The sequence below is a fragment of the Anolis sagrei genome, chromosome 2 (genome assembly GCF_037176765.1).
Source record: "Anolis sagrei isolate rAnoSag1 chromosome 2, rAnoSag1.mat, whole genome shotgun sequence".
Classification (NCBI taxonomy): Eukaryota; Metazoa; Chordata; class Lepidosauria; order Squamata; family Dactyloidae; genus Anolis; species Anolis sagrei.
This window is the reverse complement of record NC_090022.1, coordinates 190,343,386-190,620,085: the sequence shown is the minus strand read 5'-3', so window position 1 is coordinate 190,620,085 and position 276,700 is coordinate 190,343,386. Positions and strand designations below refer to the sequence as shown.

The window sequence follows — 276,700 nt, the reverse complement described above, 5'->3', positions numbered from 1 at the left end:
TTATGCCACCATTATGGTGGCGTAATGGGTTAAACTCTTTTGCTGGCAGGACTGTTGACCAACACGTCAGCGGTTAGAATCTGGGGAAAGCGTGGATGAGCTTCCTCTGTCAGCTCCAGTTCCCCTGCAGGGACACGAGAGAAGCCTCCCACAAGGATGGTAAAACATCAAGACATCCAGGTGTCTCCTGGGCAATGTCCATGCAGACGGCCAATTCTCTCACACCAGAAGTGACGCAGATTCTCAAGTAGCTCCTGACATGAAAAAAACCCACATTTTTTCTTTATTTTTGACTCATCTTTGTCCTTTGTCTTTCACACTGAGGACATAGCAAAGTCATGTTGATCTTCCCTTTATAACATTGCCAAAATAAGACTTTCTTTCTGCTTCCTCTGCTAATGTTCATGCATTGATTATTGCAGTTTTCTTTTGATCTTCTGTTATCTCACCCTTTAGTCCTTTGGTTTCAATGTTCAGTTGTCAAGATTATTTTGGCCAATAGTTTTGATTGTGTTACTCCACTTTTGATATTACCAAGTTCTTCTAGAATTCAGTATAAGCTTCTTGTTTTAACATTCAAACCCCTAAGCAAGAGCTGCCCCCATTTTTCAGCCCTTATTTCTTTTACTTGCTTGGGATCTGCATTTCAGGACTTCATCCTTTCTCGTTCATTGATCCATTCTCTTGAAATTGCCTCCTTAAACATATGTGGACTACTGCTTCCCTTGTTATTTTTAAATCCCAGTTGAAATCCTTTTTGCTTTTCAAAGCCTTTGGAATTTTAGTTTGACATTGTTTTGTTTACATGTATATTTTGATTGCATCTATTTGTCAGTTCTCTTTCTATTATATTGGGGTGTGTTTTTTGCATTGGAGTGATTTGTTTTGCAATTGTATCTTTCAGCTTTGTGTTTTCAGCTTTGCCCTTCTGTGTGTATGTGTTAGCACATATCTTTTAGATTATATACCTTTGGCAGGACCAACTGATTATGATTCTTTTGCCATAAAGCATCATGCACATTTGCTGGTGCTACTGAAGTAAACAACAGCAGCTACAGTAGAGTCTTGCTTATCCAACAAAGCTGGGCTGGCAGAATGCTGGATAAGCAAAAATGTTGGATAATAAGGAGGGATTAAGGAAAAGCCTATTAAATGTCAAATTACATTATGATTTTACAAATTAAGCACCAAAACATCATGTTTTACAACAAATCGACAGAAAAGGCATTTCAATACACAGTAATGTTATGTAGTAATTACTATATTTACGAATTTAGCACCAAAACAGAATTGAAACAGCTGTAGATCCAGATGGGAGGCAGACTGCATTGCATATTTATTTATCATGTCAGGAGCAAACCAAACAGTTGTATTGCATTTTTAAACAAACAAACAAACAAAACACAAAGTTTGCAAGCTTGGTAGTTGATTAAATGTCCTTTGACCAGTATCTGGCCACTTGGAGTGCCTCTGGTGTTGCCGCAAGAAGGTCCTCCATTGTGCATGTGGCAGGGCTTAGGTTGCATTGCAGCAGGTGATCTGTAGTTTGCTCTTCTCCACACTCGCATGTCGTGGATTCCACTTTGTCTGTTCAGCGGCTTCCAAGTCGCCCAGTTTTCTGTGTGCCCAGGGGGGAGTCTCTCATTTGGTATCAGCATTGATTGAGGTTCTGCGTTTGAGCCTGCCACTTTTGGACTCTCGCTTGCTGAGGTGTTCCAGGGAGTGTCCCTGTATTGCATAATGTTGGATGAGTGAAGCTTGGATAAGCGAGACTCTACTGTATTATTATTTCTAAATTTAATCACAGGTATATTTACAGCACATGAAATGTTATGCAAATCTGTACTTCTTCGCTTTCCCAATTTTATGATGATGTAAATGTGGCCACCTTTTTTTGTACCTTCCTTCCCCTTTGCTAGTCTGTCTAGTTTTTATTTTAGACTGGAAGCCTGCAGGCAAGGCCAAGTGTATTTTTATTTTTATACTTGACATACAGAAGGCATTTCACATGAAGAGCTAAGTGATGAATGAATAAATGCTGAGAATGTATAGTATTTTTATTGATTTAGAAACACTTCACTCTGCCATTATAAGGTTTGTGGCAGCTTACAACAGCAGTTTAAAATAACAGCAAGACATCAGATAAAAAAGATTGTTAAGAAACAAAAGAGAATGTCAGAAAAAAGAGAACATAAGTATTTCAAACACCCGCAGTTTGACAAAGCAGACACCTGCTGAAGGAGTCTTTCGTAGTTGGAGGAATGCTATTGTGAAGGTTGCCAGGTGAGTCTCCTTCAGAAAGGAATTCCCCAGATTTGAAGTGTGTGACTATAGAAATGTGATTCTAAACTCTTTTGCGTAGGAAAGGGAAAACATATTTGAAACTCTATCGCACAACGCCACATGCATCCCACTACTGCTCTGCCTCCTCCCCCTAATTAAACTGTAGTCCTGCTATTGTTGGGGCAAACGACATCATTTGCTGCCATTTTTGCAGTGGTCCCATCAATATGCTCAATATGCCCAAATGTGAACACTGGTGGAGTTTGAGGAAAATAGACCTTGACATTTGGGAGTTGTAGTTGCTGGGATTTATAGTTCACCTACAATCACAGAGCATTCGGAATCCCACCAACAATAGAATTGGGCCAAACTTCCCACACAGAACCACCATGCCTTGAAGGGAGTCACTGGCACAAGCCGCCCTCGCAAGCTCTCCCTTGCCTGCACGTGTGCACCATACTGCCATGCGCCAAGCACGCCTGCTCTCCCCTTCCCACTTGGAGTCTCAGAAACAGCCCTCCGCTTGAGTGAGAGACTGGCAAATTGCAGTGGAAGAGGGCTTTTGGTGGGAGGATTCACCATTTGTTTCCAAAAACCAAGAGAAGGACAGTGAAGAGATTGTCAACCTTCTCTGCCAAAGGGGTTCCTAAGACCATCAGAAATGTATGTTTTCTGATGGTCTTCAGCAACCCCTCTGAAACCTGCTCATGACCCCCCCCCCCAGATCCCAACCCCCAAGTTGAGAAAGTATGCTCTGTATCATACTTGCAGTTGCAAGAAATATACTAAGTAGGAAATAATATTTCCCCAAAGACAGATCCATAACATGATATTCAGTTGCTTCCATTTTGAGCTGTAATGCAACACATCTATTTACTTTCTGAAACAGGGTAAGAGCCAGTGGGTTGAACAATAGGCTTGAGTCAGGAGGAACTGGTTACAATCTCAGCTCACATAAGAAACAAATGGGGGTGGTCTTACCTAGGTCAACATGATCCTACCTCTTGAGGACGCTGTATAATTCAATAGTATATCCCTGTAATAGGGAGTCTCCTGAGTTCCTTGGGGAGAGGGTAGGGATAGAAATGTGATCAAATAAACATCTCGCCAGCTGTTTCAGGCCTTCAGGATATAAAGGGAAAAGAGAGAGAGAGCAGAAGGGGTCTGGCTGCTCAGCTGCGTTCTCCTTTTGACCTTCAGCTGTCAAGCAGAATTGCATTCTTGCAACCTCATCAGAAGGGGAAAGCGTGGCTTGTTTCCATATCATGCATCAAACTGCTTGGCTGGAGGCCAGGACCCACCAGAAAATGCAGGGCCTGTGTCCTTGACACAAGTACTCAGACACCCAGACTCTGCTCACCGCACTGGATTTCTCCTCAGTTCTAAAAGAAAGTAAAAGCAAGAGTGTTACCACATTGTGAATCATTATTTTAAATGTATTCTGACACCATTTTAGGCAAGCAGTATTTTAAACATATATGCAAGACTTTGCTGCTAACCATAAAGGAAGGCAATTCATATTGACACAAATGGCATTGTCTCAGAGCAGAATGAGATATGGTGCTGAATATAAAATTGGTACTAAAAATGGCAACCCTGTGTCAAGCGCAACCTCTGTGGTACTTATTTATGGAAACACATAAGTTGACCTCATCATGCTGCCTGTTTCTCCATCCTTGATTCCAACCCCAGTACTGCAGCCAACCACATGGGCTGAGGAAACGGATGCCAAGTAAGGTTGCCAAGTCTACAGGTGGCAGATGAAAGGCCAGGAATTGTTATGCTTTTCTGGATCTCTAGGTGTGGAGACAACAATCTTCGCAAGTCACACTGATGGGGAAATTAATCTGGTTTTTGTCTACAAGGTAGCTTTTAGCCTGAGTACTCACCTCCAACCATTCTGAATGCTACCAAAGCTTTCTGCCCTGGCATCCAAGCTGTACAGCATAGGTGCAGCAAAAAGCCAGGAGTGAAAGGAAAAGACTAGGAAGAGAGAAGATAAGTGTGCGCATTTGGTTTCATCAACCATTTGGAACCAGGCAAGGGAATGAAATATCAGTTTTTTAGTTAATAGCTTCTCTTATTTTATAGATCTGGACATCATCATGGGCGATCCCTCGTGGCTAAGTATGATTGTCTTCCAGAGGTAGAGTTTAGGCAGTGAATCCATCAATTTCCATGAAGACCTATTCTGGATCCACAAAGTCTTTCACACTGAGGACATAGGTTTCCAGGTGGAAGGCTGTCACAACAAGGGTTTGCTTGATATGTCTTCCTCTAAGCATATTGTTTGCTTCCTTTCGCTTTGTATTAGTGTCTCTCCAAAATCCGTAGCATTGTTGGTAACAGCTGACCTGAAGTTACAATGCTCAAGCGCCAGGGCTTCCCAGTTCTTGATGTTCATATTACATTTTTAAAGGTCAGCTTTAAGCCCATCTCTAAATCTCTTTTGTTGTTTCTTAGTTGATGAGTTGTCTTATTGTACAGATCTAGTCAGTAGCAGCTCAAAGCTGTCTGGTGTGGGACTCCTCAAGGTCTGGCAATGAATCTTCTACAAGTCCCAGCAAAATGGAAATGTGCTATAGGGAAGAATATCAACAATACTAGCAGCCACTGTATGTGCCTGTCCAACCATTTTTAAAAACATTTCCTCTCTCTCTCTCTTTGGACAGCCATATTACCTGGTTTGTCAGATTTTACACAAATGTTGGGCTCATTGACCTAATGCTTATTTCTAAAATCTGCTGGCTTAGGCCATATCTACATGGCCAAAATAAAAAAGGACTCATTACTGAGCTCCTATGGCACATAGCTGGAGTTACAGTACAATCACTGCATCCAGATGTTAATCCACATCAACAGAACATGGATTGATCCCACAGTTTCAAAGCTTTGACCAGCTATTTTTTGACAAGCTGATGGCTGCTTGCCACCAGCAAGCAGCTCCATCCCGGAGGCTTGCTGTTGATGCCATTGTGATGTCATTTCTGGTGCCAAGCAATGTGACCTTAAGTGTGTGTCCCTTCATTCTGAGAGGAAGCTGCCTGCTGATAGCGATGCACTGACAGCCCCAATGCATTCTTGGGACTGATCGGCTTTATGGATAGCCAAAATGTTCCAGGATGCTACAAAGTTAGATTTATCTGGTTGATGTAGATACACTTCTAAATCTGGTCAGCCTCTCCAATCCTTTTCTGCACTATCTCTGTAACTTCACAGAGAGAAACAGACAGGAAACTTGATATGGCTGGAGGGTTTTTTGCTTTGTTTTTTTTTTTTTTTTTGGATAAACGTCATCCCCAACATGAAATTGGAAATTCACTTGCTAGCCCGAATTATAGCAAACCTATAGAGTTAACAGATCCAACTCACTCAATGGGTCTATCTGAGACTAATGACGTGAGTTAGGCAACCATTTTTATGGTTTGTGGATGGGGCTCATGATAGTTATATAATTTTCAAATAGGTTTAAATTTATATTGCGATTGTGCTCTTATTTTTGGACACCATGTAGCAAGGGAGCAACTAAAACCAAAAGATTTCCTGAGCTGTATCAAAGTCACAGCATCAGTGTTGCTAGAAATTCAAAGGTTTTTTTTTCCTGGGAAGCTAATTGAAAATCAGGAGCAAAGAGCCCGGGGTGGGTTTTTTTTAGCAGTAACCTTGATGGCGCAATGGCTTCCAGGTATTAATACAAATATAGTGCAAAGACGTATCTGAGTGACTTTGCAACATACAAATCTCTTTTCCAACAAGCCAAATATACTTCACAGACAAAAAAAAGAATGGCCCCATGCAAGCACTATGATTTGTCCATGACGACATAACACTTTCTTGAATTGTTACCGGAAGATGAACGACAGCCAGTGGAGCTCCTTAAACAGGACGATTGACTGCTCTCTGTAATTTGCCCCCGTTAGAATTCTGGCTGCCGAGCATTGAACCAATTGAATTTTCCGGGCTGTCTTCAAGGGAAGCCCCACGTAGAGTGCATTGCAATAGTCCAATCTAGAGGTAACTAAGGCGTGGACCATCATGGTAAAGTCAGACTTCGCAAGGTATGGTTGCAGCTGGCGCACGAGTTTTAATTGTGCAAAGGCCCTCCCAGCCACCACTGACACCTGCGCATCAAACATCAGTGCTGAGTCCAGGAGGACCCCCAAGCTGTGGATCTGCGCCTTCAGGGGGAGTGCAACCCCGTCCAGCACAGGTTGCCACCCAATACCCTGGTCAAGTATATTGGGTGTCTTGTCGGGATTGATCTTCAGCTTGTTTGCCCTCATCCAGGTTGATACAGCAGCCAGGCACTGGTCCAGCATCCGAGGGGCTTCCTTGGATTCGGTGGGAAAGAGTAGTGGAGCTGGGCGTCATCCGCATAGAGATGGCACCCAACTCCAAAACTCCGGATGACCTCTCCCAGTGGTTTCATATAGATGGTAAAAAGCATGGGAGACAGAATGGAGCCTTGCAAGACCCCACAGGTCAATGGCCAGGGGTCCGAGAAGGTGTCACCCAGTTTTACCATCTGGGAACGACCCTCCAGAAAGGACCGAAGCCACAGTAAAACCGTGCCCCCAAGTCCTATTCCGGAAAGCCGACCCAGAAGGATACTATGGTCGATGGTATCGAAAGCTGCTGAGATATCCAAGAGAATCAGCAGGGTCACACTCTCCCTGTCCAGTTCCCTGTGGAGGTCATCCACCAGAGTGACCAAAGCCATCTCGGTACTGTGCCTGGGTCTGAAACCAGACTGTGATCGATCTAGAAAATCGGTGTCATCTAGGAACCCCTGGAGCTGCGAGGCAACCACCCGCTCCAGCACTTTGCCCAAAAAAGGGAGGTTAGAAATTGGTCTGTAGTTATTCAGCATGGATGGGTCAAGGGAAGTCTTTTTCAGTAATTTTACCACTGTCTGCTTAAGGCAGGATGGGAATTTCCCATCCCAATGATGCATTGATGATGGAGATAAACCAGTCCAACAACCCACCCTTTGCCAATTTAACTAGCCAGGAAGGGCAAGGGTCCAGAGCACAAGTGGTTGCCCTCACAGCCCCCAGGATCCCGTCAATGTCATCAGGCAAAATAAGACAAAAAGAATCCCATAAGATCGGACAGACGGGAGCCTCGGTTACCTCATTTGGCATTGCATTTAAATTGGAGTCCAGCTCGAGACGTATCCGAGCGACTTTGCCTGCAAAATAGTGCGTGAAATCGCTGCACCGAGTTGCCGTGTCATCAGGGATGTCCTTCACCTCAGGTGGGTGGAGGGTGTCCCCAACAACCCAGAACAACTCTGATGGCCTATTGGCTGCAGACACTATGTGGGCAGTCGAGAAGGTTTTCTCGGCTGCCCGCCGAGCCGTGGAGTAAGCCCTAATAGTGTCTTTAGCCTGTGCTCGGTCAGAGATGTCATCCATTCTTTTTTATCACTATCCTGCTATATCATGTTGAACCCACACAATTTGTCAGATTTAAGCAGGACTGATTTCAGATAAATGGTTCTGCATTTCTTCCAAAACATTGTTGGTTTTTGAAGTCAACCTTGTAGAACAGGCATGCAGTCGTTCAACTTCTTTTAATTCTTGGTGGCACTCCTATTTCTCTCTCTCTCCCTCTGGTTTCGCTTGTTCCAATGCAAACTCTGCTAGTGTACTAAATAAATACCGTGTCCCTTTGTTCATCAGCTCCGCCTTTTGATATGGACTTTGTTTTCATAATAAGCCAGTCAGCCTGTTCAGGAGAAACGACACACCTGCTGCAAATCCCTACTTCAACACACAATAATATTGGGTTGCTGTAGGTTTTTTCGGGCTATATGGCCATGTTCTAGAGGCATTCTCTCCTGACATTTCGCCTGCATCTATGGCAAGCATCCTCTGAGGATGCTTGCCATAGATGCAGGCAAAACGTCAGGAGAGAATACCTCTAGAACATGGCCATATAGCCCGAAAAAACCTACAACAACCCAGTGAGTCCAGCCATGAAAGCCTTCGACAATACACAACAGTATTGCTTTATTTCTCTATTAATGCAGTTCCAAACCGATATTGAAGAAAGTGGTTTGGTTGTGTAGATGATTACATATAAAGTCCTAGAATGGGTTTGTAGCCCAGATGGTGATTATATAACAGACCAGTGATGCTCATGAAAGAATTTCTTTCAAGTCCTTTTGTGGAGTTTATTGCCTGATTGCTGCAGTTTGAAGCTAGCTTTTAAAAAGGTAAAAGTTTCCCCTGACATTAAGTCTAGTTGTATCCGACTCTAGCGGGTGATGCTCATCTCCATTTCTGGACCAAAGAGCCAGCGTTGTCCATAGACACCTCCAAGGTCATGTGGCCAGCATGGATACATGGAGCACTGTTACCTTTCCACAGAAGAAGTACCTATTGAGCTACTCACATTTACATGTTTTTGAACTGCTACATGGAGTGCTGTTACCTTTCTGCAGAAGCAGTACCTATTAAGCTACTCACATTTGCATGTTTTTGAACTGCTAGGTTGGCAGAAGCTGGGGCTAACAGCGGGAGCTCACTAAATGGCCTTAAATGGCCCTGCTTTCCAAAAGTGTAGTTCTGAAGCTTGAGAAACATCTACAAAACCCAACCACCCATAAAAGTTTAGGGGTGCATCTACATCGTGGAATTAACACAACTTGATACCAACTTAACTTCCATAGCTCAATGCTATGGAGTCCTGGGTGTTGTAGTTTGAGGAGGCCCCAAAACTTTTGATCAGAGAAGGCTAAAACCCTGTAAAACTATAAATCCCATAGCATTGAACCATGGCAATTTAATTTTTGCAGTGTTGATACAGCTTAACTTCTGTCTTAACCAAAGTCTCAGTCTGTATTTATCAACACAAAATCTATGACGTCTCCTTTACACACACCCCATTTCTCAGCTCTTTGAAGCATAACTGTTGATGGACATCTTCCTTAGCCTATAGGAAGAGGGCGTTGAGAGCCGCAAGCCAATGGGAATGAAAGAGGTGGAGATAGAATCAGGTTCCAGGAAGTGGAGGCTTCAGAGTTGCAGAGAGTGAAGAAGCAGGAACAGAAAGGGCTGAAGGGAGGCAGGTGGGTGCTCTTGTGATCAGGTGTAATTGTATGTATTACAGTATACACTTTTAATCAGACGTATATAAACTCTGGCTTTTGTATTGTTTTTCATTTGTATAGTTGAAAACATGTTGTTAGCCTCCTTGAGCCCTCCTGTATGGAGAAAGGAGGGAATATCAATGAGTATCATAATCATCACCATCAAATATCCTGTTTCTGTGTTGAAGACGCAGTGTCTCCCTGCACTGCCTGGCTTGTAACACGATTTTTGTCTCTGGGTTATAAATGTCATTTCCTAATTGACTCTATCATAAAAACATGAGGAAAGTTTATTTAAATGCAAAAACTTTGTTTATGGTGGACATCCTGCCGCACATTTTTGCTATAGCTTTTCAATGACTATTTCATCGAGTCCTAACCAATTGAACATAGTTTGTGGCAGCCACAAAAACAAAGTTTCTGGAGTATAACAACTACTTTCAAAGTAAGTACCGCACAATTAAACAGGAATTAATATTTGGTGTGGTGGAGGCTCCTTCTTTGGAGGCTTTTAAACAGTAGCTGGATGGCCATCTGTTGGGGATGCTTTGAATGTGATTTTCCTGCTTCTCGGCAGGGGGTTGGACTGGATAGCCCATGAGGTCTCTTCCAATTCTATGATTCTATGAAATCAGGAACAGGGGTAAAAATCAAATGTTGTTACATAGTGTTATTAAAGTGTGGCCCTTTTTGTTGTCGATTGCTTTTAAGTAAACTTTGGCTTATAGTGAACCTATGGGTGAGAGTCTTCCAGTAGCACTGAACAGTCGCTCTCACTGACTCAAGGCTTTGGCTTCCATAAGTGAACCTATCCATCTGTAGTGTGATCTTATTTTCCATCTGACTTCTAACTTACCAGTCAGTATTGTCTTATTTTCTGGTGAGCCATGTCCCCCCCCCCTTTTTTTTGGTCGTGTCAGGAGCTACTTGAGAAACTGCAAGTCGCTTCTGGTGTGAGAGAATTGGCCGTCTGCAAGGACGTTGCCCAGGGGACACCCTGATGTTTTGATGTTTTATCATTCTTGTGGGAGGCTTCTCTTGTGTCCCCGCAAGAGGAGCTGGAGCTGATAGAGGGAGCTCATATGCTCTCTCCCCAGATTCGGACCTGCGACCTGTTGGTCTTCAATCCTACCAGCACAGGGGTTGAACCCTCTGTGCCATTGGGGGCTCCATGTCATGACAGGGCTAAAATATGACAGCTTCAGTTTAGTTGTCTTGGGGCTCTTCCACACAGCCATATAACCCAGAATATCAAGGTAGACAATCCCATAATATCTGCTTTGAACTGGAATATATGGCACTGTGGACTCAGGGCCCTTTCATACAGCCGTATAACTCAGAATATCAAAGTAGACAATCCCCAATATCTGTTTTGAACTGGATTCTCTGAGTCCACCCTTCCATGTATCCCAGTCCAAAGCAGAAAATGTGGGATTTTATTCAGCGGTGTGGAAGGGGCCTTAGTTTCTAGGGAGCATTCAGTATTGAACTCTTCTGGGGAGGCCCTGCTCTCAATCCTGCCTCCTTTGCAGGTGCGACTGGTGGGGACAGGGCCTTCTCCGTGGTGGCTCCTTGGCTGTGGAACTCCCCAGCAACATTAGATCAGCCCCCTCCCTCCTGGCCTTCAGAAGGAAAGTGAAAATGTGGCTTTGAGATCAAGCCTTCGGAGAATAATTGTAATGTAATAATAGATACAGATTATGTGCAATGACTACTGGAATGGCCCCAGATTAATGATTGTCGATGGTATGGTTTTCAACAGTGAATAAAATGTTTTCTAAATGTTTTGATGTGCATTAGTTTATATTCATAATTTAAATGTTTATATTATTTGTATGTTTTAAAGCATTGAATAGTTGCCTATATGTAAAGCCGCCTTGAGTTCTCTTCGAGGTTGAGATATGCTCTTGGGCACCCATTTATGGTGCCCAAGAGCATATCTCAACCTCGAAGAGATTGAGATATGGGCACCCATTGATATGCTCTTGGGCACCCATTTATGGGACTTCTTAGCAGTCCACCATATCTGCAGAACTCTTCTCCAGCCCCACATTCAAATGGGTTTAATTTGCTGCTGTTACTTTTCTTCAATGTCCAGACTTTTCTCAGAGTGTTTGAATATGTTAGATAAGCAGATAAACTAAGAGAGACTGAGAGTACAGGTGCTGGTCAAGTGTTCTATGCTGAAGGATGCGTTTGTCTGGAATAAAGATGGAAAAAGTGAATGTTCCAGCAAGATTTGTTGCTTAATTCCACACATTTTGGGAGATCGGAGGGCCAATCTTAATTGTTCCTATTGTACAGATGGGAAAATTGAACTCTGAATATAAAAGGCATTTTCTGACAGCTCAGTTATGGATCTAGGATTTGAATCCAGCTTGTTGTCTTATATATTGGATGGTTGGATTATAGCTTGATTGCTATTTGCACTACAGTAGTATTACTGTACTACTAGTGCTATTTGCACTACAGTAGTATTACTACAGTAGTATTACAGTAGTATTACTGCTGCCGTTCATTTTCCGATCCCAATTCAAGGTGCAGGTGCTCACTTACAAAGCCCTAAACGGTTTGGGACCTGCCTACCTGCATGACCGCATCTCCGTTTACGAACCCGCACGTTCCCTTCAATCATCTGGAGAGGCTCTGCTCTCGATCCCACCTGCGTCGCAGGCGCGTTTGGTGGGAATGAGGGACAGGGCCTTCTCTGTGGTAGCCCCCCGACTCGGGAACTCTCTCCCCAAAGACATCAGACAAGCCCCAACGTTGGCTGTCTTTAGGAAGAGCCTGAAGACCTGGCTGTTTCAGTGTGCCTTTCCAGAATAGGAAACTCCTGGTTTCAAGTCCCAATTGCACTTTGCTAGAGACTCAGGATTATCTGCACATTGCACCTACCTCCATATACCTCTACATATTACCTGTCAAGTTCAGCCTTTTAATTTTTGTCCATTACATTTGGCCCGGCCTTTGGTTTTAATTGTGTCACGGTGTCATCGTTTTACTGTTTTATTGTTTTGCTTGATGTTTATTATTTGCTTTTGAGTTTATTGTGTATTGTATGTTGTTGATTGTTGACGGCCTCGGCCTTTGTAAGCCGCATTGAGTCCTACGGGAGATTCTGCGGGGGTATAAATAAAGTTAATAAAGTTAATAATTAGGTCATGTTGTTATGTAGTTACTTTTGAGATTCTGATGCATCACTCCATCTTCTTGAAATTAATTCAGATGGCCTGGCCTGTACCTTAAGGTTGCTGTTGGTAAAACAATGATTCATTAATTTCTTACTCTCAACTATTAATGGTTTCATTTTAACAAGCAGGCAACTAGGTTTGACATAGCGTCTTGCTTAATGACTCTATACATTAGTGATGGGCAAAGTGCAGCCTTCCAGATGTGCTCCTAATTTAGATGGCCATGGCTGATGGTCTCTCAGACTTGGGTCCTTGCTCCTAAAACTGGAACATAAACTATTTACCAGAGTGCAGCAGAAACAGAACTGAGGGCCACTCATGCGAACAAGTGTTTATTATTATGCAGTATCTGAAATAACCACAGTGCCATGGGAGTTATCTGCTATTAAGGTATCTTATCAGTTACCAAGTTGCTTTTCTTCCTCTCTGGCGCTATTTGGTTGATATCTCTGATTGCTCAATTTCCCTACTTCTCCTTTATTTTAAACTAGCCATCCCCTACCACGCATTGCTGTGGCCCAATCTGTGTATATGTGTTTTGTGTGTGTATATGTGTGTGTATATATTTATGTATATGTGTGTTTGCATATATGTGTGGTTTTGCGCATACGTTGTAATGTATTTTTTATTTTTTGACTTTTTAAGTCCCTTCCGCTGTGTTTTTAAGAGTGATGGTCACTCATTGGCCAGATAGGTGTATTTTGTCCAAATTTGGTCTCAGTTCGTCCAGTGGTTTTTGAGTTATGTTAATGCCACAAACAAACATTACATTTTTATTTATATAGATGTGGCTCTGCAGATATTTTCAGCTGCTAGCCAGTAACATCTGGAGGGCAATACTTTGCCTACTCCTGATTTTAATCAAAGGTGAGCAATTTGAAACTTTCCAGATTGTAGACTACTCAAGATGGGATGTTCCCCTGAGTCCTAGCCAGTTTTGCCAACAGTCTGAAGGACCGCAAGTATCTAATGCTGATTTTTTTTTTTTTGCTAAAGAGCTGCAGTGGGTTAAACCTTTGTGCCGGATGAACTGTTGACTTGAAAGTCGGTGGTTCGATTCCACAAGACGGGGTGAGCTCCTGTCTGTCATCCCCAGCTTCCCCTGTGGAGACATGAGAGAAGCCTCCCATAGGATGGTAACACATCCGGGCATCCCCTGGGCAATGTCCTTGCAGACGGCTAATTCTCGCACACCAGAAGCGACTTGAAGTTTATTCTCAATTCGCTTCTGACATGATTTTTAAAAGTTTTTTTGCTGTTGGGTAGGACTGAAATACCCTCCTGTACTTCTAAAGTGAAACGCGGAGCTGGAATGAGCCCTGAAACTGAGCAGAAAAGCAAACGGACAACAAATAATAACTTTGGCTAAAGGGACTACCAATCGCCAGCATTAATTTCAGTCCAGCCTACTCATATCACTGATTGACACAAAGTTTATTCTAAATGTCAGTGTTTTCTAACACTTCAGGGTTAAGCAGACAAAAACACAGTCCTCATGAGCACTATCTAATGCATGTATGGTAATCCTTATCTGATGACTGTGTGAGCAGTGCACAATGTAGCCAGAGATTGTTTGCTCTTTGTTAGGAAGTTCTCAGGGCCTGGGACTTGTATGTAGCCATAACATCTGGTTGTTTGCCCTGGGCACATAATGTTGTTCTTATGCCATTTCTAGCATAACACAATTGACAGGGGAAACAATAATCAAATAATTCAGACCAAGTCAGCTGTTGGCAAAATGGAGCAGATCAGGATCACTCCAACAGATCAGCCTGCAATTGGATCTTTAATTCTTATTTTACACCAATACTTCAATAAAATAAATGGGTTGGAGTATATAAAATCTTATATTAAATTACATTGTAGCAGTTTGTCATAAAAGTGTCACCAGACTATTTTGCATCAGACTAACACAGCTGCACCCCAAGGAAAGGGTTCATAGGATTGCAAATTAATGCAAATAATTTGGTTTGTTCCATCATTTGAGATGGTGGTGACTAGGAGCCCTCTAACAATTCCCAAGCTGAATCTTCAAGTTCCTCTATCCTGCAAGTCCTGTCCAATTTCTCTTGCTACCTGATGGTTTGTGTTTTTTTCAGGGTTTTTCTTTCATACTCAGTCCTTTTCTCTTTCATTGTTGGTTCCTCTTCTCTTTGCTTAAGTGTACTTATTGCAGTATTTAATTCAAACCATTTATGTTGGCTGGGCAGACCTTCCTTAGTTCTTGTAGACCTAAATAAGCATGTCTTCCCCTTCTTGTCGTAAAACTGTTCTGGTTGTACCTTATGTAAGTGTCAGACTGAGATATCATACTGTAAGAGAAGCCATGCTTTTAGCTGCAGCAGCAGAACAACTGCTTTTGACTTGGAACAAGGAAAGATATCATAGTGACACAAGGAAGTGCTCACCACAAAATCTTAGTAAAACTAGTTTGGTTGGATGGGATGCCATTGGATATTAGATGTCCTGTCTATAATATGGGGAGGAGAGACGTCTAAGTACAATAGTTATGTTTCAAAACACATGAGTTTTATTATTAACAACTAGCTGTGCCCGCCACACGTTGCTGTGGCCAAACTTCCTCTTTCTCTCCTTTCTTTCTTTCTTTCTTTCTTTCTTTCTTTCTTTCTTTCTCTCTCTCTCTCCTTCCTTCCCTCTCTCTTTCCTTCCTTCCCTTTTTTCTTTCCTTCTCTCCTTCTCTTTCTTTTCCTTTCCTTCCCCCCTTTTCTTTCCCTTCACTTTTCTCCCTTTTCTTCCTTCTCTACCTATTCTTGCACTGCAATTCCTAGCAGTCTACCTGATCAATTGATCTACCTACCTATCTATCTCCATCTAATCTATCTATCTGGAGGATTGCTGGGAGTTGCAGTCCAGGAATAGGAAATTGGAAATATGCAGGAATTGGGATGCTCTCAAAGAAATCCAAGTAGAAGAAAGCTTGCAGTTTGGAAGCAGTACATTTGGGTCATCCTTCTCTCCTAAAGGGCCTGGCCTAGGTGATGCTGGGAGCTGTAGTCTGGAAGCAAGTGTGGATATGCTATTGTGTGTTTTGTTTGCCAGGGAAAGTTGTTTTTGCTCATGCGCTGTAGCATCTTTTTGCTTTTTTTGGGCTTTTAAGTCAGAATATGAGAAACTGTGTTTTTATGAGTGATGGTCACTCATTGGTCACACTACTGATACATGTATTGTGTCCAAATTTGGTGTCAGTTTTGGACTTCAGTTCCCACAATTCCTAACATCTAGTAAGATGGCTGGGATTTTTGGGATTTGAACTCCGAAACACCTGGAGGACCAAAGATTGAGAACCACTGACTTACACCAATAGTGCGTAATCCATGCATCCTTCCTAGTAATATCAAAACCCTCTGCTTCATGGTCATTCTATCATGTTTACAAAAAGGATTTGTTTGGCTTATCTGCTTCTACCTGACAGGTCTTGTGGATTCCTGCTGGTCCTAACACTGGCTGATACTGATTTCAGATCTTATCCTCTGCCTCAAGTTCTGCTTTCAGTGCTTTAATATGGTTTAAAGTGTTTGAAAAGCCTATACTGTGGAATGTTACTTTGGATTTTTTTCAGTTGAATGCATTATTTTATAGCAAAATCATTTGTTAGACACTGTGGCCAACCACATGGAAAATAGGCTTATTTATTTCTTTTATATCTTGGTGTTCTTTCCCCCACAAGGGACCAAAACCAACCCACATTCTACATTAAAACAATAGAGCTAAAAACATTCTGAAATACAAAAAGGCAGCCCAAAACATTAAATACAAGCCATTCTAACATATTACTTTAAAACAATTTCAAATGTAAACATTCTATACATTAAATGATATAAATCATCTAAAGGCTCACTCTAATATTGGAATATTTTAACACAATAATGACAGTGTTGACTATAAAATAAAGTTTTTGAAAAATATAAAAAGATAAATGGATAGCGAGAAGATCCAACCAGTCCATACTTCAAGAAATAAAGCCTGACTGCTCATTGGAGGGAAGGATAGTAGAGGCAAAGATGAAGTACTTTGGCCACATCATGAGAAGAAAGGAAAGCTTAGAGAAGACAATTATGCTGGGGAAAATGGAAGGAAAAAGGAAGAGGGGCCGATCAAGGGCAAGATGGATGGATGGGATCCTTGAAGTGACTGGCTTGACCTTGAAGGAACTGGGGGTGGTGACGACCGACAGGGAGCTCTGGCGTGGACTGGTCCATGAGGTCACGAAGAGTCGGAAATGACTGAACGAATGAACAACAACAAGTCATCTTATCTTTATTTGCAGTATTGGAAACAGCAATAGTGTTGAGGCTCAGTTTCCAAATATCTAGTCTCTTATTCCCAATCAGACACTAGAAATGAGGAGATTAAAATGCAATAGTTTACTCTGCAGAAAATAAACACTATCAGGTGGGCCACACCAGACAATCTGCATCATGGGTTTTATAGCGCATCAGAGTCAGATTAAAGTAAACACACACTCAAACTTCCCCCGCTTTCCTGTCTGCACTTTTCTCCTCCCAGCTCTGACCTTCAATATGGCGTCTTTCTGTTCCCCTTGTTCCAAAACTATTCCATGAAAGAACGTAGCATTTTAAAAATCATATTTGGCCTGTCTTGTGCAATTTGACCTAATGGTGTTGATTCTGATCTGAATAGAAAACTTGATTCCATCTGTATTGAGTTATGCCGTATTGGTGGCCCTCTACTATTACTCTGCTGATCTAACAGAACCTTTTCCCCAGCAGGTGACAGAGACTTCTCTTCTGTAGGACCATGTGGGATCCCAATGCAGGTAAAAGGGGACAACGGGTCTTGTGGGATTTCTCTATTCTTGGTCAGCTTAATCTTGGAGCTTCAACACTCAGAATTTCTGACAAGGATTTTGGAAGATGACATCTAAAACATCAGGACCAAACCTTAGGGGACATCGCTTTAGGCTACTTCATCATAGGGAATGTGTGGCCTATGCCCTTCCATCCTGATAGGTAACAACATCATGGTTGTTACTTCTGGCTCCTTCTCCATACCATTTATGAAACAGCATAAAGGTTACTCAGGGTTATGTCAGCTATCTTTGAGCCCCAGGCATAATTGAGATATTAACTGGAAGCAAAAGCAAAAAAAGGGTGCATGTGCTTTTTATATAATAATAATAAAATAATAAAACTTTATTTATACCCCGCTCCATCTCCCCCAAAGGGACTCGGTGCGGCTTACATGAAGGCTACACCCATCAGTACAATACACAACAATATAACACAAAACATAATAAACCAAAAAATAAAATGTATGAAATACAAAACAATATAATAAGCAACACAACAATATAAAATGGGACATTAAAACAAAAAAATGTTTTGCAGGGCAGGACCAAATTCGGGATAAAATTTTAAAACACTGGGAGATAGGACAATGTCAAACATCAGGCGGAGGATCCAGGATGAGGAGGGATTTAATTGCACGAACCATAAAATAAAGTGCTATTGAGGTCATTTTGTAAAAAAAAATAAAAAATGGTCAGGGAGTATCTTACATTCAATCACTAAAGGCACATTGGAATAGCCAGGTTTTCAGATTCCTCCTGAAGATTGCCAGTGTAGCGGCTTGCCTAATATCTCTGGGGAGTGAGTTCCAGAGCCGAGGGGCCACCACAGAGAAGGCCCTCTCTCTTGTCTCCGCAAGTTGCACTTGTGATACGGGCGGGAACGAGAGAAGAGCCTCTCTGGAAAATCGAAGAGATCGTGTGGGTTCGTAAATTTTTAGAAAGAGACAAGATAATCACCAATATATATTTGATGCCAATACATCTTACTAGCATTAAAATTTATCCGGATGACAATAGCAAGTGTTTTGCGACAGTAATCCTATACAGAGGCAACCACAGACAGTTGGTATAGACCTTGAAAGAATTGTGGAATGTAACTTCCAGAATTCCTTACAGTCTTAAAAATAATATTTCCAAACAGTGGATTGATTACAGTGAGCTTGGTTATATTGCTTTCTGGGAAGGAACTGGCTTGCCTCAGGTTGTTTTGGAAGAACTGCCCACGTGCGTGGTTTTCGCTGCATGCAAGATGCTTTCCTCAGTGACTCAGCAGAGTGCATTGACTGCACCGATGCATCACAGGTGGCTCATTCTGAGCTTGCTACTAGAGATGTGCATACACACACACACAAAACCTTCTGTCTGCCTTCTCTTTTTTGATGCCATTCAGGCCCGTAGCCAGGATTTCGTTTCGGGGTGGGGGGGGGGCTGAATTTTTTTTCAGGGGCGGCTTCAGGGGGGGCTGAGTTTCGGGGGGGGGCTGAGTCTGAGTGAAAGAGGGTCTACCCTAGCAAACCTTTTGTATCATTACCCTAATACCCCCATGCATATGGGATATATTGAGTATGGTGATCAGATCATGATATGAATAAACATAACAGTTTAAATAATGCACCAATAAGGCCTTTTCGTGAACCACCATGAAAATTTCGGGGGGGGGGGGCTGAAGCCCCCCGAGGCCCCCCCCCCCCCCCCGGCTACATGCCTGATGCCATTCAAATCGCCACCTTAAGAGATATTAAAGAAATTGAACCTCTTGTCTTTGGGACACAGAAATCATGGTGGTAATTCAGACAGGAGCTCTTTTTTGCCCAAAGAATAATCGCTTTAGCAAGTGTCTCTTGGCTGGCAACCAAATCACTTCAGGCAACCTAGTTCCAGGTGAAGGTGTCCAATGGACTGTATGGTGGCTACTCTGGGCCATGCACATTCTTCAGTCATGACGGAGAAGGGGGAGATATTTCCTGCAGCTTTCAAACTTGATAAGAAGATATCCCTAAATTGTAATAACAAAATGTACGAAGACCCAACATATCCCATGAACACATTTCATATGTATGCATGCACACACACACACACACAGGATTTATTTATTTATTTACAGCATTTTTATCCCTCCTTTCTCAGCCCGAAGGCGACTCAAAGTGGCGTACAGATTGACAATGATTTTATGCCACAACATACATATATAAATATCAATTTAAAATGTTTAATATAACATAATAAAAATCCATATAAAACCATTAAAACAATAATGGTTTTATAGTTTATTCCTTATTTATTCCTTATTTCACACAGACTCAGATGTTTCTCATTACATTTGTGTGACACAACCGACACACTAACCTGCCATGACACATAGTTTGGAAAGGTCTGGGCTAGATACTGCCATTATTGGCCTGAAAGATTAGTACTTGGGAGGCCTGGGATTTAGCCCAAGGAGTAAAACAATTTTTTTTTCTCCTGGCTTCAACAATACCAACTCTGGCAAAGTTGCCGGGTACAGCTAGACTGCAACGTCAGTATCTGCCTTAGGAATTCATCACCAAATGATTGGATACCTCTTGCCTTGCAGCTCATCACACTTTCTTTTGTGTTTCTCTCTCTTTTTTTTAATTTCAAGGCCAGCCAGGCATCTACCCTGGAGCAGCCTATCCTCCCAACCCTTCTTACCCATCCGGCTTCAACCCCGCACACCCTCCTCCCGTGAACCCTGCTTTCCCTCCAGGGTCTGTCCCTGCTGGTTCCTACCCTGCTCCTCCCGGAGGCATCCCTGGGCAGCCTGCTTATCCACCAGGGCACCCCGTTCAGCCTCCCTATCCTGGGCACCAACCTGGTTACCCTATCCCACCTGGCGGCCCCTACCCTCCACCTGCCCCTGGCATGCCTGGAGGAATGGGGGTTAACCCTTTGCTGCCTGGGGGCGTTGCCATGGGAGCCCATGTGATGGATAAGAAGGCTGAAAAGAAGATGAGGAAGAAGATGAAGAAGGCCCACAAGAAGATGCACAAGCCACACAAGCTTCACAAGCTTCATGGGAAGGTTAGTAGAAGAGATAGGAAGGGAAGGGATGGATTGGAAGTGGCAGAAGCCTGGATCAGGAGCTCCTCTCAGTTGCTGCTAAGGAGTGCTATACTGACTAAGCAAAGATGGCTTGTTTTGTCAGTGTCAACTTTTGCTTGATGGCCCACAGGGTATCAATGACGGAGGCCTTCCATAGAAGCCAGGCAGAGTTTCAGGGTAGGGAGGGGAAACAAATTGAGACATTCACATTCCCGGAAACTAGTCATAAACAATCAGAGAAGGAAAAACTCAGGGTGAGGTGAGGCTTTATTAGCAAAAGGAGATGTTCCTGTGTGACCTAGGAATGGCTTCCTTGATGATGTTGAATTCGGGCTACCATTGGCTTAAGCTCCATCTACATTACCATATAATCCAATATGTTAGGAAGAACTTACTGACTGTTAAAGGTGTTTAGCAGTGGAACTCTCTGCGTTGGAATGTGGTGGAAGCTTTTAAACAGAGGCTGGATGGCCATCTGTCAGGTGTGCTTTGATTGTGCTTTTCCTACATGGCAGGGGGTTGGGCTAAATGGCCCACGTGGTCTCTTCCAACTCTATTATTCTATGATTCTGTCTGCTTTGAATTGGGTTGTATGGCAGTGTAGAATCATATAATCCAGTTTGGAGCATATAATCTGGAATAGGATACTGGATTATATGGCAGTGTAGATCCAGCCATAGGCAGACCCTATGATAAGGTTGAATAAAAGGAAGTATTAATCTACATTCTCCCACACTTTCTGTAAGGATATGCCTAGGGGGTCTTGCTTCTGTACATATGTGTCGCTAACTCATGGTCCTCAAGGCCCTGTTACATTTATATTTCATCAGCTAATTTCCATTATGTTTACCCCAAGCACATTTCTGCAGTCAGAGGAAGTGCAACATCCCCCTCTTTTAAATAAAAAAACATATTAACAAGCTATTTTGAAAATAAAATAAGCTAATATCATGAAGTCCCCAGGGGTAGATACTAGATTCTGGGCCATCACATTTAGAATACAAACACTGTTTAAAGCATTGTTAAGCTGTGTTATTCTGGTGAGTCTATTAGGGCAAGAACAAGATTTTCAGGATTGTTATGCACTAAAACAACTTCTTTAAAATGCTCCTAGCACATTCAGTGTGAGAAAGCACTCTCACTGCAGCCTATAAAAATAGCCAGCCTTTTAACATACCTTAAGAATGGTTCCTTTTCTTCTATCTAGTTAAGGTTAAACCCTTGTGCTGGTAGGACTGCTGACCGAAAGGTCAGCAGTTCGAATCCAGGGAGCCCAGTGAGCTCCCGTTTGTGAGCTCCAGCATCTCATACGGGGACATGAGCGAAGCCTCCCACAGGATGGTAAAACATCCGGACGTCTCCTGGGGAGTGTCCTTGCAGACGGCCAATTCTCTCACACCATAAGCAACTTGCAGTTTCTCAAGTCGCTCCTGACACGAAAAAAAAATCTAGTTTATGATTTCAGTCATTCTGAGATTTATTTATTTAGTATATGTGTATGTTTCCGCACTTGGATGGACCTGTGTTAAAAGCAGTTACCAGTAAACTTTCTTGCTCCAGCCTCTTACTCTCAAATTGTAAAATGGAATTTATTTTAACCAATTATCTATTATTTTGAATATAATTTCACTTGTATTTATCTACTTCTCTTGTTCCTGTCATTTTCCCTTGCATATTTCTCCTTTTTACTCTCCTTTCCCCAAAAGATGGACATCTTATTATGTCCAAAAAACATAATACGATCAAAATACGATCAAAAAACCACTCATTGCTCTTGTTTTGTATCAGAAGGACAATAACAAGATGAGCTCAGTTACTAACTGGATTATGAAGTTAGGTTATTAGCTCTGCGTGGTTCTATTGGAGCTGAAGGTGACAATAAGGATCCTTGGCAGTGACAGTATTGGCAGAAGAGGTACAAAAGGGGGAAAACAGAAAAACAGCAGTAGAAAGAGAGAAGGAGAGAAGAGAAATAAGTACAATTCAGAAAATGTTAAGTGTATTTTAATAAAGTCTGAAATCAGCAGAAGGCATCTGCTTGGTTTACAATTCATTTGCAATATTTTACTGTGTCAAATTGTATTTTAGTTTCTAAATTCTCTAAGCCAGATATGGAAGTTTATACAAATATAGTTCGGAGCACAGTGATAAGCTCCTCTGCATTCATTGGTTTTGTTCGCAATTATGTACATATGTAAAATACTACACTTTAAAGCACTGCTTCTTAAACTGTGGGTCCCAAGTCCAAATGGGGTCCCTTTAGCTCAATGTTGGCGTCATGAAAAATTTGGCAGTAGTCAAAGGTTTCTGAACATCATCCATTTGCATAAATCTTTTAGCAACAACAATGCAGTGTTTACAGTGGATTCTGCAGTAAATTTTCAGCTGTATTCCACAAAAGGTAAATCAGTCTGTTTCGCCTTGCTGATTTATTATCAGTGAATGTTTGATTTGATTTGTATACCTATTTTATATACTTATACATCTGGGATCAGAGCCCCTGGTGGCGTAGTGGGTTAAACTGCTGAGCTGCTAAACTTGTTGACCGAAATGTCAGCAGTTCAAATCCAGGGAGCGGGGTGAGCTTTCGCTGTTAGCCCCAGCTTCTGCCAACTGAGCAGTCTGAAAACATGCAAATATGAGTAGATCAATAGGTACCATTTCTATGGGAAGGGAACGGCGCTCCATGCAGTCATGCTGGCCACATGACCTTGGAGGTGTCAATGGACAATGCCAACTCTTCAGCTTAAAAATGGAGATGAGCACCAACCCCCAGAGTCGACTAGACTTAATGTCAATGGGAAACCTTTACTTTTATACCTAGGGTCATATAAATGTTTCTTGACAAAAAGGGGGCATGAGTAGAAAAGGTCTGAGATCTTGATATGCTTAAACCTCCTCTCGATTTTGCTCAGTGGGCGTCACAGGAAGAGGATGGTTCAATTGACAATGGTGTCTAGAGCCCAGTAGTAGCAATGTGACCCATCAGCTGTCACTTAGAATATACTACAGTGTTTTTGAGGTGGGCGAGGAGAAGTTGTGTTTTATGACTTTTTGTTAAATTTCTGGAATGCTGAAATATCATGTATATTTTCAGAATCTTGCTTTAAAATAAATAACCAATCTGCAAATATAGGAAATGGGTTTTGATGATTGTATCATGCTAACTTTGTCACCTGATATTTTCTGGAGCTGGGAGAGAAGAGAGCTTGATTAGATTTCAGCAATGAAATATTAACATTGACATCTCATGGAGTTTTCCTATCTCTCTCTCTCTTTCTTTCTCTTGTTTACAGCATTCCTCCTCCTCTTCCAGCAGCAGTGACTCCGACTGAGACCAACACTTATTTCCAAGCTGCATTCTATCCTTGCACCCCCTTTCCTGCCTCCCACTTGAATCTACTGAATTGACATTGGATAAAAACAGCACCTGCTTGCTGCCTTGCAGAGTTGAGCCAAATATCAAGCTTATCTCATTGGCCCATGGACTCTTCTACAAAGCTTGGGGTTGCTGGTTGATCAGGGATGGTGTGAGTGCACTGCTGCATCTTTAAAAAATCTAAGTGGGAGGCCATCCCAGTCACCTTAAAAAGACAGCACATCTGCAAACCTAGTAGCACTCTTTAGCCTCCTGTAATGCAAATCGTAGAGCCATACAGGTTTCCCTCAACACACCTGAGCTTTCCCAAAGGCTGCAAGCTCCTGGGGTCCAGTAGAATGATCCCTTTAAGCTGAGGTTATGATTTCAGGATCCTGAACCTAAGTGCTATTAAAAATTATTTGCACTCCCCCCTCTCCCTATTTAAAGGAGAGAGGATCTCATGTTTGAACTGCATTTGGACAAGGCTTTTTTGCTTATTCAGCATAAACAACAGCAATAGGTTTTGCTAAATGACAAAATATGTTTGATCAGCAATGATCTTTATATACTCCTTGAAGGACACATATATTTAGTGTTTCCATGATGCAATTTAGAGTCTGATTTTTTCTTTCTTTCATGAAATGTCTTGTTTGGGATGCATCTTACGAAAGTTGCTTTGTTTTCTTTGTTTTTCTACTTCAGTGTGAAAAAACCAAATGAGCAAGTCAGTAACTCACTGCCCTACACCCCAGGATCTGATCCTATATTATCTGATGATCCCAGATTATATGACAGAGGAGACTCATATAATCCAGTTCAAAGCAGATAATTTTGGATCAGATCCTGGGATATAGGGCAGTGTAGACCCCCCTCAGTGAGTTTAACTATAGCATTATATTTGTGGGGATGTATTTGATTGGAGCAAAGACTATCTGATCTGAGGTGGTTAAGAGTGTCTAGAATGGGATAGTGTGATAATAAAGGCACTCTTTGCAGATTTTATATATCACATGCTCCAAGCCATTGCATCAGGAAGAAGCCTGTTCTTTCTGTTTACCCCAAGGTGTCTTTCTTATGTGGAAAGGGTTGCTTGGATAATACCCAGATCTACTTATAGACTATCAGGAGCAAGATGGTCAGCCAATTAAAAAGTATATGTACTACTGGAATGGGTACAGTTTTACGCAAGCTGTGTTGGACTACAGCTCCTACAGTGCCTTTGGGGCTGATGGGAGTTGTGGGCTAAAATGATCTGGACAGCCGAATGTTCCTGCTCTCCAGTATGCTTTATCAGAGCTGTATGGACTATAGTGAAGGAAGGCTTCTGAGAAGTAAAATTCTGTGACTTTCCTTTCCTTGGGGAAAAGATATTGAATCAAAATGGGACCATGTCTTGGTATGAATGTGTGTATCCTATGTCATACTCTTCCCTCCACCGTCCAGCACTCTGGCAATGGAAGCAGCATGGCCAGTTCTACCTGCCTTGTACTTTTTGTCTCTCAGTAAAAGATACTGATATTAATACTCAGCTGAAGTTGATGTGTGTTACTTTTTATGTGTTAATCCTTAAGAAAGGAATCAAAGTCAAAACATAAGGGCATTTGTAGGAAGTCATCTTTTGTTCTCAGAGGCAGAACTGTGCGACATAAGGTCCAACAGATCCTCCCCTGCTCTTAGCTCAAGCTGTGATCGCTTCTGCTGTTAGCACAAACTAAGCAAACACATATAAACTGCAAAGAGCGGGTATGAAAATGCCACGACACATGGACCTGTATCAGGTTTAATATGTTTCACCTTGGAATCAACATAAAGGGTCTCAGTGCAAAAAGAAAAAGTGAGGGGAAATGAGGCTTGAATTTTGATTCCTGCATCTATTCATTTAGGCAGAACATACCTTATATACTCAAGTACAAGCTGACCCAAATATAAGCCGAGGCACCTTATTTTACCATAAAAAACTGGGAAAACGTATTGACTCAAGTATAAGCCGGGGATGGGAAATGCAGCAGCTACTGGTAAATTTCAAAATAAAAATAGATACCAATAAAATTACATTAATTGAGGCATCAATAGGTTATCCTCACTACCTCTGAGGATGCTTGCTATATGCAGGCGAAATGTTAGGAGAAAATGCCTCTAGAACATGGCCATATAGCCCGGAAAACCTACAACAACCAAATAGGTTATATGTTTTTGAATATTTACATAAAACTGTAATTTAAGATAAGACTGTCCAATTCTGATTAAATCATTATTCTAACCTTCAATGTAAATGTGCTTATGTATCCATCCAATAATCACCATAGTTTATTTTAACTATACATTTTGGGGGAAATACTGTGTGTATATGAATAAGGGAAAGTGGGAAAGCTGGCAGCAAGAGAGGAGGAGAGGAAGGCGCGCTGTATCGAGAGAGGAAGGAGAGCTGGGTTGCTGTGCGAAGAGGTGAGGGTTCTGGCAGGAAGGCGAGGGGTTGAAAAAAGCCCTTTCAGCCCCATGCCTTCCTGCCGGGACCCTCACCCGAGTATAAGACAAGGGGGACTTTTTCAGCCTAAAAAAAGGGCTGAAAATCAAGGCTTATACTCAAGTGTATATAGTAATTGCTCATTTTGCCCTCTTGCTAGCTAGTTGCATTTTTGAAAGGGCAGAAAGGATGTTTTTTAAATGATGGTCTGGAAATTAGATTACTTGTGGTGTCCAGAATTGTGGCTTGTGGCTGTCTTTGATCAAGTAGCCTCATTTGAAAAACAGCTGCTTTGTATTTGACAGCTAGAAGGGTGACAAGTGTGAGTTTGGTTCAGTTTCTTAAATTGTCACTCTAGAAATGAATGCATACACATTTCCATCCACATAGTCACAAAGCAGAGATGTGTCACTTTCTAGATATTAAACTGGAACTCCTATCATCCTTCATTGGCTATGGAAAAACGGGCTGAGGGAAACCGTAGACTAACAACAGTTAGAGGGTCATTCATTGGTGATCTTTGATGGGGAAAGAGAGGAACAGAACAAAGTGGTACATCTCTGTAAGGTCGTACTGCTGGTTAGTGTTGCTATATAATCCAAATAATTGAGTTATCTGGAAAGTTATTATCTTCACTGTACACAATTCATCTTCTCCCCAATAGCTAGCCAAGATGGTCCTCAAATGAATGTTCCACAAGCAAATACAAACAAAACAAAAAACTATTTTGCTTTGGCAGTAATTATATTAACCACTAATTTGTGGCTAAATCCAATTCTAGTGGCAACTATAACAGACTGGGTCAACTCCAGTTGGAACCAAAAAAGAATTTAGATTCTGGCATCCTGAAGATACCTTGCCTCAGAGCAAAGGTTGTGGGAAGGGCCAAGCAGTATTGGTGAATATGAAGGCTACAGCAAAGATCTTGTGAATGTGAATACTCTTTATTTACTGTCCTGATTTTAGAATTTTTTAATACTGTTCATTTTCATGGTTTCCTCCTTTCTGTTGAAATTGTCCACATGCTTGTAGATTTTAGTGGCTTCTCTGTGTAGTCTGACATGGTGGTTGTTGGAGTGGTCCAGCATTTCTGTGTTCTCAAATAATATGCTGTGTCCAGGTTGGTTCATCAGGTGCTCTGCTATGGCTGACTTCTCTGGTTGAAGTAGTCTGCAGTGCCTTTCATGTTTCTTGATTCGTGTTTGGTCACTGTGTTTGGTAGACTTATCCACAGCTACATGGTATACAGTAAAATCAGGAGAGTAAATAAAGTACAGCGTTCCAAAAATGAGAATTCCAGACAAGAATCAATCAGGGTCAGCTAACACCTCCCAACAATTAATCCCCTGGCAGCAGTCAACCAGGATTTGAAGCTACAAGGCCATTAAATGCTAATCAAGATGGCCAATTGCAACATTCACACTTGCCTCAAACAAAGAAGAGTTCTTTCTCCCACCCTGGACATTCAACAGATATAAACCTCATTGCCAAATTTCCAACAGACCTCACAACCTCTGAGGATGCCTACCATAGATGTGCGCCAAACATCAGGAGAGAATGCTTCTGGAACATGGCCATACAGCCTGGAAAACTCACAGCAACCCAGTGATTTCAGCCATGAAAGCCTTCGACAATACAATATTTTATTCTGTCTGAACTACGCCTGGAATACGCACGTCTGCCAATGACCCATTTCTCTTCAATAGGAGATTACCCTGCCTGTGTCAACACTGTCATGGTTATTATGAAGTGTAACAATAGGATGATCACAACTATTCAGCTGCTGACCTTTGAACACTGATGAAATTTTGCCCCTGTCACTTCTGTGTCGCATGCCTATACATATTTTGGTGGATGTTCGGTGCCTTCAATCCATTTCCATCTTATGGCAACCTTATCATGGGACTTTCCTGACAAGATTTACTCAGAGAGGAGGTTGCTATGGTCTTGCACTGAGACTGAATGTGACATGCCCATGATTGCCTAATATGCTTCCATGGCCGAGCACAGATTTGAACCATGGCCTCACAGAATCCGAGTTCAACACACAAACCACTAGACCAGCTTGGCTTTCGCCCATAAGTAGTTGTTCAATGCTTTCAAATCCTATGGTTTTCTTGGCAGAATATGTTCAAAGGAACTTGCATCTGAGGCTGCCAGAGCATGAGTTTCTCAAAGGACCCCAGGTGTTTCTATGACTTGTCTTCCAGTCCAATACTTAAAGCACTATATCATGCTGTAGTAATGGTTTATGGAAACTGGGAACATAGAAATGGGAAATGATATATCATGTCACAAGTCTGCAGTATTGTGGGGCTGCTAAAAGGCAAATGTTACATTACACACCACATATAAGTAGCTCTCAACAAGGATTATTTAGTAAAGTCCTGGGCTTTGACTCCAATCCTTGCTAAGAATGTCTTCTGTCTTGAGGAATCTGCCTGCAGCCTCAAGCCTTTTCCATCTGTAACATAGGAATAAAAGTGATTGACCTCATAGGTTTGCTGGAAAGCTGAAAGAAATTAAAGCTCTTTTTGCATATGTTGAGTTCGTTGATTCATGAGAAATAGTTTGACACAGCTGTCTTTAATGCTCTTTCTGTTCTTTAATCTCTTTGGTGTATGTTTGATTGCAGGCGGGGAAGCTTTATGAAGCGTAAAAAGGGAGTTGGAGCATGTTGGGGATTCACCAGACTGTGCAGCAAAGAATGGGAGAGCACTGCAGTTCCACATCCATTGCCCATTAGCAGATCATAATTGTCAACATGCTAATTACTGTGCATCAGAATGAGTCATCTTCTGCTTGTTTATTTCTGAATGACATTTTGCAGTTCTAGTTCAGTATGTGGATAATGGCAATTACAAAAATCATAGTTAATGCTGGGCCTGATTCTGTTATCACTGTAACATTGTTTTATACACAATGCTTACATTGTTCATTTTGCAAACAAAACAAGGTTCGGCAGTTTTATCCAGCATTCAGGGATAATGAATTCAAGTATCACCTATTCACGAAGCCATAGATTGTGTACAGTTTTGTAGGTAGTAAAGTATATAATTCTGTAGATCTGATCTACTTCATGCCCAAAGGCCTAACAGCAGAAAACCAGCAAGTTGTAGCTGACTTCACACAGCCGGCTTAATGTTAACTGGTTTAATGGAATATGTAAAAAAAATTACAATTCAATATGATACACATATATATACACACACATAAATTTTACTCAATTAACGAAGCTGGTAACAAGCTCCTTTTTATAAAGTATTTTGTCTTGCCCCCATTTATCTTCTTTTCCTCTGGCTAGCTGGGGTTTTTTGGCAGCATTAGCAATGGCAGGATGATGAAGAAAGAATGAGCTGCAGCAGTATCTACAATCAATCTATTAAAGCTCGAACTGGGAATGAACAGGATTCTGCTCCAACCAATCCACCTGGAGTTGTGTGAACCTGCCTTCAACAGGCAAGATGAACAGCAGCTGCCTTAAGAGTCTCTTACTCTGATGTGTAAACAGCAAAACAGGGGGTGGGGGAAAGCAAAAAGCAGTTTAGCATGCCTCATTAGCCCCCCCCCCCACCTCACCCCAAGCACGTTTTAAAAAAAAAAGCAAATATCTATAAACAAAAGTAGAAATCATGAAAAGTGGAGAATTTCAAGTGTTTTCTAGAAGGTTCAAATTTTTGTTGTCTGCTTATGCAAGGCTCACCTCATTGTTTTGTTTCACAAATGGATGTTCATTTTGAACAAAAGGTTTTTGCAGAAGCATGTTGGAACTGCTCTTTTTGAGTGGTGTTGGAATGAATCCAATGCTTTGCATTTTATTTCTATCTCTGGCATCAGATTTTCTGTTTAAGAAATAATGCCCAAGAACACATGCATCTTGCTAACTGAAGTATGCTGCAGGTATGAATATTCCTATAGAATAGTAATTTTATGAATTTGTGTGGAATATTTATTGTTGGAAACCGGCCTGAGTCCCCCGATAGAGGGGAGAAGACCGGTATACAAAATTGCTAAATAAATAAATAAATACAAAACCAATGGTTTTCAATTTTGGAAATGCATATTTTGACCTATAACTACACTAAACCCTGATCTTTGAGTGTGCTGCCCTGTCTGACAACAACTTGGATCCTAAGACAGAACAGCACCCTTAAATATTTCAATCACTACATTTTTTTTTTGTGTACACACATTGTTAACCACTTGCATATAGTCTTATATGGTATTTTATCTGCTGGTTGCTAGAAAATTCCTTAATCTTTGCTGACATAGGCAAGCTGCAAAACTAGGTTTATCCAGACCAGGGGTCCCCAAACTTAGATTTGTGGGCCAGATGCGGCCCTCCAAGAACATTTACCCAGCCCACCAGCCTACACTGTAGACTTAGGGTTACTCTATGTCTGAAAAGACATGAAGGCACACAACAGTGATCCTAATTAATTTGACACACTTCCCATGGAAATACTGGTAAGTTTATGTTGGTTAAAATTGTGCTGCATTTTAAATATTGTATTTTCTCTCATTTTTTGCACTACAAATAAGATATGTGCACTGTGCATAGGAATTTGTTGATGTTTTCTTCAAACTATACTCAGAGGGACTGTGAACCAGCCCTCTGTTTTAAAAGTTTGAGGAGCCCTTATTCAAACCATGGGATTATGGGCTTTAGGGTTATAGTTGGTTACTTGATGGCGGTTACAACAAGCATAGGCTTTATAACTAATAATAGGGCTGAAGCTGATCCATCAGCAAGTCACTTGGTGTTATTCTGGGATTCAATTGCAATCAGAAAAATAGAGTGAATTTGCCTCTTCACTGTTGGAAAAGATACTCATTGCTCCTTGACACATAGCCACTTTGAGTCTCCTTGTGGAGAGAAAAAGCAGAGTATAAACAAACACAATGACAACAATAATAATAACCTTGTGAAATATATATGGATGAAAAGGCTGAGGACCAATCATATAAATAATTCTACACAATATGACCCCCCCCCCCATTTATTAATTACTATATCGTAATTTTTAAAGTGTTAAATAATTTGTTTGTTCCAGATGATATTCATGCCATGTCAACAATGTGAGAAAAGAGTGGTCCATCTAAAACTGGAGAAGGGAAAGGATGGACAAAATTCCCTGTATTCTTATCTATTGTAATTTAATAGCCCCGCTGCACCAAAGCAAAGCTTTGACTTCATACTGCTAAACAGATACATTTAAACTAAGAGTTAAGAACCTTCAGTGTGTCAGAAACTGAATTATTGCTGCTCTTGTCACTATTCACCATTAGCCAGAGTTGATGGAAAACTGATATGGCTAGATTATCAATAATTCAATTGGTGATATTGCTCTGTGAGCTCAGCACTGAAGACCACAGATATGACTTGCTTCCTTTGTCTTCTTTCCTAATCAATGCCTAAATATTTCTATATTTACGTGAGAATCATCCTTTTGTGCACTACTTCAGTAATTTAGTAAAACTGTATGGGATTTAGATATTTATCTCATTGATGTTGTAGGGTTGAAAATGTGTTTCCACGTGCAGGCTATATTACTAGTTGCTGGGCTGTTTTGATTTTTGTGCCACCGCTCATAGAATAAATCACATATCTGCATCAGACACGGCTGTTTCGGGGAGACAACCATTTTAATATAGTCTTTAAAATCTGGAGGGCCATAGGCTCTCCAGCCCTGAATGATACCATTTTAAAGCTCATTCTCACTCCTGGAGGAACTGCCGTTCTGTGAATCTCTGGCCAGGAAATAAGACAACTCTTTGGAGGAAGCCATGATAGCTAAAGCAGTCTCATACACATTAAGAAGTGTGTCCATGTTGCAGGCGATTAACTTTTGGTGGACTGTTATAGTTCCATATCTTGAAACATAGTTTCAATATGCAAAGAACCAGACTTCCTCTGGATTGTCTTCTCTGGACTGATTATACTCTTGCAAAATGTGGGTCATTTTGGAAAAGTAAATTCTGTTTTCACTTTTAGGAAAAGTAGCCAATGTTTTTAATTGGGCCAAAGATACAGTTGTCTTTTGCTTGCCCATACGGATACAGAACTCAACTAAAATCAACTAGAGAATGAATCCACCTTAAATCCGGTTCCTTCCTCCAGCAGAATTCTGGGGTTTGTAGTTTAGGGAGGAGCCTTTAAAAGCCTCACTCAACTACAAACCCCAGAATTCTGCAGGAGGCAGAAACTGGATTTAAAGTGGATTCATTATCTAGTGTGATCGACATACAGTGGGTCCTTGGTATCCACTGAGGTTTGGTTCCAAGACCACCAATGGATACCATAATCTGGGGATGCTCAAGCCCCATTATATACAATGGCATAGTAAAATGGCATTCTTTTTATAAAATGGTGGAATGCTCAAACTGGAGCGAGTGTGAGGATCTGAAATGGTGGGAGGTTATAGCAGGGTTTGCCTACAACATCAGCACAGTGCTTGGTGCATGGCAAAATCAAGATTTACTTTTGGGAATATTCCAGCCATGGTTTGTTGAATCCATGGATGCAGAAGCCACTGATATAGAGGGCTAACTACATGTGTGTGTGTAAAAGTAAATAATTAACAAACTTACATAGATGTATATACTTTGATAAGAGATTGAAGAGAGACAAGCATACCCAGAAGCTTCTTTGCTGCTGTTATCAAGTGTAACTAAAGCAGCCCTTATCAATGTCATTCTCCTCAACTCTCTTTAACTGTACCTCTGCCAGCTGTTGCTAGTAATAATACACAATGTATGTAGCCTCCATAACACTCTTGTCTGAGTGAACTCTCTTCTGCCACATGCTAGTGATGATCCTGAGCATTTAGAAAGCATCAAGGGCAGAAGACATAACTATGAGAGAATTCATTTGAATGTGATTTGATTACAACTCTTTCTTTCGGACTCAAAAAATAAATCTGAAAAATGAACTATTCAAAATTATCCTGAATGATACTCCTTCTCTCCCATAATTAAGACGGAAATCTGAAAGAACCCTTGTCTGTTTTGGTGCTAAATGTGTAAATACAGTAATTACTACATAATATTATTGTGTATTGAACTGCTTTTTCTGTTGATTTGTTATAAAACATGATATTTTGGTGCTTAATTTGTAAAATCATAATGTAATTTAACATTGAATAGGCTTTTCCTTAATCTCTCCTTATTATCCAACATTTTCACTTATCCAACATTCTGCTGGCCTGTTTGTGTTGGATAAGCGAGACTCTACTATAGTTCAAACCAGTATCGAAGAGCATAGTTTCGCTGTGCAGATGATTACATTGACAATCCTGGAATCAGCCTAAGGCCAAATGGTGGTTACACAAAACCCTGTGCACCGATGCATATTAAAGACTTTATTTTGTCTGAATTGTGTGTTTGGCTGCTGAACTTTGATGATAGCTTTAACTTGATCATCCAAATCAATTGCTGAATGGTACAGCAACACTTACATACATCCCTCATATTATTATTATTTTAATCTCATTACAACTAGCAATGAGATGTAGGCTCTTGGGTCCAGATCCTATATACTCTTACTTCAAAAAAAAAGTCTCTTAGTGGGATTTATGTCTGAGTACGTTTATGCTGGAATGGGCTGCATGTCTGTTGTTTAAAACCAAACATAGTTAGCATTGCCGCATAGAAATAGTCTCACCAGTGAGTTTATGGAAGAGTCTCAGGGTGCATCTACAAGGTAAAAGTAATGTAGTCTGACACTACCAATACTTTTTGCCACCAACGGCTAAAAACCTTGTAAAACGACAACTTCCATGATTCCACAGCATTGAGCCATGGCAGTTGAAGTGGCATTAAACTGCATAAATTTTAAAGTGGGTTCGCAGATTGTTTGCTCCCCAAATGTTGTTTAACAGTGGCCTCCTTGGTTGTTGCCCCTTTGTTGTGGAATTCACACCACTTTATTTCATTTTAGAAAGATGGTGAAGATATAGCTATTTTTGATTGCTCTTGCCTTTTGAATTTTACTTTAAAATAACATATGCAAACATAGAAAGCACTTTCTTAGACAAACATACTGGGATAATTATGTCCTTCTCATCCAAATTGTTTTTAAGGGATCATTTTAGTCAGTTTACTTTATAGCCACATGCGACCTCTATTCTACAAAAGAGATGCTGAAAAGAGTGGGTCTGCAGCTGTATCCTTGAATAGCTAAATGTTCCTGTGAGAATAAATTAGCAAGTGGAAACAACACTTACACTGCAGCTGTGAGAACTGACACCTATTTAAATAAGGAGAGCTGATCACACCCCTCCAACCTTATTTGTTTAATGCCATTGTTGCTCCCAGAGCCTAGATTTCTACCCATTCACTACAGGATTAATGCAAAAGGAAGGGCACCAAGTGTTTATGCCTTAATTCCACCTGCATGTGGTTTTTGAGTAGAGAAACAGATGTGTACAATCAGTGGTTTGCAACCTTTGGTCCCCCAGATGTTCTGGACTTCAACTCCCAGAAACCCCAGAATTGTGGGAGCTAAAGTCCAAAACATCTGGAGGACCAAAAGTTGGGAACCACTGTTACAACATTGACAAAGATGATATCAATGTCTGTTTATCTGCAATTTCACTTTTGGGAGCTATCCTCCACACTTAGAGGAAAGAAGAGCTGCTTTGCTGCTTCCACAAGAACCTCTTGCACATTCTCTACAAACACCTTAAAGAGTAGTGAAGCGTAAGCTTTACTGAACTATGGGTGACTTCAGGAGATCAAACTACTTAATTTAAACCACATGGAAAAATGTTTCATGAGCACAAAGTTATTTTTCGTGTCAAGTTGAAGCCGGAAAAACTGAAGTTTGAGTTATCCCACAGATACCGAGAGGAAAAGCCTGGTGAGTTCTGCTAACCATGAATGTTACGAGATGAGCAATCAGGATCTCACCAGCGTGAAGGCAAATGGCGTAAGTTTTTATTCAATTTGCAGAAGGAATGCTCACATGGTCACAGAGGCTTAAAATTTGCAAGCGTACCGAATATGGAAAAGGCCGATATCTTTATATACAAATAATTCCATGCATTAACATTGCTACCCACTTGAAATTTCCTCCCAGCCCTTTGATTAGTCCATGCAAAAAGCTGGCTGGCATTTTCTTGGCCCCTGATTGGTCTGGAGGCGGGGCACCAAAGACTTGCTCTCTGATTAGCCTGGGAAGCAGCGACATGGCTGGGATTCCCCACCCAGCTGGGTAGGGGCTTCCAATAGTGAGATGAGGGAGAGCTCTGGGTGGAAAGGTCATGTCTGCCCTTGGGGATATTGAAAAGTTAATCCAAAGATAATGAAAGTCCAGAAAACTGAATGAAAGTATTATACGGGTATCGGGTCCAGGATTCGGGAACAATGGTGACTTGTCAGGCCCAAAAACTTTCCCAGGAGAGAGACAATGACAAAGTCCAGTGTGTCAATAGGAGACTTGAGTGGATCATCTGTGCCTTCTCTTGTCATTGTCTTGTGGTGGTGAACTCCCAGAGGGAAGTTTCAGGTGGCATATTGGAGCCCTCCTGCCGTTTGCCAGGAATTGTCTTTGTCACCTTGATGGTTATCCAGAACTGACCCCAGACAAGGAGAGGGCCTGGAGTGAGATTGTTCAGAGGTTACTGCACTTCACCTTCAAAGTTTATATTTCATAATAAATAGAAATAAAATGAGAATGTGGTTTATTTCATACAAGGTTAGGAAAGGCTGGCTGGGGAGGGAGAGTTGATTGCCTTATTTTTGTTATATTTTATAGGATGCTCACACATGCAGATTCACGCGGGGGTGGGAATAATAAATAGAAAATAGTTATGGACAGTAGGGCGAAGTGGAGGGAGAAGCAATGGGTTATAGTAAGGGAGAGAGATTGATATAATGTATCTACAGCAGTGGGGTTGGTTGATAGTCTGTGGTGCCGGTTCCACTGATAGTGGGGCAGTGGGAGTTATGTGTTACTGGTCAGGGGGTGCTTGGGTGCAACTAGGGAATGGGGCGAAGGCTATGGCAACTCATTGAGGCCCTCCACCCTCGGGAGACTATAACTCCTGTGGATACTGAGTCTCCACTTTATGGAGGGAAGGGGGGGGGGTATTTCTGTTAGACAACAAAGTCAGCTTCTTCCAGTTAGGATGGTTAGTAGTTAAGTTGAATGGGTATGTGTGTCATTATCTTTTTTACAAAAGTAACATTTGCATGTTTTGGTAGCAGGTATATGAAGAAATGCCTTTATGCATGGCTAGTTTATACATTCTGTTTCCATTTCTTCCTAACTATATGTTGTTGTTGGCTTTATCTACATCAGTGCTACTTAACATTCTGATCCCTGCAGCTTTAGGAATGAAAAAGAAAGAAAGAAAGAAAGAAAGAGAGGGGGAGAGAGAAAGAGAGAGAGAGAGAGAGAAAGAAAGAAGGAAGGAAGGAAAGAGAGACAGGGTAAAAAATACTTTTTAAATATAGTATCAGGGCCACATGGGTGGATAGGGGGAATTTCCAGATTCTGAGAACAAATGGCTTTAAAAGGGCTGGTCTATGCCATTGAGTAACAATTGCTGCCTTTCATACTTCTGGGATGTAATGGTCAGGCTGTTGCATTGTATTCTTTGTATTTATTTACAATATTCCTTACTTGGATTTTTCAGTCTTGCCTAAGGCAGCATTTGGACTGAAATGAAGGTATTTGGGGATTAAAAGGAACATAACCTAAAAAAACAACCCTTCAATTGGTTCAAATATTTGTCAGAGTAGTCATTGCCCTGGCAGGCCTTGGAAAGAAGAAGAGATAAGTGCAGCTGCATCATGCCAAGGGAGAGAAGAAGGGGCCATGTCTGCTGGACTTCCTACACTGCCAACCACTTTTCCTTTTGTGTCATGTCCTAATTAGACTGGAAGTCCAAGGGTACGGAACTGTTTTGTTCTTTTCATTTGAAAGCACCGTGTACCAAGATGGTGTTATATAAATAAATGACATCAATGACAACTATAAATAAATAGTCAATGGTCAACAACTTTCTGAAAGTCCGATCTTTTGTAATTTGGCTGTATTACTTAGGGAAGGAGTTGCTTGACTGTGACAGCAATGATAAAAAGGCCTACCTCATTGATCGCATATGTCAAAATCAAGGCCTATGAGCTGAATCTGGCCCACCATGTCATTTTGTGTGTGAGGTCTAAATGCCAAATACAATTTTTATTCGAGTCTATCTAATGCACCTTCAAATCTAATGAGCACTCCAATCTTAAAAACCCCAAAACAAAAAAAAGTATTTGCTGTAGAATGTACTCAACAGCAGGCTGGTTAATCTGTTGTCCCATGTATACTACAGGCAGTCCCTGAGTTAAAGACTTACAAACAACTCATAGTTAAGAATGGAGGTGACACAACAGGAAAGGAGAGAAATCTATCCCTTGGAAGGGAAATTAACTCCTCGAAGAGTTATCAGGGGGAAAGGTGTCTCCACTGAAGCTTTATCACCAATCCTTGTTTCCACAACATGCCACATTTTTCAAAATTCAGTTATCACAGGGACAGAAAGTAGGATGAAATATTCTGAACAGGGGCACAGAGAGGAAAACAAACACCATGGGTGTTAACCCTTCCCTATGCTATGCAAAGCATCCATACGTGTGTGTGTATTTGGCTGGAGTTACACTTAAAAAATTGACCTGTTCCAACCTACATACAAATTCAACTGAAGAACAGATCCACAGAATCGATATTGTTCATAACTTGGGGACTGTGTATTAGAATACCAAAGCTTCTAGCAACAGAAAAGAAAACCTTGGAGTGCATCTTTACTGTAGAATTAATCCACTATAACTGCCCTGGATCAGTGTTATGAAATGATGTAGCTTTACAAGGCTGTGAGCTTTCTCTGCCAAATAATGCTGGTGAGTCACCAAACTACAAATTTAGGATTATATAGCATTGAACTGTGGCAGTTAAATAAGAGTTGACATCCCTCAACTAGGAGCTCCAGGTGCTCCTGAAGCAGCTTCCCCTTTTGATTTGGTTCAGCACTAATATTATTGTATTACACAAATCTAACTCACACTCTAATTTTGGCAAAATAATTTAGTCAAAAAAAGGTAAGCATTAGATTTGTGTAAGTTTGGCACTCAATGTAGTAATATACTAGTATAACAGTATCATTTTTTGTTTGTTTATTTATTTAAAATATTTATATTCTGCCCGTCTCACCCCGAAGGGGACACAGGGCGGAGCACAGCATATACAAGGCAAACATTCAATGCACACACAAATTCACATACAATACATAAACATTAAAAAACATTGATCAAAATATTAAAATACACAATTTAAAACCGTCATAGTTATCCGCATCAAATCTAACTGGCCTGGTCATCTTTCTTATTGCCACTATGCATAAATATATGTATACACACATATACACACATGTTAGTTTATATATATTTCTCTGTGTATTTATATTTGCATGTGTGTGTGTGTCTGTATCTATACACACACTTCTCAACAATCCTAGATATTTGAATGTATTTGTATATTTGTTTGTGTCTCTATACGTATCTTCCTATAGTATGTGCATTCAGGGTGTCCCTCCAAAAATATACAGTCTTACAATTACGTGCAGCCCTCTGAAGGCAACCATATGGCTGATGTGGCCCTTGGTGAAAAGGAATTTGATGCTTCAGTAATCAAGTAAACTACCTTCAAAAGTGGGACTTGGAACCCACTCTTCCATATTTTTCTGATCTCAGTATGCATCTACACTGTATAATTAATACAGGTTTACACTACATTACCTACAATGGCTCAGTACAATGGAATTTATGGGAGTTGTAGATTCAGAAGATCTTTAGCCATTTTCTGCCAAAGAGTACGAGCGTCTCACCAAATTCCAGCCCCCAGGATTCCATAGCATTGGGCCATGGCTGTTAAATTGGGGTCAAACGTCATAATTTTGACAGTTCAGTCATGAGCAAACTTTGGCCCTCCAGGTGTTTTGGACTTCAACTCCCACAACTCCTAACAGCCGATGGGAGTTTGCCCATGCCTGGTGTAGATGCACCATCTGTTTCTAGTTATATGGTCTAATGTCTAGGATGGCCTGGTTACATCTCTATGTTTATATCTATAAATGGGGTGGGGGTGTAAAATTTTAAATATTTTCGAGGACTGCCAGGGTGCATGAAGACACTGGCTGAACTGATGCTACTAATGTCAGGATGCAGCCTTAAGTAGTGATAAGAATAGGCCAAATGATGGGCAGGACCTTTCCCACTTGTCACTGAGCTGCCATTGTCTGAGTGTACTTCAGGAATACGGGAGAGAATCCAAGATCCTCTTCAGAGAAGCTGGCTTCTCTTGGCAGGCCTGTGCTTGGCAAAACCTTTTATGCTAAAAATTGACCACAATTCGCCAACTCCACCCCCACAGACCTGCCAGGAATACTCTTTTCCCCTTTGAAGATTAATGAAAAGCCTAGCATCTTTCAGAGCACTGGAAGATGGGAGGATTATAATTTCACCCTATTGCTTTATATTTTAGCAAATAGTTTTTTAAAGCTGCTATTTCATTTATTTTATTTTCCCCGATTCTTTGGTCATACGATATATTTGTTGCTGTCCTTTCTGACTTATGATAGCTCTAAAACAAACCTATCACTGGTTGGCAAGATTTGTTCAGAGGGGCTTTGCCTTTGCTTTCCTCTGAAGCTGAAAGAGTGTGATCTGTCCAAGGTTACCAAGTGGGTTTCCATGGCTGAATGGGCACTTGAACCCTGGTCTTCCAATGTCCTTGTTCGCCACTCAAACCATTACAACATACTGGATTTAGTTTGAATATGTTTTTATGGATTTTAACTGTTTTTTAAAATATCAGTGATATTTAATTCTGTTTTAATGTTTGTATATTGGTAAATTTTAAATTGTATTGAAATTCTTTTAATATAAGCTGCTTTGAGTCTACTTTTGAAGAGAAAAGGTGAGGTAATAATAAGAATGATAATGATGATGATGATGGTAATAATAATAATAATGGGGTGTTTTGGATATGGAAACCATTATCTTTTTCTAGTATATGGTAGGCCCTTAGTATCCTAGGGTTTGGTTCCAGAACTCAAGTCCTATTATTATATACTAGCCATCCATGCGTTACTGTGGCCATCTGTGTATATGTGTTTTGTGTGTATATATGCGTGTATATATTTGTGTATGTGTTTATAGTGTGTTTGCGTGTATATATGTGGTTTTGCACATGCGTTGTAATGTATTTTTTAATTTTTTTTTTTGCTTTTTAAGTGTTTTCTGCTGTGTTTTTCAGTGTTTTTATGAGTGATGGTCACTCGTTGGCCTGATAGGTGTATTGTGTCCAAATTTGGTGTCAATTCATCCAGTGGTTTTTGAGTTATGTTAATCCCACAAATGAACATTACATTTTTATTTATATAGATACAGTGGTGTAGGAAAATGGCGTCCCTTATATAAAATGGTCAAATCAAGGCTTGCTTTTTAGAAAATACTGTAAAGATGTGGATGATTGAATCCATGGATACAACATGTGCGAATATGGACGGCACACTGTATTTTAATTTCTGCAGTACACTAAATTCCAGTGTGTTAAATAAGGCTTCCACTAAAGTAGGTATACACAAACTCACAGCAACAGATGAGCAAAACCTCCTGATGCTGGTTGATGAAAGAGACCATACAGTGAAAGAGAATATGATCTTGTTTGTGAGGAACCAACGTTTTGTTTTTCATTTGGGTTGACTTTAATCGATGGTGATCCTGTAACTGAGGCCGCATATACACTGGCGAATAATCCAGATCATCTGCTTTGAACTGGATTATATGGCAATGTAATAAAAGTGTAACTGGATTCAGAAACTGGATTATATGGCAGTGCAGATCCAGCCTGAGGTCCCTTCCACATAGCTGAAAAAAAATCCCATATTATCTGCTTTGAACTCTGATATACGGCAGCGTGGACTCAGGGCCCTTCCACACAACCCTGTATCTCAAAATATCAAGGCAGAAAATCCCACAATATCTGTTTTGAACTGGATTATCTGAGTCCACACTGTCATATATGCCAGTTCAAAGCAGATATTCTGTGATATAGGGTTGTGTGGAAGTGACCTATGATAACCCAGTTCAAAGAAGATAGTATGGATTATCTGCCTTGACATTCTGGGACACCATCCACACAGTGATATAAAATCCACATTGAACTGGATTATATGGCAGTGTGGACTCAAATATTCCAGTTCAAGCATATATTGTGGGTTATTTGCCTTGATATTCTGGGTTATAGGGCTGTGTGGAAGGGCCCTCAGGCAATGGCTGGACAATAGGAACAGGCTAATTTATTTACATAGCCATGGTTCATAGCTTTTATTATGCCCATTTAACAGATAGGACTGGGCTAACACATAGTTTAAAATAATTCATGAATAACCTGGAACTTTTATATGTGTTTGTTCATAGTTTATTTTCTTCATATAAGCCACACTGGTTATATTCAGGATAAAGGTTACAGATAGCCCTTCCACACAGCCATATAACCCTGAATATCAAGGCAGAAAATCCCACAATATCTGCTTTGAACAGGGTTATCCTGGAAACGTGGGAGAAAACGTGGAGGCAGTGACAGACAGTATTTCTAGGTGCAACGATTACTGCAGACGCAGACTGCAGCCAGGAAATCAGAAGATGCTTACTTCTTGGGAGGAGAGCAATGACCAATCCCGATAAAATAGTGAAGAGTAGAGATATCACACAGACAAAAAAGATCCGCATAGATAAAGCAATCATATCCCCCATAGTCACCTACGGACCATAGGGAAGGCTGAGTGAAGGAAGATAGATGCTTTTGAACTGTGGTGTTGGAGGAAAGTTCTGAGAGTGCCTTGGACTGCCAGAAGATCCAACCAGTCCATCCTCCAGGAAATAAAGCCTGACTGCTCATTGGAGGGAAGGATAGTAGAGGCAAAGATGAAGTACTTTGGCCACATCATGAGAAGAAAGTAAAGCTTAGAAAAGACAACAATGCTGGGGAAAATGGAAGAGAAAAGGAAGAGGGGCCGACCAAGGGCAATATGGATGGATGGCATCCTTGAAGTGACTGGCTTGACCTTGAAGAAGCTGGGGGTGGTGATGGCCAACAGGGAGCTCTGGCGTGGGGTGGTCCATGAAGTCACCAAGAGTTGGAAGCGACTGAACAAATGAACAACATCCTGAGTCCACACTACCATATATTCCAATTCAAAGCAGTTCATGTGGAATTTTATTCAGCTGTGTGCAAGGGGCTGAAGACACAGTAGTGCCCCTGAGTACATGCTGTATTTGTTTTCCTCCTGAAGATCCATCTACACCAAGGGTCCTCGAACCTTTTAAACAGAGGGCCAGGTCACAGTCCCTCAAACTGTTGGAGGGCCGGATTATAATTTGAAAAAAAAAGTGAATGAATTCCAATGCACACTGTACCTATCTTATTTGTAATGCAAAAAAAAAACAAAACCTTAAAAACAATATAATAATTAAAATGAAGAACACGTTTAACAAATATAAACGTATTAGTAATTCATTGGGAAGTGTGGACCTGCTTTTGGCTGATGAGATAGGATTATTGTTGTTGTGTGTTTTCAAGTCATTTAAGACTTAGGTTGACCCTGAGCAAGGGCCGGGTAAATGACCTTGGAGGGCCGTAACGGCCCCCGGGCCTTAGTTTGAAGACCCCTGATCTACACTGTGGAGTTAATGCAGTTTAGTGCCACTTGGAACTGCCATGGCTATGGGCCCTTCCATACAGCCCTCTATCCCAGAATATCAAGGCAGAAAATCTCACATTATCTGCTTTGAACTAGGTTATCTGAATCCACACTCAGATAATGTGGGATTTTCTGCCTTGATATTCTGGGATATAGGGCTGCCAGGGAGTCATTTCACACGTCCCTTGGCCTTCTCTGCCAACTACAAATCCCAGGATCCCGTGGCAGTCGAAGTGGCACCAAACCGCGTTAATTCTACAGTGTAGGCGCACCCTAAGAGGCGCCAATAGGGCGCACGCGCTTCAATGGAGACAATATCAAATCCCTCAAGGGAGCTTTCTGTGTGGACTCTCCTAGGCGCCTTGACTTATTTCTCCCCTTAACACTGAAGCCATTTCAACCCTTCGCCCTTTGGTGAGATCTCTTTAGACCTCCGTGCTTGGAAGCCCGGCGTGACAAGGAGAAGCCAGGCGGCGAGGCTGATGGCGGCCTCTCCTTTCTTCTCCGTTCTCGTCCTTCTCCCTCTTCCCTCCTCCGAGCCACGCTGCTCCGGGAGGACTGTGCGGCGCGAGGCCGGAAGGGGGATCGCGTCTAGTTTGAAGGACTGAGGCCACTCTAGGAGTAGCCCTGCCTCCGCTCGGCACGGCCTCATCTTTATGGCCCGCGCCGCTCTAGCCGCAGCCTCTCTCTGGCACGAGCGCCCCAAGGGGAGGAGACGGGAGGGAGGCGGATCATTTCCGGGTCAAGGCGGGGTTGAAATCGCCCCGCTCTCCAGCTCCCCCTCCCAGACCCGCCGAGGCCGCCGCCGTAAGAGCAGCTGCCGCAGCCCCTTCCCGCTGCCCTCGCCCTCCTCCCGCCGCCGCCCTCCCGGCTCTCTCCTCTTCCTCCTCCTCCCCTCCCCCGCCCCGCTCCCTCCGCCCGCCCCGGAGACCCGCGCACCGCCCGCCCTCCCTCCTCCCGCTCCCCTCGTCCCGTCCCCCTCCCCCACTGAGGGAAACGCGCGCCCGGGCGGGCCCAGCCACCTCGCCAGGTAAGGGCGCCTCCAGTCCAAAACGGTTTGGCCCCCAAATTATTAATTTTTAAAATATATATATTTATTCATTTTTTCCCCAAATCCCCGGTCTCGAGTTATCCCCATTTCCCGACGACCCTGCCCCGGGAGCCCGCCCGCATGGGTACGCAAGGCCGTGGATGCGTTTGCGGCCTACTGCGGCCTAGTGGAGCGCGTGAGGCGGCGCTGTAGTGACTGGCGCGCGCGCGGTGGGGGGGGAGGAAAGGGAGAGAGGAGGGGGTAGCGGCGCTGCTGCTTTGGGTTCCACCTGCGGCGCGTGAGGGAAAGGAAGGGGGGGGGCTTGCGCGCGAGGGAATGAGAGAGATTGGGAAGGCCGCAGTGGGCCGGAGGGTGGGGGCGCTGTTGCTGCGTCACATTGGGCGGGATCTAGGCCTGGGCCTCGCGCGCAAAGGGAAAGGGGGGGGGGCGGCACGAGGGAGGGAGAGAGAAGGGGAGGGGCTTCTGCTCTGGGCGGGGGAAGGAGGGAGAAAGGGAGGCTGACGCGGGTGAGAATGGAGGAGGCCCGCTGGAGGAAGAAGGAGCCAAGGCTTGCGGAGGGAGGCGAAGGAGAGTGGCGTCGCGTCGCTTCCAATCCCGCCCCGCCAGCCACACAGCGCCCTCTTCTTCTTCTTCCCTTAGCTCCCTATTTCATCGTAGGATAGGAATCTTTGTAAGAACTTTTGCCATTGGGAGGGCTCCTCTTCATAGCGACAATAAGAGTAATGTTTCGACAGGGAAGGAATTGTTTGAGAGTGACAGGGGGGTTTCAGTGTTTAATAATTTCCATAGATATTTTTTTAACCTTTTTAATCGACAATATTGTATCATGTACAGAATATATAAGAAATACATTTACATTATGTGTGAAGAACCAAATCTTGTAAATGGCGTCCAATATTGTGCCATCACATAACACAGTATAGATCAGGCCTGGGCGAACATGGGCCCTCCAGGTGTTTTGGACTTCAACTCCCACAATTCCTAACAGCCGGCGAACATGGGCCCTCCAGGTGTTTTGGAGGCTGTTAGGAATTGTGGGAGTTGAAGTCCAAAACACCTGGAGGGCCGAAGATTGCCCAGGCCTGGTATAGATCCATTCAGCCTGCAAGTTACAAACATCTGACTTGCATTTGACTCCTAGTTACAAACAGGGAGGGGGTGGACAACAGGAAGTGAGGGGGAATCTACCCCTAGGAGGGGAAATGCACTCCTGGAAGAGTTATCATGGGGAAAATGTGTATTTTGGCTGCAGTAACATTTAAACAATGCACCTGTTCTGACTTACATACAAGAGCAAACCTGCAGAACTATCTTGTTCATAATCTGGCGACTGCCTCTACAAGGGTGTTTCAAAAAGATACGATTTGAAGGCACATTGAAATTGGGTCCATCATTTTGAAGCCCTTTCTTTAGGAGACCTTAGGGCCTTTTGGCCCACCCTGTGTAACAGTGAGGATGTGGAATTAACCTCCTCCTCTACGAACACTGGTAAGGGTTATTGACAAATCCCCCCTGAAAAAGAAATCATAGGATTTAAGGAAGAAATGTTCTGAAATGAAGGTAAAAGTATGAGCAGGTATAATTTTACCACTTCACTTAGGTTCAGGATATCAGGTGGCCTGAGGTCTTTGAGGAAAGTGAAATGATTTAAATAGGAACTGCTCTTGTCTTGTACTAAAGCAGTGGTTCTCAACCTGTGGGTCTCCAGATGTTTTGCCTTCAACTCCCAGAAATCCAAACAGCTGGTAAACTGCCATTTCTGGGAGTTGTAGACCAAAACACCTGAGGCCCCACACGTTGAGAACCACTGTACTAAAGGAAAGAAAAAAATGTGTCAATTGAAAGAATGACAGGCATAAACCCAAAACTTGATTTGGGAGTATGTCTTCTTTCCCAAGCAGTATCAGTTTTCTTTTCCAAGCATTCGGTTTTCCTATCTGTGTCATGTTCAAGCTGTTAATTAAGGTGGAAATGTCAGTCACTGCATTCTTTGAACACAGGAAGTTAAAAGGAAGAGAGAACAAAGCACTGAAGTGTGTTTTAAAATATATAGATCAATTTCTATAGCAGAAATATATGGTAAAGCTAAATCTTAGGTTCACTTATGTATGTAGTATTTTGTCATCTGTAATTTAGTTCTTTTATTTTGTCTAATGTTAAACAATAACTATATCAATAGTTTTAACAATAAAGTGTTTGTAAGTTGCTTGCTGTCACCTTTCATATACTTAGTATTTTAATTTAATGTCAAATTGGAGACTTAAGGCTACTATTAGTGGGAAATGATATTCCTTAAAATTGGGTTTGCACTGACTTCCTTTGGCCACTGCATAGGAGTTATGCTCAGAAGTTGCTCCTAGGTGATTTCAAGGTTGAGGCTGCTAGCATTTCCAAGTCATGGAGTTTAGTGAATAGTCACAAAACCAATCCCTTGAATGTCAGTATCTTTAAATACTAGTGCACTTGAATCTGTGAAAGTAACTGGAGACAGCCTTTGCTGAAGCTGTTTGTACTCCAATGGGCTATGAAGCTGAGAACTAAAAGTGTCAGCTGTTCTCCCTTAGCAAAGGGGAGAAAGGGAGTGAGGTCAGGTTGTTCAGGGGAGATGTTCCAGAGATTAACTTTAATCAATGGATTCCCATAAGGATTAACACATCTGGGTTAAGTGCCTCATGCCCAATTTATGAATAAACACCCAGAAGGTGCAAACATTTAGGTATCTTGTGGTTAGTGATAAGAATCTTGGTTTGGAGAATTAGTAATAGTCATCTTGGTTACTTCTTCCCTTTCATATAGCAGTAGGGCTGTAGTAAGAATACAACATGTTGTGGTATGTTCAATATTGTACAGTATAAGATCAAAAATTTTCTGGTGCCATCTTAAAAGGGTGTGTGTGAATGAGCTCATTGTGTGGTAATAAAACAGTATAGGTGGTCTTTATCTGTTCTAGTTTGATTTCCTCCCAGCGACCAAAGATTTGACCACTGACTAAGCCTGACAACTGAACACAAGATGGACACCGGTGTTATCGAAGGAGGTTTAAATGTCACACTTACCATTCGCCTACTTATGCATGGGAAGGTACTTGTGCTTCTTCATCTTGTTTGCTTTAGACTGAAAGTAGGTCACAGCAAATGTCTTGGAAAACCCAGTTGTCTGATCAAATTAAAGCATCACTTTGCTCTTGGCAAGCCTTGCTCTTTGCATCAGAGCATTCCGTTAAGAATAGTAGAGGATATCTATAACTTAGTACTTTTAAATAAATTAATTGGGTAATACTGTATTAGTGTAGTATCATTCCATTTTGAGTACTATATGGTGGAGATGGAAATGTCAGATTTTAAATTTATCTCTTCAATTATGCTTTTGAAGGGTGTGCAACTTGTAATCTATTAGAAGTAGGGTGAGGGGTATGGCTGTATGAATGTCAGAATGATTGAGAACTACACCTTTCTTGCATTTGCTGTTGCAGGAGGTTGGAAGCATCATCGGAAAGGTATGTGAACCCTCTTAATTCTTGTTCTGTTACATGAATTCAGATTAGTAATGTTAGTAACCAGTTTCTCTCTGCTTTTTGTGTGTTTGTGCATGTGTAGAAAGGAGAATCTGTAAAGAAGATGCGTGAAGAGGTAGGTTTGGGGGACTAAAAGCAGGAGACAAAAACCAATGAAGAGAACTAAGATAGACAGTAAGGGGCTCTTAAGATGGTAGGCATAGATCTCGAGGCAAACATTGTTAATTGTGAAAGTTATGGGGTAGTCTTGATGTATATTTGGGTATGTGGTTGATGGCCTTTCCAAAGAACCGGCTGTGGATCAGACACATCTTCATGTGAAGGAATGGCAGCCTTTTGCATTTCAACATCTGAAAGCCATGATTATTGATTTGGCTGCTCCGGTGCTAGTACTTACAATCTGCCTAATGAGGTAAAGCCTACAGCCTCATTAGTTGCATTTTTCTAAAGCATTAAGTCTCACTAAATTCAGTGAATTTTTTAGGAATAGGTTTGCTGTAGTCAAGTAGAAGGGAGGGATCCTAAAAGACATTCCTTGTTTTATTTGCAACTCTATTTTGTTTCCTTTCAGAGTGGTGCTCGCATTAACATCTCAGAAGGGAATTGCCCAGAACGGATTATTACTCTTGCTGGACCCACTAATGCCATCTTTAAAGCATTTGCAATGATCATTGACAAACTGGAAGAGGTGTGTAACCTTTATTCAATCTTCCTGATGCATTGACTTAACCAGAAGAAACACTGTTCTGTACTTCTTTTGTAACAACTCAGGAGTGATGTAACAACTCAGGTCCATCCATTTAACTTTCTGGCAGTATTGAGTGTGGCAGATAAATTTATTTCAAACATGAGATGAGATTGTTATACCTGTGTAAGCATTCTTAACAGCATAGTGTATTCAGCAGAAACATGGAATTGTAATTTTCCAATTGCAAATTGGCTTGTGAACCTTATAATAAAGAGTTTGTGAGAATGCAAGTACAAATCAAAGGAACTTAGATAGGCAGTAAGGGATTCTTAAGCTGGTAGGCATAGCTCTCATAAGAATGACCATTATGTGACAAAGAATATGTCGTGTATGTTGTATGTAAATCTTGGTGGTTATCTAGGGATGTTGACTAGGATCCTGAATTTACTGTCACAGGTAAGAGCTCCCAAGGGAAAATTATTTGTGTCATCTGTCAGTGTCTTTTAAATGATGTTTGAAGAGATTGAGGATCCATTGGGACCAAGTGAGATGGTGCTCTATGGAAGAGGTGTTATGGGAACTCACTCTACCTCTGTATTACAGATAGAATTTTCCTTTGGATCATAGTTCTGTTCCTGATGTCTGTGGACATTTAATGCTACCTAAGATAATGAACTCCATTTCAGATTAAGAAGTTGTTGGCAATTCTAATGTGTTTTGGATGTATTGTAGCTTCTAGTGTTTCTCAGAGCGTTTCTTGCCTGGAGGAGACATTTATCTATTGACTCTTGTCTTGGGACAAAGTGAAGCTGAGAACTGAGCTAAGTGTTTGGATTTATACAGCTAATTTCTTAAAAGTGTAAATTAGCATAGTGAATAGCTTGGCTTACCCTGCCACTCAACCCTAACCAGCAGAACTTGTAAAAGTGCTTTATTAATCAGAATTCTGCATCTCTGTGTACTGATGCTGTGGCCAAGGGAGCAATTTACTGACATTTTTGCTAGGTTTCTGCCTTCCTTCCCCACCTTGGGACTTAAAATGTCCAAAGTATCATTTTCCGTTGAGCTGCCTTAAAGTTGTTTACGGTTATTTTTTTTATGTTTTTCTTAGTTACAAGTTCAAATATGAAGGTCAATGGGTTTTAATGACCAATGAATTTCAGTTAAAGTAAATATCCTGGTTTGTCAGTTTTGAGTCTACAGGAATCAGCATGAGTTGCTTCTGAATTTAGCCTGCTAAAATTGTGATCTTACTCAATATCATGTTTTTTTCCCTTTGCCAGGGTTATTTGCCCTGCTGTTTTAGAAGAACCGCCCCAAACTGTTTTGTTCTATAATGCATAATACTGGTATTTCAATTTAACAAAAAATACAGAATAGAGGTGTAAAAGGCTACATGTCCATTGGAATCTGAATGTGTTTGTACCCCTAAAGCCAAGAAGTTAAATCAAATGAACCTCTGCAATACGTGTGCAAAGCTATGTCTTTAACTTTTGAAATGCACTGCCTAAGCATTACCAGAACATTAGTAACTTGAGAGGGCTTTTTCTACAGTCTCCACCTTCTTTTGAAAAGCTTGTGAACTGTCCTTGACAAGGGCAAGATGGTGTCTCTTTGCTCTCGGCAAAGAGATTTGCAGCTTGCTCAACACAATAATTCTTGTAGTCATGGCATTCTTTTACTCCATCGTGACAATGCCTGAACTACAGTAGGAATCTGATAGATCATACGCAATAGTACAAACCAAAGGTTTTAGTGTCTAATTGGTATGCCCTTTGAAGAGAAAGTGACTGCTTAGTTCTTTTTGTCAATTCAGAATTGCACTTGGCTTCAGCACATTGCCCCCCCCTCCCCAAATAGCATAAGTCTTCAATACCTCTGTGGCTTTGTGAAATGCAATTATATATTGAATAAAATTTTGTTATGTTCTTGATTCAGACTGTTGGGGAGTTCTCTTGGAAGGGGGAGCTGATTAGGTGACCCAAAGCACATGTGTCAAACGCTAGGCCCATGGACTGAATGTCATTATATGAGGCTCTGCATATTTTGCATCATTAGACATTGTGACTGCCCTGTTTGCCCAAAAATAAAATCTGCTCCAACAATAAGCCCTAGTATGTATTTTCAGAATTTTTGAGGATGCTCAAAATAAAATCCCTACTGCAAAAATAAGCCCTAGGTTCAGTTCATAAAAAGTTAGTGTCCAGACAGCTCCTAATGTAAACTCAGTTGGCAATAGATGCAGTACCAAGGAAAGCAGACGCCCTCCAAAGAATCACACTCAAAATACCCTCAAGAAACCCAAGAAAATAAGGGTTGGTGAGTGCCAGGCTCTCACACGCAGATTGGGTCGTTCCGCTGACATCACTCCTGTCACAGGCGTGTGACGTTCTATCATGTCCCTTGGCGTTCCACCTGCTCATCTGCATTCCACTGCATCCAAGTGTAGAGGTTGGCTCCCCCTGTTAACCAGAGGCAACCACAATGCTCTAATGTAATGGACTCAGGTGTGGAGTGACCCCAGCAGGACTACCTGGTCTGTGTGTGAGAAGTTAGTACTCAACAACTCTTACGTTTTGGATTACTTGGGGTCATTTGAATGCGATTCTTTCAGGGTGTCTGCTTTCCTTGGTAAAGGGTTTATCCACCATTTACTATGGTAGAGAACCATATGTAAACCAATGAACAAGACACATGACTATATTTGAATAAATGTGGATTTTTGTTTAAGAATAAATGCAGGTTGTTCATATAAAAATATGATACCCCCTGAGAATAAGCCCTAACACATCTTTTGAAGCAAAAATTAATGTAAGACCCTGTCTTGTTTTTGGGAACACGAGGTAGATTTAATGGGAGTTGTGATACAATAACATCTGGAAGCCTGCTGTTTGTTCTCTTTAGTTAGGATATTGTGGTTTGAATTTAGTTACAAGGCTTGTAGATATGTCAGATTTTGAATGTCCTTTAGCCTTTCCCCAAGCCAAGTCACAAGTGCTGTTAGGTTGCAGTTGCATTTATCCCCCAGTACACATGGCTTATAATCAAAAGTAGTGGGAGTTGTCATTCAGTAACATCTGAGGACCCAAATTTAGTAAAACCTAAAGAGCACCAACCTTTATATAGAAAAATATAGCTCTCATTCTGTATCCACAAATTCTGAGTCCATGAATTCAACTTTGAAGGCAACTATAAAGCTGATATGGCACTTGGGAAAAATGACTTTGATACCCCTGACCCAAAGGTATCACCAAGAGTATTTCCTTCGTTTAAATATGAATAACAGCTTGGGAGAAAGGCACATGCTCTAGTTTTGACTGCTTCCAAGCTGATTTATTGAATATGTTTTAGTGCATTCTGTCCACTTGCGGGTGCAGGAGAATCTAGGTATCAGACACCTTGGCTGATGTTGTTGATTATTGCCTCAGTAACATTTGCTAGTCACTGTCAGACCAAGCAGGTTTTGGAGTAGTTCCTCAACAGAAGATGTAATAGAGATATTAATTCTGCATAGATGTTGAAACAGCAGTTTCCAGTGACAGAATGTACATATAGTTTGTGCCTCTCTCTCAGCTGAAAGCGTGTATTACCTGAATTTTACCTTTTCCCCTAAGCATTGTGTATTCTTTAAAATGTGACTATGGCTTTCATTTGAAGTTTCTGTAGTTTGAAGTTTTTTAACATATTTTTTTCAGGACATCAGCAGCTCAATGACCAACAGCACGGCTTCAAGCAGGCCCCCTGTTACTCTGAGACTTGTGGTACCTGCCAGCCAATGTGGCTCTCTCATTGGGAAAGGAGGCTGCAAGATCAAGGAGATAAGAGAGGTGTGTACTGAACTCAGCTAGGGCAATGAGACTTGTTTGCTACTTGCCTCTGTTGCAGATGTTACATCAATTCCCCTTCATGGTGACTTCATCATGTGCCAAATGTGTTGAGGGTGAATACCACACATAGACTCTGTGTCATTCTACTTAATACAGCCATTTATATTTAGTGCTCATGAAACTGAGACTCAGTGGCTAGAGTCAGACTTGGTATAGCTGGGTGCTTTTTATAAGTTATCTCTCATTTCTTTGTCTCTCATGTTTTACTTTCAGGATCAGTTGTTGTCAGATAAGTGAAAGAGGTTTCCTGATAGTAAACAGTGCTCTCAGTGGATGACTGGTCTCAGAACTAGACAGTGCTGGGACCCTACCTTGATTTGTTTAAATAATTGTTCAATTTATAAAGACAGGTTAACTATTTTGGAAGTCAAGTATGTAGATTAATTTTTAATATTCAAAATGTAGGATTCCATTTGAACATAAGGCAGAGTATTATGGGCAACTTGTGGTACAACTATTTTTATTGAAGGGTAGTATCAAGGATATCTCAATTTTTTTCTTAATTGGAGTCTTTGGGTACAGTGCCATTTTGATGGGAAAAAATACTAAGTAGAGTGTTTGAGTTCTTTCATACTCTTATCAGATGCTTTCTATTACAAGATATGTCAAACCAAAGCTTATATTGCTGTATCGAAAGAGTTGTGACATTCACAGAAGTGAAGCTGACTGTTTTATACAGGCCCCTTCACCAGCCTCTCAGACTATGATTGTCTATTCTGCTCTTGTCTCCTTCCCCGTCTTCAGAGTTTAGCTAGGCTTAGGAATGCCTGCTATAGATCATCCATTTGAATTTGTTTTTCATACTGTCACTGTTAGAGCTGCCTGGGAAATAAACACTGGCTGATAGTCCCACTTAATGCTGACTCTCAGCTGGTGATAGTTAATTCTACATTTTAGCTGAAGGCACAGTATCACACACTGGCCATTTAAAAAAATCTTTTGGCATATTATTCCTAAACTTAAGCATTAAATAGGTGCACTGTGAAGGTAAGAAGTGGATTATATCGATCAGATTATTTGTGGCATCATATGTTCCCTGATAGGTAATACTGAATATGAGATAGATTGTCTCATCAGTATTAGGATGCTTAACCTCGAGCTGCCAAAAATGGTAGTTGTGAAATAGTAAAGGATATTCTTGCAGTTCATGATGGAAGAAACCCTGCCCAATTGGTTCGTTATAGAATCTGTGGAATCTGGAAAACTAGGTCTTTACCTGTAAAGCTGTTTATGAATATTGAATGTCTAAGGAATGTGAAGCCATGGCTCTCATGCTGAATCAAATACAGTGATATGTAAAAATAGTTGTAAACATGGAGCCCTTTTCTTTTGGCTAGTTCCAAATTACTTGGAAGATGGGGAAATGGCCATTCCACTGTGCTAACCAGCTGTCATATTGTAAGACCAATAACTCAGGGAGGCAAACTATGTGACTTGGTATTTTTAATCTTAAGAGCACAGGGGCACAGGTCCAAGTGGCAGGAGACATGTTACCCAACTCTACTGAAAGAGCGATCACCATCGCTGGGATTCCTCAGTCCATCATTGAATGCGTCAAACAGATCTGTGTGGTCATGCTGGAGGTAAGTAGGAAAGGCAGAGTACCCTATCTTTAAGATACTGAAAAGTTGTTAGTGCAACAGAAGGGCTACTGTTACTGGATTTCTGGTGGTTGCATTTTAGTTTTGAAACAGCTGAGACTGAATTCCTGTGCTGACAGCTGTCTGAGTGTTTTTACTTCATAACATGTCTGGGAGCCTGCATATGTGAGAATCCTCTCTTTCTACTTGTGTGTTTGAAGTCAGCGCTACTCAAAATGGTGCTCTGTACGTTGGTGCTAGTCCTTGACATGTTTCCAAGAATGAAAGAAATGATTGTGGTCTGTGGGCACAGGTATGATATTGTCCCTGGCACTTTGGGGGGGGGGGGGAGTCAGTCTGTCACAATATATTGTCAGAGAAACTAGGAAATATTTTCCTGGTTTCAGGTTCATAGGGACTTGATAGTGGAGAAACAGGGTTTTTAAAGGGGCTTACATCCAGTTTTAGCACTTCTTTAAATAGAACTGTGGAAGAGGAATTGCTATTGTAAAAGCAGTTGAATGTGCTTAAAATGAACATCTGTACAGAAGGTAATTCTTGCTCTAGCTTACAAAAAGTAGTGTGCTTCAGGAACCAACTCAGTAAAGCTAGTAAAAGTGGCCGACACTTGGTACAAGACCATATAAGAGTGTGTGTTGTAAGGCCCCATTTTAATGTGTTGAATGGGTGAGGGAAATATTGGCTCATTATATCTCTGTATCTTTGCTTGTGAGGAATTGTGGCATAATGGATTAAGAGTTGGACAGTGACTGGAGCCCTGAATTCAATTCCCCATTTATTCAGGGTAATTCATTTGGTGACTTTGGACTCTCACAGCCTCAGAGGGAGGCGGTGGTAGACCTTCTTTGAACAAGTCTCATCAAGAAAATTTCAGGATAGGGTTACCTGTACTCCGAAACCTGAAACACACAACAGCAGCAAATGCCTGCAGTGTTTATAGCCTCAAGTGATTCTGCTTGTCACAAAATAATAATAATAATAATAATAATAATAATAATAATAATAATAAACTTTATTTCTACTCCGCCCCCTCTTCCTGAAGGAACTCCGGGTGGCTTACAACAGTCAACAAATACAGAAAATAATATAGGCAATAGATAAGAAACAACAATAACCAATTATCACTACATAACATTAAAATAGCATACTAATAAAAACATTAATAACAGTGCATTTATTATCAAAGCAGTATCGTGTACATTGGCCTTCACTTCACAGTGACTTTGTATTTGGTTCCCAAAATTTTCATTTGATCAGGCTGTATGATGCTTTTTAAAACAATGCTTTCCCTCTTATTCATATTGGTTGAAACAAGCTGCTCTTCTCTGGAAGTTAATGCTACAAATAAATGAAATACACTAAAAACTGCCAGAGTTAATCCTCTACTATAGAAACCAATATGATTTCTGTTCAGGGACAGATCAAAGGAGGAATTGTGCAAGTTTGAGTAGGTAATCAGCTTAAACACCTCACAGAGCTCTACAAGCTTCTGCCAGATACAGAACTATTTTGGCATTAGAATGCCCACCAATTAACCATGTTTTTCTTTGCCTCTTCCTTAATCTAGTCTCCCCCAAAGGGCGTCACCATCCCTTACCGACCTAAGCCATCCAGTTCTCCTGTCATCTTTGCAGGCGGTCAGGTAAGGCCATTCCTCTTGTTGATTATGGGTAGGGGCAAGAAAACCGTAGCCTACCAAGCTTCAACACTGCCAGCACACATCAAACCACTCTGCATGCTTATCACCTGTGCTGCCCACCTGGCCAGCACAGTGCTACTTCTGCTGCTTTGGTTTTGTTCTTTGGAGGCTGCTCTCGAATGGTCAAGACGCTCTGATATTCTTTGGGAATTCATGTAGATAGCCATGTGCATTGGGAGAGTTAGCTGGAGTTGGCAGTCCACTTCAGACATACCAGCAAACCAAATGTCTGTTGCTTTCACTTTTGAGGCAACACTTGCAATTAGTGATTGCAATTAGCTTGAACTCTGCAGAGCAGTAGTTTAAAAGCAGCAGGGGATAATTATTGAGACAAACAGGTGTTGTGACAACTAGAACCCAGCGGACTGGGGAAGTGAGGAGATCCTGATTGCCACCATGATAGTTATAGGCCAAAATCTGGACTATTGAAACAAGTTTCTTTAACAAGATGACGGTGCCTAGAATGGCTCTTTGCTGTCGTCAAGGATTTTACATGGCTAGCTTAAAACATGCTGAGTATACTGGATCTGACTCTTTCTCAGACACAATTACGTAAGTTGCTTAAGGCATATGGAGGTGAGGCACAAGTGTAAATTTTTGGGTAAGGTTAAGCATTATTATGGCCAATGCAGGATGGGGCTTCAGTCTCCCAGCTGGCTTGAATCCTATTACTATTTTCAATGAAATCTGTTTGCTTGATGGGCTGTAAGAGTTCAGGTATTTTCTGCAAGGCATTTAAAAAATTACAACTGAACTTGCCAATACATGAAGCCAAATTAGCCAGATAGATTTTGTGTGAGGTTGAAACATGCAGTTCTGAGAAGCATGAAGCCTTTTGGAACTTTGTGTCCAGGGAAGACTCTTGCGTGAGTATCTGGAATTGGAACGCCCTGAAGACTTGGTCATTCAAATGACTCAATATTCATCTGTAAACTTCCTTTAAAGGGGCCAGAATTAATAGTTCCAATGCTTCCAATGTAGATTTGACTTAACTGATGGGTGGGAGAGGGGTGAGCTAAGCAAATTGAAGACTATGAAAGTTGTGTGTTGGTGTGCTGGGCATTAAATGGATAGTGTCAGTCAGCAACAGAATGTAGAGGCAGCAGCTGTACAGATCTGGCTGAGGTGTACCCAGTGCTTGCACATTGATATGCCACTTATGTTGGGAGATCTGTCTGATAACCTCTTGCTGGGGAAATGGTGCTGTCCTGGTCTTGTTCTTGCCTCAATCCCTTCCCTCTTCTTCCTTGCCCTGTTCATATTACCTACTCTCCAGAGGCTCTTGACAGCTTGCTAAGCAGGTGATTGGCAGCGGAACGGCACATGGGAGGTTATGGAAGATATTTGCAGTTGCTCGCTCGCATCCTAGAAGTTGGTCTTGTGGCAGGGTAGCTCTATTAGCGGGCAAGGCTCATTGTATCCGTGCAGACTCCCCCTGCCCCTGAGGGTGCCAATAATTGGGGTTTGCCCTCACGGAAATCTCACACTGTTGTCTTTGCTACTGATGTGACTTGAATCAGAGTAAGGCAGCATCTCTCTAGCACAGGTTAGCCCTTGATTAGAGAAAGTTTTATATGACTTTGGTGTTAGCGAAAGGTTTCGGATTGACAGCCCTGGAGACTGAAGTCCTCTATTTATCCACAGGACAGGTACAGCAGCGGCAGTGCAAGCTACCCCCACACCGCCCCATCAATGTGCCTCAACTCTGACCTGGAGGGACCACCTCAAGAGGTGAGAGGGGAGTTCAGTCTCCATGGCCCATTCAATCCTTGGCCTCTTTGAGACTGCCAACAAGGGTGGCAAGACTGGTGGTGGCGGCTTGTGCTGTGAACTCCTGTTCACTGGGAACTGGATTAAGGCCACCAAACAGTACTCGGCAGGCCAGTAGGCAGCCCTGCAAGTGGTTACAGCTTGGTCCTTTCCAGCTTGGGCTGCAGTTCTCCCCATGCCCTACAAGTGAGAGACTTGTGCCCCTAAAGTTTCACTTAGTCTTAAGCCAGTCCCCACACAGTCACTGCCTTGCTGGGTTGCTTCAGTAGCGTAATTGCCAAAACCATCCTGTTTGGCAGCTGCTTTCTCCCTCTTTTTCAGATGTAGTTCTGCCATCTAGCGCCTGGCAATAGTGTGTCCACCGTAGGTTCCTGAGGAGCATGGAATGCTGGGCAACTAACTTAGTGGGTTGGGGCTGAACACTCAGCTGGTTCCTTTTAGCTTTAAAAGCAGTTGGAGCATAGGAGGTAATTAAGCTTCCCTGTGGGGTCAAGTCTGGGTTGTATATAGGGCAAGAGGGCTTGTAGCACTGTCCAGTCCTCCACTACACAACAAATCATCACCGACAACCAGCAGTTAACACTAATCCTTTTTGTGGCAGGGGACCAGTTTCCCTTTTCACACTTCTATACACTTAGCTAATTCAAGCAGCCCCCTTAGAGACCTGCCTCCAGGCTCCCACCAATTCTCCCCCTCAGCTTTCTGGCTTCCTGGCTAGTTGAAATCTATCTGTCACTGGGTGGCTGTCCAATGGTTTTTAATAGGACTGTTTTCCTCCTTTTTGTAGGCCTATACCATTCAAGGACAGTATGCCATTCCACAGCCAGATGTAAGTTTTGTTTACACTTCTTGTCTTGAAACCACCCGACTCCTCCCTTCAAAATTTCTCCATGCTTTCTTAATAAGCAGCTTTAGCAATCTGTTTTGATTTGAAACCACAATTTGATCTAAAACGATCCTCAAATTTTGTTCAGTGCTTCTTTGCGTAGCCAGTCTTGAGCTGTCCTCCTTTTCCTGCCGGCCTGTGACACTTGCACAGCAAAACTTGGTACACATTTCCAAGTTCCAGTTTCCTCCCACTTCTCTCAATTTGACATAAACCCTTTAAAACAAGCAAGACAAAACTCCATGGTATACTGTCATTGTGGTTCTTGGTAAAAAGGGCATAGGTGTAGTGCATTTCACTGGTGGTGGTGAAGGGGAAGCTCGCTTCAAACCTCTGCTTTCCTCTTTAAGCATGATGCTCTGTACATCATGTTACTGTGCAGGTGTGGCTAGAAGGTGGTGGAGCGTTTGCTTGGGGTGCATTTCCTTGCCACGCTTCCAGCTTAATATAAAAGCCGTTAGCCATTTTAATTTGATGTTTAAAGGGTGCTTTACCTCCCTATTCTTTTTACTGATAATGTCTGTGTTTGAGTTAGATGTAGCACTTCTCATGGAAGGGCCCATAGGACTTAGATTTCCGCTTGTGGCATACTTAGGAAAAGAAAGAGTGGGCTGGGCTGAGTAGTGGAAAGATCTAGCAAATTGTGTTGTTTAATATAGGGGAGAGCATCTGGCTCCATTTAGTCACTCTTCATGATATACCTCTCTCCTCCAAATGCTTGACAGAGTCCTGCATGGTGTATCCCAAGCACCACTGCAAATCAGTCTCTGTGTTACTTTGCCTGTTCGTGCTTTGTCTCCTAGTGTTTGTCACAATTCACTGCAGATGCCTCCTGTTTAAACCCAGGGTACTTTGAGATGGGGGTTGGCTCCACACCCCTTCTGTCTGCACCCATTTCTGCTCAGGGCAGCGCTTGTCCTTAACCCTTCTCCTAAACTCCTGCCCCAAGGGGCAGCACTTCATGCTCAGCTTGCAGTGTCTGTTTATTTTCCTCTCTTTTGAAACTTTATGCAGAACTAGTAGGCTTTCAAAATTCCTAACATCATCTCTCTTTCTCTCCCTTTTAGCTGACCAAGCTGCACCAGTTGGCAATGCAACAGTCACACTTTCCAATGTCTCATGGCAACACTGGATTCAGTGGTATGAAAATCCCTTCTTTCTTGTATAAGCTAGCAGTCCAAGAATCATCACTTGGCCTTTAATGCAGATGCTGGCTTTAAGCTCCATTATCTCACTTTAAAAAGTCAACAGGTAACAAACTTGGGGAGTGGGTGGTCTTCACTACCCATGGAAATGAGACATGCGATTGCTGCTAGGTAGGGTGTTTATGCTATTTCCCCCCATAACCCTTTCAGTAGCTTTGCCAGTTATTTCTTGCCTCCAGCTGCTGCAATCCTGACAGTTGTGCCAAATTGTATAAAAGTTTGTCTTGTGGCTGAAAGTCTGATAGGGCTTCAGCTAGGACCACCACACTTATTGTCCCTTGTATCTTGACAGGCGTTGAATCCAGCTCTCCAGATGAGAAAGGCTATTGGGGTAATGACTGAAAAAAAACTGTAGTTACTCTATTGTGTGTTCATATTGGTGGGAGATTCTTTCCTTTATAGCCAGTTCTGCTAACCAGATACAGTGCAAGCAATTGCAAAATGTAGAAAGTAGTAGAGGTACAGATATTGATTAGGTTTGATTCTCTCTTCTCTTACAAAAGAAATCCAGCTGGAATCTATGGACAATCGAGTGTAATAGAAAGTGTCTAATTTCTCACTTAGGAGCAAAGTTGTTCCTTTTTTAAAGTGGTAGGTTAGCTATATGTTATGCGATAGCTACATTAGGTTGCTAAATTTAAAGGTCAGATCACATGATTTTGATAACAGTATCTGTCCTCCATTTGGTCAGTGAAGATTGTGCCTTAACAGTATTTGTGTCAGGAAGAACTCTGACATATGATTAAGATCTGAAGAAAATATGGGAGTGCATATTTGTTTTTGAGCCTGTATTTCCTACATTTTTGTGAGAGAGTTTCATAAAGGGTGACTCTGGTTCCTTCATTTGCATATTTGAACAGATATGCTATGTTCTCTTCACCCTAACCAGATAGAAGCTATTTTTTTGTTGTCTGCTCAGAAACTTTAATTCTCAGATACTTAGGAAAAGAAAGAAAGGGCTTGGATATAGCATCTTACATCTTGCTGTTCTGTCTGAATCTCTTCAGGATAGCAGTTTTTCCGGCAGCAAGTGCTAACCTGACTGGTCTGGTCCCTACTATCTCTGCCTCATGCTAAAATGTACTTTGGTCTCTTTCTGTGTTTTAGCAGGTCTGGATGCATCGGCTCAAACTACTTCTCATGAACTCACCATTCCAAATGATGTAAGTATTTTCAGAGTTGCAGAATACGTAGACATGTTGGATCTTACTAGAGCAATTCCACTGGTCTTGAGCTCCTGTGCTCTTTTCCCAAGAATCCCATCACAGGACATCGTAGCATTGTTCTTGTGCTATAGCCTGGATAGCTATCTTCAATTTGCTACACATGAGTGGAGTTTTTATATTCAGGACATTTGCATATTTGTATTCGACGAGGCAGTTGAGCTATAGTGCTGGAACTAGGGCACCATAACATCTTGTACTCTTCCTAAAGAATAAACAAACAAACAAGCTCTAGGCCTAAAGTGGGCCTTGACTCTAGATAATATTTTGGGGTTCTTGGGCATTTTTGAAACCATGCAACTTGCTTAAAATATGGTAAAATGTATTTGTAAGCTATTTTTAAATGAATTAAAAGGTTTGGGAGGCTTGAAGGGGAGGGATTTTGCTATTTTTATAGGAAGAGAAAGAGCAGTAGTAATAATTTAAGGGGGTCTTGCTTTATGGTCCAGTTCCATGACTAAAATGAGAGAACAGTTGTACTTTCTAATTGCAGTCCTGAAGCTCATCCTAATGTAGTCTTTACAACCTAGAACTTGGGAGGTGAATGCGTTGGCAGACACAATTTTATTTCAGTGCTTTTAAAAAGAAATTTAGATACTTGAATTGCTATGAGGGTCAGAAAGTGGCGTGAAAAATTCTGAGTATCCCCAGACACAGAAAGAGTTAACCTACTGCCCTTCAGATCTTTTGAAGTCTCACTAAATCTCAGCCTCTGTGGTTATTGGTCAGGGATTTTGAGTGTTGCAGTATAGCATCAAGTGTCATTTCCTACTTTCTATTCATATGGTTTACAATTTAAGTAGAAAATTGCAAACCACTAAATCTTTTGCTCAGGTAATGATAGAGCTCTCTTGTAGTGAAGCCTTGAGCATACAGATACCATGAGACTTATATGTGCTCCAAAATTGATGCAACAGAAAACAATGTTTAGGCCTCTTTGTGTTGTTAGGTTCGTGTTGCAAACAATAGAACAATTGAACCAATGTAGTTGTTCCGCTGTTGGAATCTTGAAGCCAATTTGGGGTGATTTCACATCACTTTGAGTTAAATGGCAAACATTGAAGCTAAGCAAGCTGTTTGGACAATCAGGAGTCTTTAAGTATAGTCTGAATTGAGGCCAAAGGTTTTGTTGAATCCTAGTGCATTTCTGTTACATTTGCAGTTATTTTAGTGCTGTATAGTGACTTGTGTTGCTAAGACTTCTGCGCTCATCAGGTTCTGTTCTGTCTACTCTGTATTACTGTCTGCATTGTGCACTCTTGCTTTGTTGTAAAGTTACAATATCAGAACATATTAGTGGGCAGATCCCTAATTGAAAAAAACAATATAATTACATTATGCAAGAAATATCAGTAATAACATGTTTTTTTTAAATTTCTGAGAAAAGTATAGTTGTTAATATGACTCTAAAAAATGGGAGGTCATGCTGACAAACAAAAAATACCCCGTAAGAATGATCTTGAATGCTAGGCAGGGTCAGCCCTTGTTAGCACTTGGATTGGAGCCCACTAATGAAAATAGTTGCTGTGTGCTGTATTTCAAAGGCAGGAACTGGCAAAAGTCTTGAGTATTCCTTGCCTAAGAAAACACTACACCACAGGGGTGTTAACCCTTCCCTTTCCTATGCTATCCAAAGCTTGTGTGTGTGTGTGTGTATGTATGGCTGTGGTTACACTTAAAATGTACCTGTTCCAATTTACATACAAATTCAACTTAACAAATTTTCAGAACCTATCTTCTTCGTAACCCGGGGACTGCCTGTACAAAGAACATAACTAGATCAGTTCTTCAGTTGATCTTGGTCATGATTTCAGTTTCCTGAATGATAGCATGGAAAAAGTGCTATTGCTCTTTCTAATAACTGGTTGCCACAGTATTTCAACACATTGTGTTTGCCCCATATGTTTAGTATAGTTGTATCAAGGCAGGGATGCAATGGAAGTTTCTCAAACGGCTGTGTAGAAGTGATAATGTGAGGAAGATAATAAGAAAGCTAGCTTAATGTTTGCAGTGTGTAGCAACATGAATAATAATGAAGGCAGAGTTTGTAAGGCTCAATAATCCCTGACCTAGACCATGTTAACTGTGTCTTAAGAGAGTTGTAGTCCAAAACATTTGCAGAGTGCTAATTGCCTGTTCTTAATTTGAATTTTTAGACTAAAATGTTACAGGTGATTCTTTGGTCTATCGGTAGTTATTGTTTGTTTGCTGGAGAAGCAAATTTAGAATATTCTTTTAATAAATATGCAGTTATAGTTTACTTTCATTTGGTTCTATAAATATGAGGACTTATAGGAACAAAAGATTATTTACCAAACATGAGATTAATGAGTTGTTTACCTAGCTTCATACATTCCTTGGTCTGTAGAGAAAGTGCCAGATAATGTTGGACTCTCAGGCTCCATTCTGACCCCCTCCCTTTTTTTTTAAACCACTCAGTTGATTGGCTGTATCATTGGGCGTCAAGGCGCCAAGATCAACGAAATTCGCCAGATGTCTGGGGCGCAGATCAAAATTGCCAATCCAGTGGAAGGATCTACTGACAGGCAGGTTACCATAACTGGATCTGCAGCCAGCATTAGCCTGGCTCAATATCTAATTAATGTCAGGTAAGTCTCTTCAAATTGTATACTTTTTCCTAATGCATGTATCAGTTTGCAGAAATGTGAATGTGAAGTGTCTCTAAAATCAGGCAGTATTCTGAAAGGTGATTTCTTAGCACTGAAACATTTCCCAAAACACCTGCCCTTCCCCTGTACATTGGTGGGTAAATACTATTGTTCCATGCCCCATTCCCTTCTTTTTGTGAGAATATTGAATGAAGATTGAAGGAAAGGAAGCGATTGAAGTAAATGGGGGGAATATGTGGACAGCCTTATCTTTAGCTAGCAACCCAATATTGATCCTGGCTGATGACAGAAATATTTACCACTGTTTTTGGGAAGCCGTGTATCTAACATTGAGGTAGATTTAAGTTGAAACCTTATAACAAAGCCTGTCCAAAAATAAGATTATTTGCTGGGTCTCCAGAAAGGCAGTTGATGCCTTCCAGGAGTCCTAGAAGCTGTGCAACCCCACTGGTTGGAACTGGAGTAGAGAGTGAAGACTTAGTGCTGCCTTGTGGGATGTGGCTATGTGCACTGAAAGGGCTCCTTCAGTTTCTTTTCTCCCTTCCAATGTTGCTAGCAGCAAAGCTTCCGTTAAAAGCTGCAGCAGTACTCTGCAGCAAGCAATTGCTGCTTCTCGGGTCTTGTCCTTAAAGCCTACTTGGCAAGTAGCCCTCTGTAGCTTTCGAGCAGGTCAGGTGATCTCATAAGTCAAAAGTAAAAGCACCAGCTCAGTGGGGAGAGTGTTGACTTCAATAATTTAAAACCCAAGCCTGAGCAGATGGCATGGTGTGTCCTAGATTTCTGCTCTTCCATCACTTCTGTAGTCCTGCTGCTCCTTTCAAAATGGCTGGACCAGCATTGAGAATCTGGCAGAGTGGCAAAGAGAGCTGAAAGCTAGCAGGAAATGGATTTTTCCGTCAGTCATTTTAGCACCCCATTGAAGAGTTGATGGTTCATTCTATCATATGAGCCACTTGTCAATAAATACGTACCTTCTCAAATCTGTGCATGCTAATACTTGGAAAACTGCACTAGTTGTCAGAGTGTCTTGATGCATTATTTTGAGCAACTGAAAGTACCTCCAGATTCTTGGAATGGAGGGGAATGTTTCAGGGTGCCCAGGAAGCTGTTGCTTCTTTGTACTGATCGACCCAGTTGTCTTCTGAACTAGTTATAGGAAGCTTGTTGGAATGTTTGCTCACCAAAATTGAGAGTCCTGTGTAGCAAAATTGAAAGTTCTACTCCTGAACAACTCTTTCATGTATTGGGCCTGCTTTGTGGGGATGGCAAGCATTATTCTATAACACAGCACCTTTGACTGGGAGGGTAGGAAACCCCTCAGGAAGTGGTTCTGCCTTGTGAGTGTCCTGGTGACACTTGCAAATGGCTACCAATGGAGACAAAGATGAAAATGCAAGGATTTTGAGTGTCTTTTGTGTAATAGCTGAGGTCAAGTGCTTATCATAACGAAAAACAGATCCTGCCAACTGGATTGCCTATTGCCTTCTAAATCATGTCCACTTGATTAGAGACTTCCAAAAGTATTTGCAAGACTCCAGTTTACTCAGGTCTGACCCACACTAAATAGTGGCGACCAGCACAATCACTCCACCTCTAAGCTTTCTCTCTGGGTGACATTAAAATAAATCCATCTGAGTTAGAGGCAGGAAACTGTGTGTCATTTCCAGTTGATTGAATGGATTGTGCTCTTTTATTGTGATAAAATTAGGAAAATACAATAGGTGCAGAAAGGAAAGGTTGGTGCCTGTTGGTCTTGGTGTGCTGAGCATCCTGTTAAATCTAAAGGTCTTAATCAAAACTGGACTTCATGTGCAGAGGGCATTGAGGAAGAATATTTCTATCAGAATCGTATAATTTGGTTTAAATGTGGTTCTGGTCTTCTCTTGAACTAGGCCACATCTCTTAAATCAGCTACACATCCTAGAAAATGTAATTGAGAAGCACACCTAAAAACGCAAGAGATGAAGTCAAATATATTTTCTATCACAAGTAAATTAAACCTTCCTTTAGTTATTTGGCTTGGTTTGAGTACTATATTTTAAAGTACATTTTAAAATGGTTCTCTCACTAGATAAAGGATTACTTCTGTTCAGCAATAGAGAAAATTGGTTTGTGTTAAGCCTCTGGCAGTTGGCCTAGGTATTTCTTTCATTAAGACTTCCCAGTTAGTTATGGTGCATGATACAGCTAGAACTAGTTTTCTGCCCAAGTGTGTGTGTTGAATGCTGAGAGGGTCTACGGAGTATCCTTACTCAACCTGAAGAAACAGCTGCATGGATTGCATGGGGAAAGTGGTGCATTACAATAACTTGTATAGAAGGTCTAGAGTTTCATCTGCCTTGGCTGTATTAAGTGTGTGTGTGCGCACTCTATAGTTCATTACTGAAGTAACCAAGTTCTCAAAAGCCAAAAAAAATAAAAATATTTTTTTTTATGATGGGTTTGAGTCTGGGATTTGGCAGGGAGGAGGGGGGCTATGTTTTGGGAGGCCTGTTAGCGGCTATTGGTACACTAAGGGAGTGTTGAGGTTCCCTTGCAGCCATATTCTCTCCCTATCCCACCTTTCTTCTGGCTATGCTATTTCCAAATCTTCCTAGACTAGGCTCTTGCTATTTAAGCTGTTTGTGTCCTGTGCTTTTTGTGTGGTGTTCCCACCCACCCACCCGTATTTTTGTTCCTTTTTTCCTCTGTTACAGTTTAGAAAGCGCTAAACCCTCCTCCCAGGCAGCCTCCGTCACGATCCCCGACCACCTCAGCATCAACCTCTCTCAACCCTCCACCCCTTCTTCTTCTTCCTCCTCCACCACCACCCCCTCGCTTGCGACAGCAGGGGTCTCCGACGCACCCTCCAGTCTCCCCAACCCTCTTCCGACCGCCCCCTGTGTCTCCAGTCTGCTTGGCATGAAACCCGTCCCTCTCCTGGCTCTAAATGTTGTGTCTGCTGCTAAGGGTGCCTCCACCACCTCAGCTGTGCCATGTGTTACTAACAAACTGAAAACGGAAAAACAGAGATTCTCTCCCTACTGAGTATCTGCTTGTGGCCTTAGAGGAACAGCAGAATTTTTTTTCAGCAATGTGGGGAATCCTGTAGAGGAGACTTGGAAGAGATTTTTTTTTAAACTTCAAAGCAAAGTGAGCTTGTGATTCCTTTAGGATGGAGTTTCTTTTTGCTGGCGACCGCTACTAGGTCAAAGACAATTGAGCAAGTGTATTAATAAGATTTCGAGTCCGGTAGTGATCTTGATTATGTAGCTTGTAGTAGTTTTACTTTTAGTAGTCTTGTTTTCATTGTTACCTGGAATAAGGTGGGTGGGGAGGGAGTGGGTGGGCTGGGAGTTATGCTAGCGTCTGTTAACAAAAGTACTCATTTGCAATTCCTTGCTTTAAGCTGTGCGAAGAGGCTACTTTGGCCAAACCTGTCTCAATGTCTGTCTTTGTAATAAAGTTATCACAGTGGGAACGTACACAGATGTGCCTGAATTGGGACTGAACTCTGTGGCCACAAGCTGGTTAAGTGATCACATTGCACCCCCCAGGCTAAAAGCTTTCAATACATACCCAACCATTGCACTACAACAGCCTTCACTGACTTGGCGTCCTGTGTATTGATTTGAACTCTACGACCCTTGGGCATTGGGTCTGCTGGCTAGTGGGGAGTATTAGTCTGAAATATCTGCATAGCACCAGGCTAGGCTAACATATATAATTGATTATATATATATAAACCATATTCTTTGGAGATTCTAATGCTTAATAGAATAGATTTTGCATACTGTCCTGCTTTCATGTATCTTGCCATTTTTCCATGAAACTTATTGCCCTGCCAGCCTTATAGTTCATCTGCTCAGTAGAACTACAGTATATTCTCTGCAGCCACATCATTTCCTTCGTATAGCTTATGGCAGATGTGCAAAGTCTGGTTCAGACATCTGGCTTTCTCCACATTGAAGACCGTTTTGGCCACTGAGGAGGTGACTGCATCTGGAGCAGTGGACACTTTGCAGTGAAAAATTTGAATGATGCTTCAGGTGCCCCCTTTTTTAATGTGAATTCCTAAATGGCACTTAATGTCAGGCGCTTAACCCTTAAAGTGAGTAGTTTAGTAGCCTAGCACTGTTGTTAAAAACAGTTGTCTATTGATGGCAGTATTGGCCTTTGACTAGTGTCAGGAACATCTTAACAGATGCTCCTTGGAGCATGTAATCGGTATTGAAAAACAGTCGTCTGGCCAGCTGGCTTCAGTCATTCTCATTTTTCTTAATCTTTGAGACTGGCAGCTGCTGGTTTTCTTCACTAAGGGCTCATTGAAAGCTGATTGCAATATTGTGCAGACAAAAGGGATATGCAACAAGATGATATGTTGGTGCCTTTAGCATGGCATTCATGTGTTCGTTCTTTTGTCTGAACATGAATACACATGATCTTTAGCCTGGGGTTGCCACACAAACATTGCTCATGTACTTATACTTTTTGAGTAGCCTCCTGTGCGTATAAACATTCACAGACTGAGGCAACATTGAGCAAGAACGGTGATGGTGGGACTGCTAAGATGCTAAGTGTTTATCCTTTGTATTTTAAAAAAGTTACTGGAACACATTCAAAATGGTGGCTGATGGCTGGCGTCTGTACAATGTCACTCTTTGCAATTCAGGGAGATGGGGGGTCCTGTTATGGGGGAGGGGGAGACCCTCAACTTACACAGCTCTGTCAAACTCTTTTTCCTAAGTAGCAGGAGTCTTTTAAAGTACTTGTTTCTGCAGTTTGACTTTCACAATTGTAACTTTTTTTAAAAAAACTGTTCTGCTCTGTAGTGTAACCACATTAAGTAAAAATTGTCCACTCTTAACCAAGTTTTTGGGCTGGCCGTTTGTTTTCTAGTGTCATGTCGAGGCTAACTTTGTCAGGTATATGTCCATTCTTGACTAGTAAGTGTGATTATGTGTTATACAAAAGCTATTGGTTCAGGGTAGCACCAACTTCTAAGCAATTTCAATAATCGTATGGAGCTGTAATGATGGGAAATGGGGATCTGAGTTTCATTCTTCTTCCTTTTTCTATCAAGCTGCATTCATATAAAACTCTGTTCCTGTACCCATTTTAATGTCATTAGCTCGGTGTTAAAGTAGGGGGGTGGTGTCCTGTCTCCCTATTAATAGGGAGAAACATTGGCATCCCTTACTGCTGAATGATTTGCCCAAGAGTCCTGGATTTTCACATCCTTTAGGATCCTATCCTTGCTCTTTGACAATTTCCACTATAGTTTCATTCTAAACATGAGAACTAGAATTCTTACGTTCTCTGTTAAATGAAGTCCCTTGTGCCCTGTCAACAACTCCAGCTTAGAGTTCTTTTGCCTCCCCTTTGGCCATCAGGTTATAGCTGCTTAGACCATTCTAACTATTCCTCATTGCATTCCAATAGGATTGGGTGGGAGAAGGTTTACATACACATACTCTGCTCACGTGGGTTTCCTGACATCAATCTGTGTCCTTGGGTCATCTCAGCCTCTTGAGACTTGGTTATTAAATATCACTCCCAGGCGGGGTGGGCCTGATGTTAGATGAGCAGTACTTGCACTGCTGGGAGAGTCTAGATAGAGGACATCAACCAAAAAGGTAAGTTTTGTGTACCTAGGCTTGCGCCTCTTGGATGTAAAGATTACAACTCCTTGAAGACTTGAGAGGGCTGAATGGAGAAATGTTAAAGACAACTTTTTTTTCTTTCCAACTCCCTTAAAAATCAACCATAAACTTTGGTATACCAAGTGGCGCAGGAAAACATGTAAACCCTGAATTTCAGGACCTTTGACTCCACACTTATTTGTTCCTGTTGGCTTGGCTTTAGGACCGGGCTATTCATTTTACTGAGGGTCACATAAGCCTTATGGTTACATACAAAGGGCCATCTGTAATTATAAGACTATATGAATGTAGCTATTTTGCTCTGGTATTGAAAGCCTCATGGGCCACATTAAAATGATGTGGAGGACTAGATTCAACCCACCGTCCTTGTATTTCACACGTGTGGCTTCGGCTAAAACTGGGCAGGCAGAAGAAATGTAGTTTAGCTTTAGCCTTTAAGCCCCTGACTGTTAAAAGGGTTTTGAACTGATTATATATTGCTACTGATACTAGCATTAGTCTGACTCACTTGAAAGAGGACCCTAGCTTTTACAGCAAATCCATATGTACTTTTTCCTTTAAATACTTGATTGTATTTATTCTTACTTCGCTTGGTAACTGTCACATAATTCCCATATCATTACTGGCTTGTGTCATCTATGGCTTCCCTCAGGGTCAGGGCATTCAGTCTTCAAGGGAACAAACCACATCTTCCTTGCTACATATCTGGCAGATGGTTGTAGGGGTAGAGGCCACTCAGTTGTGTCTGCTGTTAACAAAGCTCAGGGCATCAAAGGGCATTATGATGGCATGTCACAGCATGGGAGAACGTGGTTGCATTGATATTGCTGCAGTCTGAGCTCCTCAGTAACAAGAAGATACTTAGAACCATTGCTGATGAAAGCCTTCCAGCTGCTTTATATGGGATTGACAGTTATCACTGGGTCCCTCATTGGGAAAAAGGTGGAGTATAAATAAAATACCAGTACAATAAAGTAAAATAAGAAGTACTACAAATCAGTTTCAGCTCTTTATTAAACAGTAGACATTGGGTCTTTTAAATGCTAATACTGTACAGATGGAATTGAGTTTGTCTTGCATTAGAACTGTGGCTTTAACCAGTCCAAATTTGCTAAAAGGCCTTTAACCTCTGTTCTCCTTGTAGGCTTTCTTCGGAGACTGGTGGAATGGGAAGCAGCTAGGACAATGCAACCGCCTCACTCATTACCCGTTTCTGCCGTTCATCCCCATGATCCATCTGTGTAGTTTCTGAGCAGTCAGCGATTCCAGGTTTTAACTAGTTTGTAAATTTTCAGTTCTACATGCTTTACCCATCCACTCATGATTTTTTTTAATTGCAGCATTTTAATTCCTTTTCTCTGTTCAGCTGTTAAAATGCTGATCCATATTTTAGTTTATAAGCTTCTCCCCCTTCTTGGCTCATTGAAGTTTTTCTGTTATGTCATGAAATGTAAGAGTGGAATTAATACATTTCAGTTTAGTTCTGTAATGTCAGAAATTTTTCAAAAAAATAAAAAGATGGACTGGAGCTTTTTCTTGTGAATAGAAATGTGTGGTACTCTCTTGAGTTATTTCCTCTGGCTTTCGTTGTATTTTATGTGACTTGTTAAGCCTTCCAAGAAGCCATTCCCCTTAGAAATGCTCAGATTGGTTGTATGGGTCTGGTCTGTGTGGGTTAGGGAGGAGGGGGCCCTAACTCAAGAAGAGGAAATGCCCCAAGTGTCTGCTGCATCCAGATTCACACTGCTGTGGTCTGCAAGTTACTAGATACCACACACTTCTCTAGCAGTGGTGTGTGTGTGTGTGTGTGTGTGAAGCGACTTGCGAAACTGCAAGTTGCTTCTGGTGTGAGAGAATTGGCCATGTGCAGGGATGTTGCCCAGGGGATGCCCGGATATGTTACCATCCGGTAGGAGGCTTCTCTCATGTTCCCACATGAGAAGCTGGAGCTGACCAATGGGAGCTCACCCCACTCCCCAGATTCGTACCGCTGACCTTTCAGTCAACAGTCCTGCCGGCACAAGGGTTTAACCCATTGTGCCACCGGAGGGCTCCAGCAATGTGTTAGAAGTGCAACCATTTGGGATTTGAGGGGTAGAAGGAGACACCCAACACATGTCAGACGAGCCCTCAGTACAAGGACAAAGAAGCTTTTATAGTTAATGTCACTACTGAAGCTGGATAGCTGGTGTAGTCTTTCACTTCAGGTGAGCACTGTGTATACAAATGGTCCTGAAATCATGGAATCTGCTTCTATTTTAAAAGTAAATAATTGGCCCACCAGTTTTTCTAAGGTCTGTAATTCTTGTTCTAAAAATTTACAAATATGGTCTACAAGCTAATAGAGACCAAATTTAATTTGTATTTAAAGCAAATCCAGTGCAACTCTCCATTTCATGGCTCTTTAGTCCTGGCTCTGGTGCTTCACAATGGGGAAACATGCATTGCTCGGGATGGTAAATGTTTTTGACTGTAGCCACTACTCCGTCAGCTGGTATAACAGTAATTGTATAGGAAGTGAAATATTGGCCATGGGCATCATGAAGGCGAGTGAGTGGCTTCCCTGTCAAGAGAAAATAAGCTGCATTGTCAGCTCTTGGGAGCTAGAAGGGTGATGTTTTCTGATGACATTTTCTCATTCCCCTGCTGCTGCTGGGCCCTGCTTCAGAAATGCCTTATACTGATGTAATGGAGTTTACAAAGTTGTGTACTATGGCTAAAATTTCTGGGAATTAAAATCTGAAACAGGCCTGTATATGTGGAAAGTTTTTTTAATCTGATCTGTGGAATATTCAAGATACCCACTTGACATATTTGAGGCATGTACAAAAATGAAAGGCACTATGTCTCTTGCTTCCAGACTGCCACCTTTTGAAGCATTTGATGTGGTCCTCAGTGCCAAATAAAATGCTTCTATGGGTTAAAAATGTTACCTTTTAGGGCCAGCCCCTATTTTAGAGAAGGCGATTCTAAAGCTGCTGCTTTCATTCATTCAATTGTTCTGTTTTGTTTCACCTCGGTCACTAGTTGAACCTGCCATGGCAACACTTACCTGTTTTTTGGAAATTTTCTTAACTTGCCCCAATGTTTGGTGAACGCTTCCCATTACAGTAGAAACAGACTGACATGTCAGTATACAAAGATGTTTGTAGAAAAAAAAATCACTACACATTCTTGTGTGCATTAATACTTGGTGAAGGTAGAGCAAACAAATATCAAAGTATATCAGAATTTGTATTCACTTGCGTTCTTGGCATAATTCTGCTTTCCCTGCTCTATGTCTTTAGCGTCTATGGCAGCCTGAGAGCTAACCAGCTGCTATTTAGATTTGATTATATGAAACCTAGACCTCACAGAGTATCACCAGAGTATTATATTCCTGGAAATTTCACGATAACTTCCTTGGAGATGTTTAGAAGAAGAGTGGAAATCCTGTGACCCTCAAGATAATATTGGACTGCCAAGTTGCAGTATCCATAGCTCCCATATCAGTGGGATGTGTAATTCACTGTTTGAATGGCTGCTTGAATACCATTCCTGGTTTAGGAGCATCTCAGATACTGTGCTAGAGGTCAGCAGTGTTGTTCCTGCAGTGTTTTTTAAATCAACAATTTGAGTGCTTCTTCCTTTGATCTCAAAGATTTAGAAAACGTCTACCATGTTTCCTCATTTGGATTTTAGCTGTAGAAAAGAGGTTGATGCTCAGTGCAGCTATCACTTGGGAACCCCTCCTCCCTAACCTTAGAAGGGCAGAAAATGGGGTTTTGGTAGCTGATGAAGGTAAGAAGAGTGAAAGTAGGCTGCAAGATCCTACCTTATTCTTTTGAATTTTGAGAAGCATTACATTAAATTATTTGCAAAGCCACAGGACTAGAGCAGTAAGTAGCGTCTCTGTTACTAGTTGTTACAATATGTCCTCCAATTCATGCTGCTACTGAATGTGAATTGTAAGTGTTGTAGTAATGTAGTATGTAACAATTCCTTCTCTGGGATGTGGTGGCATGGTTCAACACACTGCAGAGAATACTGAATGTCACATAGCTTTTAGAGATTTAGCAAGTCTTGACATTTGTTTCCATGCACAGAACGTCTTGGCATAGATATTTCAGTTGCTGGGAGTTTTCTGTGTTTGATCCTTGTGCTTGAGTGTGTAGATCTTTCAACAAACATGACGGTATTTCTGGTATCTTAGAGACATTTCAGAAGGCTGCGACATAGAATTATAATGAATAGGCTTGGGTTTTTGCTGTTTTTCACAAGTCCCTACTTTTTTCTCTTGGTTTTTGCTGTTTCTGAGTCACCAAATCACATTCCTTGTGCCTCTTTCTTGTTGCAGGTAAGCTGTGGGTAAAATAAAGTGTTCGAGATTTTGGATTAAAATTCCCAGAATTCCTCACTGTTGATTGTGCTGGCTATGACTGCTTGTTCAACTACATCCTTAGGGATGACCATGGCTCACTCTTGCAATAGGTCTTCATCCATAAAAATAGAATGTAATAATAATAATAATAATATAAAGTTTAAGTATTAGTGGGTTCATGTTCCATTATTTAAGATCTTGAATATAGATTTGGCTGGTAAAGGTGATTAAAGACGAAGGTGTGTGTGTGTAAATAGATATAGTTGAGTGTACATTGTGCCAAATTAATTTGCTCATTATCATAATTTGACCAGAAGGGCAACAAAGTAGGTTCATTCATTGTCAGTTTTCTTAAGTTGCTGCTCAGTTTTCTGAGACTTAAGTAGGCAATACCTTCATATTTTCAACCATACCTTCAGAGCCTTAAAGACTAGACATAAGCTTCATTGATAGAGTCATTGTAAGCAGCAATTCTTAGGAGCATAAGGAAATATAAATAGAGCATTTCTCTATAAATTTCCTGCTTCCACAATCCACAACATTCTCACACACAAGCATACTGTGCTTGCCTTTGGAAATCTGAGGATCATATAGAGTTACATAAAGAGCATGCCAACGTTGAATACAAAATGGTCTTTAATTGAAATCTGCAGTGCCATTACTCATCTAGCAATGTTATTACCATACAGACATGATCTATCTTACAAGGGTGGATGTTAAAACAAGCGTAGAGGACACACAGATCCAAAGTGGTAAGACATATGGCTTCACCTAAGAGACTGAGAACTTGCCTTCCACAGGAAGAATGACAAACTGGGCTGGGAGTGTTTGGGATGGGTCAGATGTCATGCTCGCTGTGCAGTGCAACCTTTTTTTAAAGGGCAGGCCCTGTGATAGCTTGATTGGGAGGGGTGGATGGAAAGAATGCAGCTATGAAAAGCTAAATGGCGACATTGGGAAGTTACATAAGAGAGGCCCAGGTTGACCCAAGCAGAAAAAGGAGCACTACTGCCCTAAAATTTAACCATCCCGACTTTCAGAAGAGCTTATACCATCTGCAAGACTGGCACTCTGTACAGAAGACAAAACTGTTTCTAGTGATTTCATTCTAGGGGCTAAATGATCATTTTGGTTGCCGGTGAGGTTCCTTTTTAAAAAAATGCAAATTCCTACTGTCGAACCACTTGTCAAAGTAGTCTATTATTTTCTCATCTGTCTGGCAGCCGCTCTCCTAAGATGCTGACATTCCTTAAGTGCTAGCCTTTGAAAGTGGGCATTCGTGCATGGGAAGCAAGTGCTATACCCCTGAATAATGGTTCCATGCTACTCCATTTCAGTAGATTGGGGTTGCACCCTTATTCCTCTAGTGCTAAGGTCATTATTAGTTATTATGGCTGTATGTGGATTTGTTACATTACTATCGGGACTAATATCTGTTAAGGCCTGCTCTGTTCTAAGTGAGGCTCACAATAATCCATGTCCTTCAGATTATTTTTTTTTAAAAAAGACATGTGGCATGTTTCATGGTACCCAGAAGATGTGTCTGACCTCTAGCATTGAAGTGGAAAGTCATTTCCCCAGCATGAAAATGGTGAATGAAAAACAGTAGCAAGGCCTTGTATCTTGCAACCTGCCAGGACATACAATTTCTTTTTGTTTTAGGGATCTAAGAACTACTTTGGTTGGGGCTGATATACAGTTAACCTGTCTTGTTTGTCTTCTACACAGCACCCTCTAAAGCAGAGCACCTCCTCATGAAGACTATTCCAAATACTATTCTACTTGCCCAGTGGATCTGATGGCATGAGAGGCCATGTAAACACTGGATATATTTGCCTTCAACTCAGTGAATGCACGAAGCTAGTATCTCTAGAGATCTAGCTAAGCACAGATTAATATCTTTATTGTAGAAGGCACTAAAGACAGCAAATCCTTTTGTAATCTGCCTTCTTCTCTACACACAATTTGGTCAGAAATATATTAAAATGTGGTGTCTTTATCACTGAGAATTTGGCCCTAAAATATGACATATTTTGACATACACTCATAAAAGAGCCATTCTTCACCATTATAAAAGAAGGAAGAAAATGGGAGATGAAAATAAAGGAAATATAGCAGGAACTTTAGGGCTAGTTTTTATTTTCTCATGAGCTTTTGTGAAAACCTACTTTTTAGATGCAATTCCTGCATCATTCAGTATGCCACTACCCAAGTAGTACTGCATCCAAAAAAGTTTGTGTCCATGATAGCTCATGCGAATTGAATGTTGTAATGCTGTTGGCATGTTTCCCTCCCTCCTTTTTATATTGCAAGAAACTTAATATGGCTACTTTGAAATCAATAATCAGTGCACCATGTTTTGATGTAGATGCTTGGAAGCGCTGTCTTCCTTTTGAAGACTTTCCAGGATGTTTGGAAATCAGTCAAAATTGTGGTTGACTTTTAGGGAACTTGCAGTAAGCTGTATGGACACTGCTAAGAAAGATCAAATTTGAATTCTATGCATGTGAATGCTCTGACTAGCAAATATATACATGGGCATAATTTTCCTGATTCCCATAATTTATTCTATTTGGAACTAGCTATGAGAGTAGGGCAAGGAACTAGAATTATGCTTTTTTTAAAAAAGAGATTTTATTTTCTAATAGATTTTATGCAAATCATTAATGCCTTGCTGCAAACCTTTAGGACTGGGTGAGCCATGCGTTTAAACAAAAATGAGAAATGAAAATATGAAATAGTCAGAATAGAATGCATTTGATTTTGTTGAATTGTCGAGGCTTCAAGGGTCATATCAAAGGTCATCCCTGCCTGCTTAGATATTCTATATGCTTTCACTCCCTGTTTGTGTAATCTACTGTGTGGACACAACCACCCTGTAGGTGGCCACGACCTAAGCTGCAACGTGGTCACGGGTAAGGGAGATCTTGTGTACTGGTTCCGTTCTACCTGCTTGCCTTTGAAACATGTTTTTCTTTTGTTTTAAAGTTCAGCAAAGGTAATTAACTCAACTGTTAGTGAAGGATGTGGTATGTGGACATCTTTGCCACCCTTTGGAAAAGACAGCGGCACTTGAACTAACGGGAGCCACAATGGATCAGAAGGTTGTTGGAGATACTGGGGAGATAACCTCTCCCATTTCAGTCTTTGTTTTCTGGAAATCATCTCACTAACATTCACAATTGAGAATGTATTGCGGAGGGAAAATTACATTTGCTAGGGGTCCAGATATTGCCAATTTTGCCCTGCTTTTTTGGATTGGGGATAACTTCCAGGAAAATATCACATCACTTCAGGAACAATAGTAGCAGCATCCTTCGGATTCAGGCTCTAAGGTGCCTTCTTACTCATGCCAATAGTCTAGCATCATGAACTCGGATTGGTGGCCAATCTCAAATCTTGCACAAATAGCAACTTTCTTCCCCCACAGCTGGTCTACCTGAGCTCTGGTGGATTGAAAGTGTTTCAGCCCTTGCGTAATACAGATCTTACTTAGCAGTACTGCTCAGGACAAGTGCAATCTCTCCTACTGCTGCTATATGTCCCCTTTCTCTGGGAAAGGTTTATTGGTGGCTGTGCAATGAAACTAACCTTTTGGGGAAGCAACAGCTGCCTTGGCACCTAAGGTGAGCCTTATCTCCTTGTGGGCTGCCAGGAATTAGCACCAGGACACATACCTGCCTATGTTTGATCAGTGTCAGTTTTAACATTTGAGTCAAGGTTAAAAATGGAACTCTTCCTGCTTGTGATGAACTCTGGAAATCACGGATGGATACAAAAGGTGAGAGGACCCTGGCTGATGAGAATGAACAAAAGCATAGCCATTTCTGTGAATCCCACTAAACAGCAGGCTTGGTGCCCCTTCCATATAAACTACTGTGAGCAACACAGGGATGTACCTCTTTAAGTTTCAGTGCTGCTCTGATATGGGAAGAGAGAGGACTTGGAAAGGAAAGGGGTGAGATTGGATCCCACTCCCCGCCCCATTCCCTCCCTGGATTGGATGAAATTGGGTCTTGGCATTTTTGCGCACAGGCTAATGAGCAAAGGTCCCAGCCTATGTAAGGGAATTATTCATTTGAAAACCCTTCCTTGAGCACAAGCTAGCACAATCACACAACTTGTGTTGTGCAAGCCAAAGTCGCCCTACAGCAGACCAGGCAGGTTTATTATTCAGGAAGGCCTTGTTCCCTTCTTCCAAAGGAATGGCCCACAGACTGCTTTTGAACAATAATAGAAAAGCTACAGTTAACCCCAAAATTTTCACTTTTTATGAAGTCCTGCCATCTTACATTGATTTTTACGTCAGGACAAGGGCCTTTCTGACCACTTTGGCGTATAAACTGACTTTAAGCTCACATCCCTGGGGTATCTCAAACATAAATAAGCGACAAATGTCAAAGGGAACAAAACAACTTTCCTAACCCAAGACCTTCACCTGAGAAACCAAGAGGAAAGGAGATTTCCCCCTGCAAGTGTAAAACCTGAGGGTGCCCCCTTTCTCCTTTTAAGCAAGTTCAGGCAGAAGTGGAGTCAGCGTCACCAACATCCCTCTCTCCCCCCTTTGCGTACTCCTCTGCTGCCCCCTTCGTCCCCTTCCTCTCCCTCCATTGCCCCACCCCACCACCCCTCAACCACAAAAAAATCCACCTGACAGGGACACACGTTAAGTGCAAATGTAAACATTCCTCATTATAAATTAAGAAAACCAATAAATAAATAAATAAATAAATTAAAAAGTGCAGTGCATGTTGGTGCCAGCAGACAGCAGAATGGAGCTGTTTTCCCCATCCCAACATTGTGATGGGCCACGTTGAGTGTATATACATGTGTGGTGGTTGTGCGTGCATATATCTACACCTGCCCACACCCACCCAGTAGAGTTGAGTGCTGGAAGGTGAGGGATGGGAGCAGTTTTTGAGCTCTGAGCCCCATTCCCAAGAACTGAAGCGTGTATGTGTGCGTTGGGAAGAAGAGAGGTTGTTACACTCTGGCTTTGGTTGTGTGAAGGGCTACAAGGGATGAATGAGAAATACTTATTTTTCACGCTGTGGCTTAGTGGAACACGGGGAAGGGGGAGTTTCCATGCTGACTGTGGTCCAACATGCATTAAGTCCCTCTCAGAGAGTCTGGCTGAGGCCCAGGATACACACGCTCCATCCAAGATATGGCAAAGCACTTTGGAGCCCTGTTGATGCATGTTGCCACTTCCTCTGGGAGACAAAAACACCAGGTTTCCAGCCAAACTCTTTTCTCAATCAATCTCTCTCTGTTCCTTGGACCCATCAATGGATCCTGGTAGAACAGGTGGGTCTTTTGGAGCTTACAACATTCAGGACTTTAGGAAGCAGAGAAGAAGGGACCGATTCCTCCCGCCGTAGGACACAAGCTGTTCTGCCGAGTTGCAAGGGCAATGGCTACAGGTTGGTTTGTTCTGTGTTCATTTGTTCTGTGTCTTCAGCTGCCCCGAGTACAAACAGCGAGCCCCGATGGCAGGGCATGACCCTCGCCACCCACACACGCATACCCAGCCAGTCCGAGAGAATGTAGGAACCAGAAGTGAGGGAGGGGAGGGAGACGATGAGGCGTGCTGGCTCTCCTTCCAGAGATTATGCGATAATATAGATTTATATAGATCTTTATAGATTATTTATATAAATATCTAGGGAGGCGGTGTTGGTGCAGGGAGGTGGAGGAAGGGAGGGGGTCTGTACAACCTGGGGAAAGGAAAGCCGAGCAGGTGAGATCACAAATTGGGCATGTCTGGAAGTCTCTGCACCTCTCCACTGCCTGAATGGTCCAGTTCGGCAATGTCGCAGTCAGAATCCTCATAGGCAGTAGGGTCCTGGGATGAGAAAGAACAAGAGAGGCGTTGGAGAGGAAGGAAAATCAGTAGGATCTATCTCATCCCTCAAATATCACAGGTGAGAAGGCTAACAACCAACCCAAAAAACATGGGACAACTTATTTACAGGCCAATTTGAGTACTGCATCCTAACTCATCCAAAAAGGAAGCTTCTCTTAAGTACACGGGCAACATAAGACAGCTTATTCCATCCCAGGATAATATAAAAGAAGCACCGACCCTCTCTATTCTTTTTATTGCCTGGGAAAGGAAATGGCAGCAATGGCTAGGACAACTTGCCCTTGAGTTGGCATTAGGTCCTCTTGCCAAAGAATGACCCTCAACTTCTTCATGGGTCATATTAAAATCCATAATTTTGATCTCCAAAAGTGCCCTAAAATATATATGAGTTTAACTGATACATGAGTATTTACAGCACTTCCAGTCATGTCAATACTGTATGTACTCAAGTATAAGCCTAGTTTTCAGCCCCCTTTTTTAGGCTGAAAAAGCCCCCCGCGGCTTATACTCGCTCAGGTGAGCATCCTGGCGGGAAGCCGTGGGGCTCAAAGAGGCTTCTTTCAGGCCCACTCGTTCGTGCCAGGACCCTCACCTCTTTGCAAAGCAACCCAGCTCTCCTTCCTCTCCTCCTCTCTCAGCCGAGTGCATACCTTCCTCTCCTCCTCTCTCGGCGCCAGTCTTTCTCACTTTTCCTTATTTATAGACACACAACATTTTCCCCAAAATGTAGTTAAAATAAAATATGGTGATTATTGGAAGTAATCACATTTACGTTGAAGAAGGTTAGAATAAAGATTTAATCAGAGTTGGACAGTCTTAAATTACAGTTTTTTGTAAATATTCAAAAACATTTAACCTCCTGATGCCTAGATTAATGTAATTGTATTTATTTATTTTATTTACTATATATTTTATTGGTATTTAATTTTATTTTGAAATGTACCAGTAGCTGCTGCATTTCCCACCCTTGGCTTATACTCGAGTCAATATGTTTTCCTAGTTTTTGTGGTAAAATTAGGTACCTTGGCTTATATTCAGGTTGGCGTAAACTCGAGTATATAAGGTATGCAGGATCTCCAGTCTCTAAAGACCTCTAAAAACCAGTTGCTGGGGAATGCCACAGAGAAGGTGCTGTTGCTTTCCTACCCCTGGGCCTCCCAGAGACATCTTTGTGGGAACAGACTGTTGAACAAGAAAGGCTCAAATGGGCAAAATACAGCCTTCCAGACAATGCTGGAGTCCACACCAAGCATTCCTTCTCTAAACATGGTTGGAAAGCAGAGAAGTTCTTGCTGGTTCATACATTGTGCTTTAAAAGCAAAGGTTCTGTGCTGAGAAAAGCTGAAAACAGAACCTTATACATTATGTAGATAAAACACTTCTGCATGAATGCTTACACTGCATAATTTATTTCAGTTCTACAAGTCATGGGCGAAAAGGTATTTGGGACACACACTTTGCATTCTCTTGACCACTAGAAATCCTGCTCACCTCCTTTTGTTTTGTAATTTTCACTTGGAAAATGTCCGTACACTTTAAAAATTCTTTTTGCAGCCCCAGGAGCTGGAAATTTGAACATTTACATGTAAAAATGGCAGGCAATTCCCTCAAGGTGGTGAATTCCACTTCCATATTTGGTAATGACACTGTCTAACTAGCTAGGTAATAAATGCATCCTCAGTTGTTGGAGTCTAACTACTGTCATTCCTCACAAATGGCTATGCTTGCTGCAGGTGAGAGTTGCAGTCAGGCAGGATCTGCAAGGCACAAGTTACCCATCCTTGCTATATACCCATTATAGTAATAATAAACAACACTGCAATGCATAGATCAGTGGTTCTCAACCTGTGGGTCCCCAGATGTTTTGGCCTTCAATTCCCAGAAAGCCTAACAGCTGGTAAACTGGCTGCGATTTTTGGGAGTTGTAGACCAAACATCTGGGGACCCACAGGTTGAGAACCACTGGCATAAATTGTAATGTATGTAGGTAATGTATGAATGGATTTCAGTTGCATTAAAAACTGGAACTGTTGCCCAGAAGAGTCTTCCAAATCTCCAGGTTGCCCACATTCACTACCTCAGTTGTTCCTGGGGAAAATAAAGCCGACCCATAGTCTCAAAGAAGCCTTGGCAACCCCCCAGATTCTCCCTTTGCACCCACCTCCCCTCCATTCTGCTCAGCACTGAGTTGGCGTTTGACAAGACGGATGGCCGCCTCCTTTTCAGACAGCCCATCCGAGTGACCCAGGATATCATCATCTGAGCGCTCTGCGTCCAGCCGCTCGTCTGTATTGGTGCTGGCCACGTCTGGTGTGCCACCGCTGTGGGAAGCCGTGGTGCCCTCACTGGCAGTGCCTTCTTCGCCATCCGCGTCAGAGAAGTTCTCAGAGCTGAAAGTGGAGAGTGACTGCCGCTTGCTCATGGCCTGAGGCCACCTGGTCAGATGTAGAGAGGGAAAAAGGCTATTAGCTTGGGAGTCACAGCAACCCACACTCGACTTCCTGAGACAACAGAACAATGACAACCCCATTGCCCAGAAAGAGACCAAAGAACACGGCGCATCCAATATGGCTGTCATTGCACAGGGCCACAACAGCACATCCAAATTCAGAGGGAAGGACACAAAACTCCCCAACCCACAACCACCTTAATTCAGCTACTCAGTTTCCACCTCCTTTTGCTCTCCAGTGCTCTTCATTGGGTGAGGAAAGCCTCTCTTATCCTGGCATCCAGTGAGGGGGAAGCTAAATCCAGATTAGGACTTGTAAGCCTGGCTGAAAGCACCTCACTAAGGATGTTCTTCTTCCCTGTCCCATTGGCCTTCCCTGTGTGGAATATGCAAGACACAGAAGAACTTCCATCTGAAACATGGTCGGTGATGAGAGAAGACACAAGGATACTCTTTTTCCACTGCTTGTCAAAGGCTGAAGGAGAATGATGTGCAAATGGGTAAGTGCTTTGTGGAAGGAATCCCTCCATGTCTCATAGATGGGACACAGTTCCTTTGTGGGCTGATTGTGTCCATGAGCAGAGCTTCTTTGACTAATGGCGTCACTGAGACCAAGAGAAGCTCCTAGAGAGTTTCTAGCTCTGCCTTGTACAACTTTCATGCCTGCATCCCCCATTATTCTGAAGCCAAATGGGCCAAAAGTGGCAAAGGTTCTTTTGCGGGCAGCTAGCCATCCAAATCTATGATAGCCTCTACTCAGTAGAGTTCAAGACCAAAACCAGAATTTGAATGATAATGGTTATTCCTGATTATTCCATACGAATGTGGATTTCCCAAATAATGAGTGCAAACCTATAAGTATGTATCGAAACTGAGGAAATATTTATGCTTTAGCCAACAAAAGAACAGTTGATCAAGCTACTGCAGCTTAAAGTAAGTATATGTATTACATAGAAGCGTAGAATAATAGTGTTGGAAGAGACCACATGGGCCATCTAATCGAACCAGCAGTCATGCAGGAATAGCACAGTTAAAGCGCCCCCCAAAAGATGGCCATGCAGCCTCTGTTTAAAAGCCTCAAAAGAAGGAGCTTCCACCACACTCTGAGGCAGAGAGTTCCAGTGTTAAACAGCTCATACGATCAGGAAGTTCTTCCTAATGTTCAGGTGGAATCCTGTTTTCTGTAATTTGAACCAATTGCTCTGAATCCTAATTTCCAGGACAGCAGCAAACACGCCTGCTCCCTCTTCCTTATGGCATATTTTCAAATATTTATACATGGATATTATGTCTCCGTTCAGCCTTCTTTTCTGCAGGCTAAAAATCCCCAGTTCTTTAAGGCGATCCTCATAGGGATTCATGGTCTCCAGATCTTTGATCGGTTTAGTTGCCTTCATCCTCTGGACATCTTCCAGCTTGTTGGTATCTCTTTTAAATTGTCGCATGCACCTCGTCCTCCAATTTTTCACTTATGAAAAAGGTGCACCACACCTTACAAATGTCCCATTTTGCCCTTCCACACAGACCTGTATCCCAGAATATCAAGGCAGAAAATCCTACAATATCTGCTTTGAACTGAGTTATCTGAGTCCACAATGCCATATATTCCAGTTCAAAGCAGATGTTGGATTTTATTCAGCTGTGTGGAAGGGGCCCTTGAATGCACATAACCAAGCAACAGAAGGTGAGGTCAAGATGGAAAAGGTATTAGTAGGGTGAAAGGAAAAGTTAGAAGAGACTACAATAGTTTACTTTTGCCTGAACCTGCTGAGAAATGGAAGATTTCACTCCCACCCTCTCCTACCCAGTTTTCAGCAATTGAAGAATGCAGAGGACAAAACGGGGGGACTGGGATATTTGAAAAGCAATTAAAAGTGGGATTACAAAGGAGTCATTCATCAGGAGTGTCCTTGCCAAAATGGGACAGTTGTAAGGTGTGATGCAGAAGTCTGGATTGACTTCATTTATTTCCCAGAACTCGTCCATTATGGTGCTAAAGGCATTTTTTCACAGGCTTGTGAATGCTCCTTAAATGGAAAAATACGGCCGCAATGCCAGTTTGAGCTAATATATTATTTAGCATTTCCCCGCACAGGCAGCAAATGTTTAGTTAAAAGAATTTGTTGAATAATTTGTGCAGCGTTTTGAGAAATGGATGACCCAGTTTGTGAGGAGAACTCTGCCAAATGCCGTCTACACCTCTGGTGCAAAATAAACAAAGAGGAATGATGATGGCATATCCATCAGTGCCCTCAAAAACTGCACTCAAAATGATGAGAAAATGGAAGAGGTTGTTTCTAAAACCTTTATCTCTACATGCTCCATAAGGCAGGCTGCAAATACTTGAGACTCACCTTTGCCGGAGTGGAAGCTCTACTTCACTGTCCACCTCGCCCTCCTCCTCCTCTGAGGAGACCCCACGCTTCTAAGGAAAGAGGAAGAAAGAAGAAGATGCCTCATTATTCTTGTCAAGGGAGAATAAAACCTCAATCCACCGTCCATGATTTTCAAATGACATTCTACTAACGGGAATTCTTTTGTCAACATGTTTAGCGCTGTTGGATTTATGAGCCTAAATCTGAATTCACGCAGGCACAGCAGTTGGGACTGAATGTACCCGGTCTGGCTGAACAGCACATATCCTCCAACTGTCCTGATTTGGCAGGGAATATCCCAGGGCCCTTCTATACAGCCCTATATCCCAGAATATCAAGGCAGAAAATCCCACAATATCTGCTTTGAACTGGGTTATCTGAATCCTCACTCTGATAATGTGGGATTTTCTGCCTTGATATTCTGGGATATAGGGCTGTGTGGAAGGGCCCCCACTTAATACTCTCTCTTTCCACTCTTCTAGCTGATTTGAAAATGTCCCAGTTTCCTTCTCTTTCCACTTTCTCCCTTTGTCCTTTCACAGGAGGGGAGGGGTTTTTGCCCTTTCCATTCATTTCACAAAAGAGCAAACTGCTGCAGCCTCTCTTAGCTGGTATCTTTTCCTGTGTTCGTTTATAAAGCTATTGTCCTCCCAACCTTGCTATATGCCTGCGAAACATGGACTGTCTACAGACGTCACATGCAACTCCTGGAACGATTTCATCAGCGCTGCCTCCAGAAAATCCTGCAAATCTCTTGGGAAGACAAGCGGACAAATGTCAGTGTGCTGGAAGGAGCAAAGACCAGCAGCATTGAAGCGACAGTCCTCTGCCATCAACACCACTGGACCAGCCACATTGTCCAGATGCCTGACCACCGTCTCCCAAGGCAGCTGCTCTACTCTGAACTCAAGAACGGAATACGAAATGTTGGTTGACAGGAAAAGAGGTTTAAAGATGGGCTCAAAGCCAACCTTAAAAACTCTGACATAGACACTGAGAACTGGGAAGCCCTGGCCTGTGTGCACTCCAGCTGGAGGTCAGCTGTGAGCAGCAGTGCTGCAGAATTTGAAGAGGCACAAATGGAGGGTGAAAGAGAGAAATGTGCCAAGAGGAAGGCGCATCAAGCCAACCCTGACTGGGATCGCCTTCCACCTGGAAACCAATGCCCTCACTGCAGGAGACGATGCAGATCAAGAATAAGGCTCCATAGTCATTTACGGACCCACCCTGGAAGATTATCCTACTCGGACAATGAGGGATCGCCTAAGTAAGTAAGTAAACATTTGTCATCTTGATTGACTCTTTTGTCATCTTCATCAGCACTTGGCTGCATGGGTCGCAGTGCGAAGTGCTGGAAGGCATGCCACACCAATCAGTCCCACCTCACTTCCCAACCTGAACCTAATTAGCAGAATCTGATATCGCTAATGAGGACTAATTAGGGCTACATGCACCGGCCCTGTCTGGTAGTTAAGCCAGGAGGGCAATTGTGCAAACAGTAACTTGTTCAAAGAGCATCTGTCTCCCTAGCCGCTTTTTCTGTGAGCGTGAGGTGTATCTGATTAGGGAGAGGAAGCTGAAAAAATGATCAGGAACTGAATTTAGAAGCAATGCTGCTGCTTTAGGACCCTTCCACACAGCTATATAAAATCCACATTGAGCTGGATTATATGGCAGTGCGGACTCAGATAATCCAGTTCAGAGCAGATATTGTGGATTATCTGCCTTGATATTCTGGGTTATATGGCTGAGTGGAAGGGCCCTTAGCATTCATTGAGGGATTCTTCTTCTTTTGCAAAGTACCCTTAAGAGCTGAAGCTCAAGGGACAAAAACATCTTGACATTTTGTTTCTGCTCTGGCATATCTGCTGGCCTTAAATCACTGGCTTAATTTAGGCTGCCATGGTATGGTCCCAGGAGGTGGGCATGCCAGAGGCTCTTCCTCTTTGACGCAGAGATCTTCAAGCAGATTTCCCTCTTACAAATCAGACTTCATCTCAGTGAGGCAGTGGCAAGGGGCCCTTCGACACAGCCCTGTATCCCAGAATATCAAGGCAGAAAATACCACATTATCTGAGTGTGGACCCAGATAACCCAGTTCAAAGCATATATTGTGGGATTTCCTGCCTTGATATTCTGGGATATAGGGCTGTGTGGAAGGGCTCAAAGACTCTTTCTGTACTTGGGAGTTCGGGAATCTGAGGGCCCTTCTACACAGCTATATAACCCAGCATAATAAAGGCAGAAAATCAATATCTGCTTTGAACTGGGTTATCTGAGCCCACATTGCCATATATTCCAATTCAAAGTAGAAAATGCGGGATTTTATTCAGCTGTGTGGAAGGGGCCAGACAGCAAGGAAGCTGGAGGAAGGGCTGTGAATTTGCAGGATCCCAGACATTTTTATTATTCTAATATTTTCTGAATTTGGCACGTGGGATACACCTGCTTTGAACTTTATTATCTGCGGGCTCTCCACACAGCCCTATATCTCAGAATATCAAGGTAGGAAATCCCACATTATCTCAGATAACCCAGTTCGAAGCAGATATTGTGGGATTTTCTGCCTTGATATTCTGGATTTTCTGCTGTGTGGAGATGCCCTGAGTCCACACTGCCATATATTCCAGTTTAAAGCAGATAATGTGGGTTTTTATTCAGCTGTGTGGAAGGAACCTGAGCTATAAAAAAAGGAACACCAAGAAAAAAGAAACATACAGAGAAGACCCATACGCATAAGGAAAGGAGCAACATTCAGTGATATTCTCTAATGCTTCAGTTCAAGAGTATTAGGTAGGGGAAAACTCATCTTACAAACACAAACCCTACCCCTTCAATGAACGTTTGGGTGATCTCCAAAGCATATTCCGTCAATGGCAACTGGAGTTTCTACTGAATGACTGCAAGCATAACTACTGTAAGAACCTAGTGATTCCAGCCATGAAAGCCTTTGACAATACATTGAACATCTCTACGGGGAGAAACTGTTCCAAGACACACGGAAATTGGAGAAACTAAGGACCAGGAAAGCACATTTACTGTGCTCCCTGACTTTCCTTCTATGCTGAGGAAAAAAACGCCTCTAGAACATGGCCCTATAGCCCGAAAAATCCCACAAGAACCTAGTGATTCCAGCCATGAAAGCCTTCGACAATAAACTACTGTAAGGTTCAGATGTCGAAATTTCAAAAGTTGGACTGCTAGCAGTCAAGGAACTTGGGAGTACTCTGTAGTCTCTCACATAGATCATTCTCCAGGTGCATGCCCATCATAGACTAGCTAAATTAGAATGACATAAAATGAACATATTTGCTAAATGTCTATATTTTACTAAATATAGGAAGGAAAAGAAGACACTGCCATCACCGCCACTGCCATTAGGTTTGTAGTGGTTTGATTGTTGGAATAGGGCCCTTCCACACAGCCCTATATCCCAGGATATCAAGGCAGAAAATCCCAGAATATCTACTTTGAATTGGGTTATCTGAGTCCACACTCAGATAATGTGGGATTTTCTGCCTTGATATCCTGGGATATAGGGCTGTGTGGAAGGGCCCTAGGTCTCTCGAAGACCGGTGTTTGAGTCTCACTCAGCTATGGAAAAACACTGGGTGACCTTGGGCAAGTCTCAGCCTCAGAGGAAGGCAGTGACAAACCTCCTCAGAATAAATCTGGTCAAGAAAGTCCTGTGAGAGAGTCGTCATCACTCAAAGTCATTAACAGAGATGGCATTAGAATAATACATTATTTCTAGCACTTTGGCTATAATTTCTCTCCAAACAGTTGACAATAAAAACATTGGATTTCTGGGAAGATCTCATTGTCCTCAGTGTGCTAGAACTGGCTACCAAGGGCATCAAATGGAAGCATTGTCTGGATCCTTGTCCTGCTTTTCTTAAAGGTGCTGGCAGGAAACCTGCCTTCTGAGAAAGAAATCTGCCCCATTCCCTGGCTGTTGCGTCCAGGGAAGTATAAATAGTACAAATAACTTCCAACCTCATGGGCAATTGTCACTGGAGGCTCTGAGAGCAACAGTTATGTCTCTCCAGTGGTAAAAATGATAAATCTGAGAAGCAAGAATGAAACTGCAAATTGTAGGAGCAAAAGCAGGACCCAAGGAACAAAGAATGGGACAATATATTAGAGGAAAGAAAAAGATGATACATCCAAAAAAAATAACAACATGACAAACAACCACAAATGATTACTCCCTTATTTTCCAGGCTTGATTCAAGCTTAGGTAGATCTTTAAGAGCCTCCCTGTATGAACTCTGGAAAGCTTTCTCTTGGGTTATTTACTTGTTGTCTTCCCTGTCCTCTTTCTAGAGCCAGGAGAAAGACTTTCCAAGGTTCTTGTTTATAAAGCTATTGTCTTCCCAACCCTGCTCTATGCCTGAGAGACGTGGACAGTCTACAGACGTCTCATGCAACTCCTGGAACGATTCCATCAGTGCTGCCTCCGAAAAATCCTGCAAATCTCCTGGGAAGACAAGCGGACAAATGTCAGTGTGCTGGAAGAAGCAAAAACCACCAGCATTGAAGTGATGGTCCTCTGCCATCAACTCCACTGGACCAGCCATGTTGTCCGGATGCCCGAGCACCGTCTCCCAAAGCAGTTGCTCTCCTCCGAACTCAAGAATGGAAAACGGAATGTTGGTGGGCAGGAAAAGAGATTCAAAGATGGGCTCAAAGCCAACCTTAAAAGCTTTGGCATAGACACTGAGAACTGGGAAGCCCTGGCCCTTGACCGCTCCAGTTGGAGGTCAGCTATAGCCAGCAGTGCTGCAGAATTTGAAGAGGCATGAATGGAGGGCGAAAGAGAGAAACGTTTCAAGAGGAAGGCACGTCAAGCCAACCCCGACCAGGACCTCCTTCCACCTGGAAACCGATGCCCTCACTGTGGGAGAAGATGTAGATAAAGAATAGGGCTCCACAGTCACCTATGGATCCACCGCCAGGACACTACACTTGGAGGACCATCATGCTCAGACCTCAGGGATCGCCTAACTCAACTTTCCAGACTAAGTACTGTTAGAGAGTGCTGCTGCTGCTATGTTCACATTCAGATCTATGGCGTTCTCACCTTATTTGTATTTTTGAATTTTGTTTTTTCAATAGTCTTATTTTGACACTACTTTGAAAACTTAAACAGAGGAAAATATAGCCAAGAAATATAACAAGTTTAGCAACCAGACAAAGAAACAAAACCCTCCTCTACACCAATCCCGAAACTAATCATGACAGGGATGAATGACATATCCATGGATTCTGTATTCACAGATTCAAGTATTTACAGCTTGACTATAATGATATATAATTCCAAAATCACAAATCTTGGTTGTGCCATTATATATAAGGGACACGATCTTACTATAATCAGAATAGCTTGTAGGATAAGACATTCTATTCAGGCAGCCTAAGAAAGGAAGTTAAGAATAGGCCAGTAGGTGCTGTATAGTGTTGGTTGATCCCTCCCTCCCTTGATCTATCTATCTATCTATCTATCTATCTATCTATCTATCTATCTATCTATCTATCTTTATCTTCTTCTTCTTCTTCATCATCATCATCATCATCATCATCATCATCATTTTAATGACCTTTTGACTCTATTGTTTTAATTGTGGATATCAAGGACCCACTGTAAACAGTCCATGTATCTGATTGACAATTTTATGAATTTATTGCTTCTTGTAGGGGAGGAAGGAGGTGGAGGAGCTTCCATTAGAACAGAAGACCCCTCCCTTCAAATCCCTGCATCCACAGGCAATGATGTCTAGTTCCACCCAGGAACTCTAAAACTACACTGGCTATTACTATTCGTTGTCGAAGGCTTTCATAGTCAGAATCACTGGGTTGCTGTGAGTTTTCCTGGCTGTATGGTCATGTTCCAGAAGCATTCTCTCCTGACGTTTCACCCACATCTGTGGCAGGCACCCTCAGAGGTTGTCTATTGGAAACTAGGCAAATGAGGTTTATATATCTCTGGAATGTCCAGGGTGGGAGAAATAACTCTTGTCTGCTTGAGACAAGTGTGAATGCTACAATTGGCCACCTTGATTAGCATTTAATGGTCTTGCAGCTTCAAAGCCTGGCTGGTTGCTGTCTGGGGGATCCTTTGTTTGGAAGTGTTAGCTGTCCCTGATAGATTCTTGTTTGGAATTCTCCTGGCTTTTTTAGTGTTGCTCTTTATTTACTGTCCTGAAGCTGTATATAAACCCGATATATAAACCCGACTTGCCTAGTTTCCAACAGACCTCACAACCTCTGAGGATGCCTGCCACAGATGTGGGTGAAACATCAGGAGAGAATGCTTCTGGAACATGGCCATACAGCCCGGAAAACTCACAGCAACTACACTGGCTACTGTCCGTATATTTTCAAGGCTTTTTCACATAATAATAAAAAGAAACAAAGAAAAAAACCTTCATGAAAATTCACTTGTGTGACTGCATATCCCACAACCCACCAGTTACCATATTTCCTGGCCATTCTGGAGAGGGAATATCAGGAATAGTAAGTCCATACAAGAAGAAATCAGTCAAACTCTGTTCCCTGTCCTACCTGGCTCCGAGTGACAGCTGCCCGATACAAGAGAGCTGCTGGCGTGAGGTGCTGGGATTGAGAGGCGGCCCCGGCTCGACTGCCTCGGCCCTGGTCCCGCTCAGCCTCCTCTCCCGGCTGCAGCCTCGCCTTCCCTGATGGCCCTACAGCACCCTGTCGCGAAGAGGGAGACTCGGGGCTGCTGGAGCACGGCACTGAGGCAGTATCTTCACTGGGGGTCTCACTGCGGGGCTGCTCCGTCGGCGGGGATTCGGGCCCGGTTTCCCCTTTGCGGCTCTCGGCCCCCAGAGTCGTGGAGATGAGGTCAGGGCTGGAAGACGACATCTTGCGGAGGAGGAGGTCGTGCTGAAGGCCTCGCAGCGCGGCACAAGGCTCCAGGCGCTTGGCTCCCGCAGGTTCGGCCAGCTCCCCACAACTGCCCCGGGAGCTGACCTTGCGGTAGCGTGACTTAGCTCGGCGACTGCGCCCCGGGGAGGGAGGGCCTTTCTGGCACACGGGGATGGCAAGCTGGGGAAGAGTTGGGTCCATGATCACCTCTGTCTTCAGAATGTCAGGCCTGAAGAAAAGATGGAAAGGCGTTGGAACAACTATCTTTGCTAAAGTTGTTGTGATGACGAAGACTGACAAAACAGGGATGATGGCATGATATAACACAATTTTTGTTCCTAGGTTACAAATGTAATTTCCTAATTGGCTCTATCATTAAAACATGGAAAAAGTTTATTAAACTGCAAAAACGTTGTTATTGCGGGACATCCTGCAGCACATTTTGCTATAGTTTTTCAATGATTATCTCATAGAGTCTCAGCCAATTCAACGTAGCAGCCACAAAAAAGCAAGTTTCTGGAGTATAACAACTATTTTCAAAGTAAGTATTGCACTATTAATTTTTGTTTTCATGACCACACTATTGACCTAAGGGGATCCTGTTTGGGGATAGGGGCCATAATTTAAGAAGCATTGCCCTAGCACGACTAGGGCAATGTTAGAAACTGAGGTTGGGCTGGAGATTTCACCAGACACTGCCAATCCACTTCCAAAATTAGAAGAAAAATATTATTTGAAAATAATAATAAAAATAAATCTTTATTTATATCCCGTTTTTCTTCCTCAAGGGACCCAAAGCGACTTACAATATATTAAAATCATATAAACAATAATCAAAATGCATCAATAATAAATATAAATGTCATAAAATAAGCAAATCTGAGGAACAATTACAATGTACATTCAGATTCATGTGGCATCATGTTGAGATATATTTCACTTTACTGCAGTTCATAATGTATGGTGTTTTCTGTCACTCCAGATTAATTTCCTTCACTAAAGGTCTGTCTAAACAGGAAACAGATTCTTAAAAGAAGAAATAGAGGGAGCTGCTTTAATTCCTTTTAGGAGGGTGTTCCAAAAACTGAATTCTGCACTCAGTGGTTTCTCTTGTAAGTTAATTCCTGTGGAATCATGCCACATATGTTATGAACTTATTTCCTTTTTCCCATAGGCACAACCAGTCTGCTTGCTCAATCCCAAAAGATGGATGGAGAACCTCTGCTCTTCTAAATGTTTTGGACTGCAGTCCCCAGAAACCCCAGTCAACATGGCCAATAGTAGGAGACTATAAGAGTTTTAGTCCAAAGCGTCTGTTGGGCCCAATATTCCCTCTCCCTATATGAAGACTCCCTCCATTTTTCCCTTCTCCATCATCCTTTCTCTGCCACTTCTCACCTCTTGCTGTGTGGAGAGAGTTTCTGAGGCACGTTCCTCTTCTTGATCAGCTTCTCCACTGTGTTGCCATGGAGGAGGCTCCGGGATGGATGATGCTTAAAGAGCCCTGGATACTTCTTGTCCAGAGCTTGCTCCCGCCTGAGAGATGTAAATCACATAATTGAACAGACATTGAAGAGTCAGAAAAACCCAACAGCAGAAAGACAAAATAGATATACAGAAGGATATCCATGGTAGTCTTTAGACCAGTGGTTCTCAACCTGTGGGTCCCCAGATGTTTTGGCCTTCAACTCCCAGAAATCCTAACAGCTCATAAACTGGTTGGTATTTCTGGGAGTTGTAGGCCAAAACACCCGGGGACCCACCGGTTGAGAACCATTGCTTTAGACCGTCACTAGAAAGCTGAGGCTGGATCTATACTGCCATATCATCCAGTTTCTGAATCCAGATTATCTGGTTTGAATTGGATTATGTGAGTCTATACTGACATATAATCCAGTTCAAAGTCTGGATTCAGAAACTGGATTAGATGGCACTGTAGATGGGGCCTGACTTGCCAGAGGGAAAATTGGAGAGAGTTAATGTCAGGGAGTAGGAATTTTAGTAGCTTTCGCTTGCTAACTATTTGCCTGCTAATATCCCCTCTTCTCCACAACCATTAAAGGTACAAAATTGCTTCCCAGTTTTTACTTTGGCAAACTCAATAATAAAGGCTAGAGATCATTTTCTCGGTGTCCTGCCTCACATCAGAGTGATTTGGCAGTTAGAGAAACCATCACGCAATGGAAAACCTTCTTCCCTGTGTAGCCAGACTAGCAAAAATATAGCACTCCATCCCATAATGCCTCACCGGAGCAGCTCCTTCTCCTTGAGCTCCAGCTGTAACATCAGGGAATTGAGCTCCATATAAAGATTGTTGGCCCGCTCCAGCTTTCTCTCGTAGTGCTCCCGGATGTCCAAAGCATGCCTGTAGATGGAGAGAGGAAGAAGGATGCAATTGGTCTTTTCCTGGTAAAGAACTGTGTTTATGCCTGAGCAGAAAGGTTTGCTGAGACACTGCACTTATAATGTGTGGCTCTGGGCAAGGACTCGTCAGCTCTTAGTCCTCTGTAGTGACTCAATGAGGTTGGGCCAGTATTTGATCTCAGTAGCTCAGTATGCAACTGCCAAGTCTGGTGTTTTTTGGGTTTTTTTGCAGCTGAGAAGGCCTGAATATGCCAAAGGCACCAGATCCTGTCTCATAATGGAAGCTAAGAAGGGTCATTCCTGGTTAATATTCGGATGGGAGGCTGTCAAGGGATACCAGTTGATGAAAGATAAATTTCAGAGGAAGTAACTGCCAATACAACCAATACTACCAATAGTACAGAGCACCTGATGAACCAACCTGGACACAGCATATTATTTGATAACACAGAAATGCTGGACCACTCTCACAACCACCATGTCAGACTACACAGAGAAGCCATTGAAATCCACAAGCATGTGGATAATTTCAACAGAAAGGAGGAAACCATGAAAATGAACAAAATCTGGCTACTGGTATTTAAAAAAACTCTAAAATTACAACAGCAAAACAACAGAGAGGAAACAATCAGGGACATCTAATCACCTCTCAACAAAAGATTGCCCCAAGATGGCACTGTTAGGCCATCAAATGCTAATCAAGGTGGTCAGTTGAAACATTCACACCTAGCTCTGACAGACAGGAGTTCTTTGTCCCACCCTGGTCATTCCACAGATATATAAACCCATTTTCCTAGTTCCAACAGACCTCACTACCTCTGAGGATGCTTGCCATAGATGCAGGTGAAACGTCAGGAGAAAATGCTTCTAGAACATGGCCATAAAGCCCGAAAAAACCTACAACAACCCACTATCTCTTATTCCTTCTCTAAGAAACACATTTGGAATGATGGGAGTCATCATAAGTCTACAGATGACTTGAAGGAACAGAAGCTGGATGACCATCTGTCAGGGGTACTTTGATTGCATTTTTCCTGCATGGCAGGGGATTGGACTAGATGCCCCATGTGGTCTCTTCCAACTCTATGATTCTATGTGCATACACACACACACACACACACACACACACACGCACACACACACATACATACACATGTTTCTTTAGAAAGCTTCCAAGAACTACAAAAATGGATGGGCTTCAAATACATAAATTCACACTTTAAAAAACCTCTAAATCAGTGGTTCTCAACCTGTGGGTCCTCAGATGTTTTGGCTTTCAACTCCCAGAAATCCCAACAGCTGGTAAACTGGTTGGGATTTCTGGGAGTTGTAGGCCAGAACACCTGGGGACCCACAGGTTGAGAAGTACTGCCCTAAATGAAGAAAACACCTAAAAGTATCTATCTATCTATCTATCTATCTATCTATCTATCTATCTATCTATCTGCCAAGCAATCTATAGTATATCAATTATGTGTGAAAAAACAATATCCAGCTGCGACAACTTCAACCACAGCTTCAATCAAGGTGAACAATATTCAGGACTGGAAGATTTTTACAATGCCTATGTATTCTCCATACTATTGGAGTCACATAAATTGTGAATACAAAGTAGTCATGAATGCGCATCTCTAGGCTCTGCATTTTTAACTGTGACTGATGTTGTTGTTATTAACTTGTAGTCCACCTTCATGACACATACAGATGCTCATAAGAGCAAGAAACTTCCTTCATTTAGAGGAAAAATGAGTACTGATATTTTAAGAGAAGATAGAGAAGAGTTCCTCACTTACATCAGAGAGGCATAGAGTCATCAATGTATCCACATCCACACCCATTTTACCTGAGTTCTTCTCGCCGTCGGTGGATCAACTCCTCCTCCAAGCGGTGTAGACATGTTCCCTCTGATTTAATTTTTTCAAAATGTAGTTTTACTTCCTCCCGCCATTCGGCCTATGAGACAGAAGAGACACCCATGAGCTTTCTCCCTGGATACTGAATCAATGTAATAAAAACCCACAGAGAATAAGACACGTTGACCTTCTGATGGCATATTATGAGGAACGTTGGATACACTGAACTGAATTTAACAATGTATTGCTTAGAAAATAATCCCCAGGTTCCAGCTGAGAACAACCCCAGCAACGTCTGACAGATTCCCATTTTCTTTCACTTGCAAAAAAACTCTTCTAAAATGAAACTGGGAGAGGAATTAAGTCAATGGAAAGGTGGGAGCCCCCGGTGGTGCAGTGGGTTAAACCCTTGTGCTAGCACGACTGAAGATGACAGGTTGGAGGTTCAAATCCAGGGAGAGCACAGATGAACTCCCTTTGTCAGCTCCAGCTACTCATGCGGCGACATAAGCAAAGCCTCCCACAAGGATGGTAAAACATCTAAACATCTGGGTATCCCCTGGGCAACATCCCTGCAGACAACCAATTCTCTCACACCAAAAGCAACTTGCAATTTCTCAAGTCACTCCTGACACGAAATGACCCAACCATTGCCTCTTTTTCATTAATAACTGCAAAACTGCAGGGCAAAAATGGCTAAATGGAGTGGAAAGAAACAATAGCTGAAATGTGTACCACCAACACCTTCAAGTATCACATACATAATGAGAGATGCCTCCCGCAAGGATGATAAAATATCAAAACATCCAGGAGTCCCCTGGGCAATGTCCTTGCAGATGGCCAATTCTCTCACACCAGAAACAACTTGGAAGTTTCTCAAAGTCGCTCCTGACACGAAAAAAAGGGAAGGTATGGAAATAAATGGGAAAACAGATGGAATTAGAGCATTAAATAGAATGAGGTAACCACCAGTATGATTGCTTTACCTCTGAAGCCATCCTGACTGACATTGTGTTCTATGCATCTTGATGTGTGCAGGTGGGGATATTTGTGACTTTGCTGATCCGCTTTAGGCAGCAAAATGTTTTGGGCCAGCCCTAAGTCAGAAACTGAGTGCAGATTATTATGGTCTGAATCGAACTGCTAGTTCCAACTAGAGTCAACCTATTAAATCCAATAGGATATTTCTAGGTGTTGACCTCCCATTCAACATCAATGCATCTAACTCTAGTTGAAACCCGCAACTCGATAATTTAGAATACACCTGGGAATCATGTGGCCCTTTGAATATTGTTGGCATCACAACTGCCATATATCCTAGCCAATAGTGAAAAATGCTACTGGAAGTGGCAGTCAAACAGGGTCTATTCTGATTTAGATCTATCTCTGTAAAACAACAAAATCAATGCTCTATTATAGATAATCTTATCCTGATCTGGCATTGGTCAGTGGATTAAACTTTTAGAATAAGAATTGTTATGTAAACATTCCAGAACAAGGGAAAAAAACCTCTAAGAAGGATGGAGGAAGAAAGGAAATGAATAAGTCTCACCTTCTTTGGAAGCTTTTAAACAGAGGCTGGATGGCCATCTGTCAGGGGTGCTTTGAATGCAATATTCCTGCTTCTTGGCAGGGGGTTGGACTGGATGGCCCATGAGGTCTCTTCCAACTCTATGATTCTATAATTCTATGATTAAGCTGAATTTGTCTACCTTGGACAATGACAGTTTTGCCATGCTGTGCCTGAAGGTGGCAGCAAGCTGAAGCACTTAAGTTTTAAGTTGGTACCTCAGTGTGTTGTTGTGGTTTGAGCAGGCATCCGCAAACTGCAGCCCCCAGCCGTTTGGGCCTCCAACTCCCAGAAGCCCTACCGATCTTGTTCAATTGTCAAGAATTCCAGCGGTTGAAGGCCCAAACAACCGGAGGACCACAGTTTGAGGATGCCTGCTTTTGAGCATTTGATTATGATTATGATTTTGACTGGGGTGTGTGTGTTTTCCTCTGCCTTGCATTGCTTTCTATTGATTCCATGCTCAGCTATGGAAACCCACTCTCAACCCAGAAAGTCCCATAATAGGATACCTCAATAATTGCAATGTCAGAAATGGCTCAAAGGCAAATAGAGCTGGCATCCTGCTAGTGACAGATCCAAGCTTCAGTCAATTTAATGCTTGTACCCATCTTCTTTTGTTCTCTTCCTCTCTCCATAACAACAACCAAAGCTTTTCCCTTCCCATGAGACCCATCATTTAGCTGCCCCCTCCCTCCGCCCCCATCCATTGGGTGGCTGAAATGGATTGGAAAAGCACCTGGTTATAATTTCAATCTTATACCCACCATCTTAGTGTAAATATTCACATGGTGATTTATGCAACGTTGAGCCATGGACTGTCAGACTTACTGAAACCCCCCTGAAGCCACTCCACGCGGCTGTTTCATGCTTCATTTCAAACAGGCAAGTGGGCTCAGAGGAGTGCCTGGCTACGTCTTCAAAGCCAGATGCAAAATGAGCACAGCAGCACTGAGACCCTTGGAGGACTTGGCAGATCTCAATGCTGATGTCGTCATTTTGTGTCTGGCTCAGGGGGGTGAGGACAGATGCTTCTCCAAGCCTGACTGCTTGCAGCGAAGCACCGAATGATTGTGCAGGATGGCTTCAGGGGCTTTTCAGTCAGTTAGGAGGGCAGCTTTGGGTGGTGCGGAGGGAGAGAAGCAATACCTTGCAGTTCTCAAAAAAGGACATCTGCAAGTGTAAAGGAACCATACATGAATGAATGTCTCTAGGCCTTATTTCCATAGCCAGATGAAGAACAATGACATCATCTGCCAAAACCTCGCAAAATTCTGACAGATCTCATCAGATACATTGGACTATTGATTCCCCCAATTTTCATCAGCCAGTGAAGGTGCATCAAGTTGGGTCAGGAGAAGGCAAACAGTGAGACATGGGGTGCATTTACATTGTAGAATGAGTGAAGTTTGAAATCACATTAACTGCTGTGGCTCGTGCTATGGAATAATCAGAGTTGTAGTTTGACAACATTTTTAGTCTTCTCTGCCAAAGAGTGATGGTGCCTTACTAAAGTATTGTGGGCACTGAATTTTGCCCTGTAAACCGCCTTGAGTCGCTTGTTGGGCTGAGAAATGTGGTATACAAATACAGTAAATAAAAAAAATAAAAATAAAACTACAGCACTCAGGATTCCATAGCATTGAGCCATGCCTATAAAAGTGGTATAAAACTGCATTCATTCTTCAGTGTAGATGCACCCCTGGAAAAGGTGAGAGCGGTAGTAGTATAGTTCTGCCTGTCAAACTTTAATGCTGCAGTCCTTGAGTCGGGATCTCTTCCCAAGAGTGTTACATGTAGGGAGTGAAATCAGTGTGGGATGAAGGATACCTTCTCCTGTCTGCAGCCTCATACAGAGCCCATTGAAGTGAGCAGATCTTTTCAGTAACAGTCAAAGAAATGTGTTGTTGAAGGCTTTCATGGCCAGAATCCCTGGGTTGCTGTGAGTTTTTCCAGGCTGTATGTCCATGTTCCATAAGCATTTTCTCCTGGTGTTTCACATACCTCACAACCTCTGAGGATGCCCTACCATACAGGCAGGCGAAATGTCAGAAAAAAATGCTTATGGAACATGGTTATACAGACTGGAAAACTCACAGCAACCCAGTTAAAAGAAATATCAGAAGAAAAATTTAAAATGTACAGGGGAAAGGGTGAGGGTTTACACATTAACATTAAGGGAGGGAAACAAACAAACCAAGAAATGATGAAACATCCTGCCCTCAGAAAGCCAGGATGCCAAATTAATGGCATGTTTGGAACATCAAGAAGTGGAATCTGTGGAGGGAGGAATTCTGACCAAGCAGTTTTGGCCTCTGAACAAAATCAATACCAGAGATGCCAAACACAAAATGGCTAATGAGTCCAAATCCTGCCTCGGAGCAGGACTACCCATCAGTAGATCATCTGTCTAACCTAGATTACTCTGGGCTCTTCCAGCAGGCAACTAGAATGTAGGAAACAGCAAAACAATGAAGCTGAATTCTCTGGGGGGGAAATACTAGAAGTAGGGACGTTTTTTAATTCTGAAGTCTTAAGCATTTTTGTTGAAAAGTAAATCCCATTGGGTTCGGTGGGATTACAAACTAATGAGTGAGTTCAGGATTGCAATCTAAAAATATTCCTTCATGTGGCAGCTCTAAAATGTTGTTGTTTGACAGAACTGTTTCCTAAAAGCTAAAATGTAAATCACATCTTTTTTTCTATGTTATACTAGTAGAACTTCGCTTAAATGAAAATTTGGAAATGTTCCAAAACATGATACTGTCCAAAAAGTTGACTAAGGGCCCTCCCACACAGCCATATAATACAGAATATCAAGGCAGAAAATCCCACAATATCTGCTTTGAACTGGAATATATGGCAGTGTGGACTCAGACATCCTAGTTCAAACCAGAGATTGTGGGATTTCCTGCCTTGATATTCTGGGGGCCCTTCCACACAGCCCTTTATCCCAGAACATCAAGGCAGAAAATCCCACATTTTCTGAGTGTGGACTCAGATAACCGAATTCAAAGCAGATATTGTGGGATTTCCTGCCTTGATATTCTGGGATATAGGGCTGTGTGGAAGGACCTTGGGTTATATGACTGTGTGGAAGGGCCCTGAGGTAGGACACCTTTGCTTTCTGATAGTTCAATGTATCCAAACGTTGCTAAATGCACAAAATTATTAAAAATAGAATGTATAAAATTACCATCAGAAATGTACGGAACACACATGAATTTTTGGTTTAGACTTGGGGCCCATCTCTAATGCCACTTTTATACTGCCATATAATCCAGATTATCAAAGCAGATAATCCACTTTATCTCTTTTGAACTAGATTATCTGAGTCTACACTGCCATATAATCCAGTTCAAAACAGCTAATCTGGATTTTATATGCAGTGTAGAAGGGATCAAAGGTAGCTCATTATGAACATATTCCAAATCCAAAAAATCTTAAATCCAAATAACTCCTTGTCTCAAGTATTTTGGATAAGAAACACTCAACCTACAAATATGTATATATACAGAAATATTAAAATGTGAGAGCCAGTACAGCACAGTGGTCTTCTGCCAGCTATTTCAATTCAGATTTCTTCGACTGGTACCTCCCACCATCAATGACCATTACTGGCTCGTGCTGATTGGACATGAAGTCCAAAACCTATGGCAGATATTAGGTTAGAGATTTGGACAAAGGACGGTGCAAGAAAATATTTAGCCTTCCAGATGTATTTGATTTCAGGTCCCAGACATTTTATCTAGTGTGGCTTATCATATTGGATGTAATATACTAGATTCTTAGAAAAATGGATAACAGCCTTGAAGGTGAATTCCAAGCATGGCATTTGTTTGTCAAGGGAGATTTCAAGGCAGCCCACCTGGGATTTGAAGTAGGTCTCCTGCGGTGTAGAGAGAACGTCAGCTGATGCAATGTCAAGGTGCAGCAGGATCTGGCGGAAAGACGGACGGTTCCGAGGTTTGCTATTCCTGATGAAGGGAAAAGAAACAAAAGATTTTGGGGTGAATGTAATGCATTTGGAACAGGCCTCCGGCTGAGCATTTAGGGCCAGAAAGCATAGTTGACCCACCACATTTGCAGGTTTAATTTTTGTGGATTTGATTATATATGGGTTAATTAATATGTTCTTTCTAGGATTTTCTACATCTGTCAATTCAATTCTAGGGTCAACTTTCACCAGAGTTCGAACTTGAGGTGGATGTTGACCATAGAGACACACTGGAGAACCTAGAGACTCCTAGGGCACTTCCAGGCAGGCCCTACATCACAGGATCTGATTCTGTTTCTGTTTATCCCAGATTATCTGACAGTGGGGACTCACATATCCCAGTTTAATGTAGAAAACCTGGGATCAGGTCCTGGGATATAGGGCCTGTCTGGAAGGGCCCCTTGAGATATGTTCTCCTAGGTAAAAAAAAAAGTGTTTTTTAATTATTTTTTTACAGTTTTTCATTTTCATGGGAGTTTTGCATTCCTAATTTCTGTGAAAGTGGAGGGCCTGCTGCAGAACAAAATAGATGGCATTTTCAGGTGTATGGAGGAAACCATTATTAACTGAATACTGGTGCAAATGTATTCCTGAGTCGCCTGATGGCTGAGAAGAGCATATACAAGTGAAGTAAATAAATAAATAAATAAATCGACGTATTTGATACTTGAAGGTGTTGGTGCCACACACTTCAGCTATTGTTTCTTTCCATTCCATTTAGCCATTTTTGTCCCGCAGTTTTGCTGTAACTAATGGAAAAGAGGCAAAGGTTGCGGTCATCTTTGAACTCTTTTTCCTACAAGTGAAACAAGCACTTTTGCATGGCACAGACAAGCAGTGGGATATATTTATATCTTAAATGGAGATGAAAATATTACTCTGATTTCTGGAGCGAATCCCTTTTTTCCTCTTACCAGATATACATGTAGCATCATTCCCTTTGCATGGAGAGCGATATCCTTCTCTAGTAGCACTTGTGTGGAAGCCTTTCATACAAGTGGGATGGCACAATGGCAAATAGAACAAAATGTGTTGTGGTCTAACAAATGCATTCTGTCTAAGGAGCTACGCACAGAAACACTACACACAGAAAGATGTTGTGTTTAGAATAGTCAATAATGAGGTGAGAGGGAATTGAAATGTAAAAAGCCCAGAAAGTGTTAACTAACTTATTAGCTTCAGGCGTAATAAATAGGTTTGTCATCAAAATGTCTCAAGATTTATTTGCTGGCATTTAGCCACTGTGATGGGCAGCAGGTTAAACCACTGAACTTGCTGACTGAAATGTCAGCAGTTCGAATCCAGGGAGTGGGGTGAGCCCCCACTGTTAGCCCCAGCTTCTGCCAACCTAGTAGTTTGAAAACATGCAAATGTGAGTAGATCAATATGTACCACTCCAGCGGGAAGGTAACGGTGCTCCATGCAGTCATGCTGGCCACATGACCTTGGAGGCATAAACGGACAACACTGGCTTAGAAATGGAGATGAGCAACATCCCCCAGTGTCGGACATGACTAGACTTAATGTCAAAAGGAAACCTTTACCTTTTTAACCACTTTGAAAACTATTAACACTAACAAACATTTGCAAACAAACACTAAGTTAGGCCCAGACATTAATATATCCAATGTGTTTGTTACTGTGTGCTTTGAAGTTGCTCCCAACTTTCAGCAACTGCAAGATGAACCTATCACAGGGTTTTCCTGATAAGATTTGTTCAGAAAGGATATATTTTTACCTCTCTCTGAACCTGAGAGGGCAGAATTTGCCCAATGGGTTTCTATGACTGAGCAGGAATTCAAACCCTGATTTCCCAGTTCAACATTCAAACCATGCCGGCTCTCAACAGGACACAAATTTTAAATGAGTCATGGCATTGGAAATCCCAATGTGGTGCAGTGATTTGAGTATTGGACTAGGAGCCTGGGAGACCAGTGTTTTAATATCTGCTCAGCCACAAAACTCTATTATTTGATCTTGGACAAATTACACTCTCTCAGCTTCAAAGGTGGGCAATGCAAAATTCCTATATGTTCAACATGTGGGGAAGGAAGAGTATTGTGAACACAACACACCTTATAGTCAGAGGGAGGTTTTCCCAAAGAGGAACTGCAATCACAAAAGGAAGTTGTTTTGCTCTGACTAGATCTAGATCCAACCTTGGATCCAATTTCTCCCAATTATTCAGTTTGATCCCAGCCATAAACATTTTATCTCCAGAGCACTGTTTCTCAGAGGTTTTGGGCTGGATTTCCCAGATATCCCAGCCAGTTTACCAGCTCTTAGGTACTGTGGGAGCTGAAGTCTAGAACATCTGGAGTTTGAAAAACACTGCTCTAGAGTATCATCACATGCAAGTGTCTTTTGGCAGCTTGCTTATGATCTGGGAAAATATTTGGCCCAACCAGTGAGCAGGCTGGGAGGATCACATCCACTCTATGTTAGAGAATCATGGAGTTGAAAGACACCACAAGAACCACCCAGTCCAATTCCCTGCCATGAAAGAAAACACACAATCAAAGCTCCCCACTCCCAATAGATGGCCACCTAGTCTTTGTTTAACAACCTTCAGAGAGGTTCTCACCAGGTGTCCAGAGAAAAGTAATGTAGCTCTAGACTTACCAGCACTGTCTTAGCAAGATCTTGAAACCATCAGGACAGCTGGTTGGTACAGGCAGGTGGAGGCTGTTACTACCCACACCCCAGATTATGGCTGAGGAATCCACATCCTTGTAAGGGATCTCTCCTGTTAGCAACTCCCAGAGAACAACACCAAAGGACCTGATATGAGGAAAGAAGGAATGAAAATCAAGTCAGGAGAAGGGGGGAAAGTTGGACACGAACTACCACCTTGATCCTACTGCCCCTTCTGTATTCTTTTCCAGATATTTCCCATTTTTTTCTTCAATTGTGGTTCACTTTCAATCTTCCATATACACTTGTCTTGCCTTCTTTCTCAGCATGATGATGGCAGGCATAGTCTGGCACATCTGGCGGATACCAGATTGGGCAAGGCTGTTCAGTTCAACAAAGACACTCCTTGAATATGTACATTTGCCATAGGAATCATAGTCTGCTACCTCTGATAAACAGTCTGACATCACATTAGGAATGTGTGGAGGGGGGATGGGAGCTGTAATCAAACATATCTATACGGTACAATGTTGGTCGCTCTGTGTGTGTGTGCATGTGGAGTAGGGATAGAAAGAGTATTATAAATAGTCAAAACATGTTTTTGAGTGTTGAAAACCCATAACAAATCCTGGACTGAAAAAAATCTTGGACTCCAAATATTTTTTGGAGATTGATACTTTCTAGTATGTGATTGCTTAGAACAGAAAGGTGAGGTTGATTGGAGTTGCAGCTCCCAGGATTGTGCACATATAGTACAGGGGCAAGCTCATCCCTTGCCCCTGTGCTATATCTGCTGATCTCCCTTGGCTTGGTCTCCCTGTACCTCCATCTTCCCAGCTCACCAGATGTCAACCTTCTCAGAAACAGGTTCATTCCTAATGACTTCTGGCGCCATCCAGGCCACTGTGCCGGCAAAGGACATCTTGGTGCTCTTGTCACTGAGCTCTTTGGAGGTACCGAAGTCAGAGATCTTCACCACATCATCATAAGTAATCAGCATGCTGTGGAAAGGAAAGAAATGATGAGAAATGTGAAATGGAATACATTATAAACAAGATAGGTTGCATAGGTTTGTTCTTAATGGAACAATGGCTTCAGACTAGGACACGGAACAATTGCTTCAAACTACAAGAAAGGAGATTCCATATGAACATGAGGAAGAACTTCCTGACTGTGAGAGCTGTTCAGCAGTGGAACTCTCTGCCTCGGAGTGTGGTGGAGGCTCCTTCTTTGGAGGCTGGATGGCCATCTTGCCGGGGTGCTTTGAATGCAATATTCCTGCTTCTTGGTAGGGGGTTGGACTGGATGGCCCATGATGGTCTCTTCCAACTCTATGATTCTACAATTAAGCTGAATTTGTATGTGTAATAAAACTTCAGTGGAAATATTTTTTCCCGTGGTAACCATTAATTTCCTTTCCTGTGAGTAGATTTCTCTCACTTCCTGTGTTCTCACCCCCGTTCTTAACTCTGAGTCATTTGTAAGTCAGGGACTGGTTGTAATATGCTTTGTTAATTGCAATAGTGTGAGAAGTCAAGGGAGGCAATTGGAAAGAGAAGCAATGCTCTCAATGGTCAGGAGGGGGAGCACAACTTCATCTCTAATTGAAGAGCAGAAGCTGGCAGGGACAAGTATAGAATATCCTACTGAAGAAGTAATATGGAAAAATGGATTATTTCTCAGCCATGGAATACAGTGTTTCCCCTGCAAATGTATTAAATGCATTTCCTCTTAAAGGATATGAAGGCATTTGGAAATACCTTCTCTGGTGAAGTTGATGAAAAGGGAAACACCTACTCAGCTCTCTGGCCATTGACCTGTGCAAGGTTCCATTTTATCCCCCATGCTTTTCAACATCTACATGAAACCACTGGGTGGATGAAGTTATCTGGAGTTATGGAGTTTGGTGCCATCTCTGCGCAGATGACACTCAGATCTATTAATCCTTTCCACCAAAATCCAAGGAAGCTCCCAGGATCCTAAACCAGTGTCTGGTAGCTGTGGTGGACTGGATGAGGGCTAACAAGCTGAAGCTTAATCCAGACAAGACAGAGGTCCTCCTGGTCAGTCGTGAGGCCGATCAGGGTATAGGGTGGCAACCTGTGCTTGCCAGAGTTAAACTCATCCTGGGCTTGCCAAGGTTACACTCACCAAGAGCACTGGCTCTTGATGCTCAGGTGTTGATGGTGACTGGGAAAGCCTTTGCACAATTAAAGCTTGTGCGCCTGCTGGGACCGTACCTCAAGAAGCCTGACTTGGCCATGCTGGTCCACGGCTTGGTTACATCCAGATTGGATTACTGCAACTCACTCTACATGGGGTTGCCTTTGAAAACAGCCCGGAAACTACTATTGGTACAAAGGTCGGCAGCCAGGCTTCTAACCGGAGCTAATGATAGGGAGCACACGACACCCCTATTAAAGCAGCTCCACTGGCTGCCAATAAGTTTTCAGTCCCAATTCAAGGTGCAGGTTATGACCTTCAAAGCCCTAAACGGTTCAGGCCCTGCCTATTTTTGTAACTGCATTTTCCCCTATGTACTGTCATGGGCCTTAAGATCTGCTGGGGAGGCCCTCCTCTCACTTCTGCCACCATCACAAGCACAGTTGGTGGTGACAAAGGAAAGGGCCTTCTCAGTGGTGGCCCCCCAGCTCTGGAACTTCCTCCCCAGAGAGATTAGGCAACCCTCCCCCACTGTCCTCCTTCCAAAAGGACCTGACATCCTGGCTATTCCCTAGGCACTTCATCCCCTTCCCCAGCCCTATGATAGTCTGTTGCACTACCGCTTGCCCCATATTTTTAATGTTGGCCATGCTCATTTTCTAATTCTGGACGTTGGTATTTTGAACCCATTTGATGGTGCTATAGTGAAATTGTTTTGTTTTTTTACATTTTTTGTGTATGTTTTAGCAGTTTTTTATGTTTTATTATGTTTATTTTCGAAGGTTTGTTTATTCCTCTGTCTCTCTATGAGTTCTTCCTTACAATTAGTTCTGTTCCCTTATCTCACTCAGAGTTTTCAAATAATTTTATATCATGCAGCCAGCTCTCTGTCATTATGTTTGGTTTCCGTTTTCTGTATATATTATTTTATATGTTTTTATGTTTTATACTTTAACGTTATGTTATTTTACTGCAATTTGTATTTTTATATTGTAATTTGTTGTTCGGGCTTGGCCCCATGTAAGCCGCTCCAAGTCCCCGTTGGGGAGATGGTGGCGAGGTATAAATAAAGATGATGATGATGATTTGTCTGTATGGTTTTTCTTTCCGGCAATTGAATGTTTTGCCTTATATGTTGGAAACCGCTCTGAGTCCCTTTGGGGATATAGGATGGTATACAAATAAAGTTATTATTATTATTATTATTATTATTATTATTATTATTATTTATTAGGCGGAACATCTCGGGGATGCCAAGCTTTCCTTTCTGAAACCACTCTTACCAAAGTTTTGTTGCTTGTCTCAATAGGAAGAAGCAGAAATGCATTCAGTTGCTAGCCAGCCTAGGCAATCTAGGCAGCCCTGTGCCCATCCATCTCTTACGTTGCTTTCTCACTGAAAAGTCAAGAGGCCAATTTCTGGTCTGTCCCTTTATCTCTTCCTCCCTCCTTCTCTTCCAGGAGAAGTATCACCATTCATCTCCAATCAAATTATGAAAGTTATTTTTTTAAACCAACATAATAGTTTGCAAATGATTGGCTGTGATTCTAAATTATAGTCTAAAATTGTAATTTTATGAATTTATATGTATATTGTGGAAATGCAATGCAACTCTGTTAGTGAACTGCAAAGAGGCTCATACAGGCACTGACAAGAATGCATTGGTTGTTTCCAGTATGCACCGGGCATTCCTAATTTCTAATGTATACTAGGCACTTGAATTGTTCATCAGGGACTTCTGTTGACATTCATTGCACATTGGAGTGTGGCACACTGGCTGCCAATGTGCAATGGATGGCTCCATGTGTAATATCTCAGCAACCCTCAAGGTGAAAGTGGGTACTGCAAAACCACTCATTTCTATTTCATATACGTTCATGTAAACCTGTAATTTGTTGTTGTTGTTCATTCGTTCAGTCGTCTCCGACTCTTCGTGACCTCATGGACCAGCCTACGCCAGAGCTCCCTGTCGGCCGTCACCACCCCCAACTCCTTCAAGGTCAGTCCAGTCACTTCAAGGATGCCAAACATCCATCTTGCCCTTGGTCGGCCCCTCTTCCTTTTGCCTTCCACTTTCCCCAGCATAATTGTCTTCTCTAGGCTTTCCTGTCTCCTCATGATGTAGCCAAAGTACTTCAACTTTGTCTCTAGTATCTTTCCCTCCAGTGAGCAGTCGGGCTTTATTTCCTGGAGGATGGACTGGTTGGATCTTCTCGCAGTCCAAGGCACTCTCAGCACTTTCCTCCAGCACCACAGCTCAAAAGCATCGATCTTCCTTCGCTCAGCCTTCCCTAAGGTCCAGCTCTCACATCCGTAGGTTACTACAGGGAATACCATGGCTTTGACTAGGCGGATCTTTGTTGCCAGTCTGATGTCTCTACTCTTCACTATTTTATCGAGACTGGACATTGCTCTCCTCCCAAGAAGTAAGCGTCTTCTGATTTCCTGGCCACAGTCTGCATCTGCAGTAATCTTTGCACCTAGAAATACAAAGTCTGTCACGGCCTCCACGGTTTCTCCCTCTATTTTCCAGTTGTCAATCATTCTTGTTGCCATAATCTTGGTTTTTTTGACGTTTAGCTGCAACCCGGCTTTTGCGCTTTCTTCTTTCACCTTGATTAGAAGGCTCCTCAGCTCCTCCTCGCTTTCGGCCATCAGAGTGGTGTCATCTGCATATCTGAGGTTGTTAATGTTTCTTCCAGCAATTTTCACCCCAGCTTTGCATTCATCAAGCCCCGCACATCGCATGATGTGTTCTGCATACAAGTTAAAAAGGTTGGGTGAGAGTATGCAGCCTTGCCGTACGCCTTTCCCAATCTTGAACCAGTCTGTTGTTCCGTGGTCAGTTCTGACTGTTGCTACTTGGTCCTTGTACAGATTCCTCAGGAGAGAGACAAGGTGGCTTGGGATGCCCATCCTACGAAGAACTTGCCACAATTTATTATGATCCACACAGTCAAAGGCTTTAGAGTAGTCAATGAAGCAGAAGTAGATGTTTTTCTGAAACTCCCTGCCTTTCTCCATTATCCAGCGGATATTGGCAATCTGGTCTCTCGTTCCTCTGCCTTTTCTAAACCCAGCTTGAACATCTGGCAACTCTCGCTCCATGTATTGCTGGAGTCTTCCTTGCAGGATCTTGAGCATTACCTTACTGGCATGAGAAATAAGGGCCACTGTACGGAAGTTTGAGCAGTCTTTCGCATTTCCCTTTTTTGGTATGGGGATATAAGTTGATTTTTTCCAGTCTGATGGCCATTCTTGTATTTTCCATATTTGCTGGCAAATGGCGTGCATCACCTTGACACCATCATCTTTTAAGATTTTAAACAGTTCAGCTGGGATCCCATCATCTCCTGCTGCCTTGTTGTTAGCAATGCTTCTTAAGGCCCATTCAACCTCACTCCTCAGGATGTCTGGTTCTAATTCATTCACCACACCGTCAAAGCTATCCTCGATATTGTTATCCTTCCTATACAGATCTTCTGTATAGTCTCGCCACCTTCTCTTGATCTCTTCAGCTTCTGTTAGGTCCCTGCCATCTTTGTTTCTTATCATACCAATTTTTGCCTGAAATTTACCTCCAATGTTTCTAATTTTCTGGAAGAGGTCCCTTGTTCGTCCTATTCTGTTGTCTTCTTCCACTTCCATGCATTGCTTATTTAAAAATAGTTCCTTATCTCTTCTGGCTAACCTCTGGAATTGCGCATTTAACTGGGCATATCTCCCCTTTTCACTGTTTCCTTTTGCTTTCCTCCTTTCTTGGGCTACTTCCAGTGTCTCAGCAGACAACCATTTTGCCTTCTTGGTTTTCTTTTCCTTTGGAACGTACTTTGTTGCCGCCTCCTGAACAATGTCACGGACTTCTGTCCATAGTTCTTCTGGGACTCTGTTTACTAAATCTAGTCCTTCAAATCTGTTCTTCACTTCCACTGTATATTCGCTAGGAATGTTAGTGAGATCATATCTAACTGGTCTGTGTATTTTCCCTGATCTCTTTAGTTTTATTCTAAATTGGGCAATAAGAAGTTCGTGATCTGAGCTACAGTCAGCCCCAGGTCTTGTTTTCACCGACTGGATGGATGTCCGCCACCTTTGGCTGCAAAGGATGTAGTCAATCTGATTTCGGTGCTGACCATCTGGTGAGGTCCATGTATAAAGCCGTCTTTTAGGTTGTTGGAAGAGAGTATTTGTTATACACAGCGGGTTTTCCTGGCAGAATTCTATCAGCCTGCGTCCCGCTTCATTTTGTTCTCCCAGACCATGCTTGCCTGTGATCCCAGTTGTCATTTGACTTCCCACCTTGGCATTCCAGTCTCCTGTAATGAAAATAATGTCTCTTTTTGGTGTATTATCCAGTAGGTCCTGCAGATCCTCATAGAACTGATCTACTTCTGCTTCTTCAGCAGCTGTGGTTGGGGCGTATATTTGGATCACTGTGATGTTGAAAGGCTTTCCTTGCACTCGAATTGAGATCATTCTGTCATTTTTTGGGTTGTATCCAAGCACTGCTTTAGCGAATTTCTTATTAATTATGAAGGCTACTCTATTTCTTCGATGTTCCTCTTGTCCACAGTAGTAGATCTGGTGGTCATCTGATGTCCCATTCCAGTCCATTTCAGTTCGCTGACCCCCAGAATGTCTATCTTTAGTCTTGACATCTCACCAATAACAACATCCAATTTGCCCTGGCTCATAGATCTTACATTCCAGGTTCCTATGGTGTGTTGATCTTTAGAGCATCGGATTCGTCGTTCGCCTCCAGTACCGTCGGCCGCTAGCCTTCCTTTCGGCTTTGAGCTAGCTGCGTCATCACATCTGGGGCTAGTTGAACTTATCCTCTGCTCCTCCCCAGTAGCATTTTGGCCATCTTCCGACCTGGGAGTCTCATCTTCCAATGGCATACCGACATATCTCTGGTTGTACTGGTCCATTTAGTTTTCTTGGCAAGGATACTGGAGTGGTTTGCCATTGCCTTCCCCAGGGATCACGCTTGGTCTGACCTCTCTGCCACAACCGTCCCGTCTTGGGTGGCCCTTCACGGTTTCGCTCATGACATCATTGAGGTGCTCAAGCTCCAGCGCCCCGACAAGGCGGTGATCCTTTGCTGGATCCTTTGCTGGAGGGATCCTTTGCTGGAGGGATCCTTTGCTGCAGTAATTTGTTACTGTTGTTTATTACCGTATTTAAAACGAAGTAGTACTCATTAGCTTTCAGGATTTAATGAAACAGCCCTTAAAACATTTGAAACTAAAGGACCTTCCAGACAGGTACTTATCCTAGGATCTGATCCCAGGTTTTCTGCTTTAAACTGTATTATATGAGTCTGCACTGCCAGATAATCTGGGATAACCAGATGATTTGATGTTTTTATCATCCTTGTGGGAGGCTTCTCTCATGTCCCCGCATGAGGAGCTGGAGCTGATAGAGGGAGCTCATCCACCTTTCCCCGGATTTGAACCTGCAACCTGTCAGTCTTAAGTCCTGCCGGCACAGGGGTTTTAAAATGGTAATGCACCCACAATACATTACAAACATAGGGCGGAGACTGGCAATTGACTAAAGTTATCGACCACATATGCAGACTGAGTGGGACATGATTTTATCTTGACGAACTGGCTTTTATGTATGTTAGTCTATATGTATTTTAATTTATTGTTGATGTACAATGTTTTAGATTGTATTGTTAGCATTGAACCTTCCTGTTAGCCGGTCTGGGTCCCTCTACGGAGGTAGAGAGGATCGGGATACAAAAGTTTTAAATAATAATAATAATAATAATAATAATAATAATAATACATAGACAACCCGCCACAATACAATTACCCCTCAACTCACCCCCAGTGTGACCCTCCACCTTGGATTCTGACACTGATCTACGCACAGTTTATGCATAGTTTTATTTAATCCTCTGTGCTTCTAAATTAATAAATTCCTCTTGTTTTTATTCCTTAAATTACCTGATGGGAGAATTTAATCCCATCCATATTGATCAAATTACAGGGTTCCTATGCCCCTAACCCCCCAAGAGTAGAGGTGTAGATTAACAGATTACCATCGAATGTATGAAATTCACCGCAAATACAAATAGCAGTAATAGCAAAGATCATGCTCTAAAACTGCATCCACAGCAGCATTGGCAGTGGGGGAGGAAATGGCAAGCATTGCATTGCTTGACCTACATAATTTATGCAGACTACAAATGTGGGTTTTTTTAGGCTCAGGAACTGGGTTACTTTAATGAGGAATATGGATGCCACACACACGCACACTGCCCTCATAATTATGACTTTGGGGAACTTTACATGTTGGGAAATCGCTTAGCCCATGACCATTCCATCCTTGACTTCCTGATTCCCTTTGTCCAACTGTCTTCAGCGTCCTTCACACACACAGAGACACAGAGATCCCTTGGGAATTGACTTCTTACTTGGGTGACTTGAGGTCACGGTGGATGATCTTATGGAGGTGCAGGTAATTCATGCCGCCGGCAATGCCCATAGACCAGTCGACCAACAGGGAGGGTGTGACCTTGCGCCCGGCTCGCAACACCTCATACAGCTGGCCCTGGGCACAGAACTCCATGATGATGCAGTAGCAGGGAGCCTGGGTACAAACACCCCTAAGAAAAGGGAGAAAACACAAGGCATATTGAGGCAATGGTTGGGATCCATGTGTGGGAGAACTATGTGGGTCTGTTAAGGTAAGGGGAAATGGCAGAAGATGACCATCCAAAGGCAATCACTTGTAATGTGCCTTGTGGAACAATGCTGTCATATTGCTGTTAAGAAGCCACTTCTCAGTCTCCTCTTAAGGCAGTCTGGGCTGCTTTTCCAGTTGCCCTTTTTGGCAAGCAAGCAAAGACCTGTTGAAGGCTTTCATGGCTGGAATCACTGGAGTTTTGGTAGTTTTTTCAGTCTATATGGCCATGTTCTAGAAGCATTCTCTCCTGATGTTTCACCTGCATCTATGGCAAGCATCCTCAGAGAATGTGAGGCCCACAACCTCTGAGGATGCTTGCCATAGATGCAGGCGAAACGTCAGGAGAGAATGTTTCTAGAACAGTGGTTCTCAACCTTCCTAATGCTGCGACCTCTTAATTCATTTCCTCATGTTGTGGTGATCCCCAACTGTAACATTATTTTTGTTGCTAGCTCAAAACTGTTATCAATCGTAATGTAAATATCTGATGTGCCAGATGTATTTTCATTCACTGGACCAAACACCCAATATGCCCAAATTTGAATACTGGTGGGGTTGGCGCGGTGGGGGGGGGGAGGGCTTAATTTAGTCATTTAGGAGTTGTAGTTGCTGGGATTTATAGTTAACCTAGAATCAAAGAGCATTCTGTACTCCACCAGCGATGGAATTGAAGCAAACTTGGCACACAGCACTCCTGTGACCAACAGAAAATACTGGAAAGGTTTGGTGGCCATTGACCTTGAGTTTGGGAGTTGTAGTTCACCTATTTCCAAAGAGCACTGTAGGCTCACACAATGATGGATCTGGACCAAACTTGGCACAGATACTCAATATGCCCAAATGTGAACACCAGTGGAGTTTGGGGGGGGGGGGGGGGAGACCTTGGCATTTGGGAGTTGTAATTGCTGGGATTTATAGTTCTCCTACAATCAAAGAGCATTCTGAACCCTACAAATTGGACCAAACTTCCCACACAGAACCCCCATGACCCAACAGAAAATACTGTGATTTCTGATGGCCTTGGGCGACCCCTCTAACATCACCTCATGACCCCTCTACCCCCAGGTGGAGAAATGTTGTTCTTGAACATGGCCATATAGCCCAAAAAAACCTACAACAACCCAAGCAAAGACCTTTTTGTTAAGCAGGGTCTGTTGGCAATTGACTGGCTTCCAAAAAAGGGGGACCCAGAAGGATTGCAGGGTGGTGTGCTTGTATGTGGTTTGTAGCTCCTGCGGGTATTTTGTTATTATTGTTATTGCATGATATTTTCAGGATCTTGGTGGCAGCTCAAGAGTATCCCACACAACTCAAGTGGCCACAAGGCTATCCTATGAGGAGTCCTGCCGTGCTCCATACTCACTTGAAGGTAATGATGTTGGGATGTTTCAGCTTCCGCAGATGCTTGATGTCTGTCTCCTTGAGGTCTCGCACCTTCTTGACAGCCACCTCCTCCCCATGGAAGCGTCCCAGGAAGACAGCCCCCTGCGCCCCACTGCCCACCCACTGCAAGTCCATAATCTCTTCAAAGGGTACTTCCCACGGGTCTGTATTGAGAGGGGAAAAAGTGGTAGCTCACAGTTAATCAGTGAAAGGTTATTGATCCGTACTTCTTCTCTGATTAGGCAATCAGGGCTCTTCTACACAGCCCTATAACCCATAATATCAAGGCAGAAAATCCCACAATATCTGCTTTGAATTGGTTTATCTGAGTCCACACAGCCATATATCCCAGTTCAAATAATAATAATAATAATAATAATAATAATAATAATAATAATAATAGAAGATAATGTGGGATTTTATTCAGCTGTGTGGGAAGGGCCTCAACCCCTTTGTTTTGTTTTTCTTCTTCTCCTGAAGTCTCATGTTGTACACCACATTCATTCAAATGAATGCCTTTTCACTGAACACTCGGCATCGTTCCTTCATGACTGGACCTCTGTCCAAGGCTCCTTCTGCACTGCCATATAATCCAGATTATCAAAGCAGAAAATCCACATTCTCTGCTATGAACTGGATTATATGAGTCTACACTGCCATAGAATCCAGTTCAAAGCAGATAATCTGGATTTTATGGCAGTGTAGAAGGGGCCTAAGGTGCATATAAAACATACTTGAATTTGGAGATGCAACTTGATTTGTATCTCTGAGACATGTTACTATGTAAGTATACGCAAATACAGGAATTCCAAAGTCTGAAAAAAATCCCAAACCCAACATACCTCTTGTCCTAAATTTTTAGGATATAAAATACTCAACCTGTATTCTAAAATGACTATGGATTGACCTTTGTTTTAAATTGTGTCAGAAGCGACTTGAGAAATTGCAAGTGGCTTCTGGTCTCAGTCTTAATTTTTCTTCTCCACATCTTAGCACATTCTTTAAATAATTCCTAACTGGTTCCCACATCTTCTTATTTATTGTAACCTTTTCAATTTAATCTATATTATTCCATTTGCAATTTGTAATTTTCACATTTAACATATTAACTATATAGTTATACCAATTAATCAGTGTCCATTTGCTCCTGACATGGATTGACCCTTATCACAGAGCAATGGAAAAGTTACTTTTTAGACTACAACTCCCAGAATACTTCAATGAATTTTACTGCACTCTTCCACAGCAAATTACACATAAAGTTACAAGTCATAAAGTCATACTATGTGGAGTACGGCAGTTAAGGCATGTATACATCCTGCTATAACTGCCACTAGGGACCCTTCCACACAGCCATATAACTCAGAATATCAAGGCAGAAAATCCCACAATATCTGCTTTGAACTGAGTTATCTGAGTCCACACTGCCATATAATCCAGTTTAATGTGGATTTTATACAGCTGTATGAAAAGGGAGAGTCTAATTGTTGGCATCTGAATCAACTTCTCTCTCTGCGTATTTTATTTAGCAGTGTGGAAGGGGCCACGTTTGTAAAAAGCTAAAGGGAGCATGTGCTGAGTTGTGACAGTCTTGCTTTTCCGATCACATCAAAAGAATGGTCTTTAAAAAAAAAAAAGAACGATGGAAGTGTGGCTCTAAAAGCATCCTGTTTTCATTTTCTCCCACCCCCAAGTTGGGCTTTCCTCAGTCTGAGTAAAGACAGAACCATGGGGAAAATAACAGCATGGCATTCGACAAAGGCACATGTCAAATCAATAGTACAATGGTCCAATGAATGTCACTCAAGTATTTTCTTTCTCCCTGCTGTCTAAGCAAGTCGTAAGCTGAGTGGAGTAACTTTGACGGAATGAGTAATCATTAAACTGATATTTTTAATATCCGAGCATCCAGAGACAGTATTTGGAAATGGGGAAAATAGCAACGCTCCTTTAAGGAGAAATGCAAGACTAAGGGCACTTCCACACAGCCATATACTGTATATACTCGAGTATAAGCCTAGTTTTTCAGCCCCTTTTTTAGGCTGAAAAAGTCCTCCTTGGCTTATACTCGAGTCAAGGTTATTTATTATTTTACTCTATTATTGTTATTATTATTATTATTATTATTATTTTCTTTTCATTTATTATTTTATTCTATTTATTATTATTACATTTATCATTTTACTCTATTATTATACATTTATTATTTTACTGTATAATTGTTGTCATTGCTACATTCATTATTTTACTCTTTTTATTTTATTTATTTATTTATTTATTTATTTATTTATTTATTTACAGTTTTTATATTCCACCCTTCTCACCCTGCAGGGGACTCAGGGTGGATTACAGTGTACACATATATGGCAAATATTCAATGCCAATTTTTGACATACAAACATATACAGACATACACGGAGGCTATTTAACTTTTCTGGCCGCCGGGGAGCTGTCGTTTTAATCGTCCATCTGCGACGCTGATGAAGCACTTCCACATTCCCGCATGCTTCCCCGCTGGAATGCTTTGCTGGAGTCTTCTTTATGGCCTCATAAATCAGTTAATTTAGCCTCCTCACACTTTAAGGTGGTACCTTATTTTCCTACTTGACAGATGCAACTGTCTTTCGGGTTGCAAAGGTCAACAGCAGGCTACACACAATTGGTTGGAAACCCACTCCAATCCGGGCTGGCTTCAAACTCATGACCTTTTGGTCAGAGTGATCTTAATGCAACTGACACTCAGCCAGCTGCGTCACAATCCACAATTATTACATTTATTATTTTCCTCTCTTTATTATTATTGGAAGGATACATAAGCACATTTACATTGAAGAAGGTAAATAATCATTTAATCAGAGTTGGACAGTCTTATCTTAAGTTACCATTTTTGTAAATATTCAAAAATATATAACCTACTGATTCCTCAATTAATGTAATTTAATTGGAATCTATTTTTTATTTTGCAGTGTACCAGTAGCTGCTGCATTTCCCACCCTAGGCTTATATTCAAGTCAATCTGTTTTCTCAGTTTTTTGTGGTAAAATTAGGTGCCTTGGCTTATATTCGGGTTGGCTTATACTCGAGTATATACAGTAACCCAGAATATCAAGGCAGATAATCCACAATATCTTCTTTGAACTGGGTTATCTGAGTCCACACTGCCATATAATCCAGTTTATACAGCTGTGTGAAAGGGGCCTTAAGTAGTGGGCATTGAAAGTCTAATTGTTGGCATTTGGATCAACTTCTCTTTCTTTTGAAAGCTCACCGAAGGTAGCAGTAATAATCTCTTACTACTTGGATGTGTCATTGGAGCAAGGAGCCCTCTTTCCCCAAACATATCAAGATTGCATCAAAGGTTACATACCCTATTAAAACAGAAACTGGTACAGCTCATTTTTGGGCACAGATGATCCCTGAGAATCGGTAGTTACCATGTTTTTGTGGGCAGGAGTGGAGTAGAAAAGATCACAGAGCAAACTAATGAACATGACAAATAGCATTTGCACTAATAAGGTTCTTCCCGTCCTTTGGAGTTACAAGTAGGCCTTTAGCCTGACAACATCAGTGAAGCTGCATTGTTCTGAAGCAGAGAAGAGCTTGGGAATGCTACTGTTACGACTATAATTCCTATATTTCCTTCAAGGCCATGCTGGAAATTGTATTTTTTTAAGAAAAAGGAACATGGTTATTAGTCATGTACCTTTAATGATTATATAGAAAAGGGAACTTTAACAGGTATTCATTATTTTAGAGCTAGATACCAAGATAATCTCCGGTGGCGCAGCAGATTAAACTGCTGGGCTGTTGAACTTGCTGACTGAAAGGTTGGTGATTCAAATCCGGGGAACAGGGTGAGCTCCAGCTGCTAGCCCCAGATTCTGCCAACCTAGCAGTTCGAAAACATGCAAATGTGAGTAGATCAATTGGTACTGCTCTGATGGGAAGGTATCAGCACTCCATGCAGTCATGTCGACCACATGATCTTGGAGGTGTCTATGGACAACGCTGGCTCTTTGGCTTAGAAATGGAGATGAGCACCAACCCCCAGAGTGGGACAGGACTAGATGTCAAGGGGAAACCTTTACTACAGATAGATAACAAGAAACATCTTGTACACAATCACTAAAGAAAACAGATTCAAGGGAAGTTGAAATTATGTGGTATCCTTTTAATGGGGATGGAGACCATTCCCCTTTTGGGCCACACGATAACGAGGGACAAAGGGTGATAAAAGTCGGATAATAAAAAATTCAACTCCATTAGCAGCAGAAAAATAAATTCTCCTGAGATCCGGGCAGGTCCAGCCTGTGTGAAGCTGACTGCTCCTTTCTTAGGCAGAGAATACTCAATATCTTAGGAACTGTACTGTCATATCTGGAAAAACATTGAGGTGTTGTATAGTTTTTTTTTATCATGTCAGAAGCTACTTGAGAAACTGCAAGTCACTTCTGGTGTGAGAGAATTGGCCATCTGCAGAGATGTTGCCCAAGGGACGCCTGTGGGAGGCTTTTTTTATGTCCCTGCATGGGAAGCTGGAGCTGATAGACAGGAACTCACTCTGTCCCGTGGATTCAAATCGCTGACCTTCAGGTCAGCAGTTCAGCTGGCACAAGGGTTTAACCCTTCGCACCACCATGGCTCCATGTTCTATAGATAATGCTCCCTTTGTTGGAGGTAAAAACCTCAAGGAATTAAGAGATATAACAGTATAGGGACTCCAAAAATAGAAACCTCTTTTATTTGAAGTTCAATTTGCAAGTTTTATTTTTATAGTACCTCAAAAGGCTAGTGAAGACACTATATTTGAATTTTTTCTGTTCCTGGTTTGAAAGTGTTACTTCCTGTTTAATTGTGCCATAATTTACTTTGAAAGTAGTTGTTCTACTCCAGAAACGTCATTTTTGTGGTTGCCACAAACTATGTTGAATTGGTTGAGACTTGATGAGAGATTCATTGAAAAACTACAGCAAAACGTGCTGCACGATGTACCACATGAAAAAAGTTTTTTGCAGTTTAATAAACTTTTTTCATGTTTTTATGATAGAACCAATTAGAAAATGACATGTATAACCCAGAGACAAAAATTGTGTTATGTAGTATAATAGAGGAACATTTGAGACAAAATGTAGGGCTATGAACCTAATACAGTGGTTCCCAACCTTTGGGCCTCCAGATGTTCTGGGCTTCAACTCCCAGAAATCCCAGCCATCTTACAGCTGTTAGGAACTGTGGGAGCTGAAGTCCAAAACACCTGGAGCCCCAAAGGCTGGGGACCATTAATCTAACATCATCACCTATCTTTTCCTTTGTGATTTTTAACATCTTTAGTTGATGAATAAGCCAGTGAAGCTTTGAAAGCTTGCATGATATATTATCTGAATTCTGGGTGTCCAAGAACATTATCACCCTTTTGTGCATTTTGGATTTTTCAGTAATTAAAGATACAGAACCCACCAATTTTCATTCCGGCAATCCAAGCCATGCTGGTTGTGGGGATTCTGGGAATTGTAGTCATGCAATACATTTTTCATACTCTGTATTACCTCCCTGGTGCATCTACAAATTAATGTTGCTTATTGTATGCCTACTGGCAGTTACCATTTTGAATTTCAGAAATCCGTCTTGTCCTACTTTTCCTTGAGATGCAAGGGGAAGACTTGGGTCCCTTCTACACTGTTATATAATCCAGATTACCAAATCATATATTCCACATTATCTGATTTGAATTGGATTAGATGAGTCTACAATGTCATATAATCCAGTTCAAAGCAGATAACATGGTAGTGTAGAAGGGGCCTTAGAGATCTATGCAAACCATGCACTTTGCCCACTGCATTAAGAATTGCATTTGGCAAAGTTTGGAGACCATAGCTGCTCTGATGCCATGGTTAGGTTTTCTTATTTCCCAACCGTTCCCTGCTGTTGCCTGTGCAGAAAAGTCCTTCTACTCACCTTCCTGTTGCTGTTTGTGTTCAGTGGAATACGCTTTGCCAATCATGGTCCAGACGGGCTTCAGGCAACCAAAGAGGCCTTCCAGGAAGCCACTCCCAGACTGGCAGTGGAGACGAACCTGGTCAGCATGGTAGCGGGTGGCTCGTACCTCTGGATTGCCAGCCCCGGCCCCTGCGCCGGCCCCACCTCCTCCTCCGTGGCCCCCAGCTTCATTTTCATGGAGCTGCAGGACACTGTTGGCAAACTGGTCATGGGTCTCTTCGCTGGGGGTAGGGCTGTGCCCCCCTCCACCTCCTCCTCCGCCATCGATGGGCAACACGTCCCTCAACACACACTGCGTCGGTGTAAGGTCCTTTTCCGGGGTGCTGTCTAAAGCATCCGGGTCCAATTTTCGGAGGGAGCTCTCCGCTAGGATAGTGTTGAAACTGCCAAAGGAGGGGGAAGGTGTGCGGGTCTCGTGCAGGCATGCCATGGTGATGTGCGGCTTGGAATAACGTGCAGCTAGTCCCTAAGGAGAGAGGGAAAGAGAGAGAAAAATAACTGTGAGTCAGATTGTTAATAGGATTAGAGAGTTTGTGGGATTTGTAGGGCAACATGTTGACTTAGTAATAACTATATCCTGAGCCAGTATATCAAAAGGAAATTGGATCATATAGTTAGTTACATGCTCATTTTAATAATCCGTTCTCATTTCTGTTTAGTCTATTCCAGTTCCGACCCTCATTGCTTCCAAATGATTGAATCACTACCACAGAACATTCAGGCCCCTTCCACACAGCTGTATAAAATCCAGATTATTTATTTATTATTTATTTATTTAAAACGTTTGTATCCCGATCTTCTCTACCTCTGTAGAGGGACTCAGACCGGCTAACAGCAAGGATTCAATGCTAACAATACAATCTAAAACATTGTACATCAACAATAAATTAAAATACATATAGACTAAAATATATAAAAGCCAGTTCGTGAAGGTAAAATCATGTCCCACTCAGTCTGCATATGTGGTCGATAACTTTAGTCAATTGCCATTCTCTGCCATATTCTGGGAATGCCTTGTTCCATAGCCAGAATTTCACTAGCTTCCTGAAGGTCAGGAGGGAGGGGGCAGATCTGATCTCAATCAGGAGAGCGTTCCATAGCCGAGGGGCCACAACAGAAAAGGCTCTGTCTCTCGTCCCCACCAGACACGATTGTGAGGGTGGTGGGACTGAGATCAGGGCCCCTCCAGAACATCTTAATAGCCTTGATGGTTCATAGAGGAAAATATGTTCGGATAGGTAAACTGTGCCGGAACTATATAGGGTTTATCTGCTTTGAACTGAATTATATGGCAGTGTAGACTCAGATAATCTAGTTCAAAACGAAGTGGATTATCTGCCTTGATATTCTGGATTATATGGCAGTGTAGAAGGGCCTTTATTCAGGGACATTCGAAGGGCCAAAAATGTGACACCTGAATCTTTGACGGAGAAGTTCCAGGACTTTGCACAGATATATAAAACTATGGGTAATAGCAAACCCTATTGAACAAACAACCCCTAGAGGAAGCATATTGTAGGATAATGCTGGAGGGTCTAGGGCCCATCTACACTGCCATATAATTCAGATTATCAAATCAGATAATCCACACTATCTGCTTTGAACTGGATTGTATGAGTCTACACTGCCATATAATCAGGTTCAAAGAAGGTAATCTGGATTTTATATGGCCTTGGAAATGTTTAGAGAGGAGACCTGTCTTGCAAACTTTAGGGCAGTGATGCCCAAGCTTTCATTCTCCGAGTGTTTTGGATTTCAACTCCCAGAAAGCTGACTTGGCCAACAGTCAGGAATTTTGGGAGGTGAAGTCTAAAACATCTGGAGGACCTTCCAGGTCTTTTGAACTTCAACTTCCAGGAACACCAGCCAGCTTGTCCAAGAGTTGAGAATTTTGGAAGCTGAAGTTCAAAACATCTAGAGGAGCAAAGTTTAAGAACCACTGTCCTAGTCTAAGACAACTGGAACAAACCAAGGTGCCTTCTTTTACCCATACACATCTGACTGTTGGCCTGGATGCAACTGGATCCAGAAGCCCCCAGTATACCTACCATTGCATACTTAGGCTCAACCTACCTTGCCAAATAATCCAGTTTCTGAATCCAGACTATGTGATTTGAACTGGATTATATGGCAGTGTAGACTTATATAGTCCAGTTCAAATCAGGTAATCTAGATCCAGAAACTGGATTATATGGCAGTGCAGATCCAACCTAAGAGTGCGAATGTTGCAGCAGGAGGTACAAGATATCCCGTCCTACAATGCTGATGAAACAGTGACAATGGCCCCTTACACAGCTGTATAAAATCCACATTATCTGCTTTGAACTGGATGAGATGGCAATGCAGACTTAAGGCCTTCCAGACAGTCCCTATATCCCAGGATCTGATCCCTGATTTTCTGCTTTAAATTGGATTATATGAGCCCCCACTGCCAAATAATCTGGGATACACAGATCCTGGGATATTGGGCCTGTCTGGAAAGGGACTTTGAAAATCCAATTCAAATCAGATAATGTGGATTTGAAAACCTGGATTATCTGGCAGTTTAAAAGGGGCCTAAGTGTCACCTTCCTGTTCTCTCTTGCAGAGCCAGATCTTCTGCTCTTTATTACATCATCTATATTTGGTGTATGTAGTAAATATTTGGACCAAGAATGCAGAAAATATGGCACCCCAAAAGCTGTTTCAGTACAGCTCTCATCAATCCTAGCTATAAGGAATCTTGGGAGATGCACTTTAAGAGCACTTGGAGTTAGAATAAGCTAAGCAGACTGGATACTCTAACAGCAGTAATTGTGTTAGTGTGTTGCAACAAAAGTCAAAGTATTTTGTGGCACCTTGACGACTAATTCATTATGACATAAAGCACTGACATTGACAATTTGCATTATCTACACTGGAAATGAAAAGAGACTAAAGGGATCGTGGCAGATTTAGTAAACTATATTCAGATGTACCTCAGTTAACGAAGTAGATGTGTTGCTGAAGATCACCTCTTTAACAGAAAATGTAGTACCAACGTTCAAAAATAACATGAAAAAACTAAAGAAAGATTACAAACGAGGAATAGTTCAACAAATTTGACACACTTTTTGTCTAAAACTAACTATATGCACACATAATAATACTAATAATAATAATACTAATAATAATATTTTATTTATATACCGCTCCATCTCCCCGAGGGGACTCAGGTTCCCAGGTAACATCACAAAACATACAAAGTAAAAACAACATAACCATAAGATTAACAAAACAAAATATAAGCATAAAAATTGACGCCATAACACACATATATTAAAAGTAATCCTGCCTGTTAAAGGCAATTAAAAAATTTTTAAAGGCCGGGCCAAGATTTGTGCAAGCCCAAAAATTCTAGGGTGCCTGGGAATTAAGTGCAATGCTATGGCAGGCAAAAATAATATCAGGTACGGGTCTGTGGTTGTTCATTCCGGGGTAGATTAGAGGAAGTAATCTGGGTAATTGGTAGGAAGAATAAGGCCGTATTCGACAATGTGTAAGACTGAGAACTGGTCATTTTCAAAGGCTTGTTGAAACCACCAGGTCTTCAAGCTCTTACAAAAGGAGGGGAGGGATGGGGCCTGTCTTATTTCCCTTGGAAGGGCGTTCCAGAGGCGGGGGGCCACCACCGAGAAGGCCCTCTCTCTTGTCCCCACTAACCGCACTTGAGACGGTAGTGGGACTGAGAAGAGGGCCTCCCCGGAAGACCTTAGAGCTTGTGCTGGTTCATAAAAGGAGATGCGATCGCGGAGATAGGTGGGCATTTAAGATATCACATATCTTAAATGCCAAGATCAGATATTTCTCCTGATATAAGGCAGTATATATGATCCCTTCTGTTGGAAATGTGAGAAGATACTTGTTCCTTTTAAAAGCACTTATTCATTTGTACAAAAGTATGGCCATTCTGGGTTGCTGTGAGTTTTCTGGGCTGTATGGCCATGTTCCAGAAGCATTCTCTCCTGAAGTTTTGCCCACATCTATGGCAGGAATCCTCAGAGGTTGAGAGGTCTATTGGAAACTAGGCAAGTGAGGTTTATATATCTGAGGAATGTCCATGTTAGGAGAAAGAACTCTTGTCTGCTTGGGGCAATTGGCCACCTTGATTAGCATTGAATAGACTTGCAGCTTCAAAGCCTGGCTGCTTCCTGCCTGGGGAAATCCTTTGTTGGGATTCTCTCTTTGTTGACCATTCTCTTTTGGGGTTAATTGTACTGCTGCATAATTCTGCAGAACTACAAACCCTCCTCCCAACATAATAATAATAATAATAATAATAATAATAATAATAATAATACTTTATCTGTACCTCGCCACCATCTCCCCTATGGGGACTCGGAGCGGCTTACAAGAGGCCAGGCCCGAACAACAATTACAATAAAGAGAACCAAAACACAACCGAAAACGCAAACAATAAACATCATAATTACATAGAACATATGAATACATAACAATGTAAAATTACAATAGACACAGACACAGAGACAATGGGCAGGCTACATGTAATTATTAAAAACAACTAATTAAAACTAATTAAAAACTCAGACAAGATAAAAGAGAGAAGCAGATAATATGCGGAGTAGTACTCATCATAGGGCCCTTTCACACTACACACTTATAATGCCATGATTCCACATTAATTTTGTGGTACTTACCCAAAGAGCATGATTCTATAGCATTGACTATGGCAGCTAAAGTGATGTCAAACTGCATGAATTCTATAGTGCAGACGCACCCCTATTTTCTATCAGTTTTGCCTCTCTATCTTATGCTAATTTCTTCTGCCATTTCTCTCTCAAACTTAAACTGATCATTTCAAAGTCAACCTTTGTGTTACCTTCTTAAACTGATCCTCCACAGCTATATATCTTAGCTCATTGCTGTCACTCTTTCCCCTGTCCTAAACTGAAAGCCTTACCCCACTGTTTTATCCTTTTTGGGCTCCCCTCAATTACATATTTTCTATTCCTACCTCATCCAAGTTTATATCATTTTATCTCGTCCATTTGGCCTGCCCATTCTGATCGATTTTATCTTGTGTTAATTTGCTTTATTTATTTTATTTTGCTACTGTAAGTATTTTCTAATGTAATTTTTTGTTGTCTGCATTCTGTATTTTAATATGCTGTATTGTATTTTTGGGCTTGGCCTCATGTTAGCTGCCTAGAGTCCCCTTTGGGGAGATGGTGGCGGGGTATAAATAAAGTTTATTATTATTTATTATTCTTCATTGCTTGCAGAAAAGTAACTTTTCCAAGGCCTGGCTGCCCAACCCTAACCTCTCCCCTCCTTTGTCCATGTACAGCAAACTCCAAAGCCTGGGGTGCCACTCAAAGTACGGTGTTGTTTTCGGCATCGGCAAGCAGTAAATACAAAAGCAATCACAATCTAAAACAAGTTCAACATGGCCGCTAGGGAAGCAGCGTTTCTTCTAAATTAATTTCCCTAGAAGCTCTGTGTGTGTGTGTGAAACATACGTAGGTCTCTCAAAGGAACTTCAATATGGGCAAATTAAATGAAATGTTATCAAAAGAGGTCGGAGGGGGTAAAAGCATGCCTGAAGGTGGGTGCATGGAGTGGAGACGCATGGGGAGGGGGCAAAATAAATCACAAAGCCATCTTTAGGAGTCCCAAACTCATGGATTGATTAAGGAGATGGAGCTCCTGGACTGGAACAAATGGGGAGCTTAATGGGAGGCCAGAAGAAAAGGGACAAAGGAACTCAAGACCTTTAGAAAGGATGCTAAGAAGCTTTAATGTAATACAGTGCACAGCAAAGCCAACAAAGATGGTCTTAAAAGTACCAAGGGGATTACAAGATCAGAGCAGTGAGCGGGGAGGGAAAGGAAAAGGGAGTTTAGCATCGGAAAACGATAAAAGGGGGACGCTAAGGGCATCTCTTAGCTGTGGGGTGCAACTGACCTTCATGGTTCAACTGGCAAATGCATGTTGCAGCAGATCAAATCCTGATTCAGCTCACTGGACATTCGTCCTCCTCTTCAGCCATGTTTTATTATAGCAGTCTTAAGGTGTTCTAATACAATGGCATTTAGTCAAGTCCAAATTGTAATTTATACAATTATCTGTGCAATTTGTTTGCAAAAAACTCCCAGTCAATCAATTAGGCTGATGTTTTACAAAAGAATGGCCCATTTATTGGGCACTTTGTTAAGTAAAGTTAAAGGTTTCCACTTGACATTAAGTCTAGTCGTGTCCGACTCTGGGGGTTGGTGCTCATTCCCATTTCTAAGCTGAAGAGCTGGTGTTGTCCATAGATAACTCCAAGGTCATGTGGCTTGCATGACTACATGGAGCGCTGTTACCTTCCTGAAGAAGCAGTACTTACTGATCTACTAATATTTGCATATTTTTGAGCTGCTATGTTGGCAGAAGTTGGGACTAATAGCAGGAGCTCACCCCACTTCCTAGATTTAAACCATTGACCTTTCGGTCAGCAAGTTCAGCAGCTCAGCGGTTTATTATTAAAAGCAGAGGGCCAAAACTATACAAAATACCTCATGTATCATGCATAGTTAGATATTTCAAAAATAATAAAGAACTGCTCATTGATTGCAGGTGAACGATACATCCCAGTACTTACAACTCCTATAAATCATGATGAATTATCCCCAAATCTCTCTAGTATGTTCAGTTGTTGATCAATTCCTCTGTTTGCTGTGTGCCATAGAAAATAGGAAAGGGTTATGGGTGAGGCAATGGGCAGGATCATGCAAATTCCACACTAATGAGGAGAGTCAGAAACACTGGGATGTCTGTGGTGGAGGAAAAACAGAAAATTGAGAATGGAATTGTCCCCCATATGAAAGCATTCACTTGGGTGGTGGGCAGTATGGTATTTGTGGAGGACATTGGCAAGGCTCTCATACATGTTCATGGCACTCACTATATTACCTGCAGTGTTATTGGAGGGAGGGCCATTGGTGTCTCCTGAGTAGTAGGAGCTATAGCTGTGGAGGCAGGAGCTTGCCTGTGTAAGTGGACACTCCAGCCACACACACATACATACATATTTTCATTTTTATTCTGTGTATATATGAGAGGGAGAAAAATGAGGGGACAAGTGTTAAGTAGGAAAGATGGCCTTATCTACACTGCCATATAATCCTCTCTCTCATTATATTAGTCAGTGTAGACTCCTATAATGCAGACTGAAGTGGATTATATGAGTCTACGTTCTGCATTCTGAAACTGTTGGCAGTTTAGATGGGGCCAATCTGAACTGAAAGTGCATCCTTGGCCAGTGTTTGCAGAGAAGAGAGAATGGAAAGGAAGCACAGCCTTTTCACTCCAATATCCCTGCATTGAGATTGTGTGATGCCTGCAGCGAGGCGGCTTCATTGCTTGCATAACGTCTTTTTGTGGGAGATCAAGGCCAATCTTCTGTGGTGTGCAAAGGAAGCGCAGCATGTGCATCTACTCTTAGATGGACCCCAAAGCCATGAAACCTTATTATGCCACAAGACAGCCTGATGCCATTATTTTAAAAGGCATAGCTCATGTTGTGAAAGAACGAAAGAAAACCCAGATACAATGGGCCAAGGTCTTTTGAAAAGAGAAAGAGAATCCAGCTGTGGCATCATTTAGAAGCATACGAACAAAAGCTAGAAAGCATCCTTATATTGCACTAGAAGGTGTTGAGAATGCTATTATAAGCATAATTTCTTAGTTTGGGGATGAGGGACTGTTATGAGGGTCAAAGCCAGTTTTCCTGTGTTGCACCCTTGCGGTGGGCCACAGCTGCATATCATCAGACAAAAGATGGCTTGAAAATGTGACCCAGAAGGGTTTTAAATTGGGGGTGCATAGGAACAGGGGGGGGGCTTTGATTTGTAACTGATTTCAATGTTGGTTTTAATATGTGTGTGTGTTTTTAAGTAGATTTGTTTAGTTGTGTATAAACTATATATATATATATATATATATATATATATATATATGGATTTTTAAAATGATATTGTGATTTTAAAACATTGTACACTGCCTTGGATCCCATGCTGGGAGAAAGGTGGGATGTAAATTAATTAAGTCTGTTGACCTGGAAAATAAAGTAATGAGGATGTGTTGGTTTCTAATATATGTAATTTCTTTATGATTGTGGGTAAACAGTATTTCTTGCTGTTTCTTTGTCAGTGCTGATGTAGATATTTTCTGGTTTGCCTACTCTGGAACATGCAACATACAATTGTCCATCTTTAGAGGTCCCTTTCAAATCTATGTTACTATATCTGTTATATATCTATATCTATATCTGTGGCTGGATGGCTTTTTGTCAGGAGGGCTTTGATTATGTTTTCCTGCCCTGGTGAAGGGAGTTGGACTGGAAGGCCTTAAGGCAGCATTTCTCAACCTGGGGGTCAGGACCCCTGAGGCGGTGTCAGAAGGGTCACCAAAGACAACCAGAAAACAAAGTATTTTCTGTTGGTCATGGGGGTTCTGTGTGGGAAGTCTGGCCCAATTCTATCATTGGTGAGGTTCAGAATGCTCTTTAAATGTAGGTGAACTATAAATCCCAAGAACTACAACTCCCAAATGTCAAAGTCTATTTCCCTCAAACTCCATCTGTGTTCATATTTCGACATATGGAGTATTTCTGCCAAGTTTGGTCCAGATCCATTATTGTTTGAGTTCACAGTGATCTCTGGATGTAGGTGAACTACAACTCCAAGACTCAAAGTCAATGCCCATCAAATCCTTCTAGTGTTTTCTGTTGGTCATGGGAGTCCTGTGTGCCAAGTTTGGTTCAATTCCTTCTTTGGTGGAGTTCAGAATGCTCTTTAATTGTAGGTGAACTATAAATCATAGCAACTACAACTCTCAAATGACAAAATCAATTATTTTGAGTGATGGGTTAGTAGGTGTCTTGTGGCCAAATTCATCCAGCAGATTTTGAGTTATGATATCACTTTAAAAAAAAACAGAGCATATAGATAGATAGATAGATAGATAGATAGATAGATAGATAGATAGATAGATAGATAGATAGAGATATATATAGGTAAAGGTTTCCTCTTGACATTAAATCCAATTGTGTCCGACTTTGGGGGTTGGTGCTCATTTCTAAGTTGAAGAGCCGGCATTGTCCATAGATGCCTCCAAGGTCATGTGGCTGGCATGACTGCATGGAGCACCATTTACCTTCCTGCAGAAGCAGTACCTATTGATCTACTCACATTTGCATGTTTTCAAACTGTTAGGTTGGCAAAAGTTGGGGCTAACAATGGGAGCTCATCACGTCCTGCAGAAACGAACTGCCAACCTTCTGGTCACCAAGTTCTGCAGCTTAGTGGTTTAACCCACTGCACTACCTTGGTCCCTAACACACACACACACACACACACACACACACACTGTTCCTGTAATATTTATGCTTTTTTCTTTATTTCTGAATAAATAAATTTAAAATAAATAATAAAATAATTTGAACAGTCTCGAAAAAGACTTTCATATGACCTACTCTTGTTTTCTGCCACTTTGTGTTCATTCACACACATCTACAAATCTAAATGGCTAGTGCTGCCATCATTTTATCCAATCTCCAAACTTAAGAATCACGCTTGTAAAGACGTATCAATGCCACCAATAAAAAGTAAAGTCGTGCGTTAATCCCACCAAATGGGACCACCAAAAATGTAAGAAAGTACCACCGCCCCACGAGACCACAGACACCGCCAGCAGGACCGCATCTTCTACCAGGCCAGACCATTGCCACGGCCGCCATCATCATCACCAGCTTGTAGCTGGGCTGCGGTCTTCGGAGGGTCTGGCTATCCCTGTGCGGACCCCAGAGCAGACATCGTGTGCTGACCTTTTATGACCTGTTTGTGTAGACCTAATACTGTGTTGGCCTCCTCCGTGCAATTCTCTGTGTAACCCCTGTGCAGACCGTTGGGTAGACCTTTTTGCTAGCCTTTGTGTAGACCTTTAGGCTGGCCTTCTCTATGTTAGTACAGAGTGTGTAGTTTCGGTGGCCAACAAACCGTGCTGGCCCATGTCGAGTTACCATCTCCGGAAGCCCCATCCGCTTCATTTCGACCGTCTTGAGACCCCATCTGGGTCATAATTAGCATTAAGTTAATTGATCATCATCTCAGCCCCACAGGAGGGTGATTATATACCAGCTCGCACATTCCGGGCTTATATCGGTTGAGATACAGCACTTTATGATGAGAGCACTTTAAGGCGCCTGCCTGTGCCGCCAACCGCATTAGCACTTTCGCCCCTTCCTAGCCCTCCGTGCCGCACCTTAGCTACTGCACTTTAGCTACTGCACTTTAGCTACTATAGCGATTGCACTTTAGATCTAGCTCTTTATTGTGCACTTTATGAACTATTCTAGTGGTGTGGCCAGAACATCCAACACCGCCTTGTGTCGCTGTTATCTATGTGGTCCCCCATCCCCCTCTGTGTGTTATCCTTGTTACTATTGTATAGTGTGAGGGACAGGGGAGGAGGTGGGTTGGACCCTATAAATAAAAATGAGGTGGGGAGGGGGGTAGTGGGGAAGAAAGTAGATTGGCTAAGACCGGAAAGTCAAACAACGAATAAAGCTGGAAGTAAGACCTTGGCGTTAGACTGCGGCATGGAGGGGGGGAGGTGTTCCATGAGCCGAGGGGCCCCCATAGAGGTCGTGGTGGGAAGGAGGAGATGCGGGAAAAGGAGACCTCGAATTCGGCCTGATTCGGACCGCTTATCCATATTAACAACCCCCAACCGGTCTCCTAAGGTAAATTGGTGTAACCAGGTGAGCGGGCCCTCTGGTTTGAAGGTGGTGTTGTTGAACGCCAGATCTGTCAACGGAAAAACAACTTGGATCCAGGATTTAATCCTGGAGGAGCGGGCAGATCTGGCGTGCATCACGGAGACCTGGCTGGATGAAGCGGGGGGCGTAAACCTCTCCCAGCTTTGTCCTCCAGGCTTCTCCGTGCAACACCAACCAAGAGCCGGAGGACGGGGAGGCGGGGTCGCAGTGGTCTATAGAGATTCCATCCATCTGACCAGGAGCCCCATCCCGCAGACCACAAATTTCGAATGCGTCCACCTGAGGGTGGGTGACCGGGACAGAATAGGGATTCTTGTAGTGTACCGTCCACCTCGCTGCACTACAGTCTCCCTGCCTGAGCTAGCGGGGGTGGTCTCGAGCCTGGTGGTGGAGTCCCAACGCCTCCTTGTGCTGGGGGACTTCAACATCCATGCCGAGGCGACCCTCACAGGAGCGGCTCAGGACTTCATGTCTGCCATGGCAACCATGGGGCTGTCCCAACAAATAACTGGCCCCACCCACTGTGCTGGACACACATTGGACTTGGTTTTCTGCCAGGGATGGGAGCAAGGTGGCGGTGTGGAGGAGTTGTCCATCTCTCCGTTGCCATGGACCGACCACTTCCTGATCAGATTTAGGCTCACTGCGCCCCCTAACCTCCGCAAAGGTGGAGGACCCATTAAGATGGTCCGCCCCAGGAGGCTTATGGATCCGAACGGATTCCTGATGGCGCTTGGGGATTTTCCCGCCACCTCGGTAGGTGACCATGTCGAGGCCTTGGTCGCTCTCTGGAATGGGGAGATGACCAGGGCAATTAACAGGATCGCTCCGGAACGTCCCCTCTCAAGTAACCGAGCTAAACCAGCTCCTTGGTTCACTGAGGAGCTGGCAGCGATGAAGCGAAGGAAGAGGGAACTAGAGAGCGTGTGGCGCTCGGACCCAAGCGAGCCAAATCGAGCACGGTTTGTGTCCTTTTTAAGGGCATATGCCGCGGCAATAAAAGCCGCAAAGAAAACTTTCTTTGCGGCTACTATTGCGTCTGCAAAAAACCGTCCGGCGGAGTTGTTTCGGATTGTCAGAGGTCTTTTAACTCCCCCTACCTCAGGTGGGAGCCCTGACAACTCGGACACGCGCTGTGAAGCATTTGCTCGGTTCTTTGCAGACAAAGTCGCTTTGATCCGTTCTGGGCTGGACGCCACATTAAATGCAGTCTCTGTGGATGTGACACAAGCACCTGCTTGTCCTATTTTGATGGATTCTTTTCAGTTTGTGAAACCCGAGGATGTGGACAAGATACTTGGAGGAATGAGGCCTACCACGTCCATCCTAGACCCCTGCCCATCCTGGCTTCTGAAAGAGGCCAGAGGGGGATTGGCTGAGTGGGTAACAGTGGTGGTTAATGCCTCCCTTCGGGAAGGCACGATTCCAGCGAGCCTAAAACAGGCTATTATAAAGCCGCTGTTGAAGAAACCATCACTGGACCCCACTAAATTTGACAACTTTCGGCCTGTTTCCAATCTTCCCTTCTTGGGCAAAGTCATGGAAAGCGTGGTGGCCTCACAACTCCAGGTATTCTTGAGAGACACGGATTATCTGGATCCGGCACAGTCTGGCTTCAGACCGGGACATGGTACCGAGACGGTCTTGGTCGCCTTAGTGGATGATCTCCGCCGAGAGCTAGACAGGGGGAGTGTGTCCCTGTTGGTGCTTCTGGACCTCTCAGCGGCCTTCGATACCGTCGACCACGGTATTCTTCTGGGACGCCTTGCAGAGATGGGCCTTGGGGGCACCGCTTTGCGGTGGCTCCAGTCATTTCTGGAGGGTCGCACCCAGAAGGTGTTATTGGGGGACTCCTGTTCAACACCACAGCCTTTGACCTGTGGTGTTCCTCAGGGCTCCATACTGTCCCCCATGCTGTTTAACATCTACATGAAGCCGCTGGGTGAGATCATCCGGAGTTTCGGGGTGCGGTGTCACCTGTACGCAGATGACGTCCAACTCTGTCACTCCTTCCCACCTGCTACTAAGGAGGCTGTCGAAGTCCTGAACCGGTGCCTGGCCGCTGTGACGGTCTGGATGAGGGCGAACAAACTGAAATTAAATCCAGACAAGACAGAGGTACTCCTGGTCAGTCGCAAGGCCGAACAGGGTATAGGGTTACAGCCTGTGCTGGACGGGGTCGCACTCCCCTTGAAGGCGCAGGTTCGCAGCTTGGGTGTGACCCTGGACTCATCGCTGAGCCTGGATCCCCAGGTTTCAGCGGTGACCAGGGGAGCATTTGCACAGCTTCGGCTCGTGCGCCAGCTGCGCCCGTATCTTGGGAAGTCTGACTTGGCCACGGTGGTACACGCTTTGGTCACATCCCGCCTCGACTACTGCAACGCTCTCTACGTGGGGCTGCCCTTGAAGACGGCCCGGAAGCTCCAGCTAGTCCAGCGCGCGGCAGCCATGTTGTTAATCGAAGCGGGACGCAGGGAGCGCACAACACCCTTGCTGTCCCAGCTCCACTGGCTGCCGATCAGCTACCGGGCCCAATTCAAGGTGCTGGTGCTAACCTACAAAGCCCTAAACGGTTCCGGCCCAAAATACCTTGAGTACCGCATCTCGGCCTACCAGCCCACGAGGACCTTGAGATCATCCGGGGAGGCCCTTCTCTCGGTCCCGCCTGCCTCACAGGCACGCTTGGCGGGGACTAGAGAGCGGGCCTTCTCGGTGGTGGCCCCCCGGCTGTGGAACTCCCTCCCTGCTGAAATTAGACAGGCGCCCTCCCTCATGGCCTTCCGTAAGGGCCTGAAAACCTGGCTCTTCGAAAAGGCCTTCAATTAAGTGCTATGTTTTGAAATGACCACCGGAATGGACTATGACGACGAGACTGATTATGACCCAAACAAGACGAAGCGGATTTTTAGTTTAATTAGCTGTGTGTTAGTAAGATGTGTGTTATGATCCTGATTTACTGTAACTGTTGTCTTTATGTTCTATGTTCTGTACACCGCCACGAGTCGCCTTCGGGCTGAGAGTGGCGGTTAACAAGTGCAAATAATAAATAAATAATAAATAAATAGATTGCTATTAAATTAAACTGCCACCAATATGTTTAGAGACGCTGGTCTTAAAGTCTCTGTTTATCCCTATTTGCGTTGTGAGGTAACTTTGGTAGAGTGGAATGCACCGAACGTAAAATCAATGGAGGAGGCAGGTTTAAAATACAAAGAGAACAAGTTTATTGTTAAACAAAGCGTAATTGTTGCAATATTGAGATGTTGAGCTTGGCATATGCTTGATGGTTACAATATGGCTTGGTTGAGATATATTCAGGCTTTAGATGTTACAATCTTATAAACTCCTTCTACAGTGAAGTGCTTTATTATTTCAGTGTTCCTTGTTGTGAATATTCTCACTGTTTGTCCTATACCGGATCAAACCACTGATCTCCAGTCTTACACTACTGGCGATCCTAAAACCCCCTCTGTTAGATTCTTTTTAACTCAAGCAATCTAACGAGGTTTCACCTTCAGCTCCCTTGCTGAAGAAATATTCACAAATACTAAGAACTAACTGAATTTACACTGCTTCACACCACAGAGCCCTAACTGACTCTGCCCTCTTCTCAGGGTCTCTTCCTCCTGACTAAACTACTTTTCCAGAGTCCTATCTGACTCTGCTCCTCCTCTCAGGGTCTCATCCTCCTGACTGAAACTTAACTGTCACTTTCAAACCTTTTTCTCCTTAAGCTCCGCCCACCTCCTCTTCTGCCTTGTCACCATGGCAACCTATCTCTCACAGCTAGGCCATGGCAACCAATGTAAAACATAAATACAGTTTAAACACAGTATAATAAACACTTTATAATAAACATTTCTCTACACCTTCCCCCCCAGAAAAATTATTTTTGGACCATTCTCAATCCTAGAATGGCAAAAATAATTCCACATATTATTCAACAATATATACATATACATCAATTCTGAAAGGGAAACATATTATGGTTAAATACATTTCAATTACACATACATACAAACCTTTAACCTATGGAATCCTAGATAAGGCGTCCGCAACTATGTTTCGTTTACCTGAAACATGTTTAATTTCAAATATAAAATCCTGTAAACACAAACTCCATCTTAACAATTTGTTATTCGTACCTTTCACATTATCTAACCATTTTCATTTGTTGACATACTACATTTATCAGAATGCCAATTTTTACTTAAAACTCCCACAACCTCTCTTCTCTGTGGTTGGGACAATTCTATGTTCATATCTACTCGATCTAAATTTTTGTATTGTTCACGATCACCCTCCCAAAAGAAAAGGGACCGGATTCCTCTTCCGAAACAACAAAACATACATTCGCAGACCTTATAACATAAGGCTTTAACATGTTTACATGGACTCTTCTTTCTACATTGGAATGTTCATCAAAAATATCATAGTTTATCTGGCTGTGCTTTCTGATGATCTTCCAGGGTCCAGACCAATCCAATTGAAGTTTGTTGGTTTTGTTGGGAGATAAAAATAAAACTTCATCTCCGATGTTGAAGATCTTTGGTTTAGCAGTAGAGTCATAATAGTCTTTTTGTCTCTGCTGAGCCGCAAGTAAATGTTCTTGAGCAATGTCTCTAGCTAGCTGCATTGTTACTTGAAGATCCTTTAAATACTCCGACACTGGAACTGGATCTGTCGCCGGACTTTCTTCCCAATATTCTCTTATCAGGTCTAACGGACCACGAGCTTTCCTTCCATATAGCAATTCAAATGGACTGTAGCCAGTACTGTCATGAGGGACGGTCCTGTAGGCGAATAACAGTTGTTGCAATTTGACGTCCCAGTCGTATGGCTTCTCTTGACTGTAAGACTTTATCATTTTGACTAAAGTCTTGTTCATATTTTCAACTAGTCCATTTGTCTGTGGATGATAAGCTGTTGAAGTCAGGTGTCTAATACCACATAACTCAAGCAATTTCGACATAAGCTTGGAAGTAAACTGGGTTCCCAAATCCGAAACCAATTCTCTAGGATAACCAGTTCTTCCCCAAATGGATAACAGGGCATTTGCAATTGTTGTTGTCTCGATGTTAGTCAGAGCTACAGCCTCTGGATATCTTGTGGCGTAGTCAATCATGGTTAAAATGTATCGGTAACCACGTCTGCTTGGTTTACAAAGAGGACCCACTATGTCAATGCCTACTCTGTAAAATGGTTCTCCAATTATTGGCATAGGGATCATAGGAGCTTTAACTTTATCCCTTCCAGTACTCAATCTTTGGCAGATGTCACAAGATTGGCAAAACTCTTTGATCCTCTGGAACATGCCAGGCCAATAAAAGTTCTTAGTGATTCTCTTTGTGGTTTTCCTCACACCCAAATATCCACCTTGAGGGTTTTCGTGTGCCACCCTCATCAGCTGTTCTCTAAAACTTTGAGGCACTACAATTTGACTACATGTTACTGATCCTTCTGTCGAGTTCACACTTCTGGCTTCTCTATATAAGACACCATTCTTTAACACAAACTCGGAGGGCTGTTCTTTTGCCGATACTGTGGGGTTTTGAGCTAAAGCGAATAGAGGTTTAAGAGAAACATCGGCTCCTTGTTCCTGCCGAATCTCTTCAACTCCTCCCGTCCTCTTAACAAGCTCAGCAACTGTAGCGCTGGTTTCCGGACTCTCATCCCCATCCTGTTGTATGGCAAAACACATGGCTTTTTGTTCAGGGCTTTCGTTGTTACATTCTTTCTCCTCACACGCCATCCTCCAGCTCTCAATCTTCTCAGCCAAATCATTTCCAATTAAACATTTGTATGGTATGTCAGGACTGACTGCAAAATCCCACATACCCTTCCATCCTTCATATTCTATTGGCAAAGTCACCACTGCTGTTGGTATCGCAGGTCCTAAACCTTTTAATCTTATTTCAGAGGTTGGCTGCTGAAATTTCTGACGTATTATTTCGGGGTGCACTATACACACTTCGGAGCCTGTATCTCTAAGTCCTTTCCTGTCTTTGTTATCAATAGAAATGGTTTCTAAGTAATCCTTAGATGGGCTGCCTGACAAGATGAACAAACATTGTTTCTCTTGAGGCTCTGAGCCTGAACTCTCCTTTGAAACAGTATCTGGTTCTGCCTTTGGTGTTTCTTTCATTTTATTCACAAAGAGGGTTGTTTTCTCTTTCCTTAACAGGGGACATTGATATTTTATATGGTCCAATTATCCACATTGAAAGCACCGTCTTTTTACCTCAGGAGCAGTTTGTCTTGTTACACTCTGCCTCCTATAGATGGTGTTTTCTAAGTCAGAGCCCTTTTCTTGCTGTGGGCGCGTTTGTTGTGGATAAAATGGCTGCCTGTTTGTTCTTTTGTCATTTGGCGGATCTTCCCTTTTGAATCCTTCTTTTAAGGTTGTTATTTGATCTGCCATAACTGCTGCCTCTACAATAGTGGATGGCTTGCGATCTTGAATCACCCAGCGAATATCATAAGGCACTAACTGAAAAAACTGTTCCAGCTTTAAAAGTTCTCTCAGCTGTTGGTAATCTTCCACCTCAGACGTCCTTACCCAACTCTCGAACAGTTGAGACAATCTTGAGGCCACCTGAGCAAAACTTTGTGTTTTATCTTTCTTTAAGGTCCTGAACTTAAATCTATAATATTCAGGAGTCAATCTAAACTCTTGTTGAATCTGTTTCTTAAACAGATCATAGTCTCCATAAGACTCCTCAGGCATCTGTCCATAAATCTGCAAAAGTTTCCCACTTATCTGTGGCCTTAGGTATGTCATCCATTTTTCCTTAGCCACCCCAAAATCTCGACAACATCTCTCAAAAGATATTAGAAATTTCTCTGGATCATCGTCCTTGGTAAATTTTGGGAATTTCTTTGTCAAATCTGGGGTATCCCCTCCAGATCTCCCTTCCTGGATATCACTGGATGTTTGAGTCAAAGCCAATCTTTGTTTCTCTAGCTCAAACTCCATTCTCTTCAATTCTAACTCCCGTTCCAATTCTCTCTCTCTTTGTCTTTCTTCAAATTCTCTTTCCCTTTGTTTTTCTTCAAATTCTCTTTGTTTCGCCTCTCTCTCCATCTCCAATCGTTTCATCTCTAATTTGTACTTAAGAGCCATTTCTGACATAGGCACTGGCTCTGTCTCTGCCTCAGAGCCCGAACTTTCTTCTTGGTCTCCCTCTCTTTCCTCAGCCAGCTTTCTCTGCCGCCTGGTAGCCATGTTTTCAACAACTTTTACCTCACAACTTATTCCTAAATTAAACTTAAGGTACTCGATCAGTTGTTACACGAATCCTGTCGTCTGCCACCAAAAATGTAAAGACGTATCAATGCCACCAATAAAAAGTAAAGTCGTGCGTTAATCCCACCAAATGGGACCACCAAAAATGTAAGAAAGTTCCTAGATTGCTATTAAATTAAACTGCCACCAATATGTTTAGAGACGCTGGTCTTAAAGTCTCTGTTTATCCCTATTTGTGTTGTGAGGTAACTTTGGTAGAGTGGAATGCACCGAACGTAAAATCAATGGAGGAGGCAGGTTTAAAATACAAAGAGAACAAGTTTATTGTTAAACAAAGCGTAATTGTTGCAATATTGAGATGTTGAGCTTGGCATATGCTTGATGGTTACAATATGGCTTGGTTGAGATACATTCAGGCTTTAGATGTTACAATCTTATAAACTCCTTCTACAGTGAAGTGCTTTATTATTTCAGTGTTCCTTGTTGTGAATATTCTCACTGTTTGTCCTATACCGGATCAAACCACTGATCTCCAGTCTTACACTACTGGCGATCCTAAAACCCCCTCTGTTAGATTCTTTTTAACTCAAGCAATCTAACGAGGTTTCACCTTCAGCTCCCTTGCTGAAGAAATATTCACAAATACTAAGAACTAACTGAATTTACACTGCTTCACACCACAGAGCCCTAACTGACTCTGCCCTCTTCTCAGGGTCTCTTCCTCCTGACTAAACTACTTTTCCAGAGTCCTATCTGACTCTGCTCCTCCTCTCAGGGTCTCATCCTCCTGACTGAAACTTAACTGTCACTTTCAAACCTTTTTCTCCTTAAGCTCCGCCCACCTCCTCTTCTGCCTTGTCACCATGGCAACCTATCTCTTACAGCTAGGCCATGGCAACCAATGTAAAACATAAATACAGTTTAAACACAGTATAATAAACACTTTATAATAAACATTTCTCTACAACGCTCTTCCTTGATTATACTTTCACAACAAGCCAGTGAGGAAGGTAAAGATGAGAGGTGCTTACCAGCCCAAGATTTTTCAAAAACCAGCAGATATTTAGCTTTGCCATAAATGCTTGGTATGTCCATTTTGATTTTACTTGACATGAGTTATCTGGTGTGTTGAACTCACATTCACCAGAAATGCAGATCATTCGTGGTATGGATCTCAGGGGAATAATGCTGCCCCTGCCCTTTCTGAACGGTGCACCTGATATTCACACATCCATATCTGTTGTCAGCCTCTTGGAACTTATTTATTCAATTTATTGCATGGCTATATGCCTTTTATTCCCTGCCTCTCTCCATGGTTCTGAATTCATCCACCATCTGCTTCCTTTGTTTCCTATCTATTCCCTGTGGGATGGCTGTTGGGGCTCATTCTGATATATGTTTCCTTCATATTTATGTCTTAAAGAAGTAAGAAGAGATTTTCTTTAAAAACAAAGGCCAGTGCTAACCATGTATGGAAAGTCATGGACAGAAAGGTACATCTATACCACTGAAATAATGCAGTTTAACACCACTTTAATGCCATGGAATCGCAGAAATTGTAGTTTGGTGAGACGCCAGCACTCTTTGGCAGAAAACACGAAAGTCCTTGTGCAATGGCCATTCCCATGGCTCCATAGTATTGAGCCATGATAGCTAGAGTGGTATCAAAGTTCATCAATTCTGCAGTGTAGATGCATTCTGAGTCAGCTCTGAAGATGTATGGCATTCTTTCCATTCCTGTTTTTAAAAAATACAAATTGAGATGACGAGTCCTGGGGACTTTGGGGCTTCATGCATTGCTCCGATTTTTCCATTTGTGGAATGAAAGACGTCCACTATTGTTGTCACATAGTTAACTAAGGAAGAAGTCTGTGGGCCCCACAAGTATGCAGAGTTTGACAATGGCTTTTCCTCAACTGGCACCCTTCCAATGTGGAGAACTACAGATCCCATTGTTCCTGACCAGCAAGCAATGCCTACACCGGGTGAGGATGCAGGAGGTTGTAGTACAGATGAACTGGTTGATGCCACCTATGGAAAAGCTGTTCTGCCATGTCACTCTATCGTTGCATTTCAGGGAAGCACACTAAACCTCCAACTAGAAGTTAGCATCTTCTTTCTATTCCAGCGGAGCACCTGGTGGCGCAGTGGGTTAAACCCCTGAGCTGCTAAACTTGTTGACCGAAAGGTTGCAGGTTCAAATCCGGGGAGCGGTGTGAGGTCCAGCTGTCAGCCCCAGCTTCTGCCAACCTAGCAGTTTACAAATGTGAGTAGATCAATAGGTACTGCTCAGGCGGGAAGGTAACAGCACTTCATACAGTCATGCCAACCACATGACCTTGGAGGTGTCTATGGACAATGCCAGCTCTTCAGCTTAGAAATGGAGATGAGCACCAACCCCTAGAGTCGCAAATGTGACTCTTGCAAATGTGAGTAGATCAATAGGTATTGCTCAGGCGGAAAGGTAACAGTGCTTCATACAGTCATGCTAGCCACATGACCTTGGAGGTGTCTATGGACAACGCCAGCTCTTTGGCTTAAAAATGGAGATGAGCACCAACCCCCAGGGTTGGACACAACTGGACTTAATGTAAGAGGAAAACCTTTACCTTTACCATTTCTATTCTAGCTCAAGCTGATCTCTGAGAAATACTGCCAGCTGGCACTGAATTCAAAGGTATTATTGAAAGGAGACCTTGCTATAGGCCAGTGCCATGGCACTAGGTGATAGGAAGAGTGCAACAAAGCCCAGCAAGTCTTTGCCAAATAATCCTCCCTACTCTTTGTTTCAATCTGCCTTACGCTTGGAAAGCTCCTCTCACTCACTAGCACAGGCAGCCTATGAGTGGAAACCTTGGCACGCTCAAGGGACACCAGGTCTCTGGAAGCGTGAGCAGGCGGCCTTGAGATGTGGTATATGCGCATGCCCACATGTGGGGATGAGTATGACCTCTGAAGCCCTGGCCATGATTTGAAGATCTTTGTGTCTGAGATAATTAAAAGTTAAGCCTTGCTTGGAAGGGGCACAGGTTAGGCAGACACCCAAGTGCTTAAACCTAAAAATAGGTCAGTTAGACAACCAAATACAAAGGATGGGATGGAGACTAGGTCACAGGAGCAGGAGACAAGCAGTTGTTTTGATCTTACTAATCGCATCCTTGCCTGTTTGGTCATCTCATGCCAGCCACTGAGTATAAGAATATAAGCCATGGAAGACAGATGGGGTAAGGTGACATCATTGTTTAAAATTGGATCTATTTGTGCTGGTGCAATATCTTGCAAGCTTCTGAGTTGCACTAAACTCTTTCCTTGCTCTGGCAAAAACAAGAGAAAAATCAAATGGAAAAAATTTGCTTTTAAGAAAATTATTTAGAACTGTTTGTTATTCAGAAGTAATTATTAATTCCACTGTTTTTGGTTTTTTTTTTGTTTTTGTTTTTGTCATGTCAAGAGCGACTTGAGAAACTGCAAGTTGCTTCTGGTGTGAGTGAATTGGCCGTCTGCAATGGCGTTGCCCAGGGGATACCTGGATGATTTGATGTTTTTATCATCCTTGTGGGAGACTTCTCTCATGTCCCTGCATGAGGAGCTGGAGCTGATAGAGGGAGCTCATCCGCCTCTCCCTGGATTCGAACCTGCGACCTGTCGGTCTTCAGTCCTGCCGGCACAAGGGTTTAACCCACTGCACCACCGGGGGCTCCATTGGTGAAGCCAGAGAGACCATGAATGATGTTCATTACAAATAGGTGTGAAAGGTAAAATAATGTTGGGACAAAAAAGAGTAAAAGGACGCAACTTTTCAGCAGCACAGAATAGTAAGACCCTTTCCACACAGCTGAATAAAATCCAACTTTTTCTGCTTTGAATTGGAATATATGGCAGTGTGGACTCAGGACCCTTCCAGACAGGCCCTATATCCCAGGATATGATCCCAGGTTTTCTGCTTTAAATTGGATTATATGAGTCCGCACTGCCAGAAAATCTGGGTTAAACAGAAAACCTCGGATCAGATGCTGGGATATAGGGCCTGCCTGGAAGGGCCCTCAGATAACGCAGCTCAACTCAAATATTGTGGGATTTTCTGTTTTGATATTCTGGGTTCTACTGCTGTGTGGAAGGGCCCTTGGTTGAAATGAAAAGAAGGCCATTTTCATTTACATACAGAATACAAGGTGGATGGTTGATTTGTTGTTGAAAAGAATACAGTCTGCCTTTCATATCCTGGATTCAACCATCCATGGTTTTAAAATGTTCAAAAAATTCAAAATGCAAACCTTGATTTGACTATTTTTTATAAGGGACACAATTTTTCTACACCAATGTATATAATGAGACTTGAGCATCCATGGATTTTGGTATCCATTGTAGGTCCTGAAACCAAATCCCAGTAGATACAAAGGGCCAACTGTATGAGGAAAATGATTTCACTTTTCAAAAATGAACAGCTATCTGTTGATGCAAGGTAGAATTTTCTGAGTCATACAAAACTCTTCAGCAAGCATTAAAAAGAATGACATGGAATACACACACATGTACACACATACATACATATACACATATGCACATGTACTTCATTATACTGCAGTAATATAACATGTAATAAAACATTTCTGGTGCAAATTCTGCCTGTTACATTTTACGCAACCCAGGCTATATAGCATAGGTATATAAAATATGTATCAAAATCAAACATTTACTGATAATAGAGCAGCATTTGCAAGGCTTGCAAAACAGGCTGATTTTCCTTTTTATGAAGTACAGCTGAAGCATCTCTTGCAAAGTCCACTGTAAACACTGCAGTTGTTGCTAACAGATTTGTGTAAATGTCTAAGTGGCATTCAGAAACCTTTTACTGTAGCCAAATTTTTGTGGCCCCAACATTGAGCTAAAAGGACTCCAATTGGGGCCAGGACCCACAATTAAGAAGCACTGCTTTGGAGAACCTGTAAGGTGCATCAAGAACCTCAGACTCCTGTCTTAATCCATTTGTGTGGCAGACTGAAAAATATTAGGATGGGACATATATATGCATTTTAGATTGCACACTTCTGTCAGGATTCATTGTTTCTGCTTGCTTTATTGTAAAGAGCTATGTAGACTTGATCTCTCTCTCTCTCTCTCTCTCTCTATATATATATATATATATATGGGCTGTGGTTGTGCAGCAGTTTAAACTGCTGAGCTGCTGAACTTGCTGACTGGAAAGTCAGTGGTTAAAAGCCATGGGACGGGGTGAGCTCCCATTGTTAGACCAAGCTTCTGCCAACCTAGTAGTTTGAAAACATGCAAATGTTAGAAGATAAATAGGAACTGCTCCAGCAGTCATGCTGGCCACATGACCTAGGAGGTGTCTATGGGTAGCACCAGCTCTTTGGCTTAGAAATGGAGATGAGCACCACCCCCCAGAGTTGGACTCGACTAGAATTAATTTCAAGGGGAAATACATACATACATACATATATATATATATATATGGGGGTTAGTAATAATAGCAACAACAATAACAACAACAACAAGATGCGCTCTCTTGCCAGGAGAAATGTGCCACATCCTTTATATTACTGAAATCAGTGGGAGTGGGCAACATTAACCTTTGGCTGGATGTCAGCCAAGTCTTAGCTCTTCAAACAGAGAAAAAATATAGTACATTGATTATTGGATTGGAGCAAGCTTGCTCTTTTTTCTCTTGTAATATTTAGGGCTCCTTTCTTATTATTTGGCCCTTGTTTGTATTTCTTTGTACAAGATTCTCTCACTGCCTCTGTAATATGCTTATGCAGCCCTTCATCCCCTTAGAGCTGAACTGACTCATAGTCTTTTAATGGATTTAGCCTCATTTCTCGACTTTAAAAAGAAGCAGGTCCAGGGATATTGCTCCAGCATGCTGAAAATGAAGACCAGGTAGTCATTTTTGCCCAAGGTAATCTGAGAAGACTGTGGTGGAGAACTGATCCCAGGGACAAATAATGATCTTGCTCATTTTTCAGCAAAAGTCCAATGTAATCACACATTACTGTGTGCAAGGGAGAGGGTGAGAGAGAAAGGGAGACGGTGTGTGTGTGTGAGTGCGCAGGACCATAAAGCTACTGACCATATTTGATGCTTTTATTTGTACCTTAGGTGGTTGCCAAAAATTGGCTCTATTCCCATTACAACAGAAGGCCTGGATTCTGTCCCAAGATCCTGGCTGTGCTGGCACATCAAAATAGCATCCCTTTGTAAATGCATCTCCTCTCCCTTTCTCATCAGATCAGCTGCACACTTTCCTTGTTACTCTGCATATGATGCTTATGTTTGCCTCACTAGTTGTTTGAATGCAAATGAAGCCCAGTGATCATGTGCCCCCCCTTCTTACATTTGCAGAGCATGTGGCATCAATGGCACTGCACAAGTAAGGATGCAATTCTTTCAATCTTGTTTTGTTTCTGTTCCACATCTCTTAACAAGGAAACAAAAGAGGCAGCAATTGCAAGAGCCTGACAGAAATTCAGTTTCATTTTTGACCCTTACACTAGCCTTCTGGGGCTGGTGGCCTCCATTTTAGCAGGGCAATGAATCTCGTTTTTATGTTGATTTCAAGCTATTCAAGTTTTTTTTTGTCGTGTCAGGAGTGACCTGACAAACTGCAAGTCGCTTCTGGTGTGAGAGAATTGGCTGTCTGCAAGGACGTTGTCCAGGGGACGCCCGGATGATTTGATGTTTTTGTCATCCTTTTGGGAGGCTTCTCTCATGTCCCCACATGAGGAGCTGGAGCTGATAGAGGGAGTTCATCCGCCTCTCCCCGGATTCAAACCTGCAACCTGTCGGTCTTCAGTCCTGCCAGCACAGGGGTTTAACCCACTGTGCCACTGGGGGCTCCTAGCTATTCAAGTTACTGAAGGCTATCCCCCCCCCCCCCCAATAGGTTCAGTGTCTTCAAAAGCTCCTTTAAACCGTGATGGAGTCATCACCCAAATGACATGAGAATCACAAGCTGCTACTGTCAAATGCCGTGTCTACACCAGACAAAATAATCTTGTGTAGTCTGTCTGTAGCTGCCCCAACTACATCACAGGGAGTCCACACATATTGGCATGTAAGTACCCTGAAACCGCTTTGTAGTCCCATGGTTGGTCGGACTGCTAGGACAGTGGAACTGGTGTCTCATGTCTTGGGGGGCACTGTTGTTCACCAGCTAAAAGCATCTCCTTGTCACAGCCTTGCTGGTACCATCACTACTGGTGAGGCCTCAACAGGGTGCCCAGTCATATGATCACAGATGTGGCTTTGCCAACAAGGCTCTGTCACAATCTGCTTTTAGCCAGCAAAACAATTGGTCTTTTTGATGTGTGGATACTATAACCACCCAGTTCCAGTTGTCCACATGCCATCTGTCCTCTACTAGGCAGAGACTCTTCTTGATAGTAGCCCCTTACTTATGGAATGCCTTGCCAGTTGAAACCCGGTCTATCGGAGACCTACTTGCTTTTCAGAAAGCCTGTAAAACCTTTCTCTTCTGACAAGCTTTCAATGGGTGAATAACTCGGGACTATGTCTGTTCTTGTTTTATTGTATTTTGAAGTTAATTGTATTGTTTTAATCTACTGCTGTAAACCACTCCGAGCCAAATTGGGAGTAGTGGTATACAAGTCAAATAAATAAATAAATAAATAAATAAATAAATAAATAAATAAATAAATATATTGGGGGTTACACCAGAGTTTCTTTGAAGGTCCAGCTGGAAGTAGCACTTCTGCTGTGGAATTGGCCATACATCATGTGGACTGCCTTGCAGTGCATTTGATATGAATGCATTTTATTTGGCCTATGTAGACATGGGGTAAGTCTTGGAAAACTTACTTTTTTGGATTGCAACTTCTAGAAGCTCCTATTACAGCTGAAAGATTCACAAGATTAATAGTCCCAAAAAGTTTTTTCCCCCAAGCTCTGCTCTCACAGAGGCAATAAATCATTCAGAGCATGGAGGAAATAATGCCATTTGCTCTTTCAGGTAATCTCCTCAAGTGTGGCCATTAGTTCTTCTTGTTAATCAGGCCATTCCTTCTTGACAATTTATCCCTTCTGTCTTCCCCAGCCCCTTCTCTAGATGAACCATCTACCACATCCCCTTCATGGGGGACTATAGTCCTGAGGAGGGGAAACGGAGAGGATTTGATCTGAGAAGGTACTACAACTGGCTTCAGAGCAGAAACAGAGGGACAGTAATGTTGGGGTGGGGAGAAGACAGAGACAGCTGAGAGGAGGAATATATATGCCAGATAGATCAGATGGAAATATAGCTTTGGCAAAGGACTGCAGGATATAGGAGATTTTCAAAAGGAAAGCCACAATAGTCTGTTTCGCCAGAAAACAAAACCAAGAGGGGGGTGGGCACTTATTGATCTAACATGCTTAGTACTACAGAATAAGCATTCATCAGTCCACCTCATCAGAAATCTGAGATATTAACCAAAACGCCAAGTACATGTATAGTGTACATATAGAAGGCATGTACAGTTGTAACAGAGGATAGGCAGATGGACGTCTACAACTTTCACAGACTAGGTAGACTGATGAAAGACACAGACCAATAGAGAAAGATACAGCATTCCAGCAGGATTTTTCTGCAGCTGTTAACAGGACTTTCTGCCTTTTGTGCAGCCTTTGGCTAGATAAAAAAACGCCCATGTGCACTCAAGGAAAGATGGGTAAAACTTTCCCTGTGCTAACCCACACTCCACTGCAAGGTACAGATGAAATGAGTGGAGACACAGGCAGAAAGAGGAAGGTAAGTGCATGGCTGATTTAAGTGTGATATTTTTTATTGAGCTAAGAGGAAAGACTGTTTGTTACATTTGGACTTGGCTATATTCACAGTTTGTTGCTGTGTGCCTTCAAGTTATTTCCAACTTGTGGTGCTCCTGTTACGGTTTTTTTCTGGAGTGTGAGACTTGCTCAATGTCAACCAGTGAGTTTGCATGGCTGGATGGGAAATCAAACCCTGGTCTCCAGAGTTGCACCCAAACACTCAAACCACCAGACCATGCTGGCCCATCAAAGTAAATGTGACTTATGTCAGGCTAGCCCAGTAGTTCTCAATCTGTGGGTCCCCAGATGTTTTGGCCTTCAACTCCCAGAAATCCCAACCTGTTTCCCAGCTGTTAGGGCAGCTGGTAAACTGGTTGGGATTTCTATGAATTTTAGGCCATAATACCTGGGGACCCACAGGATGAGAACCACTGGGCTAGACTAACTAATGAAACTACATATCCAACCAAGACCGAGAAAGGCAGCTCCTTCTCGGTCAAGGATTCTGCTGTGAGTCTGTGCTTTTCTGAAGTGAACCTGTCCAAATTGTATCAAAGTCCTCTTGAGATGCAAGAAACGTTCGTGTTGTCAAATATCCTTGCCTCTCACATGGTCCTGTGCCCTTCCACCTCTTGCCCCTGGAAAGCTGAAAACTTGAAAGTTACATCTTTGGACTACATCTCCCAGAATTCCAGTCAGCATGTTACTACATGTTGCAATTACCAAATCAACTTTTCCAAGTTTATGAAGACAGCATCAAATCTTTCTTTCACATTCACTTTCCCAGAAGAATGGAACAGGTGGAAACTACCTTCTGGCTAATGGCAAGTTGAGAATGACTTACGGCACATCGGTAGAATGGAGCACTGGGCTCACAAGCAAACTGGGAAAGGAAGGAGCTAAATCTGAAGACTTCTGACAGATCTCCCCAACCTCTGTGCTGGGTATGTTATTCTCCCTCCTAAATAGGTACTGAGAATTTAGGAGAAAATTTCAAAAGCCCAGTGGTAATAGCGATAACTTTAAAATCAAGCAAGATATTTCATTTTTTTCCTTTTTGAAAGAAAGTGTATCTCACACTGGATTATCCCTGACCTTTTAAAAGCTATGTTCAAACACTTCCAAAACATACTCAGGCTTAAAATCTTCAGACTTTCAGAGTCTCACATCTGTGGCTCAGCCAAAGAGGATGCTCCCTTTTCTGCTGTTCCGATTCAAACACGGTGCATAGCTACTATTGAAGATAGCATCATTGCTCTGTAGTAAGACATACATGCATATCTGAAGTTCCAGATTCAGTCTCAGTTCTTCCAGGTTAAAAGGAATTCAGGAACTTGGGCTACAACCTTTCTTGGCCTAGCATCTCAGAGAATCATTGTTACTTTGAATAACTATTTTTCCTAGGTTGGACAGACTAATAACTTGGCTATGTATAAGATATTTCCCCAGATTTCTTTTCCATGTCAGGAGCAACTTGAGAAACTGCAAGTTGCTTCTGGTGTGAGAGAACTGGCCATCTGCAGGGACGTTGCCCAGAGAATGCCCGGGTGCTTTGATGTTTTACCATCCTTGTGGGAGGCTTCTCTCATGTCCCTGCATGGGGAGCTGGAACTGATAGAGGGAGCTCATCTGCACTCTCCCCGTATTCGAACCTCCAACCTGTTGGTCTTCAGTCCTTCCTGCACAAGGGTTTAACCCATTGCGCCACAGAGGGCTCCATTTCCCCAGATCACTGGATAAATTTCTCCAAAAGAGTTGGTACATTCTGCAACTTTTAACAAGAGAGTGGCTTATTCTTTCAGCCTTGAGCCAAAACCTCCCAAATGACCTCTAGCCAAACTATAGTTATAATAAATACTGTTTGCTTGCACCCTTTCTGCCTGGAGGTATAGTTGCTGGTGGGCGAACAACTAGTATTCAAAATCTCCACACCAATTGGCAACATGCTCAGGAGCCCCTTTGCCTTCTCAGAGTAGTGTTCCCCAAGTTTAGCCACACACCCATCTTATTAAAGCACCTGTATACTTTACATCTCAGTTCACTCCAATCCTCAAAATGCAGGTCAATCACATCTGCCCATCCAATTGTACTTTCCTCTTCTTCTAGACAGCTATTGGAGATCAGGAGCCCAATTCAAGCATGCAGTTGCTAACAGCATGAAACCCTTGTGCCGACAGATCCGGGGAGAGCGTGGATGATCTCCCTCTGTCAGTTCCAGCTCCCCATGTGGGGACATGAGAGAAGCCTCCCACAAGGAGGGTAAAACATCAAAACATCTGGGTGTCCCCTGGCCACATCCTTGCAGACAGCCAATTCTCTCACACCAGAAGCGACTTGCAGTTTCTCAAGTCACTCCTGACATGAATAAAAAAGCTTGACCCTTTGCATGCAATCTGCCTATAAAGAACTTTCATTGAATTCAATAGCATCCCCCCACCCCACAAAGTAAGTGTCCAAAGGACTATAGCCAGGGAAGAACCTCAAGGCTCCCAACTGCATATTTGTCTTTTTCTGGAAAATAGGAAAATCTTGCTCACCTAGACTTTATTGAACCAGTCTGGGACTTGAATGATCCCCAACCATGGGCAGTGCTGTTATGTCTTTCCTTTCTTGTATTCCTTCAAGTGCACGTGCTTTAAATGCAACCTCTGACCTCCTGCCCAGGTAATCCCACCAGGTGGATTCGAACTGCTCTAGCATGAACTCGCTTGTCAATGCCATGTGGTTTTGTTTATCTCTTTTCAAAGGCTCTTTGGCTTGGAAATTTCACTAGGAGGGAAGAACATCAGTGATATATCTCCCATTGCATCTCACTGCACACTTACCTCACATAAAAGCCCTAACCAAAATTTAGCAAATCCACTCTGTTAGCCAAAGCACAATCATATTTTCTGTTCAGAGACGTCTATTACCTCACCTATGACTGTTCATGCCTGGGAAGGAGCCACAAGAAAGGCAACAAACCTTCTGAACAACGGGGATAAATTACTTGTTTACATGCATTGAGTTAAATTGGGTTGTAGCACTATACATGCAGGCTAGCCACACATTAAGCCATGCATTTCATCTCAATGACAGGCATCTGTCTAGCTATCCATCCCTATCAAAATCAAATGGCATGTATCTATTTACCTTTCTGGACTACGATGCTTTCAGGCACACCGTCACACTCATGCGTACACACTGCCACTCGCTCTTTCTCCTACCCATGTGCTGCTGCTGTTGCTGCAGTCTGGACTCCTCTTGATGCCTGCCTCTTCCAATTTCGCTCTCTGGATTTCTCTTTCCCTCCCTCCTTGCTCTTCAGTTAATCTCTCAATTCCTTCCCCTCCTCTCGCAATCAGGCTCCAGCCAATGGGATGCCTTGGCGGTCGTCTTTCTGCTGCAGGTAGCTCAGTGGCGCGGCTATTGATGTCATTGCAATGGAATGCGGGAGCCAAGGTGAAGTGTGCCACGTGGGGACTGACAGGCGGGCCCAGCCTCCAGCCGGAGGCAAAAGTGGACTGGATGGGCAGCCATGGACAGCCCCTTTCTTGACCCTTCTCCCCCATGCGCACTTATTTGTACACTTTCCATTTCAGCAAAAGAAAAACCAGATTCTGCAAAAGCATATGCACACATCACCTCAGATGACACTCAGAGTATACATAGGCACCTAGATGTAGGCTAAGAGAGATCTAAAGGCCATCTATTCTTGCTTTTCCACAGCCAATGTCTTCTAGAGGCTGGATAACAACCCCTATCATCTTCACCCAGCTGTGGAAATTGTGGCCCAATATTTCTGTGCAATGCTAGGCTGGCTAAAGGGATGAGGTAGCTTAACAGTGAGCACCAAGAAAAAAATCCTCCCTAAGAAATTCAATGAATTTTTTTTCATGTCAGGAGCAACTTGAGAAACTGCAAGTCACTTTTTGCTGTGAGAGAATCGGCCGTCTAGAAGGACGTTGCCCAGGGGACGCCCGGATGTTTTGATGTTATACTATCCTTGTGGGAGGCTTCTCTCATGTCCCCGAATGGGGAGCTGGACTAACAGAGGGAGCTCATCCATGCTCTCCTTGGATTGGAACCTCCCACCCATCAGTCTTCAGTCCTGCCAGGACAAGGGTTTAACCCATTGTGCCACTAGGGCCTCCATCTTCCCAGGTGTGCTGGGGATTATGGAAGTTACAATCTCACAGACTTGGAGAACAACAGTCAGTAAAAAGTTATTCTAAAGTATTTATTTCAAACTAGCCGTCCCCTGCCCCGTGTTGCTGTGGCACACATGGGGGTTCTGTGTAGGAGGTTTGACCCAATTCTATCATTGGTGGGATTCAGAATGCTCTGTGATTGTAGGTGAACTATAAATCCCAGCAACTACAACTTCCGAACGTCAAGATTCTATTTTCCCCAAACTTTACCAGTGTGCACATTTGGGCATATTGAGTATTCGTGTAGAGTTTGGTCCAGATCCATCATTGTTTGAGTCCACAGTGATCTCTGGATGTAGGTGAACTACAACTCCAAAACCAAAGGACACTGCCCACCAAACCCTTCTTAGTGTTTTCTGTTGGTCATGGGAGCACTGTGTGCCACGTTTGGTTCAATTCCATCATTGATGGGGTTCAGAATGGTCTTTCATTGAAGGTGAACTATAAATCCCAGCAACTACAACTCCCAAATGACAAAATCATTTTTTTTGAGTGAAGGACATACATTGGGTTGTTAGGTGTCTTGTGTCTAAATTTGGTGTCAATTTGTCCAGTGGTTTTTGAGTTCTATTAATCCCACAAATGAACATTACAGTTTTATTTATATAGATGCAATAAGTAGCAACTCTGTGATCTACAGTAACTCAGCTCAGATCCCTTACAATGAAATAAGAGGAAGTGGGCATTCTCTCCCTATTCCACCTTACTCTAATGCTAGTCAGCATTGCAAGGTTTTATGCAGATTTAAATTTTACCAGTTCCTTCCTCCGACATATAGCCCACAGCACTAGGTAGTCTCCCATCCAAGTACCAAGCACAGCGAATGTTACTTAGCTTCCAAAATCAGAAAAGTCCAAAAGTATTTGGAGACCTAAGGTTGCAACTACTGCTAACCTAAGAAATCGTTATGGCTTCTAAGGGCCCTTCCAGACAGGCCCTATATCCCAGGATCTGATTCCAGGTTTTCTGATTTAAACTGGATTTTATGAGTCAAACTTGCCAGATAATCTGGGATAAACAGAAAACCTGGGATCATATCTTGGGATATAAGGCCTGTCTGGAAGGGTTTTGATAACTGCTCAAGGATGTTTGTATTGTGAGGGACAATGACACAACTGACTAGAAATGAGAACGAGTATTTTGCACTTTCAAAACTGAAAAGAACGAGGAAAAACGCAGCCTGGATGTGTAGCGGTAAAATGTATTTCTTTGAAAAAGATGATGGAAAAAACACATCCAACAGCAGAAACAATCAGCCTTGAAAACAGGTCAAGTTGTGTTTCACCTGTGAGAGGGAACATTCAAACCCACCTAGTACAGCATCCTCTTCCCCAGGTAGAGGCTCGCCAGATAATTCTGGGAAGCCCATAAGCAAGGACATAAGGGTAACAGTCCTTTTGTATCATCCACTCCAAGCACCTGATAGTCAAAGACACAACTCTTCATATAATGAACTCACAGAATGAAAATTCATGTGCAGGAATAAGCAGCAAGTCCCCTTTAGTACAAAGAATGAAAGAAAAACTCTAAATTAAATCAAATTAAAACCACATACTCACAAATAATAAAATATTTGGATTGTCTGCATTCCAAAGTTTGAAAAAAAAATTCAGTTGAGGGGTTCTGGGAGCTATAGTTTTAAAAATAACTGTGAATTAAAGGTAAAGGTAGTCCCCTGACATTAAGTCCAGTCATGTCTGACTCTGGGGTGTGGTGCTCATCTCCATTTCTAAGCCGAAGAGCCAGCGTTGTCTGTAGACACCTCCAAGGTCATGTGGCCGGCATGACTGCATGGAGCGCCGTTACCTTCCCGCCGGAGCGGTACCTATTGATCTACTCACATTTGCATGTTTTCGAACTGCTAGGTTGGCAGAAGCTAGGGCTGACAGCGGAAGCTCATGCCGCTCCCCGGAATCGAACCTGCGACCTTTCGATCAACAAGCTCAGCAACTCAGTGCTTTAACCCATTGCGCCACCGGGGGCTCCATGTGAATTGTGAATTGCACATAGATAAAATGTCAAAATTACATGACCTTGCTATAAGCACATTAGTTAGAAACACAGAAGCATAGAATTGGAAGAGACCATAAAGACCATCCAGTCAAACTCCCTGCCATACAAGAAGACACAATCAAAGTTGTTCCTTGTGATCACAGAAGAGCTTTGAGTCAATGGTGTGAGAGAATTGGCCATCTGCAAGGACATTGCCTAAGGGATGCCCAAAAGTGTTACCATCCTGTGGGAGGCTTCTCTCATGTCCCCGAATGAGAAGCTGGAGCTGGCATATGGGAGCTCACATTGCCCAGGGGATTCCTAGATGTTTTACCATCCTGTGGGAGGCTTCTCTCATGTCCCTGCATGAGAAGCTGGAGTTGACAGATGGGAGCTCACCCACTCCCCAGATTCGAACCACTGACCCTTCGGTCAGCAGTCCTGCTGGCACAAGTCAATGGATGCTTGCGAGGCCTTACCTAAATGATTCATCCAATCAATGTTCTAGTTGTCCACTAATAAGGAAGAGAAGGAAGACCTATTACCTAGAAGTGTGGAAGGAGGTGTATTTTCACTCAGAGCTAGCTAGAGAGAATATCCATCTTTCCAAACTTCTAGATAATAGTAACTTCTGGGTTTTTTCTATTCCTCCTCCTTATGTTCTGGATCCTTCTGTTCTATTTCCTTTCACTACGGCTACCACTGTAAGACTCAGTTGGTTTAATGACAAGAGGATGTAAGGCTATCTGGTTCTAGATGTGGTCCAGGTGCCACAAGTGGTCATCCTCAAAATGAAGATGAAAAGATGCATCCTGTCTTTCAGGAGAGAATAAAGTTATTAATCTATTAACAAAGTGCTAGATTGGGAAGTGCTTCTGACGTTTAATTGTTTAACAACAGCAAAAAGAACTCATATTACAATTCGATAGACCCTCTAATCCAGGCCTGGGCAAACTTGGGCCCTCCAGGTGTTTTGGACTTCAACTCCCACCATTCCTAACAGCCTCAGGCCCCTTCCTTTCCCCCCTCAGCCACGTCTGAGGGGGAAACGGTAGGGGCCTGAGGCTGTTAGGAATGGTGGGAGTTGAAGTCCCAAACACCTGGAGGGCCCAAGTTTGCCCATAATTGCTCTAACCCATAGTTATTTGGGATTCAATAACACCAGTGTGTCCAATTTATTCCAAAGTATGGCTAGTGAACCATACTCCAAAGTATGATTCAGTTAACTCTCCTGGCCCACACCACCATCACACCCAACCACTATTTTTTCCTGACCTGCATTTGTGAAGTGCAATCCAATGTCAATCCTTCCAGACTGATGTCCCAGTGTACCTGTGATATTTTAACTACTGATTTGCTCATTCCTTTTTCTTGCCTCTGTAAAGCAGCCTAGGAAGGATTCCATGACCCAAAGGAGATACTCAAAATAGAACAGGCTTTCTTAGGCAGCTATGACTCATTCCCTACCTTAGTTATACCTCAGTGTCCTAACTATGCACCTGTTGACACTCATTTCTTGCTCTGCCTCTACATACAAACACCTATCTTCTTTCATAGTCTCCTCTGTCCACTTCTCTCTCATTGTATCTCAGTGCAAGTGGTTGAGTTCCTGCAGCTGAGGTCCAACCCTCAGTCTTTTTTCCTTTGGGCTCTGAGCTCTTTGCGGTCAATTTTGCCATCTGAGTTTGTAACTCAGAATCACAATTGTGTCAGTTGTGGCTGGGATCTATGGGTTGCTCCTTGACCTATAGGATAAGCCTGTTCTAAATGGTCCATGTTTGTCCACCAAGAATTTCCTGAGCAAAGAGTGGCATGGGTATGTCATTTTTGGATGTTTGTGGACTCTCATCTGTCCTAACAAACATAACCAATAGTGAAGAATCATGGAAGATAGAAGCTAATAGTCTTTTGATAAAGATGAATTCTGTGTTTACGTTCTAAGTTCTGGTGCATTCCACCATAGACTGGTTGTATTCTGGTCCTGATGCTTTAAGTCCCAACCATTGGCTTTGTCTTATGGTTCCTGGCTCACATCAGATTATTGCCTTTGTCCCACAGGGAGATGAGCATCTGAACTTAACTGAATCTAACCAGAGAGAGACTGGAATTATTACAGTATGAAGAAAATGATGCTTCTGCCTCTTCACTTTGTGTTTGATCTTTCTTTAATTTATTGTTCCACTAGCTGTACCCGCCACTGTGGCCAATCTTCCCTCTTTCCCTCCTTCCTTCACTCCCTGTTTCCTTCCTTCCTGTCTTTCCTTCTCTTCTTCCTTCTTTCTCTATCTCTTTCCTTCCTTCCCCCTTTTTCTTTCTCTTCTGCTGTCTCTTTTCTTCCTTCTCTCTTTTCTTTCCTCTCTCTTTATCTACATCTTCCTCCCTTCCTTCGCTCCCACTTTCCTTCCTTCTTTCCCTTTTTTCTTTCCTTCTCTCCTTCTTTCCTTCTCTAACTTTCCTTCCTTTCCTTTTTTCTTTCCCTCCCTCTTTCTCCCATTTCTTCCTTCTCTACCTCTTTCCTTCCTTCCTTCTCTCTTTGCTTCCATGCTTCCTTCTCCCTTTCCTTCTTTCTTTCCCTCCCTCTTTCTTCCCTTTTTTATGTATTGTCATTTACCTTTTCAGCATTTAGCTTTTTTGGGGCTTTTTAAGTCTCTTCTGCTGTGTTTTTCAGTGTTTTATGAGTGAAGAACATACATTGGGTTGTTAAGTGTATTGTTTCCAAATTTGGTGTCAATTCCCACAGTGGTTTTTGAGTTCTGTTAATTCCACAAACGAACATTACATTTTTATTTATATAGATGTGAATGTGCATTTATACATTATTTGTTATTTATAAAGCACATTTTAATTTAAAAGCACATAACAAAATGGGGTGGGGCTGGGACAGATTAATAGCATTTCAATGATAAATTCACTTTGAGATAAGAGCATGTTGAGTTATGAGTTCAGTCTCAAAATGAATTAAACTCTTAAGTCAAAGTATCACTGTATATACTAATCAGCATGTCTCAACTGTATAGAAACAAATGATTTAAAATGTCTCGCAATCAATGTAGTGAAAAGATCTACCACTGAATAAAGATCCAGAATGGGGGAACAATGCTTGGCTCAACAGCAATATGTGTGAAAAAGTTATTTGAGTCCCTGTGGACAACAAGTTAAACATGAGCCAACAATGTCATGCGGCAGCTAAAAGAGCCAATGGGATTTTGGCCTGCATATATAGGAGTCTAGTGTCTAGATTCAGGGAAGTCATGCTACCCCTCTATTTTGCCTGAAATTTCCCTGAATCTAGGTACATACTCCTATTCATGCAAGCCAAAATCCTATTGGCTTTTTTAGTTGCCACATGACATTGTTGGCTCATGTTTAACTTGTTGTCCACGGGGACACCATGAGCTTTTTCATACATGACCATGACATGATTATGAATAAATACAATATTATATAATAATCACTGTAAAATCAAATTCCTTTATGAGAACTTCTGAAGACTACATTTTTGCCCAGATCCATAGTCACTGCATGAGCCCTCTTCCCAATTTTAATACCAGTCTCCTCATATCATTAGAACTCATAGGGCTATGCCAACCCAATTGTAGCTTCTCAGCCTAATCTACTTTTCAGGTTGTTAGGATAAACAAGGCAGAGAATGTGTGGATTAGGGCAGGAAAAATAATACATGATATTTGTAGTTCCAGGAGACAGATGGAGTGAAATTATTGGGAAAGGCATAGGATTCATCCAGCATTATTTGGCAGAGAAGCCCAAAGACCTTATAAAACTATAACTTCTGGGATTCCATAGCACTTAGCCATAGCAGATAAAGTGGTGTCAAACTGCCTTAATTCTACAGTGTAGATAACTGTCTTAAAGAAAGACATGCATCCCAATGGCCTTTTAAAATGTCTCAGCAGCAAATCCTGCACACATTTATATCGATAGAAGTCTCACTGAATTTATTGGGATTTATGTTTGGGTAGAGACTTGTATGATTGTAATGTTGAAGTAAACATTACAATCATACAAGTCTCTACCCAAACATAAATCCCAATAAATTCAGTGAGACTTCTATCGATATAAATGTGTGCAGGATTTGCTGCTGAGACATTTTAAAAGGCCATTAGGATGCATGTCTTTCTTTAAGACAGTTATCTACACTGTAGAATTAAGGGGAAAAAGCTATTTCAAAGAAAGTAAACAATAAAATCTCTCCCAATAGAGTGCCACAAACTATGTATTGTTTCCTTTCTCAACTACTGTACAGCACTGGCACATGTGTGCACAGGCACATGTATACAAACATGCACACAAACACAGGATTAGTAAATCAAAAGCAGGGGTAAGCAAAGAAAACCAGTAAAACAAAGCCTTAAAATGTTATGTTCAGTAACCTATATGTCATTCAAATAATGTAAAAGTATACGATGTGCTTAACTCAGTATCAGAGGCACTAAGAAACCCAACTACTGAGTTACGAAGATGCACAACTGAGTCCTCTTATTGGTGTCCTATGGGAGAGGAGATAGAGCACAAAATTTTAAAGATCCAAAGAGGATCTTCTCAAGGAAAATTTCCTTTAATTGCCAGGGCTCTTTGCCTTCCCTTATTTTGGTATGAATTATGTGTATTTATTTTGCTTGCCACAAGGTCATACACAAGTAACATGCTTCAACAGTTCCTCCATTGCTTTCCCTTAATGAAGATCAAGATTCAGCCATCTCTTCTCCAAAGTTTAGACTACCAATGCGAAGGAAATTGAGCGTAAAATGAAATTGAGTTTAACGCAACCAGGACGGGGGAACATGAGATGTTTTGAAAAAATATGACTAAGATGGCCGAGAAGTTATCATGACTGCACTGGCTGAACCAGTACATTTGGAAGTTGAGTGTGAGCAGAGTGGTGAATCAGTTCTGGGTTTTAGTCTGAAAGTTGTCGAAGACATTGAACTGAGTTGAGGGAGTGGGTCAGTACCTTGGATAGCTCTTTGGAAGCCTAGACTAAAATTATTCACTAACCTATTGATATGGAAGCAACTAGCTTCTACTGTATATACTTGAAATGCTGAATTCAAGAATGTATCATGTGGGAATACTCATCAGAGGTTATAATTAATTATTGGTGAGCAGTATGAGTTTGTATCTATATAGTTCATATTATAGCCCTATATGTATGTTCCTAGGCCTGTCCCTCCCTCCCTCCCTCCCTCTCTCTCTCAGATACTCATATGCATTGCATATGTCACATACACATATCCCTTGCAAAGAGATTGCTTGGGCTCCAGTTTATTCTTGAGCCTTTAGCAACAGCCGTCTAGCTCATCTGGCCAATAGAATCCCACCAAACGGAAATGAAATTAAATTGGCAAAAGCTGGCCAGGGGTAATTAATCAGGGTGCTTCTACATTCTTGGCAGGCTCTTGGCCTAGCCATTCATCATTAGAGTGCCTTGAGATTTAAAGCGAAACACAGCAGCTGGAGTGAAGGAAGTAAAAGGACAAGCCTCCGCGGATCGTCCTTGCAAAAACCGTGTTGCCAGGTGTGTGAGATGTCTCTTCTGAGTAGATGAACATAGCCACTTAGTAGAATGTATAGTAACTTCTGTGCCACCACACAGAGCACAGTGGGCAATACATGGCTGATCAATGCAGCCCCAGCATAGACCATGTGGAAGCTTTGCTTTGGTGTCAATTATTCCTAGTTTAAAAACTGAGAACAACCATGAAGAGTAAAAATAATCTAGTTTGAAGTCCTAATTCCCCCTCGGGATGCCTCACAACAAGAGGCAACAGTTCCCTCCTCTTTGTGCTCTGCAGCATCAAATATAGAGAAGGGACATATTGTCTCCAGTATTCGAGGCCCATTCCTCTTGAATAGCCTGCTACCAACTCCTATGTTTTGAAGTTACAGTTACTTTCCATACTTGCAAAAACAATGCTATATAAAAGATTTGGGTCTGTATTGCAGGCTGTTCATAAGGTTGAAGACTCCCCAATGGCATATCAGAAAACTTGGGACTGGCCTTATATCATGCTGAGGTTGAGAACAGGGCTTTTTTTCCCCCTTTGATCTAGGACAGTGGTTCTCAACCTGTGGGTCCTCAGATGCTTTGGCCTTCAACTCCCAGAAATCCTAACAGCTAGTGAACTGGCTGGGATTAGTGCAAGTTGTAGGCCAAAACACCAGGTTGAGAACCACTGGTCTAGAACTGCAAACTCCATTTCTCCTCTAGCAAAGTTGCTGAGGAAGTAGAATGGAAATGGCTGTTCTTAGCAAATGACAGGTTGGGTGAGGAGAGAAATTATGTTATTATTTATTTATTTACTACATTTATATATAATTATGTTATTATTTATTTATTTACTACGCTTTTCACCCCAAAGGGGACTCAGAGCGGCTTTACAGAAAGGCAGTAATTTGATACCATAAACATACATACAGTAAAATAAACACATACATTAAAACCATGACACCCCTTCACCATGACAAGGTGACAGTCCATTGAGGGGGATTAAAACCAAGTAATGAAAACAATATTAAAACCAATTATTAAAATCATGTTGTCCAAAATCAAGACCCAAAGCCATTCCATTAGTCATTTCACAGCAAAATATATGCCTTATCGTTGATTTAGTGAGATAGTACCTGATAAGCTTGGAACAAAGCTTGGAACATTATTTTTTAAAGATGACATGTTAGTATTGATGCTACTTTGGGGTGTTTTTTTTTGTTTTTTTAATTATTGCTTATTAATTATGTGTTGGTTATTACTTTATTAATACAAGTACTTTTAAGCTCCTCTTTAATGTTCAAAACTTTTAAAAATAGAAAATGACCCCCCAGATGACCCATGGTAAATTATCATTACACCTCCAAAATTAATGGTAGAAGTCATTACATTCTTTCAGAAAAGGGATCTTTGCTACCAAGTAATGTTGCTATTATTACATTATTTAAGAACTTCCATACTATACAATCCATATCACTTCCATAATGCCATGAACCTGTTTAACTATCATGACTGAAGTGTGTAGTTTTGTCAGAAGCCATGGAAGAATTCAAAATGCTCCCCCTTAAACTGAAAATCCCAGGTTCCATAGGATGTTACTGTGGCAGTTAAAGGTGAATGATAATACTATAATTATGTGAAGAAAAGGGCTCCAGACTTGGGCTTGCTGTAGTCTGAGATGGAACATAAGAAAGCATTTTCAATGAGGTCAGATCATATCCAGGAGCTCCCGGTGGCGCAGTGGGTTAAACCCCTGTGCTGGCAGGACTGAAGACTGACAGGTCGCAGGTTTGAATCCGGGGAGAGCGCGGATGAGCTCCCTCTGTCAGCTCCAGCTCTTCATGCAGGGACATGAGAGAAGCCTCCCACAAAGATGATAAAACATCAAAACATCCGGGTGTCCCCTGGGCAACGTCCTTGCAGACGGCCAATTCTTTCACACCAGAAGCAACTTGCAATTTCTCAGGTCGCTCCTGACACACACACACACACAAAGATCATATCCAGAAGTGTATACTTTGGCAAGAACTGGCAGTGACTCTATAAGGCCTTTAACAATGAAGTTTATCCCATTATTAATCTAGAAATGCCAGCAGCAGCGATTTCCACAGGAAGGAAAGGAATTTGCTGAGGGCAACTGGACTGCTTCCAGGCATTTGTTCTAAAATGAAGTGGCTTTATCGTGCTGTTGCATGGGAAAGAAAAAAGTGCAGAAGGAAGCTGACTATGGCACACGGTAAGGCTGTGAGGCCTATGTAGGAACTGTATTGCCAACAGATTACATGTGACATTGGGACCTTTTCAGTGGTCTTTGGGTTCCCAAGTCATTCTGAGCCATGCAAGTGCAATTCTCCACTTACTTGCTATTTCCCTTTCCCATGAAGATCAGTCTGAGTACCAAAGAACATGCTTTGGACTTGAGTAAACTAGGACAAGGCAACCGGCATGACATAATAGTTTGAATGTTGGACTAGGATGCCAAAGGTCCAGAAATTGCAGTCCAATCAGTAATTCATCCATAAGAGTTAGTGTAGTTTAGTGGTTTGAGCTTGGTAGATAACTATGCCCTGGATATATTGACCAGTAGTGGGTGGGATGGATGCACTGGGCACTTAAAACCCAGCTGATGGGAGATGTTTCTGCATTGTGACACAGAGTCAATTTGAGCCTCCTGGAAGACAACACCAGACCTAAGAGTACCTCAAGGTTGTAAGCTTGGTGTTTCAGAGCAGAGATGGGAATCATGCAACCTTTCTCCCACCCCATGTATTTAGAGTGCAGTTCCTAGAAGCCTGATCCAACATTGATGGGAAGGAATGCTAAGAGTTGTGCCCAAATCTATTGAAGGGGCAGAGTTCCTGCTTTGGTTTACAGGGAGACCAGTTTACAAGGCTAGATCAAGGACACACAGCAGCAAAAGGGTTAGACGGAGGGAAAGCTCTGAAAAAAAATGGTTTGTCTCCTGCCTAAGCAGCTGCTGCTGTTCTGTTTAGTTGCTGTCCATGGTGCTGATTATTAAGAACTCTCAACCCAATTGCACCAAATACTTTGATGCAGCATCTGGAAACCACAGGAGTCAAATAGGCTTCCGATTATCAGAAATATACTGGCTGCTCATCTTTATTTATTTGTTTGTTTATTTATTTAGAACTTTTATATACCGGTCTTCTCATCCTCCGCAGAGGGACTCAGTCCGGTTCACAACAAAAGATTCATAAACAGTAGTTTAAAACATCACATTGCATGATACACTAACACATTAAAATACAGTCATATTTAGCTTTACAGTCATATTTACCATATTTAGTCTTTAGCTAAAGTAATCGGTTCACAGCCATTCTAGAAGTTCCTGCTGACCTATGGTGGCCTACACATTTCACAGGTTTTCTTAAGGAAGAAATAGCCAAGGATCATTTTGCCAGCTCTTTCTTCTGAAACATAGCCTACAGCACCAGGTGTTTATTGGCTGTCTCCCAATAAGTATTAATCAGGACTGATCCAGCATAGCTTCAACAACAACAATAACAACAACAACAACAACAACTGACACGATATGAGGATTTAAAGACCGAACTGCAAAGACTCTGGCACAAGCCAGTCAAGGTGGTTCCAGTGGTGATTGGCACACTGGGTGCAGTGAATAAAGACCTTGGCCTGCACTTAAACACAATTGGCACTGACAAAATTACCACCTGTCAGCTGCAGAAGGCCACCTTATTGGGATCTGCACGCATTATTCACCGATACATCACACAGTCGTAGACACTTGGGAAGTGTCCGACGTGCGATCCAATTCAACAGCCAGCAGAGTGTCTGCTGTAGCCTCATCTTGTTGTAGTTCAAATAATAATAATAATAATAATAATAATAATAATGTGTTGTCAAAGGCTTTCATGGTTGGAATCACTGCTTGCTGTGCCTAGTTTCCAACAGATCTCACAACCTCTGAGGATGCCTGCCATAGATATGAGTGAAACATCAGGAGAGAATGCTTCTGGAACATGGCAATAGAGCCTGGAAAACTCACAACAACCTATTACTACTACTACTAATACCCTGCTTTCTCTCTCTCTCTAAAAAAAAAAGAGATTCAAAGAGGCTTACAGTAAAACTAAAACACTACATTTTAAAACCCAAAAAACATACCAACCTTAAAATAGAATTAAATATTAACAGTATTAAAAATAATCAGTTTAAACCCTTAAAACCGATTAAAAACCTATACGCAGCTAAAATGATGGCACCCCCTGACTTGATCCCAAAAATGTCCTTCTTTAAGGCAGGATTTGGTGCACAGAAGCAAAGATCTGAATCATGTCCAAATCTATCCCATTCATAAAAGAACAAATAAAAGTGTGGCTTCAACATGCAAGTGTATAATGGTTGAGGGGGTTGGACAGTAAAAAAAAATTAATATTCACAGCCACCCGAGAAATGGAAATATGTGATATGACTAAATTTTGGCTTTGTGTTATGAATTTTGCCATCCATGTTTTTGTAATGTTATGCTGAATGTTTTGTAATTTGTTACACAGCCTTTGCTCTTGTGATTGGATTTAGACTTAGCCTGAAATGATGCAGATACCATACAAACAGAAAGACCTAGTAATAAAAGAGCTGTCACAATAACAAATCAAGTGTCCATCCTCTGCTAAGTCTAGTATAACATAGCATAGATCCAGAAAAACTAACTTTATATTAAACGCTTCAAAGCCTGGCTGCTTCCTGCCTGAGGGAATCCTTTGTTGGGAGGTGTTACCTAGCCCTAAGTGATTCATGTCTGGAATTCCTCTGTTTTCTGAGTGTTGTTCTTTATTGATTGTCCTGTTTTTAGAGTTTTTTTTAAAATAGTAGCCAGATTGTGTTCATTTTCATGGTTTCTTCTTTTCTGTTGAAATTGTCCACATGCTTGTGAATTTCAGTGGCTTCTCTGTGTTGTCTGACATGGTGGTTGTTAGAGTGGTCCAGCAACCCAATAATAATAATAATAATAATAATAATAATAATAATAATAATAATAATATCATTGATTTGGGAAGTTCAGTGTAACTTAGTTTTTTATAAAAGTAACCACAGGGTCTCCCTCTTTGAATCAGAGCAGCTCAGTCCTTTTTCAGAGATCACAGACCTTGACATTATGACACCCCAACTTTCCCCATAGCCCTGCAAGTCTAAAGTGGTGTTGGGGGCATCTCCTTTTAGGGGGGCAGGGGAAGAAAATTTAAGTACAATTGCAAACATGGAACTCAAGCATAATGTGGCGATCTCAGCAGGCATACATCATCGTACACTCTCAGGACTGCCTTTGTAGCCATAAGAACCGGAAAAACACTGGACTTTTTAAAAAATAAGCGTGTTTTAAAATGGAAACTGCTATTCTCAATAATCTATTTATTACATCATTTTACTCAGCCTTCCTCCTCTGTGTTCCTGTGGCATTAGAACATACACACATACATACTATTCATCGCCCAGTGGTGGAACATAAGGACAAACTCATGGCTGCCTCTTTCAAGTTCACTACAGCTGCCATTCAAAATGTCTAGTATGTGGTTGTTTGCCATGTGAATCCACCTTGGGAGATGTTCTTTAAGGGGCAAGGTTGGCATGAGATTGTTCATGTGTACCTGCATTGCTAGAAAAGAATCTATTTTAAGTTCTCTACTGGCATGGAAAGCAAGGTTGGAAGCAACCAAGAAAGGTTTTCCAGAGACAGGTCAATCTAGGGCCCCTTTCACACAGCTGAATAAAATCCCACATTTTCTGCTTTGAACTGGAATATATGGCAGTGTGGACTCAGATATTCCAGTTCAAAGCAGATAGTGTGGGATTTTCTGCCTTGATATTCTGGGTTATATGGTTGTGTGGAAGGGCCCTTGGTCGATGTTGTCTCCTCTGAGTAGCAGCAAGCCTTGAAAGCTGCTTTTCCAGCAATGCAAACCACAGTCATTTATTTATTAATGTCAGAGATTTAACTTGGGACCTTCTCCATGCAAGGTCCCAAGTTACTGAAGCACTGAAGCACTGGACCCATTTTTTTGTTATCTGTTTTCTTCCTATATTGGTACAGGCACAGCCATGTTACTGTACTGTCTAGAGAACAGAATGAGTCCATGTGATGAAATGATATATGTATTGCATCAGGGTTCAAACCCCTGCTCAGCCATTGAAAACCACTGGTTAAGTCACATTCTCTTAGCCTTAGAAGAAACCAAAGGAAAACCCACTCTGAATACAAGGCGAGGGATAAGGCTGCTGGAAAATTGAACAGAAAACATGTAAAAACAACAATAACAACATATTGTTGGACTCTGACTGAGATACAAACTCTACCGCCACAAAGTTTACTGAATGAGCATAGGCCAACTACCAACTTTCAAACTATATTACCTTTTAGGGTAGATATGTGAATAAAATTGGGGCCCTTATTGCTGCTTTATTTAAACAGGCTTTTAAAAGAGAAATGGCCTGGGAGTGCAGCATTGTTTTAGCTGCCTTTCAAAATATCTTTTATTTCATAATTGTATCTTACTGGAATTATCTTAATAACTAATTTTGGTTTGGGATAAAGGGGAAAGTAGACCCAGTGGCACAGTGGATTAAACCACTGAGCGGCTGAACTTGCTGACTGAAAGGTCATCAGTTTGAATCCGGGGAGTAGGGTGAGCTCCCACTGTTAGGCCCAGATTCTGCCAACCTAGCAGTTTGAAAACACGTAAATGTGAGTAGATCAATAGGTACCACTTCTGTGGGAAGGTAATGGCACTCCATGCAGTCTTGCCAACCACATTACCTTGGCAGTGTCCAAGGACGACGCAAGCTCTTTGGCTTAGAAATGGAGATGAGCACCAACCCCTTAGAAAACCTTTACATTTACCTCAAAGGGGAATACCATTTATGCACCAGGAACAACTTGGAGTGTCATAAAGATGAAAAACATACAATTACAATAAGCCCCATCTGGTAAAGTACAACTCCTGTAGGAACAGGACAGGACCCTATGGTTTCATTTATCAACATGCAACCAAATATGTCCTCTCTGGTCATTTTTTAGATTCTCCAGAATTATTGCCTGGTATTCTTGGTGGGAAATCATTCTTTTCAACAGGGTTGATTACGTTCTTCACTTTTGCATATCTACATATAGTCCAGAATCCTGTGGGTCATACTGTATATATAAAGTGTACTATAGCCTTGCTATCAATATCTCCCTCAGTTCTTACATCCTCTAGAGTTTAAGGACAATGAGATGAAACAAAAGGACATAAAAATGTCTCTTGCTTTCATGCTCAGTAGCAGGAGACAGTGAAGGAGGGAAAATGGTGCTCAAATCACTACCTTCTCGAGAGTCTCCAAATCTGACACTTGCCTTTTAAGAGGAATTGAAGGTCAGCAATGCAATCATCACAGTAAGGAGGTGACTTCATCCTTTGCCCAAAAAACCTGCATATGTCCCCAGGGGAAGATGGGGATGAAGAGATGATTGTGGTCCTTAGGCTTCCGGGTGTGATTCATTACTGCGTGGGAGGGGTGAGAGAGTCTTGTCTACAGCCCAGGTTTTAGTCTGCTCCTCTTCACCACAACCACCACTGCTACTCCTCCGGTGGCTCTCCCCACAGACCCTGGGGATGTGCAACCTGAGCTCCCAAAGCCATGAGGCTTCCGCTGCAAGGATGTTCCTGGTGAAATCATTTGCTGGTTACATCTAGTAGCTCCCTTCCTGTCCTGAATCTGGGGCTGTGGGAAGAGTAAGAACTGGGGGCATCCACTCAGCAAGCAACCAGGTCTTCACAGTAGACACATTTCATCCCTGGAAAAAGGGGAAGCACTCAAACTGGCAAAGAGAGATTGTTTGACTCTGTTGGCTTGAAATAAGAAGCAAAAGTTCAGCTGTATGCTGGTCTGCTTTACTGACCCTGAATCCATTTTGAGAGTAGCCAACATCTTCCCAAGGCCTATAATATTTGCTGAACTCTGTCATTTATGTTTTGCTAGAAATGCTGTAACTGCAATATTGTGTGCCCAGAGTCAATGACCAGAGGTTATGGTTGCATACAGTGCTAGATGCTGAGAACATCCTTGTAAACAACACACAATCCTCGTATATTCTGGGCTGATCACATGGACGTCAGATAAGGATTACCACATATGCATTAAAATATGGCTCTCACACACTTTGTCTTTGCCTACATAACTCTGAAGTTCTAGAAAATACTGATGCTTGGAATAAACTTTTCTATCTTGGCCAGTACTATGTGTTGCTTGGGCTAAAAGGAATGCTGGGCTTGGTAGGTCTTTTTGTTATTGTTATTGTTGTTTATGTTTGCTGACTGTTTGTCTTCCAGCTCATTTCCAGGGTTCATCTCAGCTTCATGTCCCACCTGGGAGGATTCTGTAGGGCTACCCAACAACTCCATCCACTCTGAGGGTGAGGGATGATGAGATCAGGGGCATAGATTGCCTGCTACTGGCATTGCAAATTCAAACAGAGAGGGACATCAGGCAGGTAAGGGGTGGGCAAGCAAGGGTGTTTCTCCTGTGTTTCTAACATCATCTCCAAACACAGAACATACTGTAAGGAGATCCCATGCCAGAAAAAGCCTGATCTGTTACGTGTCTGGATGTCATGCTACCAGCAAGCAAATCTGGTGGTCTGAACAACAATAATTGACAACAGGTAGTGATTGGAGGCAAAAGGGGCAAATGCTCCTGAATCTTTAACACCTGCATAGGAGAAATATTAGCACAGGAGCGGGGATGCTTGTGTCTGGGGCTGCTGCATGTTTAAGGACAACAATATCTCAAAGGCAACATGTTCCTAACCCCTGTTTTAGCAGGTATAATTGCTTTCTTCACCCCTGCAAGAGAAATCAAAACAGCCCCTTAAAACTGCAAACTCTCTCTTTGCCTGTGGTCACCTTTGGCAGCATGATTCTCAACACATGTGTTGGTTCGCCGGTCTTGCAGCAGGCAAGACATGATAATTCTGTATCTTTCACAGCAGTACAATGAACAAAAATTTAGCTGATGAAGCTTTTCTTGACATACAGATGTAGTGATGACAAATGCTTCAGTTTCCTAATTTCTCCTGCCAGGTAGCTGATAAAAATATCACAGCACTGCTTGGAAAGAAATTGGCACCTGCAGTTTTCAGTTTGTTCATAATGCCATGAGGTAATCAAAGTGCTACGAAGTTGAATCCATGCAACAAGACTGCCCAAATGGGTCAAATCTGCATTCCATGATCTCTAAGACGCTTTTAAAAATTACCCCAACTAAATTAATCCCTATGATAGGGCTCTCAGACTGAAAAGTGATGAGGGCTCATATTCACGTAATCGTTGTGCAGAAGAAGGAAATATCAGAAGATGCTGATTGTCACACAACCAGGTTAACAAGCAGCATTTCCTTTATTTTACACAAATATTAAAAATAGAGAAGCCGCCTCTAGTTTTTACTCTGACAACTCTATACCATGATGATTGTGATTTTCTCTGTTTTTTATCTCAAAGGTAAATACTATTGTTTGTGTAGTTTAAAAAGCGGAATCATGCTCAAGATTCTTGAAGTCAAAAAGGAGATATCAGTGGGCTCAGCTAAATAGTTTTTCAAAAGCACAAACTTCCCTTCTTTCCTTAGATCAGACATGTCAAATGCAAGTCCAACGGGCCAAAGTCAGCCCTCCATGCCATTTTATGTGGCCCACAAGACTTTCAATGCCAAGGCAACATAGCTACAGTCTTATAATTACAAATGGCCCTTTGAAAGCAACCATAAGGCTAATGTGGCTCTCAGTGAAAATGACTTTGACACCTCTGTCTTAGATTTATGACCTCCTCACATGGGGCTAAAATCTGTGGCATGTGCTGGTCTAGCCCAGGTAACCCATGGAGATTGCCAGCTCCTATCAAAGGATGCTGGCGGGGATGGAGTATAGCTGAGGCAGCGCATGCCGCCATCACGACAACATGGGAGGCTTCCCGTGTTGCCATTGGAATCCATGGGGGGGGGGGAGGCGCATGCTCCACACGTGCTCCAAGCTTCCCCCCATAGGATCACCCTCAGCTGGAGATGGGCAATGCGGGGTGTGTGGTGCTGGGTTCCCCATAATCCCCAACAAAGCAGAGCAACTCTGGCAACTGTATGACAATGCTGTAAAACAAAGTCCCAAAGGGAGATTTCCCTGTTCAAAAGTGCAATAAGGGCCGAGAATATTAGTTACTATGGAATGGTAATTGGTTGCTGTAGTAAAAGAAAATTGAAAAGTGGAAGGTGAAAAGAATGATATAGCCTGGCATTGTACACAGGTCAATTTTCGATGGTGATGATGCATTCTGTTTCAAAAGGTGGAAAAGGCAATGGCCACGGGGGAAACAAGATCTTCCCCATCTTAGTCTTTAAAGTGTGCTCCTAAGGCTCACATTGTTCCCTTTTGTCATTGTTAAATACCTTTCCAGTGATTCCAACTGATAGCAACCCTATAGTAAGATTCTTCTGATCAGATTTACTCAGAGTGGGTTCACCATTGCTTTCCTTTGAGGCTGAGAGAGTCTGACTTACAGAAGGCCCCCCATTGGGTTTCCATGGCTGAGCAAGGACTTTGCCTGAGACCTTGTTCAACATTTGTCTCCTCCTACACTGCCTTATAATCCAGATTATCAAAGGAGATAATCCACATAATCTGCTTTGAACTGGATTATATGAGTCTACACTGCCATATAATCCAATTCAAAGCAGATAATCTGTATTTCATATGGCACCGTAAAAGGGGCCTTTGTTCAACATTCAAATTACTACACCACATTGGCTTGTTTACCCTCAAGCTTTTTCTAACTGTATTAGCCCACAGCACTGCTGTGAATAAATCTAAAGGCAAAACTCTAGATAAATAGAATATTTTATATAATAGAGGCAGAATAGGCAAATCATGAAACTTTTGGCCCCCTATTGTTAGTGTAAAAAAAAACAAAAAACCTCACAGTTTTTTGGGGAATGGAATTGGACTGTGAGCTATTTATTGGCTGTCAGCCTACTGAGAGTCTCCAGAAAAGGAAGAAGTAGAGTAAATATGGGGAAATATAATGCTTCTCCCTGGCACAATGGTGTGGGGACCCTGCTAGTCTCCGATATCAGATGGCTTAAGAAAAATGGGTGTTATGGACATAGAAATGGTTTCTTTAGGCCCTGAGGAGCAGCGTGAGCTCCCACTGTTAGCTCCAGCTTCTGCCAACCTAGCAGTTTGAAAACATGAGATGGGAAAAAGAAATCCTTAGGATAAGCTTGCTCCTTTGTTGTTGTTGCATGCCTCTGAGCCATTTCCAACCTGTAGTGATTCTATCACTGGGCTTTCCTGCAAGGTTTATTCACAGGAGGGTTGCTGTTGCCTTCCCTCTGAGGCCGGGAGTGTGCGGCATGCCCAAGATAACCTAAAACTGAGTAGGGATTCAAATCCTGGTCTCTAGGTAATGGTTTTCCCCTGACATTAAGTCTAGTGGTCTCTGATGCTGGGGTGGTGGTGGTCATCTCCATTTCTAAACCGAAGAACTGGTTTGCCTGTAGACACCTCCAAGGTCATGTGGCCAGCATGACTCCATGGAGTGCCGTTTCCATGCCAAAGCGGTACCTATGAACTACTCACACTTGCATGTTTTCAAACTTTTTTTGTCGTGTCAGGAGTGACTTGAGAAACTGCAAGTCACTTCTGGTGTGAGAGAATTGGCCGTCTGCAAGGACGTTGCCCAGGGGATGCCCAGATGTTTTATCATCCTTGTGAGAGGCTTTTCTCATGTCTCCAGCATGAGGAGCTGGAGCTGATAGAGGGAGCTCCTCCACGCTCTCCCTGGATTTGAACCTGCAACCTGTTGGTCTTCAGTCCTGCCGGCACAAGGGTTTAATCCACTGCGCCACCGGGGGCTCCGCTTTCAAACTGCTAGGTTAGCAGAAGCTGGGCCTAACAGCGGGAGCTCACCCTGCTCCCCGGATTCAAACCGCCAACCTTTTGGTCAGCAAGTTCAGCTGTTGTGCCACCGGGGGCCTATGTCTCTATAGTCATAGTCAAATGTTCAAGGCACTACACCAAATGATAACAAATAAAATAGAAATAATCCCTATAAAGGAGGGGAAATAGGTGGATCTGTATTTGTCTGCACCTCTGGAGCATCACAAAGTCCTCCCTCTCTCCCTTTGCATGTGTGGGAAACCTGGCTAAAATCTTCAGGGAGCGAAGCAGGGTGATAGAGTTAAGAACAGAGGTGTTCTTCTTCATCTCTTTTTGCTTTGGCCCCACATAAAAAGGGCCAACAGGTAGCAACTGTGGTGTGCAGTAGCAGCCACCTCTCCAGCCCATAAGATCCGCTGGCAAAGCTCTGGCAGTGGAGGCCAGGAGGGCAGGCTGCGCATGGCCATATAACAATCCCAAGTGGGAGGTCGGTTTTCCAGCCTGGCTCTTCCCGAAAACCACCATGTGAGAGACAATACAAGAGGGAGGTGCAAGAAGGAGGGGGCTGAAGGAGAAGGGTGGCAGGATGCAGTACTGCCATAGCAACAGATGCAAAGAGAGTCAGGGCAAGAAAGAGAGAGAGAGGGAGGGAGGGAAGGAGAGAAGGAGGGAGGGAGCAGCCCTGAGCATGAAGTCAGCACTAATATTAATCGCTGACTCCACACAGTGAGTGGTGTGTGTAGGGAGGGAGGACTTAGGCTTAGAGGAATGGAGAAGGAGGAGACATTGCTGGACTGATTTGATGGGCCCAGCATCATGAGTACTCCTGAGGATGACCACAAGCACAGAGCAAGGAGTTCTGTGCCTTTAAGAACTGCACAAAAGGGAATGAGACAGGCGCACCTTTCCACATGAACACCATATCCTTTCCAGTGAGATACAGGAGCCCGGCTGCTCTCAGTGGCAAAATATTCTGGGGCTTTTAAAAATCACCACTACCCTTCAGCTATGGAGCATCAATTACATTTGGACATATTTGGACACATCATATACTGTATCACACTAGAGAATGAATCCACTTTAAATCTGGTTTCCGCTTCCTGCAGAATTCTGGGGTTTGTAGTTTAGTGAGGCTGTTTATTTATTTTATTTATCGTGTCAGGAGCAAACCAAACAGTTATATTGCATTTTTAATTAGTTATAATTCTTGAGAGGTTACATTTTTATTTAATTTATAGAGGTCAGGTTTATTTATTTATTTATTTACTTTATTTGTATACCGCTGTTCTCAGCCCTTAGGCGACTCACAGCGGTTAACAACAAAAACAGCAGAAACAGCAGAAATTCAATGCTACAACAACACGGTATATAAAAACAATTAACATCATAAACACATTAACAGTTAACAACAATAACCATCCACTGACGTCTCATAACTAAAAACATGATCCAGATTCGTCATCCATTGTTCCATTCCTATGTTCATTACACTCATTGCACTGTCTATTCAAACGCCTGTTCAAATAACCAGGTTTTTAACTTTTTCCGGAATACCATTAATGATGGAGCTGATCTAACTTCCGTGGGAAGGGCGTTCCACAGCCGAGGGGCCACCACTGAGAAGGCCCTATCTCTCATCCCTGCCAGCCGTGCTTGTGAAGCAGGCGGGATCAAGAGCAGGGCCTCCCCGGATGATCTCAAAGCCCTAGTGGGTTTATAGGCAGAGATGCAATCAGAAAGGTAAGTTGGGCCGGAACTGTTTAGGGCTTTAAAGGCCAACGCCAGCACTTGACTTGAGCCCAGTAGCAAATTGGTAGCCAGTGGAGCCAGTGGAGCTGGCCCGGTAGCAAATTGGTAGCCAGTTTAAGCTGTTTTCTTATGTGAGGCTATACTGGGTTATTATATTTGTACTTTCTGTTATTGAGGCATTTAATGTTTACCTTTTTGTTTGTTGGAATCCACCCTGAATCCCCCTGGGGAGATAGAACGGAATATAAATAAAGTTTTTAAATTATTATTATTATTATTATTATTATTATTATTATTATTATTTGAAACACAACAAGATGAGTCCACAGCAGACACTCTGCTGGCTGTTGAATTGGATCACATGTCGGACACTTTCCAAGTGTCTAGGACTGTGTGATGTATCGGCAAATAATGCATGCAGATCCCAGTAAGGTGGCCTTCTGCAGCTGGCAGATGGTAATTTTGTCAGCGTCGATTGTGTTTAAATGCAGGCCAAGGTCTTTAGGCACAGCACCCAGTGTGCCGATCACCACTGGGACCACCTTTACTGGCTTGTGCCAGACTCTTTGCAGTTCGATCTTTAAATCCTCATATCGTGTCAGCTTTTCCTGTTGTTTCTCTGCAGTCCTGCTTTCACCTGGGATTGCGACATCGACTATCCATACTTTGTTTTTTAACACAATTGTGAGGTCAGGAGTGTTGTGCTCCAGAACTCTGTCTGAATTCAGAAGTCCCAGAGGAGTTTGGCGTGTTCATTATCTGTAACTTTTTCCAGTATATTATTATTATTATTATTATTATTATTACTATTATTAGTGGGATACGTGATGCATTGTGGTGAATCCAGCATGCCCAGCATGGTCCATTGGGAACATGTCACCCCGTACCCTGCATTACCTGGCTTCCCTCTCACTCCATCCCAGGGAGAGAAGCATCCGCCACTCGGATTCCCCCCAACACAGGAAGCCTCCCTCTTGACTTCTGCCACAGAGTCCTACTGGAAATAGATTTACATAGTGGGATGGGAGCCGGCAAGTTCTGTGACACAAGTGAAGGAGCATCATATAATGGGCAATTTTGCCCATCTGATGAGATAGCAAGTCACCCTGTCTTCAACAACCTGGTTCAGTTCCTGCAAACTCTTGACATCCGTGGCTTCCCTGATTGAGTCTATCCATCTGGAATGTGGGCTTCCTCTTTCCCTCCTGCCTTCTATATTTTCAAGCATTTTTGTATTCTGTAGTAAGCTATGTCTTCTCATGGTACGGCCAAAGGACAAAAGCTCCAGTTGAGTTGTCTATAGAGATGGGTTGTTGTAAGTTTTCCGGGCTGTATGGCCATGTTCCAGAAGCATTCTCTCCTGACGTTTCACCTGAACCTATGGCAGGAATCCTCAGAGGTTGTGAGTATTATTGGAGGATTTGTTCTAGGACACTTTTTTTTAGCATACATATTATCTGTAGCCGTCTCTTCCAGTGTCACATCTCAAAGGATGCTGATTTTTTTTCTTATCAGCTTTCTTCAGTGTCCATCTTTCAACATACTGAATGGCAAACAACAACAGCATCTGTTTAGTCCAAGGAGAATTGGGCCAGCTTTAAAAAGAACTGTCCGTACTATACCAACAGCTGGTGTTGTTTCTCTCACCCTTTTCTCTCCATGCCCTCTCACCCTCTCTGCTACCTTGTGCTTTGAAACAGTTGTAACACTGGCAGAAATTCAACAGGAAAGTCTCTCCTGTGTGCGTGTCTGCATGCTGTAGGATGCTGCTTGTTGATGTTGAATTGCTGCTGTTTTTTCTCTGGGGCCCCTTCCACACAGCTGAATAAAGTCCCACATTATCTGCTTTGAACTGGAATATATGGCAGTGTGGACTCAGATATCTCAGTTCAAAGCAGATATTGTGGGATTTTCTGCCTTGATATTATGGGTTATACAGCTGTGTGGAAGGACCCTGAGAAAAGGACTCGTGCTTTTAACCCGGCATGATGATAGCAGGCAACGGAGAGGCCCCTGCCTTTAAGCTGCTCTGACCTGCAGCAAAGAGTTCTGCAGTTCCTGGATGTCCAGTTGGGCCAGCATTGCTGGGAGTGTGGCCACAGTAGCAGCCTCAACTAAAAACCATTTTCTTGCTTTGTTTTCTTCCCCTTACCCTAACATTGTCACAAATCCCCAAATAAGTATCTTCTAATTGTAACTTTTCCATCTCTATAGTGATACATTGTGGAGACCCTCCAAATTCTTGCTCGATATCAATGAGAGAGAAGCAGAGCTGACATCATTAGCAGAAAAGAGACTATTCAGTGTCTCTAAGAAAGATATTTCCTTGGAAACGGAAGCGTGAAAGTGAGGTCTACTTCTCCTTGTGTTTGCTCATGTGAGAAGATTGGAAATCCCATTTTGATTTGAAATTTTTGCAACTCCCTGGAGTAGCTGCTTTGCTTGTCTCCCTTCCCCTAGCCATTTTGTTTCTGTAGCTTTAATAACCTTCTTGGCACAAAGCTTTGTGTGAACCTGGGCATCAAATCCAGCTATCCAGGTATATCTGTTTCTCTGTACTTCCATGTGCTACTCCTGCCAGTGATACCAGAGCAGAGCAAGGGGAAAATGTACCACGAGCGCTAATTAGATTGGATTAATCGCTCGCTGCTTTTAGTGCCTTTCAGAAGGGAGCCCTAGACAAGTCAGTCAGGTCCCTCTGCCTTTAATGGGGAAACCATGTGAAGCAACTGTAGTATCCAAAGCACTGTGCAAAAGGACATGCTGGAAAAGCCTACTCTCATGAAAAATGCACATCTGTTCGTGTGGGTAAGTGTCCTAAACAGATGATGTCATATTTTAATTTTTAATTTTTTGTCAAGGCAGAAATCCATTGGGATAGTGGAACAAAGGAGGCTTCATTTATCCTTAGGCAAACTCTCACACGACGAACTGTGGCATACGATAACATCATCTTTTTGGGAATGAATATTGTATGGTCATACCTTTGCTGAAAGGACTATGTATTCATGTGCCAGCTAGAAAGAATTATATGGATGCAAGAATAATCATGGGAGCCTGTGGTTTAGAGGTTTGGATGAGGATTTTAGGAGACGAGGGTTCAAATCCCTGTTTGGCTGCGGAAATCCATTGGGGTACCTTGGACTGTCACACTCCCTCAGGCCCCTTCTGGAGACCCCGGTGGCACAGTGGGTTAAACCCCTGTGCCAGCAGGACTGAAGACCGACAGGTCGCAGGTTCGAATCCAGGGAGAGGAGGATGAGCTCCCTCTATCAACTCCAGTTCCTCATGCGGGGACACGAGAGAAGCCTCCCACAAGAATGATAAAAACATCAAATCATCCAGGCATCCCCTGGGCAACGTCCTTGCAGACAGCCAATTCTCTATATCCTAGGATCTGATCACAAATTATCTGTTTGTCCCAGTTTATATGACAATGGAGACTCATATAATCCAGTTTAAATAAGATAATCGGGGATTGGGATAAAGGGCAATGCAGAAAGGGTCTAATTCTCAGAAAAAAAGCAATAGTAAACCTATACCTGCTCAATACACTTTTTTATCCAAATATTAGAAGTGTGGTGCACTGGCCTCTTTTTCATGTAAACAGACTCCCATATTCAGCAGTAAAATAATAATCACTATATTATATTAATCTTTTTTTTTTCAGAGAAGCAGAATTCAGCAGAACCCAATTCTCTTCTTAACCATAAAGGAATACAATATAATACTGCAATTAGATCAGATGGTCAAACAAGCAGAAATAATTGTCACTGAGGCCCCTTCCACACTGACCTATATCCCAGGATCTGATCCCAGATTATCTGCTTTAAACTGGATTATATGAGTCCCCACTGTCAGATAATCTGGGATAAACAGATAATTTGGGATCGCATCCTGGGATATAGGGGCAGAATGGAAGGGGCCTGAGTGAGAATAATTACCATATGTTGAAAAGTTCTGTTCTTATTTACTGATAAATAAATTCTGCAGTATTCAATGGAGCTTATTTCAAGGTAAGTACATAAGCTCTTCAGCTATTAACCATTTTGTCCTGTTTCCCAAATATTCTGCATAATAGATCTAGCTTAGACATGACATCTCATCTAGAATTGGATCCCATATGAGTTAGAAGTCACCAGTTCTTTTTCTATTATGATTGCTCTCTTTACCTGTTCCTCCCTTCCTAACAGTGATACCTTTGTCTAATTTAGTAATGGGCGGGAGGGAAAAAGTACACAGAGAGGAATTTTTAATTCTATGCATGGAGATATACTGGCAATCTATTTATGGACAGACTCTAGCTTGAGTTATTGGAGCACTGGAGACCCACATCTGTTTCCCTTGCTCAGCTTGCATCCCAAATCACTCCACAATCTCAAAGGCGATTATCAGCTCAGTACCGATCACTCCACACAGTTAAAGAGATTATGGGAGATGGAGGAGGCATATAAGGATTCACGGTCCCCTCCAAAAACTCTCCCCTCCCTCTCTTGGCAAGTCAAAGGCCATGAGCAGAAGTGGTCTGAATCCAAAAGATCAGTGCTGTTGCCTGACCAGTTTCAAGCAGTCCTAAACTGGATTTTCACTTGAAAAAGTAGCAATTCTACATACACCAGGCTCTAAATAAACTTTTCAAATCATCTGGGGCCCAGTTGTTGCCCCAAATGTATACATTTTTTGCACACACTCCCTCAGAAGGCAGCAGGCTTAACCTACAGAATTGCCAATCTAAAGGATCAAGTACTGAAAAGTGATAGGAAATAACTTTTTTGACCACCTTGAGGAGCTGCTGTCAGTTTGAATAAAAACAAATGTTATTTATTTATTTATTTATTTAGAGGATTTCTATACCGGCCTTCTCAACCTCGACGAGGGACTCAGGTCGGTTTACAGTACATATCAAATACAATCAGATAAAACAGCAAATACAACTCATTACATATTAAAATAGTACAACTCAGTACAGTAAAACCTCATCATTACATCATTACAGTTTCCTACGCCAAATCGTCAATCCAGTCATGGTCATAATCATATTCATAGTCGCAGTTCATCATAATCCATCACAGGGAAGGTTCCAGGTTCAGTCTTTGAATGCCGCATTCCAGAGCCATGTTTTTAACAATTTCCTGAACGTCAGGAGGGAGGGGGGCAGATCTAACCTCTAGTGGGAGGGAGTTCCAAAGCCGGGGAGCCACCACCGAGAAGGCCCTGTCTCTCGTCCCCACCAACCGTGATTGTGAGGGTGGTGGGACCGAGAGCAGCCCCCCCCCCGGAAGATCTTAGTAGCCTTGATGGCTCATAGGGGAGAATCCGTTCAGACAGGTAAACTGGGCCAGAGCCGTTTAGGGCTTTATAGGTCAACACCAGCACTTTGAATTGTGCCCGGAAGCTGATCGGCAGCCAGTGGAACTGGTGTAACAGAGGGGTCGTGTGGTTTCTGTACCCTGCTCCTGTTAACAATCTGGCTGCCGCGCGTTGGACTGATTGAAGCTTCCGGGCAGACTATTACTTACCTGAAATGCTTGGGACTAGGTCAGTGGTTCTCAGCCTTCCTAATGCTATGACCTCTTAATACGCTTCCTCATGTTATGGTGACCCCCAACCATAAAATTAGTTTCATTGCTACTTCATAACTCATTTTGCTGCTGTTATGAATAGTAACAAATTGGGGGAGGGTATTGATTTTGTCCTGTGGGAGTTGTAGTTGCTGGGATTTATAGTTCACCTACAATCAAAGAGCATTCTGAACTCCACCAACAATGGAACTGAATCAAACTTGACACACAGAATTCCCATGACCAAAAGAAAATAGTGGAAGGGTTTGGTGGGCACTGACCTTGAGTTTTGGGAGTTCTAGTCTACCTACATCCCGAGAGATCTGTACGCACAAACAATGATGGATCTTAATCAAACTTGGCACGAATTCTCAGTATGCCCAAATATAAACACTAGTAGAGTTTGGGGGAAATAGACCTTGACATTTGGAAGTTGTAGTTGCAGGGATTTATACTTCACCTACAATCAAAGAGCATTCGAACCCTACTAAGGATTGAATTGGGCCAAACTTCCCACACAGAACCTCCATGACCAACAGAAAATACTGTGTTTTCTGGTGGTCTTTGGTGACCCCTCTGACACCCCCTCGTGACCCCTCCAGGGATCCTGACCCCCAAGTTGAGAAACACTGGGCTAGATGCATCTTGGATTTTGAATTTTCTTTGATACTTATATTTACAAATATGTACATAAAGAGATATCTTGGAGATGGGATCCAAGTATAAATACAAAACCCACCTTGCCTGAATATACTTTCCTGCAATATTTTGTTGATTTGTGTACACTGAAAATTCAGAAAGCAAAGGTGTCCCTTTCTCAGCCACCCATGTAGATGATTCTGGAGTATTTTGGAATTCTGAATTCCTAATCACGATATTCAACCTGTACTAAGTTGGGTGGATTTGGTCATACCTGTCAAAAGGTAGTTTTCTTATATCGCAAGTTTATCTGGACAAGTTACAGGAGGTCATGAGGAACAAAAAGATTTAAATGTAATGAGAAGGTAGGGGGGAGGGGGTTGAGAGAGAGAGAGAAAGATAGAGAGAGAATGAGAATGACAGATGACACAAATCTTGTACTGGAGCTGCATCTCCGTAAGTGAACTTTATGTACATAGGAATTCGCATTTGCCATTTTCGTATCCTCCATATCCAGCAGACACCTCTGTGATGTTTCTACATACTAGCAGAGTCAGTCTAGTGCTGGATGCATTGTACACTTGGGCACGCTGGCTAGTGCCCTGATATGTACCTTTGCAATTCACTACTAAAGTTTCTTAGTCCTCCTGTCCCGTCCCCACCCCACCCCCCGCAAGCTACTTAGCTAAGTATATGCAAATCTACACTAAGTAAAAGGTGAGACAGGATTCTGGTAAATGCTTGTTAAGGAGCAAAAATCCTCCTAAGGAAAAAATGTGCTTGATGAACTTACAGCAGATCCATATCACATGGGCTTAATGTTAGAAATTCCATGATAAAGTGACTATAATACTATGCTGGAATCTATGCACAAAGCAAAAACATGCAGAATGAACCTGAAATAGGTGAAACAAATGGTGAAACAAAAGCTTATAAGTTTTAAGATTCCAGCTGACAAATGGTTAGAATATAATATAATGAAGAAGGGGAAAAAAGAATGTTTGTATTATAGATATGGGAATCCTTGGAGGAAACAGAATCAAAGACAGAAAAGAGAATAACTACACAATTACTTTAATGACACTATGTGGACATGCCACTTTCTCTGATTAGCCACATTAGTGTTTTGTGTTTGTTTTTTGGTCATGTCAGGAGTGACTTAAGAAACTGTAAGTCGCTTCTGGTGTGAGAGAATTGGCCATCTGCAAGGACGTTGCCCAGGGGATTGTCCAGATGTTTTGATGTTTTATCATTCTTGTCAGAGTCTTCTCTCATGTCCCTGCATGAGGAGCTGGAGCTGATAGAGGGAGCTCCTCCACGCTCTCCCTGGATTCGAACCTGTGACCTGTCAGTCTTCAGTCCTGCCAGCACAGGGGTTTAACCCACTGTGCCACCGGGGGCTCCATGCCACACTAGGTGGAATACACCAAATATTTGACAATACCCCACTGATTTGTAGAATCTTGAAACGATTCCTTTATGATCTAAAAGTCCAGGCAAGTAATACTTCTGGTATCATGAAAGCTGTAGGCTGATGATGCCCCAGCACTCTTTGGCAGAGAAGGCTAAAACTACATTAAGTCATAGCAGTTAAAGTGATGTCAAACTGCATTAATTCTAAGTGTAGATGCACTCTTGAGCTTTGCTACTCTGCTGCTGAGTATGCATGCCCAGTGTGGAATGCATCCACCATTTTAAAATGGCGCATTATCACAGGATGTTTACGCCCTACACCGCTGGAGAAATTATACTGTTTAGCCAGTATTGCACCGCGTGACATCCGTTGGGAAGTAGCAGCCAATAATGAAAGGATCAAGGCATTGACATTGCCAGCCCATCCTCTGTTTGGATATCAGCCAGCAAGCCAACACCTTAAATCAAGAAATAGCTTTGTAAGAGCTACAGAGATACTCACAGAAACACCTCAGCAAGCAAAAGTCCAAAAGTGGCAAGCTAAAACTCGGAACCTCAATCCGTGACTGGTACCAGATGAGAAACCCCCTCCTGAGTACACAGAAGACTGGGCAACTTGGAAGACACTGAACAGACTGCACTCTGACACCACGAGATGCAGAGCCAACCTTAAGAAATGGGGCTACAAAGTGGAATCCACGAAATACGAGTGTAGAGAAGAGCAAACCCCAGACCACTTACTACAATGCAGTCTGAGCCCTGCCACGTGCACAATGGAAGACCTTCTTATGTTGACACCAGAGCCACTCCAAGTGGCCAGCTTCTAGTCAAAGAAAATTTAGCATAATTCCAAGTTTTTAATACATCATAACTGGCTTTTTAAATACATTATAACTTTATTCTCAGTTTGCTTCTGACACGAATGCAATTTTCCTGCTTCTTAGCAAGGGGTTGGACTGGATGGCCCATGAGGTCTCTTCCAACTCTATGATTCTATGATAAATAACTCTAAGAAATAAAAAAAAGTGGAGGCAGCAACACCCTCCTGCAATGCACACATTCCTACAACTGGAATATGTGGACCTCTTTGGGTCTTCCATCATGATTCTATGGTATGTCTTCGATGCACGTATAGTCGAAATATAAGGTCTGCTATTATCTGCAGTTTCAAGAGGAGTTTTGGAACATATTCTTCATGAATACAAAGGTGGTATGATACTTTATTTTTACATGCCTCACATCAAACCACGGCGGGTCTCTATATGCTCCTTAGGTATGATGTATGTGTGCACCATACTGTGCCACAACATGAAGCATGTCAATTACCACAGATAAATTCTAACACAAGACTTTTTAGTGCTTCCAATTCACGCATTTGGTTGAGAGTCCTCCAGTGCTCCGTTAACAGGCAGGCAGTGAATGACATTGCAAAGCTTCCTTCCAGGATCAGAGCCACGCTGGGGAGGAACTATCGCTGTTCAACAGGAACAAGTGCAGTAAAGTATGTCTCTGGGTATGTGTTGGCTTAGCTCCACTTCCCTGTATTTTGTGGTTGGTGGTTCATTTAAGAAGTAACCAGCTTGCTTTGTAAATGAATAGGGCAAAAATGGACTGGTAAAATGCTAAAGCTGTGTATTGAAAGGGAGTATAGTAGTGCCTTTAAAAGTATTTTAGCATGCGATTCTATGGATTACAAGGCACGTTTCCAACAAGTCACAGGTACAAATGCACAGTTGCATAGTTCCATGGTAAGATGGCATGGGATCAGGATGAAATAGGGAACAACACACACATGCACACACAGCAATTGTATCAATGGCCATAAACTTTCAAAAAACGTTTTAGCAGCCACTGAACATGCTAGCTGGGGATTCTGGGAGCAGTAGTCTAAACATAACTCTTCCAGGCTCTGATTAATTAACTTTCGGCCTTTTGAAATTGATGCTGACTGGAGACATCCAATCAGTGCTTGGCTAAGGCAGTGCCTCCTTCACTGCACCCCATTATTTGGGAGAAGCTGGAATCTGATTTTACAATGGGACCGGCATCCCTGTTCGATCTGTCCCTCCAAAACACAGATCAAAACAAATGATCTCTGGGTTATTACAAAAGCAGTATCCATTTCTATCAATGGATTCAACCATCTACAACAGCTTGAAAATATTCCTCCCACCCCTACAAAAATAAAAAAATGATTTTCCCATTTCATCTAAAAGACACATTTTGCTATGCCATTGAATCTAGTGGGATTGGAGCAAATGGGCTCTCCAAATATAGCTAAACAGAAGCTCTCAACATCCTTCAACCTTGTGAATGCTAGTAATTTTCTTAAGGATGAGGGGTGCTGAGAGCTGCAGTCCAGAAACATTTGGGGAGCACATTTGTTCCAACGTGCTCTTGGGTATGTTAGTCCCACACACCCAGGCTGTTGGGTATCGTTATCCAAACACATCTGGAGAGCTACAGACATCACCCACTTCTGCCACTACACTACACAATTATAGTACTATTATTCCACTTTAATTGCAATGGTTCCATTCTCTGAAACCTTACTTTTTGTAGTTTGGTAGTGCGTTGGCTGAGAATGCTGAATGCCCTTTTTTGCATTGCAAACCCCATGATTCCAAAGGATGTTGCTACAGCAGTAAAATTGGAATCATAGTGCTTTTTTCGTGTCAGGAGTGACTTGAGAAACTGCCTGTCTACATGGATGTTGCCCATAGGATGCACAGATGTTTCACCATCCTGTGGGAGGCTTCTCTTATGTCTGCGCATGGGAAGCTGGAGTTGACAGATGGGAGCTCACCCCGCTCCCCGGATTTGAACCACCGACCTTTCACTCAGCATTCCTGCTGGCACAAGGTTTTAATGTATTGTGCCACTGGGGGCTCCAACATCATAGTGCTAAAACTTTGTGTTGTGAAAGGTTCACAGGTCATCCATTCTGCTTCTATGAAGCAGGGTTGAGAGTCAGATCAAAACTATCTCTGAGAGTCTGGGGGTCTCTCCCACTTCCTGTGGGACAAATGAGCAAAGAGCAGTTAAGTCTTTTGGAGAGGAAATGGTGATGACCGTTTTGTCCGTCAAGGAAGGGCCACCCCAGGAGGCCACCTCCCCTCCCCTGATAGCCATCTGGGTCCCCTGCCACCTGTGCCGCCTCAGCAACAGCCAGGCAAATCTTCCTGGCAACCCAACCCCTCCGCAAATGGCCACAGCCGCAGAGAGGCACGTGAGCAAGACCCTGGCCAGGATGCCAAAAAGCCCCCCATCTGCCTAGGCCTGGGAGGGGAGCCAGACATGCCGTCACCTTGTTAAATGGAGCAAGACGATTCCCAGAGTCAATTTGAATTTTTCATAAGTTCCACTTTATAAAATATTAACCGGGGGGAAGGGAAGAGGGAAGGGCCTGGGATATTACGGAGCAAGGAAAGGGGTAGAAAGGAAATAGGTGACATTAGTGCCCAGGGAATTTAACTAAAGGTTCAAAAAATTATTAGCAAGCACCAGAATAAGTCAGCCAAGAGAGAGAGAGAGGGAGAGGGGGAGAGAGAGAGAGGAGAGAGAGAGCGAGCTGAAAATTATACATGGCCTGCATTAGGGAGACATAACCGGGGGGTCATTAAAAGGGAAATTTGCTGGTCATTAAAAGGGAAATTTGCACAGCTTGCCTGAAATCGGAAATATATTCTAATGTTCATCTTAGCCCAGAGGATTCCAGACATAGTTTTGCAGGGTTAATGGTACATTTCTATATATTCTTATTCAGGAGTACAGTACATGTATGGCAAAATATGCCCTCTCTAAGTATTTTCTAGATTCTCCAGTGGAATTCAATGATATCCTTGAGCTGAAAGACCTTCAGTTCAATAAGGTTCACTATTATCCATGGTTTTGCACATTCAAGCAAAATCCAGGAATGCTTTCCCTCAGATGTGAGAGTTGGACTTTAAATCCGTGTGCTCTAATGGACTTGCTCCCACATAAACAGGTATAACTTTGAAACCTAAGGTCCTCCCTCTGAGTTTCTTGGTTCACTGAATCACAAGATGATGGCCCTTGGATTGGTCAGCTACCAGTTCATAAAGCCTTTCCATATATAGCTATAGCTAAAGTGTACAAATACGTTGGACACACTGCTGGGACTCTGGAGCAAGGGATCGTGAGATTTAAATGCTAATTTAAATGTAAAGTTTGGAATTGTTAGCTGCCTTGAATCTTCACAGGGAGAAAGGTATAAATTAAGTAAATAAATAAGCAAGTTACTTGTTCCCAACACATTAGGGAATAGAATATGCCAGTCCCCACACCAGATATGCTTTTGCTTTTTTTTTTTTCGAGTTCAGGAGTGACTTGAGAAATTGCAAGTCACTTCTGGTGTGAGAGTGTGGGAGGCTTATCTCATGTCCCCACATGGGGAGCTGGAGCTGACAGAGGGAGCTCATCCACGCTCTTTCCGGATTTGAACCTGCGACCTGTCAGTCTTCAGTCCTACCGGCACAAGGGTTTAACCCATTGTGTCACTGGAGGCTCCTTTTTGTGCTTTTGCTGAAGAATTGGATACAAATGGAGGAAAACAAAATCGATTTAGGCTATAGAACAGGGGTCGGGAACCTTCGGCCCTCCAGGTGTGGTGGACTTCAACTCCCACAATTCCTTGAGGCTCGGCATTCGCCCCAAAGGCTTACCTTGGCCCAACGAGGTTTGTTTGGCTCTTTTTCATGGAGGACGGGCAGCAAAGGGGGAGAGACGAGCGTAACGTAGCTGTGCAGATGGCGAGGAAGGATGAAAGAGCCAAACAAACCTCGTTGGGCCAAGGTAAGCCTTTGGGGCGAATGCCGAGCCTCAAGGAATTGTGGGAGTTGAAGTCCACCACACCTGGAGGGCCGAAGGTTCCCCATGCCTGCTATAGAAGATAATTGTGTTGGTCTATTGCAGTGATGGAAATCTGCAGCCATGTGGATGTTGTGGATTACAGCTCCCATCATTCCTCAGTCCTGATTCTGCTTGCTACTGCTGATGAGGGTCAGAGTTGAAATATATGGTGGGTCACATGTTGTACAGCCCTGGGATATTGTGTGAAATTATCAACTCTTTCTTTACTCCTGCCTCTGTGAACATCTGGATTTGCAAATTTTAGGAGATATTTTTTTTCGTGTCATGAGCAACTTGAGAAACTGCAAGTCGATTCTGGTGTGAGAGAATTGGCTGTCTGCAAGGATGTTGCCCAGGATGTTTTAGCATCCTGTGGGAGGCTTCTCTCATGTCCCTGCATGGGAAGTTGGAGCTGACAGACGGGAGCTCATCCCACTCCATGGATTTGAACCACCGACCTTTTGTAATGATGCTTCTCTCCATGCCATGAAACTATTCACCTTCTGTTAAAGTGATGATTCCTAAACTCTGGTCCTCCAGTTATTTTGGACTTTAGCCCAGCAGCCTCAGTTGCTTTGATCAGTGGTCAGAGATTACGCTATCTGAAGTCCAAAATGTGTAGGAGAGCAGAGTTTGGAAACCACTGTGTCGAAGGTACAGGAGTTGACAAGGCAGTAGTCTTTGGAAACCCCAAATACAGGCAGTCTCCAAGTTACAGATATTCAACTTACAATCGACTCGTAGCAAAGAACAGGAGGTGAGACAACAGGAAGTGACAGAAATTACCCCCAGAAGGGAAATTCACTCCTGAAAGAGTTATCATGGGGAAATGGTGTCTCCACTGATGCTTTATTGCCAATCCTTGTTTCCACAACAAGCCAAATTTTTCAAAATCCAATTCTCACAGGGACAAAAAATGAGGTGAAATCTTCTGAACAGGGGCACAGGCAGCAAAACAAACACCACAGGGGGTTTTCACCCTTCCCAATGCTATCCAAAACATGGTTGGAGTTACACTTAAAAATGAACCTGTTCCAACTTACAAACAAATTCAACTTGAGAACAGATCTACAGAACCTATCTTGTCTGTAACTTGGGATCTACCTGTACTTGTGTTTTACACACCTGTGAATTCAGATCCTGGTTCAGAGAGACAGATATAACTATGATATCTCTCTTTTTTCAGCTCCTCATAAGGCATCTGTTATCAGAGAAGTCAGCCATAGCAGAACACTTGATGAACCAACCTGGACACAGCATATTATCTGAGAACACAGAAATGCTGGACCACTCTAACAACCACCATGTCAGACTACACAGAGAAGCCATTGAAATCCACAAGCATGTGGACAATTTCAACAGAAAGGAGGAAACCATGAAAATGAACAAAATCTGGCTACCAGTATTAAAAAACTCTAAAATTACAACAGCAGAACAACAGAGAGCAAACAATCAGAGACATCTAATCACCTCTCAACAAAAGATTGCCCCAGGCACTGCCATGCCATCAAATGCTAATCAAGGTGGTCAGTTGAAACATTCACATCTAGCTCCAACAGACAAGAGTTCTTTGTCCCACCCTGGTCATTCCACAGATATATAAACCCTTTTTCCTAGTTCCAACAGACCTCACTACCTCTGAGGATGCTTGCCATAGATGCAGGCGAAACGTCAGGAAAGAATGCCTCTAGAACATGGCCATATAGCCCGAAAAACCTACAACAACCCATCTGTTACCTGCTGCATCTTTCTAAATCTGCTACTACCTGGCCAATAAGTGAAGAGTAGACAAGTACCCAGCTTTGTTCCTATACCTGGATTCAGAGGCCAAAGATATCCACTAGAGTTTCTTGAAGATAATTTGGAAATCCTGATGGAAGACACCAGTGTTGCGTATCCAGAAGAGAGTGTTTGAGGACCAGGACATCTGTACAGAGACCAAGGTGCTTGTTTTTAAAGCTGTTGTCCTCCTAACCCTGCTATACACCTATGAAACATGGATTGTCTACAGAAGTCACACTCAACTCCTGGAATGATTCCATCAGCGCTGCCTCCAAAAAACCCTAAAAATCTCTTGGGAAGACAGGTGAACAAATGTCAGCATGCTGGAAGAAGCAAAGACCACCAGCATTGAAGTGATACCCTTATGCCATCAACTCCACTGGACTGGTCATGTTGTCCAAATGCCCGATCACCATCTCCCAAACCAGTAACTATACTCCCAACTCAAGAACGGGAAACATAATGTTGGTGGACAGGAAAAGAGATTTAAAGATGGGCTTAAAGCCACCCTTAAAAACTGTGGCATAGACACCAAGAACTGGGAAGCCCTGGCCCTTGAATGCTCTAACTGGAGGTCAGCTGTAACCAGCAATGTTGGGGAATTCGAAGAAGCATGAATGGAGGGTGAAAGAGAGAAACATGCCAAGAGAAAGGCATGCCAAGACAACCCTGACCAGGACCGCCTTCCACCTGGAAACCGATGTCCTCACTACAGAAGAACATGCGGATCAAGAATAGAACTCCACAGCCACATACCGACCCACCACCAAGACACTGAACATGGAGGACCATCATTTTTGGGTTACGAGAGATCGCCTAAGTAAAATAAAAGTGTTTCCAGCTATAAGAAGACACTTTGATGATTCTCTGCTACTCCTCACATCCTCCACGTGAGCCAGTCAGTGAAGGACTGAAGCAGGTAAAAAGTGTGGTCGGGGAGGGAATTTGGTCATTTCTGCAAAACCAATAGGGAATTCTAAACTCTACAATTACACATGTGTAAATTGGACTTAAGATATTTAAATCACTAACAGGATGCCAATTTTATTTGTACATCTATACTACATACATTTTGAAGTGTACACATCTAAGATATGAACGGTTCCTGGGACACAATGATATCATAAAATATCTAGTACAGCTATACTTCCCAAAAGCAGCCATCCGCCAATTTTGCATTTGTGGGTTGCTGTTCTGCCATTCTTCCCACTGACCTTATCCAACCCGTCTCATTCCTCACAAACACATTAACAGACATATATCAAGTACAAAACAATACCCTGCACAATGAGGTTTTGAGAAAACTGGTGTGGCTTTTTCTGGGGCTTGAAGGACACTGTGTTAGAGATGACAATCATCATTTCTCTTTTGCAATTATCTCCAAACCACTCGCATCAAGCAGTGACCACAGCCATTTAAACTCTAAAAGCATCATCATTAGCCTGCTTGATGTAATTGTGCAAAGAATCATGACAAATCAGACAGAGCTGGCCCCAGAAAGGGTTGAATACTTGTGTAGCTTGATCTTTGAAGCTACTTCTGGGATGACCAAGGCCTGCAGGAGAAAACTGGGAGTTAGAAGGGAAGAAACCCAGAAGTGTCTCCTGCACTTTTACCACAGGATATGCTGGCTCTGCAGGATCATCTTCACACTACAAATTGTGTAAACCTATTTAGTATCTCTCTCCAGCATTTGTTGCATGGCATATCCTAGTAATACTGCTATTTGGTTTCTAATTTGTTCTAGGAAATTCTATCCTGCTTCAGCTAAGTACACAAACGTACACATGGAGCTGCCGCGGTGGTGCAGTGGGTTAAACTTTTGTGCTGCTGAACTGCTGACCCGAAGGTAGGCAGTTCGAATCTGTGAGGTGGGGGGAGCTCCCACTGTTAGCCCTACCTCCTGCCAAGCAGTTTGAAAACATGCAAATTTGAGTAGATCAATAGACAGGAAATCTGCTTCGGCAGGAAAAGGCAAAAGGATGCTCCAAGCAGTCATGCCGGCCACACAACCAGGAGGTGTCTACGGATACAGACTTCTCAGTTTGGAAATGGAGAAAGAGCACTTCCCCCAAGAGCCACAGATAAGCACTGCCTCCAGAAGCCGGAAGTGAAAGAAGAAGTCTTTGCCTGTGTCTGGTTGTTAGTGTCTCATTATATATCATTGTAATAAGGCATTGAATACTTGCCTGTGTCTGCTTATATATACTGTAATCAGCTCTGAGTCCTCGCGGGGAGAAGTGCACAATATAAATAAATTATTATTATTATTATTATTATTATTATTATTATTATTGGGAAATGACATGATTTTATGGGTGCCTATTAATTAGCGGGTTGTTTACCTAAGAGTTAGTTCTGACATCGCATTTCGAGAATCTAGGTCTGAGTTTTTTGGTCCTTGTGTCAAGTCAAGCCTCGGTTTTGGATTTATGTATCCTGGAAGTGTTTTATGTTCTTGTATTTATATTCTTGATCAAATTTTTACTAAGTAGACCTTTTGCTCGTGGATTTATGCTGTATTTGTAATTTTTGGCTATTGCTGGGCTGTGTTACCTTTGGATCTGTATGAGGCATTTGAATTCCTGTTTAGTTATCACCTATTGTGAAACCTTTTTTTGGAATATACATCTTCTTTCTTTATTTTTATATGTTCTTACAATAAACTGTTTGCATATACTCTGGACTTTTGTGTGGTGCTGTGGTCATAGGTGTTTCCAAGCCTGGGATGCAACAAAAGGACACAGTTGTAACTGCCTAAAAGGGAGTTTTGCCTTTGTAGGCCTATCTTATGACACCTTCATGAAATACCGTATTCGCCACGAACCTAGCTTACTATATATACTCTTCTGCTCTCCGTGTGAAGCTAGGAAAAGAGAAACTGGCATAAACACTGAAGTACTGCACTGGGAATTGTTGCAGCATAAGGGCAACACTGGAGCCAAGTGGCTGCCATGGATGTTACCAGGGGAAAAGATTCAAGCATAAGAACTCCGCAGTAAGAGAAATATAAACTTGAGTATCTTCTCAGATTTCTATGCCTAGCTGCAAGTCATCCCATGTCCCTCCATGCAAAGTCACAGAATTATGAATTGACCAGAATTGAGCAACTTCTTTAAAAATATTGGGAATGTTAGTTTTTGGATTACAAATCCCAGAATCCAACAGCCACCGTTGCGCTTGTTGCAGCAGGAGAGTTCTGGGAGTTGTAATCCAAAAACTAACTTCTTTGAGCTCTGTTGCAATTTTACCATTGCAAAGGAAGCTTGACTTCATTGCTTCCAAAGATACCCATCCTCTCTTCACATCACTTGCCCTAAACGGTTGCCAACATGCAATCCTGCCCCTCTTTCCTTATGTCTTATTTTCCCTGGCAACAAACAAAGTTCTCCACCTCTCTGCAATGACAGCTTGAATTGTACCACCAATCAGAAGAGGAAAAAAGGGTCTCCTTAGAGGTCGCTGGATTTGGCAGCTGGAGAACTTAAAACATCCCTCTCTGTGCTCACTGCCAAGAGGAAACATACATCATCCATCCCTGGAGAAAAGCAAAAATTGATTGGGAGAGCAGGCTAGAGGGTCCAAAACCTTCTCCCTCAATTAGGCCGAGTTTCTGGAGGAAGCTGTCCTTTTTCTCCTTCAAACTTTTCTGCTCCTTCCAAATTTGCATGGTTTACAGAGAGACGCAGAACTATTTTGGACGTTATTCTCTTCTGGTCAAGGAAGGAATCACATGTCTATGTACCAGAAAGCACATGCTTGTGTTTTGACTATGTCTGCCATTGATGTACCTATGCTGGAAAACATCTACCAGCTAGGGATTTCCAACAGGAGATACCAGCAGAAGCATGGTCTTGTCCATAAGTTATGTGAACAGCTATAATCACAATAAACTGTAGTATCTTTGTAACGCTATAGATTACTAGCTCCAAACTTGGAAAACTGAGCTGAACCTTTAATTCCTCCTCCCCAGTGCACTGGGATAGTCAGAAACCACAGCTTTTCCTACCTTGTTTTGACAATGAACTGGAAGGAACGCAAGTGGCTACAATGAAGACTGTTCATGGGAAGGGAGATGCCTCCAGTGGCTAATGCTGGATATGGAGGCAAGGTGTTGGAGTTGTGTAAAAAAAGGTAAAGATTTTCCCTGACATTAGTCATGTCCAACTCTGGGGGGTGGTGCTCATCTCCATTTCTAAGCTGAAGAGCCAGCATTGTCCATAGACACCTCCAATATTGCTCTATATAGAAGGTAAGGTCCTCCTACCTTTAGCTCTATATAGATGGTAAGGTTCTCCTACCTTTAGCTCTATATAGATGGTAAGGTTGTCCTACCTTTAGCTCTATAGAGAAGGTAAGGTTCTCCTACCTTTAGCTCTATAGAGACAGTAAGGTTCTCCTATCTTTAGCTCTATATAGAAGGTAAGGTTCTCCTACCACTAGCTCTAGAAGGTAAGGTTCTCCTACCTTTAGTGCTATTTTAAAAAATAAATTTACCAAAAGAAAACATGATGGTTTGAATTAGCCCAGCTGTGAAAAGAGCATAATTTCCCACTTTGAACACATGATGAATAAATAATAGGCAGTGTTTCCCTTAATGAAATCATGGCCATCCCAGGAGGCAATTCACTTGCTATAGGCAGGATGCCAGAGCATAGTACATCAGGCAAAACCTGGGTGCAAAAAGCTACAATGTATCACATGAATCCATGTTTAGGTCCTGTAGGTTCAGAGAGATAACATGGAAGGCCAAAATCTATGTACGGCTGAACATAGCAATCTGTATAATAGAAAATCAGGCTTTTCAGTGTTAGATTTATACATCAGATAACTGAGCTACAATTTAGGGATTCAGATTATGACGAGACTCTATATCGATGGTTCTCAACCTTCCTAATATCGCGACCCCCAACCATATTTTTTTTCATTGCCACTTCATAACTGTAATTTTGCTATTGTTATGAATCGTAATGTAAATATCTGATATGCAGGATGCATTCCATGGACCAAATTTGGCAAAAATGCCCGATACATCCAAATTTGAATGCTGGTTGCGGGGGGATTGATTTTGTCATTTGGGTTGCTGGGATTTATAGTTCACCTACAATCATAGAGCATTCTGACCTCCACCAATGATGGAATTGAACCAAACTTGGCACACAGAACTTCCATGACCAATAGAAAACACTGGAAGGGTTTGGTGGGCATTGACCTTGAGTTTTGGAAGTGTAGTTCACCTACACCGAGGGAGCACAGTGGACTCAAACAATGATGGATCTGGACCAAACTTGGCACAAAAATAATATGCCAAAGTGTGAACACTAGTGGTGTTTGGGAAAAATGGACCTTGACATTTGGGAGTTGTACTTGCTGGGATTTATAGTTCACCTACAATCAAAAAGCATTCTGAACCCCACCAACTATAGAATTGGGTCAAACTTCCCACACAAACTTCCCCCATAATCAACATAAAAGATGTGTTTTCTGATGGTCTTTGGTGACCCCTCTGACACCCCCTTGTGATCCCCCTCAGGAGTCCTGACCCCTAGGTTGCGAAACACTGCTCTACATGCATTTTGTAAAAATATTTTTTCAAGGTTTATATAAGTACTAGCTGTGCCCTGCCACGCGTTGCTGTGGCCTATAGTAAAACTTATCAAAGTTGAGGTAGATATCTGGACTATTATGAAAGAGAGGTCCCTACCTATTCCTTCCCCCTTTTCCTCCCCCTTTCTCTCCTTTCTTCCTTCTCCACCTCTTTCTTTCTTTCCTTCTTTCACTACTTGGTTTCATCCTTCTCTCTTTCCTTCATTCCCTCCCCCTTTCTTCCTTTGCCTTTCTTCCCTCCCTGTTAGCTTCCTTCTTTCACTTTTTATTTCCTTTTATTTTACCACCATCATAACAATAACAATAATGCAGTGCATTGCCTCTGGGACCTGACACCTCTCCCATTCCTCCTAAAAGGGTCTCAGAGGAAGAATAGCATCATCATAATCATAGAAATAACAACCTTTACCCTCACGTGTTGCTGTGGCCAATCTTCCCTCTTTCTCTCCTTCTTTCCCTCCCTCCCTCCTTCCTTCCTTCCTTCCTTCCTTCCTTCCTTCCTTCCTTCCTTCCCATCTTTCCTTCTCTTCTTTCTCTATCTCTTTCCTTCCTTCCCCCTTTTTCTTTGTCTTCTGCTGTCTCTCTTTTCTTTCCTTCCATCTTTCCTTTTTTGGTTAAGTTTCGTTGGGGGATTTTTGAGTTTTGTTGTTTTGCCGTTTTGTGAGTGTGTTGTTGTGTTGTTTTTCATTTTGAGTAGATATGTTTGTACCTTGTGGGTTGTGTTATGGGCATGGCAATTTTGGTTAAGTTTCGTTGGGTTTTTTTGAGTTTTGTTGTTTTGCCGTTTTGTGAGTGTGTTGTTGTGTTGTTTTTCATTTTGAGTAGATATGTTTGTACCTTGTGGGTTGTGTTATGGGCATGGGAATTTTGGTTAAGTTTCGTTGGGGGGTTTTTGAGTTTTGTTTCCTCGTTGGATGCCCCTAACAAATTTATATATATAGATTACAATTTTTAAAATCCACTTGGTAATCACATGAGCCTTTAAAATCCCACACAGTTTAGGGTCTCAAAGGGTCTGTCTACATCTGGTCTGATCTATTAACCTCTCTAAGGATATATTTGCATTGTAGAGTAAATACAGCTTGAAAGTAAGACAAAGAATATGGGACATATTAAAAGCAGCTGAAAAGTGAGAAGGCAGAGAATGAATTAGGACTGTCCCTGCTAAACTAGGAAGTTTGCAGGTATTGGTGGTGCTACGTGCTGTTCTGCCTCAGCAGCAATATATCTATGGCCAATCTTGCTAACATATACACGGCAGGAGTCAGAACGTGCTGACGATGTCCATTGCATTAATGGAATACCAGGGCCTTTTCTGTCACTGCCTTGAGATTGTGGAATGACATCTTAGAGTTAGTCCAAAAGCTACCTGTTTAGAAAGGAATTTGTAAGCTTATGCTACAACAGGTAGGTGTTCATGATTCTGTGGTGACTAGATTTGTTCCCTCAAGCACAACGTGAAGGCAATTCTGCATTTACATTCTTCACCAAGCTATACAAAAACATTATGCTTGCCTTTGACACTGGAAATGATATCTCTTTGTCTATCTATACATATATAGAGTCCGCTATTCTGACAAATGCTATAGATAGTCTTATCTACCAGAGATATATTAAATCCCAACAGCCGTAACTACTCCTCACAGCAGCAAACGACACAAGATTTTTACAGTGTATGGGGAAATAAAGAAGAACCTTTGGTTTAATAGGCTCTCAAGGCATTCACGTTTCATGTTTCTTTTTAAGGTGATATCTCCCATGCTCACGGAGATACCAGAAGGAAATATAATAGGCATAGTCACTTGCACGTTGCCAAGGAAATACATCTCCAAAAGAAAGGATGAATAAGGATGCAAGTTGCCTATGCCGATTTAGAAGTCTAGATGTACACTTTGAAATAAAGGTGGTCTGAAGTGCATTACACCTCCTTGAAGAACATTTTATTTATATATATATATATCTGTGCACTTGGTCATCCTTCTCTCCAGGTGTTCACTTGTTTGGGAAGTCTAATCAATCTTTCAATCAGATATATCTTTTATGACATATGTATGTGTGTGTATCTTCAAATAAAATTTGGAAAGAACTTTTTTTTCAATAAGGGGCAACTTCAAATATTTCAGGGGTGAGAAAACTACAGCATCCAGAGAGCCATTTTTGTGGTCATTTTTTTCCAAATATAATATTTATGTCCCAAATGTCCTTTGGGTGGAATAGGTGCAGGATATTCACCACATCCCTCTTGGCTATCACTCCACAAAGCCATCTTTTATATGATTTCAAGTAATTTCTCACCTTTGATGACCCTGTGGTGACAATATCACACAGTTTTCTTGGCAAGATTTGTTCAGAAAAGGTTTCCCCCTTGCCTTCCTCTGAGGCTGAGAGTGTGTGCCCAAGGTCAACCAATTGGTATCATGTCCGAGGCTGGATCTACACTGCCCTATATCTCAGGATCTGATCCCAAATTATTTGCTTTGAACTGGATTATATGAGTCTACACTGCCAGATAATCTGGGATTAGATCCTGGGATCCTGGGATATAGGGCAGTGTAGATCCAGCCCGAGCAGGGATCCAAATCCTCATCTTCAGAACCATCGTCTAATGTTCAAACCACTATGCCACACACTGGCTCCAAGCCTCCCACTGCAAATTACATTCTAGGGTCTCATCGCACTAGAGAATGAATCCACTTTAAAACCGGTTTCTGCCTTCCTTATTTATTTATTTATTTATTTATTTATTTACTACGCTTATATACCGCAATTCTCAGCCTACTGGCGACTCATTGCGGTGTACAACATGAAAAGGTGCAAAAAACAACATACAATAAAATCCACAATACATAATTATCAACATCATCAAAACATCATCAAAACACGATCCTTACTACAAGATCATTCTGAGTCGTCTCATCGTCAAATTCACAATCCGATACCATTTCCGTAGTTCCATTCCTGTGGTCAAGGTTACCAGTCATAGCACATCTATTCAAAAATTCCTGCAGAATTCTGGGGTTTGTAGTTTAGAGATGAGCCTTTACCAGCCTCACTAAACTAAAAACTGGATTTAAAGTGGATTCATTTGCAAGTGTGATGAAGTTAAATAGGGCATATGTTCTCCCTAGAGAGAAGTGTTAAAGACATGGTTTTACATTACAACATTCTAATACAAACCAAGCCTGACACCCCACATCAGAGGAGCAGAGGAGGAAAGCTGTAAGCATTTGTTTGAATGCAATACCTGCCTTGAAGATTGAGATGTCACTAGGAAATCCATATGGCGCTTGGATTATGATGGATGTAAACAACAGCTTGGCCCTCCCATCCCTGTGCCTACAATTTTCAGAACAATTATCCATGCAAAATTGATGCCCCCTGAACCCTATGATTGATTAATGCCCAACTGTGGCCACTCCTACTGATGGCCTTGCAAGTTAATGAAGAAGAGAAATTAAGCAGTTTACTACTTTGCAAGCCCCTTCTGGTCTTGTAAATTTTACTCCTGGGGGGAAAATAGAGATAAAAGAGGAAGGATGGGGGATAATTTGTTATTCAAATGGCAGGAAATTGATGAACGGGAAAGAAAACCTTAAAGGGATTCTCCTTTTCTCATGTGCATGCTTTTGCCTTAAAACACCCCCAAAAGGATGACAATGTAGCTGATGCTGATTAGATTCCAGTCTTTAATACAGCAATAGATCAATTAATTAATTAACTAAAAACATTGTTCCATCCAATAAGAGTTAAAAGGATAATCAGGTAACTTGTCACAACTAATCTCTGATAGACATTTATGGACACAACTCTCCCAACACTATCAAGAGATGCTGTGTTTTTTCCTGCTTCTCATTAATAGTTTTTTTTCCATTGGAAGGAAACAAAAAAGTCAGAAGAAGTACTGTAGAAACATGAGAGGTTTACAAAAAGAAAGACAAACTGTTTGGGAACATGTTCACACTCCTGATGAAGTATGATGAATCAAGTATGGCAACTGTACAATAAATGTTCCATCCTGGAAGTATTCACTCTACTCCAGCTCATAAATGTGCCACTGTGCAACAGTGGAGTCAGTCCCTGAGAACTAAACTAATGTACCCAACCTCTCCCGATTTGTATCTTCTGTTGAGGCCCTTCGTTTGGACTCATGTGAACTGCAAAAGGAGACATAGCCTTAAGCTTTGTCTGTGCTACTATGCTGTCACAAATGGTGAGGTTCAGTTGAAGCGGAGGTAGACAGGAGAACAATAAATATGATAGTTCTTGTTGATCTTTTTATATTTATGTATATACCTTCAAAGATGTTGGAACTTGTAGTCATAGAATCATAGAATCATAGAGTTGGAAGAGACCTCATGGGCCATCCAGTCCAACCCCCTGCCAAGAAGCAGGAATATTGCATTCAAATCACCCCTGACAGATGGCCATCCAGCCTCTGTTTAAAAGCTTCCAAAGATGTCATGCCAGATGGAATTGGACTCCAGTTGCCATCAGACTCACACAAGAGGCAATGATCACAGATAAAGAGAGTTGCAGAAGACATATGTTCCCTGTTCTTACTTTATAGCATGTCCCAACCTTGCACTGAAAGCCAACATAGTGTACTTGTTTGAGCATTTGATTATAACTCTAGAGACCAGAGTTTGATTTTCTGGAAACTCATTGGGTGACCTTGGGTGAGTCATGGACTCCCAGTCTAAGAAAAAGTTATGTGTTCACTATAAATTGGAAACAACTTAATGGAACATGTCTAGAATACACTAATGCACTGCTGGTGGCTCACAGCTGGTTTGGAAACAACACAGTTCATGATGCGTTTAAAATGACATGATACAATGCATCTGTATACAACTAAATGAACTTTGCGCTAAAACAAAACAAAACAAAACAACAAAACAAAAAAGCAACAACAGTGACTCAAGTCTTGTGACAGAATTTAGTGCCAGGTCTTTCCAAAGATTCTTTCCATGCCAGGCAATGACACAGGTTCCTGTCGTAGCATACACTTTTTCCAGGTGAATGATGCAACAGAGATACACCTCCCCTTTGCAATCGACATGCGAGTGTGGAGAAGAGCAAACCACAGACCACCTGCTGCAATGCAACCATATCCCTGCTACATGCACATTTTTTTTGTCAGGAGTGACTTCAGAAACTGCAAGTTGCTTCTGGTGTGAGAGAATTGGCCTTCTGCAAGGACGTTGCCCAGGGGACGCCCAGATGATTTGATGTTTTTATCATCCTTGTGGGAGGCATCTCTCATGTCCCCATATGAGGAGCTGGAGCTGACAGGGGAGCTCATCCGCCTCTCCCCAGATTCGAACCTGCAACCTGTCGGTCTTCAGTCCTGCCGGCACAGGGCTTTAACCCACTGCGCTACCGAGGGCTCCTACATGCACAATGGAGGACCTTCTTATAGTAACACCAGAGGAACTCCAAGTGGCCAGCTACTGGTCAAAGGACATTTAATCAACTACCAAGCTTGCAAACTTTGTGTTTTGTTTGTTTGTTTGTTAAAAATGCAATACAACTGTTTGGTTTGCTCCTGACATGATAGATAAATAAATACACCTTTTGCAATCCTTCTCAACTAAGATTCTATACCTTTTCCCAACCTCAGAATGGCAAAGTAAATGCAAAAATATCCCACCAGGCAACTAATATATTTTAGAACACAGAACAGTAGTTTTTGCAATGATGCTAACAAGGGGTGCATCTGCACTATAGAATTAATGTAGTTTGAAACCACTCTAACAGCCAAGGTTCAGTAGTATGGAATCCAGCAATCTGTAGTTTGGTGAAGCATCAGCCCTCAGGATGAGAAGGCTAAAGACCTTATGAAAGTACAACTATTATTTCATAGGATTGAGCTCAAACTATTACACCACACTGGTTTTCTTCCTGCTTACAATGGGCTCATTGAAATCATTAACCACAATTAACAAGTTCTGTTTATTTCATTGGGTCTTACCCTAGTTGGCACTTATCTTTGGATTTAGGCCAAGATATGAGTGCTAACGGCGCTCCATGCAGTCATGCTGGCCACATGACCTTGGAGGTGTATATGGACAATGTCGGCTCTTCAGCTTAGAAATTGAGATGAGCACCACACCCCAGAGTCAGACATGACTGGACTTAATGTCAGGGGACAACCTTTACCTTTACCTATGAGTGCTAATGTGGACTGGGTCGACATTGCCCTATACTCCAGGATCTGCTTCCAAATTATCTGCTTTGAATTGGATTACATGAGTCTCTGCTGCCATATAATCTGGTATAAACAGATAATTTGGGATTGGATCCTGGGATATAGAACAGTGTAGAAGGGGCATGGTTATATCTGAGGAAAGGGTGAAGATATACCCTCCCCCCCAAAAAAAATCCAACACATTTTCTGTGTCCTCATTTCCTTGAGAATAGTGCCCACCCCACTTCATTACATGACACAATCTATTTCTGAATGTTACCTCAATGCCAGAAATGTGGGAATTGAAGGAACATGTCATGTGAGGGTGCAGGAACCTTATTTGAAGGGGAACATCCTTCAATTTGCCCCTCTTTCTCAGCAGTACCCCAGAATACTAGATGCCCACTGGATATTTCAAATCAATATATGAACTTCAGATCTTCTCACCTCAATGGACCCTATTCTTGTGCTGCACACCTATGCTCTTTTGCAATTTTTATTTTTCAGTCATCTCTAATCAATAACCTTGTCCTCATGTCCCTGTTTCTCAGGACCAATCCAAGCTTCACTATGCTACTCTCAACATGTGGCTCTCATCTGATTTTGTTAGTACTCAGATTGGAGACCAGGTAAGGCTGGGGAAGAAACCCTGGAGGCAGGAAACTGTGCCTGTCAGAATTGATAATGCTTGACTAGGTGGCCCAATGCACTGTATCTGTTCAGTTCTTGCCCTGATGCTCCCACGGTCCCTGTTGCCCTCTTAGGCTCGTCTGAGTTTCATTCTTGACAAGGCTCTCCTTCTCTGCAACCTGTTTCCTCTCTGTGTCAGGCAAGGTGTTCTTCTCCCAGCCACATCCTGATTCTCTGTGACACTTTGTCAGTCTGGGATGGAGACGGGAAATGATTTTCATGCAGGTTGAAATTATTTTGGGAGAGGCATCATTTCCCAGCATTGCTGCTAGCAATTGCTGAGAACGGAATGATGCACACTTTTCTTTTATCAGCTCAAAACGAAACCAAAGCAAACTGGCAATACTAGTTTGCTCAAGGCAAAACAGGGATTCCACCTTCAAAATCCTTCCAGCTCTCCAAAATAATAATAAAAATATTCATTTTCAAAATGAGCCTATGGACAGTTTGCCAGAACCTTTTTTTTTGGGGGGGGGGGGTGTCAGGAGCGATTTGAGAAACTGCAAGTCACTAATGGTGTGAGAAAATTGGCCGTCTGCAAGGACGTTGCCTAGGGGATGCCCGGATGTTTTCATGTTTTACCATCTTTGTGGGAGGCTTCTCTCATGTTCCTTTATGGGGAGCTGGAACTGACAGAGAGAGCTCATCCACGCTTTCCCCAGATTCGGACCTCTGACATGTCTTCTTCAGTCCTTCCAGCACAAAGGGTTTAACCCTTTGTGCTACTGGGGCTCCTGCAAGAGGCTGGGCCATTACCTCATTGCTTCGTATAGCCTTCATGAATCTGGTATTCTCCAGATCTGTTGAACTACAATGCCCGTCATCTTAGCAAGCATTGCCAATGGGAGGATGATGGGACATGTCTTATAATACATCTGGATGGTGCCAGGTTAGGAATGGCTCCCTTAGCACATTGTAATACAAGATAATACAATTCACTCTGAGTAGAGTGGCCTGGGTATGACAGAACTGCCAAGAACAAAACAAACATAATGCATCTGCATTCTGATCTAGTAAAATTAAAATTGTCTTGTTTCTCCAGAGCATGGAAAGCTACTTTGAAAATGAAATTACACTGATCATTTTTGAAGGATCCACAAAAGTACTTGGTTATCACAATGGCTACATTTTCAAAATAACCATCCACTTTAAAACTTCTCAAGAGTAACTAAATTGGTTATTTTAAGTGTTTTCTTTAAAGCCATATGTGAATCCTCCAAACCTCTGGTTGATACTGGTTTATTTCTGAGTTCCTCCTCTAATAGCTTAGTAAGCATTCTGAATGCTATCTCGCTCTCTTTTTATTTATTTCTTGCTGGTTAATAAATAAGGTAGCATTTCCCACCAGCCAATATGTTATTAGTCTAAGTAGTAAATATAGGTTTTATGAGGTGATGGGATCAGATTTTTGAAAAGCTGGTAAGAGCTCTGTCCTGCCAGGCTTTCTGTCTGCTCATTGCTCACTATATTCCATTCAAATGCATGTCTGTGACATGGTCGTACCTCTCTGTAAACGTTTTAGCCATCAGTGATTTGTACAAGTTGTCAAGTCTGAACAAATCTTTTATGGACTGTTCATATTATTGGACCTAGACGAATGCACATCTAGTATGTTGCGGTTTGTTAGTTTATATTGAATCTACACAGCAGTCTTCCCAGTTCCAGATCCCAAATTGAAGTACACAGAGTATAAAAGGAAAAATGTCTTTACTCTTGAGTAATTGACACATGCAGCTTCATAAAGAAAAAATACAGTAGCCTTGAAAATACATTGTCCATCATTGTCCATTGCAGAAGGAAAAACAAACTTACAAAACAATGTATTAATCTGCTTCTTTCCAGCAAACCTTGCAGCATAGTTCCATCTCTGATTACTTCATTTCACCTACTACTTGCATCAAGAAGACCTTCACCTGATATACATTCACCTTAACTTGATTGCTACATTGTCCATGTGTTCTTCCTCAACACACATATAAGCAAGAGATGATTCTTGTCAAGACTTACAAAATCATATACTGTAACACTCCTCCTTGTGTGTAGAGGAAAACACAATACATAATACAATTACATGGTACACTCAAAAATTCCCAAATCATTCAAAACATTCTGATGTTTCTGTACACTCAGTGGCTTAGTTAGTACATCAGCTAGATTTAGATTTGTATTACAATATACTATATCAATTTCACCATTTTTCACTGCATCCCTTACACAACTGTACTTAATATCTACATGCTTGCTTCTTTGTTTTACTCTGGCCTGTGTTGCCATTGTGATGCATGTCTGATTATCCTCATATATTGTTGTTGGATCTTCAACAGGTATTTGCAAGTCTTTAAGCAGTTGTTTTATTACACAAATCTCTGTATATGCTAAGCTAAGTGCACCAAACTCAGCCTCACTGGAACTTAAAGCTACATAACTCTGCTTCTTCGACTTCCAGTCAATTACAGCATTAGAAAACTTAACTAAAACCCCTGTTGTCGATTTCCTATCAGTACAGTTGCCGAAATCACTGTCTGTATATACCTGCAAAGATAGTGAATCATCTGGACTTAATGCCAAACAAAAATCTTGTGTTTGCTTTAAATATCTTGCCACCCTCTTAAGTCCATTCCATGCAGCAATGGTTGGGTTGTTTGCATATCTGCTTAGAAAATTCACAGCAAATGCAATGTCTGCTCTGGTGTAATTACATATGTACAATAACTGACCAATAATGCTTTTGTATAAGGCTTTCTCTTTAAATATTTCAGCATTTTCCACTTCGTTTTGAAAACCTAAAATCATGGGTGATTTAACTCCTTTACACTCTTTCATGTTTAATTTTTCCAAAATCTGCATTATCTTCCCCTTTTGGCTTAACACAAAACCTTGTTCAGTTTTCATAATTTGTACACCAAGAAAATATTGAATTGGACCAAGGTTTCTTAACTTAAAATGTTTTCCTAACTCTTCTGCAAATTTGTCAATTTCTGCTTGAGTTTCAGCCAAAAATGATACATCATCAACATACACAAACAATACTTGATAATCATGTTGTACATTTCTTACATACACGCATGGATCTGCTCTGCTTCTCTGGAAACCCATTTTGGTCAAAACATCATTTAAACAATCATTCCAGAGAAGTCCGGCCTGTTTCAATCCGTATAAGGCTCGATTCAACTTAAAATACGTATTGGTATTTCTGTACTTTGAACCTGGTGGAGGTACAATATATATATTCTCCTTCAGAGTAGCATTCAGATATGCTGTACTTATGTCAAAATGATATACCTTTAAATTCAAACATGCTGCAAGAGTTAAAATCAATCTTACAGAATTAGGACTAACAGTGGGCGAATACACCTCTGTGTAATCTATGTCCCTAATCTGTGTAAACCCTCTAGCAACAAGACGTGCTTTGTACCTTACTTGACCATTAGCATCAATCTTTTGCTTAAAAATCCATTTTGTGTCAATAGGATTACTCCCTCTTGGTAAATCTGCAGGTTCATACACATTTAGCCTTTCCATGCTTTTCAGCTCTTCATCTATAGCCTCTAACCATTTTTCTTTCTCTTCTTGTGGCAAACTTTCTATTTCCTCAAAACTTTGAGGCTCATAATTAACTAAACATACTCTTACATTTTGTATTGTGAACCTGTCAGGTTTCTTTCTGGTTCTTTCACTTCTTCTGAGTAAAATTTCCTGACTAGTTCCCTCTTCAGGATCTTCATTCACCTCATCATCCTCATCTGAGGGCCTAGGCCTCTTACATTTTCTAATTATAGGCTTACTTATGAGTTGAGGTGTAGCAGCACTTTCTTGCTTTGCGTTTTGTCTACCTTGCTCATGAGTTTCCTCTTTTGAAATAGGAAAGAAAACTTCCTGATTAGCATGAATCTTATCCCAATTCTGGCTACAGGCAAAGTTAGCAGATCTTGATATAACAATGTTTCCTTCATTATCTAAAAATCTCCAAGCTTTGGCTCCTTGTGCATAGCCAACCATTGCTAATCTCCTGGCTTTATCTTGGCCTTTCCTTCTCAATGGTTTGGGTATGAACACCCATGCCTGTGTCCCAAAATTCCTTAAATGCCCTAATGGAGGCTTCTTGCCATATAACATAAAATAAGGAGTGTTCTGAATAGGCTCACACCAGAGTCTATTAATTAAATAACATGCAGTCATTACTGCTTCTCCCCATAGATTTTGGGATAATCCCGAATCTTCTAACAAAGAATCTTTCACTGTTTGAACTTTTCTTACTAGTCTTTCTATCTTTCCATTTTCTGCACTTTGATAAGCACATGTGAGTCTGTGCTTTATCCCCTCTTTTTTCAGAAAATTTTCTAAACTATGTGAGGTAAACTCTCCTCCTCTGTCAGTTTGGAGAGCCTTTACTCCTACTCCAAATTGTCTCTTCACATATGCCACCCAATTCTTAATAATCTCAAAAACTTCACTCTTTTGTTTCAACAAAAAACACCAAGAAAAACAAGAATAGTCATCTAATATACACAGTATATAACAGGCTCCACCCTTACTCGGTTGAAATGGTCCAATTAAATCAGCATGTACTAACTGAAACTTTTCTTCTGAGTTTCTTAAACTTTTCTTGTTAATTGGGGCTGACTGTGCTTTAGTTTTCTTGCATACATTACAATCTAGAAACTTCGTGCATTTTTTAAATTTTATGCCTTCACTAAACTCTGGCATTTTATACAACACTTTGAAACTTGGGTGACCTAATGTTCTATGTAAATCATGAATGCATCCCTGGTGTAATGGAGCATTCTTACTTACTACATTTACATCACTTGTGTTACCTCCTGAAGTCAACACATACAAATCCCCTTGTAATACACCAGTTCCACATAACTTATTCCCTTTCAAAATTCTGACTTTTCCTCCAGAAAAATTAACTTCATAACCTTCTTTATCCAGTTTTCCAACTGATAATAAATTGTACTCAATCTCTGGAACTAAAAATACATCCCTTAATGTTTTACCCAAATGCTTAACATAAACTTCCCCTTGTTCCTGTACTTTGTACTGTTTTCCATCTGCAAGGGTAACATTTGAACATTTAGGATTCACAGGATTACAAATCAAACTTTTGTTGTTCACTATATGCTGTGAACATCCAGAGTCCACGTAAAATATGTCTTCATCTGTTGGACTCCCTTGGGACTTCACAATGCTGACATGCGAGGAACTCCTCCTCTGGTTCACCTTCTTCCACCCTTGCTTCTTCTGCTGCTGCTTTGGACAATTCCTCTTTAAATGTTTTGGAGACCCACAATTGAAGCACCTTCTCACCACACAAACTTTCTCCGTCTCCTCCTCGAGTGCAACTCCGGCTGACTGCTTTCCTTGAGAACGCCCTGCTGTGTTTGCAGTCTCCAGGCAACGATCTCTTCGCCTTTCGCAATCAGCAAGAATTCTAGCACAAATATATTGGAGGTTTAATTGTGCTTGTGGGAGTGATTCCAAGGAATTTACTATCCCATCAAACGAATCATCCAAGGATGACAGGACAATAAAACACTTGTTTGGCTCTGTGAGATGAAAGTCTCTCTCCTCCAATTGCAAAAACAAACTCTGCAATATCTGCAAATGGTCTTTCAGACTTTCATTCTTCTCCAATCTCTTCCTGTAAAGTCGCCTTGCCAGTACAGCCACTGTTGCTGCCGAACTGGAAGCATGTACTTCTCTGAGTCTCACCCAAATTGCGTTGGGAGTTGGCAGGCTGCTTATATGAACCAATTGGTCATCGTCAACTCCTAACATCAGAGTAGACCTTGCTCTTTCCAGAGCTCTCAGCTGCTCTGCTGTAGCTGGCTGCTGCACTGGGTTCTCTGTGCATTCCCACAAGGATTCTCTCCTCAAATAACTTTCCATTCTGACTTTCCAAATGGAATAGTTATTGCCATTTAACCTGGCCATAGGGAAAGCAAAATTCATTCCAGTATCCATCTTCTTGTTTTGCCAACAAAACACTCAATGCAAAACAAAAAATGTCTTCAAAACTGGAACTGGAGAAAAATAATATCCAACTGGGCAATCTGGTCAGACTGGGCAAACTGGGCCCATAACCTGTTGCGGTTTGTTAGTTTATATTGAATCTACACAGCAGTCTTCCCAGTTCCAGATCCCAAATTGAAGTACACAGAGTATAAAAGGAAAAATGTCTTTACTCTTGAGTAATTGACACATGCAGCTTCATAAAGAAAAAATACAGTAGCCTTGAAAATACATTGTCCATCATTGTCCATTGCAGAAGGAAAAACAAACTTACAAAACAATGTATTAATCTGCTTCTTTCCAGCAAACCTTGCAGCATAGTTCCATCTCTGATTACTTCATTTCACCTACTACTTGCATCAAGAAGACCTTCACCTGATATACATTCACCTTAACTTGATTGCTACATTGTCCATGTGTTCTTCCTCAACACACATATAAGCAAGAGATGATTCTTGTCAAGACTTACAAAATCATATACTGTAACATAGTAGGGAATGAATTATAGATGGAATCTGTCCATCAACTTTTATTAAGGTAAAAATATGGAATAAAACAAGCTTCAATCAATATGACATTTAATTTCTAATATAAGCACGAGGGGGCAGAGCATGATACCCACTCTGATATCCATAGATGGCAATTCAACTGTAGATTTTAATCTGAATTTTCGTGGAATCGTAGGATCATAGAATCTTAAGAGTTGGAAGGAATCAGAATAACCATCTAGTCCACTGGTGCCCAACCTGTGTTCCGTGGACCACCAGTGGTCCATAAGAATGAAAATATGGTCCGCAGACTCACCATTACTACACCGTTGCCTTAAAACAACGCGACAAAGATACAGAATGGGGGATGAAAAGATACAGAATGGGAGGACGTGTGACTCGAGAGCAGTACGTGTGAAAAAGATCTTGGGGGTCCTTGTGGACAACAAGTTAAACATGAGCCAACAATGTGATGCGGCGGCAAAAAAAGCCAATGGGATTTTGGCCTGCATCAATAGGAGCATAGTGTCTAGATCCAGGCAAGTCATGCTACCCCTCTATTCTGCCTTGGTTAGACCACACCTGGAATATTGTGTCCAATTCTGGGCACCACAATTGAAGAGAGATATTGGCAAGCTGGAATGTGTCCAGAGGAGGGTGACTAAAATGATCAATGATCTGGAGAACAAGCCCTATGAGGAGCAGCTTAAAGAGCTTGGCATGTTTAGCCTGAAGAAGAGAAGGCTGAGAGGAGACATTATAGCCAAGCCTGTTTTCTGTTGCTCTGGAGACTAGGACATGGAACAATGGCTTCAAACTACAAGAGAGGAGATTCCATCTGAACACGAGGAAGAATTTCCTGACTGTGAGAACCATTCAGCAGTGGAACTCTCTGCCCCAGAGTCTGGTGGAGGCTCCCTCTTTGGAAGCTTTTAAACAGAGGCTGGATGGCCATCTGTCAGGGGTGCTTTGAATGCAATATTCCTGCTTCTTGGCAAGGGGTTGGACTGGATGGCCCATGAGGTCTCTTCCAACTCTATGATTCTATGACAATGAAGGAGACTGGTTTCGTGAAACTCTCTTATAGTGCCGAGGTAACAGGGATGTCAGGAAGGGAGAGCTGACTACCCATTACTACCACATCAGCTCTATATTATTAAATATGGTTTCCTGTGGGTGAGCAGATGGCAACTATGGGATGGTTTATATTCAATATCAGAAACTAGAGCTGATGTACTCTATACAATTTTCTGAATCAGCATTCCAAATAACCAAACCAAACTAAAGTTGACCAAAAACTAATTTGTAACCCTTTTAATACTAATGTTGGAGAATGGTCCCTGGTCAAAGTGGTCCGTGGTCAAAGTGTTCCCTGTCCAAGTGATCCCTGTTCAAGTGATCCCTGGTCTAAGTGGTCCCTGTTCAAGTGATCCCTGGTCAAAGTAGTCCCTGTTCAAGTCCCTGGTCAAAGTGGTCCCTGGCCAAAGAAGTCCCTGGTCAAGTGATCCCTGGTCAAAAAAGGTTAGAAACCACTGTCCAACCCTGGCCATGCAGCAATACAAAACTCGAATATGCTGAAAAGATGCCCATCCAATCTCTGTTTAAAAACCATCAAAGATTCAGAGTCAATCACCTTCCAAAAGAGTCTTTCCTACTACTTAATAGCTCTTACAGTAAAAAGGTTCTTTCTGATGTTTAGGCAGGATCTATTTTCTTGTAATTTGAACCCATTAGTTGGTGTTCTAGACTTCAGCAGCACACAAGCTTGTTCCAGCTGTACAATCTGTCAAGGTCATTTTGAATTCTATTCTTGTCCTCTGGGGTATTAGCTAATTTGCTATCATCTGCAAATTTGATAAGTATGCCTTCTATTCCATCATCAAAGTCATTTATAAAGATGTTAAGCATCACCAGGCCCAGGATAGAACCCCGAGGCATCCCACTAGTCAATTCTATTCAAGTTGTTGAATCATATCACCACAATCTGAGTTAGTTCAGAGCCCTTGAGAGTTCTCCTAATATTCAAAATCAAACCTGGAGCTGATTCATTACCCCAGTAATATCAGTCACCTGGCTGCCAGTTGGTGGTGTGACTTCTGGGGACAACTCAGAATGCCAGTTATATTAAGCATGTGTACACAACACAGCAAAGGATATTTATTACACAGGGCTATAATCTCTGGCATTGCTAGGTTGTTTATTATGTAAGAAAACAAACAGTTTAAAAATGAGTAAGACTAGGATTTGGAAGGACAGCTATGAAGGAACTAAACAAGGCCCTGAAGTGTCAAGTCAGTGACACATCATTAATGCTACAGTTAGGATGATAATGCCATCATATTTCCCACTTCTACGTGTGCTTGTGAAAGCTCAAGAAGTAAAGAAAGCCAACAAAAAGGAAATTGAATAATTTGAAATGTGCTGAAGAAGAGTCTATAGATACTGTGGATTGCTCAAAAGACCAGAGTCCTTCCATGCAGCCCTATATCTCAGGAGATCAAGGCAGAAAATTCCACATTTTCTGAGTGTGGTCTCAGATAACCCAGTTCAAAGCAGATATTGTGGGATTTTCTGCCTTGATATTCTGGGATATAGGGCTGTGTGGAAGGGCCCTTGGACTGGACACAACACTTCAAGCAGATGGTTGTGCTCTTTGAATTAGGACAGATGAGTACCACATGAGCCTTGTTAACTGATAGCATCTCATAGGTTCATAAACTTGGGGGTTTCAATCCATAGAAGCCCTAGCTGTCATGGCCAATGTCAGGAATTCTAGGCATTGTAGTTCAACAACACCTACAGATCTAAGATGGAGAGCAATTACTGCCATAAAACATATGCAATATTCATTCCTCTTTGGCTGCTCATCTCAGTAGAGAATTGCCAGTTCTCTATAAGAGGATGTATCTCTACACTATAGAATGAATTTAGCTTGACACCATTTTAACTGCCATGGCTCAATACTATGGAATCATGGTTGTACTTTGGGAGAATAAATACCATATAAAACTACAACTCCCAAAATCCTGACAGTACTAAAAGCTTTACAAGCTCATTTTGACCTTTTGCAAAAGGCAACATGCTCAAGAGGTTAACATTAGTACATCTAGTACATGAAGAACTGCTTGGATGAATGTGGTGACAGAAACAAATGGGGAAGAGGAAGTGTTATTGGGTTGCTCCCTACAAATAAGCCTAGGACTGGATTCTTACCCCAGTCTAATGGGGAGCTGCAGCGCCCTGCCTCTTTTAATCCCCCATTGTTGCCATCTATTATTTATTATCTGTAATGCTATATAATTCCCCCAGCTATATTATTAAATCTGCAGAAGTGTTCGGAGATACCTTTGAATAGGATGCGCTTGCTGGAAATTAATTGCATTCTTATTAGGTTGACAGGTCCCCTTTATTCGCATGCAAATGAGCAGCAGGGAGCTCCAGAGACAGTTCTGGGAAGTGAGTCTCTGTGTTACTGGAACGCCCTCCTCTCGGGAAGAGCTAAGTCGTGGGCTCCATCTAGTGACTCCAGTGCTTGTAAACATTACAGAATTTATTCTGCTTTAAGCATGACTCCCATTTCTCATTAGCATTTATCATATCTCCATGGGCCTACTTCTCAGGCTGGATCTACACTGCCCTATATCCCAGGATCTGATCCCAGATAGCAAATGAAATTGTATGTCCGTGTCTGGCCTGGGCCAAAGCAGAATACAGATATCAAACTGGCATTTGAAGAGAAAGCTAGACTAATATCCAAGTCTCCTTGGCTCACCAATTTTCTCTATGCAGAGAATGGAATGGGACAAGCTAAGGAATTGAACTACTTCGTTGTTGCTGTTTTCAGCTTATGGTGACCCTATGGTTTTCTTGTAAAATATGTTCAGAAGGGGTTTGTCTTTGGCTTTCTCTGAGGCTGAGGAAATATGGCTGGCCAAGGTCACCCAGCAGCTTTCCATTGCTCAGCTTTTGGAAAATGGAAATCTCCAGAACCTTTTGGAGATTTTATGATGTTTGGAAAGGGCACGACCTTGTTAGAAGACACAACCTTTTGAATAATGATGCCATAACCTCTTGGTAAAAGCATGACCTGTTGGATTCATAACCTTTTGGAAAAAAAATGGCATTCATGCAAGGCAACTAGGTTTCTCAGCTGTTAAACCGATATCCTTAATATCTCTTAGAACCGTTAGGGACAAAGATATGCCAATGCAGAAACGTATGTATGTTTAGTAGTTTCAGAAGTGTTCTTTTTAGTTGCCCAAAAACATCTACTCTTCCTTAAAATATATTTGCCTTTAAATCATGCTCTCAAGAGACAAAAATAAACAGATTTTTAAAAAAGTAACATATTTTGTTTACTCACAAATTTCACGTATTCAGCATACAGATACTTTGCATATCAATCAGTTTCAAATAGGATTTGAAGTAGTTTCTTTGTGTAGGTAACATTTTTCTTATAACCAATAGCCCATAATGTAAAGTCAGAAACTCTACCCATTTTCCCTACACTTACCTTCCTTATCCTCATTCCCTAACCTGCCCCTTTTCCCCATCCTCTTTCCTTGGTCCTCCTATTTCTGTAACCAAAAACTCCTATATAATATATATAGTCCATAGTCCAAAACATCTCTCTGTTCTGAGGGTCTAATAAAGTCTCTGTCTAGTCTGAAAGTCCAATAGAGTCTCTAAGCATACTGTTCCTACATTGAAGTCTAAACCAAAACTGTTCTAAAATGGAGTCTGAGCCGTGAACAATCCCAGTTCTAATCACATGATCTGCAGCCCCTCTCACAACAAAGAGTTAAGATCCAATTGCACACCAATACACACATATACAATACTGTAAACAATCTGAATTATCTACATAACAAGTGGAGGCTTGAGAAGATTGCTATTTCCAACATCAGCAGTGATTTGTACCCCAGTCTTCAGAGTCCTAGTCCAGCAGTCAAACCACTACCATGCTGGATCTCTTCGAACTAATTATTTGGGTTGTGTTGGAAAGTGTATGACTCCACAGATGTTGTTGAGCTGCAGTTCCCAGCAACCCTGACAACACAACCAAAAGTGGGAGTTGCAATCTGGAGGAGAACTGCACATGGATTCCTAGTCCTAGGTTAATACATTCAGGACATCCACTCAATATTTCTTCTACGAATTTGTTCCTTTCTTTTTGCTTTTGGCTTACTGCACTGTCAGTTACTTCCTGTGTTTCCCCCTTTTAAATTAAAAGACCTAGACTCGTTGGTTGTTATTCAATAATGCCTACTCAGGAATAAGCCCCATTGAACTCAATGGAACTAATTTGTATGTGTATGTTTATATACCTTTACTCAGATTATTGTTGGGACCAATTCCTCCCCCTTTCCATCTCTTCTTTCTCTTTCCTTCCTTCACACCATTTCTCCTTTCCTTTCTCTTTTGCTCTTTTTCCTTTCTCCCCCCCCCTTCCTCTCTTCTCCTTTTGTTCTTTCCTTCCTTTCCTTTCCTTTCCTTTCCTTTCCTTTCCTTTCCTTTCCTTTCCATCCCCTCCCATGTCTCATTCTCCAGCTCTGAGAGAGTATCTCAATGCCTGTATAGCAACATGGCTCATTTTGTGGCTCTTCCTTCCCCCTCATAGACATGTCATCTTTCTTTCCCAATGACATCACAGTGGGCCACTTCACCTAGCAACATTCACTTTACATGACTGAGATTGATTACTGTTGTTTTATACCTGCAGCGATTGTTGTATTTTATTGTTTTTACTAGGGGGGTTTGTGAAGTGAGATATTTATGTTGGCTGATATTGTTTTATGTTATTATTTCTGCAATTATTGTAGTTTGCGTGTTTGCACCTTTAAGTACTCTGTAAGCTGCCCTGAGTCCCTCTGGAGATGGTGGTGAGGTATAAATAAAGATTATTATTATTGTTGTTGTTGTTGTTATTGAGTTGTTGTAGGTTTTTTCAGGCTATATGGCCATGTTCTAGAGCAGGGGTCCTCAAACTAAGGCCCGGGGGCCGGATGCGGCCCTCCAAGGTCTTTTACCCGGCCCTCGCTCAGGGTCAACCTAAGTCTGACATGACTTGAAAGTACACAACAGCAACAACAACAATCCTATCTCATCAGCCAAAAGCAGGCCCACATTTCCCATGTAAATACTAATAAGTTTATATTTGTTAAAATTGTTATTCATTTTAATTATTGTATTGTTTTTAAGTGTTTTTTTTTACACTACAAATAAGATATGTGCAGCGTGCATAGGAATTCATTTTTTTTTTCAAATTATAATCCGGCCCTCCCAACAGTTTGAGGGACTGTGACCTGGCCCTCTGTTCAAAAAGTTTGTGGACCTCTGTTCTAGAGGCATTCTCTCCTGACGTTTCGCCTGCATCTAGAACATGGCCCAAAAAAACCTACAACAACCCAGTGATTCTGGCCATGAAAGCCTTCGACAATGCATTATTATTATTATTATTATTATTATTATTATTATTATTATTCTAGAAACATTACAGAGGGCCACTTCACCTTGCAATAGTTAATCTAGAAACATAACAGACGGCCACTTCATCTAGCAACAGCTTTTGTGATACAGGCAGACAGGGTTTGGCTTTTAGATAGAAAGATAGATAGATAGATAGATAGATAGATAGATAGATAGATAGATAAGATATGTATAGGATTATGTATAGGATAAAACTGCTATCACACTGAAAGTGTTTGTTTACTTAATACATGCATTTTTTATGTTATAAGTCCACCTTAAACAAATATTTCAAGGTATATACTTCATTTTTATCATAAACAAGAACACTACAACACATTACACAGTCCCAGTGATTTTGCTCAACCATAGCCCATGCTATGCTCTTTCAGTTGCTTTCACAACTCCCAGTGGTGAAAACAGATACCTTTTAGTTACTTAAAACATCAAATGAACAAATCTTGCCAAGAAAGCCTTTGGGTTGGGTCGCCACAGGTTTGGAATCGACTTGAAGGCATGCAACAACAACAACAGCAACAACAATAACAACGGAATGTAAATGACTTTACTGTGAAAATAACATTCCAGCAAGGGATTCTATAATTTTTATCTGTAGCCTCTTTGCCACTGTGCCAACACAGCTATATACCAATCTGTAAAGTGAATACTCATTTTATTTGGCAAGTGGAATCTCTTCTGCAGCCCCTGATACAATTTTATACCTTTGTTTCCGGCCAGTGCAAATCATGTCCAAAAAGGCAGCAGCAGGTTTTTTTTATAAACGAAAGCAACTACGCAAATGACCATGAACTTTGCAGACCTGAGCTACAGGAACTGGCAACGTAACAATGACAAGGATCATTAAATTTCGACAGTAAAACATCATGATTCAGGCAGCAAAGGGGAAACACAAGCCTCTTCCTGGAAGTCAAAACAGAGACGGTTAACAGAGATTAGAAATAATTGATCCGCATTTCCCCATCTAGATCAGAGAGGAGAATGACTCACCAGCCCAAGCCAACACTAACTTTGGGCATGAGGTCTGGAATACAAAGAATACTTATGAAACCTCTTCAGGATGAGATGTGCAAGCAATAAAAATGAAGAGGGAGCCATGTTGTCATCCTGGTGGCTTTATTTGAGAAACTTAATCAGCAGAAAAAGAAACAGGGGTGCATAAGAAGTTTTTTTTTTTTTTGGTCATGTCAGGAGAGACTTGAGAAACTGCAAGTCACTTCTAGTGTGAGAGAACTGGTTGTCTGCAAGGATGTTGCCCAGGGGACGTCTGGAGGTTTTGATGTTTTGTCATCCTTGTGGGAGGCTTCTCTCATGTCCCCGCATGGGGAGCTGGAGCTGATAGAGGGAGCTCATCCATTTTGTGTGTGTGTGTGTGTGTCAGGAGCAACCGCTCCTGTTGTGAGAGAATTGGCCGTCTGCAAGGACGTTGCCCAGGGGACGCCCCGATGATTTCTGATGTTTTGTCATCCTTGTGGGAGGCTTCTCTCTTGTCCCCGCATGAGGAGCTGGAGCCGATAGAGGGAGGTTATCTGCCTCTCCCAGGATTCGAACCTGTGACCTGTCGGTCTTCAGTCCTGCCAGCACTGCGCCACCAGGGGTTCCCATAAGAAGTTGATTTATACTCAATCTGACAGCTGGCAACTCTGATTGGCAACAAGCAGGCATGTAGCCGGGGGGGGGGGGGAGCCTTGAGGGGCTTCAGCCCCTCCCTCTGAAATTCTCATATCATGATCCCATGGGGGTATTGGGGGTATTGGGATAATGATACAAAAGGTTTGCTAGGGTAGATCCTCTCTCACTCGGATTCAGCCCCCCCCCCCCGAATCAAACTCAGCCCCCACCCCCCACCCCCAAAATCAAAATGCTGGCTACGGGCCTGGCAAAAAGGTTTCCCCACATTGCATTGTTACACAACCAGGAGGTGACAATGCAGGCTTCTCGGCTTGGAAATGGAAAATAGCACCTCCCCCAGAGCCAGAGATTAGCACTGCCTCCAAAGCCGGAAATGAAAGGAGAAGCCTCTGCCTTTGTTTGTGTTTGTGTGTCTCATTATATTGTAACAAGACACTGAATGTTTGCCAGGATCTGTTTAAACTGTAATCCACTCTAACTCCCCACAGGGAGAAGGGTGGAATATAAATTATTATTATTATTATTATTATTATTATTATTATTAGAAATAATACCGCTGGATTCTATTTTGTTCAAATCCCATCTGGTATACTGTGTCCAGTTCTGGGTACATAATTCTAGAAAAATATTGACAGCTGGACTATGTCTAGAGGGCAACCAAAATGGTAATAGGTCTGGAAGGCAAGCCCTTTGAAGAGAAGGTTAGGGAGATAGGTATGATAACCATGCTTAAATATTTGAAAGGATATCACTTTGAGGAAGAGGAAGCTTTTTTCTTGCTGCTCTACAGACTAGGAGCAATACATTCAAACTGCAGGGGGAAAATCTACTTAAACATTAGGTTTCAATAAATGTCCTATGCTGTTTGTTCTGAATGCAGCCAATCCTCTGTCCTATACTGATTAGGGCTCCACTTTATGAGTTATTCAGTTCTCAAGATGTACCTAATATTAGCAAATATTAGCAATCATTATTATTTGGCATTATAATTGTGAGTTTTATGAGGGAAAGCGGGGGGGGATGAATATGGAAGACAAGTCCAGAACATGTAGGATAAAGCAGCTGTCCTAAGCGGCAGTGCGGGATTACGGTTAAGTGACAACAAAATAAAAGTAATTTCAGTTATATAACCTCTGCAGACTCCGCAACTATGAACTGATTAATCAGCTGAAACATGAATTGATTAATCAGCAGAGGGGTTAGTTCTATAATCTGCAAAGTCTCCATAATCTATACCAGGGGTCCTCAAACTAAGGCCCGAGGGCTGGATACGGCCCTCCAAGGTCATTTACCCGGCCCTCACTCAGGGTCAACCTAAGTCTGAAATGACTTGAAAGAACACAACAACAACAATCCTATCTCATCAGCCAAAAGCAGGCCCACACTTCCCATTGAAATACTCATAAGTTTATATTTGTTAAAATTGTTCTTCTTTTAAATTATTGTATTGTTTTAAAGTGTTTTTTTGCACTACAAATAAGATATGTGCAGTGTGCATAGGAATTCATTCATGTTTTTTTCAAATTGTAATCCGGCCCTCCAACAGTTTGAGGGACTGTGACCTGGCCCTCTTATTTATTTATTTATTTATTTATTTATTTTACTTGTATACCGCAGTTTCTCAGCCCAACAGGCGACTCAACGCGGTTTACAACAAGGATAAAAATCAATCAACGATATACAATTTAAAACCATAAAAGCATAATATACAATATTGACACAACAATAAAAAAATTTAAAAATTTGTGGACCCCTGCATTGTATTCCCCCCTTCCCCCACGTTACTCAAAAAAGTTGAAGATTATTTCTCTTTTTTATATAATGCATATTTTTTTATTTTAAGACATACACAACAATTACAATTCCCACCACCTTTTTCTTTCTAATCAAGTAGAATAATGTTTGTTTACTTAGATTGTAAGATACCTCACATACCTCGCAATATCTGTGAAAGACACACAGACAATGCTTGCGGAGACATTAACCAGTCCATCAAATCATCTATTGCTGCCTAATAAAGGATTTTCATTTGGCAGCCTTAGTATTTTAGGGTCTAAACCCAGAGTTTCTCACTCTTAATTTTATATATGGTATATGTGTGTGATAGTGGTCATGGGCGAGGGGGAGTTGGAGAGAAAAATATGACAGAAGCTCTTTCGGCTTTGCTGCTCCTGAGCCCAAAGTCGTCTTGGGCTGGCTGAGTGCATTCAATCTGCATAATTGATAAGGATGCAAGATTTGGTTTTTATTGGTGTGACTTTTCCCTCCCACATAAAGAGCAGGGGACTCCAGCTACAGTCCATCATAGAATCATAGATCATAGAATCATAGAATCAAAGAGTTGGAAGAGACCTCATGGGCCATCCAGTCCAACCCCCTGCCAAGAAGCAGGAATATTGCATTCAAATCACCCCTGACAGCTGGTCATCCAGCCTCTGTTTAAAAGCTTCCAAAGAAGGAGCCTCCACCACACTCCGGCCCAGAGAGTTCCACTGCTGAACGGCTCTCACAGTCAGGAAGTTCTTCCTCATGTTCAGGTGGAATCTCCTTTCTTGTAGTTTGAAGCCATTGTTCCACCTCCTAGTCTCCAGGGAAGCAGAAAACAAGCTTGCTCCCTCCTCCCTATGACTTCCTCTCACATATTTATACATGGCTATCATATCTCCTTTCAGCCTTCTCTTCTTCAGGCTAAACATGCCCAGCTCCTTAAGCCGCTCCTCATAGGGCTTGTTCTCCAGATCCTTGATCATTTTAGTCGCCCTCCTCTGGACACATTCCAGCTTGTCAATATCTCTCTTGAATTGTGGTGCCCATCAAATCATCCACTGCTGCATAATAAATAAAGGATTTTCATTTGGCAGCCTTAGTATTTTAGGGTCTAAACCCAGAGTTTCTCACTCTTAATTTTATATATGGTATATGTGTGTGATAGTGGTCATGGGCGAGGGAGAGTTGGAGAGAAAAATATGACAGAAGCTCTTTCGGCTTTGCTGCTCCTGTGCCTAAAGTCGTCTTGGGCTGCCTGAGTGCATTCAATCTGCATAATTGATAAGGATGCAAGATTTGGTTTTTATTGGTGTGACTTTTCCCTCCCACACAAAGAGCAGGGGACTCAAGCTACAGCCTCACAGCATTCCCTCACCAGCTGACGTCGCCTAAAGCGAGAGGCTAATGGATTTTGGGGAGCCTTGCATGACAAGAGAGTCTTTTGTTTGGTCATTCCACATAGTAGGAGCTCTTGCATAGGAAGAATTTTTCTACCAAGCTTCTCTCATCCCCTCCATCATTGTCCAAGGAAAGAAAGGATGATGACTCGAAGGGCTTTTTCCTGCCCCTCGTCTATCTAAGGCATAATTAGGCAAAAATAGGAGGCATGGCAAGAACCCTGGAGTGACCAGCTGCCCAGCTTTGGAAAGTCGCCTCTTCGGCCAGTATTCTTTCCCCAACCCCTTGTTTTTAGTAAACAGACAAAGTGTCAATGGATAAAGGGAACAATGCTTCCTCCTTCAATGGCTCAATATAAGATGGGTTGTTGTAGGTTTTTTCGGACTATATGGCCATGTTCTAGAGGCATTTTCTCCTGACATTTCACCTGCATCTATGGCAAGCATCCTCAGAGGTAGCAAGGTCATTCCACAGATATATAAACCCATTTTCCTAGTTCCAATAGACCTCGCTACCTCTGAGGATGCTTGCCATAGATGCAGGCGAAAAGTCAGGAGAAAATGCCTCTAGAACATGGCCATATAGCCCAAAAAAACCTACAAAAAACTTACCTACAACAACCCAGTGATTCTGGCCATGAAAGTCTTTGACAATTCAATATAAGATGTTTCTGAATATCCTGGTGAGAGCTCCTCTGAATTTGCCAGAAGTCCTGAACACATTCAAGGACAACAGTAGGTCAACTCACTTTCTGAATGAATGGCATGCATCTTTGCAGTAATAATATTTTTCCTGCAGAGCTGCCCATATGGTCAAGCTGAATGGAATACTTTACCACGATTTATATAAGGCGCCTCATCTTGCCTGATCTTGGAAGCTAAACAAGGTCAGCCCTGGCGAACACCTGAATGGAAGCTAACAAGAAATAGCAGGTACTTTCTGTAGGATATATTTTAGAGGAAGGAACTGACAAGATCTAAGAAAGCCCTATGAAATCTATGGGGGTCAACGTTGTCGACTGATGACTTGAAGGTAAACATACACACATGCAAATCTTTTTCATTACTAGACAAGGAGCCCCCAGTGGAGCAATGGTTAAACCCTTGTGCCGGCTGACCAAAAGGTTGGTTGTTTAAATCTGTGGAGTGGAGTGAGCTCCTATCTGTCAACTCCAGCTTCCCACGAGAAGCCTCTCACTGGATAGTAAAACATCCATGTGTCCCCTGGGTAACGTCCTTGCAGACGGCAAATTCTCTCACACCAGAAGCGACTTGCAGTTTCTCAAGTTGCTCCTGACACAGAAAAAACCCTACCAGACAGGTAGCTGATTTTGGAAGTAATGTAAAGGCAGTAAATCAGTGGTTATTGTATTTTTACACTCAGGGATGAGAGATACTTATGGGTTTTTCTTCCTCAAGGGCCAACATATCTTGGTGATCATTGGGTGATATGTACCCTAAGCAGAGGGAACAGACAAGTATATATTGCTCAGTCATAAGCAGCAACTTTTATTGGGCAGGCCCTGTCAAACAGAACTAGAATCATTGACACACAGAGAGATATTAAACACAGGACGGTGATAGTCCCTGCCTTGAATGGTAGAAGTACAAGACTGACTCTGGGGACATCATGGAACAAAACACGGAGGGAATTTGGGGAAAAGTTTTGCTGAAAGTGTAGCTACTATGGAGGAATCTGTGTAGAATGTGGAGCAGCTTTCACTGTGGAATCAATCAACCTACGATTTCTGTAAATTATTATTATTATTTACTAGCCGTCCCCTGCCACGCGTTACTGTGGCCCAGTCTGTGTATATGTGATTTGTGTGTGCATAGATTTGTGTATATGTGTATATTTGTGTGTTTGTGTGTATATGTGGTTTTGCGCATGTGTTGTAATGTATTTTTTTGTTTTTTGGCTTTTTAAGTCCCTCCTATTGTGTTTTTCAGTGTTTTTATAAGTGATGGTCACTCGTTGGCCTGGTAGGTGTATTGTGTCCAAATTTGGTGTCAATTCGTCCAGTGGTTTTTGAGTTATGTTAATCCCACAAACGAATATTACATTGGGTTGTTGTAGGTTTTTTACTGGCTATATGGCCATGGTCTAGAGGCATTCTCTCCTGACATTTTGCCTGCATCTATGGCAAGCATCCTCAGAGGTAGTGAGGTCTGTTGGAACTAGGAAAAAGAGTTTATATATCTGTGGAATGACCAGGGTGAGACAAAGGACTCTTGTCTGCTGGAGTTAGGTATAATGTTTCAACTGACCACCTTGATTAGCATATAATGGCCTGACAGTGCATAGAGCAAACTTTTATTGAGAGGTGATTAGATGTCCTTGTTTGTTTCCTCTCTGTTGTTGTGCTGTTGTAATTTTAGAGTTTTTTTTTAATACTGGTAGGCAGATTTTGTTCATTTTCATGGTTTCCTCTTTTCTGTTGAAATTGTCCACATGCTGGTGTATTGTGAATATTACATTTTTATTTATATAGATTTTCCCTGTCAAACATAGCTCAAAGCAGGTGACGCATGCAGATGAGAGCTAGTGTGGTACACTGCTTAGAGCAGGGGTCAGTAACATGTGGCCTATGGGCTCCATAGCCCTCTGCCACTTTTTGGTCCCTTTGGCTTCCGATGTTTTGTTAAAACATGAAGAAGCATAGAGAAAATCTAATTGAAAGCAGGGCGCACACACTGTGCATATCTAATTTACTTTAAGAAGGAGAGGGTTTATTATTTAACTGGAGATAGACCCAATCACTTATTGTTCCTATAGAAGAGGTGATGTGATCCACAGGAGATCTAAGAGGTAGGAAACTGGCCCTCAAATTCTCCAATGTTGCTTATTCCTGGCTCAGAGAGTTGGGCAAGAACTAGAAAGACCTCTGGTTGTAATCTTTTCTCAGTCACACATTTCCTGGGTTGACCTTGGGCAGCCACTCATTCTGTCTAGCCGACCTCTTAAGGCTGTTACAGGGATATTGATGGGGAAGGGAGAATAGCTGTGTATGCTACGCTTTGGGGAAAGAGTGGGATAGGAAAGTAATAGCAAATAAAATACTGTATAAAAGCAACCAAACAGCCACAGCACACTAACAATAACTCAGCAACTGGCTTGAGTTGAACAAATTGATCTAATGGGCAACTGGACTGTCAGGAAGCGAAACAAGATGAACCACATTGGTGGAGATACAGTTAATACCTCCAGAAAACCTTAAAGGAAAACGCTTGCTTTAGATCCTCGGCAAACAATTAGGATCTATTGGGAAGGCTACTCCATTATGAGAAAGAGACATTCTCAGCCGTTACCGTCCCGGAGCAGTACCTATTGATCTACTCACATTTGCATGTTTTCAAACTGCTAAGTTGACAGAAGCTGGGGCTAACAGCGAAAGCTCATGCCGCTCCCCAGATTCGAACCTGTGACCATTAGAGGGGTGTGGGAGGTTCGAACCACACTGGGTGACACCATTAGAGTGGGTGACACTGTAATGACGGCCTATAAAAGTTCTGTGCAGTGTTTTTACAGAAATGTATTATGCATAAAAATATCCCTGTACTTAGATACAAACATAAGCGCATCTTTCATAAGCCCAGCTTACATGCACTTACATGCTATTTCACTTTTAAAGCTTTTAATGTACATGAGCTGTAGTCAGAACTGTCTTCATTACAGAATTGCAATGATGCTTTGAATCATGTGGTTTCAAGCACACAGTGTTATTTTCATGGTTCCTCTATTTTTTTATAGTCCAATTTTCTGATATTTTAGCTTCAATATTGTATTATGGTCTAGTAGCAGAGGAGGCGTATGGAGGTGACACTGTGCATTACTGCATCAGGTGACACCAACCCTAGTGATGTCACTGCCAGATGGGACTCTGGAGATATCATCAAGCATTACATGTTAAGCACCGACCACAGTTTTTAGGACACATCATTCAAATAAAAAAACCCATCAAAGTCTAATTATCCAGTTAGAAATCAAATTTTCAGGCTCTGCCTTGAATAGAAATCAATAAACTTTTCCCAGTTGTGCTTTTAATACTTTCCCAAGCCCTGCTTTTGATAATACGTGGGACTTCTAGAGAATACCAAAGCAGACAAGAATTTCCCCTTAGTGACCACTTCTCTTACAGAGAAGTTTGGGAAACTTTGCAATACGCGAGGATAGGAGAGGAAGTGTCAGACTACGGGTGCATCTCCACTGTAGAAATGAAGTTTGACACCACTTTAACTGCCATGGCTCAATGCTATGGAATCATGGGAGTTGTAGTTGCACCGGGAATGTGGCGCAGCTGGCTGGCTGTCAGCTGCATTAAGATCACTACTGACCGAAAGGTCATGAGTTCAAAGCCAGCCCAAGTTGGAGTGAGCTTCCAGCCAATTTGTGTAGCTTGTTGTTGACCTTTGCAACCCGAAAGACAGTTGCATCTGTAAAGTAGGAAATTCAGGTACCACCTATGTGTGGCGAGGCTAATTTAATAAATTTACAAGGCCATCTCCAGCAAAAGCACGAAGGGAATACAGAAAGTACTTCATCAGTGTTACAGATGGACGATGAAGCGACAGCTCCCCTGGTGGCCAGAAATTTGGAATGTTAAATAGCCTCTGACTGTCTGTCTATATGTGCTGTGTGTCTATGACATTGAATGTTTGCCATGTATGTGTACATTGTAATCCGCCCTGAGTCCCCTGCAGGGTGAGAAGGGTGGAATATAAATACTGTAAATAAATAAATAAATAGTTCAGTGAAGCACTAGTAAAAAGGTAAAGGTATTCCCCTGACATTAAGTCCAGTCTTGTCTGACTCTGAGGATTGGTGCTCATCTCCATTTCTAAGCCAAAGAGCCGGCATTGTCCCTAGACACCTCCAAGATCATGTGCCTGGCATGACTGCATGGAGCACCGTTATCTTCCAGCCGGAGCAGTACCTATTGATCTACACACATTTGCATGTTTTCAAATTGCTAGGTTGACAGAAGCTGGGGCTGACAGCAGAAGCTCATGCCGCTCCCTAGATTCGAACCTGTGACCTTTCAGTCAACAAATTTAGCAGCTCAGCGATTTAACCCACTGCGCCACTGGGGGCTCCAAAGCACTAGTACTCTTTGGCAAATGATGCTTGTCAGTCTCCAACTTGCATTATACCATAGCATTAAGTCATGGCTGATAAAGTGCTATCAAACTGCATTCATTCTACAGCGGAGATACAATCCAATCCTCCAGAGAGTCTAAAATTGTTGTCTCAAGGCAGCTGTGGCAGTGGGGACCAAGAATACACAGAAAGAGCAGGAATCTTTTATTTTTAAGATAGCGCTCTCACCCTGAGACCCCTCTTCTTAACTCAAGGAACCGAGATTCTGGTTGGAACCCTGAACACAGGCATTCTGTGTTGCAATGCTATATTTCTATATTTACATTGTTCCCCTTATGGAATAAGCCAATGGGCTGAGCCTATAAGCAGGAAGCTTTTCATTAAAGGCACAAAATTCTGCACTGATGATGCTGATGTTGCAACTGCATGAAAATCTTGAAGGACAGCAGAGAAAAAGTGGAGCTGCAATCACTTGACAATGAAGGCATCTGGGTTCTTTGAAAAAATGTGAATGAACCAAGGAGGGTGCTTCCAGAATCAGATGGAAAAGCTATATTTGGAACCAAAGTTGTTAAACTGAACCAGAGCAAGGGGAAAAAACACACATTAGTTTTCACATATTATTGGATGGGGAGAGCAGTAGCAAAGGTGACTGTGATAACCTTGGAGCATAATGAAATTACTCCTATTATCTTAAATTTTGGGGTACCTTGAGCGACATGACTTGTAAATGACATTTAGGGGATTATTTGGAGGACGTTTGGAGTGTCTTTGTATTTTAAAATGATTAATTTTTAAATAACTGTTAGTAATGAGTTACTAAGGAGTAACTCTGCTTGCTGCTCACATATAAAGGTTAAAAACAACATTACTATATTGACTTATAAGCTCTGTGAAGAACACCTTCATAGAATCCTAGAGGTGGAAGAGACCTCATGGGCCATCCAGTCCAACCCCATTCTGCCAAGAAGCAGGAAAGTCGCATTCAAAGCACCCCTGACAGATGGCCATCCAGCTTTTGATTAAAAGCCTCCAAAGAAGGAGCCTCCACTACAATCCGTGGCAGAGAGTTCCACTGCTGAACAGCTTTCACAGTCAGGAAATTCTTCTTAATGTTCAGGTGGAATCGCCTTTCCTTGAGTTTGAAGCCATTGTTCCACAACCTAGTCTCCAGGGCAGCAGAAAACTCCTCCCTATGACTTCCCCTCATATATTTATACATGGCCCTCATCATGTCTCCTCTCAGCCTTCTCTTCTGCAGGCTAAACATGCCCAGCTCTTTAAGCGGATCCTCATAGGGCTTGTTCTCCAGATCCTTGATCCTTTTAGTTGCCCTCCTCTGGACACATTCCAGCTTGTCAATATCTCCCTTCAATTGTGGTGCCCAGAATTGGACATAGTATTCCAGGTGTGGTCTGACCAAGGCAGAATAGAGGGGTAACATGACTTCCCTGGATCTAGACATTATACTCCTATTGATGCAGGCCAAAATCCCATTGGCTTTTTTAGCCTCTCCATGACATTGTTGGTTTGTGTTTAACTTGTTGTCCATGAGGACTCCAAGATCTTATCCATGCATACTGCTGTCCATCCAGGCATTCCCTATCTTTGCATTTCATTTTTTCTGCCTAAGTGGAGTATCTTGCATTTGTCCCCGTTGAGCTTCATTTTGTTGGTTTTGACCCATCTCTTGCCCCACCTTCCACAAGACAGCAGAAGAATGAAACAGATAATCAGCGATGGGAACTAATTAAAATCAGTTATCTTTTTAAACATCCTTTTTATTGAACCAAATCAAGTGCTGAATGTAAGTCAACACTTTGGAAAGTTTTATTGATTTAATGGTTCGAGTTCATCTGGATTAGTAATTGAATTTAGGGCATGGTCTCAAAGCCAGATCTGTCTAAACATTCTGAATCACAAAAAATCAGTTCTGCAAATACAACAATTCTTCAGATTTTATTACAGTTGAGATAAATATTCATTAAGACGTGTTTGTCTGAATCTCTAAAGGGTCAGTTTAATTTTGTTTTACCCTGCCAAACTGCAATGAAAAAGACAAGCTATCCACATTGTTATGACTTGGATTTTGAAATGGATTAATGTGATGCATAAAACAGAGCCATAAAACGTGCTTGGTTTTACCTTGGCAACTCAATGTTGCTCAGCTTAATATACCTCACAAGGTTATTTTTAGGATAAAGTGGGTAAGAGAAGAGCCACATATGTCACATTGAACTTCATGGAAGGAAGTGGGGCATACATGCAAAAGATAACTAAAGAGTGTCTCTCCTACAAAACATTGTAAGATTCCAATGCAGTAATAACTAACAATGCAAACTGCTCCATCTAAGGAGATGAAAAATAATATAAATATATTAATCATATGTCCATCGTGTGTTTCAATGGCAGTTTTGTTCTTGTTTATGATAATAGTAATTCAAGGATAAAAGGTTTTAAACAAACAAGTAAAAGAGCAGTGGGAAGGGGGCAATATCCAGGTAGTTCTCCTGTTTGATGCATTTGGCATCTTTCCTGATCTGAATTTTAAAATGCTTATTATTGAGACATTTGCTGGAATCCACATGGGAATCAATAAAAAAAAAGAGAGAGGTGGGTGGAAATGAGACTATGGTCTCTTCCACACAGCCCTATATCCCAGAATATTAATCCCAGATTTTCTGAGTGTGAACTCAGATAATCCAATTCAAAGCAGATGTTGGGGGATTTTCTGCCTTGATATTCTGAGATATAGAGCTGCGTGGAAGTCCCCTATGATGGAGAAAAGGAAAGCAAGGGGATGGTGTTTGGTGGAATAGGAGAGAAATATATATGGGTAGTGTCATTGTTTCCTTCTTTCCCATTCTCAGGAGTAGAGAATGGAGTAAAGTCATTGGCCCCTTCCACGCAGGTGAATAAAATCCCACATTTTCTGCTTTGAACTGGGATATATGGCAGTGTGAACTCAGATATTCAAAGCAGATATTGTGGGATTTTCTGTGTTGATATTCTGGGTTATATGGGTGTGTGGAAGGGCCCTTGGATGAGATTTCTTTTAACTTCGTTTTGCGATTGAAATTTTAGCACAGGTATTGATTTAAATATATATGACAATTTAACATGAACATAATGCTCAATATTGCCATTTCTAACATGAACTGGATAATTAAGATATTTAAGATTAAGGTACAGGTAAAGGTAAAGGTTTTCCCCTGACATGAAGTCTAGTCGTGTCCGACTCATCTCCATGCTCATCTCCATTTCTAAGCCGAGGAGCCGGCATTGTCCGTAGACACCTCCAAGGTCATGTGGCCAGCATGACTGCATGAAACGCTGTAACTTCCTGCAGGAGTAGTACCTATTGATCTACTCACATTTGCACGTTTTCAAACTGCTAGGTTGGCAGAAGCTGAGGCTAACAGTGGAAGCTCACCCTGCTCCCCGGATTCGAACCTGTGACCTTTTGATCAACAAGTTCTGCAGCTCAGCGCTTTAACCCACTGCAACACTGGGGGCTCCGATATTTAAGATTATTAATGAATAACTCTGAACCCTTTCCTGCAAATTTTTCTATCTCTGCCCAACTTAATTTAAATTCCAATACTAGCCCAAGTGTGCCTGTATATTGTATAATTCATACTGTTTGACACCGCTTTAACTGTCATGGCTCAATGCTCTGGAAACATGAGATTGGAGTTCTACAAGCTCTTCAGCCTTCTGTGCCAGAGGCCTCTTCCACACAGCTGTATAAAATCCACACTAAACTGGATTATATGGCAGTGTGGACTCAGATAATCCAGTTCAAAGACAATATTGTGGATTATCTCCCTTGATATTCTGGATTATATGGCTGTGTGGAAGGGCCCAGAGTGCTGGCTTCCTCAACAAATTACAAATCCCAGGATTCCAGAGCAGCATGTCATGGCAGCTAAAGTGGTGTTAAACTGCATTAATCCTACAGTGAAGATGTAATTTGAGACAAACCTAGCCCTGTGAAATATCTGTTATTCAGTTTAAATAAGCACAAGGAGAGAGGATCACATTATTCCCATTCCACAGTTGATCTTCTCCATATGTAGAAAGTGAAAGTTTAGAGAGAAAGACCACCTCTGCCCATTTTTTAAATCAAATGACATTGTTTTACTGCATGGTTTTTCACTAAAAGTATCCAGGATAATGCAATAAGGTAGGAGGAAGAGAAAGGACTTAGGACATTTTAAAACAGACATGGGCAAACTTTCTAACTTGGGGGCCTCATGCTAGTACTTCCTGCTAAGAGGACTGGCTTCCCAGGAAGAGAAGGAGGAAGGAAAGAGAGAAGGAAGAAAGGACGAAAGGGAGGAAGGGAAGGATGGAAGGAGAAAGAGGGAGAGATTGAAGGAGGGCAGAAAGAGGGAAGGAAGGAACGAAAAAGGGAAAGAAGGATATTTTTTTTTGTCTTGTCAGGAGCAACTTGAGAAACTGCAAGTCGCTTCTGGTGTGAGAGAATTGGCCATCTGCAAGGACGTTGCCCAGGGGACGCCCGGATGATTTGATGTTTTTATCATCCTTGTGGGAGGCTTCTCCCATGTCCCCGCATGAGAAGCTGGAGTTGATAGAGGGAGCTCATCCACCTCTCCCCGGATTCGAACCTGTGACTTGTCGGTCTTCAGAAGGAAGGATGAAAGGATGGAAGGAAATTGCTACTTTTTTCACACAAAAAACACCTTTTAAGGAATTTCTAGGCTTTCCAGCATGACGATATGGTTGACCTCCATTGGAAACTGATCAATTTACTAATTAGCCCCGAACTTGCACTCAATTGTTTGGTTTGCCAGCTTAATGTACTGTCAGGTTTCCACATTCGTTGGAATTAGGGGCACAAGATCCCCATGAAAGAAACAATAAAAAACAATACAATGTCTAGGCTTTCCAGCATGACAATATGGTTGACTTCCACGGAAAGCTGACCAAAGAATTTCACTGGAAGACCTAGATATTCCTAGTGAAATTTCTCTAAAAATCTCTAGGTCCTCCAGAATGACTGGGAAAGTTGACCATAAAGTCACATTGGAGGACTTATGGCCCTTCCACACAGCCATATGACCCAGGATATCAAGGCAGAAAAGGCCACAATATCTGCTTTGAATTGGAATATCAGAGTCCATGATGCCATATATTCCAGTTCAATGTGGATTTTATACAGCTGTGTGGAAGGGACCTTTGGTACAGAAGGCTGCCATATATTCCAGTTCAAAGGAGATAATATGGGATTTTATTCAGCCGTGTGGAAGGGACCCTAGACATTCCTAGAAAGAGCATGTTAATTAAATCCATTAATACTCAAATCCAAAAAAAGAAAAACAACAGAGGGACAACTGTAAATATCTCTTCTGGCATGCCTACCCAGTCCATTTTAATCATGAATTTTAAACGTGTCTTGTTTTCACTATATTTTAATCTTTGTTCTGTGTATATTAATATATGTATTTGTAGAAGTGTGTTTTAATGTATGTATTTTATGTAATTTTTATGATGATTATGTGTTTTAGCTATGTTGTAACCCTCCTCAAGCCACGAGGTGAGGCAGGTAAGAAAGAAAATTATTATTATTATTATTATTATTATTATGGTGTTGAAGGCTTCCATGACAGACAGGAAACAATCAGGGCCGACTAACACCTCCCAGCAAAGGATTCGCAGGCAGGAAGCAGGCAGGCTTTGAAGCTACAAGGCTATTCAATGCTCATCAAGGTGGCCAATTGCAATATTCACACTTGCCTCAAGCAGACAAGAGTTCTTTCTCCCACCCTGGACATTCCACAGATATATAAACCCCACTTGCCTTGTTTCCAACAGACCTCACAACCTCTGAGAATGCCTGCCATAGATGTGGGTGAAACGTCAGAAGGGAATGCTTCTGGAACATGACCATACAGCTTGGAAAACTCACAGCAACACATTATATCATCATCATCAACAACAACAACAACAACAACATGCTTGGTCCACAACATCAGTTTATACATGTGAAATCCAGAACAGAAAACTTACTAGATTCTTAATTTTAGTGTTATTGAGCAACACATCAAATTTGGTAGCCCTGTGGTCAGGCAGCTAGATTTGTGCGTCATTATCAGAAAGAAAGACTGAAAAACATTTTGATTTCTAATATATATGTTGAACCCTGTTTAAATAGTATTTGAAAAGTTATCCAGAGACTGTTTGAAACAGCACAGGCTGGACAGGAGAGTATAGTTTGGGTCACCAACAGGAAGGTCATCAAGGATGGAGCTCCTTGAAGTCATTACAAGAGTCCTGTGACTCATCGACTCATGAACATAAACCCTAGACAGATTCCTATTGAAATTACTTAAGATGTCATGATCTTAAGCTGTTTCTGCTAAGTGCTAACTCCTAATGAACCCACTACAATAGTGGTTCTCAACTTGTGGGTCCCCAGATGTTTTGACCTTCATTTCCCAGAAATCCTAACAGCTGGTAAATTGGCTGGGATTTTTGGGAGTTGTAGGCCAAAACACCTGGGGACCCACAGGTTGAGAACCACTAATGTTGATGAGATTCCTTCCTTTACCGGGAAACAAGCACCGTAAGGCAAGTGAAGCAATGTGTCAGCCTTAGGATGCATCATCTCTAGAGAATGAAAGTCATTTGACACCACTTTAACAGCTGTAGCTTAGCACATTTAAAAAGTTCTTTAGTTTTCACTGCCAAAGAGTACTGAAGTCTCACCAAACTATAAATCCCTGTATTGAGCTCTGGCAGATAAATTGGCATTAAACTGCATTCATTCTACAGCAGAGGTCCTCAAACCAAGGCCCGGGGGCTGAATACGGCCCTCCAAAGGAATTTATCCGGCCCTGGCTCAGGGTCAACCTAAGTCTGAAATGACTTGAAAGCACACAACAACAACAACAACAACAACAACAACAACAACATTCCTGTCTCATCAGCCAAAAGCAGACCCACACTTCCCATTGAAATACTAACAAGTTTATATTTGTTAAAATTGTTCTTAATTTTAATTATTGTATTGTTTTAAAGTGTTTTTTGCATTACAAGTAAGAAGGAGGAAGGAAAGAAAGAAGGAGAGCAGTGTGCATAGGAATCCATTCCTATTTGTTTGTTTGTTTTTTTCAAATTATAATCCGGCCCTCCAACAGTTTGAGGGACTGTAACCTGGTCTACTGTTTAAGAAGTTTGAGGACCCCTGTTCTACAGTATAGAGCCAGCCTCAGTCTTATCTTCTGCAGTATGGAAATAATGCTATAGCGATATAAAGAAATCAACTGATATTCTATATTTTAATATCATAATCATGCTGTCTGGTGATGATGGGAATAGTATTTCAATATATATAAAACAGGCATGGGCTTTGGCCCACCAGGTGTTTTGGACTTCAACTCCCACAATTCCTAACAGCCTACCAACTGTTAGGAATGATAGGAGTTGAAGTCCAAAACACCTAGAGGGCTGAAGTTGGCCCATGCTTGATACAGAAGCTCTCAGGCTGATGAAAACTAGTTTAATTTTCTCTCTTCCTCTCTTTCTCTCTCTCTGAAAAGCACAAATCATCCTGGCTTCTGAACAAATATTTTTCATTTCAGATAATCAGCTAGCCAATCTGAATGCGCCACCATTTCGACAGAACTGGAACTCTCTGCAACTGTGCGTCACACCAGGTTGAATATCGAATATAAAGTGAGACCATTCTGATGTGAGAAGCCATTTAACCAATCGGCAGTCTTTACTCCCTCCGTTATTTACACATTAATATTCTATTGGCTGTCGAGACTTGGATGAGCAAAGTAATGTTGGCAAACGAATGAAGTTCTTATAAGGACAGAGACATTTTGGGCCTGCCAAGCAAATATTATAGAAATATATCAGATTCTGTCCATTCATATCCAGAGCGCAGTCTAAAATTTGGGAATGGGTTCAATGTGGTTTCCAAAAACCCGCAGAACACATTGCCACACAACAGAGATCCACAGGGCTTTGTTTCCAGTTGAACAAGGCCCATCAAAAATCTCATAACATGGTAGTTCCCAACTTTTGGTCTTCTAAGCATTTGAAACTTCATCTGAAACCCAAAACACCTGGAGAACAAAGGTTAGAAACCCCCTGTTATTGCAGACTCTTGGTTCTCAACCTGTGGGTCCCCAGATGTTTTGGCCTTAAGCTCCCAGAAATCCTAACAGCTAGTAAACCCCCATTAGAATGACAAATGGAAATACTTCAGGTGAAAGTTGAAATTAGAGACACGGGGAATGCATTTGCTTCTCAGATGAGAGCCTATGACCACAGTCTTCACAAAGCCAATGTCCTTTGAGCCACACATTTCCTTCAACAGCTAGATATTACTCTTACAGTAAGTACTGAGCAGATATGTACACTTATACACATTGGCAACTTTAATTAACCCAGAAGGTATTGTTGCCATGCAATTAAAACAAGAGGCCAGAGTGTTTACATTCATTCCTGGACTCAAGGAAGAGATGGGGTTTCATAGTATTATTATTATTATTATTATTATTATTATCTATATTCCACAACTAGAAATGTTGGAAGGGCAGCTATGAAGGAACTAGATAATATCCTGACGGTTAAATAAATATAATTGAATATCCAAGTCAAGGTTGCCCTTGCCATCATATTTTCCATTTCTGTGTATGGTTATGAAAGCAGGACAGTGAAAGGAGTTGATGATAGGCAGAAAATCTACTTCTTTGAAACATGGTCATGGAGAAGAGTTCGACAGAGACCATGGACAGCTCAAAAGACAAATAAATAGGGCCTGTTGCAAATTAAGCCTGAATTCCCTCTAGAAGCCAAGATGACTAAATTGAAACTGTCGTACTTTGGTCATGTCATGACAAAAAAAAGGACTCATTCGAAAATAATATAATGTTTGGTAAAGCAGGAGCAGGAGGGAAATAGCATGATAAGTAGATAAACTGAGGAAAGGACGCCATAAAGATCCTGAGTTTGCAAAACCTGAGAAGGCAGTTGAATAAGATTTGGAGGCATCTTATTCATGGGGTTGCCACAAGTCAGAGTCAGGCAACTGTGGAACACCTAGGGGCCGCATTATCCCTGGAGTGCAGGTCACTCATCTAAAAAGTCATTTGGATGGAAAGTACAGAATAGGAACATTTAAAAAAGCACATTAAATGCTAAAAATGCTGATTCACTTCTAATAAAGTCATAAATTGTGATTCTCCACTGCACCAAATCTGAGGTAGGTATGGATTCTTTTTTTTTTCAAATGTGGTGCAGCGGGTTAAACCGCTGAGCTGAAGAACTTGCTGACTGAAAAGTTGACAGTTCGAATCCAGGGAGTGGAGTGAGCTCTCACTGTTAGCTCCAGCTTCTGCCAACCTAGCAGTTCGAAAACATGCAAATGTGAGTGGATCAATAGGTACTCTTCTGTGGGAAGATAATGGTGTTCCATGCAATCATGCCAGCCACATGATCTTGGAGATGCCTATGGACAATGCCGGCTTTATGGCTTAGAAATGAAGATGAGCACCATCCCCAGTGTTGGGCATGACTAGGCTTAATGTCAAGGGGGAACCTGGGTTATCTGAGTCCACACTGCCATATATTCCAGTTCAAAGTAGATAATGTAGGATTTTATTCAGCTGTGTGGAAGGGCCCACAGTTTCCTGTAAGCCAAAATTCCTCAAGCTTTCAGATGCAGTCCCTCCAACCAGCGACTGCTGGTACTGGAAGTTTGTGTTAAAATCATTTCATTTGTTTACAGGCTGAACTGTTTATAAAGTAACCCTCAAATCAAACAAAATCCAGACACAAAGTTCTGAAAGATGCAAAAACTAGGAGCTGTTCTGAAACTGGAGCAACAAGTTAAGAAAGGGTTGGGAATGAAGAGGGGAAATCAGGTTGCAAATATGTGTAAAATTTGGAGAGAAGGCAACCTTTACAGAAGGCTATTCCTTCTGTAAAAATGAAAATAAAATAAGGTAAACATGGCAAGGAACTGATTGAGGGAGGTATTTTTTTTACCCTTGATGAGCTCTCTAGCTTATATAATGTTTTTTAGATTAGCATTCCAAAATTGGTCCCTTACTCCCCTTTTCTGAATTGGTGCATCACAATATTGTGCTGTTAATGAGGCTATTAACCTATATCACCAGGATGTTCTAGGAATACAGTCAGAAGGAAGAGAGAGGTGTATGCCACCTTGAACTCTTTTGAAGAAAAGCAGGAGAGTCTACTTTGGTCAGACTTCATCTGGAATATTGTGTCCAGTTCTGGGCCCTACAATTCAAGAAGGATATTCACAAACTGGAACATATCCAGAGAAGAGAAACCAAAATCGTCAAAGATCTGAAAGCGTCTTTGGGAGCTGGATATGAAGTCTGAGAGGAGTTGTGAGCCATGTATAAATATGTGAAAAGGGTATCCAAAGGAAGAAAGAACAGGCTTCCTTTTTGCTGTCCTAGAGACTAGGACTCAATGGAGCTATTGGTTCAAAGGCCAGGAAAGAAAGAACATCCCACCTGAACAGTAGGAAGAACATCCTGACCGTAAGAACTGCTGTTCAGCAGTGGAACACTCTCTCTCTTAGACTATGGTTGAAGCTCCTTCCTTGGAGACTTTTGAACAGAGGTTGGATGGCAATCTGTTGGGGATGCTTTGTGGTTTTCCTGAATTGGACTAGGTGGCCCATGTGGTTTAAACAGAGGTTGGATGGCCATCTGACAGGGGTGCTTTGATTGTTCTTTTCCTGAGTTGGACTAGATGGCCCATGTGGTTTAAACAAAGGTTGGATGGCCATCTGACAGGAGTGCTTTGATTGTGCTTTTCCTGCATGGCAGAGTTGGACTGGATGTCTCATGCGGTCTCTTCCAACTCTATGATTCTATATGTTTTACTTGGGGAAGAGAAGGTTGAGAGGGGATGCCCAAGTTCAAATATTTGAAAGGATGCCACACTGTGCAAGGGACAAACTTGTTTTCTGATGCTCCAGAGTCTTGGACACAGAGCAAAAGAATCAAATTGCAGGAAAAGGGATTTGATCTAAACATTGAAGGCCCTTCCACACAGCCCTATCAAGGCAGAAAATCTCACATTATCTGAATGTGGTCTCAGATAACCCAGTTCAAAGCGGATATTGTGGGATTTTCTGCCTTAATATTGTGGGATATAGGACTGTGTGGAAGGGCCCTAGGAAGAACTTTCTGATAGTAAGAGATGTTTGGCAGTGGAATATGCTGCCTCAGAAAGTGGTGGGATCTCCTTCTCTGGAGGATTTTAAGCAGAGGATGAGGCCATTTGTCCTGAGAGATTGGATTGTATATTCCTTCATGGCAGGGAGTAGAACTTATGTCCTTTGCAGTCTTCCAATTCTATGATTTTATGTAAGAAATTAATAACGAACTGTGTTATAGCAGACCAGCTGTGTCTATGCACTTTGCTTTCTTTAGTCACAGCTGCAATTCCCCAGAATCTTGAGAAAGTGTCTTTCTTGGGTTTTTGCCTGTCATTTTTTAAACTGAACGATGGCAGGGCTAAAGACCTGGAACTTGAAATGTGAAACATATCTGTATTTCTGCTGAATGATGGCTCCCCAGTTTCTCTAATTTAATGGAAACGTGAAGTTGTTGCTAGTACTACCAATCATCATCATAATCTTGTTGTCAAAGGGCCAGCTAACACCTCCCAACAAAGAATCCCTCCAGGCAACAATCAGCCAGGCTTTGAAGCTACAAGGCAATTCAATGCTAATCAAGGTGACCGATTACAACATTCACACTTGCCAAAAACGGACAAGAGTCCTTTCTCACACCCTGGACATTATTCCACAGATATATAAACTCCACTTGCTAGTTTCCAACAGACCTCACAACCTTTGAGGATGCCTGCCATAGATGTGGGTGAAATGTCAGGAGATAATGCTTCTGGAACATGGCCATACAGCCTGGAAAACTTACAGTAACCCATCGTCATCACAATTTTACTTATTTATACCTTGCTTTTCCCCAAGTTTGGGACTCAAAAATAGCTCACTAAAAAGTGTTTGATTTCAGCAATACAATTAAATACTTACAAAAAGTAAACATTAAAATGTAAAACTATTTACAATATCAAAACAATCCATGTCTGAATAAAAGAATAAAATGCAATGAGAAAAACAAAAAGTTCTTGTGTGTGTGTTTTGATTATATTTTTCTGTTTTCTTTTTTTCTTTTTTTACTCTGGAGGCTTGGATTTTACAGCCATCAGGATTAAAAATTAAGTAGTTCTCTGCATAAACATCTTAAATGGTTCTTACATTGGTAATTTAGGGCCCTTTCAAACAGGTCCTTATCCCAGGATCTGATCCCAGGTTTTTCCACTTTAAACTGAATTATATGAGTCCGTACTGCCAGATAATCTGAGATAAACAGAAAACCTCAGATCAGATCCTGAGATATAGTGCCAACTGGAAGGGCCCCTAGAATACTTCCACACTGCAGTTTGACAAATCTTTTAAATGCCATGGCTCAATGCTATGGAATCTTGGGAGTTGTAGTCTTACAAGGTCTTTAGCCTTCTCTGCCATTGAGTGCTAGTGCCTCACCAATTACCAATCCCAGGTTTCCATAGCATTGAGCCATGGTGATTAAAGTGTTGAATTTTGATTATGCAGTGTAGATGCCCTTTTAGGTAGGATAAAATATGATGGTTATCATATAGTCCTCTTCTAAATGTCCTTGGATTGCAACTCCCATTTACTATATCAACTTTAGTCAAAGGCAAGAGATGATGGATCATACCTTAACAACCTGTGGAGGACTACATGATTCTTGGCTATGTTTAGGAATTTTCACATAGTGTGGCCCCACACAACTGGATTTTTTTTTCATGTCAGGAACAACTTGAGAAACTGCAAGTCGCTTCTGGTGTGAGAGTGTTGGTCATCTGCAAGGATGTTGCCCAGAGGGTGCCTGGATGTTTTGATGTTTACCATCCTTGTGGGAGGCTTCTCTCATGTCCCCGCATGGGGAGCTGGAGCTGACAGAGGGAACTCCTCCGCCCTCTCCCCAGATTCGGAACCTCCAACCTGTTCGTCTTCAGTCCTGCCGGTACAAGGGTTTAACCCACTACACCATCGGGGGCTCCTGTACAACTGAATAAAATCCCACATTTTTTTTGCTTGAACTGGAATATATGGCAGTGTGGACTCAGATAATCCAGGTCAAAGCAGATTTTGTGGGATTTTCTGCCTTGATATCCTGGGATATAGGACTGTGTGGAAGGGCCCTAAGTTAGTTTATCACATATTTTGGACGAGGAAGCAATAGACAGAGATCAAGTGTCTGGGGTTATTTCCAGACATTTCTCATGGGGTTTAGAAGCGAAAGAGTTCCAGCATCCCAAATACCAGTCCCATAAGATCGTTCCACAATAAGGTCTTTCCCATCACATCTCTCCACATCACTCTTGTAACTGGAAATGGCAGGGATTGAGCCTGGGGCCCTTTTGCAAGCACATCAGCCCCTCTGCCTCTCTATACTCCATGGTTTGTCCTTAACAGTCAGTTCTGTGACCACACGGCAAATCTCTTAAATGAGTTAAATACAGATAGCACTGGTTTAGGGAAGAAGACAGGGAGGAGGCTGCAGATACGAGGCAGGGAGAGGCTTAAAATATTGGTCATTTGGCTCCCGGATAACAAACATGAACCTTGCAAGACTGCAATGAGAGTATTTCTTCATGCAGAGTGGCAAGAGAGGTCAATGGTAGTCCAGCTAAATCATGAAGTAAGATTGTAGGGGAGGTTAGCCCTTCTTCTCCAACCCCAATGCACCAGAGCATCTCTCTGGGCTCTTCCACGCAGCCCTATATCCCAGAATATCAAGGCAGAAAATCCCACAATATCTGGATTATCTGAGTCCACAGACATATAATGTGGGATTTCCTGCCTTGATATTCTGGGATATAGGGCTGTGTAGAAGGGCCCTCCAAAGGATTTGCATGGTCTAATAATTCCTTTTGCATCTGACCAGACCATAATATTGGGGGAGAAAGATGGGTACTGCCCCTTGCTGGACAATGGCACAAACTACAGATTGTTTCCATGCTCTCTCCTTGTTTTTGTTTTTTTAAAAGACAGATATGTTATATAGGGGCTTCTCCCCAAACCCTTTCTGTGTGAAGCAGGGTCAATTCCTCTAAGTTTTGGCAACTCTCCAGATAGAATTACACACTGACATTTAGTTGCTCCAGTAACGTAACATTTGACTTCTCTTTTCCTGCAAATCTGTGTTCTCCAAAATGGGTGCAGTCCAGGACTCCTCAACTCACATCTGGATGTGACAAAGCTAATATGAAGACTGGAGGCCTACAAGGGATAAGTGACTTTCCCAAGGTCATACAGGAAATCTGTGGCAAAGCAAAGGCCCTGTGCGATCCGCTTTCAAGCTTAGCAACCCTAAGTAATACACTGTGCTTCATAGCATCAGAGGCTGTGGGACACTTCCTTCCTGCATCAAAAATGAAAGTGAATGAGGTCAAGGAAAGGCTACCCAACATTCCCAGTAAAGCTGTCAAAAGAAGGCAGATAGATGGAGTAGAAGGATGAGAATGTGAGTGGCTGGAAAGACATAAATCTCCTCTTTTTCTCTTGACCTGAGAGCCGTCCCATGCTTACATTCCTCTTAATTTTCCTATAGTTCGTGCAAGGGAATGAGAGAGCCCTCCTCTCCTCTCCTCCAACCTTTGGGATGCTTTGTCAAATCTACTTATGGTGAATTTATGAGCTCCCAACACCATTTAGTCATCTATTTACCCAGATTCTCAAAATAATTTAAATAAACAGCAAAAGGGAGAGTGGATCTTTGTTCTCCTGCCTCCCTGCTTTATGGGACAAAAGGGAATTCTCGTTTGCTTTAAGAATTCTTCATGATGGTTGTGGTAAAAAGGTAAAGGTAAAGGTTTCCCCTGACGATAAATCTAGTTGTGTTCAAGTGACAGATTACAGGTGCATCTTCACTGTAGAAATGAAGTTTGATACCACTTTAACTGCCATGGCTTAATCATGGGAGTTGTAGTTTAGTGAAGCACTAGTAAAAAAGATAAAGGTTTTCCCCTTGACATTAAGTCCAGTTGTGTCCAACTCTGGGGGTTGGTGCTCATCTCAATTTCTACACCAAAGAGCCAGCGTTGTCCGTAGACACCTCCAAGGTCATGTGGCTGGCTAGACTGTATGGCGCACCATTACCTTCCTGCAGAAGTAGTACCTATTGATCTACTCATATTTGCATGCTTTTGAACTTTTTTTTCATGTCAGGAGCAACTTAAGAAACTGCAAGTTGCTTCTGGTGTGAGAGAATTGGCTATCTGCAAGGATGTTGCCCAGGGGATGCCTGGATCCTGTGGGAGGCTTTTCTCATGTCCCCTGCATGAGAAGCTGGAGCTGACAGATGGGAGCTCACCCTGCTCCCTGGATTCGAACCGCCAACCTTTCAGTCAGCATTCCTGCTGCCACAAGGGTTTAACCCATTGTGCCAACCTAGCAGCTGGGCCTAACAGAGGGAGCTCACCCCGCTCCCCAGATTTGAACTGCTGACCTTTCGATCAGCAAGTTCAGCAGCTCAGCGGTTTAACCTGCTACACCACCATTAAAATCCCTTAAAGCATACACCTGAGATGAAGAGAAAGAAACCAATAAGTGAGAAAGAGAGAATTAGAGAATATATGTCTCTAAGTGTATGCAGAGTGCTTTTATTTCCCTATTAAATGACCACAGCTATCACCAAAAGCATCTCATATTACGGCTGGAATTTCCCCATAAAGCACTCATCATTTCCAGCCTGCTTTTGAAGGCTGGCACCTCTGCTTCATTTGGAAGTGCCCGTAATTGGCAGCTAGGCCAAATTAAAGAAGCAGAGGGACAAAAGTGCCATCTCTTGCGTGCGTGAAGGGCCTGCGGAGAGTGTGCCAGCAGCATCCTTCCCGTCCTCGCCAGCCTGGTCCTGCCAGGGCCTGGGTCACCCTCCCCCTCTCCCAGCTGCTCCCTCCTCCCCATATCATCCCAGAGGAAGGAGGGGGAGGCCTGGGCCCATCTGCTCCTCTCCATCCTCCCTTCCTTGCCTCCCATTTCCACCAGGCAGATCCTCCTTGTTCCATAAGGCCTTGAAAAGCCTGATTCTGTGGGCAAAGCCAAAGAGGCGGCCTTGGGCTCTGAAACAAGCACATCCATCCATCCTTTGAGCACAACAAGCAAAACCTGGGCGGGGGGGGGGGGGGGGGAGGTAGGCAAACCATCTCTGATGCTCCCCTGGGGTGGCGCAAAAGCAATATCTCCAATCCATCCACACAGTGGCCTTTTCCATTTGGAGTTGCAGGCAGAGAAGAGGAAGATGGGGGAAGGAGAGGACCACTTGCCGCCTCCCTTCCCCACACTCTCTGTCCTGGAGCCTCTTTTTCTCTTTCCCTCCATCCAGTCCTAAGGGGGCCTCCTCTGGGAGAGTCACCCAGCAAAAGGTGATACAGGGGCTGATCTGAAATAGTGAGAAGGGTGAGAAGAAGAAGAGGTGCATCCCTTCCTAGGCTGGCCAGCGCCATCCTCATCCTCATCCTCATCATCATATCCTTGCCTCCATCCATCTCTCCATCACCATCCATCCAGATACTGCCCTCTCCTTCGGCCATTCCTTCCTTGGCCATTCCTTCCCTTCTCCATCCCTTCCCTTACCTCCACCTGACGCCTCCTCCGCCTCTTCTTCTTCCTCTCCTCCCGTCTTTCCTTGCAAGGCAGGGAACAAAAGCAATGCCCCTTCTTCCTCCTCCTCCTCTTCTTCTCTATCAGCTGGTCCCCATCTGGCTCCTCAATGCGCGCCCTGGACCCAGGCTGAGGCTCTAAGGAGGAGCATCCTCCTCCTCCTCCTCTTCCTCCTCCTCCTCCTCTTCCTCTTCTCTGTCCAAGGCGCGGTGGCAGAGAGGGATGGGGAGAGGCAGGGATGCAGGAGGAGGCGCCTCGCTGTGTGCCAGCCTCCCTTCCCTGCAACGGCAAGGAGGATAGCTCGGCCTCTTCCTCCTCCTCCTCCTCCTTTCCTTCCCTCCCTCCACTCAGCTCTCCTTCCCCCCTTTTCGGTGTCACCCTGGGGACAGACCCGCCTTGGCCCCTGGAACCACGCTGGGCTTCAACGCAAAGAGCAAGAGAAGGAATTAGGGGCAGCAGTGGTCCAGGACAGCTTCACCCATAACATCATCCCCCCTTCTGGGGTGCATCCACTGCTGGGGAAGGAATGCAGCTTGGACTCCCACTTAAACTACCATAGCTCAGTGCTAAGGGATCATGGGAGCTGCGGTTGAAGGCCTTCAGCATTCACCAAACTAAAGATCTCATGGGCTAATAATAATAATAATAATAATAATAATAATAATAATAATAATAATAATGGGTTGTTGTAGGTTTTTTCGGGCTGTATGGCCATGGTCTCTGGGAGCCCCCGGTGGCACAGTGGGTTAAAGAACTGAGCTGCTGAGTTGTTGATCGAAAGGTCGCAGGTTCGATTCCGGGGAGCAGCGTGAGCTTCCGCTGTCAGCCCTAGCTTCTGCCAACCTAGCAAACATGCAAATGTGAGTACATGTGAGTACATCAATGGGTAGCACTCCGGCGGGAAGGTAACGGTGCTCCATGCAGTCATGCCGGCCACATGACCTTGGAGGTGTCTACGGACAATGCTGGCTCTTCGGCTTAGAAATGGAGATGAGCACCACACCCCAGAGTCAGACATGACTGGACTTAATGTCAGGGGACTACCTTTACCCTTTACCTATGGCCATGGTCTAGAGCAGTGTTTCTCAACCTGGGGGTCGGGACCCCTGAGGGGGTCGTGAAGGGGTGTCAGAGGGGTCGCCAAAGACCATTAGAAAACACAGTATTTTATGATCATCATGAGGATTCCATGTGGGAAGTTTGAGCCAATTCTATCATTGGTGGAGTTCAGAATGTTCTTTGGTTGTAATGAACTACAAATCCTAGCAACTACAACTCCCAAAAGTCAAGGTCTATTTTCCCCAGGCTCCACCAGTGTTCACATTTGCAAATATTGAGTTTTTGTGCCCTGGTGGAGTTCAGAATGCTCTTTGATTATAGGTGAACTATAAATCCCAGCAACTACAACTCCCAAATTATAAAATCAATCCTCCCCTAACCCCACTAGCATTTACATGTAGGTGCATTGGGTATTTGTGCCCAGTTTGGTCCTGTGAATGAAAATACATCTTGCATATCTGATATTTACATTATGATTTATAACAGTAGTAAAATGACTGTTATGAAGTAGCAACAAAAACAATGTTATGGTTGGGGGTCACCACAGCATGAGGGACTGTATTAAGGGGTCGCTGCATTAGGAAGGTTGAGAACCACTGGTCTAGAGGCATTCTCTTATGATGTTTCACCTGCATATATGGCAAGCATCCTCACTACCTCTGAGGATGCTTGCCATAGATGCAGGTGAAACGTCAGGAGAGAATGCCTCTAGACCAGGGGTCCTCAAACTAAGGCCTGGGGGCCAGATGTGGCCCTCCAAGGTCATTTACCCGGCCCTCATGCAGGGTCAACCTAAGTCTGAAACTACTTGAAAGCACACAACAACAACAACAACAACAACAACCCTATCTCATCAGCCAAAAGCATCCCACTGAAATACTAATAAGTTTATATTTGTTAAAATTGTTCTTCATTTTAATTAGTGTATTGTTTTAAGTGTTTTTTGCAATACAAATAAGATATGTGCAGTGTGCATAGAAATTCATTCATATATTTTTTTCAAATTGTAATCCGGCCCTCCAACAATTTTGGGGACTATGACCTGGCCCTCTGTTTAAAAGGTTTGAGGACCCCTGCTCTAGACCATGGACATACACCCCTACAACAACCCAGTGATTCTGGCCATGAAAGCCTTCGACAATACAATAATAATAATAATAACTCAGTCGCTATCAAGACCTCAAAATCGAACTGCAAAGGCTCTGGAATAAACCAGTACAGGTGATCCCAGTGGTCATTGGCACATTGGGTGCCATGCCAAAAGATCTCAGCCAGCATTTGGAAACAATAAACATCAACAAAATCATGATCTGTCAATTGCAAAAGGCGTGAGCCCCCGGTGGCGCAGTGGATTAAACTCCTGTGCTGGCAGGACTGAAGACCGACAGGTTGCAGGTTCAAATCCGGGGAGAGGCGGATGAGCTTCCTCTATCAGCTCCAGCTCCTCATGTGGGGACGTGAGAGAAGCCTCCCACAAGGATGACAAAAACATCAAATCATCCGGGTGTCCCCTGGGCAACATCCTTGCAGACGGCCAATTCTCTCACACCAGGTCACTCCTGACACGACCAAAAAAAAAAAAAACTGCAAAAGGCCACCTTGTCTGGATCTACGCGCATCATTTGAAAATACACCACACAGTCCTAGACGCTTGGGAAGGGTTTGACTTGTGATTTTTTTATACGAAATCCAGCATAGAGATCTCATTTACTGTGACATACTGTGCTTTTGTGTCAGTAAAGCAACAACAACAACAAGTTTTCTTGTAGTGCAAGAAAACTGCACTACAAACCAGAGCTGACAGGTGGCACAATAAAGCACTGCATGGGCAGTTCTTTGACAAAATTGAAGGAAAAGTTGACAAGGAGAAGACCTGGTTATGGCTCATGAATGGAACCCTGAAGAAGGAGACAGAAAGCCTGATTCTTGCAGCTGAGGAGAAAGCCATCAGAACTAATGCAATCAAGGCTAGGATCGAAAAATCAGTTGATGACCCAAAATGCAGATTGTGCAAGGAAGCTGATGAAACCATGGATCTTATCCTCACCTGCTGCAAGAAAAATCACACAAACGGACTACAAACAGAGGCACAACTCTGTGGCCCAAATGATTCACTGGAACTTATGTCACAAGTACCACCTGCAAGCAGTAAAGAATTGGTGGGATCATAAACCCGCAAAGGTAATGGAAAATGAACATGCAAAAATACTGTGGGATTTTCGAATCCAGACTGACAAAGGTTTAGAACACAATACACCAGACATCACGATTGTGGAAAAGAAAAAAGTTTGGATTATTGATGTCGCCATACCGGGTGACAGTTGCATTGAGGAAAAACAACAGGAAAAACTCAGCCATTATCAGGACCTCAAAATCGAACTGCAAAGGCTCTGGCATAAACCAGTACAGGTGCCGTGCCAAAAGACCTCAACCAGCATTTGGAAACAATGAACATTGACAAAATCATGATCTGTCAACTGCAAAAGGCCACCTTTTGTGATACGAAATCCAGCATTTATATCTTGTTTGCTGCATCATACTGTGTTTTTGTGTCAGTAAAATAATAATAATAATAATAATAATAATAATAATAATAATAATAATTTATTTTTGTACCCCATCTCCATCTCCCTGAATTGGACTCGGGGCAGCTTACACATGGCATAAAATGCCTAAAACAATACATAAAATAAAATAAAATAAACACACAATACAATACCAGATAAACCAGTTGTATATAAAGCAACAATTTGACTCAAAATGGCACCCAATAACCTATACTGTTGACTGTCATAAAAACGTGGTCAAATGAATCATACAATCATGGTGTCACTATTCATTCTGCAGGGTACCACATTGGAGGAAGGGTTTGGACTTTGTGTTGTCCAAGGCTTGTTAGGAATTGTGAGGATTTAAGTCCAAAACACCTAGAGGGCCCAAGTTTGCCCATGCTTGCTCTAGTGCCCGGCCTCTGCTGTCCACTCACATCCACCTTATCGGCACCCAGCACTTGAAGCAGGTGCCGCATAAAACTGAAGGGCAGAGCAAATTCTAGTCATTGTGTGTATTTATGTGACAGCAACCACATTTGGAATATTGTGTAGCCAAGACTTTGAGACATACAGAGATACTCCTTTGAAAGCGGGCATCACGGAGCAAAAATGAAGCAAATGTAGAAGAGAGCAGTCAAAACTGCCACCTGACACAGACTTCCATGGAAGCAAAGGCCACTTTTCGTGAAACTTCATTTTAATTAGACTTTGTCGTATAGGATTGCAGTTCCCACAAAAGCAGATTTTTGTGGGTGAACTGGTTATTTCCTTCTAATATTGGAGGAAACAGGGAAGATGTTGAGGATATAATGTATGTGGAGACTGGATAGAAATTTGCTCTTTCCTTTGGATTAGCTACTTCTTTGTTGTTGGGAATTATCCTGGGGTGTATGACTTTTTGAAGGAAAAATGTGAAAACTTAAACTGTTAGAGATCAGCCTTCTTTTCTTAACAGATAAGCATACCTAAATATCATATTACTTTCCTGGCCCAAAATAAACAAAGCAGGAATTTTCTCGTTGGAGACTTAGAAACTAAGTTTACTGATGTCTTTTATATGTATTTACATTTGCATGGAGTGCCTACACCCTAGAAGAAGATGGAAGTGGGACCTAGAGACAGAAGTGGGGAGTCTAGGGGCCCTTCTACATTGCTTTGGATTACATTGCAGTGTAGATTCATATAATCCAGTTTAAAACAGATTATGTGGATGATCTGCTTTAATAATTTGGATTATATGGCAGTGAAGAAGGAGCCTCCAGCAATACATCCCAGAAGCACTTTATTAGAGATTTAAGATTGTCCGCACACTGCACTTACCCAAAAATCCTTATATTTCACTTGGCATACTCAGCACTTTTTAATCTGTACCCATTACACTTGGCCCGGCCTAGTTTCATTGTGCTATGGTGTACTGTTTTTACTGTTTACTGTTATTGCTTTAATGTTTTGATTTGCTTTATGGTTTATGTGTATTGGTTATATTGTTGTTTTATTGAGGCCTTGGCCTTTGTAAGCCGCATCGAGTCCTTTGGGATATGCTAGCGCGTTACAAATAAAGATAATAATAATAACAATAATAATAATAATAGATGGCTAATGACCCTTCAGATTTTCACATGGTCTAGGTCAGGTATGGGGAAATCCAGGCCCGGATATGGCCCTTTGGGCTCTTTTCTCAGGCCCTCCTCTCTCTCACCATCCTATCCTTCTTTCCTTCTCTCTTTCCTTCTTCCTTTCCTTCCCTTCCTTCCCTTCCTTCCTTCCTTCCTTCCTTCCTTCCTTCCTTCCTCTTTCCTCCCTCTCTCCCTCCCTCCATTCTATACCAGTCTTCTGTCTTTCCTTCCTTCTTTCTTTCATTCCTCCTTCCCTTCCTTCCATCCTTCCCTCCCTTTTATCTTTCCTTCCTTCTCTCTTTCCTTCCTCCTAACCTCCTTCCCTCCCCTCTCCTCCTTTTCTCCTTCCATTCTTCCCTTCCATCCTTTCGTTATTCCCCCTCTCCTTCTTTTTCCTTCCTTCCTTCCCTTTTGTCTTTCCTCCCTTCTCTTTCCTTTATCTTTCTTTTCCTTCCTTCCTTCCCTTCCCTTCTTCCTTCTCTTTTTCCTTCCTCCTTCCATTTCATCCTTCCTTCCCTTTTGTTTTTCCTTCATTCTCTTTATCCTTCCCTCCCTTCCTTCTACCCTTCTCTTCCACCCTTCCTCCCTTCTCTTTTCTTCCTTCCTGCCCTTTCATCCTTCCCTTTTGTCTTTCCTTCCTTCCCTCTTTCCCCTTCCATCTTTTCCTTCCTCCCTTTCATCCCTCCTTCCCTTTCCTTCTTCCTTCCTTTCCTTTCCTTTCCTTTCCATCCATCCATCCATCCATCCATCACCGGGCAGCCAATCCACTTAGCAAGAGGTGCTAGCATGCGGCTCTCAGGTTAGAAAGTTTGCCCATGCTTGGTCTAGATATTTGGATACACAAAAGTATTTATGACCACTCACTTCAATAGTGAAGACTTAAAATGAGAAAACAGAAGCCCTTCTCATGCAGGAAATTTTGTCCTGCCTAAACCCCAACCACTGTAACAGGAAGAGAGGGGTGAGAAAGAGTGCTGGATTTTCTCAATAGTTTTACTGTCTGGCAGTACAAACAGGACCACTCCATGATATTTTGCTGCCCGAAGCAACACAAATATGGCTTCCATCCTGACAGTAGGCATTTATTACAACATGGTTAACAACTCGTAGAGTCCTCTGCCACTGGCTAATCTAAAGAGACTAAAACAGAGCAAAATGTGTAATCACAGATTGTAAGGACCAGCACAAATGTCATGAAGCTTTAAGACTTGACACTTTTATTGATCTGCTAGTGGCTGCTAATGATTCGAGGTCCATGGAACTAGTTGTCATCCGTAATCACAACTAGTATACAAAGCCGGAGGCAACAAGCAGAAAAGTTATTGCCTTCCACAACTTGCTTTTGAGTTTCCCATAGTCGCTGAGCTGGCCTCCGTAAGAACACAATGCCAAAACTAAATGGATCTTTTTGGCCTCATCCACTAACACAATCTAATTTAGCAGTTAAATCTGGTGCATGTGAGCTCTTAGAGTTATCAGGAAATCACAAGACAGAGTAAACTCTTTCCTCCTTATACTCAATCTCTCCCCACCTCTGTGGGAGGGAGGGTTGAGGAGATGGGAAAATATCAAGGTATCCCTCCCTACTTGTTTTATGTGCTCAAGAACAAAAAAAAGGAATGGAAAGGCACTTCTAGAGCTGCTCCTTTGGGCCCTTCCAAACAGTAATATAACCCAGAATATAAAGGCAGAAAATCCCACAATATCTGCTTTGAACTTGGCCAAAGCAGATGATGTGGGATTTTCCACCTTGATATTCTGGATTATATCACTGTGTGGAAGGGCCCTAAGTTCAAATTAAACCATGATGATAGGACAGAGTTCACTAAATAGTGAGAGGGATGTAGGCACACACACACACATACATATACACAATTATGTTTGGAGGGAAATTGTTCAGCACTGAAGCTTGACTGTCACTCTTGGTAACAGTCCCTATCACACAACTCCATGTCCAACCTCCTCCCCTTGACTCTCCTTTCCCTAGCTATCAAAAGATAAAATCTCATCAATAGCTCCCAATCAATAGCTCCCAATCCTGAAATGGTCCCATCACCTATCTTAGTGTAATGTATCCTTTCTAATTCTATGCTATCATTCTGACTATAAAATAATGTCAGAAGTGGGTTCTCTGCTTCCACCCCACCCATTGCTATTCCCAGGCTGGTTGTTTTCCTTTAATTTTATACTTATAGTTGCCTTTTAAAAAATACCTGAAATTGCCTATTTGTACTCAAAACATAAAGAAAGCAGAGGTGAAGAAAGGTAGGGTTATGGAAGTGCGATTGTGGGGCCACAAATTGGCACAATTGCACTAATGAAGAGAGATGCAATATTGAAATTATGTATCTGCTATCAATGACAACATGACTGTAGTGGAATAGCGGGTTCATGCAACAAAGTCTTGTGACATCATGTGCCATCGCTCTTGAACTCCCCGTTCCCGCTGAGTTTAGCTGCCATCCCCATAGTAACTGGAAGGAAAATGGATTTTCAGCAGTGATGCGTTGTTATGAGCTATTCTTGTGATATATCAAAGTATTTGGGGGTAGCTTTCCAAGAGAGCTGTTCCGAATACAAAACTGCTAGAAATTGTTTTAAATCAACAGCTAGCCACAATTTTGGGCTTTCTATAGGGATGTTGCTATAGACTTGAGGACTTGAACTTCAAATACTACCACTATACCACTAATAGGGATGTGAAATGGTATAGCTACCACAGCTGGGAGAAAAATCATACTGCACGAAAACATACATCATTGAATCATAGAATCATAGGACTGGAAGAGACCACAGGGGGCATCCAGTCCAACCATGTCATGCAGGAGAACCACAACCAAAGCACCCCCGACAATGGCCATCCATATTCTGTTTAAAAGTCTCCAAAGAAGGAGCTTCCACTGCACTCCAAGGCATAGAGTTCCAATGTTGAACAGCTCTTACAGTCAGAAAGTTCTCCCTAACATTCAGGTGTAATCTCATTTCCTGTAATTTGAACCCACTGCTCTGGGTTCTTGTCTCCAGGGCAGCAGAAAACAAGCCTGTTCCCTTTTCCTTTTGGCATCCTTTCAGATATTTAAACATGGCCATCATGTCTCCTCTCATCCTTCTCTTCTGCAGACACTATACTCTTTTGGATGCAGCAAAAATCCTAGGCGGCAATCCAGAGTCTGTTTAAAAACCTCCAAAGAAGATTCCTAGGCAGCACATTGCTCTGTTGAGCAACACTTACTGTCAAGACATTCTTCTTAATATTCAGGTGGAATCTCTTTTCCTGCACATTGAATGCACTCCTTCATCCCCATGTTTCTAGAAAAGCAGAAAACAAGCCTGCTTCATCTTCAATATGGCATCCTTCAAAAATTTTCAAAATGGTTATTGTGCCTTTTAATGAGTGTTTCTCAACCTTTCTGATGCCATGATCCCTTAATACAGTTCCTCATGTTGTGGTGACTCCCAACCATAAAATTATTTTTGTTGCTGCTTCATAACTGTAATTTTGCTACTGTTATGAATCGTATTGCAAATATCTGATATGCAGGATGTATTTTCATTCACTGTACCAAAGTTGGCACTAATACCTGATATGTCCACATTTGAATACTGGTGGGGTTGAGGGGAGGGATTGATTCTGTCATTTGGGAGTTGTAGTTGTTGGGTTTTATAGTTAACCTACGATCAAAGAGCATTCTGAACTCCACCAATGAAGTACTTGAACCAATTTTAGCACACAGAACTCCCATGACCAACAGAAAATACTGGAAGGGTTTGGTGGGCACTGACCTTGAGTTCTGGAGTTGTAGTTCACTTACATCTAGAGAGCACTGTGGACTCAAACAATGATAGATCTGGACCAAACTTGGCATGACTACTTAATAATGCCAAATGTGAACAGTGGCATAGTTTGGGGGAAATAGACCTTGACATTTGGAAGTTGTAATTGCTGGGATTTATAGTTCACCAACAATAAAGGAGCATTCTGAATCCCACCAATAGAATTGGGCTAAACTTCCCACACAGAACCATCATGCCTTGAAGGGATTCGCTGGCATGCTCCTCCCTCCAGCTTTGCACCCTCCCCCTTGTCCACACATATGCACCAAGCTGCCATGTGCCAAGCACGCCTGCTCTCCCCTCCCTGCTTGGAGTCTCAGAAACAGCCCTCCCATTGGGTGAGAGGCTGGCTGAGAGGCCGGCCAATCACAGTGCAGGAGGGCTTTTGGTGGGCTTTTGGCTGTTTCCGAAAAGGAAGGCGGAGAGATCTTCGGCCTTCTCTGCGAAGGGTTCCTAAGACCATCAGAAATATATGTTTTCAGATGATTTTGGTGACCCCTCTGAAACTGTTCTTGTGACACCCCCCCCCCCCCCCACCTCCAGGGATCCCAACCCTCAGGTTAAGAAACACTGATTTTGAGTCTGCAATGACAGGGGTTCCCAATCTTTGGTTTTTCAGGTGTTTGGGGCTTCACCTGAAGTCTCAAACACTTAATAGACTAAAGATTGGGAACTTCTGTGCCATGAGATTTTTGATAACCCTTGTTCAACTAGAAATAAAGGTTCTATGTTGTGTGGCAGTGTGTTATGCGGATATTTGAAAACCACATTGAACCCATTCCCAAATTTTAGACTGCGCTCTGGGTATGAGAGCAATGTCCAATCTCGATAAAATAGTAAAGAGTAGAGACATCACAGATCCGCATAGTCAAAGCCATGGTATTCCCTGTAGTAACCTACGGATGTGAGAGCTGGACCTTAGGGAAGGCTGAGCGAAGGAAGATAGATGCTTTCGAACTGTGGTGTTGGAGGAAAGTTCTGAGAGTGCCTTGGACCGCGAGAAGATCCAACCAGTCCATCCTAGAGGAAATAAAGCCCGACTGCTCATTGGAGGGAAGGATACTAGAGACAAAGTTGAAGTACTTTGGCCACATCATGAGGAGACAGCAAAGCCTAGAGAAGACACTTATGCTGGGGAAAGTGGAAGGTAAAAGGAAGAGGGGCCGACCAAGGGCAAGATGGATGGATGGCATCCTTGAAGTGACTGGACTGACCTTGAAGGAGCTGCGGGTGGTGACGGCCGACAGGGAGCTCTGGCGTGGGCTGGTCCATGAGGTCACAAAGAGTCGGAGACGACTGAACAAATGAACAACAACAACTGGGTATGAATGGACAGAAACTGATAGATTTTTACTTGGCAGGCCCAAAATGTCTCTGTCCTTATAAGAACTTCATTTGTTTGCCAGTATTACTTTGCTCATCTGAGACTCGACAGCCAATATTTGGTGACTCCTTTGAAACTCCCTCGCAACCCCCCAGGGGTCCCAACTCCCAGGTTGAGAAACACTGCTCTTAACCTTCACTTCTCCGCCCTAAACATACCCAGCTCCCTAAGCCACTCCTAACAGGGTATGGCTCCCAGATCTGTGATCATTTTGATCACTTTCCTCTGGATACGTTCCAGTTTGTCACCATCTTTCCTGAATGACACAGTATTAGACAGAAGAATGAGTCTGTGACAGCCACTTTTACTAGAATGAATGCACCCAGAAATTATATATATATATATATATATATATATATATATATATATATATATATGCTGAAATCTAGACCTTTCCAGGCAAACACATTCAGTAGCAAGACAACCAACAGATCTTTCTTCATCTCCATCAGCAACAAGATGACCAATAGATTTCAATCTCTCCTTTCTGCAGAGTTTCAGGCATCAAAGAACCCTGGATCTTGAATTTGAGGCAATCCAGATGTGGGACAGAAATTGACAGACCTCTCATTTCTATCTAACTAACCTAATTGGGAATATTGGGAGCTGGAACACTGACTTTTTTGGGGGGTGAAGACCAGTTATTTCCTATATGGTCCTAAATAAGTGGTTAGGGAGGGAAAGTGGAAAATTATAATTTCCAGTCATGCCAAGCGGTAAAGGAGGTGTGTGAGTGAGTGTGTAGAAAGAGGGGATTTTTCAAGCTTTTAGCCTAGTGAAACCTGCCAGGCTACTATTTCATTAAAGTTGTACTAGATCAAGATGAGGCCCACAGGAAAAAGAAAGAACTTGGATCCAAAGTGACTTCTCACTTGCTCTACATATTTCATTATGAAACATTACCAGGTTCATAAGTTCTCTTTCTGTTCTGTCTGTCTCTATATTGTCTATACAAAACAACATTGAATGTTTGCCATGTATGTGTACAGTGAACTGCCCTGAGTCCCTTTTGGGGTGAGAAGGGCAGAATATAAATAAAGTGTTGTTGTTATTATTATTATTGCTTTACTGACACAAAAACATGTCACAGCAAACGAGATATATATGCTGGATTTTGTGTCAGTAAAATAACAACAACACTTTATTTATATTCCACCTTTCTCACCCCAAAGGGGACTCAGGGCGATTATTATTATTATTATTATTATTATTAAAATTCAAATTGCAGGTTCACTATACCATGACCTAGGCTACAACACCCAGCTGTACCTGGCTGCTACGTCCAAAGAGATCCTTCTGAGAGGCTCTTTTTGCACATCTGCCATCAAGGCCCATTGGATTAAGAGGCCATGCCTTTTTAATACTGCCGTTATATTTGTGGAATTACTGCTAAAGGGATATACTGTAGATCTGTCCTGTTTTTCATTCTCTTCTTTAATGAGCCTCACAATCCTTTTCATTTTCATTCCAATTGACTTTAATTTAATTGGCTTTAAAGTGTTGGTATTTAGAATGGAAATAGGAGCGACAATTTAAGCAACTGATTAATTTCTAGTTCAATTGCTATGCTGAACTGTATATTGTTCTTAGTTTTGTAATTTTTTACATGTATTTCATGGTGGAAAATACGCAAGCTGTTGTACCTCCTTTGAGGTTTGGCAAGAGAAATACTTTCTTAACTTCTCCAAGGAAAAATACCGAATTTATTCCCACCTTGCAAAAATCAGGGTGATCAGAGAGAAACAAGAACAGTGTTGTTGTATCCCCTCAAGATATTTTTAATTTTTGGTGACCTTAAGGCAAATCTATCATTTTTATTTTGGGGCTGAGTGTGTGTGACTTGGCTAGGGTCACTCAATGGGTTTCAATGTTCAAGCAAAAAACTGAACCCTGAGTCACAATCCAACGTTCAAACCACACCACCATCGGTTCTCTAGATATGAATAATACTCTCCAACAGTTGGGGAATAAATGACAACAAAAGTCTGATATGGGTCTATTAAATGGGGAAACGTTTACCCTTGCCCAATATTGTTGGGCTGCAATCCCATCCTCCCATTAATAGCAGTTAGCGTAACAATGGTGAGGGATGATAGGTTTTGCTAGCCACACTTTTCCTTTCCCAAGGGTCAAGGTGGGTTTATGCTATGCCATTGCAATGGTTTAGGACTGAAACTGTCACAATGTGTCCAAACTCATCCAACTCATGATCATCTGCAGAAACATCCCACCTCCAGCTATACAAATCTCAGGCCCTAGCCTTTGGTTGTAGGTGAGGAACACAGTATACTCAGCTGCTAATCCCTGATATCTCCAGTGCCACCACTATGTAACTAAGTACTGAGGAGCAATGAAGAACATAATGGAAGGTGCCAATGTATTCATCTCTGCTAAGTCCTATTGAACTTGTGACCAGTGATAGGCTGGGGGAAGGAAGCCATTCTGCTGTTATTGTATTGATTTTGCTGTTATTGTATTGATTTGATTGTTTTAACTAGTAATAACTGTTGATGTTAAATTGTAAATTGTATATTGTATTTTGTGAATTGTTGGGCATCGAATTGTGCCTTCTGTAAGCCGCCCTGAGTCCCCCCTAGGGGGTTGAGAAGGGCGGGGTAGAAGCACTCCAAATAAATAAATAATGATGTGCATCACGTGAAGACTGGCAAATATGCATTGGACAGGGCTTTCCACTTAAAAAGGTTCCAGTGAGATGCATGGTTGACCTTTTGACATTGCAGTAAACCATTATCTCGGCTTGAATGTCAAATAAATCTTATGATCCTCTCTCTTTGTGCGTTTTCCTTTTCTCATGCTATCTGACATGGAGAACGAATGAGATTATGTTGTCATGTTCCCCCCAAAAAGTCTCAAAAATCCATAGAAGCAGCAAGTTGCCGCCACTTGGAAAACAAACCTGTATTGAGGATCTTTCAAACCAGTCCTAAATTTCTAGTAACTTGCTCCAAATTTCTATACACATTTATTTGGCAGGACGAGTAATGAAAATAAATTATGAATTGTGTGTGTGTGTCAGGAGCAACTTGAGAAACTGCAAGTCGCTTCTGGTATGAGAGAATTGGCCGTCTGCAAGGACGTTGCCCAAGGGGTGCCCAGATGTTTTGACATGTTACCATCTTTGTGGGAGGCTTCTCTCATATCCCCGCATGGGGAGCTGGAGCTGACAGAGGGAGCTCAACCCACTCTCCCCAGATTCGAACTGCTGATCTGTTGGCTGGCACAAGGGTTTAACCTATTGTGCCACTGGGGGCTCATGCCACCCATTGACTTCTATGACACTGTTACTGTAGGAGCTCCCATTTATGGGGAGATATACATATGGAGCTGTGGATGAGCAAGTCCCTCCCACTCATTTTAAAACTGCAGGGATATTTGGCATACCTCATCCCCTCTTCTGCATGTGGACCTATCCACAATGCTGAATTGTAGGAATTATCTTAGTGCTGAGGAACAATATGAAAGGGTTTTGGATCAAGGTGCTATCTTTCTTTTCCATTACTGCTGGAAAAAGGGGAGTTGGGACAAAACCAGTGGTGCATTATTCTTTGCATGCTAATCCTTGGGGACTTGCCCTTATTCAGGAAACTGGGAAGAAAGTGCACTGTGATAGCTTGAGATATCATAAAAACCCAACCCTTACATACTCAATTATTTAAAGTACTCAATAAAGAAATTAAACCAAGCCAAGGAAGCTGTCGTGTAAAGTGGGGTGGGGAAGCACAGTGAGAGAAGCTCCAGAAATAGCCCTTGCTGCTTCCTGGTACATTTCTTCCATCGTGAGTCACCTGCCATCCTAGTTCTGCATTGGACTTCAGTGATGCAACCCTTGTTTATATAAAACCATAACACCTGCTCATCAGTCAGAGAGTGAAAGAGGCGCAGGTGTGACTGAATGTTGATTTCTTGGCTGCATACCTGGCCAAACAACTTGGCGCATCTTCTTGTTTGCTTCAGACACATCAAGCAATGGTGCCTGCTTTATTTTTGGCTCCGCTTGCTCGAGGGAAGCCCCCACGGGACTTCTGTTCCATCCCACAGAGGAAACAAGATATAGTGATGACACCACGTTTTGTTTCAAAAATTAGAGTCTTCATTCAAAATTAGAGTTTGATCTTTGGCAGGGCTCTCCACTTAAAACAGGTTCCAGTGAGAGACAAAGAAAGTGATACACACGCAGACACACCGCTTCACGTGTTTGCACTCACGCACACACACAGAGCCTCCCAAGATCTTGCCATGTTTCTGTACAAAAATGTCAAATACAAACAATTCCACAAAACAAAGACTTTGCTCCTGTACACAAAAGTTGAGAGAGTGAGCTGACGTTTGGTAAGCAAATGGCTGTAGTCACCTGAATCCGCACCCTATGAGGGGAGGGGTCGAATGTTGCATTCATGTTAGATGTCCACAGAAGCTATTTTTCCTACCATGGGTCTTGCCTACATACTCTCTCGACAAAGAGCTAAAGAGAAGCAAGGAGAACATAGGAGGAATTTTACATCCCGTAGGGCCAACTCCATGAATTGGAGTTGGAGAAAATTGGGGGCTTAAAGGAACTGCTCTCTGTCGAGGAAGAAGGGGATGCCAAATCCTCCATGGGAAAATATTGTACATTCCTGGATCAGTGGTGTCCTATAAAGTCACTAAGGAGGAGAGCGCTTGCCAAGATGACCTCTGAAGCTGGAAAACTGTATAGATCTTAGGCTCAAAAGGTTGAGGAACATGTTCCACACCAGACACCATGATTTTCTAGGCTTCGATGCCTGGAGTTAATTTAATAAGAGCATGGGCACCAGGAGATGTCTGCAGAATCTCTCCAGTAAAAAGATGCCTCCCAAGCATCCCATGCTCTTTTCAGGGCCAACTCCCCATGCCTGCTTAGTCCAGCATGAAGAACTGATCCCTCTCCTGTCACCCCATCTCCTTCTTACCAAGGCATGCCCAGCAGACCTGGCATAACTTCCTAACAAGTGGCAACCACAAGACCAAAATACAAAGCTGAGCCTGGAACCTACTCCTCGCTCTTGATGCTTGCCAATGCCACAGGAACACAGAGTGCATCTGGCCACACATCCTACAGGCCTTGGGCTATTCCTATGCTAGAGGAGGGAACCTCAGGCCAATGGTTCTAGCTACCTAGCCAGCACACAAGCAGTGAAGACTGCTCCAAAGCAAGCAGCTCCAAACTGTCCACGAGTTGAAGCAGCTGTAGAATCCAGATTAGAGTAATTGGCCACTTCCGGCTGAATTCTCTGGAGAGTCCTGCAGTGGCAGCGGTGTATCTGTAGTGAAAAGGAAGAAGAAGCTGTATGAGAATGAGAGTGTAAGCCTTCAGTCATGAGCTCAGACATTATCCCTCTGCCCTGCAGTCTCCTAGGTCACACTTCTAGGTCACACTTCTTATGAGAGTCAAGAGGCAAATAATAGAATATACAGGGTGTCCCTAAAGTCTCTTTACCATTTTAAGTCTCTTTACCATTAAAATGATAAAGAGACTTTATCATTTTAATGTGTTTTCAAAACACAGAATATACATGGGACGAGAGACAGGGCCTTCTCAGTGGTAGCCCCTCGGCTGTGGAACGCCCTGCCTGTAGATATCAGATCGGCCCCCTCTCTGCTGGCATTTCGGAGGAAGGTGAAGACCTGGCTGTTCGAACAAGCATTCGACTAAACAGTATAATTGAACATAGGAATACGGAATAATGGATGTTGAGACTGGATTCTGATTTTACTGTTGAGGCGCTAATTGATTGTTATACTAATGTTTAATTGTTGATGCTATAATCTGTTTTTAATGGCTTTATACTTGTCTTGTGATGTTTTGCATTGATGTTGTCAACCGCTTTGAGTTGCCTGAGGGCTGAGAAGAGCAGTATATAAGTAAAGTAAAGTAAATAAATAATAAATATTATATTTGTTGAAAGTAGTTGTTTTATCATTTTTTTGTGATATTGTTTTATACTTATGTACCATTTATGTTATATGTTGCATTGGAGTGCCTTGTAATGCCACCCCAAGTCCCTTTGGGGAGTTGGTGGCAGAATATAAATAATGACAATGATGATGATGATGATGATGATGATAGAGATTAATTACTCAAGTGCATCAGATAAAACATGACTGATCCTTTCACAGGAAGGCTTATGTACAATAGGACTGGAGACTTACAAAACCACATTTATACGGAACGATAGACTAGCATCCTGGGGAATACCAGCTTCCTGTGTACAAGATTGTGCTGGGGTATATAGCCCATCAGTGTCTATTTTATTCATTCATTTATTTATTTATTTAAAGCATTTATACCCCGTCCTTCTTGACCTCCGAGTAGGGACTCAGAACGGCTTCCTAACAGGCAATGTTTCAATACCAAACATGATATAAAACACATAATAAAAACATCCATATACATTAAAATAGTTTAAAAATATATACATTAGAACTAGTTCATCAGATTAAAATCGTCGTCCAAACCAGTCCAAGTAAAGTTCAATAAAATCTTTGTGCCTCTCTGCAACTACCATACAAAGCAAGGTTGTTAAGATCTTCTGGAGGGGCCCTGCTCTCGGTCCCACCGCCTTCGCAATCACGTTTGGTGGGGACGAGGGACAGGGCCTTTTCGGTGGTGGCCCCTCGGCTTTGGAACTCCCTCCCGATGGAGATTAGATCTGCCTCCTCCCTCCTGATGTTTAGAAAGCTGGTAAAAACATGGCTTTGGGATACTGCATTTGCAGAATGATGACTGAGTCAATAACTGCTGACCTTTCTGGCGGATGGCAATGAATTTGTGATTCTTTTTGACGAACTGATTTTTGCTGTAACTTGTATGAATTGTATGAATTGTATTTTAATGTATTTTATATTGATGATTTATAATGTTTTCTTATATTGAATTTTATGTTGTTAGCTGGCCTGAGTCCCACCTCGGAGGTCGAGAAGACCAGGTTATAAAAACTCTAAATAAATAAATAAATCAGGAAGGATTTGTTCAACATGTCATCTGAATTAGGAACTGTGAGTTGATGCAGTGATATAAACAAGGATTCACAAAATCTTTGTTGAGAAGTCTTGATTTGAAAACGTAATGGCATGCTAAAAACCTGATTTGGTTGCCATGCTAAATAAACCTCCCTGATTAGTTTAACAACTACATCACCAGGAGAGAATAATCAAGAAATACCCGCGTGCATGAGCCAAAGTTTGTGCCTATTGTCTTGCATGAATACAGGTAGGAGCTCCAAAAAAATTAAAGTGGTTTCTAATTGGAGCCCAAAGTACATATGAGTATGCTCATTCTATTTCTGCTCATTGCACTGATTAGTTGCAGAAATCAGGAGTGTAATGGGATGGATGCAAAGGCTGTGCTTGTGTGCACACTATAAGAAATGTGTTTTTTTTCAACCTATTTAAATATCTCTTTTTTAAAATATTCTTTTTCTTTAAGCTAACTCCTTTTTTTGGACTGTTTTGTTCTGAGAAGCTCCTTACAAGAAGGATGGAATGCTATATTCAATTCTGGCACAAGGCCTTACAAGAGGACAGGACAAAAGTGTGCAGGTATTTATTGTTGTTGTGTACCTTCGAGTCAGACTTATGACGACTCAAAGACAAATCAATCACAGGGTTTCTTTGTAAAGATTTGCTCAGAGAGGGTTTGCCATTGCTTTCCTCTGAGAACAAGAAAGTGTGACTTGCCCAAAGCCACCCAATGGGCTTCCATGGTTGAGCAGGGATTTGAACCTTGGTCTCCAGAGCTGTAGTCCAGCACTCAAACCAATACACCATACTAGCTCTCTTGTGCAACTATAAATGTGATCATTACAGAGCATAACCAGTTTTTCAAAAGCCAGACTATTTTTATCGTGACAAGCAATGATGGCTGCACTGAGAAAGAAAACATTGAGAGCCACAATAGTCCCTATTCATATTTACAAAATGGAATAGAAACAAAGGACATTGTTGCAATTCAGTACTAGCGATCATGATTTGAAATTATTATCAGGAAGCACTCCAATAATGCATCTTGAAAATGCCCGAAGGACAGTATTTGTTGCATCCAGAAGAAGCTACTTTAGCATTGGCTCCTGTTGTGGCCTGAGACCTATCAGTTTTTATTATACTTGATCTCTTAATTTCCTCCTGACCCATATGTGTTAAATATGAGAAAGGCCTGTTTTTAATCCAGTGATCTTCTTCTAAAACGTTTGCATGATCTGAATGACTTCTGGCTGCTTCCTTTACAGTGAAAAAATGTAGTCTTTAAAAAGGAAGAGAGTATAGTCACATCAATTTAACCACAGCAAAATAATAATAATAATAATAATAATAATAATAATAATAATGTATGCTGGGTCTGTGATCAGGATACAACTGGGTTTTGCCTAAATTAAATATTCTAGGAAAGCAAACACTGTAATATCCTTTTAGCAAGTACCCTTTTTGGGAGGGGCTGAAAAAGCTTCCCTCAGCATATAATGGGATCAAGGCTCCAAGCTGCTTCCAGCCACTGCTTGCAATATATGATATATTTCTCTCTCCTCTTCCCTTCCCTTAACAGTCTGTCTTCTTTTCCAAAGTGTCCCTCACTTCACTACTCCTCCCAGGCTGGGGTTGCCCATTTTGGAAACTCTTATTTTTTAATAAAAAGAGAGAGAAAGAGAGAAAAGGGAATGTTTTGAAAAGGGAGAGGAGGGGGAGCTTGTAAATAATATATAGATTTTCCCCCTAGAAATCTTTGCAAGCCCTATGTTATCTGCAAATACCTATATGCATATTCATCTTATATATGCATTTCCCCCGAATTTTTTTGCAAGCCCGATTTCTGTGTCTCTAAATGTATTAACTTTTTATGTGCATTTTTGTACCCTTGGAAGTGTTCACTGGCCTTTGCAAGCCCTACAGATATATAAATTTTTCTCCTGAAGTCTTTACACCCCCCCCCCCGCTCTCTCTCTCTATATATAGAGTCTCGCTTATCCAACCTTCGCTGATCCAACGTTCTGTATTATCCAACAGAGTCTACCTCCCGCCTGGATCCACAGCTGTTTCAATACATTGCGATGTTTTGGTGCTAAATTCATAAATACAGTAATTACTATGTAATGTTACCACATATTGAACTGCTTTTTCTGTTGACTTGTTATAAAACATGATGTTTTGGTGCTTAATTTTAAAATCATAACGTAATTTGACGTAATCCCTCCTTAACTGTTCAATATTTTCACTTATCCAATGTTCTGCTGGCCTGTTTATATTGGATAAGCAAGACTTTACTCTGTGTGTGTGTGTGTGTGTGTATAGAGGCATGCTCCCCTAAAATATTTGTTAATCTATCCTACAGACATAGAGGCATTTCCCCCTACAAGCCCTTGCAATCTCTATGTACCTATATATCTGTATCTATCTATATACATTAATTTTATATATGAATTTCCCCTTATATGTTTGCAGGTCTTTGCAAATCCTATATACTTTATATTAAAATGTAACTTCAATCTTCTGTGAAAGTGAGTGAAATATTGCAAAAACAGGATGTAATAATTATGCGTCTTCAGGTACACTTTGAATTACAGCAATTCTATCCTAGGTTTTCTTGGCAAGATTTATTCAGAGGAGGTTTGTCACTGCAACAGAAAATGCGGGTGCTGTTGCCCGTCTTTGGTCAAAAGATATTTAGCTGCTTGTGCTCCTTCTATTCTTATCAGTTTTATACTAATTCATACAATGCTTTTGATACAAAATAAATAAAATAATTGCCTTCTTCTAAGTGTGGACTCAGATAACCCAGTTCAAAGCAGATATTGTGGGATTTTCTGCCTTGATATTCTGGGTTAGATGGCTCTGTGTAAGGACCATGAGAGTGTCTGGGAAACAGTGGGTTTCCACTGGAACCCTGTTCATCCAGAGCTTTAGTCTGTGATACCACTACATCATGCTGGCTCTTTTTTTTGCAAAATACAGTACTGCTGGCAAAACTATCTTCCTTGTGCTGAGCATCTCCCCTTCCTCTATGTATAACCGCCCCAGTGTTTCTACATCATCTCTCTCTTCCCTTATTAACCTCATGCATTTATTTGGTGATGGCTCCTACCAACTGCTTCTTCGATGATGGTGCCAGTGGGGCTCTCGGGGTGGGCACCCTGTTGCCCCCAGTGCTGCGATCGTAACATCACCATTTCCTCCAAATTGCGTAGCACAGTAACGGTGCCCCTGGGAGGGACGGGTGGGACACGGGTTGGCTCCAGAGCCCTGCAAAGAAACGTTTCAGGGATGAATGGGTGGGACTTCTACGTCTCATGCCCCCACCTCCCACCCTGCATCACTGAGGCTGCGCGGCTAAAAGCAAATATGTTTGAGATGTTTCTAACTTTTTAAAATACCTTTAAAAATGTTATTTAATTTTTTTAAGTTTGGGGAACTAGCTTAATCCTTTACAAATATTGTAAACTGGCTTGAATTACGTCTCAAGATGTTTATAAATGCAATAAACACAGAAACAAACTTACTGCTGGATGATTTTGTGGCCGGTTGCTCTGCACAAAAAGGAAATTTACTTGATGCAAAATAAACAATTATCTGTAGAAGGCATTCAAGGCTGGAATCACTGGGTTGCTGTGAGTTTTCTGGGCTGTATGGCCATGTTCCGGAAGCATTCTCCCCTGATGTTTCACAAACATGAATCAAGGAACATGAAAGTCACTGCAGACTACTTCAACCTGAGAAGTCAGCCACAGCAGAGTACTTGATGAACCAACCTGGTCACAGCATATTATTCGAGAACACAGAAATGCTGGACCACTCTAACAATCACCATGTGGGACGACACAGAGAAGCTATTGAAATCCACATGGATTTGGACAACTTCAACAGAAGGGAGGAAACCATGAAAATGAACAAAATCTGACTACCGATTTTTTTTTTAAAAAAAACCTTTAAAACCAGGAGAGTAAATAAAGAACAACACTAAATAACAGGGGAATTCCAGACAAGAAACAATCAGGGCCAGCTAATGCCTCCCAACAAAGGATCCCCAGGCAGCAATCAGTCAAACCTTGAAGCTGCAAGGCCATTCAATGCTAATTAAGGTGATCAATTGCAGCATTCACACTTGCCTCAAGCAGACAAGAGTTCTTTCTCCCTCCCTGGACATTCCACAGATATATATACCCCACTTTCCTAGTCTCCAAGGGACCTCACAACCTCTGGGGATGCCTGTCATAGATGTGGGTAAACGTCAGGAGAGAATACTTTTGGAACATAGCCATACAGCCTGGAAAACTCACAGCAACCCAGTAAACAATGATCTGCTCGCTTTACTTATGATATATTTTACATTTGCTCTTCTTTCTTTTTTTTTTTTAAAAAAAAAGGTACTCCCTTTCTCATCTTTACTTTTAAAACTCAAAATCTCATTTCTAAAGCAAATACAAAATGTGGATTGGGGGCAAGGAACAACCAGATCATTAGCTAAATACTGGAGAATTTGAAACTGTATGGATTCAGAGAGAGACACACCTTTACAAATCTCATCCGCCCATCTACGCACTGTTATTTAGATCTGGTTTGTAATGGGGTGTGTACATACTGCTAGGTGACCCTCCCTGACAGTCCCTTTTCTTTTGACTCCATTCTCATTCAAGGAAGAAGAGCACTTGACAAAAGACAGGCTAAGCCTTGCCTTGGCTGAACTCTTCTTCTGTTGTCAACTACACCCTTTCTCATTCTAAAAAATAAGTGTGTGTTGAAAAATGAGGTGGTCACAGAGAAGAAGGGAAATATTTGAGCCATGAATTTTCCCCTCTGATTTTTTAGCAAGATTGAAGGATATCCATATGTATCCTTCTTCCCCTCACACACTTTCTTCTTCGAGCATTTCCTGGGAATGTTACACATAGACTTGGGAAACCACCTCATCATACACAACACTCGTACACTTTACAATAGTTAACCAAAGGCCATCCAGCAAATAAAATGGTCTCAAGATATAAAAATGCATTTACAAAAACCAAATGCCTTCCCCATGAGTGCTTACCTGTCTGAGGAGACTATGCCTGTGTGGCTCATAGAACGTCTCACCTGAAGGCAGAGGCAGCAAGGGGTGGGGGTGGAGACATAAACACAATGCAACATCCCATTAGTCCAGATTGATACGTGCAGGAATAATTGTGGTATTTCAGATCACCACTCCAGAACATCCGTGACTACTTCCTAAGTCATTCATAAGGCTTTAACTAAGTGGTTCTCAACCTGTGAGTCCCCAGATGTTTTGGCCTTCAACTCCCAGAAATCCTAACAGCTGGTAAACTGGCTGGGATTTCTGGGAGTTGTAGGCCAAAACATCTGGGGACCCACAGGTGGAGAACCACTGCTTTAACTGGTTAAACTACCATGAACTGAAACCATCAAAAAGGTCTCAACCAGTAAATTACTGTATATACTTGAGTATAAGCCTAGTTTTTCAGCCCCTTTTTTAGGCTGAAAAATCTCCCCTCGGCTTATACTCGAGTCAATGATATTTACTGTTTTACTCTGTTATTAGTATTATTTTACTCTATTATTATTATAACATTTATTATTTTACTCTTTATTGTTATTATAACATTTATTATTTTACTCTTTATTATTATTATTACATTTATTATTTTACTCTTTATTGTTATTACAACATTTATTATTTTACTCTATTTATTATTGTTATTATTACATTTAATATTTTACTCTTATTACTGTTATTACATTACCATAATTTTACTCTATTATTATTTTTATTACATTTATTATTTTACTCCCTTTATTATTATTGGAAGGATATGTAAGCACATTCACATTGAAGAAGGTTAGAATAATGGTTTAATCAGAGTTGGACAGCTTTGTCTTAAATTACAATTTTAAGAAAATATTTTTGAATATTTACTCTATTGATGCCTCAATTAATGTAATTTTATTGGTATCTATTTCTATTTTGAAACTTACCAGTAGCTGCTGCATTTCTTACCCTCGGCTTATACTCGAGTCAATACATTTTTCCAGTTTTTTGTGGTAAAATTAGGTGTCTCGGCTTATATTCGGGTCAGCTTATACTCGAGTAATGGTTTAATCAGTATGCGGTATAAGTTTTCAGCTGGATGTACAATCTTTAGTTGATTTTCTAAAATGTTAAATGAACTGTACCAGGAAATTTTGAAACCACTCTTTTGGCTAACTCTCATAGAGAGGTACTGCTTGGGACAGCAGCAGTAAATTCAGATTAGAAGGAATCCCATTAGACATAGCTCTTCCTTCTTCACCATAAAATTAGACCAAATCACCAATTATATTAGCTCTTCTTATTCTTTCGAATTGTTGGTGTACAGCTATAGAGAAGGACGCAGCTTCAAAAAGATAGAGAAACCCTCAAGGTCCAGTTTACAAGCAGATAATATCTGGTGCCATGAGAGACACATTGCATAACAATATATAATAGATACATTGGACTACAGCTCCCATCACCCTGAAGTCAGTATGACCATAGGCTAAGCTGTCTGATGAAAATTGAAAGTAAATTTTGAGGAATCCAATTTGGTAGGACAGCTAAAGAGGAACATAGGGAACAAAGACCTAAAGTAGGCTGATGAACAATAACTTTGTTACAGCTGGTTCAAAATGAAATTGCTCCACTTTGGTAATTAATGCTTTCCTAATAATAGTAACAATAATAATACATTTTCAAATTATGTGCGCAGATCCAAGTAAGGTAACTTGTGATTTTCTGATACGAAATCCAGAATATATATCTCTTTTGCTGTGTCACACTGTGTTTTTGTGTCAGTATAATAATAACACATTTTATTTATATTCTGCCCTTCTCCCCTAGGGAACTCAAAGCGGATTACAGCATTTACATACATAGGCAAACATTCAATGCCTTTACAATCATATACAATGAGACACACAAACAAAGGTTTCTCCTTTCATTTCTGGCTTCTGGAGGCGGTGCTCATCTCTGGTTCTGGGGAGGCTCTTTTCTCCATTTTCAAGCCGAGGAACCTGCGTTATCACCTCCTGGTTGTGTGGCCGGCTAGATTGCCTGGACCATCTCTTTGCCTTTTCCCACGGAAAGCGGTACTTATTTATCTACATACATTTGTATGTTTTCAAGCTGCTAGGTTGGCAGGAGCTGGGGCTGACAGATGGAAGCTCACCTCATCTCATGGATTTGAACTGCCGACCTTCAGGTCAGCAATTCAGACAACCTTCAGGTCAGAAGTTTAGCAGCAAAAGGGTTTAACCCACTGCATCACCGCAGCCCTTAATTTTAGTATGGCAACAGGAACATATCGCAGCTGCTGCTTTTTTAATGATCTGCACATACAGTCCATTAATTGTCAAAATGACAAGTTAAAATGTTGTTGATTACATTGTCTTCCATCTCTTGCCATTGTCTATGGTGACTTGGGGTGATGGGGGTTAGAGTCCAACATCACCTGGAGGACCCACAGATTCCCTAGCTGTGCCTTAAGACAATACTGTTACATAAGCACACACAACCTGTGTATTGTGATAAAAGGATGGCCTCCTTTAGTTTTGAAATCAAAACCAAATAAATGCAAATATACAGAATTTCAAATTTTTTTACCTGCTATTGAAAACATTTATACATTAAGGATACATTCAATACATTTCACTCTGGATTGAATGACCAAAGGGACAGATATCCCAAATTTCCCAGCAAACAATTTTAGCCCTGGGTGCCATACAATAACAACACCCTTTTGCTCAGGAAATCATTTGTGAAGCTTGTTTCCAAAATGTACCAGATATAATATAAAAACAAGGAAGAAATTAATGGAAAAACAGACTCACCCGGTGGGAATGTGGTAGTTTAGTGCCCACAAAATCAGAAAGCTGAGAGACCGTTGAAGGGTGGTAGAGCTCTGGAGCCAATCGCGTGTTTGCGAATTTCATGCAGTCCTCTAGCGTTGAGATGAACTGGCTGCAGGTTGCTTGTAACAAGGATGATGCTTCATTCATTTTCTGGGGAAAGTCAAGAGCAGCAGAACAGGATGAAGGAGAGTAATGGCAGTCTGTGCAGCCTTGGTATCCATGTGCAAGATCCTTCAAACATGTGACTGCACATGAAAATTCTCCACTATGATATCAGACATTGATAATAAAACAGTATTGGGAAATATCAGAGAGACTGAAATTGCTGGATTCTTCTAAAGTTGGAAAACCATTATGTTATCACAAATAGTCTGTTTGGGTTTTTGAACAGTCTATTAGTTGTGCTTTCAACATCAATAATGCTTTCAACATCAATAATGGTAGCAGTATCAGGAAAAAAATCTCATTAACTAAAACACTTTATAACTTTGTGTTGTTGAAGGCTTTCATGGCCAGAATCACTGGGTTGCTGTGAGTTTTCCAGGCTGTATGGCCATGTTCCAGAAGCATTATCTCCTGACGTTTTGCCTGCATCTATGGCAGGCATCCTCAGAGGTTGTGAAGTCTGTTGGAAACTAGGCAAGTGAGGTTTATATATCTGTGGAATGTACAGGGTGGGAGAAAGAACTCTTGTCTGCTGGAGGCAGATAACTTTAATCCAGTTGATTAATACTAACTAGAGTAGATCTAATCACTCAATGGTTAGATAGTGAGTCAACACATGGGTACATTTTACCAATTCAATGAATCTATTCTAGTCAGGACTAATAATGGAATTTTGGCCCCTTCTACATCGACCATTTGATGTACTTTCCTACCTTGAATCAAATGTGCAATTCCTGCTTCTTGGCAGGGGGTTAGACTGGATGGCCCATGAGGTCTCTTCCAACTCTATGATTCTATGACTGAAGAAAGTGGTTTAGGTGTACAGATAATTACACAGAACATCCTGGAACCAGTTTAAGGCCTGGATGGTGTTTACACAAACCACAGATCATTAATGCACATTAAGGGGTGTTGATTATCTGGCTGCCTTAATTTGAAGCTATTGTCAAACTGCATTAGATAATCAGTGTAGATGAGGCCTTAGATCTTGCTTTAAAGAGTGAATTACAAAGGAATCCTCTAATTGTTTCCAAAAGCTATTTTGCTGTGTTTGAAAGAGAACACTAGGCAGTGAAATTTCAGCATAATAACAAGGAGCATCAAAAACTAAATAAAATTCCAGACCAAGACACTTTAACAATATACCCATATTTATTCGAGTCTAATGTGCAATCGAATCGAATGCACACCTCCATTTTAAAAACCCCAAAACCAAAAAAAGTATTTGCTAGTGAATGCAATACGCAGTGGCAAAAAATTGCATTCTTTCTGATTTGGTCAAAAAATGTGCATTACACTGCCTGCCTGCTTAGAATTCCTTCTTTAAATATAAAAATATTGGAACACCAAAGCTTTCAGCAATGGAAAAGAAAACCCACGGATGTATCAATGCTGTAGAATAAATCCACTTTAACTACCTTGGTTCAATGCAATGGGGTCATGGAGGTTGTAGTTAGGGATCATGGGGGCTCCCAATGAATGCTGATGCCTCACCAAACAACAAAACCCAGCACTACATAGCATTCAGCCATGGCAATTAAATTAAAGATGAGGTCCCTCAAATAGGAGCTCCAAGTGCAGCTCCTGAAGCAGTTTCCCCTTTTGCTTTGGCTCAGCACTAAGATTCCTGTATTATGCAAATCTAATGCACACCCTAATTTTGGGAAGGTAATTTAGCCAAAAAAAAAGGTGAGCATTAGATTTGAGTAAATATGGGTATTTTTATAAAGCATATAATAAAGAACTGGGACATTTAATCAATACATTATTCATCTTTACTAAATGTAAACATTCCAAATGCAAGGGAAAAGGCAACTGCAGCTTTGCTATTAAAAGCAAACAAATATCTGCCAGCTTATCTCGCTAGATGAGAACTATAAAATGGAAAGGAACCAAACACAATTCTGAATTGTCACATATTAAAGGAGTGGTTCTCAACCTGTAGGTTCTTGGGTGTTTTGGCCTACAACTCCCAGAAATCCTAGCTAGTTTACCAGCTGTTAGGATTTCTGGGAGTTGAAGGGCAAAACATCCGGGGACTCACAGGTTGAGAACCACTGTATAAGAGGATCAGAGATACCAATAATTTTTTTAAAAGATATCAAATTTTAAAATAATGTTTAAATATAGTATTCAGACACTTAGAGGGTTTTTTTATTTGTTTGTGCTGGGAAGGCACTTTAGAGAAAAGTGCAGTGGTTCCAAAAAAAATGCTAAAAATGGGGGTGGGAAATACATTTTCAGCATGAGTTTTTGCAGAGACCCAACCTACAGTAAGGCTTGAGTTCAATGGAATAAATTACTTTAAATAAGCAAGGGACAAGAACAAGATAACTATGTTTTCTATTTTTTCCCCTACATCTGGCTAAGGATCACAGGAACTGCAGTCCGGCAACATTTAGAGCACCACACTGCCTTCTGCTGCTTCGACTGTATGCCTGCAGATTGCCACTAAACTGTATTCTTGCAGACTGCAGCAGCAGGCATGTTCACCATGACCCAAAGGTGACATGACAACACTTGGAAGAGTGGTTGAAGGAGAGAGAAATCAGGTGGTTGGATTTCAGGGCAGTTCTGTGCTGTACTGGGCCAGAAAATGCATCCAATTTTTGGAGAGAGGGGAAGAGTTCCAGAGTCTTGGGGATTTTATGTAGTGGTACTTTTTCCATCCCAAAGAAAAATAAGAAATCCAGAATTATGATATTAATTTATATAACATCTTGCATTTATGGTAGGTAAAGGTAAAGGTAGTCCCCTGACATTAAGTCCAGTCATGTCTGACTCTGGGGTGTGGTGCTCATCTCCATTTCTAAGCCGAAGAGCCAGCGTTGTCCGTAGACACCTCCAAGGTCATGTGGCCGGCATGACTGCATGGAGCGCCGTTACCTTCCCGCCGGAGCGGTACCTATTGATTTGCATGATTTGCATGTTTTCGAACTGCTAGGTTGGCAGACGCTAGGGCTGACAGCAGAAGCTCACGCCGCTTCCCGGAATCGAACCTGCGACCTTTCAATCAACAAGCTCAGCAGCTCAGTGCTTTAACCCACTGCGCCACCAGGGGCTCCATTTATGGTACTCTATTTATGGTACTCTATTTATGTATTTATGGTACTCTAGGATAATTTTTAATGTAATTTGGCACATGTTTACTTCTGGGGATGTAGTTATACAAAAGCAGCCTTTAGGTATCTCTGATGGAAGTATAATTAGGGTTAATGTTATTGATATTACTAAAGAGGTAACACTACATAAATTCCCATTTGGCCCTTTAATTAACCTAACAACATCAAAAATTACAAAGAGTTTTAATATGTATTGTTTTTAAATATGCTGTTAGATGCTTTGAACCTCATTTAGTGGAGAAAATTTGGATATTAATGAAGATTCTTCTATACAAGCATCTCCCAGAGATGAAGAACTTGTTCTCATATCCTTAAATAATATATTACTTAAAAGGTCCGTATAAAACCAGATTGTGGGGTATTGGTCTCTGTTATATCCAAGGGCTACAATAATTACACTATGTAACACAATTTTGTTCCTGGACTATAAATGTCATCTCCTATCATAAAATACAGACAAAGTTTATTAAACTGCAAAAGCTTTTTTTGTGGGACATCCTGCAGCTCATTTTGCTATAGTTTTTCAATGAATATCTCACAGAGTCTCAACCAATTCAATATAGTTTGTGGCAGCCAACTACTTTCATAACAACTACTTTCAAAGTAAGTACTGCATAATTAAACAGAAAATAACACTTTCAAACTGGTAACAGAAAAAAATGCAAATTCTGTTACTGGTTGTGTTCCATAAAATCCCTTTCAGAGGCTGAAGACGGTTAAAAAAAACACAAGAGTAACATTCTCCCAGCTAGACTATATACACACAAAGCCCCTCTCATGTTTTGTCCCCCATACCTGAATGTCAAGTGGGGAGCCATTATCTTGAGGGTGTGTTGCATCTTGCACAGCCAGGACCTGCTGTGTGAGTACATCACAATACAGCCGCAGTTCAGACAACTTCCTGCCAAGGGACTCATTGCTTAGGTCCAAATCTGTGGGTGACAAGCAAGTATGACACAGTAAGGAGAGTATAAAAGAAACCAGTCAGTAAGCACTGCAAACAGGAAGAACAGGTGACTTACGTGTAAATCTGGTTCTATGAGTGGTCATTTGCATCCTCACACAAATGGGTTTTCACACCTGCGATCCACTCAGAATGTTCTTGGACTGAAAAACTTGGAGGGAACCCTGCACCCTCCCTCGTACCATGCCTGCCTTTACCCACCAGGCTGCAGTCCCCTCAGTTTTCAAGTTTGCAAAAAAAACAAAAACAAAAAAAAAAGATAGGCAGGGACCTGAACAAAAGCATATGGTTAGAACCATATATAGGAATGCACCTTTCTCCTTTGCTTCGAGCTGCTTTAGTAGCAACAAAAAGGAACAGTTATGTGCTATTTATTCTTATTCTTATTATATTTATTTACCTTGTTGTCATTTAGTCATGACAATTAATGCCCTCAACAGACCATTCACTTGTCTAATTCCCTTTGACAAATTATGAAATCTGTGGTCACCATCCCATCCTGTCGCAGCAACTTTACTTACAGAAAAGTTACAAGGGGAGAGTGAGCTATGTATACTGCCCTGAGGTCCTTAGAGAAAAAGCAGGATGAAAAAGATAATAAAATTGAATATTTATTATATTATAACTTATGGCAAGGGAACAAGTGAAACATATATCCAATGTGACAAATTTTCCATTGGATTTCAGCATGGGTTTATCTCAATACAGAATTAAGCCAAATGATTGTGTGTATGTATGTGTCTTCAAGTTGCTTGGTGACTTGTCAAGGTCCCATGAATTCATTAGAATTTCTTAGGCAAAGAATACACAAGAGCTGATTTGATAGTTTCCCCCCCTCTGAAATATAGTCTAGAGCACCTAGTATCCTTTGGTCATCGCCCATCTAAGTACTAACCAGAGTCTTATATGCGGGGGGTCATCTTATACGCCGGGAGTCGACTTATAGAGCGGGTGCTGAAACTTCCAATTTGAGAATCTGTGGTTGCTGCATATTGTGGGGGGAGCTCTAAAATGGCAGTGGCTGCGTCCCTGCCATATGCAGCGACTGTATGAAAGTATTAAGGGCGACGCTGTCCAAGGATGATAGAAGAAAATCCATTCATCGTGGACTTAATGCGGTCCCAAAGGTGAAGTGAAGGGGAGCCTCACCGAGAAGGTGTAAGTGAAGGGCAGAGCTAGCTGCAGGTGTCTGGGGCACCCAGGCTATGGAAAAAAGAGATAGAGTGGCTCTGGGCCCAGAAAACACACCTCATTTACCCGTCTAGCCCACCCTTGTATCCTATTACCGTACCTCCTCCTCTGCCTCTCATATCTCACTCCTGAAGACTGCAGTGAAACGGTGCAGGTGTGCAGGTGCGAGATCTGAGAGGCAGAGAAGGAGGTACAGTAATAGGAAAATAACCACACTGAAATCAAATCTGATGCTTTTAAGTTTGGGTTGGTCTCTCTACATTATCTTTTAAAACCCTCCTGCTTAGATACATCCTACCTCTGTTCATGTAATAAAATTTTAATTTATTACATCTGGCCCAACCATAAGGTTTTAAATTCTCTGTGTTGTTGTTTATATGTAAGTTATATTAATTGTACTGTTTTATTTGTTTGCTGTTTTGTTTTTACTGATGTGTTGTTGGGCTTGGCCTCATGTACGCTGCCCCAAGTCCCCTTGGGGAGATGGTGGTGTGGTATAAATAAAGTTTCATTATTATTATTATTCCTTATTGTCCAAAAAACATCCATTCCAGGTTATTTTTTCCCCCAGAAAGACACAAATGCACATCAGCCACCCAGTCAGCATGTCCTTTTCTTGTAAGAGGGAAAAAATCATGAGGACATAATATGCCAAGCTCAGGTGTTTGCTTAGGAGGTGTGAGAGTTAAGCTCCTCTTTCTAATCACCAAGTACCAGCAATCCCCACCCTACAACTCCACAGCTTTGCCTACATCCTCCTTAATCTCACTAGGTTTACAAAACATGAATAACCAACCTTTCTCCTTCTGGCTCCTGCTGTCCCCAAGACAAGCCTTGGAGCTGCCCAAAGCCACCAGCCATTTCTGTCTTTCAGCAGCACCTCCTGCCTTCAGGTAGAAGTACTGCTCACCTGGGATGACCAGCTCCATACGGGTGGGGTCAGTAGTGTGCACTATGAAAAAAAAGAAAAAAGAAAACACAACAAAGTGAATGCTGCAATATCAATGCTTCCCGTGTCATACGTTCTGCATCCCACATGAATGAGGAGCTACCATGAGGAATCACGACCTTGCCCAGAATGATGCACAACGGGAGGACAAGGAGTCCAGCTTCTTGCCATTGTGAGGCAGAAGAACAGCCACATTAACTGGTCTCATCAAGAAGGCTTGTGTGAAGCCAGCCTTACAGCCACGAACCTGGCTCCACTGTTACATCTTTGGCATATGAAATAAGAAATTTCTGCAAGTCAGGGGGCCATTTCTTCCCCTTCCTGGAACCATAATCAATTTTGCTGCTGAAATTTGGCAGGGCAGTGGCAAGAAAAGTGCTGTGCTCTCTTTAGAAGCACCACTTTCATTAAATGAAGTGCATACCCTTGGATGCACGAATCTGCTTGTGAACAAGTATCATCTCCTCCCTGCAGAATGTTGGTAGCAAAACTGGTGGCAGCTACATCCACTTTGGGAGCCAAAAACCAAAACCCCAGACAGGGGACACACATGAAGCATGTTTGGTTCACCACAGGGGGATATCCCGGTATTATGGTGAGGTAATACCTGGCAGAGCCTCCAATAGGCAGAATGAGGTAATTGTCTCAGACAGCAAATGATAGGAGGCAGAGACAGCAAAAGAGTGTTGACAGAGTGAAGCATATCTTCTATCTATATAAAAATGCTCTGTGCATAATGAGTACCTTAAAAACATAAGAACCAATGAACAAAATCACACCAAATTTGGCAACATAACTTCTCACTACACAAGGAGTGACCATCACTCAAAAAATTATGAATTTGTCATTTGGGAGTTGTAGTTGCTGGGATTTATAGTTCACCTACAATCAAAGAGCATTCTGAACTCCACCAACGATGGAATTGAAACAAACTTGGCACACAGGACTCCCTTGACCAACAGAAAACACTAGAAAGGTTTGGTGGGCATTGACCTTGGCTTTTGGAGTTGTAGTTCACTTACATCCAGAGAGCACTGTGGACTCAAACAATGATGGATCTGGACCAAACTTGGCACGAATATTCCTTATGCCCAAATATGAACACAGATGCAGTTTGGGGGAAATAGACCTTGACATTTGGCAGTTGTAATCACGGGGATTCACAGTTCACCTACAATCAAAGAGCATTCTGAATCCACAAATGACAGAATTGGGGCCAACTTCCCACACAGAATCCCCATGACCAACAGAAAATACTTAAGGCCATCCAGTCCAACTCCCTTCACCAGGGCAAGAAAACGTAATCAAAGCCCTCCTGACCAAAGAGCCATCCAGCCATAGATATAGATAGATATGATTCACACACACATGTATATGACAGATATAGTATCATAGATTTGAAAGGGACCCCTAAAGAAGGACAATTACATGTTGCATGTTCCAGGGTGGGCAAACTAGATATTCTCCTAATCAGCACTGACAAAGAAACAGCAAGAAATACTGTTTACCCACAAGCATAAAGAAATTACATATATTAGAAACCAACACTTTCTCTTTACTTTATTTTCTAGATCATCAGACTGGGCCACAGCAACACGTGGCAGGGGACAGCTAGTATGCTATATATCCTCTCTTGTGTCCCCAAGGAGGCCTGCTACCACCAGGCATGTTGTTACACTGCTGCCAGTATTAAAGGAAAAAGTCAGCTCCCGTACATAGGATGAGCCAAGGATAAGTAGAAACAACATTGCCTTAAGCAGCAAAATGTATTTGGCCAATCTGCTCCTAAAGGAGGAGCGTTCTTAATTTTAAAAAACAAACAAAAAACCTCCCTGATGTAAGGTAAATGTAAAGGTTTCCCCTGACATTAAGTCTAGTTGTGTCCAACTCTGGGGGGTGGTGCTCATCTCCATTTCTAAGCTGTAGAGCCTGCATTGTCCGTAGACACCTCCAAGGTCATGTGGCTGGCATGACTGCATGGAGCGCCATTACCTTCCCACTGAAATGGTACCTATTGATCTACTCACTTTTGCATGTTTTAGAACTGCTAGGTTGGCAGAAGCTGGGGCTGACAGTGGGAGCTCACGCCACTCCCCGGATTCGAACCGCCAACCTTTTGACCAGCAAGTTCAGCAGCTCAGCAGTTTAACCCACTGTGCCACCAGCCCCCCCCCCCCCCAAATATAGGAAAGCATATTTATACCAGTCTCAGTATATTTTAGAAAAGCAAATCTTCCTCAAGGACACAATGAGATATGCATATGGTAGAAAAAGAGGTGGCAACAGTAAAACATAAATTAGAAAGAAAAAGGTAGAGAGAGAAAAGAAAAAATGAGGAAACATTCTTCTACTCTCATACTAACTAAACAATTAGTCATTCAAAAAATTACATTTCCCTGGAAAAAGTTAATGCTTGAAGAATATGCTTGAAAACTCCAAACCATAATAAAGTCTAAGTTGCTCATTAAAACACAACACACACAGAAGTAACCAAACAATAAACAACAACAAAATGTTTTTTCTAACAGCAGTTTTCAAATTTAACAGCAGTTTTTCAAATTTAAGGGACTATTGTGACTACTACTGCAGGAAAAGATCCGAAAGGAAACCACTTAAATCAATCCCCCATGAACTTTCCACATTGAATATTCAATGGCATACACCACATATGCGACACCAAATTTATAGACTCTGTGGCAGGCGAGTTAAATGAATGCACCCTGATCGTGTATTTGCAAAAGATGCAATCATAAAGTTAAGACATATGCAGGGGTGAAGCTTTCTCAAAATGTATAGGGGAATATTTTTGTCATGTGTGAAATTATACACCGCAGTACTTCTCCAGTGGGACGTTTTGCATCATGCTATTTGTGACCTGTCCTTTTCCCTGGCCATTGAAAATGCACATCAACAGGATGCCAAACTTGATAAAGAGGAAGCTGCATTTGGATTTTTCCCTATATTATTTCATTCCAAAAGATCTCAAAAGGGAACTGGATTGTCTCTCTTATCTTCACCTTTCATTTTTGTTCCCAGTTTTGGTGCTCCGCTCTATTTATTTAACAACATATATAGTAAGTGGGTGGCAGATTTAAGCATTTGGTTCTAAATTTCTGGCCAGGTGACAATTGTTCCAAAACCTAAATGAAACCTGAGAAAGGGAATGAACAACCTGGTACCCCTAATCGAAGAGGGTAAACCTGATGCTGGAAAAGTAAAAAGCAGCACAAGTGTTTAAATGGTGCAAAAACAGCACAAAGCAGTCCTTACCTTTGATCTCGCACACAGCCATCTTGATGCTTCCTTTGCTGCCTTTACCCACATCATCCTGAGAGTCGTAATAAGAGAGGATACCATTCTCCAGCACAAAGTACCGGGGCTGCCAACCTAAGATGGGAGAAAGAAAGAGGGAAGATTTGAGTCTATGTTGTTTCATGAGACAAACATGTTTGAAATAAGAAAAAAAATCCTATGCACAATACAACCTCTTTATTCATGGATTCAATATCCATGATTTTACTTACCTTTGCTCAAAAAATTTGTGCTCATCCCACCAGAAGTGTTTGTGTCCCTCTCTAGGCCCACTGGTGTTTTTCTAAGGCACGTTTTATAGGCCAAGCATAGTCAAAAGATAGGGTTTGCCCTTATCAAAAGTTTCAGTTAATTACAGGAGGCCTCAGAACATTTCCTCCAAGTACTGTATTACCAACAAGTCTAGTTTCAAATTCTCCTTTGTTGAATGTGCTAAATGTGAACATGCACAGAGGTCCTTCTGCAACAAAAAAATACAGTTTCACATGTTTTATGGTAAACTATGGCTCAAACCATTTTTAACCAGTTCTTAAGCAGACGTATCTAGAAGTATAGTGAAGTAGGGCTGAAGAAAGAGAGACTTTCAGTGTTAGGTTGCAGCAGCATGTTTGCAGTAAGTCATTCAAGAAACTTGACCTGGGAAAGAATAGGATCCTAACTTTAGGAGATCTTATTCTAGCGGTCACAACAGGCAAGGTAAACAGCTGACTCCAGAATAATTTACTAAGCATCCTGTGAAGAGTAAAACTGAAAGAACAGAGGAAGGCAGATTAGTCTACACTGGCATGTTGATAACACATGGATCTACCATGTGTTTTGGTGTGTGTATTTTATAGTGGTGTGTTTTGATACATGTATTTCATGTTGATGTGTTTTGACTGGGTTGTAGCCTACCTCAAGCCATGAGGAGGTGGATAACAAATAAACTGTTGTTGTTGTTGTTGTTGTTATTGTTATTGTATCTTGCCATGAAAATAGAATCGTAAAAGTAGGGGCTGTTGGAAGAAAAAAAGTCACCCCAGCGTGCATTTTGGAAGACGCTCTAAAATCATCTCTAGAAGATTCAAAATACGTTTGTTCACTTTACTTGACCGAGTTGTTTTTTCTCCTATTTTCTCTCTCCCAAAACAGGAAATAGTAGCTAAATGTACCTTTATACATTACAAAATATTGGATCTGGACCAAACTCGGCACGAATATTCCATATGTCCAAATATGAACACAGACGGAGTTTAGGGGAAATAGACCTTGACAATTGGGAGTTGTTGTTACTGGGATTTATAGTTCACCTACAATCAAAGAGCATTCTGAACCCCAACAAAGACAGAATCGGGGCAAACTTCCCACACAGAACCTCCATGACCAACAGAAAATACTTAAGGCCTTCCAATCCAACTCCCTTCTTCAGGGCAAGAAAATGTAATCCTGACAAAGAGCCATCCAGCCATAGAGATAGATAATAGATATGATTCACACACAGACATATAGTATCATAGATTTGAAAGGGACCCTTAAAGAAGGACAATGATATGTTGCATGTTCCAGGGTGGGCAAACCAGACACTCTCCACATCAACACTGACAAAGAAACACCAAGAAATACTGTTTACTCACAAGCATAAAGAAATTACATATATTAGAAACCAACACTTTCTCATTACTTTATTTTCCAGTTCAACAGATTGGGCCACAGCAATGCGTGGCAGGGGACAGCTAGTAGATATATATATATAATTCACACAGAGAGATATAGTATCATAGATTCGAAAGGGACCCCTAAAGAAGGACAATTATATATTGCTTGTTCCAGAGTAGGTAAACCAAACAATCTCCACATCAACACTGACAAAGAAACAGAAGAAATTCTGTTTACTCACAAGCATAAAGAAATTACATATATTAAAAACCAACACTTTCTCATTACTTTATTTTCCAGATCACCAAACTGGGTCACAGCAACGTGTGGCAGGGGATGGCTAGTGCATAAATATGTGAGAGGATGTCATAAGGAGGAGGGAGCAGTCTTGTTTTCTGCTGCCCTGCCTGAAAACTAAGACCTGCAGCAATGGGTTCAAATTACAAGAAAGGCGATTCCACCTGAACATTAGGAAGACCTTCCTGACCGTACAAGCTGTTCAAAATTGGAACTCACTGCATCTGAGTGGGATCGAAGCTCCTTTTTTGAAAGCTTTTAAACAGAGTCTGGGTGGCCACCTGTCGGGGGTGCTTTGATTGTGTTTTTCCTTTATGGCAAGGAGTTAGACTGGATGGCTCACGTGGTCTCTTCCAAGTCTGTTATTCTATGATTTCCTATATTTTGCCTGCTTCAGTTATTTTTCCATACTCTATTGCACCCGTTTTCCCCTTTCAGACAGTTGTAATAATAATAATAATAATCTTTATTTATACCCCACCACCATCTCCTCCAATGGGGACTCGGGGCGGTTTACATGAGGCCAGGCCCAAATAACAAATTGTAAAGTGTCTTTACAAAATTGCTTATTAAAGAAAGTTAAGAAAAGAAAGAAACTGGAAGAGTTTCAAAACAGGTAAACAGTTTATTTCTCCACTATAAAGGGGTCCCAGGGTGCCTCTACACTGTGGAATTAATGCAGTTTGATACTACTTGAACTGCCATGGTTTAATGCTTTGGACTCTTGGGAGGTGTAGTTTGGTGAGGCCCCTGCACTCTTTGGCAGAGAAGGCTCAAGACTCTGTAAAACTAAAAATCCCTGGATTCCTCAAGCATTGAGCCCTGGCAGCCCAAGTGGTGCCAGACTGCACCCATTCCACAGTGTAGACGCTCCCCTCCCTCCTTCCCTCCCAGCCCGGAATGGCTGCGTTGCTAAGAAACGGGAAGAAGGGAGTTGAGGGTCTGGGACTGGGGGGGGGGCGTTGCCTAGGAGACGGGAGGGCTCGCGGGCCCTCCCTCCCTCCCAAAGCCACGTCCCGATCCGCCTTGGACTCACCCGACAGATAGTTTGTCCATTTCAGCAGCGCTCCCTCCATCTCCAGCGCGGCTCCCGGAGACCGGCGATGCACCGACCCGGACCAATGGCGGCTCTGCGCCGGTGAGACTCAACCAATCGCAGAACGCGTACCAATAGGGGAAAGGTGGGGGAAGAGAGGGAGGAACAACGGAGACAGGCGATTGGATGCCCAGTGGGAGGAGGAACCAATCAGGATGGTCAAGAGCCAGAGCATAGGACGGGAAACAAAGCCAGGAAGGACGAGGATGGAGCCAGTCCGATGACCCGCGCGGTGGCTCATGGGCAGTGTAGTTCGGACGCCCATTGGAGACAGTCATCCCATTCTAATCCAGGCTCTTCCTTAATACGATTCTGGTAGATGTAGTTCGCTGGGGGCCCTTCTACATAGCCATATAACCTAGAATATCAAGGCAGGAAATACCACAATATCTGCTTTGAACTGGGTTATCTGAGTTCACACTGCCATATAATCCACTCTAAAGCAGATAATGTGGGATTTTATTAGAAATAGTTTTCTAAGATCTACAGAGACACTCGCTGGAACATATACATATAATATATTGTATATACATATAAGAGCTTGTTGATCGAAAGGTCGCAGGTTCGATTCCGGGGAGCGGTGTGAGCTTCCGCTGTCAGCCCTAGCTTCTGCCAACCTAGCAGTT

The 276,700-nt window shown here is 42.1% G+C and overlaps 4 protein-coding genes across 24 annotated transcripts; 2 read left to right on the top strand and 2 right to left on the bottom strand.

Annotated features, from left to right (window-relative positions):
• The first annotated feature begins 9,275 nt into the window (after window positions 1-9,275).
• PRR13 (proline rich 13) lies at window positions 9,276-25,353 on the top strand. Of its 2 annotated transcripts, none has more exons than XM_060762851.2 (4): window positions 9,276-9,358; window positions 17,322-17,368; window positions 20,025-20,443; window positions 23,761-25,353. In XM_060762851.2, exons 2-4 carry the CDS (start codon window positions 17,350-17,352, stop codon window positions 23,797-23,799), a joined length of 477 nt encoding a protein of 158 aa, XP_060618834.2. In that variant the 5' UTR covers window positions 9,276-9,358; window positions 17,322-17,349; the 3' UTR covers window positions 23,800-25,353. The 2 variants fall into 2 exon arrangements, with proteins under 2 accessions (XP_060618834.2, XP_067320378.1); XM_067464277.1 differs by having other exon boundaries at window positions 9,276-9,386.
• Window positions 25,354-43,796: 18,443 nt separating this feature from the next.
• Window positions 43,797-70,385, top strand: PCBP2 (poly(rC) binding protein 2). Of its 18 annotated transcripts, none has more exons than XM_060762857.2 (15): window positions 43,797-44,070; window positions 47,042-47,172; window positions 47,564-47,587; window positions 47,688-47,720; window positions 48,177-48,293; window positions 51,989-52,120; window positions 53,635-53,763; window positions 55,349-55,423; window positions 57,125-57,211; window positions 58,038-58,079; window positions 59,204-59,276; window positions 59,634-59,672; window positions 60,452-60,504; window positions 63,004-63,173; window positions 65,891-68,044. In XM_060762857.2, the coding sequence occupies exons 2-15, from the start codon at window positions 47,104-47,106 to the stop codon at window positions 66,219-66,221; spliced, it is 1,374 nt and encodes a 457-aa protein (XP_060618840.1). In that variant the 5' UTR covers window positions 43,797-44,070; window positions 47,042-47,103; the 3' UTR covers window positions 66,222-68,044. The 18 variants fall into 18 exon arrangements, with proteins under 18 accessions (XP_060618840.1, XP_060618841.1, XP_067320376.1 ...); XM_060762855.2 differs by having other exon boundaries at window positions 43,798-44,070; window positions 47,058-47,172; window positions 60,449-60,504; XM_060762852.2 differs by having other exon boundaries at window positions 43,798-44,070; window positions 60,449-60,504.
• A 3,429-nt stretch (window positions 70,386-73,814) lies between these two features.
• MAP3K12 (mitogen-activated protein kinase kinase kinase 12) lies at window positions 73,815-238,308 on the bottom strand. 3 transcript variants are annotated; one of them, XM_060762871.2, is made up of 14 exons: window positions 237,986-238,308; window positions 119,396-119,903; window positions 113,421-113,604; window positions 111,786-111,977; window positions 104,038-104,196; window positions 103,184-103,342; window positions 100,433-100,541; window positions 94,985-95,094; window positions 93,026-93,142; window positions 92,176-92,313; window positions 90,451-91,006; window positions 83,866-83,936; window positions 81,224-81,497; window positions 73,815-79,041 (listed from the first exon to the last, which is right to left on the bottom strand). In XM_060762871.2, the coding sequence occupies exons 2-14, from the start codon at window positions 119,865-119,867 to the stop codon at window positions 78,943-78,945; spliced, it is 2,640 nt and encodes an 879-aa protein (XP_060618854.2). In that variant the 5' UTR covers window positions 119,868-119,903; window positions 237,986-238,308; the 3' UTR covers window positions 73,815-78,942. The 3 variants fall into 3 exon arrangements, with proteins under 3 accessions (XP_060618854.2, XP_060618853.2, XP_060618855.2); XM_060762870.2 differs by lacking the exon at window positions 237,986-238,308 and adding an exon at window positions 149,478-149,707; XM_060762872.2 differs by lacking the exon at window positions 237,986-238,308 and adding an exon at window positions 149,404-149,449.
• A 14,237-nt stretch (window positions 238,309-252,545) lies between these two features.
• LOC132767666 (pleckstrin homology domain-containing family A member 3-like) lies at window positions 252,546-276,133 on the bottom strand. Its single transcript, XM_060762874.2, has 8 exons — window positions 276,015-276,133; window positions 273,005-273,121; window positions 269,582-269,737; window positions 267,426-267,562; window positions 263,323-263,493; window positions 260,513-260,556; window positions 258,572-258,729; window positions 252,546-253,760 (listed from the first exon to the last, which is right to left on the bottom strand). Exons 1-8 carry the CDS (start codon window positions 276,052-276,054, stop codon window positions 253,699-253,701), a joined length of 885 nt encoding a protein of 294 aa, XP_060618857.2. The 5' UTR covers window positions 276,055-276,133; the 3' UTR covers window positions 252,546-253,698.
• Window positions 276,134-276,700: the final 567 nt, after the last annotated feature.

Excerpts from the sequence above, each read along its gene's own strand:
- MAP3K12 (XM_060762871.2), bottom strand. The coding sequence starts at position 119,867 with ATGGCATGCCTGCACGAGACCCGCACACCTTCCCCCTCCTTTGGCAGT. Across the intron at positions 103,343-104,037 it reads TCTGAGAAGGTTGACATCTG|GTCCTTTGGTGTTGTTCTCT; the intron begins GTGAGCTGGGAA and ends TCCTCATATCAG. Across the intron at positions 79,042-81,223 it reads CTGAGCAGAATGGAGGGGAG|GACCCTACTGCCTATGAGGA; the intron begins GTGGGTGCAAAG and ends TTCTCATCCCAG.
- LOC132767666 (XM_060762874.2), bottom strand. The coding sequence starts at position 276,054 with ATGGAGGGAGCGCTGCTGAAATGGACAAACTATCTGTCGG. Across the intron at positions 269,738-273,004 it reads GGCTGTGTGCGAGATCAAAG|TGCACACTACTGACCCCACC; the intron begins GTAAGGACTGCT and ends TTTTTTTCATAG. Across the intron at positions 260,557-263,322 it reads AACTACCACATTCCCACCGG|GTGAGACGTTCTATGAGCCA; the intron begins GTGAGTCTGTTT and ends CTCTGCCTTCAG.
- PCBP2 (XM_060762855.2), top strand. The coding sequence starts at position 47,104 with ATGGACACCGGTGTTATCGAAGGAGGTTTAAATGTCACACTTACCATT. Across the intron at positions 57,212-58,037 it reads TGGAGGGACCACCTCAAGAG|GCCTATACCATTCAAGGACA; the intron begins GTGAGAGGGGAG and ends TCCTTTTTGTAG. Across the intron at positions 60,505-63,003 it reads AACTCACCATTCCAAATGAT|TTGATTGGCTGTATCATTGG; the intron begins GTAAGTATTTTC and ends TAAACCACTCAG.
- PRR13 (XM_060762851.2), top strand. Across the intron at positions 20,444-23,760 it reads TTCACAAGCTTCATGGGAAG|CATTCCTCCTCCTCTTCCAG; the intron begins GTTAGTAGAAGA and ends TCTTGTTTACAG.